Consider the following 214,441-nt stretch of genomic DNA (forward strand, 5'->3'; position numbering starts at 1 on the left):
TATCAGTGTTTGTTTTTAAAAACATACATCTATCAGAGTCATTTTCATTTGTGCAAAAAATACAACCTGGCAAGAAAAAGGAAAACCAAATGCTTTACAAACAAAAATATAGTGTCAATAATTAATTATTATGACATCTAATGACAAGGTGAATGGTACAAAGATTATATTCAACAACAAAAATAAAACATGATTGAAAATAACTGTATGAAGAATGAAATGCTAGGAAACTGTGACATTAGTTTGTTCATCTTCACCTGTGGCCTGGATCATGTGATCATAGTGTCAGTTTCTCTGTACTGGATTATTCTGTTTTAATGAGATAACTGACAGTTATCCCAGCCAGAGGGCACAAGTCTAGCCACTTACTGCCATCTATAGGTTAGTTAACAAAAAAAAGAGAGGTTGAATTAAAGCTCAAATATTAATTATTTTTTGTCAAGAACCTTTAGCAGGAAGAAAGCCTATAAAAGTCCCAAGGGGAACTCCTTGCCTCACTTTGTTCACCCGTGTGCTGTATTCCATGGGCTGGTTGGCTGCAGGACCAAACATGTGGCCTGGAATTACAGACAGTGTCCTAAGCATTTTCCTGTATCCGTCAAACAAAGAGGATTGGGAAAGCCACAACTTTTTCCCTGGCAATGTTATGGTAGAAATATGTCTACCAAGTTTATTAATGCAAAATCCTTGAGTAAAGTGTCACTGAAGGTCTGTGTTGAGGCATCTACTCCAGCGGTGTGACAACTCTGACTTTTAGCAAACTACAAAGTGTTGGTATAGATGACCAGTATTGGAAATGCCACCAAACTAAAGGTACTTTGATACATACCCTCTGGGAATTCTCGCTGGTTTTCCCAGTTTGGAAAACTGTATTGAAATATATGCAGGGATGGACACCTTGTAACTTGCCCATATGACCTAAATTGTGTCTACTAGGAGACAAAGGAGAGGTTCCACATTGGAAGGACTCCCATACCCCAACACTTAAAAAGTGGAAAGAAAGTATGATTGAGATGTTTCTTGCTAAAAAGATGTTGGGAAGGTTACATCACGCGACTGAAGCATCGGTGGAACAATGGGACAGTTTTTGCACCTATTTGTCTACCTGAATTGGACCTTCCAGCTTAATGCAACAGACGTTAAAACCTCACTGTTTTTTTTCTTGTTCTTTATTGTTGTAATTTTGTTTTTGTTGTTATAAAATGCAAAATCTAATAATTATTGAAATTATAAAAAAGATCAATGGACAAGCATCGCTTTAACTTTGGTTTTAATTGGTTTCCCATTTCTGGCCCATCAAAATTTTGTGATTTTGTCAAAGCTATTAGTGTCACATTAACATAACAGTGCTGTGATGTATAGGATTATGGCACTAGTACTGCTACTGTATCATGGACTGTAGAAACATTTCTAAATAAATACATTTTAATTCCTTTCTATAATGTATAAATTCTAAAAAAAACAAAAACAAAAACCCAACATTGTCAGAATCAAGCCGCCTTGACCTCAAGCATGAGCCTACAACAAAACCACTGACTCTCTGTTGCCCAAGGATTTTTTTTTCTCTCTCATATTGATCTCTGCTTTACAAGCAGGCAGAATCTCTCTGTGCCCCGTTAAGCATCTTGTGGAGATTCATTGGGGCATGCCTTCGATTTCTCAGTGCAATCTCAGTGTCTTCTTAATGGCCTGCAATAGTCTTCAGTCTTGTCTTCATTAAAGTGTCCTTTTCATCCTGGTTGTCATGGTTGTGATTGTGAGGGTATGTGCACAAATAGGTTATATAATGCTTTGATTAAAAATATATCCATGTTTCTATCTCAAGTAATTTCAAACTAATACTTCTTTAGTGTCAAGTCTCTTACCATATCTGCTCACAGAAAAAAGTCTTTCCTCATATTATTTAGTTTCCTGGATTATAAAAATGAAAGTGAGCCATGCAAGTAAAATATAAATTGACCCTATACTATGTAGTCTACTGAGTTGGTTGGATGTAATCTCTCTTCGGGCCACAGAAATTGCAGAGTAAAGTAGAATCTGCAGTTCAAAAAAATGCTATTTGTAGTCGATGTTCATGTCTGTTATCTTTTTAACAGTCTTTCTGCATTTACTGCATGGTGGTTCTTGAGCATTGTTTTCACAGGAAGAAAAAATACTGTTGCATGGCATTACTAGTGCTTAAATACCCAGGGCACTTCCCCACACAATTTTTAAAGTAATAACATCTTAAAATGTTATCTGTGTACCAGTAGTTTTTGTGTATTATACAAGAAAGTTTTACACATAAATGGGCTTATAACATCCTTTCTCTCATGTAAAAGATGACTCAGCCGTGTATTGTTTTAACTTCCTCTGGGAAAAAATAAATAAATCAAAAGCTATCAAATGTTCGCTGAAACACACCTGAATCGTTTCATTCTGGCACATACTGTAAACAGAAAGATCTTTTGCGCATCTCTCACAAGGACTTTCCTTTGATAATGAGAAAATTAAATCTCACTCACAGGTAGAATATATGAAGTTTATAGCCAGAATTTTAGTGACTGAAACAGAGTACCAATAATTCAAAAAACTGACACTGAGATCACAGTGAATATTGTTATAACCTTTAGATTTATTTAATGTGCATTTGTGCACATTAAATAAATCTGCAATGTGCAACACCAGTCATTTTCAGTAGAGTTAATCATCTGGTGCCATACATTTAGCTATATACAGTGTTGGGAAGGTTACTTTTAAAATGTATTCCATTACATAATACAGAATACATGCCCCAAAATGTATTCTGTAACGTATTCCGTTACGTTACTCAATGAGAGTAACGTATTCTGAATACTTTGGATTACTTAATATATTATCATGCTGTTTACAACTACATGAATGTACTATTGCTGTGATTTATTACTGTTACAGAAGGTCCGCGGCGCCAAACCGTAGTAAAGGGACCTCTGGCTAATACGGTGGGTTCTGTGTCGGGCTCGTAGCCGAAAACTAGCTTTACTTTGTTGTCTGGGTCAACTTTGCTAGCGAGAGACAGAGAGAGGCGTTGAAAGGCTGCTCCAACGGAACTTATTGTTTTTGGAGGAAAACACGAACACGGTGTACAGTCGAGTCTTAATAGCTTACTTACAACTGGGCTCGTCAGGCACTCTTCTTGGCTGCAGTGGTTATTATTATATTTACATGCTTCCAGCTCCCTTTTTGCTCGATGACGGCTTGTACTTTTCCTTTTTCTCCCTCCCTTGCTCACAGACACATAACGTGTATGACAGTCCATTCTCCCTGCAGCACGGACTACACTGCCTATGATGCTACATTCTTCAGAGCTATACCGGTAGCATTCTGCTTATTAGCTTAGCACAACAACAAAAAGGCCTCTCTCACCCAGGAAACAGGCAGAGAGAGAGCGTCACCCTGTACCCATGGCAACCGTAACGCTGCCACCTGGAACAACAGAACGTAGCTGTCAAACAAAACCCAAACAAGCCTGACCCGCCACAATATGAAACAGGGAAGTACCGCCGTGTAATCCATTTATTTCAACAAAGTAACTGTATTCTAAATACCACATTTTTAAACGGTAACTCTAACGGAATACAGTTACTCATATTTTTTATTTTAAATACGTAACGGCGGTACATGTATTCCGTTACTCCCCAACACTGGCTATATAGCTTTCGTGTAACAATACACCAGTCTGGTTCACAATTATAATATTTTGCTACATTTTATTTTAATGTTAATCCAGTTGTAAATACTTGCTTTTTTAAAGTGTAAAGAGTCACCTCACAGGGGCATAATGCTACAAATGAAGCAGTCAAAGAAGAGATACCCACATTCACACTAATCTACATCCTCTCACATGCTTCTCTCTCACAAAGCAACTGTGAAATAAAACAAGCTATCTAGTAAGGGCTTCCTTCCTTTTTCTGCTGCTTGTTTAACTTTTTGTTGCTTTATTTGGATTGGACCTTTATTCTTAATCATGACTGTGCTGCACTGGCAAGTATGCATTGCACTAGTCTGCTTATGAGTATAAACGTTTGTTGATTGTGACATGTTATTTTATTATCATGAGATTAGGTTAACTTATCATGAATAAGTATGAATTGTTGTTTGTCTTTCTTACCTATTCAGGGCGTACTCTGCCTCTCACCTCATAACATTTGTGGTATTAATATAGACTATAGATTGAATGATTGCTGTACACTTAGGTCCATAATTTGTTGGGCAAAGACACAATAGTTCTTCTTTTTTACACTACCACCACAGTGGTTCCTAAATCAAATAAGCCAAAATGTAATTAAAGTGCAGACCTTCAGCTTAAATTCGATGGGCTTAATAACTTGACTTTTTTTTTATACAGAATCACCCATTTTCAGAAGCTCAAAATTAAATTAACACTTGACTGATAAGCAGATTCGTGGTCAGGTGAGGAAATGTTCCCTTTACTTTTTATTTTATCTGTAAACACGAGTGCCAAAGAGATTTCAGTGCAAGTGAGGGAGGCCACCATTAGGTTGAAAAACTAGAATAAACCTATCACAGAGAGCACTTTAGAGATGGAAAAATCTGCAGGGTACAAACTACTTTAACACTCGGGAACAGGAAGCCAAGATTAGTTTTTTGAAGAAAACATCTAAAGGGGCCTGCACAGTTATGGGAAGAAAAAATGGTTGTAAAGATAAATCCAAGATTAATTTGTACCTTGGTGGGAAATATAAATTATGGTGAAGGAGAAAATCAGCTGATAATCCGAAGCAAACAACATGTCAGCCATGATTGAGGCAATGATATTGCATTGACATGGTCCTGTCTTCTCTCTCTCTCCCCTGTCCGTTTGAATATGGAGATGGATCTAAACTAACCAGTGTCCTTCAGTGGCAGGTCTGGTCACAGGAAACCCTGAATAGGCACACCCGTCTCTTATCTTCATTCAATGCAGTATTTATACCACGTTCCCAAAACCACAACCTGTCACCAAATTGTTAGCCTACTAATGTGGGAATATGTTGGAAAGTCTGTCTCATTCTTGCCTGGATATGTGCAGATCTGTCTGATCCACTCTCCCCTTGCTCATTTCAAAGACTTTAGTATTGGATATCCAAGACCTGAACTAGTCCCCTTATTACTGAGCTCTACAGCTTGTTGTCGGTTCTGTCTCCCTATCCTCACCCACAACTAGTGGTGGAGTTGGCTGCCCCTTCCTGAGCCTGGTTCTGCTGGTTTTAAAGGGAGTTTTTCCCTTGCCACTATTACCAAGTACTTGCTTATAGTATATCCTGTAGGTCCTGTACATGTAGTGAACTGCCAATAAAAATCTTTAAAACTGATTGCTGGGGTTTTCTATCTGTTATTGCAGGATTTTACTTTACAGTAACAAACCGTTGTGAAGCAACTGCTACTGTGATTTGGTGCTATATAAATAAAACTAAATTGAGCTGAACAGTATTAAACTTACCTGAAAGCTGTCTTACCTCGCACTAACCCCTGCTGTAGGGATTCCTAGCTGTTGTTCATCTGCCCATTAAAACTGCAAAACGTTTTGAGCTTGTCCTGTGTTTGTGGCCTTCTGGTGAACTTTGACAGGAATATTCTTCAATGATCAAGTCAGTCACCTGATCCCAACACAATAAAGCATGCTTTTCAGCTATTAAACACAAAAATGAAGGCAGAGAGACTCACAAACAAGCTGCACCTCTAAACTCTACAGACTTTTTAGTTTATCTGCATTTATTTGTCAAAGCCAACACACATTGTTTTATATTTAGACAGACTATCCCCACACAAGCCCCCCTAAAGTGTGCCTATAGTGAAGCTTTAGGGACTTACATTAGATTTTCTTTCCTATAACATTCCTTCAGTATAGTTGTGTTTTTCTTCATCCACAATTATTGTAGTTTAGGCATGCATACATGCACACAGTGAGCTGTCACTGTTCACAAAAAAGTCATGTGTATCAGCTTAAATATGTGTCATGTGAGGCTTTTCCTGCCCTTTCCAATTTTCTTTTCTTTTTTTTTTTTGGACGGGGGGGGGGGGTCTGACGATACGTTTCATAGGAGAGTGCATAGTAGGTAATATCCGGGGGCAGGTCTAGAGTAGAGTGGGAGTGTCTGCGCTCTGCTGTCCTTCCTACCAGAAAAACGGTGGATGAGACCCACATTGCCACACAGCCGCGCACTGCAGAGGACAGAGCGGGACTCAAACACCATCGAGGAATATGTCAGCTGTGTCACGCACCGAGGGACGCATAAAGCCGCCGCGCAGCGCAGTTTCTGCACATCCACTGCCTCTGCTTTAGTTTAGCAGACAAACACAACCCCGTTTAGCACTTATGCTTTGCTAAAAATCTCTTCTGCTGCTGCTTCTGGTCCATTCCTCTCCCCTCCTCCCCTCTCTTCCTGCTCCTCCTCCTCCTGCTGTGTGCCGTCCCGTCGCCAGGATGGACAAGACGCTCTGCAGTCCGCATCCCGGGACCAACAAAACAAACTCTTCCTCCGCGGACCTCCGCGGGAGCTCATCGTCGAGGAAGCCCGGTGGGCGGCCCGGGTCGCACAGCCCCGGCTCCGGCTCCCTCGGCGGCTCGGCTGTAGCGGGAGGCAGTCGGGCAACTGTGCTGGGGAACAGCATGAATTTGCAGCAACAGCAGCAGGCGCGCAAGAGGCAGCTGGAAGGAGTCCTGAGCAAATACACCAACCTGATCCAAGGCTGGCAGAACAGGTAAGCACGTGGATGGGGTCGGGGACGTTTGACACATGATTTAGTTTCGGTTCATGCCCCAGGTCAGGCTTCGTGTTGTTATTTGCCCCGTCCACGTTGCACTTTTACCACCACGTCACTGCGAGGGGGAGGGGGTTCAAAATCACACAAGTCTGGACGCCTGCTGATGAATTAGTTTGTTTGATCGCTGTCTTCATGGGCTGACTTACATAATGGGCAAAAGAGATGTTAGAAAACAAAAACTGTCATTAAATAATACTAATACTTATAATAATAATCATCTAAAATTCTTGTAATTTTCAGTATATTATGTTATTATATTAATTGCTAAAGTATTTTCAGAAACATCAGATTTGCTGCTTTTCTTGGACTGTTCTTATAATAAAGTTATTATCTTTGGGGGTTTTGACAGCCTGGTTTCCTAACTTGCATTCTCAGAACTTGTAAAGAGTAAAAATTTTAAACTATTTTGGAACATTTGAGCAATAATTTAAAAAATGTATAAGTTAAATTAGGATTATAGATTACTCAACTGAAAACAATGATGGAATTGGAAAATGCCAAAGGGATTAATCATTTGTCAAAGTTGGTGCTGATTCATCATCTGTCGATACATTTTAGAGCTAGCAGATTAATTGTTCCCCCTTTAAAATAGCCCTCTTAAATTCTTAACTATCGATCTCATTAAAGATATTGGTTTATAAAAAAAAAAAAAGAAAGGAAAAAAAGTTAGCCATCCATCTGTTTTCTGCTACTTATGTGGGTCTGGGTTGTGGGGGCAGCAATCTGAGCAGAGATACTCTTCCATCACCAAGGCATTCCCAAGCCAGCTGAGAAATTAAGTGTCTTCAGTGTTTCATGAGTTTGTATCAGGGCCTCTTCTCAGACGTAACATAAGGAGCCATCCTTATGTTGTGGCAGAGTACTGAATGGTTAACTTGGCGGTAAACATTAGCTTTCATTTTTATTACATGTTATAAGTGCGCTTCAAACAACACGACTGATTACAGCAGTGGTTCTTAAACTTTTGCCACTACACATCCAGTCATAAGAGAAACAGCTACTAAACTAACTAATAAAAGGTGCTTAGATGGTGCTTTTCTTCTCAATTTGACAACTGAAAGTGTCATTCACCTATTAAATCATTTATACAAGTGCTTTTCTATGACTAAGCACTTTAACCTAACATTGGGTCAGGGGAAAACCGGGCTTCAGTATCTTACCCAACAATACTTTGACATGCAGGTTGGAGGTGCCAGGGGTCAAACGACCGACCTTCACATTAATAGACGACATGCTATGCCAGGTAGCACAACACCATCAGCACACTCTTATTTATTTTCCCCAGAAAAATCTAATTAATTCAGCCATAGTTTCTAGGCTTATTTTCCTCCAGCTTGTGCAGGTCTCCACCTTTAGCAGCTTTGTGGCCTTCACTACAACTGAATAGGACTGAAACTGAAGCCAATCTGATATCATGCAGTTTGATTAACAGGAAAGTGCCAAACGACTAACTAACAATCATTGTTACTTTGTTTTAACCAACTGGTGTTTGGCTAATAAAATGTGGATAACACAAAGGTCAAGGTGGACAAAATGAAGTCTTGCTGACATTAAAAAAGATCAGAAAGGACGATGAAAAGTGGCAAACGCGCAAGAATGAGAACCTGCTGCCACAAAGTGTTTGTGTTTCCTGAAACTGGACACACTGTACACTTACACCTGCCCGTCTGTACAGGTTTTTGCAGTTGCTGATCTGTACTGATATTATTCCCATATACTGTGACAATCTGTAATTCCGCTGCTCCTGAATCAGTGCAGGCACTCTTGTAATGAAGTACATAACATCTCCACAGCAGTGCAATTCTCTCAAAAAGTGCCTGTACCTCATCCAGAATTTATAAGCCATCTCGCCGCCCTGTCCGATTTCCTCATCTCAGACACAGACAAATACAGAGAGAGCTTTTTATGAGAAGCTGTGTTTTTAATTTTAAGTCAATGTGAGTCACATGTGAAACATCTTCCCGTGGGTTGGACTTTCTTTTCATTCTTTTTTTTCTTCCCCCCGTGGTCCGAACAGCTAACATGAGTTATGCAGGATCTCTGCGTTTGGCAGTGCAATTAGTTTTGTGTGTGGGTAAAGAACAACTAAGCAACTTGGAGCATCCCATTGTGCACAGTGGCACTGCTGCAGAGGAGAGGGAAGCTCACATTGTGTGGGGTTGTGTGTGTTGAGGGGCGGTGTAGGGAGGCGGAGGAAAGACTGACTCGTCCCTGCTCTCCCATCAAACTGACAGACGATGCACCGAACTGCATCTTGATACGTACCCGCAGGAACACCTGTGGGAGAGCGAGACAAACGTTCATTTCAGAGCGATCAAAGCGAGGTGGCACTGATTAAAGGAAGCCTTAACTGTGCGTGATGTTCTCGTGGGATTTGTCACATGTAGCCTGTGAAGCTATCAAATAGTATGGTCTGCCATGTGCACGGGTGTGCTGATTTCTGATCTTTGTACAGACGAAAGGGCATTACCAAATTGGTTTGGCCTTTGTGGGTGATGCTGCCTGTCCAGTGTCAATTTCAAAGTGCCTAAAGGGTAAAGGTGTAGCTTCTCAGGAGAGAATCCTTTAACTTCATTGACTTGAGCAAGCGCCAAGACCTCAAGCTGAAAGAGTGTTTCAGCACAGACGGGGAGCAGCGACTAAAACATCTTGAAAACGTAGCCTGGAGCTGAGATGGCTTTTAGTTTCCATTTAGATTGTCTTTGAAACTATACTAACATGGGTCAGTAGGCTTATTGCTACTGCTCGTAGCCCTAACATTAGTATTGATGACAAAATGTACAAAGTAGTTTCATTTGAGTTCAAATTCATAATTTTTAAATTGTAATTTTTGGCTTTTGAAGAAGGAAAAGAGTTTAGCAATCAGACTTTGCTTTGCACTGTTTTTGTTTTTTTCACGTACAGAACACTGCCAGGATGTGACTAATCAAAGCAGTGATGATTATCTCTACCTGAAATTCAGTTAAAGCTATATAAGTGAATTAAGGTGATTCCTGGAGTCATCTTATTATCGCTACCAAGAAGGACTGTTTGATCCTCTGTTTGCTTGTAGGTTAACTTTAAATTACGAATGTGTTTCCAGAGCTGGGGCTAGAAGTAATAACGTTTTAGAGTTCTGGATGTGGATTTAGGAATTTTAGTGCACTCGCTTAATAAAAGACGAAAGTTGTCACTGAGAATCCAGAAATTAATCAAGCGCAACATTCAACTAGTAAGACAAATTTTTCTGTTCATGAATGGAAGTAAATAACTTAAAATTAGTGTCTAATCCAAAAAATAATGCTGTGCATGCCTTTTTTTATGCTTTTGTTTTTGTCAAACAGTAAATTAGAAAATTCATGGATAACAACAATAACTATATTTTAGCATTAAAACTGTCATTTGGATTGAAGAGCTTGTGCATACTGGTGGATTAACCATTACAGAAACATAAAAAAAAATATTTTGGTAATTACCAGTGCTTTTAATTTATGGCAGCTGTGACATGAACCTTACATTGTGTGGTGCTCTTATAAATGTAAGCACTGTAAACACCATGCTGAAGTAAGAAAAAATCAGCAGACACTGTCTTAATGTTCTCAGGGAAATGTAATCTTCTGGATATAGGGAGTCCGTTTATGGATGGTGTGGAACACGGTGCAATCTGCCAGGAGCAAATCGACTTTCACTTTCAGTACTTGTGCTCCTGTGACTGTAGAGATAACACTGCGAAGGGGATGATCAGGATCTGATCCATTCCCACATTTCATTGCGTCACCAGGCACCTGTTTCAGTGTAAAAAACAGAGACAATAAAAAGGGGAGTTTTACAGGAGAAAGAAATGATAGAAACAGTCCTTATGCATCGTCTCCATGAGAATTCCCCACAAAGGTGGGATCTGCAACTTGTTGTTTAAAATCCTTGAACTGTGGTTCAGCTTTGCAGCTGCCGTCTGTGACATCCTGCGGTTGCAAACTCTCAGTATCAAGGAATTATTATGTGCACTTAGGTTTGTTGGCTTTGCAGCTAATGGTGTCGCTGCTGGCAGAGACGCCACACTTGGTCTTACAGGCACGTTTCTTGAGTCTTAAACTCTGAACTTTTCCTGCAGATATCAGTAAATAAAGTAAATGAACATGATTGCTGTGAGCTCTGTGCAGAGATTTGCAGGTATGGGTAAAAGAGGGGTGACTCACTGGATGATGCACCAACAGATAGCAGTCTTTCAAAGGAATCGGCTGTAGTGGAATATTCATTTATTCTTTTTCTTCTTCTTTTTTTACAGCATTATATGCAGTTGCATTTTGAGATGATTTAATATTAATTAATTTAATATTAATATTAATATTTAGCTTAAAGTGCAGAGTTATCCAAAGAGTGCTTAAAGTATAATTTAAATCTGCATTGTTAAACCTTTTGCACTCTTAAGTTTGATTGGATCACCCATGAAGAGGAAAACATGGGTGATCCATGGGTTTACATTCATAATTATTCTGTAAATCTTGCATTGACCGGAGCTTTTCTTTTATAAAATCAGGCCCTGGTGTAGGGGGAGTTTTCACCCTTGATGGCTTATTTTATTGTGTTGTACAGTGAAAGGCCAACATGTCACAAACCCAGGAACACTGAAACAATTAACTGGAAGTACTTGTAGTCCTTTCATTAAAACAAAAACAAAACAAAAACAAAAACAACAAACTCCCTCACCCCACCCCTGAAAAACTGTAATGTTGATAATATGTCAACATGAAGGTCAGGAAGCATTACTTTTGTTATTGTTTATGGTATTTCTATTTTTAGCTAGTTTTAAAGCTTTTAAAGCAAAAACCATTGCAGCCAATGTAATTATTTTTAAAATAATCGATTCCAGCAGGTGATTATAGAATATCTTTAGTAAAAATGTCACTCTGCTACAGCAACGTTTTATTTATTTATTTAATTTCAAGATTATTTAGTTTTGAAATGAATCAGGACTGAATGGTGGGTTCACTGTTGTGTTTTGAGCTTTTGTTCATATTTCTTCACAGTAAGTGATTTTTACACCCTATGCTGTAGTTCTCCATCTTTCTCTGAGCTCAGGAAAGCATTTGCTGTCACCTGGGATAAAGATTTATATTATATATATATATATATATATATTATTAAAGGTTTACTATGGGAGGGAGCCTGTAGAGAAATATAAATCAGCTAGGTTAAAAATGAAAGTCTTTTTGCAGCCAGACCAAATTTTAAAATGACCCGTTTCTTTTATACCTGTGAAGGAAGACGATCAGATGATCCATCCTTCCTCAGGTTGTGTTCAGCTCACAGTTAATATCCGTAAGTGCCCGCAGCGTAAAAATAGAAACGTTTGAAGGAGGAGAGGCCGTGCCCCGGTGGAAGACATTGTTTGAGTAATTACATTGTCAGTCACGTTTCATCACGTGGAGGAACACAAAATGTGTGTGTGTGTGTGTGTGCGTGTTTGGCAGGCCGTGTCTTGGTGGGCAGGAGACCTGAGTGGAGCTAATTCTGCCACTGTGTGGGCGGCCATGTGTCAGCGTGAAGTACCGTTATGTTGAGTAGGTGCTGTGTGCGTTTGTGTGAAGAAAATGTGCTAAGTAGTCAGTTTGTTTCTATATGCACATATGTAATGCGTGCTATACTTGTAAGGATAGTGAATGATTCAAACCCTTTAAACCTAAGCATTTATGACAGTCACAGTCAGTGTAATATAGTAATAATCATTTATTATAACACTATTGTAATAATGGCAGCGTGACTTTAATAACGTGCCATTATGGGAAAGCTAGTGACACATTTATACCCAGATGAGCTGATGAAAGGAAAGATTTTGGAAGGGAAGAAGTTTAATGTGCAACAGAGCAAATGAGCTCAAAGTTTGCCTGAAGGTGCTGTAGAGATTAATTGAAATGCTTATCATAAAAAAGTGGTTAATAAGAATTAATGGTCTAAGGCAGTGTATACAAAACCAATAAACAGAGATGGGGTTGTTAACAAGAGTTTCAGTATTATAAGCATTGAAACTGCAGAATTCTGGAAAGCCAAAACCCCCCAAGAAAAAACAGCCTTCTTTCAGCAAGTCTTGTCTCTGTCATAAGTTCCTCCCACCAGCGTAAGCACATGCATCTGCGTCATACGTGTGAAAAATGCAAAGGCAAAAGTCAACACACAAGAGCAGTACTTACTCCTCTGTTTAATTTATTTAATTATCAAGCGCCACTGATCGTTACACAATCTCACATGATCTGGTCAAAAAAAAGAAAAAGAAAAGACAAAAACATCACAAGCCACGTCTTCTAGACTTCAAAGAGGGCGAGGCATTTCTAGTTTCCTCTCAGATGACCTCAGTTATAAAGGATCAGTTATGTTTCTCAAAAAAAGGAAAAAAAAAAATCACATGGTTCAAAGTGTTTTCTCTAGGTGCCTGCGTGTGTTTCCTCCCACAACCTAAACACATGCATCTTAAGTTAGCTGGTGATTCTAAATTGACTGCAGGTGTGGGTGTTAGGGTTGGATACTCTTTTTACATTTTGAACCCATAGTGGCAGCATGAATTGGCTACTATGCTCGGCGGTAACTTTTTAGTGCTTATTTTGAAATAATAAATTTACATTTTTGTCTTACAAAGCAAGTCCATAATTCTCAACTGAAACATTTTATTTATTGACAACATTTGTGCGCTCTGACAATGTCTGACATTGACGTTGCTATCAGTGTTTGCATACAAAGGTCTTTGATATAGTTCCTCAGATAGCGTGTTGCTTTCCCGTCAATACGATGCTGGTAAGAAATTTCAATACAGCCAGAGGAAGAATGCTGAGTTTAAATGTCAAACAATACAGTGGAGGGAAAAAAGGCCAGTTTCTCTGATGACAGCTGATCCAACTACCTAATTAATTACCTACTGCGATATTGACAAAGTGCCCAGAAAATGTTTCAGTATCATCTATGGGTTAACTTCTCATATGTTGATGGCCAGTATGCTAAAGTTAGTTGGAAACTTATGAGGCTATAAAATAGGTGGACTGGCAACAGGCCTACATCCTGATTATTACTGTGTTACAGTTGGAATGGTCTCCAACCTCTCTGAAGTGTATTAAGGATAACTTTGGGATGTTTTTATATTTAAGGAAACCAAGTAGCACAATCATTTTAATATCAACAAAAGTCCTTACATGCACTGACAAAAAGTGTGGGTGAATATGAAGGAGATCATTAATATGCTTTATGCTATCTATCCTTCGTATGTCCCACATGTAAACTTTGCACAGTGTCACAAAGATTAATAGAGGAAGTGTTGTTTGCAAGCTGCTTGTTATTCAACAGTTGATTACCATACACGGTTTATGTTGTGTTCGCATGCATAAGAGGAAGTGTTGTCAGACAGGTTTTGTAACAAACACAGAGCACAGTCAAACTTATTTAGAAGCGAGAATAAAGGGTAACAGGTTTTTAGAGTTTATTCTAGTTGTGTGTGCTTATGTTTTTTCTGTGCTTCTGATGATTTGTCAATCATTTGCAGATTGACTTTCTATCGGTCTGAGCTGCTTCACATTCACACACCTGTAACAACTCTGAGGTCATGTGACCAGTTGCTCTAACACATTCCTCAAATGAGATTAAAACAGAGAGGTGATCAAAATATAAACGTTTGCACTAAATATATGGAATGATCTAACTCTGCACATCTGCTTGGCTCAGATTGTACACTCATTTAAGTCTTTTTTTAAAATCCTATTTTGTTTTAATAATTTTTTGTCTTTTAATGTTGTGTATTGTGTTCTGTTTTCCTGGATTTTAGTGTTAAGTTGAATTGGCCTATATTTTGCTGTTTTAAATGTGCTATATAAACAAATTTGACCTTGACTATGACTTGTAAATCAGTAACTATTTTAAAGCCTTTTATATCCTTATCACGCTGAAAAGGAGTGGATAGTTGGCAAAGAGTAGAGTGGATGGGAGGAAAAAGAGAACACAATCATTATCAAAATCCTTAAATCAAGTCTTAATTCTCAAACAGCTCTGTGTAGAAATGAGACTATGACTAAAACTTAAAGGTGCAAAAGTCAGATTGGTCAGGAAGCCTTTGAATGTGCAGACAAACACACACATACGAGAACTCATCTTCTTCTTAATGCTGCCCTAGAAGCCACGAGAGTCCATTTGAGAATTAATAGGTTGACATTATGCATTCTCCGGCCTCTCAGACTAAACAATCAGTTTGCCACAGTGAAGTGTTCCCACTTAAAGACACTCGGAACATATTTAGCATGTCTGCAATGATAGGAAAATACTCAGCTTATTTATTACAGACACATAAGTACCATCTGTGAGGCCTGGCTTACCTCTCGCAGCTTTTTCTGTCTGCATTTTGAAGTCATGCATTACCTGCAAGTGGTTACTGTGTGATCATTTCACGCTAGTGGACATGCTTTTTGTCATTTTTAAAGTAGAAATGTGAGCTTTTGATTGTGGATTGTAGAGCACAGCTAGTTTCCAGGGGGACGAATGTTGACGACACACTTTAAAAAAATGCAAAAACAACGTCACCTTCTGCTGCTGTAAATCAGGTGTAACATTCATCATTCCATGGAGCAGATATCTAACTTAATTCTTTGTAATTTGGTTATCAGCATATGTATGAACTGTGTGCCGATCACACAATTCATACCATTTATAGCTCTTTCTCAATTTCCATTTTAGACCGTCTTCCTGTGTAAGAAGCTGTGAGCGTTGTGTAGATGTTAAATCCATGTCTTCGTAAGTGCCCTGCAGGGTGGGGGATGTACTGCGATGAACAAATAATTTCTTTGCACTTGCACTCAGTGGAAAAGGAGCTCTGCTGTGCTTCTTTGATCAAAGCTGTGAGTCGGGGTGGTGCAGCTCTGGTGGGTGTTTCTGTGTCTGAAAAGGGGAAGAAAACTGCAGGCATTAGCTTGGCTTCATGTTGATATATTTCTGTCTGTTTAATATGTGGCTGTATCTCCTGTCTTTTTGCTGTTTCTTGGGTTTCTGTTCTAATTTTTTGTTTTTTGTAAGGCCAGCTTTGATATTAGAGTGCAGGGGAAAGGGAAATGAGTTAGCATTTTGCATTTCCCCTTTCCTTCATATCTTGTTTGGTTTTCTTGTGTGTAGTTTTCTTGTATACTTTTAGGAATGCTTAAAATAACATCTGGTTTTAACAAAGCCTTTTAATAGTTTCATTGCCCCCACTTGTGAAGCTATTCCATGTCCCTGATATGGCAGCTGGTCAAAAAGTACAGCCTGAAATGTTTAGATGTTTAAAAACGTCAGATGGTAAAGATTTATTATGATGAGAAGTTTGTGGAAGCAAACAAGAGTTAAGACATTGTGAATGATGAGCTTACACTCACCAGCTACTTTATTACATACAAAACATGACTTATCAGCAAATCAAGTCCATGCATTTGTGGATCTAGGTATGGTTAGGATGACCTGCTCAACGTCACACTGAGTATCAGAAAGGAGAGGAAAGGTGATTTGAGTCACTGAATGTGGCATGGATGTTGGCGCCAGCTGGGCTAGTGCGGGTTTTTCAAAAGCTACTGATCTGTTGGGATTGGATTTTCCTGCACAATCGTTCCGAAATAATAAAAAAAAAATATATATCTAGTGATTTTTAGAGAGGTTTAGATAGACTGCTTCAAGCTGATAGGAAGACAACAGTATTTCAAGTAAGCACTTGCTACAGATAAGGTATACACCTTGAAGCAGATGGACTACAGCAGCAGAAGACCACACTGGTTGCCACTCCCATGAGCTAAGAACAGAAAACTACAATTCACAATGACCTCATCAAAATGGACAATAGGAAATTGGAAAAACGTTGTCTCGTTCTGATGAGTCATGATTTGTCCTGAGACATTTGGATGAGGATCAGAATTTGGCATAAACAACATGGGGAAAAAAGATGATTCTGATGACAGCATGAAACCATCCTGCTTGGTATGAACAACTATGGGTGGTGCTTTGAGTAGAGGACTTTTGGGATGTGGTGAAACAGGAGATTTCCATCATGGTTATGTAGCCAACAAATCTGCAGCAACAGTGCGATGCTACCATCTCAATATGAACCAAAATATCTAAGAAATGTTGCCAGTAACTTGTTGAATCTGTACCACAAAGAATCAAGGCATCTCTGAAAACAAAAGTGGCTCCTAACCAGTACTAGCAAGGTGTACCTAATGAAATGATTGAGTATAATTTCATTTGGCCACAGCAGTGTCAAGATCTTCTCATGATGTTACAGGAAAATAAAATGCAGCAGCATGTAATCTCCCTGATAGTTGCCAATCACTCTCTTATTGATCCCCCTTTTCCTGCCAATAATCAGTGTGATTCACTACTCTGACGTCCCTCCAAGCATATTTGAGAATTAACTGCCAAAAGAGCAGCGAGGAGATGTAAATCCTGCTGACAAGCCATTTCCTGCAGCACAATTGTTAAATCCATTAGGAAATGGTAGTGTTTCTGTTGATGTGGACAAATGTGCTTGACTAAGCTCTTTTTAAAGTGCAAATATTGTTATGGTGGTGATTTATAGCGAGCTCTATGTTGTTACAGATGTCTGCTCTTGAGTGCACGTACAGGTTTCTAGAGATAGAAAGTTTGAACATGAATTCTAATTAAAGTATGTATAAAGGTTTAAAATAAACAGCTGTGGTATATTTAGAAGCAATAAAACCCTACGTGATGACATGTTCTCTGATATTTTAAGGGCGGATAACAAAATCGACCGCAGATGGTGATTTGTTTCATGATTGCATTGAGTGAATTGATTTCTCCATTAAAGGTATTGAATGTCTTTGCCAACAAAGAATCCCACTTCAGGGTACTATAATATCTAAACTGAGTAACAAAGGCATTCAAATTCATCATGCATTAGCACATATTACTGAGCATATTCAACTTCCTGTTCTGCTTGGTCACCATGCATTTAGTGCCCAGGTTGTAAAAAATTCATTTCAGCACCTTCCAATCTGTTTTTTTCAGGACACATTTTTCTTTTTTTTCTTTTTTAATCATGATGTTGGGTGTCTTTTGAAGCCCTCCAGTTTCACATATCACCTGAAAGTGACAAAAGCCCACATAACAGATTGTGAGCCATATGCACAGCCTGCATTTTAGATACTATGGTACTGTAAAATATTGTTCATGAATCAAGTTTGATACTAGTTGGAAATTAGATTTACTGTCTTAGATTTTACTGCAGCTAAACGAATCATCTTTTCATTTGGTCGGCGGTCTGCTGCAGCCTCTTGCGTCCAAAGGCAAAAAGGTCTGTGTGGGCCAAGACTCTGGCCCTGCAGATCGGTATCGGCTTATCAGCAGAGAGAGCCCACGAAAGCCCGGACTTTGCTCTCTGGCGCCATTCATCATATCAAAAGTCTGCAATGTGGTTTAGCTGGACAAGCAAAGACTGCCTGGAGGGGGTCAACAGTGAATGCCTCCATTCTGCTGACTGCACAGGGGATAAGACTTGATACACTGCTGTGAGCTCAACATGCAGCGCGTGAGGGCGACGAAGACAGCCCTGGATATAAAGTGATGCAGGCAGATTGTTCCCTGGATGGCTGTGGTCGGCATAAATCTCCAGCCCTCCTGATGGAAGGGGACAAGACTGAGCAAGGATCAATTTTCAGACGGCAGCGTTCCCCGTGTGCTCACTGGAGCTGAGAGGGTTCATGGGGAAAAATGCATCCTGTGAAGGATGGAGCAGTTATCAGCTCAAGCAGCTAATGAGTTAGGAAATTAAGATATATGCGCTGTTAAAGCAGTGGTTTTTGAATACGCTGCTCCAGTTTTGTTACGTCACACACATGCTTGTTTTGCTTTCAAGGGAAACTTTGTCATGACTCACCTGAAGTGCGAGTATTTTAATATCTTTTTAAGGCAGCTTGTAAAACATAGAAATTATTCAGCATCCCTCATTTCATTTGTTAGTTAGAGCTTGACCTGGTGTCCGTTCCTCCAGCCATAAACTCAAACTGCTTTGTTTTGAGCTCTTTTAGATTAATGAACAGATGCAGGCAGCATGAAAAAAGCCTAAAATGCATCCAGGAAGGAGGGTTGCCATTCACTGTCCATCAGGGTCTCAACAAAAAGGTGCTCTTTGCATTCATTTGCTGCTCTTATGCATTCATACCCCCCCTACCCCCCTCCCTCCGTTGCCCCCTCTGACATGCTTGTATTAGTCACGACCCACCTCCTTGAAAGCTGGGAACCAATCAGAATGACCATGATGCAAATGGAAGAAAGAGGCTGGAAATATATGGAAAACCCAGTTTCCCAGTGTAGCTGCAGAGATGTGATAGAAAAAAAACAATGAAAATCTGATTTGTGCAACACTTGCTGGCCTCAGTGTTTCTATCAACATTTTTGTCAATAAAAATAACCCCACAAGCAAAAAAAAAATCAATAGATTACTTCATGACTTGACCGACTTTATTTAGTTTAAACAGACACACAGTTTCGAGTTCACTGGACTCATGTGTGAGTCATGTTTCAAACGTAATGTTTAGTCAGTTGACAAAGAAGATTGATCCGCAGCATTTTTGTTTGCACAGTTTGAATGACTGCCTGCTTAACTAGGAGCCAGCATATGTTTGAGGATCACACACCAATGGGTTGTAATGATAAATGGAAAGCAGTGTCTGTTCAGCAGATGCTGGTTTATTGTGGTAATAAACATTTTTGTTTTGTTTTGTTATTTTTTTTTCTTTAGCCATTAGAGAAATGATCCTTTGGTGTTCTGCGCTAATATATCATAGAACTGATATAAGAGCTAGCATCTCATCTCAGCTTTTCCTAATCATCTAAAAGGCCTGCATAGTCCTAGGAAACTGATGGTTATGTTCTTTTCTTTATACTTTTTTATCCTTTATTTAGGTGAGTAGTGAAAGCTGGGAAAGACATGCAGTTAATGGCCTCAGGATGGATTTGAACCCGGGTCTCTGCAAATGCTTAAAAAACCAGATCACGAGCTTAACCTGATGGGCAACAATCGGGGCTCATATTTTCACCTTTTAATTAAATAATGATGCAGATACATTGGTAAAGGAAGTTGATGGGTTTCCATTAAACTGTAGGGGGATACAGATTCATAACAGGTAATAAGAATATAACCTGTTATGAAGAAAATAAGAAACAGTGCCAGTGTTTGAAACATGAAGTGAACAGCTTTTCTGAGACACCCAAAAGACACATGTGACATTGAGTGGATAGATGGCGCCTTAAAGTTCTATTTAAGATTCATATAGAGAAAAAAATTCCAAACCTACCTAGCCCCATGTGGAAAAAGAATTGCACCCCTTTGCGAAGTCGTGAATTATCTGCTGAGACCTGTTGAGTCAAAACTGTCACAATGGTAGATGTTCATATAAAAATGGCCAAAGTTTCCAATAAAGCGTCAGTGAGTGTATGTACAAGTAATCAATATGAACCCAAAGCTCAGGCTTCAGACAGTTCCACGTTTAAAAAAGTTTTTTTTTTGTCCTGATCTGCATGATGTCACAAAGAGGGGACATCATCAGAGACGCCATGATAATTCAACATTTTCATGATGCTTAACTCACAATGCATTGGTAAGTTCTCAGTCTCTTCTTCTCATGTCACTTGTTTTTATTGCTGCAAAATGGGAGCGTGGCGCAGACAGCCTGATAAATATTTTTTGTTAAAAATGTTGCACCTTAAAAACTGAACTCTTCGCATTGCAGTCTAGTCCAAGTTACTTGGATATAAATACCTGTTGACTGCTGTACTGTTACAGACAGTGAGACAGCAGTCAGAGTCTTCTGTGACATAAGAGTTCTTGTAGATTTGGGTACAGCGGTGTCATTTAAAAAACGTTGTGGCATACCTGCACTCCAGTACCTAACCAGTACCAGCAGCCCATAAAGTATGTGATGGATTGTGTTATTTTTTTTGCTCACTCTGAAATGGGCAGTAACTTGGTAATCAGCTCTCTTCTTTGCTCAACCTTTGTTTAAAAATCCAGAATAAGTCCATATGTTTGATTTGCACATGGATTTGCACTTTCCTCGAGTTCTTCCTCCGATGCATTCATCTGTGTTTTACCGGTTTCCTCCCACATGCTGACTGTCACCTCTTTTGGCTTCACTAGAAATGTTGTTGTACGCCGTACAGTGACAAATAAAGGCACTCTGCTCTAAAAGCACAAAAACAGAGCAGCCGAAAGTAGCATTTATCCCTGATCATTAAAATCCAGCTGATGTTCAAACTTTCTGTTTGCAAGGGCAGCCAGTCTGATGAAAGATGGCTTGAAAGGAGAGTGGACGGGGAACGGGAGTTAAAACTGAGATGAACTTGATGGCGATGTACCACAGCCCAATGTAGGATGAAATCAGATTATTTTGAACTGCAGATCATGCAGATCTACTCTAGTTGAGTCCATTAATACAAATATGGAGCTGGAAATGAGCATAATAGGTCCACTTAGGTTTGCTGATCAATACTGCAGCTCCAGTAATGGTGCATGGAGAGTTTTTTTTAATATACAGGTTGAATCTCAGGGAAAGGAGGATGATGCAGGGCGCCTCTGAACATGAACACAAGACAAAGACAACCTTTATTGCCTCAGGCCTCTGTGGAAAAACATGAAAAGGTCAGCCATAGCAACCCAGTGCCATTGTGGTGTGTGCTGAACTGCAGAACCAGAACAGTGTTAAGCAGAGCCGACGGACCAGCTTCTTGAATGTCATACGCGATCCTTTCCGGCCACAGGAAATGAAATGTCTCTGCCTCTGTTTGCCTGACTGGCTTTGCATCTTCCAGCCAGCGATGAGGGATTCAATTACCCAGTGATTGAATGCGATTCATTAATCACAAAGGAGAAAATGTGGGGTTTAATTTCCACGCCTCGGGCTGTGGGTTCTGCTCAAGATGACCGCGCTAATTGCTACCATGAGTAATTTGGAATCAAGCTTGCCGGCTTGATGGTGCTGAAAGCAGGCGTTAATGTAAATGAAGGGCTGTTCTTTTTATTTTTTTTAAATTTTTTGTTCACAAACGCTGCCTGAAGAGAGATGTGGTGAATAATATCCTGCAGGCATCATTACATGGGAGGTGAGATATGTTAAGGGTGTTGAGTGTTATTACGGCAGCTCTCTTTTTGCTCCATTTCACATACATTCATGTCCCCCGCCTTGTTTTCCTATTCTCTTCCACATCCTGCACAAAGTTTGTGCAGCAGAAATATATAAAAAAAGTTTTTAACAGTAAACAAGATAATGAGAACATAAAACAAAATGATGATGATAACGGTCACGGTGCTTCTTCCATTTCCCGTTCCCTGGTCTTTTTCTCTGGTTCATTACTTTCTTAACTTCATTCTCTCTCTCTGCCTTTTCCTCCTGTGCAGGTATTTTGTGTTGGATCCAGAGCTGGGACAGCTGCAGTACTTTGTCAATGAGCAGGGGAAGAGCCAGAAGCCCCGTGGCTCGCTGCCTCTGATCGGCGCCTCGGTGACGACGAGCGACGAGGCTCCGCACATGTTCATCGTACACTCCGTCAATGGAGAGCTGTATAAACTCAGAGGTATGTCCTCGCGCTGGCCTCAGGCTGCCCGTATACGGCAGAGAACAAACAGTGAGAGGGTGTGTGTGTGTGTTTTACTTTGGATTCCTGTGAAGTGCGGTGTAGATACTAGGAGCGGCGGGATGAATAGCGGCTTATAGATGGCTCATAAATTCGAGCTGCAGTGTTTTTCTTTAAAGAGCAAAGACTTTCGAGGACATTTTTCTGCTTATTTGATTTGTATTGCTTCATTGTTTTGGTTCAAGCCTGAGCGTTTTATTTTTAGCAACACTAGATAGATGACCTCCTGAACACTACCTGCTCACGTCCACACAGAGAGATGAGTAGTCAGTGGAAATGGCTGCATTTATCAGAGAGTCAGATCTGATCTGAATCAGTGTTTCATGTCAAGAAACAGATAAGAGACGAGGAATCTTGGATTTACATTCGCGACGTGACAAAAACCATGACATGAAATAAGAGCGATGTGTTTATTTAGCACTAGAACTGCCATGGATTCCTGTGGGCTGGTGGCTTTTTGACTCAATCCTGCAACAACAGCAGTTGTGTGCAAAGAAGTAAGTTCTTCAAGAAGTTAATTTGTGAATTAAAACAAAACAAAACAAAACAAAAAACTTTTTATACTTTGAAAAATTGGGGGTTTAGTTTTTAGTTTTAGTTTAACAAAACATTTATATCTTTTCATTACAGAATATAAAGTTAAAGTGTGTACTGGAATTCACTAATAAATAAAGATTACACCAAGCAACACAGTAATAGATCTAAATCATTTAATTATTGTAGAAGAAAAACATTATAGAAGAGTTAAAATTGAGTTTTGGATAATGGGCCATATTAGTTTAGCTAAAATAAAGAAGGTATAAAAAACAAAGTGCTCTCTGTGACACAGATTGAACAGGTCATTGCCCACAGTTGGCTAAAGAAAAAGAAAGATACACTGTGCACTAAATCAATTATTGTAAAAGTACAACACAACATCCTCATCTGCCTCCGCCCACCAGACCTGCAGCTGCTCTGCTCCCCAGGCATGAAACATGTCTGATTCAGCTGTTCTGCTCTGGATTTCACTCTTTATTTGCTCGGATTAATTCCCCGCATGCTGGGCTTTCTGCTCGGTTCAGCTACAGTTCTCCACGCGCTCCATCACACACTCCTCCGCTCTGACCTGGCTCAACATCCCAGGCATGACCCTTTCAGCGCGGCGGTAATTATTCATCATTTATCCAGCTACAGTTCCCTATATATTTATTTATCAATATCAACTAGCTATATCTGACTCATGTTAAAGCTGCCTTCACATCATAATGTGTCCAAACAAGTGCGTTGCTAGGCAACCCGGCATTCTGCAATTGCTGTTTTACATTAATTTCTATTGGGTCAAAATGACACCCGATGTGTCAGTTGTCATAATTCTTTTTCTTTTTTATCCCACACACTCCAAAGTTCATTATATGATCAATAAACCCGTCGTGAGATGGCAGAGTTTTAATTTAACAGAGTTACATATGTTTTTAAATGCCAAGAGATCAAAATGACCCTCAGTTCTAGTGTTAGTAAGTAAAGTAAATAGTTTCCGTTCCATTATTTATTGATTTCATTTCATCGATAGCAGTGCTGTCTACTAAAGTTCCAGTATGACCTGATGTTGCCTTTTTACTCGGACTTTTTACTAAATCTGTTCAAGACTTAAGACTTATATAATTTCTAGTCTTTAGTTGATTGTCTAGAAACTATATAAGTGTGAAGTCATGAACAGATTTGGACACAATAAATCATTTAAAGTCTTTAGACTTTGATGGACATTTATTTAGTCCGTATTAATTCGGTGTCATCCACATGGACATTGTGCCTTGTGGATAATAAATCACAATATTGCCATTTTATATCAATTCAATTAAATGTAGTTCAGTTTTCTTTATATAGTGCCAAATCACAACAACTGTCACTCCCTTTTCGATTATAAAGACTTGACCGTAAAATAATTGAGATAAAAATCCCAGAGATTAGGATGACACCCCTATAAGCATGGTCTTGGCGACAGTGGGAAGGAAAAACTCTCTTAATAGGAAGAAACCTCTCGCAGCCATCTGCAGTGACCAGTTCGGGTTGAAGTGAAATAGATTAAATTTGTTAAGTTACTTATCATTCATTTATTTACAGTCAATTGGTGACTCACCCTCATTCTTAGAGTGCACTCTGTTATTTACACTGTAAACATATAATATAATAACATATAATAATGGTGTCAGCACACCTCTGGAAAGTGCTGTGGATATTAAAAACAACTGTCCACAGTAGGGGTGGGTGATATGGCCTCAAAAAAAATTACGGCACGGTATTTCAAGGAAATATACAGAAAGAACAAGGTTTTACTGGTGACAGTAGGATTTCATAGTGGAAACAAAATCCATCTTTCATCAATGAGCTACTGTCACTGATTTACAGACTGCTTAACTGAAAGTATGAATCTTTTGCCACAAGGTGCCACAGCCAGTGTAAGCATAAAAGTAGCCTAGCTTGTGTTTTTCAATGAAACTTTTAAGTAAAAGCAGAAAGTAACCGCTTAACATTAGAGTTTAACACAAGCTAAAGTAACCTTGTAACTCTTCAGTTGCACAATGTTGTCACATAATAAAATTGAAACTTTTTTTTCTATTTTCTGCCTGGGATGGTAGTACGTTGGGTCAGACTGTGTAAAGTGGATTTCCATCCACCTCGTCACACTGTTCCTGTGATATATTAACGAGTGCTCCAACAATCCTTCACCTACTCTGTCCTCCTTGGGTTCCTTAATAGCTTTTTTTCCCTTTCTGTATTTTTTGCCTCAAGTATATCCTTTTCACCTTAGTTAGTTTTCTTGCTCACATTGCAAAATACTATGCTTTATTGGAGATCTTACCTCTGATAACTCCTTAGGTACTAAATAGTCATCACAGGGTGGCTCTGCTCTCACTCTCAGACATGACTGGTCTTGTATTGTTGTGTTGGCTAGGGAGCGTAAACACGTAGCATTATCATGTCATAGATATTGCTATTGACACTATTTTATCATGGAAACATTTATGTGTATTATGATGATATCGAGATATGACATGCACAGCCCACAGGATCAAGCTTAATAGTGGCTATATAAAAAAAGAAAAATCAACTTAGGTGATCATCATTGTTCATTTTAAATATAATTTAAAACCAATTTTTATTTGAACTTTTGTCATTATTTTTCATGCAAATAAGTCTGCATGCACGTGTGCCTAATCCAGATAAGAAATTATGTTTCTATGGCCATTCAATAAGTGAATTTACACAAAGGTGAAATGTTTCTTTAAGAAGTATTGCCGCAACATGATCCTTAAGGTGGTTACTGTGCTAAAGGCCTGGGCTTTCAGTGACCTGTATCCACTTAAATAAGAGAGACTCCTTTTTCATTGTTGCTCCACTTGAGCTGCTGGAATGTCCCCTTACAGTCTTGAGGGGGAGGATATCAGAGTAACTTGGCCTATATTCTCTGAATAACTCTGTGATCCAGTGAATCAAGCTAAAAGGAAACAATAATACCACAGTGAAGAAGAAGTTGGGCTTTGTAACTCACAGAAGAGGTGTTTCTATTTCCAGTGACTCATTCAGATGCTTGCCAAAAAAACTGCAATCCTGTCTCGACTGGTGCCAACACCCCAAACTAAACAAATGCATTAGAGGATGTTATTGTTGTTGGGGTCAGCAACAAAGATATCCTTAAAAATGTTTTCTAAATTATATTATATTTTAAAAATTGGCCACAAAAGAGTAAAATTTGTACTTGCAAAAGCTCACTTTGCTCAAACAGCAGGACACAAAGTGGCTCAAATGAGCTTTTTAGTAGTCTGCGAAGTTAAGATTGGCTGGTATACTCAGTTCTGGATATTGGTTACCATGGGAATCCCTGAAACCTACATGGATGCGGGTTGGGGGAACTTTAAGGTTCAGTCGGGAGTCATTTTTCAGTCTTTCTGGTTTAGCTGATAAGCAGTGTATAAGTCCACCAATGGTCCGAGTCCAGAGCTGTAAATGCCACCTTTATTCTCAGGATGATATCTCTTCACAGGATAGCTTTGAACGACTTGCCTTTTCCCTAGCTGCTGTAAGAAGATCCTGGATACACACAATCTGTAGCATTTCTCACACGGCTATACAGTAGCCTGAGAGTTTTCTGCCTCTAAACTGAAGCGGCTTGGTCCTTTCGTTGTCGGATATAAGGACACATGGGCCGCATGTTTTGTTGCTGAGCAAAGGTGAAGAGCGACTTGAATTTAATCATGTCTGAACGCTGAGATGAAAAATTAAGCTATTTATCATATGAAGACTCAGAGACGCGGAGCCAATGAAAGGGTCAGGTTTTTGTGAGCTGGGTACAAACTGGCTTATTAGGATGCCTGGTTTGATTGTGCAGCTGTATAATTAAAGCACAATGTTTTAAAGCCATCATCAAGAGTTATTGTCTGATTAGTATTTGTAAGACTTGTATGGCTTCTCAGGATGGCCCCTGTTAGCTGTGGACGGTTTTGGCTGTTGTACATACTCAGCATAAATTTCACTGAATGGTAATTGGGTGTTTACTGATTTGCTTCCCTGTGGACAAATTGTTGTTAGTTATTGTTTGATTTTCGTTATGCTAACGGAAAGTGTGTAAAATATGTCAAATGTGTGAAGACTGTCGACTGCATTTAAAAAGTGCACAGGCTGTGCATGACTCCACTCACAGGATTGTGGAGCATTATTTTGAAACCTCTGATGCAAACTTTTCCCCCGTATGAGTTAGTAGGCTGTATGATGTTTGTTGCTAAGAACATAAATAAAATGATATCATAATGCCACTTACTTAAAACTTGGATCTCGGATACATACAGGTTGTTGGTGATTGGTTGCCTGCTAAGTGAGTGTGGCACCAGAAACCTCTTTGTGATTGATTGCTGCAGTCGCAGCAAAAAGTTGAGCCTTCAAAAAGTTGAGCCTTCAAAAAGTTGAACTGTTTTGAAATAAGTGTTGTGAGCGCAAGGAGGAAAAAAATGCTCTGACCTGAGGATCACAGGCCCCTAATCACACATAACCTTAAGTCTTAATACAGTTTGAATGGGTAAGGAAGTTCATCTGCTATACAATTGAGAGTTGACATAAGACAAATTACATTCATAGGCCAAAAGTGGTTTTTGTACCAGGCTGTAAATGTGTTTAATTTTGCTGTTAGGTTTGATGGGTTTATATAGGAGTCTGTGCAGAATGGCTCTTGGTAGCAGGGAAAAAATCTGATTGGCCGTCGTGATGTTTGGACTGTTAAGGTGCTTCAGAAATGAGTTGCTCATTCCACTTTCTACAGATGTGAAACTGCAGCCTCTGGATGCCAGTGATATGGTGAATGTTATCATATCCCCCCTCCCAAATCCTTCATGTTGGTTCAACCCAAACGACTGGACATTTTTGGTCCAAAGGTACTGTGCAACAAGGTTATCAAAAAAACAGAGCATCCCTTTATTGTATTTAATGGAATATTTTGATGCTTTGGTTCAAAAAGTAGATGAAAACGTTGCCAGTCTCACATTTATGTGCTGTGTATGTAGTTAGAGCCAGGAGATGTTTAGCTCACTGCCTGTCAATGTTTAACAGCCTACTTGCACTTCAAAATGTGAAAAACGGATGTAAGCTACCAGGGCTTTTCTGGACTGTTTTGGAAGATGACCTCAAATATAAGCTTGATGAGTCCTTGTGTGTCTCTGTGTTTCCTTATTTGTTGTGAAACTTTGCATTTTCTTATTATTTCGAATCCGTTGATCATCAAAATCACACATGCTCACTGGCCACTTTGTTAGGTACAACAGTTCAACTGCTCATTAATACAAATATTTTGATAGACAGTGCCCAGTCTGCTGAGCCTTTATTTTTGCTGTAATAATTGGATGGTATGGTTAGACTTTGGTGTAAACCACATGAAAGAGCCTTACATCAACAGCTCAGGCTGGTGATGATGATGATGTAATGATGTTTGGGGGATATCTTCTTCAGGGCTCTTAGTACCCTTAGTGGTGTTTAAGCCACATCCTTTGATGGCTTCTTCCAACAGGATAACGCGCCACATCACAACGCTCAAATACTCTCAAACTGGTTTCTTGAACATGTATTACAGTGTAGTCAAATGACCTCCAAGGTTATCTCGCTCCCAATAGAGCATCTTTGGGATGGGGATGGAACAGAAGATTCACATCATTGATATTTTTTTTTCTTTGGCTTTGGTTTAAACTTCTTTGGTGGGTAGCCTATAGACTACATGATCAGCTTTTCTACTTTCACTGAAGTAAATTTTTACTCTGCTACTCGTCTAAGGTGAATTAAGAAAGGAAAGGATTACATCTGTCGCAGTCCTTTAAGGGTGCGATCATTAAGGAACAAAAATCATTAAAATAGGCCAATAATTGGGGAGCACTCAGTCTTTTGTCTTTATTAACAGCCACGGTTCACTTTCACATAGTAACTTTTATCTCAGAATGTCTGTGACTTTTGCCTTAATTGGATGTTCTTACTCTGTTTAAAGATGACATCAAATTCCTCTTTTCTGATCAGCGTAGGAGATTAAAATGAACTGGTTGGTGCAAAAAATAAAAATAAAAAAAAATTGTGAGGTGCAGTAGTGTGAAGCAAGAAAAAACAATTATATCTAAAGTTAGCCTGTAATCACAACAACATTTCTTTGCATATAATGCACTGGGACTGCTTTAGCAAGAGCAATCATAGGGTTCAAATGTCATTGTGCTGTGCTGATGAGTGAAGGCTGGTTGCTGGTTACTGTAATTGCCTGGCAGCTCTTCCCTCTGTTCCAGGCTTCGTCAGCCCGTCCATTTTCTTGAAAATATATGTTTAAAGTGCCTCGCTCATAATATCTCCCAGCACTTTAATCAAATCTAACTGCTCGTCCAAGCATTAATCCTCAGACTCGCCATTATCATAACCAATAACATCTTTCACGACACTGTAATTAAAACATGTGTAATTAGGCGGGTTTTGATTGAGTGGGAATGAGGTTTCTCTTTCTCTCTCCTTCTCTCTTGATCACCTAGTAATGTTCAGATATCACTCAGCCATCTCTGTGGGATGGATATTGACTTTTAAATAAGAGCAGACTAGGACGGGTGTCCGTTGTTGCTCGTTTTAAATGAGCACACAGTCCAGCTTCTCATTTTCCTGTTAGTCTTCTCACTTTACAGGGCAAACTTTATGTATTCATCAAATGAATTGAGCTGTCAGTGTCACCTCCAAGACAAACCCAGCTGAATTTATTTCAGGATCAGTGTAATCCTCCTCAGTGAGGCAGCTACTCTTATATAAATGCTACACTACTATTTTGCATCCAGTGAGTCAGTCTCTCTCATATTCCTTTATTAAGCGTTTATAATCAGTCGTTTTCCAGGCCGTTTGAAGGTCTTTACAAGTTTTTCTTTAGACAGCGGCTGCTTTATCAAACATTTTCAAAGGAATTTTTTGTTTAGTTTTTTTGGATTCCCCCGTCTTTAGTTACACCGATGAAAAATACCAAAGATTTAGTCGGTTTGTTGTTTCACTTTGATTCAGTCTGACCGTTGTAACGGAGCTACAAAAATTTACATGAGAATACAACTGATGAACTGAGACTGATTTCCTAATCATTAACTCATTGATCAATCAGTTTCAGCTCAGAAAAGGTTATTCATTAAGGCAAAAGCCCATTAGTCTCTGGTTTCTACATGTTACCTCCAACAAGCCAGAATTTTTTTTAAAGTGAGAAATGGTCTCAGTGGAAAGGTACCTGTCAAGAAGCCATTGTTAAGGAAGTGAAACAGGGAGAAAAGGCTGAGGCATGTCAGGTTACACAAGAAATGAATGAAAAATCGGTGGCAATAAGTCTGATGAAGTGATGAACACTGTCTACAACCATCTGTAAAATATCTGTTTTATGGTTTAAGGCTGTATTTCAGCCAGTGGCACTCTGGCATTCATAATTCTATCAGATATTGATCCACAATGCAGTACCATCAGAAAAGGATCTGATTGTCAGCAGCCTAATTTTTCAGCATGTCAACGATCCCACTTTTATTGCTAATGCAGTAAAAGCCTACCTGGATAGAAAAACAGACAGAGCCTGGACCACAACACTATTGAAGCAGTATGGGATCATCTTGACAGACAACAGAACAAAAGGCAGCAAACATCCAAAGAAGAGCTTTGAATGTCCTTCAAGAGGCCCAGAGAACTGTTCCTGGAGACTACTTAAAAAAATTACAAGAAAAATGCCAAAGAGAGTTCAGGCTGTGTTGAAGAATAAAGATAGTCATAACAAATATTGACTTCCCAGCTCATTAGAATCGTACAAACTTTGTTTTTGTGTTTTTTTTATGCTGTTTTTACATGTGTATTTGGATATGCTTCAATAAATCTCTGCACCTATTTCTTTATGTTAATAAAAAGAAAAGACGAGTGACTCAAGATTTTTCCACAGCACTGTATGTATATCACTTGTGTCAGCATATGCACAGGTGCAAGGCTGGTGCTCAATACAGATGACTAATTACCTAAAATCACAGCTGTGCTTGTGCACATCACAGATAAACATCAGATTTAGGCGCTTGCTCATCTGCGGGTAAGTCGTCCCTTTAGACTGAGTGAGTGATTTCTGTGGATGATGACAAGAAGAAGAAAGTGGGAAGCTTGTTACCGGATATTTTTTGCAGAAAGACAGCTTGTTACAGGTGTTTTTGACTGAATACTGTGTGCTCCCTGCAGGGGCGAGCAGCCACTCCCAGTGGGATAACACACATTGAATGCAGCGTTTGTGTGAATGTCTCATTTTCAGAGTTGCCTCTTCACTTAAAGAGACCTTCTGTAGCTGGCAGATGTTGGCAGTGGGAGTGATTGACAAGTGCAAATTGAATTCTTCCTGCACTTAAATAACCCGAACCTCAATAATAACATCTCAACTTAACTTTAAAAAAGAAATCTCAGAAGATTTCTTTTTTGGTTGTTTTGGGTGATGATGTAATAACGCATTAATCCGATGATAAAATGTGGCCGCCTTGTTTTATTCTCCCTAACAAGGAGAGTGCTGCACTCATTTTCCCACTTAAACATCTTCTGATGATTATATTTGTGAAAAATACTCACAAAAAAACAAAGGGGAGTTAATTTAGGGTCCAGTTTGCTTCAGATGAATGTGTTTGTACAAAGTGATGAAAATTACACTATTCTCAGAAATTCTCAGTGGTGCTGCATTCACTTACACATTTAACAAGCAAACAAAAAAGCTGTGTGAGGAGTTTGAACCCTGCTAACTTTCACTCCAATACACCAGCCCACTTCTGTTAAACGCAACATTTTCCAGTGTTCCCAAAAACTATCAGGGGATGCTTTTCCCCTGCAGGAAATCACAAAGTTTCACTGATGTTTGGCATAAATCCTTTTTTTAAGAGAGTACTGAGGACTCTCTTCTTTCCAATCTCCAGTAAATGAGTAGTGGATTAATGGTGCTCACAAAATGCACTGTTTGACTTGAATAATGTTCCTATCACAGTTCCTGAAGTTTTTGGTACAGCAAAGAAATGAGAATTTAAAAAGAAAGAAAATATTCAAGAGTTCCTGAATATCCTTAATTACTTCTGTAACAGACAAAAGCATTCCAGTGCTGCAAACTGTTAATAAGAAAAGACTTTGATCTGTTTCGTTTTAAGTATAAATAAAGAAAAATGCAGACAGAGAATGCTGGCTTCATAAATGCGGCAGCCATCAGCAATGACGTCTTCAGGAACAACGGGACTTTCCAGTATTTGTAACCCTTGTTTGCTTTTAACTTCAGTGTCTGTAAACATCCCTCAAAACTATTTCTGAACAGTTTCTGATGCATAAGCTGCAAATAAATGATGTCCTGTAAGTCCTCGTTCAGCGAACCTCTCGACTGTGAGGGGGAAACTCTTTGACGGAGGTTTGAGAAAGGAAGATGTTGTTCAAGTTATGCTCCGTATTAGACAATCCTCCACACTCTTTGTGTTGTACAGCCACAGGAGCGCAAGACTCGCTCAACCATGATGTATGCAACAGGAAATCCCACCTGCGGCATTATGACGTCTGGACTATTTTCACTTGTGATAACTTGTCTAGACCGTACCTAGTGTTGCTTTAAGCTTTGGAATATTTCATTTTAATTTAGCGTTTCACTTTGAGTGCCTTAGTTTTACTTATTTCTTTTTTATTTAAAGTTTTGAGTTTTTGTTTGGTATCTTTCATATTTATATTTTAAGTGAGCGTCTGTAACAAAACACTTACACTCCTGGAATTTTTGAAATATTCTGATTTTGACTCTGAAAACCCCGTTCACAGAGCTACCCACAGCCAGGGGGTGCATCCTTGCCAGTCAGCCAGGCAAGGCAAGGCAAGTTTATTTAGCACAATTCAACAACAAGGTGATTCAAAGTGCTTTACAGAGACATTAAAAAACAAAAACAAAAAAAAGCATGATTTAAAATTGATTTAAACAAAAAACAGTAGATAAAATCAGAACAGTAGATAAAATCAGTAGTTAAAATATAAGTTTTGAAATTTAAGCTTAAAAGTGTGGATTTGGTGCTTTATTCAAATGCAGCTGATAATAGGTGAGTCTTCAACCTGGATTTAAATAAACTGAGCGTTTCAGCTGATCTGAGGCTTTCTGGGAGTTTGTTCTAGATATATGGAGCATAAAAGCTGAATGCAGCTTTTCCGTGTCTGGTTCTGACTCTGGGAACTGATAAAAAACCGGATCCAGATGACCTGAGGGATCTGGAAGGTTCATACTGGGTCAGGAGGTCACTGATGTATTTTGGTCCTAAACCATTCAGAGCTTTATAGACCAGCATCAGAACTTTAAAGTGTATCCTCTGACGGACAGGCAGCCAGTGTAAAGACCTCAGAGCTGGACTGATGTGGTCCACTTTTTTGGTCTTAGTGAGGACTCGAGCAGCAGAGTTCTGAATGAGCTGTAGATGTATGACTGATTTTTTAGGTAGACCTGTAAAGATGCTGTTACAGTAGTCAAGCCTACTAAAGATGAATGCATGGACTAGTTTTTCCAGGTCCTGTTGAGACATCAGATCTTTTATCCTTGATATATTCTTGAGGTGATAGTAAGCTGATTTTGTTATTGTCTTAATGTGTTTTTCTAAGTTTAGGTCTGCATCCATCACTACACCCAAATTTCTCTCCTGGTTTGTGGTTTTTAGTAGGGGTGCAACGATACACAAAATTCACGGTTCGGTTCGGTTCGATACTTTGGTGTCACGGTTCGATATTTTTTCGATACAAAAAAAATGTTCATGCCTTTTTATTAATTTGTCATTTATTAAATTTTCACGGCACATTCTGCACCACATCTCTGTGCGTTCATCATTTGTCTGAAGCCAGCTCACCTCCTGCAACCACTTGTCCGAGAATACGCGCTTCTTTTGTGGTTCGGACTCCTTCTGACATTTCTTTGGAGGTGGAGGAACATCACAGTAATTGCTTAAAGGAGCTTCTTCGACATCTTTAAGAGTTCTAAACAAATGTCTGTCCTCCTCCTGAAAATCTTATGTACGCAAACACACGTTGCAACTTCTTATCTTGTGCGCGTTTTTTATTTTGACAGCGAATGCGCACCTGCGGACCACTTATGTGCAGCCCTGGTTATTTAGCTCGTCATATTGCAGCCACAGAAATTCTTTTGTCCATGAAACCATAAAGCTGCACTTTCTTTTTGCCTTATAGTCTGATTTGTCATAACTTTTCCGTTTTGTCACTTCTTCACCCTGACCTGTCTTATTTGGCTCAGCAGAACTAAAATATATATCCTGCTGCTTTTACACACGCACTAACATAACGCTCAGCGATTCTCTGCGCGATCAACCTCTCACATGTTTAAGCTGCGGGAGATTTCACTTGTCATGTTTGCATAGTAAGCTAACGATTGATAAGACGATGTCAGAGGAATTGGTGCGCAAATTATCATCACTCACCAATCAGTACTGTCGCTCTCTATACACAGTTCACGCGATTGCAAAGTGAAAGCAAAAAACAAGCGCAAATTCAAACGCGATTTCAGTATGTCACATATTGACAGTGGCCGATGCCAATGACATAATTACCCAGCTACATTTCCGAAAGAATGCAAAAGCATTGACATATATTTTTCCTTCCTACGATAGGCCGACGGGCAGGGCAGAGATAGATTTTGGTAGCCCGACTGGAAAAAAGCCCCAGGACGTCGGGCTAGCGATTTTGCGAGCCCTGTATCTGATTGAGGAATCACTCATCTTTGGAAAAGAGAGTTTATTATGGAGAAATGTCTCTTTCCAAAATAAAAGCTATACTATACGCTTCTTCTGGGCTATATTCTCAGCAGCATATTAAACATATCAGGTCCCCATAAGGAGAATCATGTGCTAACGGCTGTCTAAATGACTCGGGTAAAGTTTGTAGCATGCATGCTTGTTTTTGTCTGCTTCCACTTGTCTTTGCACGAGGATGATGTCCGAGTAAATGTGCAGTCATATTGGTTGTGTTCCCACTAGTGCTGTCAGCGTTAATCTGAAATGACGTTAACGTCACAACACGGCAAATCTCCGTTAACGAGCTACCGCGGATCGCCTCATGAGTGGGGCTGGAAGACGTCAATACATTAACGAGCTAACTGCGCTAACACACTAGTTCCCACCAATTGAGCATTGCTGGCACATCCAACATACTGTTTTACTTTTGTCCATGACAAGCTTACCTTCAGGGTCATACGTCACATGAAAACCAAAATAGTTCCAAACGCCAGATCTGAATGAGGGTGGGGAGGTTCAATTTGCCATGTTGCAACTAGCCTAGCTTCTGTCTGCTAGCTTGCCCTGCGCTCAGTGAATCTGTGTTCGACTACTCCGCCTAGGCTGCACTGTCGAGCGAAGATCCACTGAGCGCTCAACACAGACAGCATCGTCAGAAGGAAAGTTGATAAAATAAATTAAAAATGTTGTATCGTTCGATACATATGCGTACCGAACCGAAAGCAGTGTATCGAACGGTTCGATATCGATACGAGTATCGTTGCACCCCTAGTTTTTAGGTGTATAGATTGAAATTCTCTGGTGACCTGTAATCATTTTTCTTTGGCACCAAAGACTATGTAAATGTTAAACAGAAGGGGTCCCAAGATGGAACCTTGGGGAACTCCACATGTGATACTCATCTGCTCAGATGTGAAGTTACCTATTGATACAAAGTATTTCCTGTTTTCTAAGTATGTTTTGAACCAGTTTAGTACAGTTCCTGAAAGACCTGCCCAGTTCTCCAGTCGTTTGAGTAATATGTTGTGGTCAACTGTATCAAATGCTGCACTGAGATCCAGTAAAACTAAGACTGACATTTTTCCACTGTCTGTATTCAGACATGTGTCATTAAACACTTTGGTCAGAGCGGTTTCAGTGCTGTGGTTCTGTCTAAAACCTGACTGGAAGGCATCATAGCAGTTATTCTGTTTTAAGAAGTAATTGAGCTGTTGAGAAACTGCTTTTTCAATGATCTTACTTAAAAATGGGAGATTTGAGATCGGCCTGTAGTTGTTCATTTGTGTCTTGTCAAGATTGTCCTTTTTCAGTATAGGTTTAATTACAGCAGTTTTTAGTGGTTCTGGAAACACACCTGACATTAAAGAAAAGTTGACGATCTGTAACAGGTCTGACTCCAAAGTCTTTGAGACATTTTTGAAAAAACTTGTTGGCAGGACATCTAAACAGCAAGAGGAGGAGTTCAGTTGACCTAAGATGTCCTCCAGGTCTTTGCTGTTAATAGGGTGAAACTGTTTGATGGTGTTTACACAGTTTTTCAGTGGACACGGTATATATCCTGAATATGCTGTCGATGTACCAATTGCTTGTCTTGCAGGCCATGGTCGAATGAAGTTCAACTGCCACTGACACCGGAGGGTTTGTTAGCCTGTCAACTGTAGAAAATACGACCCGAGCATTATGACTGTTTTTGGTGATGATGTCAGAGAAGTAGGACCACCTTGCACTCCTCAGTTGTAAATTATAATTGTGAAGTTTCTCTTTATAGATGTCATAATGAACCTGGAAGTTTGTTGTCTCCATCTGCGCTCAGCTTTCCTACACTCTCTTTTTTCATTTTTCACCAGTGTGGAGTTTCTCCATGGAGACTTTTTCCTTCCAGAGATAACCTTCACCTTAATGGGAGCAATAGTGTCCATTACATTTAACATTTTAGCATTGAAGCTATTGACGAGCTCATTGACTGAACCTCTGGACAGGCCAGGTGTTAATGGGAAGACCTGGTTAAATATCTCACTACTGTATTCAGTTATAGACCGTTTTGTGATCACTGCCGTTGATATATTTATGTGGGCTGAAATTTTACTTTCAAAGAAAACACAGTAATGATCAGACAGGCCCACATCAGACACAGTAACCTTTGAAATGCTCAGGCCCTTGGAGAGCAGTAGGTCAAGAGTGTGTCCTCTATTATGTGTGGCCTCTGTTACATGCTGAGTCAGCACAAAGTTGCCCAGAGTGTTACTCAGGTCTTTAGTCCCTTTGTCCTGAGGGTTGTCCACATGGATGTTAAAATCCCCAACAATAATTACACAGTCGAAATCAACACAGGTCACAGACAGCAGTTCACTGAGGTCATTAAAAAAGTCTGTGCAGTATTTGGGAGGCCTGTAAACATTAAGAAACACAACTTTGGATGGGGCCTTCAGCTGTAAAGCCACATATTCAAAAGACTGAAAACTTCCAGGAGACAGCTGCTTCCATTGAAATGATTCATTAAATAAGACAGCGACCCCTCCTCCTCTCCTGCTCACCCTGGCCTCATTGATAAAGCTGTAGTTAGGAGGAGTCGTCTCGATGAGAACAGCTCCACTCTTACTTTGGTCCAACCAAGTTTCTGTTAAAAACATAAAATCAAGGCTGTGCTCAGTGATTAAATCATTAATTAAAAATGTTTTCCCAGCTAAAGATCTAACGTTTAATAAAGCCAACTTAAGTGTTTAAGAGGTATTATTTGCCCCCTGTGTTCCCTGTGTGCTCCCACTTCCCTCGTTAACCCTCTGTGTATGTATGTGCATGTTTCCCTCAGTTCGGTGTCGCGTCGTCGAACCTGTGTGCCTTTCTGTGTTCCCTCGGTCCTCAGTTAGCATTCCCAGTTTAGTTCGTGTTTGGGTCCTCATCTGCCTCCACACAGCCAGTTCATGACAGGTAAGGAGGAACTAAGGGGGACGAGGCTGGGCAATGTAACTTCGATTGCTCTGTTGAGGGCGGGGCTCGATGGCGAACCTTTGGCTGCTCTGGTGGGGGGGGTTATGGGGGACAAAAAGGGATTGGGCCAGGGGGTAGATCTGAGCCCAGCATTGACCCGCTCCATCATCTCCTCAGTGAATTTCTGGTGTGGCTAGGAGGGAGAAAGGGAGGGGGAGGAGGGTGATGGCCTATCAGGGGTTTGGGGGACAGGGGAAGGTCGTGGTCCCTGGTCCTGGTCGTTTGTTGAGAGAGTTGGAGGCAAATAGGGACCCCTCTTCTTACCTCTGATGTCTCTCCTTTCTGAAGCTTTTCTGGTGTGGGGGCAGATGAGGCTCCTTCTCAAGGTTTCTGCTGGGCTTTGTCTGTTCTTGGAGTACTGTTTGTTCCTCTTTATGAGATAACTCCTCGTTTATCTCAGCCTTGGCACCAAGCACAGATAGATGACGTATGGAATAAAACAAGTTGGAGGTGAACAGTTTCACCCATGACTTGTTAAAATTAAATCCATTTGCTTTAAACAGATGCCTGCATTCCCAGAAAATATTAAAATTGTTGATAAAATGCACTGAGTGGTCAGTACATGCTGATATAAGCCATTTATTCAGTGCAAGCAACCTGCTGAATCTCTCGTCTCCTCCAGCAAACTTGTCCCACTTAGTTTTGCTGGTGACCTTTCCTTCTTTGGCCTGTGGAGATAACTCTGTGTGGATTGTGATCAATAAACAGATTCTTGTAACCTCAGTGCAGTTTTGTACCCAAAACTTAATCATTTATAAATGTGCTACAAGTGAGTATTTATCCATTTGTATCACTGCAAAACAACAATAATTCAAATAGTTTGACATTTTCAAGTTAAAAATACATAGAAATTAAAGAAAAACAGATAAATGTGGCCTTTATTGCACATTAATCTTAAAATTTAGAAACGTTACAAAAAATTAAAGAAAATACATTGACTTTTTTTTTCTGGTTTTACATGCGGCGTCACGTATTTTAATACAAGAAGCCCTCTGAGAGCGCAAACCTCCACCAAGCTTACTCACTCTTGGGAAGTATTCACTGTGAAGGGAATAGCATTGTACTTGGTACATTATGTAGAAGTGGGTGATGGATAACAGGTGTTTATTTGTGAGTATTATATAACATTAAACTCCATAACATTATTCTCCAATATATTTCTCTTTCTCTTGACAATGCTTTTTTTTGGTCAAACTGGCAAAAATGTCGATGTCAAATGTAAAAGTGAGATGACATGATATGTTGATGCAAACAATAATGTGATATATGAAATTCCCATATACAAGTATAATTTCTTACAGTTCTTATGGTTTTACCTTATATGACCTTGAAGAAGAGGTCAGAGGTAAATAATCAGATATTTAGAATTCCCGTATGTTATTCCCCATATAAATGAATGTTTTCAATACAAACAACTGCAGTAAGAAGCATAGTTTTAAAAAGGATTATCACTTTTACCTTCAGATCAGATCAGCTCGGAGGTCAAATATCACATGATATTTGAAATCCTTACACAGTACTTTCTATCTGTTGACAACACACAACACACTTGTAAGACTCAGTTTCTAAGTTATGAGCCTTTTTGTCAATTTGTAATCATTAAATTATTCAGTTGACCTTGAACACCTTGGTGGATGTCTGGCAAATGTCGATATATTAGCATTAACATGATCCCACTCCACACCTACACCTAAACTACACCTACAATGTTCTATCAGAATTAACTCAAAACTTTTAGAGCTATTGTGTTTGTAGACAAAATGGCATGGATGCAAACACCTCCAAAAACAAGCCTTCTTGGTGAAGGTAATGATTTTTTTTGTATTACTATGATGAGATTAACCAGTAAATCCAGAACGCCAGGAATAGGTTAGCAATTGCCCAAAACACTGCTGCATTTTCCTCTTGCCAGCACTGAGGACACATCCATCGCCTTTGAAATAGTTAGTTGGCACCTCCTGGGAGCCTGGGTTGAGATGGGAAGCCTCATTTTCTGACTGAGGAGCAAGTTTGATTAAAAGTGAAAATGAACGCGTAGCATGACTTCACACATTGTACGTGTTTAATAAAACTGGCACAGTGTTCGTTCAGATGTCAGCGCTAATCCTGTTGGCATGCTATAGCTTATTTTTGATGCGACTGCTGCTCTTCCAGAGCATTTTGGTTGGAGCTTGTGATCTTGAAATTTTATTTTCATGCTGCAGATGTGCCAACACGAATAGACTTCTGACAGAAACTTTTTGGCTTGGTGGCTGGCATGAAATAAGGAAACCTTACACTGAACCAAGTGCCGTGCACTGAACAGTCCAGAATAAATATACATACCTTTCGAGCCTGGCACCTGCTGCTTCAGACACATGTTTAATTCAGCGTGTGCAGAGTGAGAGTGCTGTTCTGTTTCAGGTTCAGCTGAGATTTATAAGTAATAAAAACTTTAGTTATGCCTCAGTTTACTTTGTGCTTATGTGCATTTTATCTTTTCTTCTGACAGTAATGTCTTAGTCAGAGTCACTAAACGCAGCAGAATATTTGAAGTTGTGAGGGATGTTCAGTTTGAACTCTCTCTGTGTGTTTTCTCTCGCTGTTCTGGCTCATTGAACTCAAAACATTCAGAGTTCAGTGTAGTAGTTTAAATCTGAATGAAACCCATCTTTCTGGTAGACCTGAAGCAGTGTTTAAGCTGTGATCTATAAATAAGTCTTGTGGGCCTATTGTGCTCATTCATGCGAGGATTTTGTAAAGACTTTGGGTGTCCCACTCCTGTTTTTCTGTTTCGCAAAGATGCTCCCAAGTGCTGCTGTGAGCCTCAGATGGACCGTTTGGTAAAGTTGGCATCTGGACAGACTTTACAGCAAATTAAAAAGTGTGTGACCTGCATAATTAGAACAAAAAGCAGAATGAAATGGCTCTTAAACAGATAAGCATAAAATCTAAGGAGTTATTGGGGTTTCTTTTTTATTAGCCTTTTATGCCTTTCCTTATTTTTCTGCCATGTGAGTATACACACTTGCCAGCCAATTTAGTTGTTTAGTTGCTTAGTTGCATATATCATATATCTATAAACAGCCAATCACAAGCCAGCAACTCGGTGCATTTAGGCATGCAGACATGGTCAAGATGACCCTGAATGTGGCCTGGTTGTTGGTGCCAGACAGCCTGGACTGAGCGTTTAGGAAAATTCTGTGATTTTCACACACAACCATCTCTGACCCAAAAAAGTGAAAATGTCCAATGAGCTTGCCGTTCTCTGGGCGAGGTCAAAGGAAAATTGACTTCCTCGGGGAGAGGAAAGCAACATTAACTGGTAGGCAGAAGACCATCTCTTGAAGCAGATGGGCTGCAGTAGCAGAAGACCACACTAGGTGCCTCTCTTATCAGCTGAGAACAGGAAGGTGAGGGTTTAATTACGCAGACTCACCAAAGTTAAACAACAGAAGATTGTAGAACAGAAAGCTCTACAAATTGTCCCCTTGACTGCACCAAAAGAGTTGAGAGAAGTATCTGTTTTGTAAAGTGGAAGAGAGAAATTGCTAATATGAGCACAGCCTATCTAGCAGCTGTGAGTGAATGTTAGCGCAGTCCTCATCCTCACAAGCAGTGCAACTTTGTTTACTAGCTGGTTCTGTCACAGGCACAAATTCACACGTTATCAACCGCCACTGGATGAATATGTTCTTGTCCAGCTGAGTGTGGAGGCTTACTTTTTGCAATTTGTTCAGCTGCCAAAAAAGAAACATGTGCTTTTTCTAAAGTTGCTTTCCTGAGCTTGTATTCTTCAACGTTTCACGGTACAAGGTCTTTAAGCTCCAGGTGCTTTGTGATGAAATGACTTCAGGTGACAGGTGACACATTTTTGTTTTCTGTTGCTGTTCTCAGTTCTCACCAAAGTTGAGATGACTTTGATTAGTTTAGCTGATTTGGGCTTAGCCCCACTTGATAAAGTAGTAAAAATGCATTTGTTGTCACTAGCTAGGTAGGCTAGCAGCTGGAACGTGTATCAGGTGCATCCTGAGGAAAGTGATCAAAGTGAGTGATGGACAACAGATTTATGTGATTTATGTGATATGTCACAGTCATATGAGGTTTTATTGGCCCAAATGTTGAATGAGCGTCTTTATTTCATGGCACATATGTACTTACGTACGTTTTTAATATGCCTAACGTTCTTTTTGGTTTATTGCAAGTTATTTTGTGGTCCCAGTTCGATAAGGTCATACCTGTTTCAGGTGTATTTTAATGAATTTAAAGGCATTTTACATCATAATGTAAAATGGGTTGTTTTTTTTTGTTCCTTCTTTCTATTGTTTGCTATATTGAAATAAAAGAAGTGCAGAATGACATCTGACCTGCGTGCATCAAAGCTTTTTCTACTGTTTGTACTCCAGCTCGAGTTGACCTGCTGTCTTACTTTTATCAGTGCCATCACAGTTATTTTTTTAAATAATTAGTCAGTGAAATGAGATCAGGTGGATTTCCGTTCTGCCCTGGAAGAGGTCAAAGCAAGCAGACAGTCAGCGTCTTCTTCAGCCTGAGGCTGCAGCTCACTGCATTAGTCAGCAAATCTGGCGGTTTGTGTTTGGATAGCGGCCTGGATTGTCTCTGTGCTGAGGGGAAAACCACATGCAAGCTGAGCGTATCAAGCCACTTTGCTACTCGCAAAGTGGCCGAATGAATTGCTGGTGTTTCTTGAATACTGAGTGTTCAATTTGGCGTGGACAGGAAAATGAAGAAGTTCAAATGTGATAGCAGCCCTCAGGACATCATTCAGAAAGTAACACGATCAAATATTCAGGAACACAGTCAGCAAGTTCAGTGATCATTCGGAAGCAAATGAGATTGCTGGCATCCTGCAGGTTGACCTCACTGATGCCTCATTTGCAGCCTTCATCGCCCTTTGGCGAAGATAAATAGCTTAAAGCAGTAGCCGGTTCACTCCATCTCAAACCCTAATCTGGATCCTTATTTATTTTACACTTGTGTACCCTGAACTCTGTTGTAGCTACACCCATTAGGCTTAGCTTAGCAAAAAGCCTGGAAAGCAAACAGCATAATTTTACATTGTTATGCTGCACCACTGTTTAACATGTTTGATCCATACAAATCGAAAAGTGTAACGGGGTCATGTGGGGATTTGCGCGTGGCTACTTTCCAGTACACTGTTCAGTGCCACAGCTGGAGAATGAAACCTATGAAACATGTTAATTAGTTAGCTTTTGAGGCGCTAGTAGGTTGAATTTTTTTTTTTTATATATCTTTGGATGAATGAGGATCAGCTAAGCTAACTGTGTGTTGGCTGTTTATTCTCTGCTCTTTGTTTTTTGCGGCATACCGACTCATTTCTGCCTTTTGGGGTTAATTAAGTCTTTGGTTAAACTTGCTTAAGAATTTTGATTTAACATAAAGTAAAGAAGGCTGCTGGTTGTTTAAAAAAGGTAAAACCAACTTGTTTACGTTGTCTGTTTGAAGCACTGTAAAATATGTGTGGGAACATCTTTGCCTTGTTTGATGCTAAACCCTTAGTCACTGTGTAGTTTCACTTGGATTTGATCTAATGGTCTCATCCTGTGAAGGAACTAAAACTATTTACATGTGAGTAAATAGATAACAGATAAATCTGGGATGATTTACTAACCATTAACTCATTAGCCAATAAATTTCAGTTTTGAAATGGTTATTTATTAAGGCAAAGGCTGATTAGGTTCCAGTGCTTGCACCTGGGCATTTTCACTGCAATGTATCCTTAAGCCACTTAACACTGATCTATGAATTATTCAAGCATAAAAAAGGCAGATGGACGAGTGTTGCGTTTACACTAAGACAGTTTAGCAAAGACACTGAAGTGCAGTTGGGCTGCATTTCAGTGTCTTGAACCCTTAATAAAGTCCCCTGTCTGCAGCCGTGACTCTGTATCACTTCATGCCGATAATAAGTGCTTGTTAACCATTGGTAGATGTGGACACTTGAAGGCTTTCTTATAGCTGTGTATTGATCGGCACCTGAACTCATGCACTAGTTTGTTAGTCGAGTCAAGAGCATATGGGAGGTTGATGGGTTTTAATTTTTTAAATTAGTTTTTGTTCTGTGTGTGTTTTTCTGTAGCCTCTGATGCCAAGGAGCAGCAGTTTTGGATCAGCCAGCTCCAAGCATGTGCCAGACGTCACTCTGACAGCAGTGCCAAGGTAAAACACACATACACACACACACTATTACAGAGAAACATGTTATAAACATGACCCTGGTCTAAGCTCTTGGTGTCTGTTGCTGAGGAAGATAAGTCAGCAGAGAACCTTGACATTTCCCTCGAGATTAATGTTCTGTTGTGTGTCTGTTTATAAAGGCCTGAAATAGAATACTGTTGCAAACTCATACTGGGTTCAGTACAAAGGTTTTTTGTTGTTGTTTTTGTTTATTTATTTTTGACAGGAGTAGGATTTTCCTCAGGTGGAAACCTCTGTGCAGCGTACCTAAAGGAATTCCTGCCCTCTTTCTTTTTATTCTGCTTTTAAGCGGCTGCCTTTGAGTAAATGGAAAAGTGACAGATTTCTTCCTGTCATTTTAAGTTTTAAATGGCACAAACTCTTTGGTCTCTTAATTAACGACCCATCACAAGATACAGTCTAGATCATAATACTCCTGATCGTATTTAGTCGTGAACTGGATTAATTTGTCCCAGATTTGGCTGTTTGCGAGCTTCCTTAACTTCTCAGTTGATTTTAATTGACAATAAAATCGTTCTTTCAGCACTTCGCACGCTACATTAACCTGTGACTTGCTATGGATTGTGAGCCAGATGAGCTACTACTGTTTTTATTATTTCCTCCTGTCATTGATTCGTAGTCATAGTGCACTAAAATATCATTTTTTCCGCTTCTTTAAAAACAAAAAACAAGTGACTTCAAAGAGTTATTGGGTTATAGCTTCCCAAAGCGTTTGTGTTATAGCAGGAAAAACAACAATGAACTCCGGCTGCAACCTGAATTTCAAAGTGAGTGTAGTACATTGGCTCTTGTACTTATTTGACAATTATCTTGGATGGTGATGAAACAAACTGAAATGGATGACATGAAAGTAATAGTGCTGAATAGTTTTAACCTCGACACACTGCGCGTGTCATCTTCTTTCAGGTGATTTACAGAGGTTTGTTACATTTTCCGATTCTTCTCTTGCACTCGCTCCATGAATGCTCATCACAGTGAGCAAATCTGCAGTCAGAAGACTTTATTAAATGCCATACAGATAAATGCCACATCTCTGCCGACAACAAGTACTGTTACGTTTCCAGATGAACTCTGTGCCTCTGACTTTGTGAGTGACTCTTTCTAAAAGGAAACAAATAATATGAAAAAGAAAGTGAACGAGACATACAGAAATGTGTTAATGTACGCAGGAAATAAAATGAAAACGGCAACAAAAGTGAGGCTGACACCCTTTGCCCAACTCATCTCATCTGTCTTGTGAAACTTTGCCTGCTGATTAATCTGAGAATATTTTTAGTCCTTCCTTTGATTTAGTGATTTAGGGAAATATCGTGTAGTAGAGCGCTCCTACTGCTTTAATAAAGGATGCATGTGCAGCTAAGAGTCCCTGGCGTCACTGTCCTCTTCTTATCTCTGTATGCTCACTCCAGATGGATTACTGAGTTGGGTGCATTATAACTACCTTCATCAAAAACTGTATTTTTTTCCAAATATGGATTTCATGGAATAATGTTTGGGCCATTGCTTCTTAGGGGGTTTAGTGTGGTCGTCAAGGGATTAGCTCTATGTGCGTCGGTGTGTGTGTGCTGCCTGTATCTCTGTGGGGTGTATCCCCATTCGCCTGATCCAGTGGAGAATGAGGCTTGTTATAGAGCTCCTTGTGGAGCTCCACAGCCGGTGGTGACAGTGTGAAAATCAGCAGTGCATGAACAAGAAAAAAAATCCAAACTGTGTTATTTCTGCAAACTTTTGGTATTAAAGTTAGGTTTTTGTGTCAGATTGCAGTTACTCAGAATGTACTTCATCGTTTGTTTTTTGGGTAAAGTTTAGAGCTGATGCTATTAGCCACTTCATTATATGAACATCTTTACAAACTGTTAGTTTGGAGAAGCTTGTTTGAGGCTATCACTATCTGGTACTGTAACACTGGAATATGTCGAGTTCACAGCGTTTATCTTTTGAGTTATCTCTTTTGTGCCTCGTAAAATTGCAGCAGTAAGGTAACAACTTTTGCTCTGAGGGTGAGGTTTCTGATTTCTGGTTTGTTTTGGACTTTTTCCAAGTTTCACTCTTTGTTTTCCAAACAATTTGGGATCTTCCATGAAAGCTAAGGTCAAATGCAGTAATCTGCTAGATACCAAAGTATTCTGAGGTACCATCTTTGCGAATGATATCAACCCACAGGAAAGAACACCCACCAGTGATACACATTGCCAAGGGGTTGCTAAGTGGTCTTCTGGGCTAATTTATATTCTTGAACTTAGATAAAAAGAGAAACAAACTTTTAGATTTACATTTTAATCACCATAATATTTTACTTGTAATTCAAAGATTTTTGAGTGTAGTGATTTTCCTGGCATCTTTTTCACTTTAGCTTCATAAATAGAAAAGAAATACTTGTGTATGTATTCACTATGTTTGCATACTAAATTTGCAGAATTTTAAAGATGACTTTAAGATGAAATTTATATTTCTATACATTTTTTTTTCTACTGCTCTTCGCTCTTTTAAAGCAGCTGCTTTTTTCAAATATGTTTTCTTCTTTTTTACTTAGTTTATGCATTTTGTTTCAGGTAAGAAAGCTAAAGGGCTCAGATGAACACTTGAGTGTGGAAAGAGCAGGAGGAGGCCAGGAGCTGCTGGTGAGTAAATGACAGACAAATATCACACACACACACACACACACACACACACACACACACACACACACACACACACACACACACACACACACACACACACACACACACACACACACACACACACACAGGTTCACCTTCAAATGCCAGATGTTAAACCATGAGAGAGAAAACTTCTGTTGTTCCTTGAGCGTAGATATCAGTCCGCTGCATATAGCTCCTTACAAAATCCAGATTTTGTGCGTCTTTCTCAACAATTAAATAGTTTACAGCCTCATTATGTTGCCTGTTTGCCAACTTGCTTATTCAACATGTAGCTCTTCAACACATCAAACCACTGCACAGCTGGAGCGGGGGGTATTCCAATTACTCTGCTCGGCCATAATGAGAAAAGCAATCAAAAGATGGGAGAAAATTGGATAAGTAAGGAAAAAACGGAAAGGCAATGCGCTCTATCACTCTTTTCCCTTCTGGCCTGTGGAGCTGAGTAGCCGTTTTGTTCCCGTTCGGTGACTGCGGGGCATTTCCACGGCAGCAGCTGTTATTACTGTACGCAGTGCTGTGGTCTAATCCGTCCCTGAGCCTCGCTGTCTGCCTCACAGATCGTTATCGCAGCCACTCCGTTGATGAGGCAGCTGGCGGTGGAGGCGCAGCCACATCTCCGATAACTCACCTCTGTGACACAAAAAGTGTGTCGGGAAAGATTTATTACAAACAGAAGCGAATGATTTAGTTTCCTTGTGAGTTTTTATGGAAAAAGATGTTGATCCATTAAAGGTGCAGTCAAAAATGGCTTTTATTTTGAAGTAGAGCAAGAATATGCTTGTGTGCCATGCTTCTAATCAGTAGGAGGTAAGTGCAGATATCCTTTGGGCTGGACAAAACAGTGTGAATTAATGACAGTTTGTACGACATGTTTGTGATGATATGCCACTTTATTGCCCAACGTGGTGCTGTGCGTTATGCGCAGATATTTCTGCCTTGATCTTGTCTGTCTGAAAGGTTGTTCTAGATTTCTTCAGTTGCAACTTTAGAAACCTAAGCTGTGGCGCCATGTCCTTTCTAGCCCTCAGTCAGAGACTGGACACAGAACCCCTGAATCAGTCTGTGGGGGAAAAGGTTGCTGGAGGTTGCTGATAGTCTCTAGTTGATATTAGTAACAAAAATATATGGTGCAGCACTGAAAACCACCTTGAGATTGCTTTGGTTGTTAGCAAATTGCCAAAATTTCCTGTAGTTTGCCTGTAAGACACAGACTTGTCAGCAAAAATAGCATCGTTAGGGCCCACCTCCCATCCCCCTTTTGAGTGTGTGTATGTATGTGTCTGTGTGCATTTGTAAAGCTATACCCGTAATCTCCATAATACCAAAACCCCTGAAAAGCCAGCAAAGTGCATCATGATGAGAGCCAGAAACCAATATTGAACTAAGGTGCGTACACAAGCATCAATGGCAGCAGGCAGTGTGGTAATTGTGCTATGAGAACAACTCTATCCCCATCAAAAACACCCCAATCTTCACAGTTCAAACATATAACAAAAAGTATTGATGAGGTGACAAGAACTCAAAAGTCCAGAAACCCCAGTTGGTCACAACCAATAGCAAAGACCAACAAGCTGAGAACACCAGCATTCTGTGTGAGAACCATGCAGGAAAGTCTGAACACACGGTATAAGTCAACCAATACTGCAGAAGCCGAAAGACAGAAAGCGATCCGAAGACCAAGTGTGACAGCAGCTACCCCAACCCAGGGGTTGCTGCACAGCTCCAACAGTGCGTGACGACCAATCCCACAAGGCGTCCACCCCAGGCTGACAGCTCCTGCACCCCTACCAGTCCTTGAAATGAGAGGCACCCACCACACCCTAAAGAGCCAGGCACAGGGACAAGGCAACGCGCCTGCAGGGAGGCCCCAGGGAACGCAGCTCACAGGCCAACACAACATGGGGAAGGGAGCCACAGAGCCAAGTCAGAAACCTGGTAGTACCCGGCAGCCCCCGCCCTCCTTCCGGTCCAACTGCTCCACATATCCAGTGCCACTCCCGCCCTGCCCGGAGCCAAGAGAAAACGCAGCAGAAAGGCATTTACTTTTAACTACATGTAAATTTATTCTGAGGCTGTCACAACCATCACCTCTCTGCCCCTCGATGTCAGCATTATAAATACAGGATACAAGCAGTTCAGTGTGAAGTACATTCGCTCAGCAGGACAATACATTTACTCTTCAACCCTAGCTAACCTTTATTATTCTCCGTATTTCTTTTTTTTAATGATAAAATTATTATTTTGTTTCCTGTTTTGTTTGATTAAACTGTATTTACACCCAGAGCCATCCCCGATATCCTCCGAAACTCACTATTCGACCACTGAGACATGTAAACCTTTTGCCACTGTTAAAAGATGAAACCTTCTATTTCGGTATGGCTTTGTAGAAAACTTGATGGTTATTATTTACTGAGGTATGTGCGTTCACATTGCTCTATATTCCAAGCTAATAACATTTTAAAATGTGATATTTAATCAGTTTCAGGCCATTTCCTTCCATCATGCTTTAGTCTGATCACCACCATTCATCGACTGGACTGATCGCAACAGAGTTTACTGCTAGAAAGCGTGTCCTTCATTTCCTGTAAACACATTTACACATCTTTATCAATAAATGGATATCTATCCCAGTCACAAACATGCCTATGAGCATGAGACCGGTAAAGAGAGACTGCATTGTTAGACATGATGAGGTCTAAAGGTTAAAAAAATGAAGCATGCTAATGTTGTGCTACTTTGTTTGTGTGCTGTAAAAGGGAGTGATGAGGGGCAGTAGAACTGAACCAAGTGATGTAACTAGGCTGTTTTTCCTTTGTGTGTGTGGGTTTTTTTTTTTTTTTTTCGGTCTGCAGAATTACTCAAAGATTTATGGACAGATCTCAACGGAAATGTAAACTTACAAAATTTTGTGGAGGGGGGCTTAACCATTTCATTTTGTGCCATATAATCACAAACGATCATTTAGAAGTGAGGTTTTGCTGTTAAAACGTGTTTCCTGTTTTAACCTGCTTTGTTGATAATCTAGTGAAAGTGCAGAATAAATACATCATCTTTCTCTGTGCAGCCACGTTATTTGCATCGCATACAGCTTCCAGTCTAAGAAAGCCCCATGTTCAACAAAGCACTAACTAAGTTGACCTTGTTTATTGCAGTGCGGCCAAAATATCAGAGGTCGCATCTGTTGGAGTCAGCAAACAGGGTTCCCCTTTCCAGCCACAGCTGAGTCCTGCAGGTAGCCGGCTCCAGCATTCTGTCACGATAGTCTAAATTCACGTGACATGGCTTCAGAGTTTCTCTGTAAAAGCCTTTGAAGTTATCAAGCTGATTAGCAGTCTGATAAATTGCCCAGTGACCTTATTATTTCTTTTGTTGTGAAGCTGGAAAGGTGCAAACACCCCTCCTGAGAGCACAAGAAGGCAAAATATGCCCTGTGAGTTAGACTGATACAGCTGTTTCTGCTCGATTAAAGAAACTGCATGCACTCGTTTGACCTAAGACTTTGATCAATTCAGACTTGAAAGTTTTTCATAGTGGACACCCACCTGTCAAAGTAACAGGCCACATCTGTTAATACAGCTGTATAAAATCAAGCACCTATAAACATTTATGAAAGACTGTGTCGTTCTAAAGAGCTCAGCAAATTCAAGCGCAGCACCGTAGGAGGGTGTTAAAACAAGTCACTCCTACATATTCGCTGGTGTATAGTAAGTTATATTGTTGCAAATGAAAGCATTTAAGAACCACAGCAGTTAAAGAGCGGTGTTGTCCAGTGCTGAGGTGCAAGGTGTGTAAAGGGCACCAACTCTCTGCTAGCTCAATGACTGCAATTTCATTTTAATTCAGTTTCATTTATATAAGGCCAAATTACAGCAGCCTTCACCTCATAGTGCTTTATTGTTGGGTAAAAACCCTAAAAAGGTGGAGAGAAAACCACAACTGTATGAGCAAGTACTTAACGACAGAGAGAACTAAAAACTCTGGTATTACCATCAGCACCAAATCTGTGTGCTGGGAGCTTCATGGCGTCGGTTTTGGTGGCCTAACAGCTGCTGCAGGTGTAATGTGTCTGTGGCCCAGTACTTTTTTCCATTTAGTGTCTCAGTATTGAGCTATTTTCAGACACTCTAACCAAGTTTATTGCTGAATAGCAAGTTGTTTGTAATAAGTGTCTTTCCCTGTGGTGCTGACTTTCCTGTCTACTCCTGATGCCTCGCAGAGGGCCAGGTCCGCCCACACAAGTGTTGTTGTAAAGATAGGACTTCTGTACCGCAGGGTTAGACTGACAGGAAGTGTACCGAGGCCACCTTCTTTGAACGATCCCTGTCCCCCAATAAGACCTGTAAGACCTCTGCTTTTCTCTTTAAGTGAAATTAGTAAAGTATTATCACATTAACTTTGCAATTGCTGAGTTATTTATTTATTTATTTAACTTAACGATTTCAGCAGTTAATTTTAGATAGAAGTGAAATGGTAAGAGAGGAATGCACTTATCTAAAAGAGCTCTAATTATGTAAATACACGTCTGTCCTCCTTCCTTCCAGCTCTGGCCCTCCTTTTTCTTTACAGCTTTCTTATTTTTTCTGTTGCAGTTTATTGAAGTGCTTTGGGGTTCTGTGCCAGCTTTTGGAGGACAAAACCTCAGCTTGATGCATCTAATCAGAAGGAAAATATTCTTAACTTCTGAGCAGTTTTATTGTATGAAAAGAAGAGGGAGTGACCCCCTGATTATCTGTGTGGTATGTAACAACGGCAGGTTCGTGATGGGTTTGATCCTCTCGGTTACTGCAGAGTGAGCATCATCCCTCTCCAAAACGGGAAGGCCATTTGTTTCTCTCTCATTGTGTGGTGCTCTGGGGTGGAAGTTGTTTATTTGATCCATTTTATTTTCACCGCTGCTGTGACCAGACCTCTGTGGTCTTCTGGGGGATAAATCTGCGCTGCCTCTCTGCTGCAGTATACTAATGGAGAGCAGGGGCAGAAGAGAGAGAGATACTGGTCTGACATCGCTGCCTGTGTGAGCATGGAGGTCAGCGAAGTGAGGAGACAAGAGTCACAGAGGGGGAAGCAAAGGAGGCATCAAAATGAAAGATGTGATGTGACTTAAGCTTTGCCGCAGAGGGAAACAAAACAACAAAAAGGCTGATTCTATCTTTTGATAAAACTCAGCTGAGGCACCCACCGCCTATCAATTCACATGCTTGTATGAGAAAAAATGTTTTTAGCTAACAGTTTTACTGGGGAACAACAAGATGCATGACACATCACACTGTGTCAACATTTATTTACCACAAACTAGGCCAAAATGCAATGACTCCATGATTCAGTTGTTGGCAGAGCCACCTTTAAGCAGCTTGTTTTGGATTTTATCAGTCTCTCACATTGTTATGGACAAAAGTTCGTTGAGGTTTGCAGGCATCCGTCTATGCACAGCTCTCTTTAGGTCCCACTGCAGTTGATTGGATTAAGCACTTGACTTTGACTGATGTCCAAACCGCCATCATTTAATCTGGAGGTTTTCTGGCTTCCTCTTTGGACACATTTGTTTCATTTTCTTCAGTTGGACTCTCGCCTGCAGGGTTTTCCCTTGCAATTGATTTATTAACGTACACATGGTGGTTAGAACAGAACAGGAGTTTGGCACATATCCCATAAATCCAATGGTAAATTTGTGTTTTCACATATTGGTAAATAGGGGCTATGACCACTTTCAGGCCAGATTTACCTGCCAGACTGATGGCTTCATATTTGACTGTGAAATACTTTGGTATGTTTCCAAGTTTTCTCGTTGACCGCAAGGTGTTCAGATCCTGTGGCTGCAAAACAGGCCCCAACCATCACCTCTCCAACACCGTGCCTGACAGTTGGTATGCTGTGTTTGGTTTTTGCTGTGCAAATGTGAGCAAATATCTCCACTTTGGTCTCATCTGTCTTAAGGAGAGTCTTGGCTTTTTTGGCTTTGCTGTCATGCTCATTTTAGAGAGAAAACGCTTGCTGATTTTCCAAATAGTTCTGCCATGAACGTTTAACATACTGCGGCCTGTAGAGTCTCATCAGTTAAGTGCAGTTGATTAGCAGTGCCCGGCTGCTACTTACTCCCTTAGTTCCTAAGTGAGCAGTAAGGGTGTACTTCACACACTGCTCTTGCAACTAAATTTTACAAATAAATAATATGCTTTAATACGTCATGTGTTGTTGTTCATATGAGCTTGTATTTACCTAACTTCAAGACCAGTTCATTTTTCTTCCATTATGTCCTGATATGTAATATCTTAAATTGAAAGAGGCACGTGACTGTAGCACAAATCATTGTACGATTGTGTGTCACTGGATGAAAGTGCCGTGTAGTGCTCAGTAAGATTAGTACGGTTTAAGTAACAGTTCATTTACCAGGACTTACCCAGTGAGTTTAAAGGTTTTAAGGCGTTGGTTGTGATGAGTTGGAAGTGACGGATCCGTGTCACTAAGTGACATCATAATAAAACGCACAACATTAACATTAGCATGAAGCTCATAAACATAAAACTACTCTCCATTTATGTGTAATAGTGAATACATCTTACTAAACCCTTATTTATTTATTTTTTAATCATTATGTATAGATTTTTTTTTTTTTTAATTTTCCTTTACTTTTTCCTTTACATCATCATGTTCCTGTCATCTTTAAATCCCATCTTCCAGGGCTCCTCTTCCTCTGGTCGGACCCGTAGTTTCTCCCTCCTACCCCACCTAACACCAACTTCATCCCCGGGATCTCCGAGGCACCTGGGTCACCCCGCCACACCCAGCAACATCGTCACGATCACTCACCACAAATCTCCAGCTGCAGCTCGACGAGCCAAGAGTCAATACCCAGGCCAGCTGCTGGAGGTCAAAGAGGTGGGTGGAGAAGTGGTAGCAGTAACAACGCGCCTTTTGACTTATGAGTGCGCATGTGTTTTCACCTTTTAGATTTATTGAATGCAGTTTCCTTCTTCAGTACACTTTCTTTCTGAATTTTTCCCTTGTAAGAAACTGGCTTTAATTATATATTACAAGAACTATATTAAAGAATAGTTTTATTTTTCCGGAAAATGTTATCTATTAATTGATAAATTACATAAATAAACAGAGAACCCGACAAGAGCGTAACCTATCATGGCGTGTTTGTGTCAGTTTCTGTCTGACACAAGAGAATCGCGGGAAGGAAACCTCCTCTTCCTCCTCTTCCACTGTAATCTCGGCAGTTCTTTTCTCTGTTTTTACTGGAGATGGTCACTCCTTAACATCTTTTTCATTATAAAGATTATTCAGCTGTGTCTGTCCACTGCTTGAGGGTATCCAGCACAGTTTTGTACTAATTCTCTGTAATGGCTTTTTTATTAATGCCAGCAGTGAGCAGTGTTTTCCAAAGACAGGATTTGGTATTCCACCTAAGGAAATACTTTCTATAGTCTGACTCATAAGAGGCTGTTTTCAAAGGTTTTTACAGATTGGTTATCTAGTAATTATATTTAATTTTAGTATTTTTGTGTCCATTAGCAGAAATGTTTTACTTTGAAAAACTAAAGCCCCTCTGCGGTGTAACGCTCTGTTGAAGTAGCAGAGGTCTGTCATTCGGATGTGGGTCACTTTAACATTAATGCTCGTCACAGCTTCATTCAAGCTTAACAACAACAGAGCGCCATGGCGCACACGAGACGGGACAGTACAGCAAGTGATGTATAATGCATCACATCACAGTAGACAAACACGAGTGTTCAGAGATTTATTTTTTCCTTCATTTTATTGCTGTTAAGGGGATTTTTTTTTTTTTTTTTAAGAAAAACTGATAATTTCTTAGCTTTTTTCTTGATCTGATTAAATCAGACAACAGGGAATCTCAAGCAATCTTCAAGCACATAGATTTAGCAATTTAATATTTAGAAATTGTGTAATTGCAAATAAATCCATATTACAGTAAAGGCAGAAATATCAAACATTTATTTCTTACAGCTTCTTCCATGTAAATAGTTATAGATTTTATTTATTTTACCCACAGTGTCTTGCATAACTGTGCAGCTGATTAAAATTATGCTTTGTGAATAGTTGAGCATATATAGAGAGATTTGTGTTCTCCTGCAGTAGAGACTGAGAGAAGTAGATGGGTAGCATTCCAAGAAACAACAGCATGGACACAGATACAAAGCACTGTATATAAAGGCTATAAGGCTATAGCTACGTTGAAGCTAATAGATAATTCAGCCGCTTGTTTTGTTTTCTCATCAATTGTTATTGCGACTTTTATAAGAAGGAGCCAGAGTGTTCATTGTGAGCTGGACATTGAAAAGAGCACGCTGTCTACTTTGACGTATGAAAAGCTGATGCGATTTATATCAAAGTGAAGATATACGTGTTTAAAAGTGGCGTAAAGACATGGAGCAGGGTGGATGAGGAGGAAATTATGGTTCAGCGGTGGTAACGTGTTAGCAGTGCGTGGGCAGGTTTGGACTCCCCGGCTGTCAGATGAGGGTATTGTGAAAATATGTGGTATTACTGATCTGCGGGCTACTCTTTCTTGGTGCTGATGCTTGGTTGCTGGTCTAGCAGCCAGTTGCAGAGAAGAGTGAAGTAATAACATTTGACTGATGCACAGAATCATCCATGTTGAGCATCAAGGTGTTGGGATTTGAGAATTGCACAGGAATTCTTTCCAGTGGTCAAAAACCCCTCATCACAGGCAAATACCTCCCCAAATGGGCATTTAAATGAAGCTTGTTTTATATAATATCATTTTATATTCTTCACCCTTTATACTGTGAAGCCTCAAATATAATTTACAATATAATTGTCCCACAAATAATCATTTTTACGGCATGCATACAACATATGAACTAGGGTCCCGGCTTCCTCCTGGCATTTCCAACAGGTGTCATCGTCAGCAAGCTTCAACCTGACTAGCTTACTGGGAGTCCAGTAATTTCTGTGAAGCAACTTGTATTGGATAAGCTGAGATTGTGCTTCACGTGAGCAAACATACCACGATGAAACCAGCTTCTTCCAACTATCCCCTAAAATCTGAATTCCCCCCCTGAGCCTGGAATTCTGATTAACTGGAACGTTTTCCAGTTTTTAATTAATACAGACTAGTTGTTGGTTGTCTTTTCTACTTATTTCACCCAAACTTCAGGTAAAAAGGCGATCTATAGCCTGAAAGTCCATTGCAAGGCCTGGGTTTGAGACCAATTCAGGCCATTTCCTATGTGTTATCTCCCCCCTCTCTTGACTTTTTCCTCATCTACTTTCCTATCCTGTCAAAATAAAAGCAAAAAATAAATATTTTTTTTTTTTATTTTTTAAAAGCTGTGCTATATTTTCTGTGACCTTTGTCTTCAGAGATTGTAAAAGTCTCAGGTGAGACACTGGTGCAGTGAGTTCAGCAGATATTTCTGGCATCTTGGCAGGCCTGACACTGACTGCAGTGTGCTTACACTTTACTGTAAGTTCAGCATGGTTGGCATTTTTATTGCATATATATCAATACTGATTAACGTGGCTGGTGACAGAAGCAGTTTGTGCAATCATCAATTTGCAAAAAAAAAAGCTATAGAAAAGACTAAACTGTAAACCGTTGATATTCCACGCAGTGTTGCCCTGTTCATCCCTGAAAATGTGTACTGTACTAACGCTACGTTTAAACAGTTTTATGATTTCTGTGAGTTAAAACTTGGAAGCACAGCGTAAGTTAATTAAAAAATCTCCTCACTTGACATTTCCGGTAACTTTTGCTGTAGTTTGAAGTTCAAATCCTCATTAATTCTCCCCGCCTCATTCACCAGTCCTGTCAGTTCTAGTTACCACTTTGTCCCCATGTGCTACATCTCTGTACTCTCAGAACGGTCGTTCACTCTTTCCCGCTTATCTTTCCAGAGAAGATTGTTTTTTTTCCCCTTCTTTTCTCCCATCACTTCTTAATAGGCTTGTCGGCAGCTGATTTAAATTGATTAATTGCACAACATTAGGCTTGAAGTGAAGTTGGTAAAGCAAAACTAATAGACACAATGAAGACATGATTGTATGCTTGGCTGGTGAACTATACAGCCTTTTGCTGCTGCGGTTTTGCTTTCACCCCTTCTTTGTTTAGAGACAAAATGTTCTTTTCGGATTATTGCCAAGCAGCTGTGCATCTGGTCGCTAAATTATGGAGAGATGATGACAGGAGGAAACATGGACAAAGAGAGACAAGAGGCTTTCTAAATGTAAAATACTTCTGCCCATGTAAACTGTTGGTACTGAGAATGGAAAGAGAGGCTGACAGGTATGAAGTCATGCCAGCCATGTCAGAAAATGTTTGTTTATCTTTATAAGACACTTTGTGATATGTTTTTGTCTTTTAATTATGCAAACCTAAATTAAGTCCTCAAAAATGATTGAATATTTTAATTTTCACTCTTTTTTTTGTTGCGTTATTCATTCCCTAATTGTGGTGCAAGCAATTGTATGTGAAAGTGTGTAGTGACAAACCGACTGAGCATTACGTGAGTGCACTTCCCATTAAGTAGTCTGTGTAATCAGCCATGCAATGCATTTGGTTTGCACTGCTCAATTTACGTAGAGCTGATCCAGGTGAGCATATGCAAGTCGGGGAATCTGATATGGCACAGCGCCTTTGGAAATTTGTTAAAACAAACCATAAATGGGTTTTTTCAGCCCGAAAATTGGGGCAAATTATGTCTGTCCATCGATTTTTCAGTCGACTTTGTGGGCGCACTGGAGTCTGTCTCAGCTGTAGTACTGGGACAGGTGGGGTACAACCTGGCCAGGTCACCAGTCTGTTGATCGGCTTTTGGCATTGTTTCTCACCTCACATCTTTTCAGAAATATACATTTCCTTCCTCCATGAACTGGAATCTGCTGATATCCAGCATATTTATTCATTAACAACACACACGCAGTGTCGCAAAACTGTCAGTGTGGAAGCCCTTCATGAATGAATTCGCAACATTTGCAAGTAAAACGCAGCAGGACTGCCACAGAAGCGTGCACAACAATAAACCTCGGAACCAGCTACAAGCTTGCAGCCTCGGTATGAGCAAAGGATCAAAGCAGGTACAGGAAAATTATGGAGATGAGTGAAAAAGTGAAAAGGAGAAGTTCTAAGCCTACTGGAAATTGATGCATTGGAAGTATCTGATATTTTTTTGTTGTATGACGTATGTTGTTCATTCAGTTCATTTTCAATTCATTTTTCGCACGTCTTTACAGAAGCAGAGCAGTTTTTTTGTTTTATTTTGATGTCAGAAGATCCTGTAAGTTACTGCATTTGGGGAAAATTGTGAAGTTTGTTTTATTATGAAAAGACAATTTTGCTTTAAAAAAGTACATTTTTATTTGTTTATGCTGTCAGTAATTGGTCAAGAAAATGACAATCTGCAAAAATGTGAAAGATCTGAAAAGCGGGGACCTTCAGATGTTTGCTATTTTTAACTTTAAATGATTATTTCAGTCATGAATCGGCTACTGTTTTGGGTTGACAGGGATAAGGAGACAATCTTTCACCTGTGGATTTCTGAGCTTTGGACCAGAATGACAAAGACAGTTCATTTACTGTCTGCTTTGAGCTGGGACAAAGGAGCTTTATGTGACGCCTACCAAAGAGGAGATGGGTTTTTTTTGGGTTTTTTTGCCTAATAACTTGTCGTGTAATTGACATTTCACTGGAGCATCTGTTAACCTTGAGTCACTGTGCCGCCCAACACTAAACGGTGTATTAAAGCCTGCCGTTTAACTCAACAGTTTCCCCTGCATGCGGGTCTGAAGACACTCTTTGGAGGAGCATCAATGTTTCATGTGGAGATCTTTCTTTTAAGCCTTTCTTGCTCGCTGAAGACCTGGCTGACTTCGACTTGTTAAATTCCCCATTCAAGATGTGCCACGCTGTGCGTCTGTCTCCCCATGCTAAGAATATCACGCCTAAAGGATTCACTCTGTGACAGAAAAAGAAGAAGCTAGTGATCAGTATGAGTGCAGGATCATTTCTCACCTCTCAGGAGCAGAGTGTCTCTCCTCAGAATGAACCAGGGACAGTTTGAGTAAATAACAAGCAGATGGTGTGATCATTAAGCAAAACAAACATTCCTCTGGTGCCCGCCTTTCCTCCACAGACAGAAAACAAGGGCCTCTGTGATGCATGATTCATCCTCTGTAAGGCTTCACATTCTTTTGGTCCGGAAGAATTAGGTTGCTTCTTTCTGTGACCTGATTCATATCTACCATTATTTAGCTCCTCTCCATCTCTCTTCATGTCTTCTCTTCCACTTCTCCTCCTGCCTTCCCTTCTTCCTCTTGTCTTTTGTTGTTTTCCATCCTTTATTCGTAACAGGCCAGTACACTGGAGCTGATAGTACAGGAGTCTGCTTGTGCTGTGATTTATACACAACTACACACCGTAGAGGCCAGAAAGCTGCTGCATGCTGATTACATAGTGGATTTATGATCAAACAGCAGCATCTGGGATGTTTTGTTGTGCATCCAATTTATTTTCTGGTTACTACAGCTGATAATATTCATAAACACCACTCTTTTGCTTCCTGTAAGGCTCTGTATCACAGCTTTTTTCCACCATAATGTGAATCACGCTTGGATTGGTCCTTTACCTGGAACTAGTTTGAAGTGGAAGACCTTACAAGGGGCAAATTGCCCCTGACCTTGTTCACTAAGGCACACAAACCCTCTCTCACAAGCTATCAAACCTTCCTGGACCCTTTGTTGAATCATGAATTAATTGTGAGCACATTTTACGGAAGATGAGTTCAGTTTCACAGGCCTGATAATAAATCACTTAAATAAAACCTGTGTTACAAAGTGAAGTAGGCTAAATAATCTCACAAAGCCTGAGAACAGCTGAGAAATCATTGACATCTTTTAGCTTGAAAATTGTTATAAAGCCATTTCAACGTCTTTGGGACTCCAGTGAACCACGGTAAGAGCCATCATCCACAAATGGAGAAAACTTGTGACAGTGGTGAACTTTCCCAGGAGTGGCCAACCTACCAAATTTATTTCATCGGTGACTAATCCAGGAGCTCACAAAAGAACGCAGAATAACATCGGCAGGCCTCGCATGCATCAGCTAAGGATTGGAATTCATGATTCAACAATAAGAAAGGGAGTGGGCTAAAAATAGCGTCCATGGAAAAGTTTGTATTTGCCAAAAAAGTCTTGATATTTTTCCAAGACTTTTGGAAAAATATTCTGTGGTCTGATGAGACCCAAGCTGAATGTTTTGGCAGGTTTGAACAGTACGAACAAAGAACATTATACTAACAGTCAAACATGGTGGTGGTAGTGTGATGGTGTGGGGCTGCTTCTGGACCTTCTGCTGTCTACCAAGAAATCCTGAAGGAGACTATCCAACCATCAGTCTGTACACTGAAGCTCAACGGCGCTTGGGTTATGCAGCACAACAATAATGTAAAACACACCAACGAGTGGACTAGTCAACCTCCGGACTCAGAGCAGACTGAAATGCTTTGGCTTTGCAAAAATCTATGTCTAATATTAAAAGTTGTTTGATCTGAGACATGTAAGAGTGCAGAAAATAAGAAGTCAAGAATGGGGCAAATGCTTTTTCACAACACTTTCTGTGCGTGGATGCCCCTTGCTCTCCAAGCTCACAAGCTGAACCTGAAAAACGTCATCCCTCTCACCCGTATGTGATCACTGAATGTGAATGTTGTTTGTTCCAGAGATGAGATCATTTGTAGCTTGTGAACTTGCAGGTCAGTTCAAAGGCCGAGTTGGCTGCTGTAAATTGGCAGTGTTGTGCTGAATTCATGAAAGGACAAACAGATGGCTCATTTCTGTTTGGTCTTCTACTAATTCCATATTATTATGTTCGCCAGTTGTTATCATAGCTTGAATATTTATGTGGACACATTTCATATATCAGAACCTGGTTATTACATTGACTCTGATATTATACAAATCACTGTGATAAGTAAAATAGTGTCATTCAAACTTGCAGAATTTTCATATGTTTGAATATTGAGGTTATTTGTGCTTTATAACCACACAAACACATACAAGTTGCTATACATGCCATATTATACTGTCATTCATTACACATTTGAAATATAAACAATTAATGCCGCTAACATAACCTATTTAAATAAAGTTACTAATAATCTGCTGTAAATGTGTGTTTTTAAATATGATTCTTAAAACGTCTCAGTGCTGGGGAGCTTCTGTGTCTGGTCAGTTTCTCAGTACAGTTCAGTATTTTCTAAAAATCTTTATCACGCTGACAGCAGTAATTGCTATCCTGATGTATCGACGAGGTTTCGGTTGAATGTTCGGGCCATTGTCACGTTGTCACCTTCCATCCATCTGTTCCTTCGCTGAATGCGTGACGGTGGCAGTCAGACCACATAACTGTCTCTCCAAAGCCAGCTTGTCACAGCTGGCTGATGTGAACTCATCAAACGCCTCGGCTGTCGGTGCAGCAGCACCACTGGGCACTTACACTGCCGTGGTAGAGCTGGATCATTGGGGTTATGCTATTTCTGGAAGCATCGCTGGTCCTCTTGGCTCCTGAGAGCACTCTGTCTGTCTCTCTGTCTGTCTGTCTGTCTGTCTCTTTCTGTGTGTGGCGGGGGAAGGTGCCATTATTGAAAGCTCTCTGATTTTTTTTATTTATTTTTTTTATTTTTTACCTGCTTATAAAAGCTAATAAACATATTAGCTTTGATGCTATTTACATACAGAAAGCAGTGGTTGTTGAAATAATTCTTTTTAAATTTCCCTTTTGTGTAATTTGTGAAAATAATTAATTATTTGAGTGGGCCTCGAAGGTGACCACTAACACTAGCAGACATTTGAGAAACATTTGAGACATTTAAGTTTTAACTTTGCTTTTTATTATTGTTTTTTATAACTTCATCACGCTGTGTCAGATATTCTGATATATTTAAATATTATTTCACCCTGCGGTCTCTTTTTTCTCTTTAAATTTTTCCTTTATCTGCTTTTATCTTATTTTCCTTTTGTGTGTAAACAGGTCTTTTTTTTTTTTTTACCTAAATAAATGTGGCTGCATTTTTTCCTGTGGACAATAAAACCCAGTGAGCTGTGTTATTTTTGAGCATGGTATGCTTTTTCTGAGTTACTTTAGGTTGCATAGCAACACATTTGCTCTCCAACTTCATTGCCACCTCCTAAAGGCCCCTCTAGTGAATGTAGACCCTCAGGCATGTTCGGCTTTCTGGCAATATTAGTGCAACACAGATGTAATTACGCCTCCAAACCTCTGCTTTTCTGCCATGCTGCATATGTGCTGAGCATTCATCTTTTGTATCATATCGAATGTTTGGGCTAAAGCCGAAACCAAACAAAATGCAGGCTGTGTCTGTTTCCTGATGGACAGAAAAAGTAGTTTTCTTTGTAACAACACTGCTGTTAGCTCAGAATCAGATCAGATACAAATGAGAGAGAGACAGTTGGCTTTGCTCTGCTAGCCATTATGTCATCCAGCATATGCCAATCATAGATTATCCACTTCCATGATACATGTTAGCTGATGAGCAGCAAAAAAAGGAAATGCAAAAAATTCTTTTTTTCTCTCAAAAAGGAAACGAAATAGCCACAGTAACTTTTTTTTACTTGCAGTTATAATTTTCATGTTTTGCTTTTTAATGGAGTAGGAAAGATCCTAAGTCCTCCTTAAAGAAATAAAATGACAGTGGTGTGCACCTCTTTAGTTTTTGCACTGCTGCTCCCGTTCAGACCGATGTGCGCATCTGTGACTTCAACACAGAGAACAAACATCAACTTCTGTGTCAAACTAATGTGGCTTCCATGTTGAGGATCATCACTGTATGGTGATTGTATCAAAGCACCAGATCACGAGCATGACGAGGAACCTGCTTTCAACCATCAGCTTTTGAGCTGCCATATTAAAAAGCCATTGTTTAGAAAATGTCTTCAGCTGCGTCTTTTTTCTAATTGATTCTTGCTGGGGACACAAATCCCCTTTGGGGTTGCATCAGGAAGGACATCCGGGGTAAAACTCCAAATCAAACATGTGAAACTACCTGCTGTGGTGACCACAGGTTAAGGGAGCAGCTCAAAGTAGGTTTTATTTGGTACAACGAGTCTATGAATTATGACTCTGGACTCTCAATTTAACACAGAATAGCAGATGCTTGGAGTCCCTGAAAGATTTGGATGTCTGAGCTCTGGAAGCACATTTGGTGACCTGCAGGTAGATGGCTTATGTTTTATTCACAGCTTTTCATAGACAAAGTCTATACACAACAATCCAAACCAGTGCACATCCTCTTTTTCTTTGTCACATATAATCAGCATGCTCTGAATTAAAACACCTTGCTCTGCTTGCCAACATAATCTTTGGCTGCTGTACACAACTGAAGATTTTAAAATATGAGAGAAATGAAAGGGAACATTACCACAAATTTTGGATATAATATTAACAGAAACTTGCTCTGTCAAAAAACAAAAAGTCAATATTTGTGGAATGATTCACCTAAATTTAACTGTTGATATTCATATTCATCATGTTCAAAGGGCCACTGCACCAGATCCTTACCTCCCGCAAATACATACTATTAATAGGACTTAGTTGAAAACGTTTTCTAGATAATAAGTTTTAAAAGAAAATATCTAAAAACACTCCTTCCTTCATCCCTTGAAATACCCTTAAATGTGGCATAATTTTCATCAAAAAGTGACAAATGTTTGATTTTTAATTAGATGAAATCACCCAATTTAGGTTTAAGAGTCAGTGTTTTGACATGTGCAAGTACATGTGGCAGAAAGAGACTCCCACTGAGTGCATAAATGGCATAAATCACTTTATGATTTCACTTGATATTATTGTGCATGCTTGCTCTCATGCTAAAACAGACTGGTCATGTTGAACCCACCACTTATACAGGAAAAATGTCAACCATGATATTGTGGTATGAGGATTTCTGTCACAAGGTAATGTAGAAAAGCCTTAAATAATGTCCTGTGATTACAGTAATGTGTCACAGAGTGTGACAGTGTGAAGGATTTTAGCTGGAAAATAAAATCAAATCCTGTTTCAAGTAAGAGTAAGTTGTGATTGTTTGACAGACACAGTGAAGCAGAGATGATATCAGTGATACCATACACTAAGAATCTATTTATAACAAGCATTCAATAGATGACATCCTTCTCCCTGAGAACGTCAGCATAGCTGAATAATTGGAAAACGACTGTGCATTTTCTGGATGAAATTCCTTCCTGTGAATCTCTTTGCCACATCGTCCTCACTGCAACAGCTTTTCAGTGACTCCAGAATAGCTCTGTGTACTGATGCATGGAGACAGATGTGCTGTAGAAGTGTACGCAGAGGACGAGTGTTTGTGAAGCCATTCAATATTAATGAATACAACATTTCCAGCGTGATAAACAACCCAGATTCATTAGCCATGAGAGAAGCTTATTACACTGGAAGCGAGAAGCGGTTAGTCTTTTTTCTTTTGTGATGCATTTAGACTCTGATAGGTGACTCATACAGAGATAATTTCAGTAAGTAAGAAATACTCGGTGTGTCTGTGGGAGCACGGAGGAGAACCTTTCTGCTTTGATGAGTTTTTGCAGTTTCTTCTTTTGGCACTCTTGCCTTGGAGCAGGTTGTGTAGATTGCTTGTTTCCAGTAGTCAAGACTGAGGTTATACCACTAGAATTAATGCTAAGTGGTATCACCACCAACATGCCAGTAAAGTTGTTGTATAAGATGATGAAAGATGAGCCACATTCATTTCTGTTTCTTTATGCGTGCATTTGACATTTTTGGTTTGGTTTGTGAACATAACCTGTGCAAACAGACTTCAAATACTGTCCTCAGTTAATCCAACATGATAACATTTAAAGATGCTGCAAGCCATTTTCTAAAAGTGTGCATTCGGATTAGAGTGTCTCTAATGCTCAAAAGTAAGCTTTAATGTGGCCTGTAGCCCAAAAGTGATGCTAGGATCCTGCTCGGTCTTTAAAGAAACAAACAAACTGATCTTACTTTTAAAGATTTGCTCTTTCCACAGTGAGTCAGCATAGCTGGAACTAATTAGCTCGGTAATTCATGAGTCAGTTGTCCACTCTAGGATGAAGATACATTCTCTCCTATACTTATTCCCTCATTCTATGCTTTTAGGTTTAAATGTCCCTAAAATGCAAAAACAGGTCAATAGTTCAACAGTTTTGACTGTTAAGATGGACAAACAATTTCCTAATTTCTTTTTCTTAATCAAACATTAGTTAAAAAGCGGCAAATTGAGCATGAATTGTTGATACAGGCTAAATACACGTCACAATTAACTGCAGCATCTATTTTAAATGCAGCTTTGTTTCATTTAAAATTGTTGCTTCAAAAATCAGATCCAGGTCTGCAACCAATCACAGTCGCGGTGTTCAAAGTTACTTTGATACATCAAGGTGGTGATAAAGCGGCAGAGGTGGATTCAATCTGCTGTCAGTCTGCGATTAAATTGGTCAAGTTGACAATTACATGCAATCTGTTTGTGATAATGTGGTGATTAAATGTGCTAAATTGCAAATTTGTTGCCGTCTACACAGACGTTAACATGGACTGCTTACATTCAGAGTGTAAAAAGAACTTCATATATCTGAATTAGAAATTCCTCCACAAATAGTGACGTAGTTGCTGCAGGGCTGTACCTGCAGAATAGCATAGGTGCCCATACAGTAGGTGCCGTCCTGCTTTTACTCTCCTTTTTACTCCAGTTCGACTGAGTTATTAATGAATGGCAGAGTAGAGATTTAGTTTTAAGAGAATAAAAATGTCAAATATTATCAGCACGTTTTCATCAAGTGCCTCAAAAAGTAACAATCTGTACATTAAAATATGTGTGAAGTACAGTCCTGATCAAAAGTTTAAGACCGCTTGAGAAATGGCAAAAAAATCATATTTTGGATCTTAACAAGGTTCCAAGTAGTTTCAATATGCAACAAGAAGAAATGGGAGTGATACAAATACAAAAATGTTTTGAGCATACAATTTATTGAAAACAACGGTTTAACTGAAACAGGCTGTTTTACAGCTGATCATAAGTTTCCTTTATAAGCCCAAATCTGTGCAAAAATGTGGATTCATTGTCATTTTCTGTCAGGTAGTCACACTGTTATGATGTTCTAATAGCAAAGGCAAAAAAACGTTTCCTCTTTGAATGTTGTCGGGTTGTTGAACTGCATAAGCGAGGTCTCTCGCAGCGCGCCATCACTGCTGAGGTGGGACGCAGTAAGACAGTAATTCGGAATTTCTTAAATGATCCTGAGGGTTATGGAACAAAAAAGTGAAGTGGAAGACCAAACAAATTTCACCAGTACTGAGCTGGAGGATCCAGTTGGCTGTCCGTCAAGACACTGGACGATCCTTGACCCAAATTAAGGCCATTACTGGTGCCGACTGCAGCGCCATAATCATCAGACTGAGACTGAAAGGCTTCAAAAACAAAAAACGTCTTCAAAGGCCTTGTCTCCTTGAACAACGGAGCTTCAGGAGGTGCAGGGGTGTCAAACGGCCGCACGCTTAGTCCAGATGTTGCAACATACCTCATGACTGAGAGGGTCCCTCGTCTGTGTGGTAACAACTGGATTTTTCAACGGGACAACACTACAGTACACAATGCCAGCAGGAAAAGGCACTTATTCCAGGAGAATAACATCACTCTTTTGGACCAATCTGTGTGTTCCACTGATCTAAATTCAGCTGAGAACCTTTTGGGATGGATGGCAAGGGAAGTTTACAAAAATAGACAACAGTTGCAGACAGTAGATGCCCTTCATGCAGCCGTCTTCACCACTTGGAGAAATGTTCCCACTCACCTCATGGAAATGCTTGCATCAAGCATGCCGCAGTGAATTTTTGAAGTGATCAACAATAACGGTGGAGCTACTCATTACTGAGTTCATGTTTGGGACTTTGATTTCTGTTTTGGGGGTGTTTACAGGTTTTTTTTTTAGATGTGGTCCTAAACTTTTGATGAGCTGTAAAACAGCCTGTTTCAGTCCAAGTGTTGTTTTCAATAAATTGCATGCTCAAAAAATATTTTGTCTCATTCACATTTCTTCCTGTTTTATGTTGAAGCTCTACTTTGAACCTTGTAAAGATCCAACCATGCAAAATATGATTTTTTGCCATTTTTCATCTGGTCTTAAACTTTTGATTGGGGCTGTATTACAGTGGGCGTAATTTCAGTTTATATACACCCAAATCTGTTGGAAATTATAGTAACGTGACGGTTGATTGTATGATTATTTTTATTAATGTCATGTCTCACTGTGCGTCCACAGGTTATGTCCCAAGCAGAGGGCCAACAGAAGAACCTTGTCCAGTCCATCGACTCCCTGCCCACCAAAGGGCCGCTCTCCTGTCTGGATCAGGACCTGCTCCTGCTCAAAGCTACGTCGGCTGCCACACTGAGCTGCCTGGGCGAGTGCCTGAACATCCTCCAACAGACTCAGAGCCGCAGCCAGGTTCCACCTCAGTCCCAGCGCAACCACGCCTCCCACGGAGCACCCTCCGGTGAGTCCGCCACGGGCCCCGTTCCAGTGCTTCTGCTGGAGCCCCCGACCCCTTCATGCCCCACATCCCCCTTGTCTTTTCAGTCTCCATCTCCCGAACCCAGCGGCAAGGCTCAGCTGTGTCAGCTAGACTGCGCCTCTTGTCCCTGCCTGATGGGTGCCATGAACTTAAACCTTTGCAGCAAGTGTTGTTGAATGTTGCATTTGTGTGTTAAATTGTTGTCTTTTCTCATAAGCGTTGTTCTGTATCGCTTCCATTCATTTTTATGTCTTCTTCAATGTCCTCAGTTGCATTGAAATGCCAGCAGTCCTCAGAATGGTCGTGCCAAGTAAACGCATGAAGGAGCGCGTATGGCAATGATTTTAACAGAAAATATTGTTTACAGAGCTGGTGCAGACATTTCAGATTGTCACCCTATATGCATGTGAGGGGGAAAAAATCAGGGTGTATGTGTGAATGAGTTTAAACCTTATACTATGCACTTCAACATCTCAAAGGTTCAAGTCTTTGCCAAAGGAATCCACACTGGTGCCTATATTGTTAGACCTCTGCCATGTTTAACCCTCTTTGTGCCAGATCATAATGGATCCAATAAAGTTGTTTCTATTTAAAACCGTTTACAGACTGAGGGTGGTTATATGGGTATATAATAATAAAAATATACCAACGGAAAGGATAAAGGAGGATGAAGGATGAAGGAAATTGAAGTCCATCAAATGTAGGAGTCTAATCCTATTTTCCAAGCGAAGAGGAATATCTGTAATCTATTTATACTTTCTGGGTTTCTATAAAACAATAGCATGATAAAGGTTTTCTCCAGGAGAGGAGAGGGGTTGATGTAAAGTAATACTCCTCTAAAAACCTGTTGAGTACCAAACAGTCGTTGCCCCTAGGATTGGGGAAAAAAAGAACAACAAGTGGCAGTGGCAGATGTATTCTGTTTGCAGTCACAGCAGGATGGATCACACCAACTATTCATAAGCTAGGGCACAATCTGGGGATATACTTCTGTCGACAAATCAACAGTTCCTTCCTATTATTGGCAATTGGCTGCTAATAAGCCACTAAAAATACATCTGTGTTGAAATATTGCCTTGGAGGTACTGCATTTGGCAGTTTATTGGTAAAAGAAATATTACTGGAAATATAAATAAGTAAAATTCTGCTGTAGACTTGTTTGGGGAGGGTTTATGCTGTTTTGTAAGACTAAAGATTTAAATCACAGACAATTAGCATGAATTAGTTTTTCTTTGAGAGGTTGCTTGTGGTAAACCGAAGGTGTGTTCAGAAAGAACGCGAGTTTAAGTTGACTGCTGGGCCTTTAGAGGAGTTCATAGTGGCTACATTTATGTGTATAATAATCTCTCAGAGCAGGAAGCTCTCACACTGATGGAGTAGAGTGCTGTCCAATACAGCTCTTGCTAGTAATGAATAGAGGCTTTAACTGCTTTAGCACAAGCGAGAGGGATGTGAAGCAGACAGGCTGAGATGATATTCATTCCTGCTTTTAGAAAAAAAAAAAAATCCATAAACTGAATATGGATACTGAAGAGTTGAATATTTTTAGCTTCTAGGGATTTTGAAATCTGCTGTAACTGCTGTAAATCTGAACCGCTGTCCTCCTGCGAGCAAACTGTAACATTTTCCGATCCATCATTTACGCCCTGTGGATTATTCATCGGAGTGTTTGAGCCATAAAGTTGTTTTCCCACTTGTACCTGTAACTTTGGGAAGGTCGTTTGGGTTTGGATCGTATCCTGAATCTTCCAGTCCTCACAGTTTGTTGGTCTTCTTTTTGCGCCAGCATTCACCTTGCCCTGTACCTGTTCGTCAGACAGGGGGTGGTGTGGAGTGGGACCACCGGGCCGCAAGTACAGACCTCTTTCCTTCCGCATCCTGGCTGATAAGTCCCGCGGGGGTCCAGCTGCTCCCTGCTTCCGGCATGTACCCGCCACACCTCAGTGAGGAGTTCGTTTTTGTTAGGATCCTCGGTCGTTAGCATAGCTTGGCTCTCAAGCATGGATGGCTACCTGAGTATCTTGTTAAAAAGCAGCTGATAAAGGGAGTGGCTGGCTGGTTGAATGGTATTGTTATGCCCACAGACGAAAGCATTGCCACTGCATGGGCAAGATAACTCTTGCAGAGAGCCAAGCATGAGGTTGGACTGAGTTTGGCTGGCACGTTGGTCCCTCCAGGCTCCCGTACTTTTAAACCAAACCAAAGCAACTTGCTTTTGAGCCACAAACCCAACATAAACCTGCCAGTCACACACCAGACAGCATTATTATCGGCTGATATCACAGAGGATCTTTGCTGCTTGCTCTAGCTCTTTCTGGATCCCCTCCTTCCCGCCGCTCAGTCAGGGTCACAAAGAGCTTGAAGCCCCACCCACCCTACTCCTCTTTCCCCTGCACACAAGCAGCATTTTCCTTTAAGGAACTGAAAATCCATAAAGGAAATTTCCAAACCTTTGCAAACCAGTCCCCTTCAAGCTTAGCAAAGAATTTAGTAAAGAAAAACACCAGTCCATCTAAATATAAGTGAGAGCTGAAAGTCTTATTTAAAAAAGGTGAAAGGAGGAACTTGTAGGGGGAAATTCTGATGTGACAACATCATCGGGAAGTCTGAATTGATGTCACGGCCCAGAAATGGAAGATAAAGCCATTGGAAACATCTTCTGCATGAATGTTTGTGTCGCCACTGTTTGATCTCTGATAACACACCTGCATGCCTCTCTCCAATGGCCCGCGACATGCCCCAGCTCACTGAGTAGCTCTGCTTCTGGTGCTTCATTGTGACATCTTGGAGAAAGTATTTAATTGTAAAAACCCATTAATGAAGAAAAAAACACAAAACTTCAGAAGTTTTAAATGAATAATAATTATTAATTAATTACGTTAAAATTTAATACTGATAAAAGCCATCGCCATCTTCAATAACCTTTTCAAAAAGTGCACACACAAAAACACTCAATTTCACTTTATTCACAGCTCAATAACAAATCTTGCCCTCAGGCGGAGCTGGCTGCCCTTATGTCTCCGGTTTACAGGAGCCCAGTATCACTGGAGGTAGTTTCCTCGCACTTTCAGGTTCCTGCCAGTCAAACTGTTCAGTTGACCAAAGTAGAACCTGGCCTGAGGGCTATTTCAGCACTTTTTCCAGAGACAGACCCTCTGGGCCCAGCAGAATGCCAACCTGTATCAGCACAGTTAGCTTCTCACTAATGGATATCAAAGAGCAGCCTCTTGGTGCATTAGATATTTAACCTAATTTTAGTGCAGAGAGTGGATATGAGACGGATCTCTGGTGTTGCACCATTAACAGTACTTTGAAATGGGATCCATTTCTCTGCTGTGTATTAGCAGCTTTTAACATTTGAATCTCACAGCTTAAAAATTGATCATTTTTATTTTACTGATAAAGACACTTAGGCCTTCATCAAATACTGGGTTGTTCGAGGACTGCATCGGAAGCCCTTCAAAAGTAGCGACTGTATTTAAAGTCTGAGGATGTAGTTTGGACGTTTCTGCACACATCCAGTGAGGAGCCTCGTTGTGATCTAACCTTTGACTCCTGTCGTGATTTTGAGGACTTTTCACCCGCATCTGCGCCAGCTGTTTAAAATAAAACCCTGCTTTATTTTTCCATTTACGTTGAGAACTTGATTCGACCTTGATCTAACCCAGCTTCTAGGTGTGAGTACTATAGACGTGCAGATAAACAAACTGCAGTAAATAAATGTAAATCCACCCTGTAGGAGCGCGGCACCTTTTGTTGCCTGCTGACACGTCTGGTAAATAAGTGGACCGAACATTCTCAGCGTTGACAAACCATTACAAAAAAACTACAAGTTCACAAATTAATTAAAGGATTCAGGCCAGAGTAAATGAAGTATAGCTGAGAAAATGTCCTGTTTAATCAGCTGTTTCACTTCAGTTTTTCTGCCTTTCCCCCCTGCTTCTTAGATAAAAATACCTAAGGTGTCATTAATGCTGAAAATAAATAAGGAACACGTTGCCTTGTGAGCTCCTAATTTGTTCACATTAGCTCAGAAACTAATATTTTGAGAGACTGAAATGAGCCTTGTTATATTTTACTGCCTTCATTTTGTTTGTTGGTGCAGGTTTGGCTTCTGCTTTTGGTTTACCTGCAAGTCTTTTTCATGAACTCCAGTGTGGGAACCACTAAATTATTTTGCTTCGTAAAGCAGAATTTGATTAAATTACAATGAAGCAGGTGCTGATGTAACATTTAAAGACGATGCATGAAAATACTGATTTTAAATCAAATCAGTGCTCATTTAATCTCAAGCATCCATGTTGTGCTTATTTGTGTACAACGTGTGCAGGTGTGGCTTTTTAATTAAAGTTTCTTAACATTTTGAACGAGTTATAAAATCCCTAAAAATGGGTCAGTTCTGACAACGCTGACATTTAACAACTGCGCCTTCAACAAAAGATCCTTGAGTTGGATGATCGTCTCTGACAGCAAAAGCCCAGAAGGTGAAGACAGTAAAGGTTGAGCATTTTTGGGTATGATTTATTATTAAATGCACAATCACTGCAGTAAGTGGAAAGAAATTGGTTGATTGATTTCTTTTCTTCTTCTTTATTGAGCCTTTGATCTTTTTGGGACGGGAATCAAATTTAATCTCCATTCTAGTCGCTTCTGTATGTTTGATTATGTGAATCAATACAAGGCAGGCTATAACACTGAACAAATATTAAATTCGCGTAGATTCATGCAAGGACACACTTGCACACACCTTCCTGGTTTGTCACTTCCATCAGTCACACACACACCTTTATATTGAATGTCACATATATATAAAAAGGAGAGGCTAATCTTGGTTGTCACCCAGATCCCCCTTTGATTCTTTCAACAACAATAACTTGTCGTTTTTCAGATGGTGCTCCTGTGTGGACTGTACCAAAGTCGCCCTCGGGGGAGCAACTGAAGAACGGGGGTCTGACTCCTTTGCAGTCAACCGAGCCCTCCCCGGCCCTCAGGAAAAGGATTCTGCCCCATGGTGCTGAGGTGAGAAACATCACGCCACACTGTCAATTATCGCGTCAGTATTCGGCCCGTCTCTCTGACCTCTGCTAGCTTGGCTTGGATGCTAAAGGGCTGCACAAACAGTCTGTATGATTTCTAACTGCAGTGTGTTTCATCCAGATCACTGTACAGCTGCTTGTTAATAGGATTTGGTTGGATGGGTACAAAGAAAATCTATTTACATTTTCTCCTTTGGCCCTAAAGTTCAGGCTTATCATGCAAAGTGAATTTTAGTGTATTTTTTCGTCCTTTGCTGCATTTTGCATTTATTGGATTGTGTGCGTGTAGCTATGAGCAGGAAGCACAGTGAGCATGGCATACAGCAAAGGTCACTTCCTGTAATTAAACTGTAAAAAAAAAAAATACATCTACAGGGTATCATATTCCACTGCTATGCTCTGCTTCATGTTCCTGAATCACATTCAGTTTTATTGCCAAGTTATGAGGAGTTTGACCTGGATAACAGAGACACTAGAAAAAGAAAGCAAAGGCAGGTACTGCGAGTTAAGAAGCTTGTGTGAAATTTTGTTAATATTATTGAAACTGTGAACAGTTTTTTGTTTTTGTTTTTTTTGTATTGAAAGAAATTAAAAAGAAAGCAGCAGAGTGCAAGGATGTGCAAACTACTAGCATGGAGGACACAGAAAATATATCTGTAACACTTGGAGTCATGTGGTTAACTTTATGCTAAAATAATGTGCAGTGTCAGTGGAGCAGGTGCCTTGATATGGTGTGAACAGATTTAAAAGATGGATATAGATTTCTCACGTGACATTGTGCGCACATTACTCAAGAAATGTCCAACATAATGGATGTGATACAACCACTTATTGGTTGGGAAAAATGTGTTTTCCAAGAGTGGCTGGCAGTGATTCCTGGAGGTTTCTGGCTCTTGTTGGATGAAATAGGATGCAAAAAACAGATAATGCACCACAAACCTGCTAATAATTGCTTTGAATGCTAGCATATTCCCACAGTTGCATGTATTTTTTTAATGTAAACACTCCATCAATTACTAAGACTGTACGAATATCCTAAAGTGGTCACAATGAGGTTTTTGCCAACCAGTTGGGGAACACACAGGTGGTCACTTACTTGTCTTTAGGCCTATGTGACTCACGCTCAGCAGCCACTTGCAACCACTCAGGGAATACTAATTGTTCTCCCACAACTGGTGGTTGCCAGAAGGTTTTAGACCGGTCTCTAGTGGTCAGTTCTGGTCTCTTTCATATCTGTTAGGTTCTGCTCAGACTCTGATGTAAGTAGTTAATGTGCATTTCTGTGTATTTGCAGCGCTACAGATTAGGAGTTTATCACCAACAGATTTTATGTAATTTCTGACTTGAAGCCTTTTAATCTCAAACTCGTAGCAAACTGGTTGCAGACTAACTCAGTTTTGATGCCATTTTATTGCTGTGTTGATGCACCAAAGTTGCTTTGAAGACCGTCTCTGCAAACCTGGTCCATGTGTTTGAAACAACCATTTCAAAGGCAACGAGATGACAAATTCATTGCACAAGGTTGCAGGTATTTTTGTCCTGCCATGGTCACAAACTGTTGTTGAGGTAATTGGCGACCGCTAAAGTGACCGTAGCGTTGTCTATGATGTGAGTAAACTCTTTCCTGATGACTATATGGTCTCCATTGCTAGTTTCGTGTCTTATTCAAAACAACATCATGTTTATTTTGTAAATTGCGGTTGCCAATAGAGTCAAAAAGAAGGATAAAACAGAGTTTGGCCTATCTGTTGCTTGACCTTTAATATGTAATGGTGATGATGCAGTGCAACCTCATGTGTTAACTAGCTGAGCTTTTTTCTTTATCTTAGCCTTGTTGACCTATCAAATTATGAAGCCAGTTTTAATTCTGCAAACACTTAAGTTAATTTTAAGGTGATATTTGATTGATTTCCTTCTTTTTATAAGCTTTTCTTTATTGAACTTGCATAAATAAAGACAAAGCTTATGTAGACAAAAACACTCTGTGGCATTAAATATGCAACAAAGTCTCAAGTGGTTGATGTCAGGCCTTCTTGAAGTCGCCAAAAGATGCATTTTTTTCATGTTCATTTTTATGAAAAATTTGCCTTTTAGTGCTCTGTAAGCTGAAATTACTTGCTGTGGTGATGATAGATACAAATACAAAATATACTTAAGCTGAAACTCAGGGGCCAGTGGCCTCACTTGAGAATTTCTGCCACACTCTATCGTGTTTGCTCTTCCTGGCTGGAAGAGGGAGCACTCCACTCATCTGACAATTTTAAAAGAAGTGCTGTCAAATAAGTGGGTCACACAGTGTACTGAGCCAATCCCCGGAGGAATGTGTGTCTGGACCAACCTGTTTCAGTAACAGGAAATGGGAGGGGGCAGGGGGCAGGTGACTGTGATGTAAATGCAGTGTGAGTCTGGTGGAGAGAAAGAGGGGACACTGGAGTGAGATATTAGCGCATCAGTTTCTGTAATTTAGTTAAAACATTGACTTTTAACAACAAGTTCCACCCAAAAGAAATCATTTTAATTTGATTATGTTTGCTGTGAACCCCTTAACGTTTTATTTATGCAGATTTTTTTATTATCACTAAAGTTAAAGCAGTTTACGAGAATGACCACAGACAAAAGCAAAAGCTGTTTCCCCCATTTTCTCTTCATTGATTTCATATTAAATTCCTTGTAATGCCATTTGTGGAATGTCAGAATGTTTCTCTTGCGCTGGAATGTCCAGGGACCCCCTACATTGGGAGCAAAGTTTTCAAGGACCCTTCATAATGCTAACACAGATTTTGCTTTCGCTGTGTAGTCCCAGCCTCCTGGGATAGTCTATGCCAGGGTGCTGGAGAGAAGAGTCCGTCCGTTAGTCTAACCTCGGATACAGGAGGAACAATGCGGTTTTCGTCCTGGTCATGGAACACTGGATCAGCTCTTTATCCACTCGGGGACACTTGAGGGCGCATTGGAGTTTGCCCAACCAGTCTACATGTGTTTTGTGGACTTGGAGAAGGCATTCGACCGTGTCCCTCAGAGGGTCCTGTGGGGGGTGCTCTGGGAGTATGGGCTGCCCTTTGTCACCGATTCTGTTCATAATTTTTATGGACAGAATTTCTAGGCGTACCCAAGTGGCGGAAAGCTTTCACTTGGGTGGTCTCAGGATCTCATCTCTGCTTTTTGCAGATGATGTGGTTCTGTTGGCTTCATCGGGTGATGGCTTCTAGCTTGCCTTGGAATGGTTCACAGCCGAGTGTGAAGGGGTGGGAATGAGAATCAGCACCTCAAAATCGGAGGCCATGGTCCTTAGCTGGAAAAGGGTGGAGTGCCCATTCCTGGCCAGGGACGTGTTCCTGCCCCAAGTGAAGGAGTTTAAGTATCTCGGGGTCTTGTTCACGAGTGATGGGAGAAGGGAGCCAGAGATCGACAGACGGATTGGTACCGTCTGTTGTGGTGAAGAGAGAGCTCTCAATTTATCGGTTGATCTTCGCCCCCTAGCCTCACCTATGGTCACGAGCTGTGGGTAGTGACCGAAAGAACGAGATCACGAATACAAGCGGCAGAAATGGGCTTCCTCCGAAGGGTGGCTGGTCTCTCCCTTAGAGATAGGGTGAGAAGTTCCGCCATTCGGGAGGGGCTCAGAGTAGAGCAGAGTAGGTTTTCCGGGCATGTCCCACCGGGAGGAGGTCCTGAGGCAGACCCAGTACACGCTGGAGAGATTATATCTCTCGGCTGGCCTGGGAACGCCTTGGTGTTCCCCCAGATAAGCTGGAGGAGGTGGCTGGGGAGAGGGAGGTCTGGGCTTCTCTGCTTGGACTGCTGCCCCTGCGACCCGGCCCCGGATAAGCAGAAGAAAATGAATGGATGGATGTGTAGTTGTAGGTTTACAATTATGGAAGTAGAAATCTGCTAAAAATGCTTCTTAAACCAGCCTTTATTTTATTAGGTGCACTTTGCAAGCACCAGTTCGGACTCAGTTTTTCCTTCAGAGATGCTTTAATTATTCGTGGCACAGATTTGACAAAGTGCTGATCAATATTGATATGATAGCATCACACAGTTGCTGCAGATTGGTGGGCTTACATCAGTAATGCAAATCTCCTGTTCTACCACACCACAGAGGTGCTTTATTGGTCTTACATCTGGTGACATGTTCAAGAAGACAGTTTGAGATGATTTGAGATTTGTGACATGATGTGTTATGCTGCTGGGAGCAACTGTAAGAAGATCAGAATCCAGATGGTTTTAATTTCCATTGCATTATAAAATACAACATCACTGAGGTACTGCTTCTGCAGGTTCCTCAAAATAAAATAACAAGTCTTTTACGCAATAAAACAACACTGTCATTCACACAGTTAAATTAGCCCTTTCAGCTGAGGATAATGAATAATTACAAATATGAAGAAATCGAAAACAAGTGCCATGCCGCATTACAGTAATCATTCTCGATTTATGACAGCGAACCGTTTTTAATCTGTTTGGCCTTGAAGACATTTCACCTCTCATCCAAGAAGAACATCCACAAAAGAGTGACTTTTGTCACTCTTCTGCATACCTTGATTGTCACTCCTTCGAGTGACAAAGCCAATGTCAATGTCATTTGACCCCTTTGATGCCATTGTTCACATTTTGAATAGAGAAGACAAAAGGTTTGGGAGGGAAGTCCACTGTGAACGACCATCTTTGAACAGTGGCGGTGGCTTACAACACCAACTGTCTGCCATCTAAAATCCAGTTTTGGGATCCTTTCCCAGACACCTTAACGCCCACTCACATCGTGGGTCTTTTGACCCACATGATAGGGCGAGGCTAGGTTTCATAATGGGTTCACCCGGAATCTTGGCTGGTTGTGATCCATACCCATTTTCACACCTTGGCTCATGTGATCAGGTAGAGGATCAGTGGGGGTTCATGACCCTCTTGGGGTGCAATCCCATGGGGCTTAAAATCTCAGACTCTCCACCAATTGCTTTTAGAACTGAAGAAGCTTCTCGGATGAGAGGAGGTGAAATGTCTTCAAGGAAACTTAAAGTCCAGACACTTTTCTTTCCAAGATCTTTAGACTCCTGAGTGGGAAGTGTCCTTAGTGATTTTTAAGGCTCACGAGTGGGTTCCAGCTCAAAGATTGTAAAATTAACACACAACTAAAACACGTTCGATGATCTTTTGTGCTGTGTTTATTACCCTCTGGACAGCCTATTTATTCACTGCATACCACACTGTTACACAGCAAACCAGGATGCTTTCTGTGGTGGAGTGATACAAGGCCACCAGCAGTTTCCCATCCACGGTGGTCATAAAGGGATGGGCATGGTCAGCAAGAACACTTAGGCAAGCTGTGAAGATTAAACAATGCTCAATTAGTACTAATATAACCACTGGCAGCCTGAACTGTTTATTTAGGGCAGGATGGATCCATGTTTTCATGTTGTTTACACCAAATTCTGAATGGTGCAGCAAAAATTGAGACTCATCAGAGTAGGCAACTTTTTCCAGGCTTCTATTTTTTAATTTTGGGGAGGTCCGTGCAAATTGTAGTCTCGGTTATTAGCTGACAGGAGTAACACCTGGTGTCGTCTTCTATTGCTGTAGCTCAACTGTTTTAGGGGTGTGCACTGAGAGATGCTTACCTTGGTTGTAAATAGTGTTAATATTGTTGACTATTAATTTTTGTGATAGTTTTTTTTGACAAAAACAAGATGATAACTAAATAAGAACTAATGCACTTGGACAGAAGCTATGATGAAATGGATTGACACATTTGTCGACGAATAAAAACAAGATAAAAATGTTTTGGAGAAACGAGATCCAATCAGTATGAATTAAGTTGTCTGGGGAGGCGGTGATCCAATTAGAAGTAATCTCCTTGTGCAGCAAGGTGAGACGCGTACAATTTGATGTCCAGGGAGTAAGATAGGAGCATACATATGGACACATTTTGCACTTACTGTCAAGAAAAATAAGCAACTTTCGCTAGTCTTTACACTGTCTATATGCCAACCTGGCCAACCATGCCAGGTGTACCTAATAAACTGACCGACGTGTTTACATGAGCTTCTTGTAATCATAAATCCCTTTTCTTTAACACCGTTGTCACAAGTCACATTAATCTTTGGCGCTGTCATCTTTTTATTCAAACTTAGTGGAATAATGTAACCCTCACCTACACATAAGAAGATGAAGATTAATGGATGAAGTGTCGTCTCAGTAGCTTTCAATTCTTCTCATGCTCACAAATATCCTTTTCATCAAATGCTAGACTTTTATCATTACCTGTCAGAAGTATGTGTTGCTTGTTAAATACTTGTCAGATCTTGTAATGGCCTGACATTCATTTCAGCGAAACCACAAAACAAATAATGGAAGGCTTTGGGGAAAATTTTAGCCTCTGTGTAAACGTTGAATCAGCTTCCTGCTTTTACACCACAAGGGACTAACTGTGCCTGGAGCGGTCTGATCTGCAGCCACAGAATTATAATCTGTCATGTTAATGATCATTTTCTTATTGACATATGAGTGTGAAATGGGTATTATAGTGTTGCAGTGTCAATCCATTTACAGTCCAGCTGTTCATAACACTTCACGTCGAACAATTATAAGCAGAGAAGCGAGGGCAGGTCGTAATAGTGATTTGGCCCCTTTTAAGACAGCATTATGGCAGTTATGATTCAGTCGGCTATCTCCATTGACTTCCCTGCATCTGCCGGTATGTTTCTGCCAACTTAAGTAAGGCGTACCATGCTTCACTGATGGATAATGGTAAGCTATTAGGGATATCATAAAAATGACAGTGACTGTATTTTCATGGAGCTGGATAAGGCACACGGTGTCCTGCTTGTAGCCTCGTTAATGATACGATGAATTATTGGCACTCATTCCAGATGCATACAAATGTGCAAAAGTCTTGAGCTACCAGTGATTTCTTTATATTTTCTAGGTGTAGTGATTTATTGAAACATGTGCAAACATGTATGGAAATACAGCATGTTAGACCACAGAGTTTGTACAATTCTAACATCTGTCTCATAATTTAAAATGGTCTTCAGAAATAGTTCTCCAGACTTCTTGAAGGACATTCAAACATCTTCTTTGGATGTCGGCTGCCTTTTGTTCTGTTCTCTGTCGAGATGATCCCCCATTGCTTCAATAATGTTGAGGTCTGGGATAATCAGGCCAATCCGTGACTGATAGTGTTGCGTTTTCTATCCAGGTACGCTTTGGTGCATTGGCAGTGTGGTTTGGATCATTCTCATGCTGAAAAGTGAAGTTGTTTTCAAAGTCGCTTTAATAATTCCATCAGTAGTGACAAGATCTTGAATACTGGCTGAAATGCAGACCCCAAACATTGATAGAGCCTCAACCATGTTTTGTAGATGTTTGTGTTACCAGTCTTCTATACATATTGAAACACCTTGAACCAAAAATTTCAAATGTGGATTCATTAATACTTAATAGCATACAACAGGCTTTTTTCCTTGTTTCCTTTCCTTAAGAATGGCTTCTTGACAGCCATCCTTCCACTGAGACAATTTCCGCTGAGGGTTCAGTGAACAGTAGATGGATTAACTGAATGCCAGATGGATCTCTCAGGTCCTGTGTCAGGTCTTTGCTGGATTCTTTCTCTTTTTTTTAATAATGTGATTTCAGACACCGTTCACCTGCTGTACATAGGGTTTTTTTAGGTCACTTCTTCTTTTGTCTTTCACTTGTCAAGTTTTCTCAGGGATTGTAAGGATAGACTGCACACCGTCACAAGATATGCCCACTTCTGACTAATAGAGCTTACATGTGATATACTGTTCAGCACTAAAACTGCTAACTTAAATGCTAACTTAAAGTATACAGAACATGGGTGTGTACTTGTAGTGTCGTGTTTGGCTAACCATGCTGTAAAAGTGCCCTGTCATGTGTGATGTCAGTAGTTATCACAAAGGCTAGATGTGATTTTTAAAGGAAAAGCAGAGCTCTAAATTTGGAAACATGCTTTTGACTTTTACCACTCTGTGTCTCTGCTCTGTAATATTTCACGCTCTCCTGCAGCCTGTTTCTCAGCACTGCCCTGCAGCTTGATCCAGATTTCATTAGAGCCTTTAAAGATGCTCTGGCTGCCGTTTGAAGGCGCAGGGCAGAGAGGCGGCGGACGTACAGTGCAGGCACATTAGTCCAGCCCGACACTGATGTTTAGTCCTCCTTTAAGAGGAATTTTCTAACGGGCGTCCATGTCTCATCGAGTTGATTTAAAGCCTTTTCTCAGTATTAATGAGAACAGAAGGTGAGGCAGAGCGAGTGAGAGATTCTTCAGGACTCGACAGCCTTATCATTAAGATGATGTTTAGATAATCAAGGATAAAGATTGCTCTGGGATGATAATTTGTCTGATGTTCTGTGCTTGGCATAGTAATGGTGGATTTGTTGAGGTGCAGAGTTTGCCATCTTGTGGTTGTGAAATGCAATGCAGAAAGAATTTGAATAAAACCAGCTTTAAATAATTGGTTTGGACAAAACCCTCAAAACGAACATTTGCGATGGCGTAAAGCTCAAGGTCAGTTTCCGATCATCTTGGCCGCTTGCTCGTTTAACATATACCCCGTAATCTCATGAGCAGTCTTGAGAGAAGGAAGAAAATACATTACCTCAGAATAATAAAGGCTTTCTGTATGAATTATGTAGCACTGCTGTGGCGGTTGATATTAATTCCTATGCAGTCAGTAGCAAAAAACTCAAGACCGATGCGTGACTGTGGGAAAATAGAGAGGAAATTGCTGGTGCTTGCAGAAAACCCGTTGGTTTATGCATCTACAAGAGCTCCAGTGCAATCCCTTACCACATATTAGAGCTGCCTACAGTATTGCTGTGGTTATGAGCTGCTGCTGCAGAGCAAGAATTCAATGATAGACAACTCTGAATTATAAAGAAAAAGGCAGAAAACAGGAATAAAATAGTAAAAATGTGTAATGTGTAAAAATGTGTATAAAAATGTGGGAAAATGTGTCAGTATCAGTTCTAATATCAGCGACAGCCTCTATCTTCAGATCCAGGATTTGGAAAGAAACACAGTCATGTGGAGAGAAAGCACAAATACTGTTGCATCAGAAAATAGTCCATATGTTTTTTTTCTCTTAAGTGCACTCTGGACAAAATCCTCGGTGCACTGCAGAGTTATTGTTCCTTCTTTACTCCAGCAGAGGGCAGCAAAGTCCTCCCATAAGTCACTGTGCAGCTAATTCAGTATATAGGAAACGTAAAGATGTGTATTTTTTGCTTCTTCTTTTAAAAGTAGAACAAACTGGATTTATTTGATTTCTAAACGAACTAAACCCTCGACATCAGTAACATGTTAACATCCTGCAGCACTGATGCTTCCTCAGTCTTATTAATTGACAAAAGGTCCTGTCAGTCTGCGTGTGACAAAAACAAATGATGATAACTGTGTTCTCAGCTCGCATTCAGTCTGTTCAACAAGGCATGAGTCACTCTCTGCTCTGTAATCTGTTTTTCTAATAAACTTCCAACTTTACACTGAGGGTGACATCCCTCTGTTAGAAACCACCTTCTCCTTTATCTCCTAAAATAGACCTCAAGGCGCTCACTTTTTAAATGGTTATTAAAATAAGTTTTCTCTGCTCCTGCACACAGAAAGGAAGTTTGTAATAAGTGATTTTCTCAGGTAATTGATAATCAATTTGACCAATAGAAGATCAGAAATGCTTGTTTTGTTCAAGATACTTTAAAAGAAAAAAAATGTGATTTTTGCTTAAAAACACAAATCGGTAATTAAAATTGTTCATTCTAAATCATTTAAGCATAAGTCTGCTTTCATAAAATCCAGACAAGGACCTTTAATGACATTTGTCACTCTATTTTTGCTGCTAAACAAAGATTCTGGTGCAGTTGTTTGCGTTTGTTTTTTTGCCTTCCTGTCATGTAAACGTAACTCTGCATCACCCATGATTTAGAAACTTGAATGCTAAAGCGGATTACTCAATGCTTCACTGAATAATTATGCAGGATGCAAAATGAACTTCAGCTGTGTGGCGATGCAGGCACGTTTATGACTCCTTTTGAAGTCGATAAAGAAGCATTTAATGGAGTGAACATATTTGTCAGTCGCTCAGAGCCTTTTTATCGTCATCAGCAATGGATAGTTTAAAGAGATCTGTGAGATGAACGAAAGCAATTTCTGAGATCTCATAAAGCTCACTCTGCAACCTCAAAAGGTTTTGAAGTTAGGGACGTCTTTAATGTGTTGATTATTGGCTGCATATAAAAGATGAATGCATCCACCACAGCATCAGCTGTTGGTTTGTTTGTTTTTATCTCATCCAGCTGAAAGAGTGAATCTGAGTATTGGTCAGATTTTTGCAGCCTCTTTGCTTTCTTAAGGGACTTTAATTCTTCAAAGTCTGTGCAATCCAGCCAAGCAGGGACAGTGAAACTCATAATTGTTTTACTTGGATCACAGATGAACTGCATCGATGACGTTCTGGTTTTAAATTGGGCGTGATGGTTGTGATTTATCAGTCACAGTGTGGGGATCCCCTCAGTCTTACACTCTATTTTAGTTTAAATGGGGATAACAATGCACAAAATCTACATCACAGATTAATTGTGTGTGTGTGTGTGCCTTTTACGTCCTCACAGCCCATGTTAGATGCTGCTCTAATGAAGCTGGTACAACAGGGTACAACATCCGCATCTCCACTGCAGTGCCTGATTTAGAAAAAGATTATTATTTTATTTTTTAGGAGGGAAAAAAGGTTTTGTGAGGTTTTCTTTCTTGACAAAGCTGAACAGCTTTTTCATTCATACCCATTCAAGGAGTCTGAGGCTGTGAATTATTTATTGCAGTTCTGATGTTGCATCTGGGTCAACGCCCACCACCCCCCCCCACCACCCCAACTCCCCCACCCCCCATTGTACCGTAAGCATCTGCGGCGTCTCAGCTTGAACTCTTTTCATGGACTTTATTCCTTTTCCGGAGCTTCAGGGAGATTTAAAACTCTGTTGTGATCTTGCGAGCAGAAAACTAATTTAGTCTTTAAAACATTAAAGACATCTAAACAGCTTTAAGTGGATTTAAAGCTGCTAATTACCCCATTGATGCATGGTAATATGCTTTGTTGGTGAGCAGTATAAGCACTGCTCGTGTAAATTGGCAGAAGCAACTGCAACTTAAAAGCTTTTTAGTAATTCGCTGGTAGTTGACATTCACAACATGCCTGACATTTAACAGGAGCTCAAAACACACACACATACAGTGGTTACTTTGGTAAGTGGTAGATCCTTCCATTTATTCACTTCCAGAGCTCCTCAGGTAGTGATTACACTACTTAGCTAAAGTGTAAAGCACACAGGTGAGAAGATCATTGGTTGAGTAAATGTCAAGCGATTGACAAAGTGATTATAAAGTGATTTTCATGTGGCTGCCTGTTAGTTTAGAGAGGACATGTACCCAGCCAGCTAGAGTCTTACCGGTGGAAATGCCACACTGATCTAAGAGAGGTCAGAGGCTAACAGGCTGGACTCGGATAGCACGGGAACTCAGCACTACAGGAGGTTAATGTGATCCCGAGCTGGACTCTGTATTGAACTTAAATTGTCTCCCTGGAGGTAAGACACATGCTTTATTAACATAATGCGACATCATCACACAAACTTGATGGTGATGCTCATATTAAGGATGGTAAACATGAAGATATCTCCAGAGTATCTACAAACAAGCTCCGGCTTCAGACGTTTTTTTTTTCTGCTGCTGGATCTCAATGATGTCAAAACCAGCGGATATTCTTACACAATCATCTCAGACACACACCTCTGGCTGTGAGCAGAGAGGCGCCACCGTCCTGTATTTTTACCTGGAACATTCACATTCAACACATTGTGTTTTTGTGTGAAGCTGTTTGTAATTTCAGAAAACTGTGTGAAATTATGCTTCAAAGTGTTCGTTGCACTGCTAGAGTTAGGTCCAGAGTGGATTTTATATCAAACGATCAAGACGATTGATGTGATAAAAGTGCAAAGATGTTTGGGAATTACAGATACTTTTATACACACATTTTCAGAGGCTCGTGGCAAATGAAGCAGGCATAATATTCTGAAGTTGAAAAGTAGACCAAAGACATGCTGGATGATTACATCTCTCGGCTGACCTGGGAACGCCTCGGTGTTTAAGCAGGAGAAGGTGACTGGGGAGTGGGAGTCACCTTCTCCCACTATATATATATATATATATATATATATATATATATATATATATATATATAGAAGACTATATATTCAGAAGACCCCTATGAAAAAAACACAGAGGGAACAGTTTACCCTGCCCGGGATAGGGTTACCGGGGCCCCGCCCTGGAGCCAGGCCCGGGGAGGCTGCCCGAGGGCGAGCGTCTGGTGGCCGGGCCTTAGTCCATGGGGCCCGGCCGGGCACAGCCCGAAGGCGCCATAGGGGTCGGGTGCATTGTGTGCCGGGTGGCGGCCAGGAGCGGAGGCCCTGGCGGACTGACCCCCGGCTGCCAAGACTGGCAATAGGGACATGGAATGTCACCTCTCTGGTGGGGAAGGAGCCTGAGTTAGTGCGTGAGGTTGAGAGGTACCGGCTAGATATAGTCGGGCTCACCTCTACGCACGGCTTGGGCTCTGGAACCAGTCTCCTGGAGAGGGGCTGGACTCTGTCTCAGTCTGGAGTTGCCCCTGGTGAGAGGCGGCGGGCTGGGGTGGGTATTCTAATATCCCCTCGGCTTGCTGCCGGTACGTTGGGGTTTTTCCCGGTGGACGAGAGGGTTTGTTCCCTGCGCCTTAGGGTCGGGGAACGGGTCCTGACTGTCATCTGCGCTTATGCGCCGAGTGGCAGTTCGGAGTACCCAGCCTTCTTAGAGTCCCTGGGGGGGGTGCTGGAAGGTGCTCCACCTGGAGACTCTGTTGTCCTGCTGGGAGACTTCAATGCTCACGTGGGTAACGACAGCGAGACCTGGAGGGGCGTGATTGGGAGGAACGGCCTCCCTGATCTGAACCCGAGCGGTGCTTTGTTATTGGACTTCTGTGCTAATCACAGTTTGGCCATAACGAACACCTTGTTCGAACATAAGAGTGTCCATAAGTGCACGTGGCACCAGGACGCTCTAGGCCGTAGGTCGATGATCGATTTTGTAATCGTATCACCAGACCTGCGACCATATGTTCTGGACACTCGGGTAAAGAGAGGGGCTGAGCTGTCAACTGATCACCACCTGGTGGTGAGTTGGATCAGGTGGCGGGGGAGGACGCTGGACAGACCTGGTGCACCTAAACGCGTAGTGAGGGTGTGCTGGGAACGACTAGCAGAGGCCCCAGTCCGCGAGATCTTCAACGCACACCTCCGGCAGAGCTTCAACAGCATTCCGAGGGAGGCGGGGGACATTGAGTCCGAATGGACCATGTTCAGCGCCTCCATTGCCGAAGCTGCTGCATTGAGCTGCGGCCGCAAGGTGGTTGGTGCCTGCCGTGGTGGTAATCCCCGAACCAAATGGTGGACACCAGAGGTGAAGGGAGCCACCAGGCTGAAGAAGGAGTCCTATCGGGCTTGGTTAGCCTGTGGGACTCCGGAGGCAGCCGACAGGTATCGACAGGCCAAGCGGAATGCGGCTCGGGCAGTGGCTGAAGCAAAAACTCGGGTGTGGGAGGAGTTCGGAGAGGCCATGGAAAAAGACTTTCGGACTGCCTCGAAGAGGTTCTGGCAAACCGTCAGGCGTCTCAGGAGGGGAAAGCGGTGCTCTACCTGCACTGTGTATAGTGCTGGCGGAGCGCTGCTGACGTCGACTGAGAAAATTGTCAGGCGGTGGAAGGAATACTTCGAGGACCTCCTTAATCCCACTGACGCGTCTTCCAAGGAGGAAGCAGAGTCTGGGGATGAGGGGAATGACCCGCCAATTTCTGGGGGCGAGGTCACTGAGGCAGTTAAACAACTCCTTGGTGGCAGAGCCCCTGGTGTTGATGAGGTCCGCCCCGAGTTCCTGAAGGCTCTGGACGTTGTAGGGCTGTCCTGGCTGACACGCCTCTGCAATGTTGCGTGGAGATCAGGGGCAGTACCCGTGGATTGGCAGACCGGGGTGGTGGTCCCCATCTTTAAGAAGGGGGACCGGAGGGTGTGTTCCAACTACAGGGGGATCACACTCCTCAGCCTCCCCGGGAAAGTCTATGCCAGGGTGCTGGAAAGGAGAGTTCGTCCGCTAGTCGAACCTCTGATGCAGGAGGAACAATGCGGTTTTCGTCCTGGTCGCGGAACACTGGACCAGCTCTTCATCCTCTCGAGGATACTTGAGGGTGCATGGGAGTTTGCCCAACCAGTCTACATGTGTTTTGTGGACTTGGAGAAGGCATTCGACCGTGTCCCTCGGGGTGTCCTGTGGGAGGTGTTGCGGGAGTATGGGGTGTCTGGCCCATTGCTACAGGCCATTCGATCCTTATACAACCGTTGCAAGAGCTTGGTTCGCATTGCCGGCAATAAGTCGGACTCGTTCCCGGTGGGTGATGGGCTCCGCCAGGGCTGCCCTTTGTCACCGGTTCTGTTCATAATTTTTATGGACAGGATTTCTAGGCGCAGCCAAGTGGCGGAGGGCTTTCGCTTTGGTGGCCTCAGGATCTCATCTCTGATTTTTGCGGATGATGTGGTTCTGTTGGCTTCATCGGGTGAGGGCCTCCAGCTCGCACTGGAGCGGTTCGCAGCCGAGTGTGAAGCAGCGGGAATGAGGATCAGCACCTCCAAATCTGAGGCCATGGTTCTCAGCCGGAAAAGGGTGGAGTGCCCACTCCGGGTCGGGGATGAGGTCCTGCCCCAAGTGGAGGAGTTCAAGTATCTCGGGGTCTTGTTCGCGAGTGATGGGAGAAGGGAGCCGGAGATCGACAGACGGATTGGGGCTGCAGCTGCAGTAATGCAGACGCTGCACCGGTCCGTCGTGGTGAAGAGGGAGCTGAGTGTAAAAGCGAAGCTCTCAATTTACCGGTCGATCTACGTCCCTACCCTCACCTATGGCCACGAGCTGTGGGTAGTGACCGAAAGGACGAGATCGCGGATACAAGCGGCGGAAATGAGCTTCCTCCGAAGGGTGGCTGGCATCTCCCTTAGAGATAGGGTGAGAAGTTCGGCCATCCGGGAGGGGCTCAGAGTAGAGCCGCTGCTTCTCCACATCGAAAGGAGCCAGCTGAGGTGGTTTGGGCATCTGGTAAGGATGCCCCCTGGGCGCCTCCTGGGTGAGGTGTTCCAGGCATGTCCCACCGGGAGGAGGCCCTGGGGCAGACCCAGGACACGCTGGAGAGATTATATCTCTCGGCTGGCCTGGGAACGCCTTGGTGTTCCCCCGGATGAGCTGGAGGAGGTGGCTGGGGAGAGGGAGGTCTGGGCCTCTTTGCTTAGGCTGCTGCCCCCGCGACCCGGCCCCGGATAAAGCGGATGAAGATGGATGGATGGATGGATGGATGGATGGATGGATATATATATATATATATATATATATATATGCGTAAATAAATATATAAATATAAATATGAGGCACAAAGACATGTCAGTGAAGTGAGACAGGCCATCATTAGGCTGAAAAATCAAACTAAACCCATCAGCAAGAAAACAGAAACTTTAGGATTGAAAGAACTAAACTGCATGACGACAGAATTATTTCCGTGTTCGAGAAAAACTACTTGGTTAGATGTCGTAAAGTTAAGAGCAGTCTTGAGGAGGCAGGCGTATGGCTGTCTAAGCCGACAATCAAGAGACGGATTCATGAATGGAAATACAGTGTGTTTACAACAACGTACAAACTGCTGATTGCACTCAGGAACAGGAAGGCCAGATTAGCCAGAAATCATCCAAAAAGACGCTGCACAGCTCTGGGAAAAATATTTGGACAGTTGAAAGTAAGATTAAGATGAAGTGGAATGAAACAGAAAGAGAAACCGCTCATGATCCAAAGCATGCCACATTATCTGTCAGACCTGCAGGAGGTAATATTATGTGAATGCATGGGTGCAGGTGGGTCACTAGTGTTTATTGATGATGGCACTGTGATAGTGTAAAGGGGACAGGATTATATAGTCAGCACTTCATAGTGCTGGATAATGGTCCAAAGTTGTAACTGTAAAAGCAACCCAGGATTCAAACTGAATATTCTTTAAGGGCCAAGTCAGTCACCTGATCTCAGCCCAACAAAGTATTTGCTTTGCTTTTGATTATTAAATCCAAAACTGTATTTAAAAAATGTCTGCGAGTCTCAAACAGTTACTGCAAATTGTACATTATGGACCCGATGTATTACTATACATGACATTATTTTAAAAACTGCAGTATTTGTTGGCAAAAGCTGGTCTAACAGGGTGGACTGCTCGATAGTTTTCTTTCTGTTTTCTTTCTTTTTACAACAAATAATTGTAAATTACTCCGTGTTTGGGTTTTTGAACTCTTGGATTGTTTTCGTGAATCTGAAGTGATAAATAATTAGTTTCCATTTTAAAACACAGCAGCAACAACAGCACAGAGGGGAAGCTGTGGCTCATATTTCATCAGACGTCTTTGTACTGTAGGTGCCGGCTCCCCATTGTTAAGAGTGTCAGTTTCATAATCTCAGTAAAAAGATGTGCGTGCACACTGCAGTGGCGAATTTTGAACTGACTTTAATCTCATTTATTAAAAAGAGAAAAAGCTGTATTTCCCCAAAAACCAGCTCTCTGTTGTTTAGCTGGTGTTTCGTGTCCTGAACAAGGTTTAGGGTCAGTTTTACACTCGGCATAGGTGGAAACACATCCAGCCAATGAAAATCTGTGTTTGAGCTGGATGGAGACGAATCATTTCCTTTTTATTTTTCTTATTTATTTATTTTCTGTGTACTGCTCCCACAGGAGTAGAAGCAGGAGAAATCCACTTCACTTTGGTACACACACTTCAGAGGCCGAGCTGGAAAGAGGACAGAGCTGCTGCAAAATAGCAAGTGGTTTAGAAGTTGAGACTCATACACCTCGAGTAGATTCCTTTTCTCAGATGTTGTTTCGACAAAGAAATGAGTGAAAATGGAAGTGATGATGATGATATGGGATGAAGAGGACAGCTGGTGAAGGAGGACAAGCCCTCAAAGTTGTAACTGAGGAAGAAAAGGAGTCTTTGAAGTGCAGACTTGCACTAACTGAGCCTTCTGCAGACGCCTACACTGGATAGAAAAATACAGGAAGGAGAAGGAGGCGGGGGGGGAACCATGTGAATGAGGGCGAGGAAGACGGTTAAGGAGAAAGATGATGATGAAACAGAATAGCGGATGGCATGAATGAAGAGCTTGGGGGGGAGTAAATGAAAGACACAGTGACGGAGATGACAGTGTGAGGGCGGAGGAAGAGTGGGGAAGAATGAATCAAACAGAGGACTGGAGTTAAAAAAAAAAGAGTCTGTGTTACTGAGAGAAAATGTACTGGAAACGAGCTGAAAGGTAGAACAAGGTAGATGATAACACCCCCCCCCCCCCCCCCCCCCCCACACACACACACACACACACCTTCCTCGCATGTGTTCCTGAAGAGTCGACTGCTGTAGGGGTGCAGAACTGGCAGACTAGTGGTAATAATAGGAGATAATACATACACCCGTCCCACATATACTAGGAGAGGAGGAGGCGTAGGAGGTAGGGAAGCCTTGTCAGAAGAGGACGGGAGGGAGGGGAGCAGAGGAAAAAGTGATGAGGTAAGGGTGGAGGAGGATGAGGTAAAAATGGAAAGATGAAGGGAAATCGGAGATGGATGATGGGAGGGTGTAGAGGGAAGCATCACTGGGACTTTCCCTCAGCTGTTTTCTTCCCTCCTCCCTCTTTTTATAAAAGGGGGGGGGGGGGGGGGGTTAGCAGAGGCGAGAGAGAGACTCTCTGTAAGTCATGCATAGCAACTTTGCTCAGGCACACTGAACGCCTCTCCAAAAACCAAAAAAGCACAACAAAGAGCCAAGACTCCTTCAAGACAGCTGCTCACTCAGTCAGGAAACCCACATGTGGAAGAAGACACTTCGAGCTTTAATCACCTCAAAAGATCCAAGTTTAGATCGAGTTTCCACCAAGAGAACATCTCTTAAATTGGATTTTGATCCGGCTGAAGTGCCGTGCTGTGGCCGTCCTGCTTTTGGAGCAAGAAGATTTAATTTCCCTCCTTCCACTGGATCGTTTACCTGAGGCCACTCTATCCGTTTCTTTTCTTCTTTTTGGAGATGAGATCCAGTCTTATGCAGGTCAAGCCTGTAGCTGCACAACAATGCAGTGTAAGTGTTTCTGAGCTGATATTTGTGTGTGCATGCACCCTTGCATCGTGTGCTGATTGTCTTTTTTTCTCTGTTTTGGTTATGGGGTGAGTAAGTGTATATGCAGCCTGGGGAGGGAAGGGGGGCACACAGTGTGCACAAGTTTGTGCATTTTGGCAGTAAACATTGCTGGTCTGATGTGGGAAGCAGTGAGTTTTCCTCCAACACTGAGCGCCTTTGTTGACTTCATAAATTATAGAACAAATCAGCCTTCGGGGTTTATTCGTGTGGTAAACATTTTCTGCATCTGTTAAAGTTGCTGAGATTGTTTTTGAAGTGCAAAATACACTCTTAGACTCTCATTAATACATCCGACATGCTTAATTCTGTAACTAATTGTTAATAGATATGTATTAATGCCTTATTGGTCTGCTATGAGCTGGCATTTTTTGGTGGTTCATCTGAAAAATCTCTCGCATCTTCTTTATATTGCATTTATGAAGAACATGGTGGAATACAAGCATTGCATTTTTGGAGGAAAATAGTGAACTATACTCCACTCCATTTATTTGTCATATCTAGCCACTAGTTAAATTATATACTAAAGTTATTTTTGCTAAATATAAATCAAATCTGGATGATTAATTATTAGATAACCTACCTTTTTGCAGATACAGCTGATTCTGTCGTTCTTTATAAGCACATAAAGTGTAATTTGGTGATCTGAATACTTACTTCACCACTTTAAAGGAATCTCATACAACACTGTATGAGATGAGTTTGGGCGAAACTGCTTGACTTTGAAAATTTGAGCTTTGTCTGTGTGCATGTTATATGTTCACAACATGTGTAATTGTTAGGGAGTGTGGTAGGAACAGTGGGCGGTTAAAAGGGTAAAAAATGCGACAGGAAGCACTACATGAGAGCAAGAGGGGCATATACGCGAATTTAAACACGACTGTAGAAGAACTTATTAAAATGATGGATTTTCTGCTACAATGTGTGACGGTAGTGGGAGGAACGGTGCTGAAACCTTTTAATAGTGTACAGGCTCTTGTCCTCTCCCTCTCTCGCTTCGATGGAGCCATAAATCTGAACACACTTTGCAGTTATTTCCTATTTGAGACACATTATGATCCACTTTTGGACGAGTTGGACTGCATTAAAAAGTCTGAGTTAATGCCAGCCACCGAGTCCACCGATCTATCCTCTCGAGGGTTTTCTGGAGAGATGCTCTGACCTCCTCAGCAGTAATTTCCTGTTGCTGTCAGGAACCTCTTTAATTAGTTAGAACCACTGAAATCATAACAGACCTCCTCCTACCATCTTCCCCTCCCCTCTTTTTCATTTCTATATATATCACTCTGCTGCGAGAACCAGGCAGCCCCAGGGACTCCTGTACGTGTGTGCTCATGCATGCTCCCTCCTGTGTGCGCTGGTGTCTTTTGTGCAAAAATGTTTTGGTGCAGAAAGCGTGTAGTCTGTGTGTGCATGTGGATATTTTGGCGTGCACCCATGGAATAAAATATTCAGGTGACAAGCAGGCACTCGGGTCCTGGAACACTCTGGTATTCTTCTGCTTCTCCCAGCTCTCTGCAGGAGCCCTGTGTGCAATTACACTGCCTGGAGTTTCAGATCAGACTTCCCTCAGTATTCCTGCTTTTGGCTTTTTTCCTGCAGCGTCTTCACTAAAATAATCTAAAGTAGGAAAGAAGACATGTACTGTATGTATCTGTAAATGTTATTGCATAGAGTCACAGATGGAAATGGAGGATAAAGAGCAGAGAGGCGTGCAGAGAGTTGTTGTTGCCTGCAGCCTCGAGAGCACTTTCTGCATTATACATCAACCTCTTTCTTTTTTCTTTCCCATCTTCCTTTCTGCCCCAAGTTGCTGCAGGAGATATCAAAGGCATGAGCTCCTCTTTAACCTCGACTGGATGTGTTTGTAGTTGAATGGTGGGACACAAACGAAGGACACAATTTCTCACCATTGCAGACATAGTGAAGGTCAAAGCTCGAGGCTCTTGAGTCCAAACAAGAGGCCAGTCGGTGCACTCAGAGAAATTCAGAGCTCCTGTTGCCATTTAAAACACTCAAAGTGACTTGAAAGGCTGAAAGGACGTGAATGGGCCACAGTGAAAATGAACCGAATGACTGGTGATAATTGGTAATTGGCTGTGTCCCGATAGGTTGCTTCTCTAACAGGTCCTGTCCTGGCCTCTAAATGAGATGCGTGACCTTATCATTGGTATTGACAGTTGAATGGTGGGGGAAGAAAATGGCTTTATCTTCCTCCTCTTGGCCTTTTCAGAGGACAGGTGCCAGAGCGAGCACCATTGTGTCTGTGACTGTGGAATACTAAGCATGACTAAAGTCCCGAATGTGCATCTTTTGGTGTTAGCTTTTGATTGACTTCTTAGTGTGTTGCATTTTTTTTTTTTGAGTTCTCAAGATGTGAAAATATGTGTGATTCTGACATAAAAGATGAAAAAAAAATATAATTAATATGTTAGATTTTGTCCAAGCAGTCCACGTGGGCCAATTTTCTTTTCCCTCTTGTTTTCACAGCAGCACCCAGGGCTGGAAGATGTCAGCCCCAGTGAGGAGGTGACGGATACGGAGGACAACGAAGAGGAGGACCTGGGCGTCCTGGATGACCAGCGGAGCATCATTCTCCACCTGCTCTCGCAGCTCAAACTGGGAATGGATCTCACACGGGTATGACACAGAAACACTGACTCTATAAGAGAGATGGCATCCTTACTTATGAGAATTAGTTCAGCCAGGCCTCAAAGTCATGTACTAAACCCTCCTAAGTTCCTCCTGCAACTGTAACTCATCTTTACATCTATTCTTTCTTTTTTAATGCGCCGTCTGAGTTAATTAGCATCATATTTGTTGTCATTGACGTCAGCTAGGTTCTGTAATTTGGCATCTTTCTACCACAGCTGCTCTCTTCGCCTTGGGCCTTTCATGGATGCAAATGTAAAGGCAGAAGAAAGTCAAGTTACCAAAAAGTTGATTTTAGCAGCACTGACTGAAATAAAATGTGTCACAAAGTGTCTATCTTTCCTTTGCGTTGCTTTCCTAGGTGGTGCTGCCTACTTTCATTCTGGAAAAGCGATCACTGCTGGAAATGTACGCTAACTTCATGGCGCACCCCGACATGTTCCTGTCAATAACAGCGGGGGCCACAGCTGAGGACCGAATAGTCCGCTTTGTGGAGTATTACCTGACTGCCTTCCACGAGGGGCGGAAAGGTGCCGTGGCAAAGAAACCCTACAACCCCGTGTTGGGGGAGACCTTCCACTGTTCCTGGGAAGTTCCTCGGGACAAAGTCAAGCCTTTGGTCAGATCGAACCCGGGGTCGGCTCGGGAGCCAAGCAGAGGCCCCAACAACACACAGCAGGACGAGGACTCACCAGGAAGCTGCTACAGAGTGCGTTTTGTGGCCGAGCAGGTGTCCCATCATCCCCCTGTGTCCGGGTTTTATTGTGAGTGCCGGGAACGGAGGATGTGTGTCAACGCCCACGTGTGGACCAAGAGCAAGTTCATGGGCATGTCTATAGGAGTGTCCATGGTGGGAGAAGGTGAGCCAGTCTACCACAAACCTTCTAAAATACTGTGGGTCAAAAAAAAGTTATCAAAGAAAACAATCAAAGTCTCCTGCATTCATGCATTTTGTTTCGATCTTTACTTTATTTTTATTTATGCATACAGCTCTAGCTGTAAGCACAGCCACATGCACCTGTTCTTGATAGCTTCTGTTTGCACGGGGCAGCCAATCAGAGGAAAGCTGTCTTAAAGGGAGAGGAGAAAAAACGGCTTGTTAGCAGATGAACAGTGTTATGCACCTGCATAAGATAAATAAACATAATTGTGAACTGTGAATCATGTAAATCTAGTCTGGCAGGGTCAAGAATATGCTATGCAGCCACAAGTGAGAAAAATAGTTCCCCTTTAATAAAGAACAATCCCTCATTTAGTGTAGCTCACCTTCTAGCATCTACAGGCTATGTAGAAAGTCTCTAAACAGTGTGTCTCACCAAAACTGCCTGCCACTGTGTTCTGTCTGTGTGAGGACTATAAGATCTCTCCTGTGGCAATCAATAGCCCAGACCTCTCTGCTGGTACTGTTACATCGTGTACAGTAAGCTGTCAGGGATGAGTCACCCTGAGCCGAGATACAGGAAGTCCTTGGGCCCAATCAACTAAATCCGGATACATAAACTGACCACCTGCCACCAGGTTGTGATGCAGCAGTTCGTTGCCACGCGCGGAGGCTGATGCTGCCGTCAGAGAACACGATGACCGTCACCCCAGGATCCATTGATTGGCGGATTTATTTTTTGCAGTGGCGTCTTTCCTGACAGCAGCTGATACTGTAGTTTTATAAAGAGGCACTGATACTGATTGGCAGTGAGTCAGCAGCAGAATAAGAAACGGCAGCTGGTGCAGCCTGAAAGCTACACGAGATGCTAGATTGTATGTATGGAGCCTCTTAGAGGTCGTGCAGGATAGAAAAAAAGAATAATAAACCTTTTTATACACTGATGTGCCACATCTGGATTAACTGAAGTTCTTTGCTTTAATCTATGACATGCAAAAGCATCTTTAGAACCTTTACATGATCAGTTGAAAACGTGTTCAGGATGTTATGTCATTACTTGACTGATAATGGACTTCAGTACTCAGGAGAGTGACCGTTATTGAAGATATATTAATATGTATATAATTAACATGAAATTGCTTGTTTGTTTTTTAATATCGTGGCCATCATTAACACTTTTATATAAGTGCTACGTAAGGGTTTTGCTGGCTGTAGTGTGAGCTTTGGATTAAACAAATATAAATCCTATTTCTTGAAAAGTTGGGTTATTTTCTAAGAAGAAAAAATCACTGAAATATAATATCACTTGAACCTTTATTTAAGTGACAGAAATGCAAAGAAAAGACTTTGAGTAGTTAATTGCACTTGGAAATGTACAAAATGTCAGGATTTAACAGCTGCAACACACATGGCATGTTTACTGATGCATTACTTCAGCCTTCCTTTTAATAAAACCTTTTAATCACTTTGGTACTGAGGATATTATGTTGGAGTTTTGCAGCTGAAAATTTTGTCTTGCTCGCTGTAACGCCTCAACTTACCTCAGCAGTTCTGGTCACTGTTGTGTGATTCTCCTTTTTATGAAGTGCTGTACTTTTTCAACAGGAGATGGATTTGGACTGGCAGCAGGTCAAACGCTCACTCTCTGTCTGTGAAGTTGTGTCTTTGTAGCCATGAAGACATTGTCCTGCTGAAATGTGCATGATACTTCACCTGCTACCAATTAACTTGCTTAGTGCTACAATCACACAAGCAGGGGTGTTGAACTCCAGGCCTCGAGGGCCGGCGTCCTGCAAGTGTTATATAATACCCTGGGTCAACACACCTGGCCTCTGGAGAACTTCAGGGCATGTCGAGGACGTAATTTAGACTTTAAATGAGCTGTGTTGGATCAAGGACACATCTAAAACCTGCAGGACACCGGCCCTTGAGGCCTGCAGTTCGACATCTGTGCACTAGGGAAAACCACAGAACGACCCAAGGTAGCATGACAAGTATGCAGTCTTGTTGCCCTTGAAATGATTGCTTTGAAGACTGGAATCAGGATTGCAACCACTTGCAGTTAGTTGCAGTCTTCACAGGGATTGTAGTGCAAAAATGGTCAAAGAAAAAGTCGGGGTCAGTCTGCTATCAGGTGTGATTGAATGAGGTCAGGTTCAGATACAGTGCATGCAAACTGTTTGTGATAATATGGAGATTAACTGTTCGCAGAAATTCACATTAACTATTCACATTCAGAGTCCAGGCAGAATCGTATTGGAAACAGAAATTACTCCACAAATACGGATGTTGTTGCCTCAGGACAGTGACTTAACTGCAAAATTATGTGGTGCTCAGCAAATTTCCTTTTACAACCAGTTGAGTCGAGTCCGTTGTTGCAGACAGACTCTGATTGTTGCTCAAAGTTGGACCATGATTATTTTCTAAATGGAAACTTATGGAATTGGCTCATAACAGCCGAGTAACCAGTTTGTTAAGTGAACATTTTGTCGGTCAGAAAAAATGTAAAACAAAAATTCAATGCAATAAATGGGCAACCAACAGTGTTTCCTAATTGGAGGAAACATCCATCATAAGTCTGTCCGAGCTTGTTGAATGTTTTTGAAGCCATCAAATTCTAAATTTGTATAATTTAAAAACTACAGTTACAATTATTTTTTTTAAATACTTTATGTACTTCTGTCAGTTAAAGGTTCAGTATAGATTTTTGTTTGTGTTGCACTTTGGAACACTTTGCACTTTGCTCTAAATGAGCTCTGAATAACTCCACCACCACGAGTTTACTCGTTTACCATACAGACAGTGCTTTCAGCAGTAATTGGTTAAGCCTGGCACTCCGGTCGCTGGTTTCTCTCGCTCTGTGTCATTATGTGCTCACAATGGGACTGCATGCAGCTTTTTCCCCTGAAGGCATCTTGCAGTGAAACAGCTAAACAAGTGACCTCTTGTAAACACGAGATTATGATGGTAGAGCTGAGAATTGTTTGTGGTCATGAGAGGGGCATGGGAAAACTTGATCTAACTATATCTCCTTGTACACTGATGACACACATGATGTTGGTGAGTGGATTATTAGAAGCACAATAGCTTTTCTTTATGGGGATTCCTGAGAGATTGAAACACAAACAAGGAGCCCAAAGAGATAAACTGGTTTCTATTTTGCTAAATATTCTCCATTGTAGCTAATAGTTTTTATCATTGCAAATTAATACAGGTTCAAACTATATATATCCCATAATTCCGGTGTTTGATCCCTCTGTTTGGCAATATTTAAAATTCATTTCAATTGATTAATTCCTGGCACAGACGCAGCTTTTAAGTCTCCTCAAAGGTTCAATTGGGTTGAGGTCAGAGCTTTAAGAAAGCCATTCTAGCAACTGTTAACGTTTTTTTTATCAGTTTCAAAACCAGTTTGATGTATATTTAGGATCATTTTCCTGTTATAACTGTGTCTAAGTTTCAACTGTTCATTTGGGTTGTTGAAGAATTTGTACGTAGTCCTTCTTCTTTATTATTCCATCCACTTTGTTGACTGTACCAGCACCACTAGCAGCAAAACAGCCCCAGAGCATGATGCTACCACCTCCATGCTTGACAGTTGGTACAGTGTTCTTAGGTTTCAAAGCCTTGCCTTTACTTCTCTAAACAGACCTCGTTACTATGGCCAAATTACTGAATCTTTGTGTCATCTGACCATAAAACTTTTCTCCAGAAAGCATTTGGCTTGTCCAAGTGCGCAGCTGCAAATTTCAGTCAAGCTTCAAGGTGTTGATTTTGTAGCAGGGGCTTCTTTCTTGGTCCACATCCTCTTAGTATGGAGGCGATGTAAAACCTGCTTCACTGTCGCAGTGATGCTGGTGTTTCGGCAGTTTCCACTTTATGGCAGGCTTGATCCTTGGTGGTTCATGAGTTGCGCCTGAACATCCCAACCTATTTCATTTGAAGGCGACAGTTTTGTTCTTCACACAGACTGCGAAGTTGCGACACATCCAGATAACTTGTGTTTAAACTGATCACCTTTGAATCTGCAGTTTAGAAATGGGTCTAATAGCTCCAACCTGTTAAAATCTACAGTTCTCAGATCTTCACTGAGTTCCTTGGACTTAGTATTGGTCAGTCCAAGGAGTGCTGTCAAACAAATCATCGCAAGCCCAAAATTACAATGACTACCATGCCTAGGATGACTGTATGTAAACTTCTGACTATCTTGAGCATCTCAAAAGCAGAGTCCCTCAAACAGGTTTTATCAGAAGAAGGCGCCCACCCACCTGAGACTGTATTAGGGACATATTCTCTCATAGCTGTTGTAAAAATTCTGTAGTAGAAAAAGTTTAGGACTGCCTGACACTTGAAAAGGGTAACTCGCAGATAAGCTGCCCTCATGGCTAGAAACCTTTGGCCATGTTCTATATAAGCATCTACAACTTTAACAATAAATATATCAGCTTTAAAGATCTTTGAGATAAAGCTTGAACTGAAAACACATCTGAATCCATATTTGTTAAAAAAAGAAAAAGTGTTGCACCCCTACATGTGTGCACGTTTGATGTAAGTGTAAAGTTTTTAAAGAGTGTCTAATGTCTGTGTGTCTGCTGTTTAAGTCTCCAGGCTGCCTTCTGTGTTTCATAAGTGAAAAATGCTCAGTCAGCGACGTGCACATAGCTGGCTTAGTATCCACATACGAAGCCCACGCATTTAATTACTTTGACAGCTGATTGTGTTTTCAGACAAAGACTGATGGTGTGCAGGCACATCAGCTGTGCTGGCATTCCTCACCTGATTTAAACTTCTTGGAAAATGGCGTTCTCTCTCTTGGATAACTCAAACAATTTATTCTCACAATGAGCTTCAAAAAAAAAAAAAAATTTTTGTAGCTGCTCTCATCATATCCTGTCGGATTGACTTTAAGGGCTCCGTCTCTTTCTCCCCGTAGGAGTCCTTTACCTCCTCGAGCATGACGAGGAGTACGTCTTCACATTGCCCTGTGCCTACGCCCGCTCCATCCTCACTGTGCCCTGGGTGGAGCTGGGGGGCAAAGTCTCCATCAACTGTGTCAAGAGCGGCTACTCGGCCACAGTGACCTTCCACACAAAGCCTTTCTACGGAGGGAAGGTACATCGGTGAGTATTCCCCCCCCCCTCTGCGATATACATGTGATTCAGTTTAAGAAAGGACAGCTGGTTCTTGTTCACTTCAGAGAAGGCAGAGGAAATTAAATAATTCATCTGTGAGATTATCAGACTCTTACATATGACAGATGTCACCAACAGTAGTAGTTCATGCATGCAGTGGATTTCACAGCTTGTGCTTCTGTCTTAACGGTTCAGTATTTGTGAGTTATTTTATAAAATGAAACATTTTAGCTGATTTAAGCAGAGAAAATACAGGAAATGTTTGCCAATAATTTGGTTTGGTCATAAAGAACATTAACTATCTGTCGCACCAGAACTCTTCTTCACCATTAAGAGAAAACAATGTTTCCACACACTGAGTAGATGCTTGCATAAAGTTGATGTATTGAGCACATTTATGGTGCCAATGTGGCATCATCAGTGTGAACCAGGAAGTTTCATATAAGAACAATGCAGGTGTGGCAGGTGGATGCTCTCCCTGAACCTGTTGTATGCAGTTTGAATGCTTCTGCTCAGTACCAAGAGAGTTAAGAGTCTGTGGCTGGGATGTCTGTGGTGAGAGAGGACCCTCTATGTCTTCCTCCTGCACTGTTCTCTTTACAGGCTCTGGATGGCACTTCAGTTCACCCTGTTGGTCAACAGATGATAGTGATTGCTTGAGGAAGAGCGTACGGATCCAAGCATTGCTTGTTAACTTTTTCAAGAAAATCATTTATTACTTGAACCAAATAATGTGGAGAGCTTTGCTCTATTTGTCTTCCTGATTAAGCCAAACAAATTAGTCACAACTTCCTGAAAAATGATTGGAGTAATGTGATTTAGCGACTAAGTAAAGACAGGCGACCATTTAAATTTTGTGACCATTTTCTGACAGCGGTGGTGGAGAGTGCGACCCCACACTGGTCCAAAATCTTCCACAGGCATTTAATAGACTTGAGATCCAGTAATGTAAATGCCGTAGCGTGTTACTTACATCGTTTTCATAATCAAACAACTCAGTGACCCCTTAGGCTCCTGTGGATGGACTGAGAGATCACGTTTCATTCCGAGCCACCTTGAGCTCAAGCTCACCGTGTTTCCTTTAATTTAGTCAACAGATGGATGTCACAGTGTAAGCACAGTATGGTGCAGAGTAGGTAGTAGGTGACGATCCATGGAATCTAGATGTTGGCAGTGTTGGGGATGAAGCAGGTGGAGAATTGGATAAGGCTCTGAGCAACCAAATGAGGTGGAGATTGGGAGTCTGAAAGTCAAACTAGAAGAGCAGCACTGGGATTCAAAGCACAGGGAACAGAGGAGCAGAGTAATGATGACAGATGTGGCTTTGACAGCCCAGAGAAGACAAACAGCCCAAACACCCATTAATTGATTTTAAGTGCATGCATATATCTTAAATATCTGCTTGCTAAAGCCTGCTTTTAACAACAACAACGGTCTCTGTCTTGCTGCCATAGGGTGACAGCAGAGGTCAAGCACAACCCGACGAACACCATCGTGTGCAAAGCACAGGGAGAGTGGAATGGCACGCTGGAGTTCACGTACAGCAGCGGGGAAACCAAAGTGATCGACACGACCAAACTTCCCGTCACCAAGAAGAAGCTGCGGCCGGTGGAGAAACAGGCGAGGACAGAATCCAGGTGAAAGGCAGCAGAGTTCAGTCAGCGTTTCACACTCATTTGCCCTCCGACACGGTTTTAAATGTGTTTTGGCTTATAGGCGGTTGTGGCAAAACGTGACAAAGTCGCTGAAGGAAGGGAACATCGACGAGGCCACGGAGCACAAACACAGACTGGAGGAGTGTCAGAGAGGGGAGGAGAGGCAGAGAGCAGCTGATAACAAACCCTGGATGCCCAAATACTTCACTAAAGAGGTACTGCAAGAGCAATAAGATTCAGTCTGAACTCTATTTTGTAAACATTCCTATTTCAAAGTATATCACACTGCACGGCATAATACTATATTTAATAAATAGTGCGCTTCATTTACTGTGAAATCTGAGTGAAAATCTTTGCAATCTATGCATCGCTCTGACAAGCAAAAGAATTTTGAGCCTTGCTGACTGTTTCAGAAGTAAGCTTTATTTTTAACTCGAGGTAACGCCTCTCCCCTTTTCCTCATTAGTGGCACACACAGCGCTTGTAACTGTGTGATTATACTGTGTGCTGTTTTTGTGGTGATACATTTTTTGATCACAAACTAAATGTTAGGTTTAGTTCTTGCTTCTGCAGTGGCAACCGACTAAAAGAAAACTTTCTGCAAAATCGTGCTGCTTTAATCACCTTTGCTTCCACTATATTGCTGTCTGCTTTACAGAAATGGACTGGTTCTTATGTAAAGCACGTTATACACTATGACTCAGGCACACAAGCAGTTTTTTTCTACGTGTAAGTGTTTTCTATCTAACATTCATGCACATTCACATATAAACACATCAGAAGCAACTCTGGGTTCAGTATCTTGCACAAGAATACTTTAGCATTCATACTCTACCTCCTGAGCCACAACCACCTGTAGAGAGAACTACTAGTACAAGTATATGTCAAAAAAAAATCATCTTTTCTTTTTGCTTTTTACTTCCAAAAGATACATTTTGTTCCATATGAAGTGAAACATCCTTTTATATATAATTGACTAATTATTTCTTACAGCATATGAAAAACTGAATCATTATCTCAGATTATGAGAATTTTCTAGTTTGAATACATTGCAGTTCAAACTGTACAAATACCGTGCGTCTCTCAGAGATGAGGATCCAAGTTTTCAGATGAAAGTCAATTTTGCTTTTAATTGGAAATCAAAGTCATGGAGTCTGGAGGAAGAGAGGAAGGCACCGAATCCAAGCTCCAGAGTGAAGTTTCTGCAGTTGTCATGTGATCTGCTGGTGTTGGTGGTGGTTGGTTCGCTCTGTTTTTACCAAGTCCAGAATCAACACAGAGATTTTAGAGCACTTTGTGCTTCCATCGTCAGCTGACTAGCTTTATCAAGAAGACTACAGATGCTAACAGAGCAACATGGACTTCAGCTTTGCGCACTGCGGGGGTGTTACTGATCTCTTCAACTCACACTGATGCAGTAATTTGCGGTAAAGGAGCCCATGAGCCAAGTAATGGTGTATAAATTTCTTCTTTGGCTCTTGGAGGAGGCGGACGCACTTTTTCTCCTCTCCCTAATCTTCCCTGCTTATGTCCTAGTCTAGTCTCGTGTTTTTTTTGTATTTTCCCTGGAACATTCTCTCACAGTCTGTTCTCTAAAACCTAAAAGAGGAATTATGGATTGGATCAACTGGTCCCTAAATGCAATTGACACCACTTTCTCAACGAGAAGTTTGGGCTTGGGTGAGCGTGAGTGCTGAAGATATCTACCTATTCGGAACCATGGTAACAGGGTTCTGGCTGATCAGAGCTGGCTTGGCCCTGACTTATCGAAGAATTAAGAAAGCGGAACCGGCTGTTCAAACCCCCACAAAGCTGTCCGCTGGGATTGGAATGATGGGAGAGGCGTGAGTTTCTCAAAATGGGCTCATTGAGTCAGCACGGATAAGATCTTGGAGAGGCTACGGCTGCTGTGAATACTCAGAATAAGATCTCTGACTGCAGACTGGATACATCTCGGAAGGGCTAGCCCGGAATAACATCTCTGGGCGCAAAATTGGATGACATCTCGGGGAGGCACACTGCCGTGAGTTCTCTGAAATCGGCTCCTTGAGCACAAGAAATGACAACATCACAGAACGCAAGTATGGCGAAGCTCGCGGGTCTCCAACAGGAGATTGAGAGACCAGTGTTGGACTATAGAACTGCTTTGAAATTCATATGAGCTGTTCACACTAAAGTAAAAAATACCATCACTTATGCGGATACCCCTTTGGCGCCAGCTGCAAGGCCGGAGCTGCACAAAACTCCCTGATAACGACTGTGTTTAGTCTGTTCCTTCCCATTCCCTACAAGGCCACCCTGGGTTGGCTGGAAGACTGTTTACTTCGTCTGGCAGGGCGAAGGACACTGTCTCAGCTGAACTATGGATACGCACACACATACATATACTGATACTGATAAGCACTCACCGACGCATCACCCTCCCTACCCCGGATCCAACGCCACCTCCAACACTTACCTCCCCTCTGATGTGGACATCGGGTCAGTTGGAGGCGCAGTCGAAAGATTGCAGCGGTCCCAGATCAGATGTACACACTGGAACTCTTTCCCATGTTGCTGTGTTTATTGTGCTATGGTGTGTTGATATCTGTGCATTCCTGTATTATCCTCATGTGTTACACATTTCGATGTTTTTTTCCTCGCTACCTAGCCTGACCTGTCTCCCAAATGTGATGTTTGTGTATTGTATATACGGTCGGCAAGGTCTGTCATCTCGGTTGTGGGCAAAAGACCTGCAACTGACAAATAAACGCTATCTCATCTCTCATACTTTTCAAAAGTTGGACTTTACTGCTTTCTGAATCCTATTTTGATTGATTTTAGGAAATGTTATAATCTAAGACGTTGGATTTCTGATTTTCATGTGCTTATCAAGCATAAAAAGCTTTTCTACAATATTGCAAGTTTTTAAAGATGCAATGGGTGGGATTTAAATGGGCCTTACTTTGTAAATTTTGGTAATTTGATCCAGATTTGAGCTTTTTTATTTTCTTAAAGACTTTTTCTCCCTCATCTGTGCAGGGGGATGGTTGGAGCTATAATAACCCGCTGTGGAAGTCAACCTGACATCAAAAACGCTCCTTTCTAACGGACTATAACAACTCCAGTTCCCCGTGCTGAGGAGGATGGGGGAGGGGGTCAAACGAGGGGAGCGGCGTCCCCCGTGGACCTTCAGACCCCACCGAGTGACACTACGGCGACACAAACAGGAAACAAGCAAGGTGCCAAAGGGATCTCCACAGTTTGGGACTCCTGGGGAGAGCAGTACATTTTATATACAGTTGGTAGTATTCAAAGTAGAATATTTCTATTTTTCACCTGTCAAGGCCTTTTTTTGCACACACACACACAGTTTATGACGCCTGCCACTAGTGTCCCACTTTGTATTTTTCTTTTTAATGATCAGCGCGTTTTTCTCAGAAATCATCAGTGTTTGTTCCAGGTTTCATGCCATGTTAGAGTGGATCACATCTCCTGTAACACATAATACTGTAGTTCCCAGATTAGTTTGTTTATAAAGCACTTTTAACATAGAAGTAAATCTACTATTTTGTATCGATGGCTTTTACCAATCAGGTTGGGTCTCTCAGAGCTTTAGAAGAATTAAGGAAACCTAAGCAGATTTACAACTATTTAAAATCAAATGTACTACATTAGATTATTTAGTATATATTAAAATAGAATATATTACAGCAAGTTACTAGAAACTGAAGGTCCTGATTGTTTGTGTCTGCACTATGAATGTATCTTGGCACATTTTAATTGTACAGTATGCTTTCCCATCTTGTACTGATGGCTACTACACATGCTTACGACAGTATGTTGCTCTATCACCTCTGCCTAACAGATGAGCTCCATTACTACCTCTCGTTTCGCCATCACACGCTTTTTCTTCCAGAAGAAAACACCGGTTTGTATTGTAGCCAAGAGCTCCTCTAATCGGTGTTGTATCTGCGCCCCTCAGACGACACGTCCATAATTAGGGAGCCCCTGTACACCCCGTCTGTGCCTCCTGAAGTTAATACTTCTTAGTTTCAGCTGTGGTGATGATTATGGATGAGGCAGCTTGCAGGAACATACAGCCATGTTATCACATTTTGGGGGTAGCGGTGGTGGGGGAAAGAGGCTGCCTCTGTGAAGATGAAGGTCTGCCAGAATAACAATCACTGGGAAACTGCAGGAAGAGGTTCATACCACTGTGTACTCGCGTTTTTATGTCTACATTTGACGAGATATGTGACGATTATTCAGACTGATCGGCTTTTCTACAATAAAGTAAAAAGGTTTTAAATGAAAACTTTGTTTATTTTTTGTCATAAAAGAAAGAAAATCGCAGAACCCCGCCTTAGGTTTTTAACGTATGACAGTATTAGTATGCAGATGAGCTTACCCACTCCATGATGATGCTCTGCATTATATATGTGTAAAAAACAAACCTGTCAGACATTTAGGCCAATGTTGGAGCTTGTTTTACACAAACACTGACTTTGGCCTTACATGAATCCAACAAGCAATTATTAAACATGTTTTCTTTAATGAAATCTGGTAACATCTGGGCTCGGGCAAAACTCGTGCATGCAGCATGTTAGCTGTCACAGGTGGCCAACCTCTGTTTTTTCCCCTAGCCATGCTAATACAACTTCAGTTCAATTTTATTTATATAGCAGTCACAGCTGCATCACAGGGCTTTATACTGCAAGGTAAAAGCAATGCAGCAGGGGTGTCAAACATGAGGCTCGGGGTTCAGTATTGCCCTGACAAAGATTACAATCTGGCCAAAATATGAAGGAGGGCATACATTTTTAGACTTTTAACAGTATTCTTTTTTAATTAATTTGATAGTTTTTTTCTGATTAACACCTCCCTCACAGCCAGTCATACTATATTTATTACTTAACTACTTAGTAAAGAATAAAATGACAGAAAAGTTAATCTTTTTCATTGTCAACTATAGACATTTTGATTTATCTAAATTTATCATGTAGAAAAACTAATGTGCTATTGAAATGGCACTTCATTATCTTGTACCAAGATGTCCCAGGGATTATACGTGTAGTTAAACGTCTTTACACTGACACAAAGTGGAGTCTCACTTATCCAGCTAACTTAAGATCAAAGTGTGTCCCTCGTGGTAAAATGAGTTTGACATCACTGCCCTACAGTAATACAGAGAAAACTCCAACAATCATACGAGCCCCTATGAGCAAGCATCCACATATGTACCACTGACTAGATCCCCATCAGCTGATTAGACACAATTAGTATGTTAACACTAATCAGACATTTCATTAGGTACACCGTGCCAGCACCAGGTTTGGACCCCTCTTTTTCCCCCCCTTCAGAGCTGGAGGTGAAGGTGGTGGATACATATTTACATGATAGCATCACAGTTGCTGCAGCTTTTTCGGCTGCTCGTCCAGCACATCTCGATTTTGCACAGCACACTGTAAGCATAGGCTGTATATAAAAGATGGACACAGCCACCATATCACCCTGTGACTCAGCATCAGCATTCACAACATGCTTCATGTTACATATAGTTTCTTTTGTTGACATGAAAGAATGCCAAAATCTCGGCTAATGCTAGCAAGCTTAGCAAATGGCATTTGTAAACTCTCCCAATACAAAGAAACATACTGGCTAATTAGTGAAAATTCTATAATTTCACTCACTCAAACTCAACCTAAAATCTCTTGCGTGGGCTGTACCACACAGCATGCTATACTATTTGTTATACAATTCAATTTAAACACTCCAAACAACATGGAGAGGTACATTTAGTGATTCAGATTAGCGTTTCAGAGCATGTGTCAAAGCAGCCAGCAACAAAAACACACCTCGCCTACTGTAGACTCAAAGAAGTGTCCATAGAGGCACAAACAGCTTTTGTACCAGGCTGTAAACATGGTGAACGACCAGTAAAGGAAACACAACCATTATCACACACGTGTCGGCTTCCAATTTTCAGCCCCAGGTGCTCCCACTTCTGTGGTCAGCTATTGCAGTGTATGCAATGTCTTCAAAAAGCCTTTTCACAGAAGGGGAGAGGAAAAAACCTCATGTGTTCCCAAAACAATTTTTATTTTCACACCTGTGTTTTTCCTGCTGTAACATGCAGTGAAAAGGCCTGTGGCATATTAGCATCATCCTCAACAGTAATTTCACCTACAAGTCTTACGCTTCAGCTGGTGAAAACTAAAATAATTTGAAATTTAAAGCTGAGCCTGGAGTGAAGTAGTGCCAAACCTTTTGATTTATATGGAGATGTCCTTTCTTCTGGCACCACCATGAGGCCAATTCACCGCCCGACTCATATCGTTGTAGCGATGCCAAGATTCGCAGCGCTAGTGTGGCTGCAGACTTTACATCTAAGCACTGCGGCAACGCTTCTCATTACTGTCAGGAGTTAAAGTGCCACCTGCTTCATCATTCTTAGGATTTGTTGCCAGACACCGTTGCTCAAAGGGGACTCACCAAGCATTTCCTTATTTTCTGTCACATGCATACTGTCGCAAATAACCGTTTCAGCAACATGTGCAAGCAAACCCTGTAAGCCCAAAAGCTCAGACTTCAGACGGCTCTAAAGGCTCAGTTTAAGTCTTTTTTTTCTACTCTTGGATCTTAATGATGTCAAAGGGAACTGATATCCCCAATATGGTGATCTCAGGCACAGAAGCTCCACCCACCTGAGGTTCAAACCTTTTGTTTGCAAGGGGAAACCAATCAGAAGACTTAAATAAATGGTGAGCTAGGGTCATTTCAGACCCAAAAGCTGCACTAAGGCCCAGAGTGAGATTATTTTCAGCACAAAAGTAAACTGGAGAAATCACGAGTTGAGATCACATTAAATAATGAGTAGCTTTTCTTCAGCCACCTATCCGCCACCAAATAAAGAGATTTCACCCCCTCCACAATCAGAGTGTTCTTTATGCGTACTGCTGCACACTCAGAAGCAAAAGTCTTCACCCAAAGTGTAATGCTGCCATCAAGTGGTTCATTTTGCATTCAACTATGTTTAAAGTCACATTTACAGATGGTCCATGCAAGGCTTTCAAAGTGAGAAGACCAGCGACGACACACACACACACACACACACCAGTGTTTTCTTTAAAGTATATATTCAAAGATGGCTGAACAGAACAACAATGTAAAAATGTAAACTCTGAAGATGAGCAGACACATGTGGGAAGAGACTGCATTAGAACAACAACAACAAAAAAAAAGAAAGAAAGATGGTGTTGGGGACAGATGCCACCAAGATTCTAAGACATGAGGAAATTCAGAGGAACCATTCTGCTGTTCCTAATTAAAGAAACAAACAAAACAAATGAGCACAAAAGAGGAGCACACTGTACATCACATTAAGGCTTAGTCTGAACTCTGTCCTCTGTGTAACAGAACAATGAAGTGGCATGTCGAAGGTCTGAAGCCTCAAACGGTGACAGTTTGAGAGATCAAAGCATTTAGATACAAAAAAACAAAAAACAAAAACAAAAAAACCCACCCGATATGAACAAAAGTCACTTTTTGTAAGATGTGACAAAACAAGTATATCTGCATGATGTGTTAGTCTTTTCATGTGTCACTTTTTTGATCAAGAAAAATAAAAGTTACAGAAGCGTGCACACATTAGTTTTTAGACACAGAGTCTAAGAACCCAAACACACAGAACAGTGCAATGCCCATAGAATAAGACATAGGCTACCACTCAGAGCTGTGTCCCAGCTGCATACTGCATACTCCAACTAACACTACTAGGATAGAAATATTTAATATTATAAGTCTTTTTTAAAGATAAATATCAGGGTTTTTTTCTGAAATATAATCAATATCAGTATCAGGAACCAACTCACCAGTTCTAAACGTGATGCGGGGTGCAGAATAAAAAAAAACAACTGTATTACAAGTGGATTATTCCAAAGTAATTCCTAACTCTTTGTTATCAATTACAGACCTAATCTCAGCACCTGGAAAATTAAAACACCTTTTTCTGGACAATTAACGGAAAATTTAACCGATAGACTAAAAGGCAACCACAGGCTAACCTATTTTATATTCAAATGCATGCAGCCCTTTTTAATACTGCATTGAACAAAATAATGAATGGATCAATGAACAGCTGTAAACTTTACTGCTTTAAAAATATCTCAGTAAAGTAAAATGTCACTGTTATAGCTTTTAAAAACGTAAGGAGCTTCCTAATCTCTTTAGAGACAGAAAAAACCTGATTATTTTGTGGACTTCTCAATCCATTAAGTTTTCCTACTTTTCAGCCTCATGTACAAATACAATGCCAGATGCTCATATTAAGCACTCTGTCTCATCTTGGCTTTGTATGATGTCACTGAGAGCAGATGCCACCAAAGTGGTCATCTCAGGCAACAACCTTCAGCCAATCAGAATAAAGTTGGCTTAAAATCAGAGAGGCCACTAGAGTTTGTTTCAGACAAAGGAAAATCTCTCTGAAGAGATTTCAAAGAATAAGGATTATTTTGAACTGAATCATGCAAAGCTACTCTGGCAGAGTAGAAGAATAAAACTCCTAAAAGACCTTAGTTTTCAGGTTTTCCCAAGGGTAGTTTTTCCAAGTGACCACCCTCACTAAGTTCTGACGCACAATCATTTTGTTTTATAAGCAGCCCTGGCCTTTCACTTCAGAGCTTCAAGGGTTACTCTCAGTATGCTTTCAATGAGTAAAAAGTTAAAGACATCACAACTGGCTCTGAGGACCGTTTTCAGGAAAAAACATTAACTGGGAAATTGATTATTTCAACCGCCTGCTGTACAAACAGCTGTTAGTGCAGCAGTAGTATACAGTAGAGAACAGGGACACAGCTTCAGAGTACCACAGAGACATTTGTTAGTCTGTTATTCTCACTGATCCATCTTAAGTTACAGGCAGAGATGGAAGTCCATTATAGTTTCTCATTCAGTTCATCTTTTCTAGATTCAGTGCCTGTATACCATGTAGCCCCCACTCCCCCCCCCCCCCTTCACAGTTCACCAGTCCATTTCCAGATATTATGAAAATTTCCAGTTTTCAACGCCTCAGTCTGGTTGAAGCAGCGAAGCCGCCATTCTGACACACGATGAGCTTAAACAAAAGTAGACAGCCACAAACTCAAACATAAAAATTAAAAGGAAAGATAAAAATCAGGCGATGGACGACCAGCGATGAGGCACTAGGCTTTGCTCACTTGAACTAGAGAGCTCCCCCTGCAGGAAGGGAGGCCTAATTTATTAATCACTACTTTGTACACACAGTTGCTTGTTTCTGTCTTTAAAACCCTAGCAGCAGAAATGTACAATCTATGCATTTAGAGGGGGGGGAAAGGGGGTGTGTAAAAATTCACATTCAAATTCATTCTGTCAGCAAAAATCTCAAGCCCCTCTGTACAAGAATTATTGCATTCACTGTTCTAAATGCTGTCAAACAAAAATCAAACAATCGCACAAAAACTGGGAAGAAAAAAAAAAAAACTAAACAAAAAAACCCCAGAAACTGCATATTTAAAAAGTCACCACAACAATCCAATATATTATCATCCTTTTAGACAGTTTCTCTTTATATCGCATATTTACATATTAGGCCAATTTCTCTCCCCAGAGAATCTGTGGGGAAAACAGGGGTCAGGAAGCCAGGCAGAAGACAGAAAAGAGATGATGACAAAAAGGTTAATATTACAGAAGGGCTGTGCGTAGACGGTGACGTTCCTCCATACCGCATACTGTCCTACTGTACACGAGTCAGGAACAAAGTCCTCGGCTTTCACTGCTTCGCCTCCTCGCTCCCAGTAATGAGTTCACATGTGCCACGGAGCAAGGTCGATGGGTCTTTGGTGCAAATGTTCCTAGTCTTCTCTTGTTTCGCCTTCACCCGATCCCTGTACTGATAAGCAGTTAATTAACATCACAAAAATTAAATCAACGCTGGACCCAGTAAAGCAGCCCTATGCCTCACCACACATTCAAGTACAAAGTAATTTTAAAAAAAAAAGAATTGAAAAGAAAAAAAAAACAGTAGAAGAAAAAGCAAGACAAATGTCCTCAGGATAAAAAACCAAAAAAAAACCGGACGACAATTCTGGAGCTAACCAGATATGACACTTCCTCGACACACGAGGGCGCTCTAGAGACAAGCGCTCGAGACCAACTGCCAGATAAAACAGCACCTGTGTTCTTCATCATTGGTGTTTAGAGGTTTCTTCACGTTTGTTCTCCTACAGTTCACGATTCGTCGCCGTTATTTTTTTTGGAGTTTCTTGCCCTTCTTCATGGCAAGTTTGTTCTTGATGTGCCCTCGCTTCCTCTTGGCGGTCTGATTAGAGAAATGAGGTCGAAATAAAAAGAAAACATTCTGTAAATATTAGAATTGGTAGGATTTAAATTACTTTTTTAAGCAACTTTTTGTACATTTAAAGAATTAATAAATAAAAAGACTGAATGAACACATGCTCTATGTCGTTACCTTTTTGGAAGTGTACTTCTGCTTGGGCACGACACTACGGAGCTTGTGGTCGAGCGGCTCTCTGTTTTCCAGGTCCTTCACCTTGTAGATCCTGACCAGCCAGTGCTCTGAAGTGAACGCCTCCTCCAGGTACTTGAACTTGATGTCCTTGTTGCCGATCTCGACGTTACGTGTCCGGTCAAAGCCAGGCGGCGTCCTAAAATCCAGCTGAGAGACGAACAGGTTTATTTATCTGATTTTCTGGCAGCTATCAGTGACAGGAACGGTATGAAACTGTGAAGTGCAATTGTTTGTCTTCTTATAGAGGAAGGTGGGAAGAGGTACACGGGAGAGGCAACAAGACAACCCCAAATTCCTTCTCGACTGATTTTTCTGTCGTTCTTGTCACTCTACTAGTTACACAATTAGACCACAGCAGATTCGCCAAGTGTGGAGGAGATACCAGGAGACAGGCCAACACATGAGGAGAGCTGCCCATAAAAGGGCATCGACCAATGAAGCAGAACATGTATCTGCTCCTTCATGTGCGGAGGAACAGAAGCACTGCCAGAACCCTACAAATCGACCTCTAGTGGGCCACTGATGTGCATATTTCTGATGAAGCTGTGATATACATGCACTAGGGTGGCATGAAGGCCTGATGTCCCTTAGTGGGTCCTGTAATCACAGACAGTGCAGCTCAACTGGCATTCAGAGAATACCACAACTGGCAGGTCCACCACTGATGACCTAGTCTCTCCGCAGATAATTGTTGCAGGCAACAATGTCAAGTGCCAACTGAGCTGCATGGTGCCGGTCAGTCAGAAGCACGCACATGAACAGCCCACTAGAGAGGATTGTGTAGGGATCTTGTAGCATTCCTCTAGTTCCTTCTTGCACAGAGGTGCAGATCTAGGTCCTGCTTAGGTGAAGGCTTTTTTCAGCCCTGCTCACCTCTCCTCATCTCCACCGCACTCTTCAGACTGTGCAGGGAGACACAGTGAGCCTTCTTGTGACAGCCCATGTGAACACGACATCGTAAAGGAATATGACTACCTGTGCAACCAGGCACCACCTCCTACTATCAGAGGTGACAAGAAAAGAAAACGTAGTCAGGTGGGACAATGAGAGAGCAGGAGTTGTGCCCACCACCTGCAAAACCATTTCGTTTCCTGAGGGGGTCGTCTTGTTGTTGCCTCTTCAGTTCACCTGTTGTCATTTTCATCTGGACCGAAGCTGCTTAGAAAGCAGAAACCAGCTGAGAGGACAAACTGAAATCCTTCAAGTTGAACTGAATTTATGTCACGGAAATATAAATGACGTCAAACCAAACACAAGATAACAAAGACACGATAGAAGCTGCCATCCCAGCTCCTAAAGAGCCGAACACCAATAAAAAAAATAATACATTAGCCAAACATATTGCTGGTTATAATAGTTTTTGATTTTTAATGGGTTTTTTTTTAAATTATTTTATTTGTTTTCATTCCAGTTTACAGACTGGGATTATTCATTTTAGTTTCATTTTATTTTTCGAGGCACGTTTACCTTTAATTTTTATTAATTTTGAGAAAATAAATTATTAACGTTTTTAGGATTTTATTATTCGTTTATTATTCATTTTTCAGGGGCAAAATGTATGAAATTCAGATTAGACATCACAATATAAACAAACCTTTGAAGGCTGCTGACTCAACAGTGCAGACCCAACTGTCTTAAACAGCTGCACCAAAGGCTCCTCAGGCTACTGGCATTAATAAGTGTGATGTTTCTTTATCATTTTTTGTACACGATCACTTCCTCCTCATATTTTGTCCTGCATTTAACTGTGTTTGAACACTTTAATAACCTGTGGGATGTGCACTGTGTTGGCAGAAGACTTTGTGTTACTGCAGTACAGATGTGCCAGAGTATACCTTTTTACTTTCTCCCGGCTTATTCTTGCTATAATGTAAATCAGCATGGCATTTCTTCAGTGATCTGGTGGGATGAGTAGTGATCACTGATCACTCAGGATTGAAGCTGTAACAAGGTGTACAAACTGAGCACGTGTAATAGAAATACACCTTAAGAGATTTAAAGCTTACTTTGGATCAAAGCCAGCAAAACTGTTAAGGCATATAAGCGGATTTTTATTTCCTGGTGATTTCAAGTTACCGTTAAGGCTACACTATACAATTACATAGATGCTTTAAAACAACTACCCAGAGGCGGTGCCAAGATAGATGCAGTGGCAAGGCTTGCTTCCAGAGAGAGACTTTGGTTGAATTATCTACAAGCTGCTTAATTACTAAAACCCACTCCTCCCCATCGCTGCTATTCTGTTACTTCTAGACAGAAGCAGGCTGGCAGTGTCCACGTTTTAACTGAATAGCCACGAATAGCATCAGTGTTCTCATCTTACTCTTTCTGAGAGTGAATTTCCCAAAATGTCAAATAGTTTTCTAAAATAAAAGTGAAACGGAAGGCAGGAGCCTCTCCTCCCACTACTAAAGCATCACCTTTGCACAAAGCAGCTCTAGAGATTCAAACTAAATTAGGTCTGAACAGAAAAAGATGAGAGCAAACATTTTAAACTCGATTATGAAAGATAAACAGTGAGTTTGATTACACTTTACATGAGCAGAATAAAACCTCTCGTCCCCGTAATTCTGCCCTAAAAAGGCCCTTGATTGTTCATCCTCCTTACTCTGCAACTGTTACTGTGTACCTCGAAAATATGTCAACTCTATTCTCAAAGTATAAGCCTCCATCTAGGTTCCCGCCATTGTTTTTCCTTCATCTCCAATTTTCTCACTTTGTGTTCGAACCTGTAATCTTTCTCAGGCTGCTCCACAGGACAAAGACTTTAAAATAATAGAATATCAGCAGCAACAAGATCTTAGCCTCTTAATGTGCTTTTATTAGTGCGGTTTAACCTGTCATTTTAATATAAAAGGAAATAAATGAGTTTGTTTGGGGGCTTCAAAGTGACCAGTCCATGTGTTTTCTTATTATGAGCTCTGTTCTCTATTATGCATTCTCAGCATTACAGTTTAATATTGGTTCATGACTATAAAGTGCATTCTCGACAATCATGAATGGCTGCCTCCGCTCTGCTCATCCCCTTCTTCCTCGTGTCCTCCAAGCCTCAGTTTACACTTGTCACATCTTGTTTTCATAACTGGAATCTGCTTAGAATCCCTCCTTCTAACATTTTTCTGTCTCTGGGATCTCTCCATCCTGTCCTCCTCCTACTCCTTCTGTGCCTCGGTTTCTCCATGCCATTAACCCAGAAACAGCGCTTTAACAGCTTTGGCTGATTGTCCGCAGATGGCGGAAGCGTCGATTGTACGGTAGGAATGTGAGCACCTGGCATGAAGGATCCCTCTCATCTCTCCTCTGCTACCTGCCAGAAGTAGCCGTGGCGCATTTCAAAGCTTCTGCCAATCCTTCATATTTCCTCTCGCAGCCTCTCGTTCCCCTCCGACAACCCCTCTACAAACTTCAGGAGTTCCCTAAGGCGCCTCCTTAAAGACCCGTTCCACCCGTCTGTCAGGCTTTTACTGTAAGCGAGACGTTTTTACACGCTTGGCAGAGGTAGCTGCTCGTTACTGCCTGATAAAGCTTCATGTTGCATTAAATACAACACGTTTTTCCTTGATTGTGGCAGCTGCTCATCATTTCATCCATTTGTAAGTGTGAAGTGGATCATAACTCCAGAAAGATTCAGTGGAGGGTTTCTCTTCAGTCCTGAAAAGTCCTCACATACACAAAACTAATTCTAAGAAACAAGCAAAGTTTCTGATGAAGTAATCAGAACTTCTCTTACCTGCATTTCACCAAAGCGATAGTAAGACATCTTGTACATGAGGCAGTTGAGCAGAGTTGGTGAACCCGCCTTATCCACTCTGAACTCTCCCTGAGGAGTGAAGTAGTCGCTCTCCTAAAGAAGACACAGAGGGCCCAGAAAAATCACCAGATGGCAAAAGTACGTAGCATCAGGAGTAGAAAGTTCACACTAGATGGATGCAGTGGTGAGAGGACGCATTTGAATGACAGCAAAGGAGAAAAAACTGCTCTTAAATAGCTCAAGTAATCAATTAGTCATCATTTTAAAAACTACTCATCTCAGTGCACGATTCAAAGCTCTAACACACAAGCTCTATAACTGCGGAATTAATATATTTTTGTCAGCATTAGTCTAAATTTTCTACCAAACTAGCCACAGTCACACAAAATCAATGCCTAACCACAAGTATGTGTGCGCAGCTTATACACTACTTTGTGTATTTTGTCATTAAAGAGGAACCAGGTAATATTCAGCATGTTTGTTCCTTGAAGCCATTCATACAATTAGCACAGCCTTATTGAATTAAATGGAGTAGGAAGAATATAAGAAATGCCTCTAAACTGGAAAATTCCAACCTTCATCTAAGTTAAATTGCTGCTTAATTGTTTCAGTGGGTAGATTGTTCTGGTATAGTGGTCTGCACGTTTGCTTCACATAGTTGCTGGTTTAATTCCAGCTGAAGACCCAAATCGCCCTTTGGGGTTGTGTCAAGAAAACAGTTGCTGCCTGCTGTGGTGACCCTACTATGATCACACAGAGCTCTAAAGTAGCTTCTGCTTCTGTTACGTTACTTGGCTTTCAGTGGGACGGGCTCGCTGTATTCCCCGATTGGACCCTGGAGGTCGTGTTAGCAGCTGTCAAAGAGAGTCCTCTTTTTGATTGCTTTGGTATCTAGCAGATTGCCGTGGTCACCCACAGTTTGAATTGAAGGCACCAACTGGTCTGCAAACACTCGCAGAGCAGTAGTGAAACTAGAAATGGTTTGTGCTCAAAATAAAAATTACACTCGATACACGCTGGTTGCAGCAGAAAGGTGACCAAACCAACCGCACGGTGGTTTACAATGTAGAACCCTCCTTGTGACCAATTTCACATAGTGCCTGCCAACAACCATTCACAAACTGACCGTGCAATACACAATTATTTTGTTTCTCCCCGTGGTCGTCGACCGCCGGCCTGTGCGACTGAAGCCTGAAAACTGCCGCCTCCACAGTCCCGCTATCTAATTTTCTGCTGATTTGCAATGCAGCAGTATTGATGACACACAGTAGCGTCACTGTCCTTGAAACTCGTGTTTACTCGTCTTTCTTTGTAAAAATTCAGTGTGAATACAAACTGGATCTGAGTTACAAGGGTAACAAAATGCAATTCTCTCTTTGGTTAAAAACTAAATTAGCCAAACAACCGTGAAAGTCGGGAAGCAACAACAGCAAAGTACAGAATGCTAAAAAATGAAATCCTGACCATACAAGTTCACAGGAAAAATGCTTTAATATAACAGCACGACTATGGCTCAGGAACAGACAGAGTGTGGTGTCCACCAATCAAAAGGCCTGTGAACAAATTTGTTGTATTCATTAAAGTAGATCTATTATCAGTTTCCTTATTTTCTATTATAAATTAATTTTTCCATCATACTATCTGCAATAAATTTGTATATTTACAGATCATTCCTGACAGCCAGGGGTTAGGGTATTAAACATCTTTCCACTTTCTACTCTCGCCTCCTCATGATGTCAGTGAGAGCGGATATCCTTAATCTGTTCATCTCACACACACAGCTCTAACCCTGCTAACCTGCTGTTTACGAGGGGCACCCAATTCCAAGATAAATGACGAAAAGAGAGGCTGGTGCTGAAGCAAGAGGAGTTAAAGCTCATTTCAGGTAGTGGATGAAATGATAGATGGCACCAAGGCCCAGTGCAAGAGCTCTGGAACACACACAGCCACACTTATTCAAGAATAAAAATGTGGCATTGGAAATGAGCACAGTAAGTCTCCCTTAACAAAGAGCACTCTGGAAGTGGGTATAAATGGGTTAAATCAGGTTTGAGACTCTATTAGCAGTCAAAGAACAGAAAAGCCCTGCACGTACGCTGGTCCATTTTCTGCTCCGATAACAAAAAGCAGCTGTTATGAAAGTCATGAATAACGGACCTTGTGAGTGTATCTCAGGGTTTCCTGGCTGACGTCTTGTTTTGGAACAAAGGAATAAGTAATCTTTGCTTTTGTTCAGGTGAGAAGGGTTTGAAAAAGCACCTTGACTTTTGTAAGAGGAAACATTGATTTTAGTCCTGCTCCATTCCTTCTCAGAGAAAACTCGAGCTCCATTTACAGGTGCTGCTGCTGTGTTACACTCACCCTGATGTCCTTAGGGTGCTCACCCTCGGCAATCCTCACCATCCACAGGAACTTGTTAATATCATCGCCCGAGTAACCAATTACACCTCCAAAGATAATCAGCACATAGTCCACGTCCAGGGACCTCATGATCTGGTAGGCTGCACTCTCATTGGAAGACATGGCTTTCCCCACCTAGAAAGAAAGTAATGGAGATTGAGAAGTTATCCTTTAACTGAGCTTTACCCGTTTCACAAGAGACGACGCTTCGGCAGAGCTGCGGGACAAAGGAGAGCTGTTAAACGGAGATCCGTGATGCATGATACTCTGATGACGTTTCCTGTGGACAGATGCCGACGAGACAACAGGCATTCGGTAGGAAGTGAGAGTGAAGAAAGCTAGAGGGGATTTAAGTAAAAGGCAAAAACATTTGTCTACATTTGGCAGCAGAGAGGAAAAACGAATAAATCAAACCCACAGAATCTGACAGCAATTAACTGAAATCTCCCTACAGTGTAAATTCAATAGAAAAAAGTTTAAGCAAACAAGATTATCTGGCTTGTTGGAAGCGGACGTTTTATACAATATGGCAATTACATTTAAAAAGAAAGAAATAAATAAGTGAAGAGCTTGCTAATTATCCAGCAGCTGCGAGAAGAAACCACTGATTTCTCTGCACGTGCTTTGACCCACGAGCAAAACGGGGAAGAAGACGGATGAAGACAAGAAAGACGATAACAGCCCTTACCAGCGCTATGTGACTGTTGTTCCACGTGTTATTGTCCACTAAAGTGGTCCTGTTAGCCATGCCCGCTATCTGATAACCGTAGTCCCACCAGGACATGACACGTGCGTGCTCATCAGTATTCTGTCTTAACCAGTAGTAAGCCTCCCTGAAGTCATCCAGGATGTTACGCGTCCTAACAAGGGGGAGAAAAACAAGAAAAAATAAGGTTGACAGGTAACCGCGTTGGTTGGCAGGCATATAGCTGAGGAAGCCATTAATATTTCAGTTAGGACTTTAAATCAGAAGGGCAACAACAGCTGAAAATAGAGCATCAATATATAATGAACTGAGGGTTTAAAAAAACCAAAAAAACAACACCTTGCACTTTAAATGTTCACGTCCTAAATTTACCTCGCGCAGAGGGAGCAGACACGAAGCCAGGGAACCAATTAGCTCTAGGTATGGTAATCATATTACGTCTGTGTCTGTGTGTGTGGGCGTATACGTGCAAGAAAAAAAAGAGAGTGACAGGCACGCTGCTCCCAGCAGCATAGCTAAACCACTGTCTGAGAACTACTGTAGTACCATTAATATATGCATGAGAACTTGCATCTACCACTTAGTCTCGGTCTCCAATATTTCCTCCTCAATGCTTTAAAAGAATAATTATGCCTGTAAAGAGTCTGAGAGAGAATAATACATCAGCTTTTTGTAACCTAAGAGATGCTTACTGTGACCTAGAAGATTAAAAGTTAATCAGGTACGGCCTCACATATCAATATTTCTCCAATCCCCTTGTGGAATATGCTCGCACTCTTGCTGCACAACACACATATGTGCTAATTTGCATGCAAGGTGGAGGAGCCCATCCTTCTTCATTATGAATCATCATGGGAGGCATTGCTCTGCCCTTTGCAGTTGCTTTACATCCATGTACACAGCGTTCGGCACTGCGGAGCGCTCTCACCCGTCGTGGTTGTATGAGGCGAGCACCACGCTGGGGCTGGAGTAGGCGTTGCTGGTGACCCACGTGCAGTGGACGGCGAACATCATGAGCAGCATCAACATGAGCATGGTCACTATGGATTTGATATTTGGACCCAAACCCTCCTCTGCTTTCTCCTGCTCAGACACGTGTTTGCGCACCTTGCCGGCCTGCAGGGGGAGACAAAACACCATCAGGAGGGTTGGCAAACGAGTCTGAAGCTTTCCAGAAATCTGAATTATTGAGTGGGATAAATTATTGAATGAACTAATAAGAGAAGTATTTTAGAGTATCCTCAGCTTTTTTTCCTCTACTGTGTGAAGACGTATCAGTGAGAAATGTGAGAAAATCCCTGTGATGAGCAGCAAGAAACCTGAAGTAAAAAAAAAAAGCACCGGAGATGATCTGTACCAAATTAACACCTTCAGTTGCTTCCTCTCACACCCAAACTGCATGCTGAAACTCAATAAAGAGGGACGGCAAGAATGATAGACATGAAAATTAACTTTTGAACCCATCACTGCAGGAAAAGTGAGATTTCTGTTGCTGTAAATTGCAGTGGGCGCACAGGGATCTGGAAGCGGTGCCGAAAACTTCCAGGAGATGTCAGAAATTGAAGTCCAATTTCAATTTCTGGCAGCTTACAACCCGCTTATAACTTGTAAGTAGTGAAGCTTTGGGCAAATTCTAAACACAACGACAGGGGGCCAACCACTGCACCAGAAGCTGAATCTATTTTAAGCTCTTCCCTGGTTTCTCCTGTTGGTTCCTTGTGTCAGCGAGCGGTCAAAATGCAATGTGATATGTATGTCATTTGTTCACAGGTTTGTCTTGTGAATGAGACTGTGATCTTAATTAGACTACCTGAATAAATACATCTCAATTAAGCTGCTAACTAATCAAGTATCCACATGTAACCATGACATATTCAAAGGACAAAACTGAAACACAAAAAGGGCTTAAACCCCAAATTTCAGATCTAAACGTGTTGACGTCATTCAATGTTCCCAAACCCGTGTGCAAACTCGGCCGACGACCTTTGATATTTGCCATTTTGCCAGTATTTTTATGAAGTGTGTCGCTTCAGATAAAAAAGGCATTTTAGAAACCTCTCTAGAAGAGAGAGGTGTTTTGGAGAAAGCAAAAAAAAGAAAGATGGAATTACGTGGCAGGCTGCAACTGACGCATCCTCAGCTGTGACTACAGAAAAGAGTTCAACGTTCAACAAAGGCGGCTAAAATTATGGCAACAGAATCAAACAGTTGCTGCTGAATCACAGCTGAATCACAGTTTATCCAAACTGGTGGGGAGTGAGGAGGGAAGCTGACAAATACGCAACTGATGAATCTAAACCCCAAAAGGTGCCACGAAAGTGTGAAACACCCCACGGGTGTTCACTCGTTGACAGCTTTTTGACTTTGTTCATTTTATTACATTTTTCCCAGACAAAAGTTTACTCCCACAGCAACTTGACCTGTCACATGACATCAACAAAGTGTAGCATTATCAATACTGAAGATCAGTGAAGTGTAAATTCAGCAGTTTCTCTGCCGTGCTTTGACCTTGTCGTAGAGGTTCCCGGAGTTCCTCTTGTCATCTTCGTCGCTGCTGTCCTCAGCAGGGGGTTTCTCCCTCTTTGTGTCGTCTCCCATGTAATGCTCAAAGACGCTGGAGAAAGCCACGGCTGACAGCATGCAGACGACCGGAGTCAGAGTCAGCATCAGACGCACCATCACGCCGGCAAAATAGACTGCGCTGATGGCATAGAGAGCCACTGGAAGGCAGGAGACAAAGAAGGCGGTGGTTGACAGAAAGTTAAAAAACCGAGAATAAGGAAAGCACAGTCGGCAAAGGTGAGACAAGGAGAAAGACGGCGTGAATATAAAGGAGACAAAATGAGTCTGTGTTGGAGGCAGATAAAGACACGGAAAGAGAAATTGAGTTGTTAGAGTAACACTGAATAATCAGTCTATGTTAGCACTGCAGATCTCAAACCCTGAATAGAGGAGCACTGGCTACTCTTTGTCCTTGAAAAGCACCGACCCGGCTCAACAGGTGCGTGGCTAATCAATACCTGTAATTGGCTAATTAAGTCTGTGGGAGAAACGGGCTGCTGAAGGACTTTGTTTCCAGCACTTAAGGGTTCCTCGCCCTCCATCTTGGCTGTCTAACCCTAAGTTTTATTTAAGCTGCTGTATAAAGAAGTTCAATCTCATTATTTCAGGCTTTTTCAAAGCTGAGAGTGCTTAAAGCTACTTGAGAAAGGATGCGCTGTCCACAGACCGGTCTCCTAGTCACGACCCATTTTTATTTTTATTTTATATAAATCATGCATTTTAATCACAGATGATCAAATAAACTCCACTAAAAACAGAACCATTATTAATTCAAGAGCTAATCCCAGCTGACAATGAATCAGGTATGACAGAGGAGCTATTTCAGGAATCCCTGGCTCTGAAATACCTATTTATTTGCTCCATAGACAATATTACAGGCCTGACTGTTGGAGGCTGTGATGGGCTTGAAATTCTCCTGGTTGAATTATCGATCGTTAAATTTCTCAAGACAAATTAGAAAATACCTGGTTCTTCACTGAAAAGTCAAATGTAGAAGCTCCATACATGACAGGACAAATGACTTCTTAGACTTCAATAGGAAGCATCCAATTACCGAGCTTAAAATGCATCTATGTGCTGCTAAAAGCAGGTGGAATTTCACCATTATATCACTGACAACAATAACCATCTGTCCGTGGCATATCCACTATCAGGTTGTCGTGGCAGCAGACTAGGGGATTTTAACATCCTTCTCCCCAGCCATACTTTCCAGTTCCCCCTGGGGGATCCCGAGGCATTCTCAGGGCAGATGAGAAAGATAAACTCATCAGTGGTTTCTCAGTTTACCCTGGAGTCTCCTCCCAGGTTGGAGGCATAGCCAGAACACCTCCAAAGGCAGGCCCCCAGGAATCATCCTAACCAGATGCCCAAAACATCTCAACTGGCTGCTTTCAACCACAGGAGCAGCAGATCTACTTGATCCCTCTGAATGTCTGAGCTCCTTACCCTATCTCCAAGGATGAGCCCTGCTACCCTGCAGAGGAAATTAATTTCAGCTACTTGCATTAGACAACTTCCTCTTTCAGTTTCAGTCATTACTAGGAAATCATAACCACAGGTGAAGCGGTCTGGACTGCTAGTAAACCAACTAGTAAAAGAAAGCTTTGTCTTTCCGCTCAGCTCCGTCTTCACGACAAAAGTCCATTAAAATGCCCACATTGCACACAGGTTTGTCTTTTTTCTATAAATTTTTAACTTGAAGATGCCAACGATGGATAAATCAAGTAGGGTGAAAAAACAGTAAATAAAAGGTTCCTGAAAGGGCCCGATGAGGCTGGCTGCATAAACTGTTAAATTCTCCAACCCTAAAGCAGCCTCTTTAAAAATCAACACCCATTTGAACCATATTAGGGTTCAACATTGCCCATTTTTAGGGGTGTTGCTGCTTACTGGTAGGTGGGTCCTGACTAGCTCTCTAATAGGCTTCATCTAAGTCTCAGAACTGCACATCTTTAAATGAGTTTTGCAGCTCTTTTCACCCTTGTTAGATAAAACATAGTGAAGACAAGAAAGCAAGTAAAGAGAGTAACCTCCATCTTTATACATTTCAAATTTAATGTGATGAAGACGATAAAACGACGAATGGAAATTCTTTATTAGAGACTATTCATTTAAAAATACACAAGCGAACCTCATTAAGATATAAAATAAAAAGTTAGTGGGGGCACTAAAAGTCAGGTGACTCCAGGAGTGTCTGCATAAAATTTCAGGGCCAGTCACTCAATAGTGGTTGAGATGTTTTAGTCTGAACACGTCTGACAGTCTGAACAGCATTACTGTGTCTAGATTAAAGAGGTTTAAACGACTTAAACAACAAAACAAAAACATTTGTGGTGGTTTATAACATACTGGATCACTCCTCATTCTCCACACCACAGAGAAAAATCATGTTTTCATTCATTTAAGACTCTTACCAAACACGCGTTCATCGTTGATGTTCTTGATGCAGAACCAGAGGCCTGCTGGGAAGGTGCAGACCAGGATGTGGAGGTCAAAGAAGAAGGACACCCACGTCGTCGGCTGGTGCTCCGACACCGACGCTATGATGGGGATGTGGATCTTAGCGTAGCTGCATGTAGGAGCAAGGGAGGAGGGGAGAAATCGGAAGGAGGGAAGAGACATGTAATTCATGTCGAGCTGAATGCTTTGGGAGTGTTGAGACAAATTATACAATAGATCTTCCTGATTAACTCAAGAGTTATGAGTGTGGTCGGGGGGTAATTTTGCTCCCCCACATGCTTATGGTAAAATATGAAGAAATTTAGCACTACTGATGAGTAATGTACTTTTCTGTTAGTAGTTTCTGATCTGTGTGTTCCCTGTTTATTCCTAATGGGCTTTTACACAGCACTTTCTGTACAATCTTAAATATTTCTCTCTCAAGTGTTTTGTTATTACAGCTGGGAAAGAAACAACACACAGCACATTAAGGAATTAGTATCAGCCTCCGAAGGAAAGGAAGGGGGAGGCATCAGTTACTGCTTTAGTCAGCAAACTGGGGTATTTGGGAGGGTGGGTATTGATTCGGAAATATCAAACACACTGCGGAGCGTTTGGAAAACATAGCACTGCCTGGTGCTTTTTGGGAGTAAGACAATACTTCAACACAGCTTGTGCGCTACAGTTTTCCCCTCTGGGATGTTGAGAGGGGAAGGGGGGTAATATCCATCTCAGGACACACACACACACACACACACGGCTGAACAAGCGTTCCATCGACAGCGAGAGTGTGAAGGTCAGCAGAGCTTACCCGGTGTCCCAGAGAGAGTAGAAACGACCACTCCACGGAGCAATGTATCCTAGAGGCAGAAAAAAAGACGATCAATAAAGAGAGGCTCATCTTTAAATGCTTTCCATTTCAGACTTGAAATACGAGGACTGCAACTGGGGGTTCGGAGGGGTTAATATAAACACGAGCGAGATTAAAGTTGTTTGTTGCAGCACATCATTGTGGGGAACAAAAATATAACAAAAACTTTAATTTGCCTCCCCTTTGTTGCAACAATATGTAATTATTTATGGGGCGAACTCTGCCCAAGTGTGCAGCTCTCAATAAATAAAAAGAAAAAAATATATAATCCAACCTATTAGCCTGGAAATCTGCAGCACAGACTGCCCGAGGATAACAAAAATGACGAGTGGAATATACTGCTAGCATTAAAGCCATGAAAATCTCAGTTGGGTTTTCATCGTATTTCAGAACAAATCAGATGGAACTAAGTCATAAAATCATTAAGTTATAAACTTCCACTGGATGTCTCTTGACAGCTAAAGATGTTCTTTGTTATTTGGTCATTATTGGTCATTTTTGCACACATTTGTGCATTAGATTTCTTTGTTATCACTTAGTTAAATCAACATTCCGACTAAACTTTCTGCCAACTGTAGTTCAAAACCCAGAAAGCTCTCAGTGGAGAATGTGTCAGTGCTGAGAATATATTCAGCTGATGTTAATTACTGGAATTGACTTGTTTATGAATGCAACTGAAACCGTTTAGGCTGCAAATTAAGCTGCACAGGGTATTTTATGTGCGCATACAAATGTCTTATTTTGGTTGAGCTTTGATCTGAAATACATTTCAGCTGAACTGTTGCTCGCGGGCTGTTGTAGGCACTCTCACAGGGGGGAAAAAAAGCTAAAACTCTTACATATTTCTAGATTTTGTGTCATGTTGTACCAACATACGGCTGTGACATGTCCTGTGCTGCTCTTTAAAAGATAATATGAAAAATCTTCAAAACTCTGAACAAAGCTCTTAACGAATGCAGGCAAGAGAAAGATAGTGTTTTACTGAGAGCTGATTTAAAGGATGACACTGATTTAATCAATCGATGCTTGGCTCCGAGTTAAAGATACAGAGAAAACCCACCCGGGTATAATGCTGCAGACTTTGAAATGCGGGGAGTGGGGATGTCCTGACAGACCGGAGGAGTGAGACATGCGCAGTCTCACCTCAAAAACGGTCTTCAACTCCCACAGCTCCATTTAGATGGGAGACAGATCACAGCATTTATTAGATGAAGCAATTATCCTCAGGAGACTGGGATTCTGCATCCATATGAGAGGCCAATCAATTCTAAGGCAGGAAGGTCCTAACAGTCCAAGCATGCCAGCATTATGTCGGCTATAATGTGCCATCGTGTCTTTGCTCTTAGTACAAGCCAGAGGAGTCTAGATAATTTGCAGGAATATGGCAATCAAGACAAGACTCTTAGCTTTAATTTAAAGATATCTGAAGTAACCGTTAAGGAAATAGTCATTTTGTATAGTCAGCTATTTCCAGGGGCTAAAATCTACAGTTTCAATAACAGACGTAGACCATTTCTATGCCATTTCTTTCACAAATTAAGCAGTTAAGTTATTCATACATTTTATTATCCTCATATTATTACTTGTATATGAACAAACTGGTGCTGGCACTGTTGCCTCGCAGCAAGAAGGTGCTGAGTTCAACTCCAACATCTGGCCTGGGCCTTTCTGCATTTGTGCGAGTACTCTGGCTTCCTCCCACAGTCCAAAGACATGCAGTTAGTGGAGTTAGGTTAACTGATTATTCTAAATTGCTCTTATATATGTGAATGTGAGTGTGACTGCTTGTCTGTCTCTATGTGTTAGAGAGAGAGAGAGAGAGAGAGAGAGAGAGAGAGAGAGAGAGAGAGAGAGAGAGAGAGAGAGACAGAGAGAGAGAGAGAGAGAGAGAGAGAGAGAGAGAGAGAGAGAGAGAGAGCGAGCACATTTCTCCATTACATAGATGTCCTTCACAAGTTTGAAAATCTTGCAGTAAAGAGATGTCTTGTTTTCTTACTTGCAGCAAAGTTTGTTTTGGAAAAAAGTCTCACCGAGGTCACGTTTATGGGAAATTGCCTCGATAAACCACATCGAAGACGAGAAAAATCTTTAGTGCTCCCTCTACGACCTGATGCGGGTCTGCCAAAATGAATCTTGAAAGTTGGGCTCTAAAATTCGGAAAACTTATCTGTAAAGATGCAAGATGAGGTCTAAGGGGCCTTTGAAACAGGAAGGATCAAGAGGTTTGGGAAATACCCACGCATAATGGTGAAATCGGCAACATCTGGATATATAGAGAAGACAGTGGAAGGCCTACTTAAAGATCTTAATGTGAGACTCTCTGAAACAGCTCTATTGGACAGATGGGCTTGATCTGTAAGCACTTTGAAGTAGACAGTCATGTAATAAATACATATTAAACTCGCTAAAGGGCAACTCTGTATTTGATCTGTTAACAACATATGAGGCCAGTTTGAAGCAACACACACGATAAAGGCGGAAAATCCAGTGAGATTACATTGTTTTAAAGTTTCCTCTGTGGGCTGTTGTGTACCAAATTCTCCATATCTTAATGCTTTTAAAATATGACGGTAAAAGACTTGTGTGGCCTTTAAAGTCTAATCAGTCAGCCGAATTGTGCTCTTAAACTTGAACCCTTCAGCAGGAGACAAAAAGGGGGGAAAAAAAGAAGAAGAAAAAAGAAAAATCAATAAATAAACAGCAAGAAGGCAACGTTTTAAACCGTCTGAAACTCGAGCCCTTTGGCCACAAACTGAAAATAATGGGCAAAACATCAACAAGGATAAAGTTTGACCAGCTGGCTGCACGCGCCGGGGTCCAACCGGCACAATCAAAAACAGCAGTTCACATGGTGGAGCACAAGCCTCCACAAATTTTCTCCAACAGCAAAGCTGCAGCAATCATCAGTTTATATTTGCTTATCATTTGCCTTCCAGGTTTCATTTTCTGACAAACACGAGCGCGAGTTAAAAGCCCGATGGAGAGGCCCGGAGGTTAGACCATCGGGGAATAGAGTAGGAGTGCTCTAACTTTTGGCTAAAAGAAGAAAACAAAATGCAGAATGGCTGAAATCCCAGATCTGGATCTACATTGAAATTTAGTTAATGGTTCCTTTCACAAAAGGCTAGCTGCCCAACAAATCTCAACATAATTTAGGTTTTGGTTTTTTTTCACAGGATGAAAACATTATCATCCTCCACTTTGTCTTATTAGAAAGTAATCATCGGCTATGAAGTGATCTGACCGTCTCTCAACCAATCTTGCCACGTAAGTGCACCTACCATCCATCTGTCTTTGATTTGTATTTTTTCTAAGACTCATTTCTCAACAAAGAGGATCTTTGTATTTGTTAGACTGGGTGGGAAGCAAGTTTAACCAATGCTCAGCTGTGAACACTGTTTATTCTGGTGGTAAACTTGAAACCATGCTAAAATGATTAAAATAGTTGTACCTTCTCAAACTGTTCCCAAACTAAAAACTCGTGATTTAATTTGCTAGCTCTGGCTGATTTTATAAAACTGTTAAAAGTGAAGCTGAAAGCAACAATCTGACAAATCTGACTACTAAGAATAAGGTGCAGTCAGTACTTTGAGAATTTATTTAAAAAGGAAAAAAAAGAACAGTGTACTTACAAACATAAATTGATGAGCGTATAATTATGTCTTCAAAAAGAGTGGGCGCTAGTTTGTGGAGGCCATCTTGAATACAGTGGCTGTGATGCCTAACTGCACTTTATGTTTGTGGTTAGAGGCCAGCCACCATGTATTACTACTTTTAACAACAACAACAATCTTTATTTATAGAGCACATTTAAAAACCAGCGGTATACCAAAGTGCTTAACATAAGAGACAGAGAAGTAAAGAAGTAAAGTTAATTTCAAGATCACAAACAACTCTTTCAAACTACATGCAACCATTCAACATTTACACCTGTATATTTTATCACCTCTTTGTCATTGCGTTTTTCTAATTGTCCACCGCTGCTCCATTTCCTTCCTCATTTCTCCTCCTCTTCCTCCTCACCTCAAACTTAATCTCCTGAACTTAAGTCAGGACTAACACATGAAAATGTGCATAAACATGCCTATTGATTACCACATTGCCACAACTACATTACGCTAGCTAATGTTAGGCTCGTGTGTCCTGAAAAGAGAAAAATAAATAAATAAATTTAAAAAAAAAAAAAAAAAAAAAAAAAAAATATCACACTTTCCCTCCAATAAAACAGTGTGATTACATTCTTACAAGTGGCCGAGTCACTTCAAAGAAAGTTTCACTAACAGCAGCTAACACAACATAAACAGCAGTCCTTACCCACTCAGCATATCCTCGACAACTAACCTCAGTATTGCTGTCAGATTGAAGTCAGCGTCACTGACTCATTGACTTGTATCGGTTTCCAACGCAAAGTTTTAGAGCCTCCAAAGTAATTAGATGTGGAAACAAAGTATATTGACAGCTGAGGTAAACAGCAGACTGACAGCCTACTCTCAGTGTAGATAAACAATGATCAGGTCCTACTGCAGCCAGGATTATGCAGTTGAAATGGAAGGGGTAAGAAAACAGAATTGACTGCTCACATCTAGTAGTGGTATTTTACACACTTTACCCTTTAAGATGATAAAGATAAAAAAAAACCCTCTGAGAACTGAAAACAAACAAATGACACAGCTTACGATGTATAGAAGCAGCATGTGCATCAGGACATACAGACCTGTGTATGTGAGATAGATCACTGTGAGGAAGACCACACCAGCAGCGAGAGAGACTCCGAGGAAGAACAGTGTCTGGAATTCCTGTCTGGTCAGCCTGTCCTTTAGGTACTGCAGGAACGCATAGGCTTGGAGGAGTGCAAACACACCTGAGAAAAAGACAGATAGAAGAACGTGAGCCAACACACAGCGGAAACTCACACTGAATATTTGAGGAGGTTCCTACTGATGCTGCATCCTGCAGGGAGCAAAGCAAGCTTACACGGTCGAGAAGCACTGCGATTTTAAACAGTATACCCACAAAGCACTCAACAACAGCCCTGCTGGCTACTCACGTAGATGTGAAAGACGAATATTGCTGGACAGCATATTTCAAATGCATGGAACAAATGCGTGTAAATAAACCTTTCTCCTTTTATTGTCTCGTCATTCTTTTTCAGCCCCTTAGGTTATACTTGCTTTTCCCGTTTCCTTCCTCTGTCATTTTTTTGAGCTGTTTTTCCCCAGCGTGCCTGTGTTTGGCAAATTTGATATAAAAAAATTGAAAAGCGTGAAAAGATCCTATTATCCCCCCCTCTCCTATTTCATCACCTACCACCTTTCAACAAACCTTCTGTGATATTTCCCTGCTTTTCTCCACCCTCAGCGATCGCCTACAGCAGGTCTCACCCATTTCCAAGGTTAAGCCCCTGCCTGTCTCCTGGAGTGCCGCCATGATGCTAACACGCTTGTCACACCATGCCACTCTGCTTTCCTGCCTCAGGGGCCGACATCTCAGCGGTACCGACAGGTCCATTGCTCTGTCACTCTCTTCCTGCCTCCCACTGTGCTCCGTGAATGCTACCACCAGATGTTCTGAGCAGCTGCTACCCAGAGCGACATAAAACCACACTTGCTCTTTGAGAGCGAGCGGGAAGCCAAAAACGCAGAGAGGCAGAGATGATTTTTGATGGTGCATTCTTCAAAGCCTCTCGTAATGCTGTTTGTGTTGGAGAGATCCAGGAAAACAGGGACACTTCAGAGTACACCTACCTGCTGTGGCGTTAAGTGAATTCTCCAAAAGGCCTCCGCTCATCTTCTTAAAGCTGCCAACAACGTAAACGAATCGTGCACATATGTACGCACCTATCCATGCTGTCAGCAAGCAGATGGGGCTCACACTTGAGAGACGATACTCAACAAGCTTTAATAAGCTACCCACAAGCCAAAATGAACAGTGCTTAAAGAGCTAAGCCCATATGGGTGGCATGTAGGTGCTTACCCATATCCATTTCATAGATGTACCAATGTTCTCCTGCAGACAGAGCGTGACTATCACTGTAGCCACAAGGGGATTCAATTCCTGCTGCAGCCAACCACTCTTAGAGCATGTGCAATCACCAGTGGGTGCTTTGGACATCAACCAAGCCTGCACAGTTCCAGCTTTAATAGACAAACAACTGCAATAAGACCTAACTTTCCATTTGTGGCCAGAGTTTATAAACAAGTGTGTAAGTGAAAATGAACCTGCAATATCGTTCACTGTCAGCAGGAGGCGACACTTCTTGCTGGAGAAAGAAGATTGAAAAGAAGTATAGTAAAAAAACAATTCTATAGCTCACTTTATAATTTTCCTGATGCCTTTCTCATCACACACACAACCAATCTGAGCCTGCTTCTGTCTGAAGGAAGGACAGTTTCTTCCTGTTAACAGGGAGTTTTTCTTTCTCAGTGTCGCCAAGTTCTTTCTTAAAGGGGGCCACCTGATTGTTGTTTTTTCCCTGTATTATTGTAGGGTCTCTACATCACAATATAAAGCACCTTGAGGCAACTGCTGTTGTGATTTGGTGCTATTTAAAATACAGATGAACTGAAATTCCAGGCCTTAAACACTGGGTTCAAGTCTTATTTAATTGGCTGTAGCTCAAGAGGCACAGCAGGTCATCTAATCAGAATGATTGAACTTCAGATGCATTCATCTGAGAGTGAATGTTAGATAGAAAGCTTGTAGAAAAAAGTGCTTACATCAATGGGTGAAGTACGTTGTACAAAGTGATTTGAGTGCTCGAGCAGAAAAGCACCAAATAAGAACCAATGCATTTACCATTTTATACAAAATGATATTCAACTTGCAAATTATGGTCCTATTTAGGGTAAAATATGATAAAATAGGGCATGTTTCATGCTATGGCTACTTTGTGAGTGGCAGGTCACTAACTTGTGAGCGCATTTCTTCAGGTTTTGATTCAGCACTGTTGTAAAGGTTATCACATTTGGAAGTGAAAGATGAGATAAGCCCAAGAGGGGGGAGACAAACCCAGCCTCAGGACATAGACTAGTGTATTCCTTGTGCAGGTGCCAAGCACAGATAACGGGAAGAGTTACATCAGGAAGGGCATCTGGAATAACATCTGTGCCAAATCAGATATCGGATCCATTCCCTGTGGTGACCCCTTGGGACACAAGGGAGCAGCCGACTTACTCACTCATCACCTCTGGTTTCATAAATCCAAGATTGCAATGGGCATAACGCTCAGTCTGAGGCGTTAAAATGGGATATCACTAACTAACCGGTGATGTCATGGTGGCTACATCCATCTCTTATTTACAGTCTATGGTTGTGGCAGAAATTCCCTGACAGTCACAGCAGACAGAGTTGAAATAACAGCTTTGAATTATAATTTCTGCAATGCGTCCATATGATGAGCAGGGTCCTGAGAGATATATTGCTCAATTATTTTATTCAACCACATTTCACACAGTGTTGGTATCCAAACTACTCTATTGAAATTCAAGGCACATAATAACTGAAGTGTTTTATCCAAGTTAAAGGGAACAATCTGAACATTTGTTCAGTCAATATAAACATACTGATTAGATCAGCTGTTAGCACAAATAACTGCTTGTTCCTGCTTTAGGTAGGATAAAGAGAAATATGCTTTTACATTCATGTATTTGTGACATCTGTTTATGAGTGAGTCATAAATTTGGAATAAAGAGCAGCAGTATCTTCCAAATACTGCTGACTTCATCATCAGATGGCTTGAGCTTTGTTAAGGGAAACCTGTTGTTCCAGGCTGAATAGAGGATCAGTCATACTGCAGGTACAGAGGGTGTGACTTACCAGCAGCAGCCATGTGCTCACTCGTCCTGATTGGCTGGAAGCCGACGAAAGGGATCTGCATGGACAGTATGAGGCCCACAATGTAGAAAGTGCTGTAAGCTGTAGAGAGGAGAACAGCGGAGAAACGGGTAAAATCATTAAAATAAAACGACACCGCTAAGGAAAAAAGGCACAATTTGGGTTCGACTGAGGGAAATCAACTTCGGTAGGGGTATTTAAAGTCTATTGATTTTCACTGTTGTACCTCAGAGGGAGCAAATACAAAATACCTAATCCGATTTCATTTACTGAGAAAATGGGAGTTGGCTCGGCGCGGTGTGGTCGGGAGGCCCGAAGTGAGATGACAGTGCTGAGAACAGTGCAACTCCCACCATTGTAGCTTCAGGAAACCAATTCGCAGATGCACCACTTTAATTAAGATTTCATACTCTTCCTGAAGAGTGTGCCTCGTTTTTGAAGTAGCTCTGACCGCCCTCAGCGATCTTTTTTTCTCTCCACACATCTGCTATTGACTCATGACAGACAGAGACGAATTGCGAGGGAACAGGCTACGAGGCATTTTATTAAACTAGGATTTTCTTTCTCTTTTTTTTAACCTCCCTGCTTTTTTTTTATGTGTTCCTTCATTGCAGTTGAACAACACCTGACTCTGAAAAGAGGCGGTAAGGAATAGAGCAGGTGTCTTTTTCTGTCACCGGAATAAGTCTACAAATATATTTCCCCATCTTTCATTTACTACGAAAAGCCGCATGATGAATGAGGCAGCTATTCTTGAGGAACAGCGAAGACTGTAGAAATGTTTCCACCTCCTCTAACAGCCCTGCTTCACCAAGCAGAGTTTAATTGTTGTAGGAGCAAAGGTAGGTCAAAGCCCTCTTACGGTGAAGAGCCGGTAATTTATTTTCAGTGCTCTCAAAGACTGTGCTTACCAGTTACAGTGAGTACAACATATAATCATGCAGAGATGATACTTGACATGGTATCATTTATCTTGACCACAATAGTAGCGTCTGCTGTGAATTCATCCCGAGCTGAGGACGGATGTGAGGACGGTGGAGGGTTCTCCGAGGCAACGGATAACGCGCTGGAGCCACCGCATGCATTCGTGAAACTCGGATGTTATCTGTGGGATAACAAGCCTGCCCACTTCACCGGTTCTCTACCTCCGGTATATGCAAAGAATAGAAAAATAAATAAAAAATAAAGAGGATCAGGTAGCAGGTGGATACATTTACTGCTAAGTGGTGTGTGGGTGTATAGATGTCTGCGCTGATGATGCTTGCTGTTGTGAGAGACGGGCACAGGCGTGACTGGGCATTTGAGCTTGTTTCAGGGTCAAATGCTCGAGCAGCCATGTTGTGAGATGCATGTGTGCATGAGCGGTGGTTTTCCTGCATAGTTATACATTCATATTCTAATGAGAGAAGATCTAAAAACACGAGCGAGTCTCCAATACAGAGTCGGGTATGTGGGCGAGTTTTAAATATCAAGCCGCACAGTGAAAGTTGTCGTCTCGCGCTCTGTGCTCGCGCGCTCTGTGCTCGTGTTTGGCATGTGTGACCATCTTACCGATATAGACTCTCCTACTGTAGCGTTGCATCAGGAGCAGCACAAACACATGCAGCGGGATCAGGTTGATAATAAACACGTAACCTCCCCACGCCGACACCTAGAACACAAATACACAGACATGTCAGTAAACGGACATTCATCATTACTCAGTTTTTTGTGAGTGGGTGGTGGGTGGGTGGTGCCCATGTAAAACACGGAGGTACCAATGATTTTGTAATGTATTGCTTTGTGGTCTCATGTTTGGCATTTTGATTGTCACTGTTTGGCGCTTAAAGCTGATCGTCAGCGAGCGGGTGTGTTTAACTTTGAAAGTGAGGACACTATTCTCATAACATGCCAATCAAAAGGTAACCACGCTCTAAATTATCTCTTTTTTTCCCTCTTCTTTCTTTAACTGCACCGAAAAGTCTGTCTTTGCATAAAGTTTGTAAAGAAACTGTAATGTAGGTATGTTCAACACTTGAATGCTCATTAAGTCATTAAAAAATTGAAGGAAAAAAAGAAAAAAGAAAGGAAAACACATTTTTACGAGTGCTTGGACTTCATATGACATGACATGTTATGACACTGGCACCAGAAGGTGACAGTCATGTGTCTACAAGCTGCTTGGCAACCATCACTAAACAGCAAAATCTGAAGAATACTAACAACTGCCGGGTGTCACACCAATACAGCCTGTGTGTTGCTGTGAGAGTCGGTGCTTGTGTAGAAACAGGAAAAACAAAGAACAATGCAACCAGCTGTCTAGTGTAAAATCCTATCTCTAATAGAAAGACAAAACTCTGTGCAGTCATAGAGCTAGAAGCATTAAAATGGCTCATGTAGGCTACGTTTTCCTCTGCAACAGTGTTGGAACCCCCAAATGAATGTTAAACATCTGGCAACATTCAATCTGTTGTGTTAATTCAAACTGTTCAAACCACTTAACCTCACATTTCCTCACTAGCTTCAAACAGAAGTAGTCATAAACAACTGTTGCAAAAAGCATTTACTTTTATCATCAATTACAATCAGCTAATGGCTCACTCTATATAATGTCAACCAAACCCGTAAAAAATGCCACTGCAGTGTCTCTGAGCTCGAGGCAATGACTATTACTGCCTTGGATCCTCTGACCAACCAAAACCTGAACAGACTAATTCAACGGATGTAAAATCTTCTTTACTGCTGCTTCACTATTAAATGCAGGCACACTGCTGTAAAAAGAAAAACAGACATATATAGATTCAATAAAAGGCTGGCAGTAATACTTTACATGTTAGATGCACCAATAACTTTAAAAGCGCTACTAAAATTATACAGATTCTGAGGTCTGCTGGGTTTCACAATTGTGGATGTGGGGGCCATAAAACTATGGCCCCAAAAGTGGGGAAGAGAAGAAAAGAAAAAAGAAAAAAACCATCACTGACAAGCTTTCAGTTGCCTGTACTTGCAAAGGGCAAATGGAAATGGTGAGAGCATTAGACAGAACAGGATGGAGAAAAAGGGAAAGTACACAGTGAAAGCATGGCAGAGCGAGCGAGCGGCGGAGGAAAAGTGAAAGCATGTTCGTGCCAGAATGTGAAACCTCGAAAGAGGCCGAGAGAGCAGAGAGGGAGGAATCAGAATAACATATGCAAACTGTTTCACAACAGCTTTTGAGAGAGAGAGATCCCCATTGTACCTGTTAAATGTGCTGAAAAGATCATTCATTACACTTTCACAATCACAGGAAAAATAAGCATGCGTCATGTCTAATTGATAAACAATAATATCCCGCAATGAATAAACAGAGGCAAAGGAAAATTTCTAAATAAGTTCCTCGCAAGTGTAATTATCTTTTGGCAGTCATTCGCATCTGTTCACTCAGATGTTGACAGTCAATTAGTAGCAGGCGGACCGTGACTTATGTGGATGCAAGAGATGACTTCAATTTAAGTATCGTTTTCACTGTTGACACAAGGATGGCTAATCGAGTCCCTGCTGCTGACTGGCTAGGAACTAATTGTAAACATCACAGTAGGAGCACAGTGACAGAGGTTAGCTGCTGCACTCGACCAAATGCAACATGTCTGCTGTGTTTGCCAAACACAACATTATATGCGTGTGTGTCAGTTATGTCCGGCACTCCATTTTGCCACGATGATGCTACAAAGTCTATTTTGAGCAGCTGGGCAGATGTTTACATCCCTGCCCGTCAAGCCAATGACATTACCATCCAGGAAGCACTAGCAGCTAGCTCGAACCAATCGCAACATCGTCTCCAGCAAATTGTATAAGCATGACAGAGTCAGGCAAACAGATAATGCAGAGTGGGAGTTTGAATAATGTGGAGGAGTGTTTAATAATCAATATTCCCACACAATATAGAACCAAGACTAACCGATCTCCCTGAAGTATTAAGCAGCTACAGCTATAATAAAATGTAGCTCTAAATAGCTCATTAGGACTGCTGCTCTCTCTTGAATGTGCCCCTTTTTAAAGAAAAGGGTAATAAAATAAGTCCATAAGATCGTGTTAATTTAAAAAAATAAAATAAATCAAGTATATCACCTCCTTCCATCAGGTTAAACTTTATGTATAATAAAATATTGATCGCTCTGACTAGAACATTATTTAAATGCATTAACGACTCAAAGTTACAGCAACACTTTTTTAAAAAACTTGCTTTTCCGCTGTGGGTATAAGAGAATCAGGCCACAAGCGTGGAAGCTGAAGTCTGGAGAAATTCCAATGGCCTAATTGTTATTAACACAAAAAAGCGAGGTCGCTATCATTTGTACTGATACTTTCAGCTGCTTCCCGTGTTTCCCTCGGGGTTGCCACAGTGAATGGATCCACATGCTTCATTTGTCAAAGATTTTACGCTGGATACCCTTCCTGATACATTTTTCCAGACTGGGAGTACACCAGCTTGTCAGGCCCCCTGAGGGTGGGGGTCTCCCGTCCCAGAATCGATCTGTGGACGAAATGAGCACATTTTGTGTCTTACAGCTGTAGAAAATGAAAGTTTTAAGAGTTTCTGTACCAAATGAGCTGTAACGCAGGGCATACTGCAACATGGAGCCAGAAATAGATTTCCATGCTTGATATCCTGAGAAATTAGCACCAAGCTCAATATATTTTTAATCAAGACTTCTCTCTGAGACTACACTTGAGGACAATGATGCTTTGAGCTAAATGGTACAATAAGCACAATAACAGTGACTATGCTTCCATGTTTAAAGGTAAAATTCACTAAATAGCTTTAAATACATCACAATTAAGTCCACGGATTTGCACCGTGGATTTGTCTAATGTCCATGATAAAAGACAATCCTGTGTGAAAGAGCAGGAACAAGCTCCATTTGAAATTATAGCTCTAAACGACAGCCCAGCCCGAGCCACAGGGTAACAGCAGAGGGCAGGAATCAGAAAATGTTTGGAGCCAAGTCTTTTAGCCGTTATCGCTCTCTGCATTTCATAGCTGGCTTATCTGATGACCACAGGGCCACTCTGAAGAGGCTATAGAGAACACAGCACGCAACACAGAGAAGGGCTTTACTCTGAATGGGTGTGTGCACGATGTGTGGACATCCATTTGTACACAAGTGTTTGCAGGCTACGTGCCCTCACTAGGAACCACTGATTATTTAGACGCAAAAAAAAGAAGGAGGAAATAAATGTTTGAATTTTTGTGTGTGTGAGACAAAATAAGTTGCTGGGATAGTGGCAGACCGACCAATAAGGCAATGACTGAACAAGTACAATCTTTTAAACACACCTAAAGACACTTTTGTTCTATAGGACTGCACTGAATACCATTTTTTGGCCCTTTGGAGGTAATCAACGATATTTAAAAGTAGGGTTGGGCAATATTCTGCATGATCCCATCATCCTGCTGTCTCTCAGTGACTTTGCTACTAACAATTACCAGCCCCAGTGGATGGGTGGGGGCACTCGCTAAGATAGTATTGTTCCCCCTCCATAATGCATACTGTGGGGCCCACACACACAAGACACGCTAGCATACTCACTCCACAGCGCTCCAAGTTCGTACTGGTGAACGACAGAGAGAAACACACCAGGGAGTTCAGTTCTCACTTCCCGCATGAAGGGAAAGAACGTATGCAATGCCAGTGGGAGAGACTGATTCACATATGATGAGTCAACCTACTGTAATTCATGTCTACAAGATATCTAATCTAATTATATTGATAATTTGGTATACATCAGCTTTTTCTCCCAGTTTTCCTTCGTTGAGAATGGCTTCTTATGTTTTTGATGCTTGAATGATTTTAGTCAGTGTTTTGGCTTAAACATAAACCAAAGAAATACACATGTGCTCATCTGAAAATGATCAGGTATGAATGAAAAAGCAGCTAATGTCCAAAGAAAAACGTCAAAACCTTCAGAAAACCTAGAGAACTTTCACTCAAGACTAACCTAAAAATGCCAAGCAAATCTGGCTGACTGGAAGCAAAATATAAAGAGGAGGGACAGCTATACACCATTGCACAGTAATGTAATCTTTCAATTTTCTGTCATTTGGAGATGATGGATCAGTGTAACAGCTCATCGCTTTCAAATAGAAGAATAAAATAATGCAAAAGGACTATAAAGTCGCTAAATGTACTGACAATGCAGTGAACTGACATAATCCAAAACGCAGGTACAGCCCTAGCATTCAGGACAAGAAATAAATACCTGATTAAGTGAAGGAGCAGCAGACATGCCCTGAAATTACAGGCTTCTTTAGTATAGGAGGGTTTAAAAGTAAGAATAAGCCAGTGCTTCTGGATTTAACAAGCAGACAGTGCAGCTGATGCATGCATCTGTTTTTGCTCTCTACAGCTTTTCCCTCCTTTACTCCAGCCTCACCGCTGGAGGGTTGAAAGGAGGATTTTGCACAGCTGCCAGAAAGGTTCCTGTGGCTCCCGTCCATCAGTCTTTCCAACTGCTCAGATCCTCTTCTTAATCTCATCCTTCTCTGCCCCCTCTCTTCTGATTATACCAACATTTAGGCAGGGGATTTCACCCTCTGTCTCCATATATGCCTTGAAAATGACACATTCAATTAACCCTCAGGGGAAAACATAGTTTTGGCTATTTCCTGATTAAACTGACAGCATCACATGATATAGTGGGTTAAAGATAAATAAATAAAGGCGGGTTAGCCAGTGTTTGTAGTTCTTTGTGTGCAATATCAAAATGAGAAAGCGGGTGCTGTTAGGAGCTTGGTGTTGTTGGAGATGTACAAACCTAGTGTCATCTGCAGAGGGAGGTTAGCTGCAGACACAGTACAGAGAAACATTGCGGAGAGAGAGAGAGCAGGTGTGAAGGAGAGGAAGTAGTAATAAGGAGAAAGAAGCATGGAGACACAGTGTTCCCTTCCATCTAGAACATTGCAATGTTTTCTCCTTGTGCTGTCTTATCATTCTGTATTTGTCACCATCTTTTTGCCCCCTGCTTATCTCTCCATCCCTTTGTCTCCATTCTCTCTTCTATTCACCCTTCCACTACTCGTCTCTGTAGTCCTATCTGTCCACACACCCACTGGACAGAGTCTGATCGATGAAGCTGGATTTTGGTAATCTGTTTCATTTGACATCTCTCCCACTGATGGCCAAAGAGATTTAGTCTGCAATGAGCCAGGAGCCCGAGATTTCACAGGCACTCGTGACCGTGACACACACACCAAGAAAAACAATGCAAACAATCTGTCCCTGACGCACTGTGCTTGGACCGTCTTTTTATCTAATCCCTGTCATCAACTTCCTGGATGAGCTTGAGCCCGGATTCATAAATAAGGCAGAAAACACCGGATAAACCGTCCCTCCAAGTTTCCATGCAACACCATGTGACTGCTAGATTGAGTGGACAGCCACTCCAATGCTACCATCTCTGCTCCTCTCTTTTTTTTTAAATTATGGCCCAGTTCTGAATTAGAACAAACAAACACACACACACACACATAGTGGAGTATGCCAAGAAAGACAGGCTAGTTCTATGAACACCTTCTGTGTTTTGAACAGTTCAATTTGGCACGTATTTAAATATAGTATTCAAGGATCTTAGAAATCGCAGACAAGAGCCGCAGGTAGCACTTTACAGACGTCAGCTGCAGTGTAAGAAAATTATTCCACAGCAGGGAGAAAGTCTGGCCGCCAGGATGAAGCACATCCTACAGCATGACAACATAATGTCTCCTCAGAATCCGGTACCAGCGCATTCCAGCGCAACTATTGTGAAATGTTCTATTAGGAAGTTGCTTCATATATAATATAGACTCATGAAATACTAGGTACACCTTTCAGGTACGCAGTTGGACTCCCTTTGCCTTCACAGCTGCCTTAATTCTTTGTAGCACAGGTTCAACAAGTTGCTGGAAACATTCCTCAGGTTCTGGTCTCCATTGACATGAAAGCATTACACAGTTTCTGCAGATTTCTCTGCAAATTACATCGGTGATGCAAATCTACGATTGCACCACATCATCCCAAAGGTCTTCTACTGGATAGAGATCTAGTGACTGTGGAGGCAATTTGAGCATGTTCAAGAAATCTGTTGGAGATGATTCGAGCTTTGTGATGTTATCCTGTTGAAAGCAGCTATCAGATGATGTACACTGTGGTCATGAACGAATGAACGTGGCCAGCAATATTCAGGTATTTAAACAATTGTTACTTTGGTTGTAACGAATGGCTATGCGAGTTACTGTTGCTATCCTATCAGCTTGAAGCAGTCAGGTCATTCCCCTCTGACCTCTGGCATCAACAAGGCACTTTTGCCCAGAGTAAATGTCTTGCCGCTCACTGGATATTTGCTCTTTTTCAGGCAATTCTCTGTAAACCCTACAAATGGTTGTGTGGGGGAGAATCCCAGCAGATCAGCAGTTTCTTAAATACTCAGACTACTTGTTTCAAAGTCACTTAAATTTTCAACTCCAAGTTCAAACTGCATCAGTTTGAACTTAAGCAGCTATCCTGTCCATGTCTACATGCCTAAATACACACGCCATGTGATTGAGTAATTAGATATTTAACAGGCAGTGGAACACGTGTACCTAACAAATTTGCTGCTGCATACATGTTAGTTTACATTTTTGAAGGACTAAAGCACAAAAATTGGAATGATGGGTGATTTTATGATCGTGATTTTATGGCAGTCATGCAAAAAAAAATCCAATAGTAATAAATAGCAAGATAGGAAATAGAAAGAAATTGTTTGTCAAGAGTCGCTATTAAGAAGCCTGGAGCCAGAACTGATAATCTTAATTACACTAGGCTCCAATTACTTTTATTATCGACTACACTGTATGGTCGTTAGAAGACGGGTAGTAAGCCTGTTACAATGACTTTGAGACAATGCATTATGCATTTTATTCACTATAAAATGAAAAACAGACTAAAGAGGGTTAGCATCAATCAGTTAAGTGACCGGTTTTGCAGGTTTAAATTAGACAGTACCCTACTTGTTGCTGTTAAAGTTACCCATTGTGTTTGAGTTTGTATGCAAAAAATTCTCACCATGTAGAAATAGGACAGACAACAGCCAATGGTCCAGAATACGGAGCCTGTCTTCACCGATTTGACCTAAGAGGACAAACAGAGAGCAGAAAACAATTCAAGCCTCAAAGCAGTTTTTTGACCATGTATAATTCAACATAAAAAAAAGATATGTATACCTTCTGTGATAATGACATTCGGCACTATTCAGAATACACCAGAAAAATATGGGCATGGAGTGCAGACAGCCCTATGCCCTGCTGGTTTACTTTATTTGCTTTATTCACTGCTGAAACACCATCAAATCAGAAGCTTGTGTAAAAAAAAAAAAAAAAAAAAAAAAAAAAAGAGCTTAGTACACTTAGTATGGCTGAAAGTGCTAAAAATACATAACTTTTAATCCTTGAAAGAAGTTTCATAATCACAGCGCAATGATCATAGCCGATATGGAACAGCCAGCTGCCATCAGAGAGATAAGGCTGGTTCAGAGTAGACCAGAGGCAACATCTTGTAAACAAGCTCTTCTTCCGAGCCACGGGGTGACACAGAAAGTAAGAGCACACATTAACATTAAAAAAAAAAAAAGTACACACACACACACACACACACACACACACACACACACACACACACACACACACACACACACACACACACACACACACACACACACACACCCCATCTTCACAACAGAAAAGCATTCAACAGTGACCTTTAAAATGATCAATCTCAGAGAGACTACCAGGGAGAACGGCAGTGTGCGATGTTGTCAAGAAGCTTTATCGTAGCCAGCAACGCGTAAGATAAGCTGAAAATGGGGGAAATCAATAACTGCCAGACCAAGGTGGTCTCACCTCCTCAAGCTAGCCAGTCCATTGGTCAGCCAATAAACCCAAATGCAAAAAATTAACAGTCCTCGAGCAGTTCATTACTTGGCAGATGGGGCAGGCTGCTGTATCTGATTATGAATCTCATCCATTAGAAGATAGATCTTAGCTTTGTTTGTGGGAAAAGTGACAATATTTTAAAGCCTCGTGGTGCAGTTTGGCTTGGCATGACAGAACAAATTAAGATGAGATCTTCTGCACTATGAGAGATGAGACAGATTTAATATTACATGCCCTGATCATTGATTTAATCCCACCACAAGCCCATTTATCTTCTTTTTTTTTTTTTCTTTTTTTTTTTTAAACCCACAACCCAGTAATAACCATGGCCCAATTACACTGTTTTTGGCAAGCTCATTGGGTCTATAATTTAAGACAAGTCAAGAGAGAGACTTTGTATAAAAAGCACTTTAAGCAGCAAAGACCGACACTTTTTAAATCCGTGTGACACACAAGCCAGTAAAAAAGTACAGGATTAAAATGATCACTTGTTTTTATACTCATACTCCACTTCAAAGATTAATCATCTATCAAAACAATTCTGGAAGAACTAAAGATGAACTTTATGGAAGTAAGTGGGTTGTTGTGTTGTCACAGTAAAGCTGCTCTTTTCTTTGTGTAGTGAGTTAGCATAAGCATTTAACAGTGTCACAGATGTGTAGTTATTCAAGTCCTTTCTAAGATAACATGACAAGTATGCTCAAATCATCCAGGTAAAGAAATCCCCAAAACTGGATTCTGTTCATCAGGAGTTATTTTGAAAGTTCAGTTAGCTCCAGTCCTTTCATCTTCTCCCTTCTCTAGCATCTTGGACTCCAGTTGGCATTGATACCCTTTCTTCTGCCCTGGAGCTCCACAAAGAGCTGGAGGGCAGCTCCAACCAGAACCTGCAGCAAATGCTAACATGCCAGACTTGCTGAGGCTGCAGAGCACAAGAAGGATACTGCCACACAGCTGCAGGTTGATTTCTTTTGCCATAATGAAGCAGCCGTTACTGATAATTCTCAATATTTTACATATCAAAGTATTCTGCAAATCAAATATTTGCTGATAAGGGACTTCTAAATACAGCTGTTGAACTGTATTCTGTTATATTAGGTTTTTAGTTACTAATTTATGCAAATGTTTAAAAAAAAAAAACTAGCACACACTGCCAAAGGCAGAACCACCACCACAACACTAATCTTGTAAATGGCTCCATGCTGAGTCTACGTTTCTTTGTTTCTGAATGAAAACGAGCATTGTAGCAGAAAAGAATGGCAGTAGTTACTGTATAAGCTGCTGTACTCTCCTCAGAATACATTCTCCTTCGGGTCAGGGCCAAGGCTAGCATGTAGCCTTTTGCTGTAAATGTATGTATAAAATTGTGTTCAACTGGTGCCTCTTCCCCTCCCTCTATTGCACTCCCTTTGTGAAGACAAACGTTACACCGTGTGATGCGAGTCCAGCTAATTAAATGGATACCAAAGAATGAAATTCCTGTTATAGCCATCTGTGGAGAGGACATGGGAGTCAGAACAAGAGAGGGCGACTGTGCAACCGTGTGCTGCTGTTCAAATTGGCATCTTAGCCATGCTGGGACTGTAGTGTGTGTGAAGGATTCAATTATAGATTATGTGAGGGTGTGTATGTTTTAGGTTTGGGAAGGGTGGGGGTAAACAGAGATTAAACAAGTGGTGTTGAATGGGTTAGCAGCAGATGAAATGAAGGAGTCTGTTAATGAAGATTGGGTAGGACTGGAGGGAACCGCTCCGAGTTTCCACCACAGAGTGGAGAGGACAGGAGTAAACAGAAATTGAAGAAAGGAATCAGCAAATAAAATGGAGGAGGGGGAAGTAAGGTGAGCAGAACAAGGAAGAGGTGAGAAAAAGCAGAACAAAGCAAGAGCTCAACAATGGCAGGGACAAAGAAAGACAAAGGCAATTAAAGGGAGACAAGATGGAAGCAAGACGGAGGAGGAGGAAAGGAAAATGTAAGAGACAAATGTGGGTAAATGAGACTGATAATGGGAAGCAGTGGTGCATGGCCAGAATGATTGTTTTTCGAGGCCCTTGCCAAATAGATTGGAGGACTGAATTGTACTAGGTGAGTGCAGAGGGATTTTTTTCCCCCCGATAGCACTGCTCTGTTGATAACACGTCACCTTAAGAGGTGAGGGGTGCCACGAGGAACACCTGCCTTGCTTGAAGATGTATCATCCATACACACAAGATGACAAGACCATTATAATGATCCAGAAACAAGCAGATGAAGAGTTTTTGGACCAGTCTCGGAAAGTTAGAAGGTGACATCATGATTTGGCAAAGGCTCTTTTAAACAGTGACTCATTGTTTTCATTATGATTGTTAAAAACTTTTTCTTATAATTTAATTCAGGAAAGACCGATCTGAGGAGCATTACTTAAGAGGATAGAGCAGTATGCAATAATGCAATATGTCTGTGGAGGTTCTCAGTCATCCAGAAGTCTCCTTGAAAAGACAGTCGGATTTCTTTACGTTTGTATAGAAGTTTTGCCTCTCATCCAAGATGTTTTTTTCCTCTTCTAATTCCTCTTCCAGTGATGTAAATTTTATCATGAGACATTTAGCACGAGGGCCTGTGCGGACATGTGCGTTCCCGCGTGTTTTTATTTATTTATTTTTTTCACCTAAGTGGTGTACTTCAAATAAGTATAACAGGAATGACTTCTTGGCCAGTGGCTCTCCAGCTGTCCATTTCCACAACATACTATAATTCATATAGAGTGAACTTTCTCTCCTGGTGTTGTAGGGTCCTGGTTTCCCCATGTTGGTATTCTAGAGGGTGGTGGGAGTCAAAGAACAGGTACTGATCTGTGTGTGGACTTCCGATAAACTTCAGAGACTTCGATCCATCTCAGTAAGCACAGCCCAGTCCATGAACGGTAACCTATTTTCTCTTTGTATCCTTCCTGGTGAACAGTGGTGGTGTCATAAGTCACCACCTGTCAGCCACCAACAGTGCAGTCTTGAGATCCCTCACCACCAGTCAGGTGATTTGACCCACAGCTTTGGTGATTAATCAATATCATTTGTTCCCGTTAGACCAGCTCTAAGGGGACAGCCCCCCACTAGTGGTTAAATACCTGGGGGATGACTCATTATTTGTTCTACACCTGCAGAGTATTCTTGGATGAGAAGAGAAGCTTCTTTATAAACCAAAAAGTCCATCTGCCTTCTTTTTAAGCACTTAAAAATGCCATAATGCAGTTCATCCAGATTCAGTGCAGAGCCACAGCTCACCTCAAGCTCACCTCTTACAAATATTCACTCGACTGCAGCTCTCTGCTGAGTTTGCAGTCTTTTCTGCTAAACTCATCTCAGCTAAACTTTTCTTTTTTCTTCTTTTTTCCTTTGCCATTTCATTTCAGTATTTATTAGCAAGTCAAATAATTTCTCAAAGATGTCATTTTTTACAGCCCCATATGAGCTGATAAAATCATTGTCATTTGTTCTTTGTTTTTAGTCATTTAATCTAGCTCTGGACGGTAAGGCCAAAAGTTTGTGTCAAAAAAAAGATTCTGGTGGTTTTACAGTATATCAGAATTGTTACTACTACTACTACTATTCTTGGATAAGAAGGTCTTTACATAGGGAGCTCTAGAAGCCCTTTTCCTGAGAATATATTTTAAAAAATTGTCAACATTAAAGAAAAAAAAAAGTACACAAAATTACACAACCATACAAATGATCACACATCTGACATAAGGAGGCTATTCATTAACAGGCTGCCCATTATGCTTTTCACTTGTTGCCACTGTTTTTAAAGTCAACATATGGCTCGTTAGTGTTAATGCTTTTATACTGGAGCTGTGTGACGCGGCTAAGAAACACATTTGGATGTGTTTTTTCCCAACTTTGTGGCACAAATTATTCTGTCATTGGGGGGGAACACCTGTTACCGTTGAGTAGCATATTATCTTGTGTGTGAGGAGCTGCTGCAGTCAAAATCCAGCACAAAAGCAGAGGAAGCAGGAATGAAGCAAAAAACATTGTCTTGGTTGTTTTTACTGATAAACTTCCAAACAGCAGACACAGCTCCTCTTTTGGTCACCAGTTATTTTTATGTTATCTTCAAGTTTAATTTCCGTCTGTCTTTGCTGAATGTACTGACAGAGTGCAGAGTGATAACTATTGCACTAACTGGCTAGCTAGCATTACTCAGCTTGCCAGTTGGAGGAATCATTTTTTCAACTGTCCAACTTTTAATACTCAAATTTATTTATTTATTCATTTATGTCACTAATTATTTTGTGCCATGATGTTGGTTGAATGTAAAACGTGCCTTTAACTTCTAGGTTGGAAAAATTAAGCCAATGAGCGAGTGCCTTATACCTGCATCCTATATGAAGGCCGCTGAAAGGCAATAGTTGTGGATGGAAAAAAAGATTCATTTTGTGACATGTTGATTCAGATTACCGGTAAGATAAAGTTATTGATCTCAAAAAAGGGCAATTCATTTGTAGCTTATCCACCCAGTACGTTACTTAATTACTCCCTAACAACTGTAATGTTATACTATGCATAACATAATTTGATTACTTTTGCTTTTCCTCGTAAAATGACCTGTAGTGCACTCATAATTACCATTTATCTATAAAAACCTTTAGGCTATAGTCCCTAAAGCAGTCGCTATTCTAATGAGGACACATGAGGATCTTTCTCTTAGTATTTATGTATGAACACAAAGCCAACAGCACAAAGCAAAGATGCAAACCAGCACAAAGAGACCTTAAAGCGATCGCCAGAGTGATCCTACTTAAAAATATCAACCGGTAGAAACTGAGGCTTCAGGCTGACTGCTCTTCACTGATTTAGTTATCTGTTGAAGGTCTGCGGAGCTGGGGTCTGCATTCAAAGAGCCAAAGTTGTGTTAGCAGTCTAATGCAGTTCCTGGATGCAATTTGCACTTTACCATAGTGCTGCTGTCCTTTTGAGCAATAAAATATAAATAAATTGCCCATATCCCTGCTGTAGACACAAGACTGCGCCTCCATTTTCCTCTTCCGCCAGACTGAACTGAAATCTACTGATTGTTGCGCCAGTACAAATGGAATGCATACACTGACTAACAATTCCAAGGAATTGAACTCTTGGGAATCGAGAACAGATTCCCATCTCTAATGAGGTCGACAAATAAATAGCAATAAACAACAAAATTCAGAAAAATAAGTAGATATGTGAACAAAAAAGAACAATCAAAACAAGGTAATCTAAATAACCCTAGTCTTAGGCAATGAAGTATCTATTTTGTTACAATACACTGGGGTAAAATGTAGCAGCGACCTGAGCGCAACCTTCCTGAACATAAATAACAAAACATGGTCAGGATGTTTTTGCCATTTTTTTAAACACCTTTCTGCTCCACCGTCATGACTGTGGAGCATGCATTAACAATGCTACTGAGGGAGTTTCCTAACAAATAACAAGATGATCAAAGAAAGTCTTAAAAGTATTAAATATGGGCATGGCAGGGAAGAGGGATTTGTTCTCTCAAAGATATTTACATTGATGGACATTTTCCATCTTTTAAGCAATTGAGGGTGAAATTTAATCTTCCTAATTCACATTTTTTCAGATTTTTACAGTTAAGACATTACATCAAAGCATCTATTCCACAATACAATTTGATTCCTCGAAACTCAGTACTTGACAGCTTCATGTCAGTTGAGCCCTACACTAGAGGTGCTGCGTCTCGCTTTTACAGGGCCTTACTAGATATATACAGTCCTTCATCTGATACTTTTAGGGAGCAGTGGCAGGAAGAACTGGGGGTGGATGTTACTGATGATCTTTGGCAAGAGTGCATTAAGAATATATATTGTAGTTCTATAAATGCTAGACATTGTCTGATCAAATTTAAGGTTGTGTATAGGTTGCATTTTTCTCCCACTAAAGTGGAAAAAACACAGAGGGCTGAAACGTTCTTATATATTAAGTGTTCGAGTGCTCGAGGAACTTTATCTCACCTTTTCTTTCAATGCCAAAAACTACAGCTTTTTTGGAATCATTTGTTTGATTTTCTGACCAAAGCCATTGGCAGGGAGGTCCCATGTACCCCCTTTGCAGCATTATTCAGGGTGTCTGAACCGGGATGGGCAAGGGACAAGACAGAGACGCAGGTTGTGTCAATGACTACTCTTGTGGCCAGAAAGCTGATACTTCTCTGCTGGAAGTCTGATAAACCTCCTACCTTCGAAATGTGGTTGAGAGAATTTGGAAATGTACTCCATCTGGAGAAAATTAGGTTTACCTTGTCTAACCGAGAGAGTGTGTTTTATAAGATTTGGCAACCAGTCATTAGCCTGATGGATAAACTTAAGTGAAATATACTCTGTCTTAACATTTATGTATGCTGTCTTACCACCTTGTTGACTTGCCGTCCACCTTCTATTGTGTTCTTTTGAAGGTGATTGTTGTATGCTGCTCAATTATAAAATCAATAAAAATATATTGAAAAAAAAAGTATTAAATATGACAGGAAAAATAAAAACAAAACGCACAGTACAGGTCAAGGAATTAACCTCTTACCCCTAAGATGGCACTATGACGCAGCTATTCAACATTTATCTGGTGCCAGTTTATTCCTGCGGAATTCAAGGAATTTCACATTTTTCATGCATTGAGATTGTCTCACCGTTGGCTCCACTTTCTCATAGGGGCACACTGTTTGTGGGTGTTGGGTTTTTTATTTATTTATGTTTTCAAACGGACTAAGACAGGGAGACAGATAACCACCAGACACTTTACAATCAGCAGTCAACTTGACAAGCAGGTCTTCAGACAGGTTAGAACTAGGGCTGTTCGATATAAAGATATATATCGGATGACGATATAAAAACATCTATCGTTTCATTGTGCGCTATCGTTTGTTACGTGGTGTCGCAAAATAAACTGTTTACGGCAATATTTTTTCATCGTTTTGATGGTCATTGTAGTGGCTATATTAATTTCTTAAAGTTCTCTCTTTTTCTTATGTTTTATATAACCACACTACGGACGGATAAGCACCTGTTTTTATGCGTTGTGGTTAGCAACAATGACGGTAACACCATCGGATGTCCGCTTGTTTATGTTCCACATAAACCTTTCACAATAAAGCTCAAGATCCTGTTGAGACTTTTCAAAATAAACTGAATCACGTGAAAGGGCAGATTATTTACGGATGAGAAGTAAAAAAAGAGCCGCCAGGTGCTAAAAAATAAACCTTAGACTCAAACGTTAGAACAGGCTTTTCCCCGCAGCACGCCGTGTAATAAATACTCACAAAGAAAACGGCGGCCGTTACAACCTATGTCTAAAAATGTATCGTTTCATGCATCGGTTAAAACACTCGACTCCAGCTACATGACGCGCAGCTGGAAACACTTCCCGCAAATCAAGCTGCCCGAGATTCACAGAAAATGTTACAGTTTTGTGATTTATATCGTTATCGGGACGATAGAATTCTTATATCGGGATATGAGATTTTGGTCATATCGCACAGCCCTAGTTAGAACCAATACACTTCTTGCTGTTTAGCGATGTGTTCAACACATCGTGCCACCTAACTGTGTTTTATTGTCTAACTCATGTAACCGATCTAACTACACTATGAGGTAAGGTTGGAAGGTTAGTTAGTGCGCCACTCTCCACTACTTTAGCACATGGTTGATGGACTAATTTATATAGTGTTATATTACTCTTACTTAGATACAGGAGCTGGGGATCAAGCTACCACCAAATTACTGGGGAGGGGGACTTGGTTAATTTCAGAAAACTAAAGTTGACGTCTACGTGGTCCAAAAGGCCATTAGAAATATTCAAGTCTTCGAATATTATTATATTATAATAGTATTTATCATAACAGCCACCATCTAGGAATTTTCAAATGGCTAAAAGCTTTAACAAAAAATTAATCACAAAAGAGTTTATGACTCAGATCTCCTGTGAATGACTTCCCCGTAATGGTAAACTCTGCAGCACAATATAGCTTTGTTATACTGTGTTCTCCAACAGGTCCCTGAGGTCATGTGATCGGGGCTTGCTGGTTGTCCATCATATGAGATCTGTGGACTCAGTGGTCTCTTTTTAAAAAAAAAAAAAAAAAAAAAAAAAGCTAAAAACTCGTGTTTTTAAACTTGCTTTTAGTTCATTTTGTTCTATCTTTTAGCTTCTGTGAAGCACTTTGTGCTTTTCATCTTGAAAGGTGCTATACAAATAAAATTTTACCTAATTTTACTTACTTTACTTTCAAAATGGAGGATTACTGGTTTCACATGTGGTTTCATAACCCCTGCTCGTCACATATCTTCCTTCGCGTTTTTAAAAAGCGAAACGCCAATCTCAACAGTTCAAAACGACTTTAAAAAACGATGACATCCTGGTAACCGTGTCCATCTTTTAAACCATCTATGCTTGCAGCTTGGAAAAGCCCCAAGGGACCTTTTTTGTTTTTCCCATTCACTGGCATTCGATTTTTAAAGCACCATCACATTATGCATGACGGCAGTATAATATGAGGATATACCACCCGGTTCAAATTTAATCTCTTCTGACTTTTGAGAAAATGTTATGAGTGTGGTGTTATATGCTGGTCCCAAAAAACCATAGCCTGCATTCAGACCTTACATTACAGAAAAGAAAGAAACGCCAGTAACCTGCTGCATCTCTAAAATACACACGAAAGCCTGTACACATGTGTGCATACACATCCCAAATATGTTTGGTTTACCAACACTCACTGCATGTTTGAGGATGTAAACGCTCCCAGTGTTTGCAACAATCATCAGTTCGGTTTCACTCTGCTGAGCCGGTACACACAGAGACAGCTAGGGCTGTTGTATTGGGATTTAAATTGTAGGCACAACAGCAGAGCTCAGGCAGCCACCTGGACACTAAACTGTAGGAGCATTGCCAGATCAGTGACAGCGAGCGAGTTCAAAAAAGGGCCACAGAGCTGTCCGCAAGCAGGCTCCAGTATAGTGACCCATACTACCTTGAAACCGCATGGACAGATTCATCCATACATGATTTGACAAAGTGACATAAACTTGGATGGCTAAATCCACGGATGGATAAAAGGTCCCTTCAAAGCCTGCGGCAACTTCCCTGCCTGGCTTCTTACACTGTGACACACGGCACTGAGTCACGGTGTGACGAAATACCTGCATCGCTACTTCTACCTGGATAAAAGCCTCCACGGCTCAAGATGTTTTTCCACTTGAGTATAACACAAACCTTGAAGGTAAAAATTAAAAACTGCATAAATAGACAATGTCCTACCATTACTGCTGAAGATTAGCTGTGGCATGCTCAGTGAAAGCACTTTTCTCATCACTAATTGAACTGGCCTTGTATGAGGAAGGTTACAAGCACCAGTTTCATTAGCCCTCCTAATGCTAGGTTTCGGTACTATTCAGCAAATAAATCACACGACGAAAGGAAAAAAAGCTCCATGTTTGTAATAACATAAAAAGATAATACAATTTCAAAAAAAAAAAAAAATGCTTCAAATTTAAGTCTGCTTTCATTGGATGCCTGTTGCCTTTTGCAGTTGAGGTCTGTGAAAAATTCAGAATAAATCAAACAGTAAACACGAAGAGACAATAGTTTAATAGTTATCTCTTGCAGTTAAGACCAGATGCTTCTAAAACTCAACATGCAAACAATGACATGAAAAGAAAAGGAAAAAGAAAAGAAAAAACACACCAAAAACATGGGCCTATATTACACTCCACTGCAAACACAGACAGCTGAATACCCACCAGCTCAGCAGGCATTCCCATTATACTTCTTTGAGGTCCACCATCTGGGGTGCACGAGTTGCAGACGACAAAAATGCCATCATTCAAACTCTAGTAGACACACGGTATTCAAGGTGGACACGGAATTCAAAGTGGCTTCCAGATGTCATTTTAACATTTGCTCAAACTGTTCTGAAATTAGTGCTGGCTGGCATGACCAAACATCTTGCAGTATATAAAAAGGAAATCTACATTTAAACTCCATTAAGGTAATATATATTTGGCACAAGGCTACAGAGTTAGGCCCCTAACAAGCTTTCTGCTCTGCTTTTAGATCACCTGTAATGGCACCTTTTGTCCCCACTAATTTTAAAGAAAAGCACCATCTGCCTCATTGGTGTGAATATAACAACCTCAATTCTAACTTATTCGCCCAAACCTTGTGGCACAAATGGTTCTGCCATCAGGAGAATACAGGCGTTCTACAGCACTGAGTGGAGAACAATGCAATGCATATTTAAAGCATATGGAAATTGCTTGCTTGGAAATTATGAATGGCAGATCCAGCAACTTTACCTGAAATGTTCTTATTTCTGTTTAGGACCTGCAAACGCTGATTATGTTGAAGGTATGCAGTCTGTCCACATGAATTTATTCAAGCTCATGTAAAGAGATTGTAAATCAAGCAGGGTGCTACTCATAAGCTTAATAACCCTGTCAAAGTAAAATGTGAATTTATTAATTTCACTGATTGATTCTACAAAAATTACAACATTGTTAACTGGCTTAAAAATGTCTCCATTATAACTTAATAAACACATTTACAGAATAATAAAACTCCTTCGTGCACACAGAGCCGATGTGAAAACAACCCACAACCTTAGTTGGCATGTTTACCAGTTACATATCTGCAATGCTCAGGAACACATGCTTCTGCGCTTATTGTGTGTGTGTGGTTGGGTTTAACAGTAGCCCCTCAACTTGCTACTGTGCTGTGCAGTTATTGACTCAGGCCAGCGTGAGCTGAGACAGAACATTTGTCCTGAACGCTTTATGTGCAGTGATGTACAGCATTCAAATTCGCATCTGCATAATTGTGTGACTTCTGCAGGCTGTATGCAGCTTTGAGCCATGGAGACATTTTTTTAAAATCAGTTGCATGCGGTTGAATTACATCACCGAAATAATGAAAAATAGGGTTTTCTAAATAAATTGGTTATATAAATATGTTACATTTGTCTGCCACATTTCTGTGAATCTCATATACTGGACGTGAACCAGCCAGGAATTACATCTTCCTACAATCACGTAGCTACATTCAGTCAATAATAGACATGTGGCTTATATGCATAAGTCCCCTGGCCCCAATAGGATTGTAGCATTCTATCATGTAGTAATCTTTCTAGATAATACCAAAGCTCCTAAGCAGAAAAAAAGAAACCCCTGTGTCATTTGCCAAAGTAAACTGTGCTGCAGAATCAAAGGAAATGCACAGAGAATCCCCAACGATGAATTAAACCTGGGATGCTATTGTAATTACATTACTGTTATCATTTATGTTGTCTAATTTATGTTTAAAAAACTCAAGGATAAAGGCTAATGATGGTGTCAAACACTGTGCGTTATAGCTGCTTAGGTTTACAGCCAGCCATGGTAAACGCTTTCAAATGACAGACTCATGAAGGAGCAAGTTTTCGTGGTAGTCGATGGAGGCCTGTAGAAAAACTAAGTACGAAGTCCAATGATTCAGCAACCTGTAAAACCACCTTTAGCCACAATAACTTGAAGAAATCATTTTCCGTATGTCTTTAACACCTGGAAACTTGTCGAAACAAGCCATACTTGTTCACTCTTTTGCGGCTGAACAACTATGACTTGTTCGACATGACAGTTCAAGACTGCACTGTGATGAACTTTAACATTTAACATGACAACTCAAGCCTGCAGAGTCTGAGATGTAGCTCCTGGGTGTTTTTTATATGTTGTTTTTTTTTTTTTTGCTGTTTTTGAGCATTGCAAGAAATCTGACAAAAACTGCCAAAACATCTGCTTTTATAGAGGTGCTCACACCAGACTGATGAGCACTCAGTGACTGTATTTGATAAGCAGAACCTGTTATTTACCGCTTAGTTCCTATGGAAGCAGTAGGGTAAGTTCAATTTCCCCTTTCCCCATGCATATTTGAGAGAAAGATTTGCAAGCAGAGGCAGAAACAGAGGCCTGTAAGAGTTGCTATCTGCTAAAACTGTCTTCCAATCAATTCCGTGTCTTCAGTGATCACTTTTATATTGATAAAATCTACAATATTAAATTTTTCCTCCCTTTCATTTGACACCTGCTCAGCACAGGTTAACTGCAGAGGTGGGTAATTGCTTCTCTGTAGCCTGCAGCCTTTATATTCTATCCCTGCAGTCCACAGGAACACGAGATGATTTCATTAATAGAAAATAATGTTACGGACTCAATGGGATGGCACAATACTGTATGAACAGGAAGCACTGTATGCTCACTTTGTGCTAATGAAAGGCCGTAATATTTACACTTTCAAAGAATCCGCAGCTCTTCTCCAATAATTCTCTACTCAGCACTGAAAACTGGACTGACCCTGAATTTTATGTTCCTCATAGCAGAATGATAACTAACAGGGATGCATTTCAAGTCTGATATACTAGGGCTGGGCTATATCATACCGTTCACGGTAATAGCGGTGTAATGTTGGGCAACGATAAGAAAATGAAGTATCGCGATAGAATATGGGTGAAACGCGCATGCGCAGTGCCTTTGTTTACATACGCACATGGCTGCGACGCAGAATGAGAAGAGCTAAAGTGAAACGGATGAACCAGAACTGGTTTGTAAAAATGCTGCAACTTCAGTGGTGTGGAACTGGTTTGGCTTTCGTCCCTCAGATATACAACAAAGCACTATTGTTGGTAGCGCATGCTAGCGGGCCGTCGTTATTACCGTGTTTTTTGGAAAATACGGCACACTTAAAATCAATCCTTTGATTTTTCTGAAAATCGACAGTGCCCCTTATAATCCCGTGTGCCTTATGTATGAATTCTGGTTGTGTTTACTGACCTCGAAATGATTTTATGTGGAACACGGCGCTCGAAATATTTCAGTACGACTTTGCTAAGGTACAAAGCCGCACGGCTTGATGGATTGTCGGAGCATTACGGCTATTGTAGGCAGGAGCCTCGCGGCTTGATACGTACTGTGCTTCAACATAATATCCGTATCGTGTGTATAACCTCTTTTTAAGTTTTGTGGATATTATACATGGTTATGCTGAGGATATGTCGGCCAGTTTCCACTGGAAATGCCTTTTGGTTAAACTGTCAGCAAGGATTTGCATTTGCACTGCAAATTTTTTTATATAACTTTAATGCACTTAAAAAGCTGCTTGTGTAAGTGCAAAATACATTGATTTTTTTTGCACTAATAAAGTTGAGGAGTTGTAAAATATTTTGTCTAGTGTCAATTATATCGTCATCGCAAATTTTCAAATGTATATCGTGATAGATATTTTTGCATTTTTCCCCTTCCTCTCTCATCACCGTTAGCACTTTAACCCATCTTTTGCTACTTAATCATTTTTGCGTGGACTTCTTCCATCATCTGCTCTTAATCTGTATTTCTATGTGGCCAATAGAAGCTCAGCTCAGCTCTTTAATGTCAAGAGAAACCCAGTTATGGAGAAAGACACAATTACTTCCATTTTCAATAAGCTGGAAATATTAAATTTTTTCTATCTTAGGATGAGTTTAAGCAAAGCAGGGAAAAGGTCAGTGAACAGACACAGCTCAATACAGAAGAAAAAAAAATCCGCAGTACTTGTCAAGGTCAACTCCAATAACAAGGAAGAAGTGAATGCTGATAAAAACTGTTTGCAAAGCAGAGCTCTTCATTTTCACACAGACAAATACAAACACACGCTGGTATACAAAGGCACACGAGATGCATTCTTAGTAAGAAAGCTGCAGGGCTGAAAGGCAGCTGCTGATGCAACTGAAAGAGTGAATAGACTGAAAGTAAAGTCTGTTTCAGGCATCTTTCAACTTGAAAAGCTTCTTCCTTCCACCTGCTGTGGAAAATATGTTGCAATGCAGTTGCTGCAAACATTCAGGCTGTATTTAAAAAAAACAAAACAAAAGACTCTTCTCATCTGCCTTGTTAACTCAAGGATAGGCCGCATTTATTGAAGGAAAAAAATAAAATAAATAAATTGTTGAAGGCAGGGGAAAAAAACTAAATAAAACAAGGTTAGCCGCTTTATGAACAAACACTCCGTTCATTTCATGCATTTTTAAAAAGGAAAGGAAATTGGGAGAGAAGCTATTCAACCTTTAAAAGGGAGATCTTGTCAATTCTACTCTTAAAGGTCATCATATTGTGAAGGTTTTATGGTGCAGCATGTCGTGTCCGGGGCTTCACGTGGTGCACAAAGAAGCCTAGCATGCCTTTCAAGGTTGTGGATAAATAATTCAACATCTATGAAAAGTAAGATTTGAAAGTGGGGCTACTTTTGTGGGTAAAATCCTCCCAAAAGAGTGAGCATGAATCTGATTCCTCACAAAGAAGTTTAAACTGTCTCCTCTATACAATAGGATTCCTCCTTACGGCACTTTTAAGTCTGTGAACTTACCCAGAGGTAGTAGGTGAACTGCAGGGCGAAGATGGCGATGCCCTCATTGTCAAAGGAGCCGGCGACGGAGCGAGAGATATAACCGGGGACGATGGCGATGAAGCAGGCTGCCAGCAGCCCGGCACCCTGGTTCCACAGCTCCCGGGTTAGCAGGAAGGTGGAGATGGCGGTCAGGCCGCTGAACACAGGCGCAAGAAAGACGCACACATCACGGATGTGGACGGTGATGTGGAGCATGTTGAGCACGTAGTGGATAAGGCCTGCAGTCGCCATGAGCCCTGGGTACACCTGAGGGAAGGTTTAAAAAAAAACAAAAAAAACCAGAAGAAGAGTCTGTGAGAAACGCAAAGAGGAAATAAAACCAGAACAGAGAAGCCTCAACATCTATAATAAAATAAGTTAAAGGAACACTGTTAAGTTAATTCCCCTGTTAAGTTAATTCCCCCTTTACACATTTTTGGCGCCTATCAAAGAGATTTTAGCCAGCGTCAAAGAAAACTACACTTAACCTCCCAACATTTTTTAAACAGAGGTTTTATTTACTCAAGCAGATTTCTTGAGTAACACACAGATTTCTCTCACACAAAGGAAAAAGGCTCACTGCCTTTCCTGAAATGACCAGGTATGTGCTGCATTATTCTGATGTTATCCATGTTGACAGAGAGGGAAAAGTAAAGTGCAGAGAGTTGATTAGTTCTATCAATGGAGAGTAGAGAGGTATGGATTGCCTTTTCTGTAAACCTTGGGACAGATGAGAGCAGCACCTGTAGTCGTGATGATCTTACGCAATGACAACAGTCAGAACCGTATCCTAAAAACCCTTAGAGCATTTACTTAAAAATATAAAAATAAGGTTACAAAAAAACAAAAACGCACATTTTGATCAAAAGACTAAAATTAAATCAACATCAGAAGCCAAATTAAAAATGGTTCCAAAAGCTTCCAATAGACGGGGGGTGGCATCAGGCTTTTCTCGTCTCCTATTGAACAGATGTTCAAATGTGACCTCTCCCTCCCCGAACCTCAGTGCGAGCCTCTCGCCGTGGGAATACTCGCTGTATTAGTGAAAGCTGCTAATTCTCTTAAGATTAAATGACTTGAGGTGAATCGCAGCTCTAATGTGTTCATTTTCCACATTCTCTCACTAATTAAGCGCTGCATACAAAAATCTACGTCTCCGTCTGTTGTGTGTTCAGACAAATTGTGGGAAAATGGGAGGCGTAACTCGTGAATAATTTTAAGCTGCTTGCGAGAAGATTTAATGTGGGCTCGTACCACATCGAACGCAGGTAGACGCCACATGACAGTCAATCTTATAGACTGTGTGCTGTGCGAACCAGCTGTTAAGCGGGTATATGGAGAATTGACGTGTAGGTTTTCATCAGCTATTGATCTGAAAATAAAACTGCTTTAAATTAGGAAAACTGTCACTTTTACTGATTTGTAGTGAATGTTCTGTAATATTTACACAGGAGAAAAACAAAAATATAATCATTTGTGTAATCAATAGTCAATTGTCTGGGCAATAATTGTTCTGGAAATGCTGTGTGACTAGCTTTTCAGTCACGAGTGAATAACATTTCAGGACTCAGATGTAATGTAATATAAAAACATTAGAGGAAAAACTTAGAAGAGTTAGAGAAGAAAGAGGACTGTTACATGACCCACATCTATTCTGGGGCATGATGTTGATATATAGGGTGAGTACAAGTACCTGGGCATCCATATCAACAACAGGCCAACACAGAGCCTGTGCATAAAAGAGGGAGGAAAGCTCTATTATCTTACCCAATGAGCAGGTTCTATTACCTAAGCAAGCTGAGACCCTTAAATATGTGCAGCAAAATGATGGATATTTTCCAGTCAGTCGATTGTGGCAAGTGCAGCGTACTTTTCTGTGGTCTCCTGGAGGGAGCAGAGTCTGAGCTCATGACAGCAACAGACTAGATAAACTGATTATGAAGGCTGGCTCTGTGATTGGCCGTAAACAGTACACTTCTGAAGCTGTGTTGGAGAGGAGGTCACTGAACTGACTTATCCATCATGGATAGCAGCGACCACACTACTTACTGATCAGGCTTCTCTAACTAATCTAATACTACATCATCTCAACTGCTATAAAGTACAGTACTGTATAAAAGTCTTGAGCTACCCCTTATTTCTTTATATTTTTCTAGGAAAATGGGAAATAGGTCCATTGTAACATGCGCAAACACACATGGAAATAGAGCTTATATAATTTAATCGAGCTTTAAAGTCTTTAAAGGCTTTCTTGTAATTTATTTAAGTAGTCTTCTTGCTCAATTCAGTCATGATGATGATGTTGTTCAGGCTCTGGGGAGGCCAATCCATGACTGATGCTAATCAATTTTGTGTTTGTCTATCCAGGTATGCTTTTTTTCTGCATTGACAACGTGCTACTGTATGGTGGATTGAAATCTGATCATACTTTTCTACATTCAGAATTCCATTAACTTGAAAAGAAATCCAACATCACTGGCTGAATTGCAGCTAAAGACCATGGAAGAGCTCCACCGTGTTTTATAGACAGCTATAAACATTCCTTGTTAGTCCTGACCTTCTCTGTACATACTAATAATTTGGATTCATCACTTCATAAAACCTGTTTCCCCTGCTTTCCAATCTAGTTCTTGTGTAATTTGGCACACCACAGCCTTTTCTCCCCGCTTTCCTGCCTTAAGAATGACTTACTAACAGCCGACCTTCCACTGAGACCATTTCAGATGAAGCTACGTTGAATGGTAGATTGATCAGTGAAAGGTCCTGCGTCAGGTCTTTGCTGGATTATTTTTTGCCCCATTTCTTAAGGACATGTCTTTCACATACTGTTCATCTGCCATAGAGGTTTTTTGGACTGCCAAACTTTCAACTAACAGCTCTTTGAAAATACTTTTTTTGTGCTGTGATTTTATACTTGTCAAACTGTTATCTCTGGCATTTTGTAGATTCTTTGTATATTTAACTAAAGAGACTCTTTCAAGCCCTTCTCAGTATTTCACTATGGGAAGCAGCCTCTGGCATGACCAATTGTGGGAGTTCCACTACTACAAGCATATCAGACAGACCAATGACTTCAAGGACACGAGGTCCTCCGACGCCATTTATAGCAGCCTTTGTAGAAGGCTGTTAATAACAAACTGCCCAAAGATACAATTTAAAATTGATTCTTTGCCAAGTTGTCAATTATGTGTATGTACAAAACACTGTTTCATCCTTTGAGTAAATTATCTTTTCAAGCTTGACTGATTCACAGGTCAAAAACAACCCATTCCCCTAAAAATGGTCACTTACAAGGCCCTTCAAAAAGCCCAGAAGTATTGCCTCTGGCTCTTTGGAAACAAAAAGAAAAGAGTATGGGCTCAAGACTTTTGCACAGCACTGCATTTCTCATTTCATTAGGTCAAAACTTCAGCGAGATTTAACAGGAGGTAATGTGGCCATTAACAAGCTCCATTAATGATGAACACGAGTTACTGACGGGCATTTAGGCACCAAACACCAGCGCGCACTGCTACAGAGCCAGCACTGTTTATTACATATTACAGGGGCAGCAACGAAAATAAATATTCAGCTTCAATATGCTAATTGCAAATAACCAAATGAAATCTAACTAAACTGAATTGGCTTTGAATCACACTGGGCACAATTAAAGGTCTGAACAATTATTTCTGCTATCAATTTGTTGATTATGTCATTAATAAATCACAGAATCTCCTTTTCTCTGTTCTCCATTTTAGTCAATTCAAACACTAGAAAACTGGGATGAAAAGGAAAAAGGAATTATTTTTGCTTGCGTAAAGAAAAATCGAGGGTCAAGTGTTGCCGCGCATGGTGTCAACAAGAATGTTATTATTAAAACCATCAAAAGATGGGGCCTGAGTGGGCGAGGCTTAATGTCCTTGTCTCATCTGTATGAGAGCAGATCCAATTAGAGCTTTGTGCAGTGCAATGTGGACGTCTGAAATAAGATGCGAAATAAAGGTTATGTTTGACGTGTGAGTGGTCCTTGATGCGTTTCCACTGTAGGCCCACTCCATACGCTACTGCTAATAAACTTAGGTCTTCACGTCTCTAATTAGCCAATGCCTAGAAGTCCAAGCTACACCAGCTAATCTACATCTGCGTAAATCAACCACATCTCATCTCATAGCTGAGAATTTGACACAGTCCATTATTACCCATTCTAAACTGTCGTATGGCCCAGGTCCCCTCCAATATGACTAAAGCTGTTCATCATAGTCGAGGATATTTAGCAATGAGGTCTGGCTTGAAAGAAATCTTTGTACATAAATTGAATTAACACTTCTCTAAACTGGCATTCAACAAAGCACAAGGCGGCTTGCTCATTTTGAAAACAGCATCAACTAAAACTGTCAAAAGGCGTTACAGAAACCCACTTGAGTCATTGTCATTACGGCAACAAAGAGCGGTTTATTGGATTGACAGCCTGCTGTTGTTCTGGACTGTCACATTAGAGAAGCCTTCCTTCCTTATCTGTGGCACAGGAGAAAGAGCAACTGGCAGTCATCCTCTGGGGAGTGGAGGCTGGGTGGGAGTGAAAAGGGGGAAATAAAAAGGGAGAGGGCAGCTGGACTGGCGTGAGCATAAAGGCACTCAACTGTCACATTAACTGACATCGGCTCATCTTTCTTCCGAACGGTCTGACCCGTCTCAGTGCTTAGAGACTTAATGCTACCATACACAATTAATGCAGACTGTCAGGATCATCTGTCTAATTTTGAATAAAGGGCGGTGGAGGGGAGTGTAAGGATGAGACGGGATGCATAGCAGATGTGTGAAAGGCAGAGGCAGGCAGAAGAAAAGATATGATGAAAGATAGAGAGCCAGTGAGGCTCATGAGAAGAGGAGGAGACTGTGAGCTGTATATACTGAAAGGTGAGCCCAGGTAGGTCAAACGGAGCAAATGTAACATTAGCAAAGGTGTTTTCGTGAATCCTACTTGGCGTCAGAGGTCACAGCAAGGAGAATAACTTAAAACGTCAAACCCAGACTGGCTGTTTAAAATGACGGCAGAGTGTAACTTAGTAATTCACAAAATTCTGAATTACATTCTCCGCGTCCAAGTTTCCTAAACAACAGCCATTGATTGCATTTACGGGCTCGCTGCACCAGTCTGAGATGAACCCAGCACTTGTCCACACCCCTGCATGTTTTAAAAGCATAGGCTTGATGCAAATAAGAGCTCTCACACATTCGTTTTATGATTTCAAAAGCAGTGTGGGAGTTACAGTAAATGCCCTCCTTCCCTGAAGCCTGTCTATGTTCATAAAATTATCTCGCTCAGTCATGCAAACAAGTGGGATTTTCACGATAAACCTACACACCAAATAAGCAAGCGCCTCTCTGTTACTCCAGCAACTGCCATCGCTGTGCCCCTGAGCAAGGCACTGTTTGCAGCCGACTTTTAGTGTTGAACAGTGTTTCGGAATCGCTCTCTATATATAAATGTTGACAAACCCCACCTCTGCTTCCAACTGTGAAGCTGCTGTTTGACACTGCAATCTTCTTTCGACTGCTCCCTTTAGGGGTCGCCACAGCAGATTATTTGCCTCCATCTCACCCTCTCTCCAGCATCTACTGTCACACCAAACCTCCCCTACATCTGCGGTCTTCCTCTCGTCTTTCTCCCTGGTAGCTCCATATTCAACACCCTTTGTACAATTCCCCACTAGCCCTCCAGTGTGCATGTCTGTGAACCTCTTAACCTTCTCATTTCCAGTCCTGTTCCTCTTAGTGCCACTCTGGCACCTTCAGCTCTACTTCCCATCTTTGGTCAGTACCACTGTCTCCAAATTATACACCATACGTGCTCCCACTTTCATCTTGTTTACCTTTCCTTTAGCCACTATTCTTCTCTTACAACTCCAAAACACTCCTGACACAGGTCTCTACCCACCACTCCACTTGTGCACTGTCCACTCCCCACCCCCCGGGGTATATAAACTCATCTACGTCACTTCCTCTACTCCTTGCATCATCACCTTCCTGTCTTACTCTACTTCACAGACATGTATTTTGTCTTCCACCTACCGACTTCCTTTCTATGTCTCTCCACAGCATACCTCCACCTCTTCAGACTCTTTCACCTGCTCCCCACTCTCCCTACAGATACCAAAGTCATCTGCAAACATCACAGACCACAGAGACTCCTGCCTGACCTCATCTGTTATCCTGTCTATCACCACTGCAAGCAAGCAACAGCTCAGAGTCGATCCCTGATGTAATCTCAGCCCTTAATGAACCCATCTGTCTCTCTAAGCAATAAAATAATAATCAAGAATAATTTTGTTATTTTTCAGTTATTTTAATGCAATCTCAAATGTGCTTAAATTTGCATTTCCTTAGCTTTCAGATTGCTCTCTCTCTTATTCAGACACTTTGGAGAAAAGGTCATAATCATACTTTTTATGCTGTTTGCATGTAAAGTCTGATCCAGTTAAATGAAGGAAAATGAAAAAACTAATTTTTTAAAATAATTTAAAAAAAAAAAAAAAAAAAAAAAAAGGTCAAATATTTCTAGTTGCAAAAGGGCCATAGTTTTATCAGATGCATCAATTCCTACGCATCAACTCCTAGACTCTGCACATTTACATGTGATACAGAGACATTTGCATTTAGTTTGGCCAATTAAATGACCCACCCATCTGCTAAAGAAATGGATGTACATCTTATAAGGGGAAATGTCACCTGCTATCTGCCACTAAACTTTTTCCAAGTCCACTGTGGGTTACAGCGGACTGTTTTGTGTAGACCGAGCATGTAAATCTCAAAGGGAGCCACAGTGATGCCCCGGGATATCTGGGCATTTTAACAAACAGGGGATTAGTATGCATCTGGTAAGCTAGTGAGTATTTACATCAGCAAGACCATGCATAAGAGACTGACTTAAAACAAAACACAATGCTAATGTTCATGGTGAGGAAGCAACGTGTCATTTATGTAGTGCAACAGTGTGGCTCACTGACAGTGACACAGTTTGGGGGCAAATGAAGCGCTATGGCACAGAGAAATATGCTATATCAAGCCTTGGCTTACACACAGATCTTGCTGGAAGGATGAATTCATTATCCATTTCTGCATTTTCAAGGGATTTGTTGACAATGATTTAAAAAAAAAAAGAAATACAATATCTCCACTTTTTGCGATGCCACAGCCATTCCGCTGCAGTGCATCTTTTACTCTTTAACATTTTTCTTCCAGTCAGATTAATTAATTTGGTTGCCAAAGCACCTTGTGAAGCTGTATATTAGTTCCAGCATGCTTTATGCGAATTCATTCCAGTGGTATAAGTATCATCCCTGGGGATCGAGAATCAGGCATTTTAAAAATGTCAAATAAAAAAGGTATGAAGTAACAATCATCTACAGACGATGTTCAAAATAATAACGCCGCAAGTACTACATGACCTCTGTAATTGCAGACAGTGCAACACATACCTTAGGCCCCAGCACAATCGCTCCACAAATTATACCTGCTGAAATGGCTGCAGTCACTCTTCATAACCACTCAGCGCAACACTTCCAAGAAAAGTTCAGAAACACAGGCAGGATTTTTGTATCAGCTTGAGTCTGTGTGTTTTAGTTAGGCTAGATTTGTCATACTTATGTCCTACATAATACAACGGTTAGAAATCAAACTGACCTTAATTCTATTCTTATGATTTAAATGTTAGGGTTTTGTTTGTTTGTTTGTTTAATGGGGGAACATCGACATTTGGAACAAGCCTAATATTAATAAAACAAATGGCAAATAGAAGGAAAGTATACCAGAAATGAAGTTATGAAGCACTCATAAAATGCACCGTCTGTCTGCCAACTTCTAATCTCCAGCTGTGATACTGCTCAAGCCCATGTATGTTCTCCCTTTGCAAATTGCTTTAGTTTGCTGAGAACATTAAAATATTTAAAGTAATGTCCAACTGGAAAATGAAATGAATCTTCAGTGAAACTACACTGAGCAGAAAGAAGACTGCAGCGTGTGATTTACTCTACGATCATTTCCTGTTTTGACTCATACGCCATCAATATATTCCAAATGTGCAGAAGAAGAAGCTCAGCTCTGTGCGCATTGATATTTATGCTCAAGATAATGCAATGTGCAGTCCGGGAATCTTGTTAATGTCATGATTAGACGAGTAATCTGAACTGGAAGGCGTACAGTCTTAAATTAATTTTCATGAGTTTCAGCTTGCACCCTCTGGGTACACGGCTTAGCCCAAGCGTCCATGTACTGAAACAGAAGCAGAGCATCTATTATTACAGGCTAGGCTTGTCATGTGCAATTACCAGAATCTGATGGTAACTACTTATGACAGATGAATCCTGATGGATAGGTTTGGGATGTATAATTCCTTGGATTGCTTATGCAGGAGTGAAAACTATATTCAAATATCAGTATTTAGAATGTCTTCCAGCTCCAGCCCTGGACGTTGTTTGGTACTACAATAACAGAAGTGTGAATAAATGCACAGCATTAACATGCCTCGTTGTATCGACTATGTGCAGGAACTCCCTAATCAGAGGGAAGGAGACAGGAGTCTCGCTACAGGCTCCAAGAGTCAGGCTCTAGCTCAGCGTTTTACCTGAACTAGTAATCGAGGTAAGAATTCATTTCCACATTTATCTGGCACTGAGTACCTAGATTCTGTAGTCCTGATGCACCATTAGCTGGAGCAATTATAGCTCAGAGTATAACCCTAGTATGTCCATGAAGCTTGGTTGAGAGAACAGACAGCAGGTGGGGATGTTAAGGGGGAAAGGGAGATAGAAAGGCCAAAGGTATTTAACTCACATAGACATCACTGTTCACAGGATACAGGGGTGAGAAGATGAGGCTGGGAGATGAGGTGCAGAGATGAGGGAATCGGGGAAATGGGAGACACATTTTGTGGAATCATCATGTCCCATTTTTCACCAAAAAAAGTTCAATATTTTATCGTAATCATTTTGCTGGTCAGTGGGGAGGGCATGGCAGCCGAGGGGAATCTGTCAAGTTAATGGTTAACTGTTGTTCCTGGATTGTGACTTAAATCCATGCTCTTTGGTGGAGGCTTATGGGGCTCTATGGCATCCTTGAACTGCCAAGCCTGACTTTAGTACCCTTGAAATACTTCTCCACACTGCATGTAGGCAGGCCCGCATGGAGGTAGCTTTGATATGTTTACACAACAGCTTCTTTGTTCTTGTATGTAGTAAGCTTGTGTTTGTTTTTATCCCTGTATTGAACCCTACGTGCCGACAGGATCAAATGGGCATCTCGATGTGCTGGTCGACCTATGTGTGAGCCTCTGTGTGTTCTGCCACCAAACAAGGTCAGGGTCATGCAATGCAAATATATCTCAGTCTTTTTAAAAATCAGGACATTGCGGCATCAAGCGTACTATTTCCAGGCTATGTACAATGCAGAATTCCTCTGGCTTATGTCCTGTTGCCCTGAGATTTTTTGCAAGGCAGACTCTAAACACTAAAAGCTTTCTTCAACCTTAAGACTCATTAAAGTAGTGTAAATCTATTCTTTCAGGACCAATTTGACTCTGAGTATCAGACTCATCTTACTCTCCTTCACGAATACAACTTCACTGTGTCACACATGGGCCAGAAAGTTGCTCCCAAGTTGAAAGGGAGCAATCTAATATAGTGCCATGGCCTCAGCGTTAGTTGCTGACACTTATCTCAACCCCTTTTAGTCTGATGCAGAGCGAGCTCGTTCACACTTGAGGTCACTGTCTGATTAAACAAACTGCAAGACACATTCAGCAAAATGTAGTGCTGCAATGCTCAAGTGACCAAACTGGAAACTACCGGCTGAATTTAAATCAGCCATTAAAATAAAAGAGATGCGGAGACAAGGCAACACTTTGGTGGAAACACAAAGAGGATGAAACACTTGTCTGAGCTGATTTAGTAAAACAACAGAAAATTGAGGGGGAAAAGGCAACTATTTAGAAAGGTTATCCTTGGGGTCCATTTCAAACGTAGCAAATGTTCGGCCTTCGGAAATGTAAACGCTTGCCTCTGTGTTTTACATCAAACACCTAAAGCAATATGCAGAACATTGACCTTCAGCTTGGAAAAGTCGTGGTTGGAAATAATGATCGCTTTTTAGTCTTTTATGATACACACTCTCACTGGGGTAGAGCTGTACAACTACTTGATAGACACATATGTAATCAACCAGTCACGTGATAGCAACTCAGTGCATTTATGCATGTAGACATGGCCAATACGGCCTGCTGAAGTTCAAATCGAGCATCAGAATGAAGGAAGAAAGGTGATGTAAGTAATGCTGGATTGGATACGGTCGTAGGTGTCAGCCAGGTTGGTTCGAGTGTTTCAGAAAGCTCTGATCTATTGAGATTTTCCCACACAACCAATCTGTGGTTAACAGAATGGCCCAAAAAGGTAAAGTATCGAGAGTATTATGATTCTGATGTAGGCTGAGGGCACCATGGTTTTTCTAAAGAGTGTGTAAACACTGACTGTTCCCGATACACATACACAGAGGTCATTATCCAAGTCAGTGTTGCTCAGGTTCTTTCTATTATTTTTTTAATCACAAAACATATTTTCTTAAAATTTTGTGAGCCTGTGGTACTCATGAATCACACCGATGGAGTAGGTTCAGCACTGAGGCCTTAATGTGTGGAGTTTCCCCACAGCCCACAGACATGCTTTTTAGGTTAAATTATGGTTCAAAATTGACTGTAGGTGAGGATGTGAGACTGTGTGGGGGGGCTGTTGACAGATCCAGTGTGTACCCAAGATGTGTATGCAAGATGGGATAGGCTCCATTCGCTATGTAGCTCCAAAGCTGACTAAGCCATTTAGAAATCGGATCAGTAGAGATACTTGCGGCTCTTACGGGCACCTTATTAACAAGATTTAAATCTCTAGTTCTCTAAACTGGAAATGGAAAATTGATGAACAAATACGTAACAAATGGAGCTGCATTTTGAGGAAAAACTTACTGTGCCGCCCACGATCCTCCCCAAGGGGTACCACGCCCTTTCATCGAACCAATTGAGGAACTCATAGAAGCCATTGGTGGTGAGATGGTGTGTTGATCTGTAGTTGAACCTGTAGAGATGCAGAAAAATAATAGGGATTACTTCGTGTAAGGCAAAGAAACAACCACACAGATAGAATAAACATCTATTTTCATTTGTAGGCCAATTTTGAGAAGGGGAACAACAAAGACTCATCTCTAGGAACGAATAGATTATTTACAGATTTTCTGAAGGCGGTACGAATGGATAAGCTGCTGAGAGTTTTTCTTTTTTGAAACACGGAAGATGAAGCTTCCATTCACAACGTGAGCCTTTGTGCTATCGCCAACAGCTCTCAGGTCAGTCGCTGATTTAAAAAGGAAAAAAGGTTGCGATGAAGGGCTTTCATATATACGGTGGTATTTTCAGAACAAAAGCCTGCTTATTGCACAAATAGTTCCAATTTCAACCACTAGGCTGAGATGACGAAGACGTAAAATAGGTCTGGTATTAGAACAGAGAAATAATGACCAAAGGGGGGGAAACTAAGAATAAATATAAGGAATATCACTCCAAACAGGCTTCGATTCACACTGTAGCTGTGGTAAGCCGAGGGGGTTGGAACAGCGTCAAGCAGCAGAACCAAAGAGCTGACAGTGCTGAGAAGAAAGCTGCCAAAGAGAACGAAGCAAGTGTTCAGTAAATTTTCAGAGGCAGCTTCCTTTGCCACCGAGCTCATTAATGTAGGCCGAGTATGTTCAAAGGCTCATGTAACATAATTCATCTATAGAGATCCTATAGCAAACCTCAGCAGCTCACTCAATGACTATTATTAGACAAATGTATATCACAGAGGACACAGCAGCCTCATCTGTGTGACTAATAAGCTCTGGAGCAATTATTTGATTCATATTGCATCAAGTCTAACAATATGACAAGCCAACAAACACAAAGTGAGACTATAGTAACAAGACTGAAATGAGACTAAACAACACAAAGCCTTGGTTGCGACAGTTTTGCTTTAAAACCATATTTTCTGTGTTTATTTTCAGTCAAATATGCACATGTGGCCGTTGCTGCACCAATAGCAGGCTCAGGGGTTTCAACATGCTGATGCTGTAAATTTGCATTTATGTGCATCTTAAAGCAGCATATACATGCCAAAGTTTAGAGGCTATAAAGAGGCTCCTGCTGCATGTGTTTTTTCCTTTTTTAAACACAAATCAAAAGAGTATAAGTAGAAGGCAAGGTTGGCATTTTAACAATGCAAAACAGTGAGACGTTTATCTGCATCTAAATCTGCTACAAATAACAATAATAGGCCATAATACCGACTCAACAGTGCAATCACTTCCTTATTACTGGCACTCGTTAATGAGAAAACAGGGATTAAAAGTCACTTAAAAAAGACTTAAATACTGAACTTGTATCTGATATAAATTTGCAAACATAATAGTGTCTACTTCAACTGTAAAAAGAGAGAAACATGCAAGCTGCTGGAAGAGGCAATTATAATCAAATTCATCTGACCTTAAAGTAGTGTCAACAGAAACAGTGAAACACAACAAGCACACACACAAAAAAAGCACAGGTGTCTCGGGCTCGACAACAGCTGCGAACCCAATCAACTACATATTCTTCCTTCAGCATACCCCGCTCTTCAAGTGCGAACAGGCACAAACCCTTAAACACTGGTCTTTTCAAAGATGGCTGTAATTTTAGCTAGAAAGTTCTCATTTTGTCTCGTGTTATGAATGGAGTGCACCTCTTTCCTCCCTAGAAGCACAGGCTCACTCGCCATTTTGTTCCTCTGTAACTGAAACGACTGAAAGAGCGCCTCTGCACAACAAGATCAATCCAGACGAAAATAGGAGTCGTAACAAGGTTTCCGTAGGTAAACCTGTAGAAGGATAATGGTTTCCTGCAGCAGTCTTTGTCCCCACTAAGGCTCTGTCACCCAGTCCACATCCTACAGAGCGACTGAGGTGTCAGGTGGTTATTGACTTTAGCTCTCCATCAAGCTCCCGATCTGCTGCCAGCCATGCCTCTCTTCACCCCAATATGCCTCTGTGGATGTTCCACGTTGGAGGTTGCAGGCTGGCAGGGGTCGACAGTTGTCTTTGGAAGGTGTCTTTATGGTCAAAAACATCTCCCATCCTGGGTCCAACTCTCTACCAGGCGACCCTGTATCCCTCATAGTGTCCAACCCTTCCATTTGAATTTATAAAAGGTCAAGAAAATCCTCTGCTTAAAAAAAACAAACAGAAAAACAACAAAAAAAAAACCCTATGTATTTAATAAATGCATATTTGTTGATAAACAATCAATAGTTTAATTACTGACCAAATTTATTGTCAGCATGTTTTCAGTCACAATCGAACAGGCCGGGTAGGGATGTCATTAAATCAATAAGCGTGCTTCCAAAGTTAATCACATAAACTGCGTTTCCATGTATTCAGGTGAGACAGATTAAGAGATGACAAGCAATGTCATTAAAAGCTGCAAAGTCGTGGAGCGTGAGACGCTGACGATCAATGCAATAAGTTTAAAACTGCTGCACGGTCACGAGATGCTTGGTTTGCTGTCATCTTCTCTATTCCCAATCCCTCAGTTTTGAGAAGATGTCTTTGTATGCAGCACGCTTTCATTGATGGAGAAGTTGCAACATGATGATGGGATGCTGCGGGATACAGGTGATACTGAAAAAAAGTCAACAGATCCCAGGATTTTTATTTTTGTGTTTCATTCTCTATGACAACAGTTACTAACCATATTGATAAGTCAACACGAACAGAATGATCATAAATTAGAAGAGCAATATTCTCTATGCGACGGATGAAACAACAAGCAAACACTCACAGGCATTGTGCCTCTTAAAGTGATCTTGAAAAGCTATAAAGAAGCTGACATGAGTGTTTATCCTTGGGGCTCCTCAGGCAATCACATTACTCAACAACCTGAGGCCCGAGAGTCTGAATCTGGGCAGAGAACAGACTGGGAAAAACAAACCATCCAGCTGGAACACAGGAGTCACAGAAGGAAAAGAGAAAAAAGAGCTACTGCTACTGCTTTACAGTTTTTCTGCTACAAAACCCCCCATAAAAGATTAGGTCCTGTCAATTAAAGTCTAGCAATTGTTTCATATGTTTAATGTCCAGTTCTTTCAATACAAATATTTCATTGCCTGCTGAGGCGTGGAAAGAAGCTCAATGTTACAAAGTAAAAAAGGGAAAAAAATAACTACAGAAGCAGCCAGGTGTGTGAGTTCGACCACAGAGGGACTGTGAATGTAGGTGCTGTGAAACTGGCCAGCCAATCCGGCCTCATTGTTCTGCAGCTGTCAAAGCAGCGACGCGGAAACACGGCAAATTCAAAGAAAGCCTTTAAAAAGACAACTTTGCGCACTGCCACACCATATCCACACAACCCATTTTCCAAAGATCTCATGCACAGCTGAAGGAAGCGCTCTACCTCTGCCCTTGTCACTTTGACGGGGCAGATAATGTAGCTCTGCCAGGCACATTAGCAATTTAATGCATAGCTGCCAATATGGTTTTCAGGCCCACAAAGCACACGAATGACTAGTGATTGTACTGCAGCACCTCTGAAAAGCAGCAAGTATGCTTCAAGGAAAGCAACACACCTCTAATAACACCATTCAAAGAACATATCCTGGATTCATATCTGCAGAACAACTCGTATATAAACTCCGCAGATAATATCTGAAAGCAAAAATAAAAATAGAAGTGGAATATTTATGCACTTGATATCACAGGGGGACTTCTGCAAGCACCGTCATTTATTTTAATCAAGGTCCGTTTCACTGATTACCAATTTCCTGTTGAGACTGTGCCATCAGCAGCAGCATGACTAAGTGGGCTCCCTTCCTGTTTATAAACTAGTAATGCCTCATTCAGCATCAACTGCATAATCGGATGCATCATTGGCTTTTCCCCACTCGTCCATATTCTGGTGAGTGTCTGAATGGTCGTTGGTTCTAATCGCCACCTTGACTAATTAACAACCTCTGTGAACAACGTGTAAATGATGAAACTGTTTATGGACCAGGAAGGCAAACAAGCGCAAACAAAATAAGCTTCACACAGTGAGGTATCCGGCAGTCGAGCATTGTTGACCATCGTCAGGGTGACCCTGTTATTGCAGTTTTGCAAGGCCACGTCTCTTAAAGCTGAAATTAGAGTTCTGTGCTGAGTCCCTGTCACAGGGTGTTGCTGTTTGCATTGTGAGCTGATGTCTCTGTGCTGCTCTGCAATCTCAAGTGAAACTGGACTGTTATTTTTTACTGAAATGCAGAACGATGGGGCGATCGTGGCTCAAGAGTTGGGAGTTCGCCTTGTAATCGGAAGGTTGCCGGTTCGAGCCCCGGCTCGGACAGTCTCGGTCGTTGTGTCCTTGGGCAAGACACTTCACCTACCGCCTACTGGTGTTGGCCAGAAGGGCCGATGGCGCGATATGGCAGCCTCGCTTCTGTCAGTCTGCCCCAGGGCAGCTGTGGCTACAACTGTAGCTTGCCTCCACCAGTGTATGAATGTGAGAGTGAATGGGTGGATGACTGGACGTGTAAAAGCGCTTTGGGGTCCCTAGGCGGGACTAGTAAAAGCGCTATACAAATACAGACCATTTACCATTTAACAGAGAAAAGACTCGAGGACAGACTGTAAATCTATACACGGACTGACAGAGCTATAAGAATGAGAAAAACATCTACACCAGCGTAATGAACCTGATACAATTACAACCCATTGCATTTTGTTTCACAGTGATATTATCCTTGTGCTAATCAACTTACTGGGTTTGCACTGCATATTGCTACCCTACACATCTTTGAGTTCTGCATCAGGCTACGGCATAGAGTACAGAGATACACTGCCACAAACATTGCTTTGTATTTAAAATATACATGTATATATATTACATAGAAAACTTTAGTGCATGCCACCAATGTGATTTTAAAAAGTAGGTACATTTTAAAAAGTAGGAACTAAAGGCAGCTAGTGGAAATCTCACAGCTAATAAGGTTAATTAGAAACATGATTATAATGATTATTATAAAAAGAACATCCCGGAGAGGCAGAAGATTGTTACACCACTACCATTCAAGCATAAAAAGGCACCTAACTATGGATGAGCTGCTCTACACATAACAGACAGCTTAGCAAAGAACCAATTTTAAATCCTATCTTTTGGCTCTTTGTAACTATTCAATTCAATTCAATTTTATTTATATAGCGCCAAATCACAACAAAAGTCGCCTCAAGGCGCTTCATAGATACAGAGAAAAACCCAACAATCATATGACCCCCTATGAGCAAGCACTTTGGCGACAGTGGGAAGGAAAAACTCCCTTTTAACAGGAAGAAACCTCCGGCAGAACCAGGCTCAGGGAGGGGCGGCCATCTGCTGCGACCGGTTGGGGTGAGAGAAGGAAGACAGGATAAAAGACATGCTGTGGAAGAGAGACAGAGGTTAATAACAGATATGATACAATGCAGAGAGGTCTGTTAATACATAGTGAGCGAGAAAGGTGACTGGAAAGGAAAAACTCAATGCATCATGGGAATCCCCCGGCAGCCTACATCTATTGCAGCATAACTAAGGGAGGATTCAGGGTCACCTGGTCCAGCCCTAACTATATGCTTTAGCAAAAAGGAAAGTTTTAAGCCTAATCTTAAAAGTAGAGATAGTGTCTGTCTCCCGAATCCAAACTGGAAGCTGGTTCCACAGAAGAGGGGCCTGAAAACTGAAGGCTCTCCCTCCCATTCTACTTTTAAATACTCTAGGAACAACAAGTAGGCCTGCAGAGCGGGAGCAAAGTGCTCTAATAGGGTGATATGGTACTACAAGGTCATTAAGATAAGATGGGGCCTGATTATTTAAGACTAGCAGCAAAAGAAAGGGGAAAAAAATAGGCCAGTTTCTTAAACTGAATTTACAGGTTGACAGACACAGAAATAGTATTTTTCCACCAACAAGGTAATTCTCAAAGACATATTAGCAAAAAAGCTTCAGTTCTCCTCAGGGGAGGACAACAGCCACCCGTAAAACACAGTGGAGGCTCTGTGGTGGTTTATTACTGCATTTTAGCCAGTGGTGTTGGAATCTTGCCAAAATCTATAGACTTATGAAGACAGAAAAAAATACCAACAAAATCCAGATAATTATATAGAAAATATTACACTGGCAATGGCCTCATTTTTCAGCATGACAATAGCTCCAAACACACAACTAATGTAGTAAAAGCATATCTGGATAGAAAAAAAAAACAACAGCAGCAAAAAAACACTGTCATGGACTGGCCTCCCCAGATCGAACCCAACATTATTAAAGCAGTGTGAGATCATCTTAAGGCGCCAACATCCCAAATATTAACTTCCAAGCCAGTTTGCATGTGTTCCAATAAATTGCTGCACCTATTTCCCATTTTTCTAGCAAATATGAAGAAATGATGAGTGGCTCAAGACCTCTGCAGAGTACTGTGGAATGAGAATAAAAATTTCTCATCATTCAAATGTCTAGAATTTAAAGATTTTAAATCAGGAACACAACTAAAACCAAGGAGTGAATAGCTTTTCACTGGATCAGCTAATGTCCATTTCAAAACTCTCCCTGGGCTAACAATTTCTACTTATGTAATATGTACCTTTGTGATACGTGTGACTACCTGATCAGGGTCAAAAACCTGAGTTATCAAAATTATCATATTTTTTGCCATTTAATTATACTTTGACTAATGGCACGTTTTCTTAGGCAACAGTGCATTCGCCTCTTTTAGCAACCTTAGACGGGCCATTTGAAGAACAGGATTACAGCTATCAACAGCCCACAAAAACTTCCAATATCCCCAAAATAGGATTTTCTGGTTGGATTACCACAGAATTGGATAACAGTGAGTTTTCAGTCACACTGCACACTTTGTCCAACTGTCCCAAAAACTAATGACTCAGTACTGGTGGGAAAGGTCACACTAACTGGCTGACTGGATCGTTGCCAAAGCTTTAATGGTGTCTACTGGTCCTGCCATCACCTGACAAGATGAAGCATCCTGGCCACTAGTGATATCTCTTCATTGTTCAAACTCTTAGACCCAGCAGTGGATAGAACTATCCACCCAAAACTCAAGTGAACTCTGTGCCAATATTGGAACAACAAAGCTGCATAAGTCTACAAACATCCAATACTGCTGTAAGAAGAGAGTGTGATGAATGATTTAGCCTACTGTAAAGAGTGCGTGCAAGTAGAAGGAAACAGCTAATGTCAAATCTACTAACTCCTTATACTCTATATCTGTTAACAGTAAGAGTGGGCTAACAATACACATGAGCCACCTTTAATAGCCAGTGGTATAAGAACACAAAATTATACAATGCTTAAACATGCAGTGGCTCAACTTAAATCGACTGGTATTTACTTCAATAGCCTTCAGCAACATTTAACTAAACCACACATTCACCACAAGTGTTTTTTCTGTGCTCAAGCACTTTTTAATCCAACATCCACATTCAACATTGGCGTGCGAATGTCAAATATGAATTGATTACATTTTGAAGTTTTATTGTTACACTGTGTATTCTATCATTCACAAACAAGACCACACTTTTTCTAATGAAAAGCAACTTCAATTATTTAAAAAAAAAATATATATATATATATAGCACCAAATCACGACATTTTCCTCAAGGTGAATGTGTTGCCCTTAAGGCATTTCTCTGAATAAATAGGTTCATAAGTTTGAAATAAATAATTCTAAAAAGATTTGCCATTAACAAATTAATATGTGTTGTTAAAATGAATAATTCATCCTCAACATACGTTTTAGTTAAAAGGAAAATATCGCTAAAATGTATTTCCTGTTGTGGCGGGGCACTTCCGGTTCCGTTCAAGCACTTCCGGTTTTGGTCAAGCACTCGGTTTTGCTGAGAAACAGGCTCCTCATGCTAAAGGCAGTATGGAGTTGTAATCAAATGCCATCTACTCCGAATTATCAGGCTGGAACGCCGCAAGTTACTTTTTATGACAGTTTATACAGATAACTTTGGATATTAATGTATATTTTGCTAACATGAATGTTTTAGTGAGAGTAATGCACTTTATTGATGTAAACATGCTTTTGCCTGTTGAGATGGAGTTTATTTTCTGTCATTTCAGTTTTCACCACATGTTCATGGAGACAATTAAACAAGTTGCAACTAAACTCCAGGGTCTTCATTTGTGGTTTAACTCGGTGTCACCAACATCCTCGTTGAAAACACTACAGTGAATTATATTGTATGTTAAAGACCGTACAATAATACGCAGAAAAAACCCTAACAATCACATGACTCCCTTTGAGCAAGCACTTGTTGATCATTTTTGGAGGTGGGGGGTCTGCTGCAACCAGTTGATGGAACAAAAGACACATTGCAAAGTGGTGTAGTGAGTGGGGTGGTTGACACGACACAGGCACCCATGTCAGCAAGAAAAGCCAGATATCAAACTACCAAACTTCCAATTAAACCAGAAACCAGAGGTTTCTTCCTGTTAAAAGGGAGTTTTTTTCCTTCCTGCTCTCACTAAAGTGCTTGCTCATAGGAGGTCATTTGATTGTTGGAGTTTTCTCCACAATTGAATAGAACAGTTTTATGCATATTATGGGACCTTCCCATATGAAGTGTGAAGGTTGGGTTTTAACAAAGATACACAGGTTCAGGTGAGGTTAATTAAGGATTAGATTAATACAAACACCGCAATGAAGATTATTTTCTGAATGCATGATAGCAATGTGTGCATATGTTCCTTGAAAAATAACTTTGTCAATGTGAAATTCTGTTTAGACAAGCAGTGAATGCAGTGGGTTGACTGAAGCACCGACTCAGTTGATCATGTTTGCACGAACCAGAGCAGAAAAAAGCAAAGAGGAAACATTAAAAAAATATTATGAGATAAACAACAAATGTGCAGCTAATTATTCTGCTAGGTCAACCATTTCCAAGTCTCCAAACAGACAAAAAATATAATTATCTTAATTTCAATAAGTTAACACTTGCTGACACTGCAGAGGAGACACCCCCCACCCCCAATTTAACCCAGAGTGCACAGCTCATCGTCTGAGATGAAGAGGTCCAGTAAGAGCCATTTAATCCTAATGCTACAGGAAATGAGGCATTACATTAAAATTGAACTCCACCCAAAAGATTTTTACATATTAAACGCTCATCCAGCACAGCTAAAACATAACAAGTCTATCATATCGTCCAGACTTCATTTAAATTAAGAATATTTAGCATTTAGCACATTCAGCATGGTCAAAAATGTAATTAGTAGAATCACAGAAGGGGCATATGTAACGATCCTTACCGGGAATGAGCAACACATTTTCTCAGCAGGCCAGACTGACTAAGATACAGCAAGCAAAGGGCCACATATTGAATAAATGAAACATGACACACATAGCTGAAATATATGCTAATGCATACATTTTATAATCACAACAGACTGAGTCCAAAGGCTGTTAGCTTTCTGTTAGAAAATATTGATCATTTCATGCCAATCTGCTGATCAGTCAGCCTGCAGGCTGTACCCACTTACTTAAGCATACATTTTATGTGCATGCGTAAATATATTTTTGAATCAAGAAAGCAGTGAGTGACTGTTTTACTTGTGCTGATAAATAAAACTATTATGGTACAGACCTGCATCAGTAAATGAACCCAATATTCCACAGAGACCTCTCTTGATTGGGAAGCCCAGGTATATTTTACCCTTCTATCTGGGATAATGACAATGAGATATACAAGCAATCTCTCTGAATGTTATTTTGAAAGTTCAGTTGCTAACTAGGCGTAGGTTATGCAGCCTCAAATTTATACAAGTGCTTCAAGAAAAATTTGCGCTAACAGAATCTACAAGGATACAGAAAAAAATAAAATCCTGAATGTGTTATCACTGCTCGCAGCTGGCAGGCAGCAGCGTTTCTAAGCAGTAAGTAAATCTAATTTTATACTATAAACAAATAGCATAAAATAAAGGCTTGACATTTTTGTTCAACAATAACTAAAGTAACACAACCTTGTAACTCTTCAGGAGCTGCACAATATTATCCCATAATAAAACTGAAAGAAAAAATAATAATAAACCTGGGATGTTGCATCTCCAGTCGGGCTTTTAAATCAGCTCCTCACAGCCCTGCTTTTCCACTAGTACCTGCAAGAGTAATTTCCATCTTCCTGACATATGGAGTGAAGTGCTCCAGTGATGCTCGGTGGAGTCATTTGATTACATTTGGGTCACATCACCAGCTGCTGTAAGTCCCCTTTCTCGCTTGGTTTTACTCGGTGTGTTTTTGCGTCAAGTAGTGAGACAAGACTTCCTGTTAAATTTGGAAACAAAGTTTTCTCACATATTTTGCAAAAATACTGTGTTCTGTTGGAGGTTGTCGATGTAGCACCGTTTTTAGGTACCAAATTGTAATCCGTAGCTGACATGCAAATTTCGCCGTCAGACGCATCAGGACTTGGAAGGTGAACACATTGCGTGACTATATCAGGGATATGACACTTTTATATGATGAGGTCACAGTGATCTTGGAGTGTCTTGTCCCATGGCTGGACAGAGTTTGACTCCACCATCTTGGTCTGAAATTGGTGAGAGTCGTCCTTGTCCTGCTCTGGAGAGACAGAGGGAAGCAGGGATACACAAGGCAGAACCAGCTCTGCAGCTCACAGAGGCTACAGAGCAGAACAAGACTACTGTTGCACACTGCAGTTCAAGACTGTGGAATTTGATTCCATACACATGATGAGAAGTTTAGAGAGACAGTACCCAAAAATGGGTACAGCCGTGTTAAAACCCTGAAGAGAAACGACCTCTGGGTGAAAACCGTAATGTCCAGAGTCCAAAGACATGTATGTTAAGTGAACTAACTTGGCTCTAGGTGTGAATCCAAGTACAAATGGTTGACTGTCTTTGTGTTAGCACTGCCACCCTACAGGAACCCTAAACTGGATAAACGGTTTAAAAATCATTTAATTAAAATAAAAAAGGAGGCTGTCTGGATGAGCCAACCTTATAGTTTTGCTTTCTCACATCTTGAGAGATGTAACATCATGGCAGTAGGCAAAGAGCCAAATTAGTGTTCGCTCAAATTAATGAATCAAAGCTAAAGTTGAATTTTCCATCTTAGATCATTAGTGACAACCTTAAATAGACATTACTATGCTCCAGCTCTAACTGGGATCCATCTGACACAGCACTATTTATTTGCTCCAATACCTCCACATTTTGACAGTCATAATAAAAATTCTCAGTTTGTTCAGTTATAAAAAAAAAGTCTGTGGGGAGCAGAGTTATTCAGCTCTGAAATAGAGCAGTCTCATAAAGACTTTTCTTTGACTAGGTGCTGTTGTGTGAATACATCAATGTGGTGTCTCTTTCTGTAACAACAAATATGTAAGAAAGCTTGTGGCTCGAGCTTCACTGTTTGGATGCGCTCTTTTTTGTGTAAAATGCCGTTATTTGATGGAGTTAGCCACTGAGGTCTACATTCTCCTGACATCAGACTTCAAGAGTCCCAGCTATTGACATCCCAATTATCTTTTCATACACATTTAGACTGCTACTCACAACCGTGCGCAGGCTGGCAATGCCTACCCATCACACAGACACAGGCTTTTAATACCTTATGGGCCTAATAGGACAATCAATCTTAAATTGTGTCATATTCTTGGCAAGGTACGACGAGATGCTTACCTGAGCTGAAAGACTACAATGAGAGTCGCTGAAAGTAAATTATCAAAGCACTCGGGGATACACAGGTGACTGCAGGCAAAGCAAGTCTGAAGCGAGAATCCAACACACCATTTACATGTACACGTGCTGAGATGATTGCTTAAACTTTTTTTTAATTAAAAAAAAAAAAAAAAAGAATTGATGAAAAACAAAAGAGGTTAAGAGGTTTTTAATAAGAATTAACCAAACTATTCAAATGAAAACCTGTTGAAAGCAAAATCATCTCTAATGTGCCGGATTATTAAAACCAAATATGATTTCATGAAAAAGAAAATGGCTCTGGACACCTTTCAAATTTATGCATATTCTGTATAATAATTTCTGCAATATAATTATTATATTACAATTAGTTTAGGATATCATTTAATAACCAAGATGTCAACAACATAGTCGCTTGTCCGGCTATACTGCACAAACTAACAGCAATTAATTGACTAATTAACCGAGAAGTCATAGTTATATAGGTCGATATGACCTTCGCCATGATTTTGGTGAAGACCCATTATACTCCCGTTACACAGGCCTATTGACCATTTAATGACTGCCTGGCAAACGACTGATTGCAACTGGTTACTGGCAGTCGCTGTGAAATCAATTGCTAGTTCCCAGTTATGACAGACTAGAGACTAGAGATGGACCGATCCGATATTACGTATCGGTATCGGTCCGATACTGACCCAAATTACTGGATCGGATATCGGTGAGAAATAAAAAATGTAATCCGATCCATTAAATATCAAAAAAGCACCTCACAAAACTTGCTAAACAGCGTAACTCGGCTCATAACCGTAGCACGTCGCAGCAGTGTGCATCACGTGATAGAGCGGCTGCGTGTATTTGTAGCCTAGCTAGCAAACCAGCATTTCATCTCCGAGGAAGTTTTCCCAGAGAGAAGTAAAGCAAGAGTGTAAGTTCATCTCTGAATGTCTGTAAAGCATTCCCACGTTAAGCTTAACAACCGATATATGGAGCGACTGCCTCTCTCTCTCTCTCTCTCTCTCTTTCCTGCTGCTACTTCAATCTGAAACTGCTTAATGATCAGCTGATCGGCTTTTCTGTCGCGAGTCCGTCTCTCTTCTTAGTTTTTGGCCCACTTCTCACCAGAAAGAGGAAACCAGCGGCTGAACAACAGCAGCACTATTAAGCTTGATAATCTGTTGTTAGAATTTATTTAATATTACTTTCTACACCAGGATCTTTTTCTACGTAGCTGACGGCTGGTAACTGTGCAGGGGCGGATCTAGCAAAGTTTAGCCAGGGGGGCCGATAGGGCATGAACAGGGAAAAGGGGGCACAAAGACATACTTTTCTTTCTTATTCTCATTTAAAATGTCTAGCTTTTAAAAATAATTGTCTGACTCTTACACCCAAAGTTTTAATCTGATGTAAAATATATAGAAGTCCATTACTGTATATAGTAACTGTTAAGTCTAATATACCCTAGTAAGCTATACTACTTTTTCCTTTGGGAAGGTACCATCTGTGCAGTCTGCAATTCTGTTGAAGAAAGATGTTGAATCTATTTAATTATTCTTGAAAAATAATTTATTTTTGTGCATTTCCCCCCTGCATCAAATTAAATTTGATTACATCGATTAAGCATCATGAGGTGGGGGGTGGTTCCCTTTTTTTTTTTTGCTGGGAGTTTGCAACCCTATTAGTTAGGTTGCTTAATATTTCTGCTAAGTACTCTTTAAAATACCAGAATAGGGAGGATGGTGCAGGTTTAAGTTTATTAGATTGATCAGTGTTGCTGAACTATGAAATATTTTCGGCACAGTGTATTTTTTACATACAGGTATAACAGAATAGCTTTAGTGTTGTTATTTATTTAAATTTGAGTATGAACTTATACAAAATGCAACAAGATATTAAAAAAACGTTTTATTGATTAAAAAACACACTATATCGGATTCATATCGGTATCGGCAAATATCCAAATTTATGATATCGGTATCGGTATCGGACATAAAAAAGTGGTATCGTGCCATCTCTACTAGAGACTAGTCGGTGACCTCATAGAAAATTGTGTCTTGCCGACTGGTGGTCGAATGAATGGCTTCGGCCAGCACACAGTGCTTCACTGAAAATCCTGTGATTGTGAAACCCACAAAAAACATTTCTCTAAATTCTGACAAATACTAGAAGTACTGATTCTTCTGAGCTCATTGCCCTTCAGCTAAACGAGCTAAAATTTAACTAAATCTCAGCATGAAGATGTATAATCCTAATTGTACAACAAACCATTTCACAAACTGATAGATGCATCGAGGTAATCTGGAAATCAGCATCTTGCCCAACACCACTTGGACATTTGGGCACATCGACAAGCTGCTCTACTCCACATGAGCTGCCCCTGTATCATGGTACACAGTCTCTCCAGCTTATGAATATAAAGCATAATGGCCAGAACTTTAAAAGAATATGTACAAAAGCTGGGTAGACAGACAAAAGTATTCAGACTTCATGCATGAGGTGAAGGCCTGCTGCTGATTCTACCTGTGGAGAGCGCAGGGTTGTCGAAGCCTCCTGAGAAATTTAAGACGAAGGTTTGGTACACAGATTCATTTCACACTCCATAGATTCCTGCATTTTAAGTTAAACACCTGGAATGAAGTTAGCAATCTACACAATGCAATCTCTCAGCATGATCTTTGTGATAGGATGAAGAAGAAGAAGAAGAAGAAGAATGTGCTTGGTCAACTGAATCCAATGAGGCCAACATAGACATTAGGAAGACACACTAAGGTCAAGACAAGCTTAACCCTCAGTTTAATTGATAACATAGCACCGCTTGTTTAACTGATGGTCTGAACATTTGGGTGAGCAAACACAAAGCCTCTGTGACTTAACCATTTACAACAAATATTTATGATAAATCTTGTGAAAAAAAATAATTTACAACAGCAGGACTGATGAAACTTGGTGTGAGGTAAGGTTTTTATTTTGAAGCAGCATTTTTACAAAGTTTGAACAGATAGAAATAAAACTTATAAGTCTATACTTTTCCCTTCTCTATATCACCAAGACTTTCAAGTTTCATTTGAAGCAAAGAAATTTCTTCTTTGGCTATTCAGTAGAAAGAAGAGAATGGAGGGGGGAATTTTCTGAAGATATAGGAAGAAAGCTTTATATCAAACAGCACTTTGGAAACCAAAGCAAACAGCGACAGTGAGCCAGTCTCAATAGGCTAGGTCGAGATTATCAGCACTTGCAAAACTGTAGGCTGACGTGCAGAGAAACCGTCAATGACAAAGCCATTAGGTAACTCTGCTTTGTGTTCAATAACACTAGACTGAGGTGCAGCATACAATTAACCAACTGGGGCCAGTATTGATTAGAACTTTCAGAAGAAAAATGAGAAATGTGAACCCCCACAAGTATAGTTTTAAACACCACAGCAATTACTGTGCAGAAAATAGTCCTAGGTAAGATGAAGATGTGGGTATAACAAAAAGGAGGGGCCACAGTAAACTAGAACCTTAATAAAACAAAAGTATTTACTGTGATCAATCTTAAAGTAGCTTCTTTTATTGACTTGATATTTTTTCTTTCATAGATCAAAGCAAACTGATTAGCTCCATTAGTTCACTAAACCTGAATAACATGGGCTATCGGTTCCTAATGCAATTATGTTACATCAGTGATAAAGTACATCGCCTGGCCAGCACAGAGAAGTTCTGCTTTATTTCCCATCACTAGCATGGAAAGACTGAGCACCAATCACAGAAGCATCAGCATGTCATATTGGAAAAGAAAGGGTTCCTGTTGACCTGGTGATTAAGACTGTTAAACTATTCCAAGTGCGAAACACCAAGCTAAATGTTCTTTGAAATGATTGCAGTTTGTATGTTTAGCATTTTTTAGCATGTTTAGCACGAAGAGATAGGGGTAACTGTGCTGCTCCTAGAGTAGTCTCAAGTAGGTTCAACAGTTCTAATTTTCCACATTTCTAGTTTTTTATTGGCGACCGGTGATGTCTTCCATTTAAAAACAAAAAACACACTGACACAGTTTGATTGGAATATTCATCAGAAACAGATACAATTTCAAGGTGCGTTTTTTGCAAAAATTAATACAGGCAGAAACAGAATGCTAAAACTGATCTTCATAACACCAAAGATACTTTTTTTTTTTAACCATACAATGCAGCCAAATAACCAGCTTTCAAAATACACACCCACCTACAGCAACCTGTAACACATCCGGCGTTTACCAACTCACAGCTGCTTAACCGAGGTCTTTCATCCGCAACTTCCCATTACATTTCCAAAGGAACTACTAATTTGCAGGGTACATCCATCATCTTTAGCCAAAATAACAGTTTTGAGACATGTAGCATCCTCCGTAATCTCATATGACTGCTCCAAAGCAAAGGCTCTCAAATATCCCAGTTGATGAATATGCTGGATTGACAACTGATGAGTAGACTTCAATTGCAACAGCTGTTTCGGTGACATTCACTGCGTACTGCATGGGTGCCAGATGGGAAATTAAAAGTGTAGTTCTTAGCACTGCAGATTAAAAGCAAGCACAAATGTGTCTTGCTAACTGCTGTGTGGACAAACTGGTTGACTACCACATGGTAACGTCAATGTATTATAGAAATCATCACTGTTTTTTGAATGATGATAATGATTTCTACAGGTGATGTAATGATGTTTCCTGGCTTTTTTTTAAAAGACATGAAATTCCCCTCGGATTTCTTAAACCACATTCCTGAAGACGGTCTTTGGAGGGCATAAATTCTCCTTTCTTAACTCCATCTTAAAAGCTGCTGAGCCTTTAAGCCCAGCAATACAAAATGCAGGATTTAGAATTATTTTAAGTGCCTCTGAAACAACAGTGATTCGAAGAGAGCTAAAGATTTGTACTTCCAGTCCATTTAAAAGGTAAGGAGGGAGATAACAAATGTGATGTTCCCAAAAGCACAAAGTCACAGAATTTCAAGTTGCGGTGTGTGAATCAAAGGAAATGGATGAAAGGCACGCCAATTCCACATTTAGCCAAGGAGTCCACTGGGGCAGAGGCTTCTCTTTTATCAAAACCCACTGTTGCCATCAACCAAAAATAGGGAAAGCACTGGGAGAGCCAAGCAGAGACAGCAGGCAGTAGTGAATTCCAGAGATAGGGAGTAATTACTGGCACAGAAAGAGCTTTGCTGTCATAACGGGTGGCTAATCAAACAGATATCACAAACACAAACACCGAGGACAAACAGCAGCAATAATTATGGGCCTAATCACCACAGGCTGAGATCTCTATTGAAGGCATTCTGTGAGAAAAAAGTCATTTCAGAACTGCTTTTGTGATATTTTTCGGGAGGGGGAGAGAGAACCTAAAGTTGGGCTACTGACAAGGTGTGATGAGAAGGGCAATGATCATATTTGTAAAACCGCTGACGATGCTGTCGCCCTCAAAATACAAACTAGCGTGAACAATAGAGCCGGTTTTATTCAGTCATACAGTTGGTATGTTTGTATTGATGCATATGTTGCCATGATCAAATTCATCATAGTTTACAATACTGCAGCACATGTAGCAGAGTATGCATCACAGCTAAGCAGACAGTGCTGCTAAATCCACTGGTGTTTACCCATCATTCTCTGGGATTGTAACAGAAAGATAATAGTTTTTAGATACAAATAATTGTGTTATTCTGTAAAAGGTATATTACATTGCTACAGACTGGTAAGCCTAGCTTCTGCTTGTACTTTTATTTTTATGCTACCATAATAATAAATTCAGACACTGGATAAAAGAGCATCCAAAAGTACTTTTTCCACAGGGGTTACCACAGCAGATGTCTGAATTGGCAAAATTGTTATGCCAGATGCATTCCTTCACTGATCAGGTTAACATTTATAATAAGTGCTCAATACTTCAATGCTGTTGAAATGGGCGCTTTACTGACCTTTTAAAATTCTTCCTAAAGTGTTGTTGAGTGTTGTGAACGCCAACAACATCAGCTGTTCGTGAGGGGAGGAGCTGGCGCTCGCCTCTCAGCAGGTTGCTGTGTGAATGTGTTATCGACCGGAGGGAAAGACATCAATTGTGCAAATTCTGACGACATTTTTTGACAAACTGAAAGTGTATACAAGTATCCTAGCCAATGTAGCAACATCAGATTTCTCCTTTTTTTTAAATTATGGCACAGCCACAAAAATTCACACTGTGCCGTGTTCCATGCTGTAATGCTTAGAAAGACCCGAACATGTTGGAGCTACACAAACATACTAAATCCACCAGTGTGAAGCTCTAGGCTGAAAAATCCTGCAGTGAGGGTAAACTGAGGGCAGCTGCCCACAGCCAACTACAGCTTGAAAATCATCTTTCCTTCATTCAAACATCCACCTGCTGCTGGTAAGGTTGAAACGGGGAGAGGGGGAGGAAAAAGCTCTATAAAACTGTGCAATGGCCAGAAATGAAACCATAAAACAACAAGTTAAAAAACACAGCTGTGGACAATCACACTGTCTACATACAATTGATTCCTCTGGATAAAACATTACTGCTCTCCCTTTGAGCATAATGGCTTCACTATGAGCTGCAGAGTCACTAAGCGATAGTAGAGAAAGCCAGTGAGACATTTATGGCTCATTGGCTTAAATATCAGTGCGAGGCACTCAGTAACACCCTAGTCAAGATTAGCAGATATGAAACGCTTCCTACACCCTCTCTACAAACTCGACAATCATTAGGACAGTTTGCCTACATCACAACACAAGTTATTGCTGCCCCAAAGCTGCCATATCTGCATGAATGGGCTTGCCGCTGTGGTTCGGAAATCCTGAGGGGTCAAAATTTACTGCGAGGGCTGAGTAATTATACACTGTCTTCTGTACCACTGCGGTCCCTTCATCATTATTTCCTAACACATGGCTGCCTCTGCTGTTTCATATTCTATGGCTGTAAGATAATGGGAGAGGACAGAGTGGTGTACTTCCCTCTCCTACCCCGTTCCTCTTCTCCTATAGTGGTGACAAATCAGTGTTTCAGTCTTTCACAAGGGAGTCTGAGGTGTTTAAATTCCCAAAACTTACAGTCTCTTCAGTGCAAAGGACAGCACAGACATACTGAAGTTTGTGCAATCCAATGCAGGGTTTCATTAGTGTACTGCAAGTCCGGCGGCACATTGAGCCTAAACTGACCACCTGCCGGGCCTAAGCATTGGGGAGTTTTGTATCACAAATATTGGGTTAGCTACAGTATTTCATTATCCTACTGTTAAGAGTTACTTTTAAAAATAAAAACAGCTTGAAAGAGTACACAGAACTACAAGGAAACTTTAAAAAACTGATATGAATTAAGTGGAAGGAAGCTACTTTTCTATCGATGATAATGATAAACTGTGTGTGCATGCCACATCCTCAGTTTCAGTCTGGATTCAGTGTACCATGCAGCTCTGGGCTTTATTACAGATGTGAAGTCTGACTAGAGACTGCATTGTTTATGATTTCGTGGGCTGGCCATCACAGACCCCTTGCAGAAGACAGCACTGGTGTATTTTTATCTATAAAGCAAGACTGGGTAAACTTTATGTCTGAGCTGCAGCAGTCACCAGCTACACTCCTCCAAATGGTTGCTTTTTGATGTGCCCAGGGTTTTGACAGATCTGGGGGAAACAGAATTGTGTTACTACACACGGTGGATGTGGAAACCAACTTTGCAAACAGATCTAAAATGAACATGTTTATATCTACTATTGAATCTAGCACCATAAGCAGTGTGGTGAAGGAGCATAGATTGTATAAAAGATGAACACCGCTACGTCACATCACCCGCCGGTTTGTGAAATGCTGTTTGGAAGCCTTTACATGAGCATTTCCGCAATCGTTATCTTTATGTTTAAAATCAGACGTGATAAGCAAGAGTCCAGACCTGACTGTGTACCTACATCCTCACTGACTAATGCCCAAACCCTGAATAATCCCCTTTTCTAAAAGAATAAACAAAATTGTCTTAAGTTTCATTTAGTGTGAGTGAGCCCATAAAGTTCAAAGGCCATCTTCCTATAGAGTTCAGGACTAGAAGTCTTCTTACAACCACAGCTATCACGCTTGGTGATAGCTAAAGACAGAAAACTGAGGATGTTATGTGAAACCACAAATTTCCAGTTTTCCTAATGTTTACATGCAATGCCAACATCTTGGATTTTGAAGTTGGGGGGTCGGTGGGCTGGTCCATCTTTTTGAGTTGTAAGTGTGACTTGAAGCAGATTTTCAGCTTTAAATGCTGACTGGGAGCTCAAATTCTATTATAAATTGAAAACTGTACTATGTACATGAATTTGTATATCATTCACTTTAAGTTAAAAAACAAATATAACATAATCTCTTATGAGCTTGTATGGCTGCCTTTGAAAGAAATTTGACCTCGATAGAAGATAATAATATAAAAAAAAAAAAAAAAAAGATGACTTTCACAGACAGGGAATCTTTCTAGGGGTTTCCCCCTTTTTTCCTAATAAAAAGAAAAGATAAATAAAATACAAGGTCGCCTTAAAGATTTCTTATCAGATCAGGTCTCCTTCGTGGAAGCCAAAGGTGAACGTAGACAACACAGGCAACACGACTCCACTACAAGCAACCCAAAGAGCGCTTGTTTGATGTTTAAAACCCTTAACGATTCACGTAATTTAATGAGCTACCATGCCGAATACTGATATCACCACAGGGGGCTTTTCAACTTTGTACAACACAGAAAAGACTACTCCGTCATAAATGTGACTCTGCATGCATAATTGCACTAAAAGAAGAGGACACTGATTTTGAGGGGGTTGGGGCAAAATTGCTGTAGTAATTTCCAGCAGTGGAAAGACAATGAGCCTTTTGTTATTCCTCCAATTAAATGTCACCCCAGACGTAGCAAAGCTTCCACACTTCAGGCCTTCTGTGCCAAGGAAGAAAAATTTTGTGTGGCTAAATAGAGAATACTGTAGCTGCATGCAATGCTACTCTTAATTCAGGCCAAGGCTTTCTGAATGCAACTCAGTGTCTGAAGCCATGCACAGAGACTTCGTAATGCTTAGACTGAGTCACTGTTGTCTCAGTTAACAACATTTTATACACCTCTCGACATGTGGTGCTCAATAAAACAGCTGTCTGACCTATTTTCGTCTCAAGGCATTACGAGAACTGAGACTACAGGAGAACAGCTCCAAATCCTCCTGCTCCAGTGACAAATTAAACCAAATACCTTTTCAGTTTTTTGTTACATCAAAAGATGATCGCCCTTTAAATGTGTTCCCGTCAAGTCATTACTGCCAGTTTGTGTCAAGCTCGTGCAGCTGCTCCACTGCCTAAGGTTATCGCTAAAGAAAACCAACAAAGCGTATAAAAATGATAGCCAAAATGACAGCTTTTATAAGAGGAACATCACAGCTTTGCCAAGTGGTCAGCACTGTTATGATATGAACCATGGTGTGTGCAAACTCCCAGTGAGCAGGAATCTTATCGCTTATTCCACACTGAAAACACACGGATGCCCTAATCCGACTTTGAAACTTCAGCAAAGATAAAAATCAAGCAGCGCAAGCACTCGCAGATAATGTATCTGTGCGAAATGCACAGTGATAGCATCTTAGTAGAAAACTGGGCTCAGGGCAAAGAAAAAACATAAAAGGCAACAATGAGCTCATCTTGGATAAAAACTCCACTCACTCTCTCTCACCCATACCCGATAGATTTGGAGTGGTGGATGAGAGCAAAGGCTTCTGCTCACTCTCTTGTCTGGGTAGCAAATCTCCAAATCCCAGCTAGAGGCGGAAACAGATCCAGCACCCTATGACGGGTGAGCCTGAGAGACGGAAGTGCAGTTTATTCACAGCCAAATTCAGCTTTTGTCTAGCGGCCGCGTCAAACGGGACCCAACCTTCACTGGAAGTGGCATAACGACATTATGCCAGCTCTGGCTGCAGCAACTGCAGGACGGGCGTGCATGTGTATAGGTGTGTACCTGTATGCATATTAAACGAAGAGACGGTGATGAAGGAGAGAGTTCCAAACTCCTTATTGAAGTGCAGCCCAGAAATGCAAACGGAAGAAACAATCCCTCTGATTTCCCTCCACAAGTAAATGATGTTGAGACTAGCATACTCCCCTGAAAGACACAAGCTTTGTGCCAACGGCAAGATGCCACTTATCAAGATGGGACCATTTCAGAGATTTGAGCGCTCATGCACCTTTTATCAAAGTTTAAGAAACTGTGTCGCAGAAAGTTAAAACCATAGTTCCACACTGTGCCCTTGACACATGCCACATCAGTTCACATTAAAAGGCTTATTAATTCTAACTCTGAATGAAATTAGCTTATTAACAAATGAACTTGAGCCTGACCGACCCCAGTTGGACCAAACCGTTTGCTAAAATCCACCTACCAGTCAAAACTATGACTTCACCACAAAGTCAGTGTTAATGACTCTGGTACCCACAAGTCAAAGTTCAATTCAAATTAAAGCATGCACAAAATTGAGCTAAATTTACATTTCTGCCTCGAGTCCATTTGGTTTATTTATTAATTTTCCCAAGGGGCCGCATGATGAACTGGGACTGGTGTGGCCGGCCACACCAATAAGCCGAATCCAATTCTGCTCTCTATAAACTCATTGGTGCGGCCCTCCCAATTTGTAATGTGGCCCCTCAAAAAAACTAATCACAGAGCCCTGATTTAGAGTCTGATGTAGCCTAGATGCTTGCCAGCATTTAGAGTTCTGCTCGGTGTGCCTGCGGTGCTCTGCAGTTTCTCCGTTTGAGCTGATCCATTGTCTTTTAGTGTATTTGAAAGAAAAAAAATGGTGGCAGAAGAATTAGTAGCTGAAAATGCACAGGAGTGAACTGGCCAAATGGCAGTGGCTGCAGTCTGTTGACACGCCATGTAATTAGATTTGTAGGGGAGGGTCTATGTGAGGTTACAGCATAGGCTTGTCAGGAGGGTTTGCAGTTGTGACACACCTTGAGCAAAAAGTATAAATCACACTTTGTGTCAAAAATGAAAAAGCACTTCTGAGCACTTGGCTGCACTTTTATTTTGCGTTTACTACAAATATAAAGGAAAAGGAAAAGGTAGGACTCACACTAGAAGTTATTTCTTTCACAGAGCAATCCATTTATCATTAATCCATTTATTACAGTCCACGCATCCAAATTGTATTACACTTTAGAAGTGTGCAGTTTGAAGTAACATAAAACAACGCTGCCAATCTTCCCAGATGGGGAGGCCAAAAATGTTAATGTTTGACATTTTTAAGCAAAATGTTAAAGTATTACCATTAAGAGCTGTCCAGTGCAATTCTGAAAGCCTACCATTAGACTGGCGACGTCAGCTCCAGAAAAAATTGTGAAAAATACTTGCAGGACTGACTAAAGAGTTGAAAAATGGAACGTCTATAAAAAACATTCTAAATATTCTGAATGACGTTACATCATCTATCTCTATAAAATACTTCTGAAAAACCTCATAGTACCGACAGTTTATTTTATCATTAAGATGAATGATAAACCTCTGACAGAGAGGAAAGAGATGAATTTTGACAGACAAATCCCTTGGGAATTCACATCATATGCTGTGCCAGATGGGAACTGTAAGAGCAATATATTTAAAAAAAAAAAAAAAAAAAAAAAAAAAGAATATTCCTTAACAACCTCACTGCCACATTAACTGAGTGTACGGGGTATTAGCATGCAATCAAAGTCTCGGAAAATAAATTTTTTTAGAAAAAAGAAAGAACGCTTTAAAACACCAGTGCTTGGTCTGATTGCCAGGGTAGGGTCCGTGTTTATGTGGCTTATGAAGCAAATGGGGTGACGGCTAACAAGTTCTTCTTGTTTTGAAATGCAACTCTGGATAGCTGGAAGGGCCAGATGGGAGTTAAAACACTATGAGTATAAGACTTGCTTGCAAAGTTACAAAAGTCTTGCTCATGGGAAGAGAGCAGACACAAAAGAAACCAGACAAAAAAGGAAAAAAAACAACTTGGCGAGTACAAAAGTAAGAATGGCAGAAAGAAGAGTACCTCAGTCAGTTTGTCACCTCGACTAAGAAAGTACGTTTCAAGGTCAAGATAAGCAGCCATGGTAAATGAAATTCTAATGACTGCGGTAATTGCCAAATTGCTGGAACTATATTGAAAGCGAAATGTCGAAGTCTGAGGTCACTTATCTCTCGTGAGTTAAATCATTTCAAGTGCTTAATGATCTCCTTCATATATTCCAATGAAACTTTGGGAGCATTTTTAATGGAGCGGTGCCATAGCCAGCGCCGGATTCATTTCTTAAGTGTCGGAAATATCCCCCTTGATCTCGCTAACTAGACTATCTGCTTAAAAAGGGAAACATGCTTTGAAGGTCACAGGTTGAGATGAAAAACTGTGGAAGTGAAGATGACAGGCTCATCACAGGCGTACATTAAGTTCACACTCTTTGATTTCAGTGCCAAACGTAAAGGACCGGAAGAGGAGAAGCAGGAATGCAGGATTTGTCACGAAAAATAGCAGCAAGAGAGTAACAGTAAACAACCTGTCATAAATAATAAACCTGGTGAAAATTTAGAACCAAAGACGTTTACATGGAGTTGGGAATTTATTATACTCCAAGCAGAGGTATCATTTGGCTAAGTTTAGAGTAGGGTCAAGAGAATCCGGATAATTAAATGCAGCTACAAGACACCAAGGAATTTGCAAAGAGACACAAGTTAATTTTACACTTTATGGACTCTAAAAGATGCTGTAAATGCATCCTTCATTTCACAGTTAATGCTCCAGGAATTCTTCAAGAAAGTAATGTGTATTGGCTTTCACTGAAATGCTGCTGAACCACAAATGGAGAGCAAAGAGCCTCAGGAAAAAGATGAAGAAATAACTGAAATGTTACCAATCGGATTGAAAATGTGATCAAACTTTTAGAACCCTTCTCCTCAACTATCTCCAATTTGCATAAAGGTTTATGGTCCAAAGTCATATATAGTGGATAAATATAAAAATTTTAGCTTCATATATAATACATAGAAAACTTCCAGCATGTTTTTTTGTTTTTTGCACTTTAAAACTAAGGTCATGTTTGAAAAAAAAAAAAAAAAAAATTTGGATGGCTTCTATGGCCCTTCTCATCAAAAATAAAACAGGATCTGTAGAGGAAATCTGACAAAGTCTCATATCTGAGCGCACACTCACACAAAAACTAATTGCAAAAAACAACCTGTAAGAATTTTGGAATGGTATAAATGTTATATAAATGCCATTTTTATTCAACTTGCAAGCTGGACTGAGCAAATATGACAAATTTTATTACATAAGATATCCATAGATAGTATAATCTGAATAGATCTCAAGTCTGCAGTTTCCACATGGTACTCCAAGTGTAAATGATATAATTATTTTGTTAATTATGCACATATTTCTCTACTCTGGGGAAATCTTTCAATAAATGCCTATAATAACTGGCTATAACTGACCAATAATCAAACATTTTTTGTGTATCCATCCCAATTAACCTATGCTGTTTTTGTTTTTTTAAGAATTTCAGAATTTTATTTGCAACGGTTAAATTTAACAGGTTAATTTTCAAACATTACCTCAAAACAAAACAAAAAATCTAAGTGGAATTGTTGTTTCTTGGGGGAGTATTTTAGGATGGTCTATGTGGATTAACTCATTTTTGGAGCCAGCCTCAGGCGGATACTTGAGGAACTGTAATTTTTTGGAACTTTTACAGTGGCTCAATTTTACAGGCCCAGATGTTGCTACGTGTTTGCTAACATCAGTCTTTATACCTGTCAAAGGTATAACAGTCCTCAGTTAACACTTTCCTGGTGGGTTTATAGTCTTTATGACTGTACAAAATACAATATGCTGTCATTTCTGTAAATTACAGACACATTAAGAGACAAAAGAGAAAAACCAGGGTATGCTTTAGAGCAGGTATACCTTATTACTACCATGAGAATGCAGCTGCTCCTAGTTTTTCTATCAGATCCATACCACATTGCACGCCGTTTCAAAAAAACAAACAAACAAATAATATTGGTGACAATAAAACGCTTCGTGGGTGACACTGGAGTGGCTGGTCTGTGGAAACAGGGTCGGCCTTGTTGACCACGATGGATGCCAGACTATCACTGTCTTGATTTTTCTTCAACTGCATCTGTTGTGCTTTTTATGCATTGTTCTATAACGTTATCAGTGAAATAGCAAACATTCAAGCTCAATTTTAGATCCTTCTGCCTCTCCAAGCCAGCAAAGCCTGTGCTTGCACAAGTGGAATGACTCTGAGAAATGCATGAGCCTAAAGACTAAGAATTAAATGTTCAGCATCCCTATAGCGGCACGAAATAAAATCTGATATTTGCTCTTGTTTTGCGGACCATCTGTGTCCATTACACAGGAATTGCAGGGTTTCTGCCAGGAAAGTTGTTGGGGGGGGGGGTGCTATGTGCTCTGTCCACATCCATCTTGAAGTGCATACAACCTGTTCAGTTTGCAATCCCACAACAGACAGCCTTTCTCACCATTTTTCCTGCTGATAAAAAGAGAATGTGGAGGGATATGTTGGCACCACCCTGGCATCCATATGGTAGCTGACTCAGAAAGAATTGAGCATGACAGCCAGTTTGCTGTGGTGACTCAACAGAGTCCAAGAATGGTTACTTTACCTAACCCATCACGCAAAAACTGTTTCACACAAAGGTGAACAAAGAAACAGACGGCTTCAAAAACTGACAGCAATTTTTCAGGATGCGTGTGTATGGCAGAAACGAACATCTCATTCAAATGGGTCATTCCACACTAATGTTAAGAAATCTAGAAGGACTGCAGTAGACATAATACTCCGAACAATGATCATAATTTTGAAGGAAAAGATCCTCTGCTGCTGGGGTGCTACATGTCTCAAGGACATTAAGTTAGAGCTGGCTGGGTGGAAAATCATTTCCTGTATTAATTTCAGAAAAATCAGTTCTGAAGGCTAGGCTTGGATCAGAAGGAGACTTCATAAAAAGGCAAAATGAGGCAGATTTGTGTCTCTGCAGACTGTAGAGCTACAAGATGACACCATCAGTTGAATAAAAATAAAAGTAAAATTTAAACCAACTTATCTATTGAATCTGTGAGAATTTAAGTTGTTATAGTGGGAAAAAAATAAGGTTCAGCAGTAGCTTCCATAATCCCATTTTCACACTTGGCAGACAGATGGACATAAAGCTCAGGGCAACGATATTGACCAGATTGGTACTTCCCTGGAGTGTGACATACACACACAAGAAAGCATACAACTTTGAGATACTCGAGGACATTGTCCGCAATATTGAAAAAGCTGAGTTGGTGCAGCAAATAACCAGGTGTGCAGAGCAGAGAAAGCAGGCAAGATTTGAAAGTCTCACCTAGAGAGCTCAAAAGTGTCAGCTGTTATCCCCTTCTGAATGGTTATCAAATCGGTCTTTCCTCTACAAGAAATGCTTTTAACCAGTCTGGACAAGCTTTGTACATTACAGTACAATAGTATTTATTTTTGAGTTGGGGGTTGGACTACTAGAGCTAACTGACATCCCATTCATACAGTCCCCTGAATATACTTGTTTCCCTTCCCCCCTGTAAAAAGGTTAAAAGCTACCGATAATTCTATAATGCCTCACTAAAAATTCAAAGGAATGTCTCCAAAATCCAATATGTCTTAAGGCCGAAACAAACTGTTTATCTAATGGCCTGAAAGTGCACCGATGCCTGCTGTGAGTTGCCTGGAGCCACAATGAGTCATGCTATGCTCAAAGCACTTCTCAGACATTTTTAGCAGCAGGTTAGCTGCATAGGAACAATACCCATAGCTTTCATGAGGGTAAACCTGCACTCGGCAAGCACTCGCATTACACTGTGCCTTCTGTCACTCCATTGAAAAGGTGAAAGGCAGGTCCTTGACAGAGTTTGCAGCTTTCAATGCCTAAAGAGAAACAACATTATCTGAGGGGCGCCTACAGGGTATTCTTTATGAATATGGAAACAAATACAAGGGGCTTTCAACTGCAAAGACAGTTTTTACAGTGATCTATTTAAACTATACATATAGCATGGCCTGGCTGAACAGACTAAAGGAACAACTCCATAGGTCTAATGACCTCTCATTTGATATTAAATGTAGATAATGGATTTTTAGAGGCCTTTAAATTTCTTGATGAATGTGTTTCAGATGGTTAATTTCAATCTTAGTTTCGCTGACTTGTCTTGTTCAGCAGAAATTTCACCTTTGCCGTGCAGACATCCAGGACTGTCATCTTTTCTTTTCTCTTTTTTTTGAAGCTGGCAGAAAGAAGTTGAGCAGAGGACTTATCCATCTCTGACAACATGAGAGAAAAATCCAAAATCTTCACGACATATCATTTATAGACTTGGACAAAGAAACAGACCTCAGACAATTAAATGTCTGGTTAGTACAGCACCAACTACAAAGAAACATCTACCGCAAACATAATCAAACCGCTCAAAAGCATTCATCCTATTCTTAATAAAAGTCTTTACTGGTTCTTTTACTGAGCTGCCTGCATTCAACTCCAACTATCACGTAATCACACATCAGGCTCATTGCAGCATTTTTTGGCATAAAAATGTCACCTTGTTTCAGAGCCATGTGGCTCACCCAGGCTACCTGCCAGCTGCTTTACTGGATAACCCTGATGAAATGACAGGCTTTTTTTGCAACCGGTCAGAGATTGACAACCTATTCCAGCTGTCACTCCGTCCTGCTTGACACGCCTCCATTCGTCCATCTGCTGTTTCTCATTCTCTGCCCTGATCTCTCTTCCACCCGCTCCTCTCTCAGCCCCAGCCTGGCTCTAGGCTGTTCTCTTGACTTGAAACAAAGCTGTGGCCTCAGACCATAGTGATCCATAATGTCACACCAGGTGAGCTTACCAGCAGCTAGGCTGTGACAATAAAGTCATCCGCTCTCAATGGGCCGAGGGGAATGAAAACAAACACAAGAGCAGAACAATGGACACATCTGCACCAGAAAAACAAGAGATGGGGTGCTGCCAAAATGGAAAGATGCCCACTGGCGGACTTACAGTGGGCAGAGTAACAGTATACTGTGGCCTGCTTATAACACAAAACACATCCAGCAAATCGGTATTTATTCTGAATATTAAAAATTCTACTAGAAATATCTGAATACAGCTATAATCCGCAGCTGTGTTTTCATCCCACTTTTGTCGTCGCTTTCTCTTAACGCAAGCGAACGTGTCGGCTGATTAATATAAACTCCACAGCTCCCTGCGGCTGCAGTTCACTTTAATCACCTGGAAACCTAAAGTCTGGGGAAAAACAGAAACGGCATTACAGCTTCAACAACTCACAGATTAATCAATCCAAGGCAAATTGATTGGCAACACTTTTAACTGATTAACTCCCAAGTAATCTTTTCAGGTCACTGGTTTCCAGCATCTCTATGTTTCAGAGTCTTACGACAGTCAAATCTAAATCAAACCTTGTAAACTAAATCAAATACATTTTTGTACTGTCAATCACAAAGATAAATTGATATTCAGCTCACAAAGCTCAAGTCAGTCTAATTTCACATTGGTTTCAATTTAGGAAGTGAAACTCCACTTCCTGTTTCTTTTTTTATGGCATGGAAACCACAAACGGAAATATACAACATTTCGACTTCACACAACACTTAGATACCATTCTGCTTCTTATACACATTTAAAAAAAAAATATGCCCATCATACTGTCAGTGGGTCGTTAAGTGTTTAATAAACATTAAGTTTAGTCAGTACATCTCCAGGGCCTTTGTGAGGCAACTATGCCTACAAGTATAATTAGGTTGTATACAGTTAAGGTAAGCGTTATCTTGGGAAACCTGTATAGTTTAATTTCTGATCTAATAAACAGATCGAGTAAATTAAACTCCACTTATCAAAAAAATAATCTTACGGTGGATGGCCCAAACCTCTTTGGTTGGTGCCAGAATTCTTTTATACGAAAAGAAAAACCCAGATCTCCTAAAACTGCAAGTCTCCGTTACATTGTTCTCATTAGAAAGTACTAATTTCTTAAAAGAGCTATAGGAAGCAGATACACGGGCCCTTGGGGACCAACTTAAGTCTGAGGCCAGTGGCTTAGTCGAGGACAATAGCAAGAGTGCTTTAAATCCCAAAACATCCTCGTTGCTGAAGAAGGAAACCAAAGCACCCAGAACAAACCCATGTAAACCCAGGAGACGTGAAACCTCTAGAGTATATTAAAATTCTAAGGAAAGACGATACATTGAAAAACAACACAGGAGGAGAAACAAACAGCAGCCATGTAACCCTTTATAGTAACTGCAATAAAATCAGAGACTTGATTCATTTTATTTACAGAGCGATCAAAAGACTGATGAGTGAGTCATACACCTGAGATGTAAAGATATGCTAGAAGCTTACATAAAACCTACCTTGAAACAAGGAAAATAAGGAAAAGACTTCAAATGAAGACAACAAAATCTGGACGACGCAGAACAAAAGGCATTTAAGAGGTGCCAACCTGAGGGCTAGCCAATCCTACATCAAGGGATTGAGCCAACAAGCACAATAAACAAAATTAAGCAGGGAAACGTGCACCCAAAACTCAATATAACATAACCAGCTCACGGAGTTGAAAGCCTGAACAACTACCACTATATATAACCTCGTTGTGGAGAAAACTACTTGACATTCGCAATAACCCTTTCTTTGGTATTTATTTGATTAAACCAGCTCTTAGCCATCTACCTAGCTTCCCTGCTGATGCTAAGCAGCAAGTTTCTAGGGACTTTCTGCAAAATGTTGGAGGGATTAAATTGAAAAGAGGAAAAATTACTCAAGAATAAGCTGAGTTGAGCTATTTGAACTATTCAGTAATGCTTCAGAGACGCTTTAAGCAGCCGATCTTATTAAATGGACTCTGGTGTAAGTAGTCTATCAGCTACAGAAGACATTCAATTTAACCTGAGGCAGAGGCCGACAAAATAATACATCAACCCTATCCTCCCCTCCATAAAACCATACAGCACATATATTACACATGAACATGCACACAAACAAACTGATAAAGCAGTTATTTGGAACAATAAAATTTCTTTGGCTTCACCGCCAAAGCCTCCCTCTGTTTGAATGCCTGGCAGGCATTAATTTCTTCTCTCTCTTTCCGCCTCCTACTATCCTATCGCCGTTTCTCTCACTCCTCCTTTCTTCTCCTCTCTGTATGCAGGTGCGCTCGCCCACTGAGCTGCATGCTGACTCCTGTCAGTAAGAGGACAGGGATGTATGATAAGCACAGATCTTCTTTGTTCCCTCCACCCAACTTCGCCCCGAACCATCCAGAGTGCATCGAGGACCACTTCAAAGCCAAAGTGAAGGAGAAAAAGAATGCAGTAAGAGTGAGGCAACATTCGAGGCAGCATTGTCAGACTTGTTACCTTGTTTGTGGTTTGGTGCTGTGGATTATTTTCAGTCTGTCTTAACAAGCAGATATTAGGTTTCTTGCTTCAGTCGAACTCTACTCTTTTCCCCCTCGGGAGGAGCACTACTTTTATGCTGGTTCTGCGCAAGCATCACTATATACACCTGTTGGTCTCGCATTGTTTAGTCAAGTGCAAGAAACAATTCTCACTTGTCAAGCTCTTCACGAAGCTCTAAAAATAACAGAGGCGCCCCTATAAAAACTATTATTCCACACACGGAAGGGTGAAGGCATTGCTCGACGGTTGTGCTGCTGAGCAAACTCAAAGCATGAAAACTTACTGCTGACCAGTTACTCAATTCGACCAATGCGTCTTCTCAACAAAAAGACTAAACAAAAGCGCGCCGGTATTCAACGAGAGCTCTCAATTACAGCCTTGCATCTGTTAAGCAGACACGTCTCTCGATCTGTTGCCCCCCCCACTCCCCTCCTGGATGGATGGATACTCCAGCATGAGCGGTCACGGAACAACGATCGCGTCAGAGACTCCATGACAACGCCAAACAGCTGGATAAAAGATGGATCGACCACACATTTTCACTTTGCGTGACACACACCAAGCTGTTTATTGTCACATTGATCGTTTTTTAGAGCTGATTGCTAAACATCGTTTTCGCTTCCTTTCCCCTCAGTCACGTTTGTCTGGAGGCTTTGTGACCACAGCGTGAGCGCGTTTTATGATCACTGGCCTTTTCTTTCAAAAGAACGACAAAGAAGCTCCTGCCCCCTCATATACTATGTGAATGTTTGTGGGCGAATTCAGCTGAAAGGTAGCATCTTACCAAGCACATAACCGTCTTCGGAGTTTGACAGATGTATTCGATCTATATTAGACAGGCTACTCTGGCAGCAACCGCAAATCTGCACAGTATGCTGCACTAAATGTTCCCACCAAAGCGAGCCTTTCAATTCTGATAAATAATCTGTAGTGCATTTGCCAGCACCTGAATAAATTCTTAACAAAAGAGAAGTCTTACCTTTTTTTACAATGTGGCCTGAAATTTATTAGACCGGCCGTCCAAAGGTGAACGAATGGTACGACACTGGAAACACTGCCATTTACATCTTTAAATGTTAAAAGTTATAGAGTGCATAATCATACTCTTAGCCTCGAACAAGAAGCACAATGTTGGAACACACTGTTCAAAGCTTTCAAAGGACAATGCTCTTAAAATCTCATTAGCAAACGGCTGCCAAAATTTATAAGACTGTGGTTTAGAGACAGACAACAGGCTCAAGCTCATTTGTAATGAATAATAAACCAAGGCTCTTTTATACCGTGCCCTATATAAACAGGGGACTATGTTCAAACCTCTCTGACCATAGTGTAGTTAAATGTAAAGTTAAACAAATACTTAACTGGCTTCACACGTCCTTTAAAAGCTGCTACCGTGTGGGTGAGTACAGCTCTGAATGTGAGGCAGGGGCAATTCATCACACTAACAAACTGAACTACCTCTCTCACAGTGACATGACCCTCCACGAAGGGGTCTGCAAAGCCGTGTGTCCTCTGAAAAGCTGACGAGTGAAACCAGAGAGGTGGCGATCTTGCCAGTGCTTTCAAAAACGGCTAATGAGCAACACTGGCTAAAACATAGACGCTTACAGTTTGTCTATAAGAGGAGCACTAACACCATTGTCTTCAATACTCAATGCAATGCCTGCAGTACAATGGCTTAGCAGTATCAGTCACGTGGTGTCTTTGTGATAACTGCAAATTTGTTTGTTAGCTATGCACTTAACACATCATCTTTCCCTTTTATGCATACAGGCCAGGCTCGACTAAAAGCCATTAACACAACCTCAGAACAAAGGGTATAAAGTAAGTAAATTCAAGTAATCTCAGGTCTGAATCATAAACAGGCATTTAAAACAAATCCAAAACCTTGGTCTCTGTTAGAAGAAATAAAGATCCAAAATCAAATGACAACAGAAGACTGGGTTGTTTGTATGACTTTCATTGTACTAGGCAGCGGCTACCCCAGGCCTGATGCTGTTTCCTGCCAGGAGCAGCTCAGCTACACATGCCCCAGGTGCCCTGGAAGAGATCTGTCGCTTCCTGTCTTCACACATGGAGCACTCCTCAGATTCGCAAACCTCCCTGCAATGCCTGACACTAGTCCGCTGGGAAGCCTTGCCTCCAAAACAGCACTTAATCATCAGAGGCTTGATATGAAGTCTCCTGACTGGGGAGAAAACAGAAAATGAAAGTTCTGTAAGGAAGAGGAAAAGAAACTCTTCCTGTGTCCTTTAGGTGCTGCGACATAACTTCAGCACAAAGGTGGAATAGAAATATAGCAGCTAGCTTTGGCACTGGGGCATGCTGTAAAATACTAATACGCAGCTGTGGTCAACTCCAACCCGTTAACCAAGACTTAATGTAAGTCTTGCTTGCAGGTACCAAGCATAATATCAGGAAGGATGAGCTCCTTAGGAAAAGAAAAATCCTGCTTCAGGTAACTGGACACCAAATCTGCGCTGAATATTTTATAATCTGCCGGACAGTTGGGGGTTTAAGCAAGGATCACAGCTCCAGCCAAGTGTCTGGTGGAAAGATCAGTCACAACTTATTCTCCATTTTCCCACACTACAGCATTAGCTCACATGTTGCTGTGCCAGCAGCTGTTGGCCTAATCTACTTTCAGATAAAAGTTTTGAAAAAGACAGAATTAAAGGAGGGTGAAAAACACTCAGCAACTTCCATCATAGACCACATTATTAAAGCAATCAGAGACACTAAAACATCATTTCTGAGGTGTTAACTCATATCAGAGTGTTGTCTGAAACAGCAGAGGACTGTACAATGTATCTGTGAAACCGCTGATATTTCACACGTCTTGTTTTTCTATTACCACTCAAAAACAGGTCATAATCATTGGATGTTTTCCTCAGTATCTTACATCAAAGTCACTATCACCCCCCCAAAAAAGAAGATAGCAATGCAGAATCTTTCCTATCCAGCTGTCGTACTAATAGAGCCTCCAGTTTTGCAGGTTTCCAACGGCGATGATCAAGAACGAAGCTGACAAAGTGTTAAAATTTTAAGGATTTCTTTGGGGGGGAGGGAGAGGAAGTCGTTTTGTACATTTTAATCCCAGAAAGAAGAGCACAGTGAAAAAGAGAATGTAGGCAAGTGCGATGAAATAACAGGAATATGCTTTAGAGCATGTTAGGCAGTTTTCCAATGGCTCCCATTTAAAAATCTTGTCTTGACCCGGTAACACTGCTTTAGTAAATGTGTGCACAGATTGCATGAATTCCACAGCAGGAGAAGGCACAAGCACAATCTCTCACCTTCACCTAAACATGACCCTTGCAAATTCAAACGTTTTTCAGCTGTAAGGATTTGTCGAACTGAAGTTATATGCAGATATGCAACTGGAGCTGAGCACACAGTGTTTAACATTGCACTTTAAATACAGAGAAGATGTACTTTGTTTAGAGCTGAGAGAGAGAAAGAGCTCAGAGCTGAAAGATTCCTAATAAACTTAAACAATACGGACAGCCAGGCTGAAGATGACACTCCAAGGATAAGATTTAACCCACGATAAACAACCGCTGACTACCAGCAAAACCCAGCTCTCAGCAGCCCGAGTTAATCCCAAGGAAAGCTCAGGCTGTCTTGTTCTCAATTTCATGATAAAAATTAATCTTCCCGCTATCAGTTACATTCATTTTGTCATGACAGGTCACCGACTTCATTTTAATGACTCAAAAAAATCCCTGGCCTTATATTGAGCCAAGTCTGGAAGCAGCCAACTTGGGCTGCACTGCGACACACACACACACACACACACACGTTTACATGCCTCACTCTCCTCATTTCATTGACCAGACAAACCCTCCCAGTTTGGCGGTCTATTTAATGTCCAACTTCCAATTTCTCCCTCTAACCTTTCACTGCAGTGCTGCCAGCCGGATATTGACTTATTACTCCCCACATTTATGCTTAACATATCTGTGGGCAGTGATGAGCTTGGAGCCTGGAAGCCAGACTCACTATTTTGATGCTTTAATAAAATCAATCATTTAATCTGAGTGTTATCTGACTTACATTACTGCATCTAAAAAGCGATGCTTGTGCTGAACTGGTAATCTGTACAACCCTGAGCTGAAGAATCTGAAAAAGTAGCACACCACCAGTGAGTATCAAATCTCTTTTCCAAACAGCTTCTGAAAACCCAATTAATTTAATTCACAAGCATGTGATGCAAGGAAAAAGTCCCCTTACAAAGCAAACCTTACAGCTACTCGCAAAAATGAGTTTGCCATTTTTATGCATGATAAAGCTACTTCTGGCTGTTCCCTTCTACACAAGGGGTCACATGTTTGGCGCTCTTCCTGATGGACTTCAGAGGGACCTGTGCCCCCCTCTCAGAACCGAACTGGTAATCGTTGGCTTGTTAGGTGAACGTGTAAAACAGCAAATTCTTCAAAGATCACCCACAGCAATCTCACATGACCCTGCACTGCTGTGGCAGATTTATACTTAATTAAGGGGGGGGGGGGGGGATACACAATACTAGGCTCACATACTTGGCTCAGTCACACAGTAAAAATAGGATAGCAACCTCCATGCAGCTACCAAATAACAGAAAACTAAATAAATCTGCCAATTCAATCTACCAGCTGCAACTTGTAGTCACTAAATGGTTCCCAGAGCCGGAGGTTGTTGCACAGTCACAACCACTTGCAAGGCGATTCCACAGGCGGCCCGATAAGAGGCAACCCTTGTGCAAACACTTGTAGTCTGACTTGGACTGACTGCAATCACTATCAGAGAGATTGTCGAAGGTTATCAAATAACTGCACGTTTCTAAAGGCCAACGGATTGAAAACATGTTATCATCAGTCAGAATGAGTCTTTGTCAGTGAGAACAACTTGAGGGGATTCGACTAAAGTGGCTGCCAGCTAGTTGTATCCTGCTTATATATATATATATATATATATATATATATATATATATATATATATATATATATATATATATATATATATATATATATATATATATATATATATATATATATATATATATATATATATATCTACAGAACAGGAAGGTTGCTGACAAAAAACAGTGTAACGGTTAAATGTGAATTATGCAACTGGTGAATTTTTGTCTATGTAGACTGCAACACATGTGAGATTTTTGACAATTTACCACAGCAAATTGCCATATTAACCAAAACAGGTTGGATGTAATTGCCAACATGACCCCATTCAACCACAGACTGACTTCAGACTGCAACATTTATGGTAGGTTTTGTTGAGTGTCAGCAATCTCATTTTGCAGCTATGGACGAAATAAAGTGAGATAACTTCGTATTAATGGATAACACAGGTGTTGGCAAAGTTTATCTTTAAGGACATACTATGCTGTTGAAAAAGAAAAGTGAAAATTGCAATTTTTGTTACTGCAGTATATCAAAAAATGATTAAAATAAATAAATAAATCACAGCAATATTATATCCCAAGTATCTGAAGTGAACCTCACCTCTAGTGGCTACCAGAGAGTCCATACATTAACCCCACTGAGAATCTGGGATGTGCTCGCATGTTATCAGTATAAGAGCTTCTCAGAAACACAATGTGACTCTAGATGGCGATAAAAAAGCGTGGAAGATAATCGTTGGTCAAGCAAGAGAACCAGCGGCACCTACTGCAGTGCACTGGTTGCACGGCAGACCACCGCCGCTGGTCGCCCGCTAAGGACAAGAAGAAGAAGACATGGCGATAAATGTTACGACATTCCATAAGCTTATTTTAAATACACTGTTTTGTAGCTTAATGATAACTGAATATTTAAAACTCCACACTATCCCTGTCATATATATACACGACAGCACAGTGACACCGTTTCCTCACAGCAAAGAGGTCCTGAATTCGATTCCATTACCTGGCCAGGGCAAAAGACTGTGGGAAGAAAGCTAGTGGGGTTAGGTTAATTAGTAAATCTAAAATTCCCCATAGGCTTGAATGTGAATGAATGGTCATCTGTCTCTATCTGTTAGCCCTGCAACAGACTGGCGACCAGTCAGGGGTGTAGCCTGCCTTTAGCCCTTTAGTAGCTGGAATGGGCTCCAGCCTCTGCGACCCTGACAAGGATAACCGGAAGAGAACGGATGAATAACACTACATAAAAGGTGCTGGTCCACTGTTTGTGGCAATCAGCTGCCCCTCCAGTGACACTTCTCCTTGTCCTGTTCAGCAGCCTAGGCGAACAACAGATGAACGGCACTAGCCATCTAGGCTATGCCAGTCTCCTAATGTACTCCAGTTATTGTGAGCCAAATCATCATTTATCTTTATGTAAATGAGGTTAAGTGATTCTTTTGTTCTCTTGCTGACATAGATCACATTACCTTAACTTTAGGAGAGAGAAATTGGCCACCCAGTCTCTTTCCCCTTTCGTCAGTAGCTACACACTGTGTCTGCACCTAGGCAGCCGTACTGTTCCATCTGTGCCACACAGCAGGCTTGCACCTATGTCCTCCACCCACCCTTGGAGTGTCCCAGCCATCAGGCTTTACAACTTTCTTGGCACGAACCCTAATTAGTTCCACCAAGGGATGAAAATAAATAAATAAATGAATCCCACCTGAATGCCAACTAATCCTCCCTGATTTTTAAATAAACAAATATTAGGAAATTAAAATTAGCACAGCCAGATATAGCCGAACCACGGCAGCGACCCTTCTGCAAAAATCAGCACAGCTCGGAGCATTTGCATACTGCAGAATAAGCTTGACATTTGGGTGCTTGTAAATCCAATCTTGATTCTTGAAATTGCCAGCTTGTTTAACGTAATGGTTAGCTGCTGATAATTTGAAGCTCTGTGCAGAGGGGGAAAAAAAACAATAAAAAACAATAAGCGCTTAGACAACAACGGACAACGGCACTAATGGTGTGTCTGATGCTGACTTCCAATCAGCATCCAGTGTTCACACAGCTGGAAAAAACAAACAAACAAAAAAACCACACATTTTCTTTCTGTCACAAAAGTGAGAAAGTTATAATGCTTGATGAAATATAATTACAAAACTCTTTAAAATATGACCAAACAAACATTAGTACATGTTTAAAAAGGACACTCAAAGTAAAAACCCAAGGGAGGGTCAGGTTTGTTGGATTGTTAGGAGTATGAATTATTAAGATGTCAGTCGGTTTTGTTCAAAACATGACACAAGGGGAGGAGGACAATTCAGTATCAATGAACAGCTAACTGTAGATATATTTTTTGATGCAAGTCTCCACTTTAATAAGGATACTGTGCATTATTTAAAACAAAAAAAAAAAAAACACTCCAATGCAACAGAATTTACAGTTTTACACATTTAAGCTGACAACAGACGGTTGAAACAGTGCTTTGTTTTGTGTTGGGGGGGGGACAAAAATTGAGAACAGATGCAGACTACTCATTGCTGCAAGGGCTTTTTAAACTTCTGAATATCAAAGAATGTCTTTGCTTTCTTTCCTGTGACATGCTGCCAAAGACCTGTGCCATTCTTGCTCTGCAACTGTGGAAACGGGTGCCACATTATAGCCTTATACTGAGGCAAAACAGCTCCCACTGCTACTGTGAAATGCAGCACAGTATCATAGATAACATACTGTATCCAAAAGCTCTATGACTACCCCCCAAACTTTAATCGGGAAATATGAAGGTTGTAAAAGCAGCTTCTAATGAGTGCAAGACACACGGGACTACTCATTAACAGCGCTAAGGTCAGCCCTTTCAGCAAATTCCAGTCTGAGAGAAGGAGCAAGCTCATCTGAACTACGCAGAACCTCCCACAGCCGTAAGCCTTGGCCCTTGGCTTTTAAATGCAATCAAGTTATCAACATAATTGAAGACGCAAGTGTCACCCTGAACTAGATGGAGCACCTGTCCTTGAAAATTAATAAATGGATGCATCAGTTCTGCTGCCTCGTTGAATGCCACACAATATAAGAGAGCAATGAGGGAATGGCAGGGCAACCAGGCGGCCGCCTGTGAGCCCATGTGACACTGTTACAAAGCGGAATAATTCTCCATTGTGATGACAGACACGCCAGATCGGATCAGTTGGCTTCCGGGTTACAACCTGCTGTTACGAGAAGCACCGGCTGTAAGCTTGCAAGAGACCCTGGTCATTCAAGATGTAGCGAAGCAACAATAAGACATGAGAAAACCAAACTACTTCAATCAAACACATCGATCAAGCACACGAGTAAAATAATCAGGCTGTTAACCATTTTACATTTTCACTGGTTAAAATGCAGAATTTTTTTTTCTCTGCTCTTTCAATCCGAATAAAGTTCCTGCAGCTGAAGACTCAAGACCGAGCTCACTGCAGCAAGTACACAAACCTACTGTTGGGTAACACACAACTGGACAACTGGTCAAACCAGACTAGTTAGCTAGCTCTCTATCATATTTAAATGTCAAGGTCCCGCGGATCGGCTGCACATTGGGCCACCGAGCCCGTATAACAAGTGTATGTGCCAGGGTCATTTTTTTTTTTTTTTTTTTTTTGGGGGGGGGGGGGGGGGGGGGGGCTGTTTGATCACGAGCCGCTAACGAACCACAGCACGAAATCAAAATTAAAGTTAAAGCTGAGCTGCATTCAAAAACTTAACACCGCTGCGACTGTGCTAACTTTATAAAGCGTAAAGCAAAGCGAAGAGATAAATAAATATACGTCGTGTTTAATTAAATAAAATACCTCCCCTCTGTAGGGATTTAATTCTCAGTCTCTCATTTACATTACAAGCAAGTGTAACCAGCGAACAGCAGACAGTAGTTAGCTAGCTTACCACGGGTCGAACTCGTGGATGATGCTCTCGAACCGGATCACCGCAAAAAGTCTGGAGCTGAATCCCGCCAGGCAGGCCAGAAAAAGAATGCTAAACGAGAGTAAAGACTGCCACCCAGCTGGCTGTGTCAGTCCGCCAGACAGGCCTCCTTTGCCCCCTCCTCCACCCGCGGCGCCGGGTCGACTGTTCCCGTGCACCGAGCCCCCGGCGTTGGTGGACGCTTTGTGCTTGCCGTCGCTGGCTGCGTGTTGCTCCGCCATTTCTGCGCGCAGTGTCGGCTGGATTTGCTCCTGCCCCGCTCCACGTCTTTCCCCCCGCTCCGTACTGTCGTGTACTTCCCTATGCTGTGCCCGCTTCTCTCAGGTATCCTATCATCTAACTCCTTCAGGTGTAAGGTACGATTTAATTTGGTATCGCTACTCCGGGAGACCGCTGTTACATCCCGAAACGCACACTCATGCGCCACATACCGAGGCTGCAACAGTCAATCCGCTTCTCGATTGAACGCCGGCGGAGAGGGGCGGGAGGGATGCGAGAGGCGGGTTCTAGGAAGCTCAGGCGACCTCTCACAGATCGACAGGTACGAACGGGCGGGATTCTATGTATCTAGACCAATCAGAGAAACAAACCTTCTAATCAGACAGAAAGTTTTACCAATGAAAACGGAGCAAAATTATGGCCGCAACTGATTGAAATAGGGATTATCCTTATTATACTTTCGATAAAGTAAATCCGATAGTAACTATAAATCAAACTTTTATCACTATTTTTTTTTACAGTTTTTAAGATAGAGAATAAGTTACAGAATGAGAGCGCACAAGGTTCTTAATCTTGAAGGAAGCGCTTTCGTGTACCTATGGGTATATAAGCAGGTGTGCGAAGATAAATTGTCTGTGCGACTGCAATATTTCTGTTGCCCTTGGATGTTGTGGACTGACGGTAGGGTGATAATACAGATTGATGTATCTCATCATCACTGTGTCCCCCAGCAAAGACAAGAACACAGCATTCATCATTCCCTTAAAATCGGGATGTACTTTCACAACTTGCCCCAAAGCCTTGAAAGACTATATTGAAATGAAACACATTTTTTAAATATTTCAAATAAATCCTCAAGTTTTTTGTATTTTATTTTTTTATGATTTATTGTATACATTTATTTTGTACTTGGTGGTTTCAAATAACCATGAGACGGATGTAGGAAGTATTATTGATTTATCTGAGGTGTGATCCAGTCCCAAAGGAGAAAAATTATAGTCCAACAGCCCTCTTCGGTGTAATCTGATAGCAAAAAACGTTTTGTTTTTTTCTGAACTCACTGTAGACCAAATAGATTTAACCCTGATAAGGATAAGTGGAAAAGGATGGATGGATGGATTGACACCTGTTTTCAATACTTTTGAATTGGGCTGTTTAAACGGATGATGTATATTCTAATAGCATTAGCATCTTGACATCATAATTTTGAATTTATAAGATAGAACAAACAGCTAATACCCTACACTGGTTTGAAAATATCTCAAACTGGCCCAAATTCGCATACTTACTTTGCATCAGCACTGTTTACAGCTACCCTGTCACCTGTGAGACGATCATTTTTGAAAACGCAAATGAAAAATTCATGTAAGAGAACAGGACTGAAGCTTGAGCCGGCTTAATGTGGCTGTGCATTCAGGCTGTCTGGTGGTGAGATGAGAAGGGGATAAGAGGGAGATGAAAAATACAGCTTTGGAGAGATGGGTAGATGGAAAGCTCATAATAAAGGAGAGTAAAAGGATGATTATGAAAATTGATGGGGGTCATCATAGAAAGCAGGTGGAGTGGCAGAAGTGGATAAGAGTTTGGAGTTCAGGAAGAGATCGTAGAGACTGAAAGAGAGACACCATCAGCGTCTGAAGCTGGGATTCAGTGCCTAAATTCATTCACACACAAAGACTAAACGCAGACAGACGGCAGGAGTGTGATACATGTAAACACATGAAATCCCACGCACACATAGCTGCATGCATATTGATGAAGCCGTCCTTGTGTAGGCGCACGACAGTCATTCACACACATATGCGCCCAGCGTCTCGATCATTCGTTAAGGCCTGCTTATGCCATGAAAAACACTCTAACCCTTCACGCTTTCTACTCTACCTTAAGATTCTGAATGGGTGACCTTTGAAAAGAAGAAATGGAGGCTGTGAAGATTGCTTCAATTGCATCTCTTGTCAAAAGGCCAAGCCCAGATGAAAACCAGCCAAAATAAGTGCTGTTGCCAGGCTAGAGCGGCTTTGCCTTCGCCCTCTCTCCAGAGGCAGGCTTGACTGTTTCTGTTTGCTTTGTTTTTTTCTTTCCTTTTTTTTCTTCACCCCACAGCATCACAGACTTGCAGAGTTTATACACAGCATCCTTAGGTGTCTCCAGCTTTTAATTTTGCTAAAGGGCAGTTGTAAAGAAAAACCCCCAACCGTAAACCCTTAAATGCCTGCCATGGGTCAGTGAGTGAGGTGTCATAAATGATTAAGAGGATTATAATAACAGCATGCCAGTTTTTGGTTTTCTGAAAATGTTACAAGTAAATCCTGTAAGCCAGAAATATTTATCATGTCATAGAGGCGGAGTATTGACTAGCCTAAACAATTTGTCTGGAGATACCTATCAATATTGTGACTCCGTGAAAAGAGAAGAAAACAACTCCTTTATTAGATGTCCCCGACGAGAGCAAAGTTGCTGCCCGCTTTTTAAAAAGTAGCCTCCCATCTAATACATGCATTATATGTGAGGTCCACTTAGGAGCGAGCCTGGAGTCAAAAACTGACGTCACAAAGCCTGACCAGATTCCTGATACTCTGGGGATTTGATAAGGAAAGAGAGAATTATAGATCGATCTGTTATCTATACCTGCTGCTTCCTATTGAGGGTCATTACTGGAGGATGGAGACACTCCCAAGATACAATCGTTTGCAGGAAGGAAAACAACTAGATTGATTACCAATCCTTCTTTCAGGGATAGCAGGACCATACAAATTCATACACCCATTACTCTCCAATAACCAGCTTCATGTCTTTCCAAGACTGAATGAAAACTCAAGACCAAGGTTTCTTGTTGTTCTGTTTTCTCTCATTTCCTTTCATTTAGCCAACTTGGCACTCCTCTTAACTAATTACCTTGAGCATCATTTGCTCATTATGAGCAGAAACACAAGATTCAGACATTTCATTCAGGAAGCTTTGAAACTTTACCTGTTATACTGTAATCCATTATAGCGGGATGATTAGCCAGCCCCACTGCACCCTCAGAGCTGCAGTGAATTGAGAGTACTTAAAACAACCACTTACTGTTCCAATAAGGTGCAGCATCCAACTGTTAGGAGCTGTGGCAAGGAGAGAGTTGGGCTGTCTGTTTTAATGGTCTTTTAAAAGAAAATTTGATGGTCAAGTTTCACGTTAATTAAAAAAAAAACAAACCTGGGTATTGAAGGCTCTCCATGAGTTAAATTACATCTTCAGTCTTTTAAGTGTTAATGAGAAATCAGAGGAGGAGAAATATAGCAGAAGCAATGACCTGAGTCAACTTCTACTTGATGGTGTGTGCTCTGTGACCAAGTGCACGGGGGTTACCGGCATGGCCCATCAGTGACACACCATTTCACACTGAGCACGCCTCATTTCTCCACAGAGGGCCACGGAGAGGTAGTTAAATGCACCGGATGTGGACACAGGTCCCTCAGTCCCCACTGAACACACTCGGATGATACTCGGCAACTGCACGACACGCTCGACACCGATGGGAGGAGTGTTTACATGGCTTTGGCATTACTTGGCTATTCAAATATGTGCCTGTGCACACTCAAGATAAATATGAAATAGTGCAATAAGCTTCTATATTTTGCAACAGAATACAGAACAATCTATCATCCCAGAGATCAGAGAGCTTTTGCTCAATTTATTATGCTGCATCTGCAGCAAGATGGTATTGTATTCAGCGCGTTCATCTGCCATTTTCCAGAGCGTGTGAAAAGTTTTCTCCCCCCAAGAGGCTGTGAAGCTTCAGAGACAATGGCAAGTCTTTTGTATTTTGCTTACAAAAATACTTGAATTGAATCCATGTAGAAAAACAAAACAATCAATGCAATAATATTTCTTTGTATCTTTATTCATTCAGCGTATCATTTTAAGGACTTATAAGCTTTTATTTGTTACAATAACTCCATGAAATGACAAAATAATTAGGCAATTATAAAATATATATAAATATAAAAACCTGTATGGGTATGCGTAAAGCAGGCTCCACACAAAAATGAGTAAAAGAAGAACATTCACTCATTTTTATTTTTTTTTTAACTAAGAATAACTCTGAAAAGCATATCAGCAGAGAAAATTGTCTGAAAACATTCACAGTTCACCACATTCATCAAGATTGATTCTGACTTGTCGACACGGCTGAAAGTGCCTGCAGTGATGCTTCAAATTTTATTGGCATGCTGCATAAAAATCTATATAAGAAAGTTTCAATTGATGGAGCACGAAAAGAGCGAGAAAGATGGAGAAAGAGTACGAGAGGGAGAGAGAAGCAGATATTGAGAAATAGGGACAACCGAAATACTTACCTGAGCTCAACAGAGATATCAGCTGTCTGCAGGCAGAATGTCAGAGTCTGAGAAGTTGGCTTGCACTGCTTCCTCTTCAGAATAACACGCGCCTTATCAACATTTCCCTGACTTTGGTGTGGTTTGTGAAGCCTCCGCATGCTGTCTATTGAGAAGACATGGCGCTCAGATATGAGAAATGTAATGCGTAAGAAACGGCTGGAACCTGGCCTGACATTATCCCAGCAGGAGAGAGAGAGAGAAATATATGACTCACGTGCTGAAAATTGAAGTACGTCTCCCAATTTCCACAGCTGCCTCTGCTTGACAAATGACCCTTCTTTCACTTTCCTGAGCGGCCGACATGAGCTGTCTCAATTCAGAACACAACATATTTATGTGCTACTGCTTCAGTGACATCCCCGACAACCCTCCCGTGGAAAAAATTACAATGGTGGCATTCAAAATAAGATGGGCAGATACACAAGCCACCTCGCTGGCACGTTTCTGCTGCGTTCACATGTGAATTAGACAGAAAAGGTATATATGCTCATCAAAAGCAATAGATTATGATTTTTTTTGTTGTTGTTTTGCTTCAATTCCAAGAAAGCGTCTGCCTGAATTACTCCTTCTCATGCCAGGACTCTCAAGCCACTGTACCACCAAACACCAAACGTTATAAACAGTAAAATGTCGCTTGTGCTCTTTTTGCTTTGTGTAATGAGAAAATCTTTTACATTAAAAGCTAGCTGTGGAATGCACTACACACAGGCACAGGACTTTGTTTTTAGACACCAGCTTTATTTCGTGTTGTACGTGATGACCGACCACAGTCTGACAGCTGTCGGACACAGCTGATCTCTCGGCCCCCTTCCGCTCCTCTCCCGTCTCACTATAAAGGGTAAGGAAAGCATCATCAGTCCAAAACGCCATCAGCTGTTTTCACCTGCGTTTCCAGCACCGCCCCGTTGAGCTCACTGCACCACCCCTCCCCTGCAGCCGCGCCCGGGACCACACCTCCGCCACACTAGCTCTGGTCTATTTTCTGTCCAAATAGCACTTTACACAGGCTGCTCAATACCAAGTGGCCCCTTGGTCAGGGGTATGCTTCTCTCCGCTGCGCTTATATCCAATCGATCCGTCTCCTGGTTGCCCTCGATCGGTCATCTGACAGCACGCAATTCACACCTTTCAAATAAAGTTAAACTTAGCCTGGCTTTCCAGTGAAGATGGGAGAGGTGGGACAAGGTGGGAGTAGAGGAGAGGCTGCAGGATGGAAAAGAGAGAGGACAGAAGACAGCCAGCTCTGTGCCAGATCATTACTGCTCCTCTGTTGTTGCTCGTGTGTCGCATGAAGCCAGAGTAATTCAGGTCAGTATAATGTCTGGAGCTCAGCGTTTCTTAAAGTTCAAACTTGTGTCTCCCAGCACCTCTAAACCTTCCTAATTAACATCTTTTGTCTCTCTTTTTTAAACTCCATACACAATCAAAAGTCTGTTCCCTGCTCTCCTACAATCCACTGCTGATAAAAGAAAATGAGGGCAAAACTGCAATTTGCTTCCTTTTCTTCCTTTTTTATATCTCATGTCAACTTTGGTTGACCCCTGGGCACAGCTTTCCTGGGGGCTATTTAACAATGAGCGATCGCTGTCATTGCATTCTTGCCTGCCATGGGACATAAACTAAAAAGGGAGCACAACCAGTAAATTGTTTATAAACAGATAAATGAATATGGTGCGCAGATAAACTGAGCCAAATTAGTCCCAGATCATCATCACGTCATGCGTGTAAATAAGAGATGATTGATGTGGGGAATTAAGTTGACTGGTGCTGTCCTTGTAGACTCAAATGACCAAATCATTTAAGCTTTTGTTGGAGAGGAACTATTACACCTTCATTTCAAACATGTTTGCCCTCCACTGGCTTTCTTTCTTTCCCTTTCTTTTTTCTTTTTTGTTATCGAGTACTCTGAGAGGCTTACAGCTTAGCACATAATGACACAATAGTTCATTCAGGCATAAGGAAATTGAAGTAAGATCAGAACTATCAAGTACACTGCCACGGGATAAAAAATATCTAAGAGGACAGGAGGGGTAATGGCCTCTAATACAGCAGTGGTCTCATCTGTAAATCTCTGGGCTTGAGCTGCCAGCTGCTCTTATCTTACCAGGCACATCATCCGCTGGACAAGCGCTGCATACAACTCTGACTGTGTGAAAGTTGTTTGAAGAATGTGCCTCCTTCTTTTGGCAATCGCAAAGCTGCATGCTACACAGAACAGCTTTATAATATGCTGAAGAAGACAAAAAAATAAACCGAAAACTCCAAAAACAAATCAGGGGCTGTAAAAGGCTGGGTCGGTGGAGAACATGACCTGTGACGATAACCGGACCCACACAAAGCCGACGGAGAAAGCGATATCTGATGGAGGAGTAATTTGTCTTCCTTGTCATCGCCTTACTAGGGCTTAAAATATTGTTTATAGCACTCGGCAACCAACGCACTCCCCAGCAGCTTTGATTGATGTATGAGGTGTCGCCATGGCAACCGGCATGTGGGAATGATAAGTGACTTTGGCAGGAGAGCATCTCCTTCTGGATGATTAAGACCACCTAAGGGTTCCGTGAGCTTTGTGTGTGTGTATGTA

At 41.0% G+C, this 214,441-nt stretch overlaps 2 protein-coding genes across 2 annotated transcripts; one reads left to right on the forward strand and one right to left on the reverse strand.

The window, feature by feature from the left end:
- The first annotated feature begins 6,132 nt into the window (after nt 1–6,132).
- On the forward strand, nt 6,133–105,054 carry osbpl10a (oxysterol binding protein-like 10a). Its single transcript, XM_006788040.3, has 13 exons — nt 6,133–6,723; nt 22,169–22,344; nt 43,761–43,840; nt 46,432–46,500; nt 53,221–53,418; nt 66,853–67,084; nt 71,991–72,121; nt 92,929–93,078; nt 93,452–93,950; nt 98,904–99,090; nt 100,557–100,739; nt 100,819–100,972; nt 103,779–105,054. Exons 1-13 carry the CDS (start codon nt 6,446–6,448, stop codon nt 103,821–103,823), a joined length of 2,382 nt encoding a protein of 793 aa, XP_006788103.2. The 5' UTR covers nt 6,133–6,445; the 3' UTR covers nt 103,824–105,054.
- A 2,367-nt stretch (nt 105,055–107,421) lies between these two features.
- stt3b (STT3 oligosaccharyltransferase complex catalytic subunit B) lies at nt 107,422–207,705 on the reverse strand. The gene is made up of 16 exons (XM_087834906.1): nt 207,221–207,705; nt 167,153–167,261; nt 156,145–156,432; nt 140,889–140,954; nt 133,399–133,498; nt 131,830–131,928; nt 128,729–128,875; nt 123,955–124,003; nt 123,119–123,273; nt 120,651–120,862; nt 119,071–119,258; nt 118,125–118,296; nt 117,398–117,571; nt 115,016–115,129; nt 111,226–111,432; nt 107,422–111,075 (listed from the first exon to the last, which is right to left on the reverse strand). The coding sequence occupies exons 1-16, from the start codon at nt 207,478–207,480 to the stop codon at nt 111,001–111,003; spliced, it is 2,415 nt and encodes an 804-aa protein (XP_087691032.1). The 5' UTR covers nt 207,481–207,705; the 3' UTR covers nt 107,422–111,000.
- Between the last annotated feature and the right edge of the window lie 6,736 nt (nt 207,706–214,441).

Source organism: Neolamprologus brichardi, chromosome 22 (assembly GCF_056152115.1).
Source record: "Neolamprologus brichardi isolate AB-2024 chromosome 22, ASM5615211v1, whole genome shotgun sequence".
In the NCBI taxonomy this organism is placed as follows: domain Eukaryota; kingdom Metazoa; phylum Chordata; class Actinopteri; order Cichliformes; family Cichlidae; genus Neolamprologus; species Neolamprologus brichardi.

Excerpts from the sequence above, each read along its gene's own strand:
- osbpl10a (XM_006788040.3), top strand. The coding sequence starts at position 6,446 with ATGGACAAGACGCTCTGCAGTCCGCATCCCGGGACCAACAAAACAAAC. Across the intron at positions 22,345-43,760 it reads AGAGCTGTATAAACTCAGAG|CCTCTGATGCCAAGGAGCAG; the intron begins GTATGTCCTCGC and ends GTTTTTCTGTAG. Across the intron at positions 67,085-71,990 it reads CTCCCACGGAGCACCCTCCG|ATGGTGCTCCTGTGTGGACT; the intron begins GTGAGTCCGCCA and ends GTCGTTTTTCAG.
- stt3b (XM_087834906.1), bottom strand. The coding sequence starts at position 207,480 with ATGGCGGAGCAACACGCAGCCAGCGACGGCAAGCACAAAGCGTCCACC. Across the intron at positions 156,433-167,152 it reads GGAGGATCGTGGGCGGCACA|GTGTACCCAGGGCTCATGGC; the intron begins GTAAGTTTTTCC and ends ACCTTCCCTCAG. Across the intron at positions 111,433-115,015 it reads ATCGCTTTGGTGAAATGCAG|CTGGATTTTAGGACGCCGCC; the intron begins GTAAGAGAAGTT and ends TTCGTCTCTCAG.